This window comes from Pelecanus crispus, chromosome Z, assembly GCF_030463565.1.
Source record: "Pelecanus crispus isolate bPelCri1 chromosome Z, bPelCri1.pri, whole genome shotgun sequence".
Classification (NCBI taxonomy): domain Eukaryota; kingdom Metazoa; phylum Chordata; class Aves; order Pelecaniformes; family Pelecanidae; genus Pelecanus; species Pelecanus crispus.
Genome location: NC_134676.1, coordinates 41,445,123 through 41,713,484, shown reverse-complemented (window position 1 = coordinate 41,713,484; position 268,362 = coordinate 41,445,123). Strand labels below are relative to the sequence as shown.

At 39.6% G+C, this 268,362-nt stretch overlaps 3 protein-coding genes across 3 annotated transcripts; 2 read left to right on the top strand and 1 right to left on the bottom strand.

Annotated features, from left to right (window-relative positions):
* The first annotated feature begins 24,901 nt into the window (after positions 1–24,901).
* Positions 24,902–166,885, top strand: PRUNE2 (prune homolog 2 with BCH domain). The gene is made up of 20 exons (XM_075727093.1): positions 24,902–24,937; positions 59,976–60,080; positions 60,543–60,745; positions 62,084–62,247; positions 70,192–70,344; positions 72,936–73,030; positions 108,776–108,934; positions 109,933–116,482; positions 116,938–117,766; positions 140,836–140,915; positions 141,814–142,014; positions 146,850–147,026; positions 152,037–152,139; positions 155,839–155,970; positions 156,125–156,211; positions 160,332–160,430; positions 162,519–162,554; positions 163,076–163,114; positions 164,642–164,689; positions 166,864–166,885. Exons 1-20 carry the CDS (start codon positions 24,902–24,904, stop codon positions 166,883–166,885), a joined length of 9,318 nt encoding a protein of 3,105 aa, XP_075583208.1.
* Positions 166,886–202,932: 36,047 nt separating this feature from the next.
* On the bottom strand, positions 202,933–204,818 carry GCNT1 (glucosaminyl (N-acetyl) transferase 1). The gene is made up of 2 exons (XM_009477848.2): positions 204,797–204,818; positions 202,933–204,390 (listed from the first exon to the last, which is right to left on the bottom strand). Exon 2 carries the CDS (start codon positions 204,251–204,253, stop codon positions 202,973–202,975), a length of 1,281 nt encoding a protein of 426 aa, XP_009476123.1. The 5' UTR covers positions 204,254–204,390; positions 204,797–204,818; the 3' UTR covers positions 202,933–202,972.
* A 31,212-nt stretch (positions 204,819–236,030) lies between these two features.
* On the top strand, positions 236,031–241,727 carry LOC104031057 (riboflavin kinase). Its single transcript, XM_075726303.1, has 4 exons — positions 236,031–236,112; positions 237,817–237,968; positions 239,297–239,399; positions 239,997–241,727. Exons 1-4 carry the CDS (start codon positions 236,031–236,033, stop codon positions 240,125–240,127), a joined length of 468 nt encoding a protein of 155 aa, XP_075582418.1. The 3' UTR covers positions 240,128–241,727.
* Positions 241,728–268,362: the final 26,635 nt, after the last annotated feature.

Genomic DNA, 268,362 nt, shown 5'->3' with positions numbered 1-268,362 from the left:
GTTACTCAGTAACATTTCCTCAGGTATATATACATAAGTTTGTCTTGTGCATGTGCCTTTGATTTTTTCACAAATAACTGATGAGGAAGACAGGATCAGGAAGTAAGGGGATCTGGGCCTGCCTTAAGTCACTCATTTAGGAAACTCATTCATTGCCTGGTTGTAGTTGTGCGTCCTGTTTTTACTAATGAGGGCAAAAGGGAAGCTGAGAAACACAGACCTCTAGAAGGCTGACTTTCCCTTTCTTACTTTCTTTACTGAAATAAGAAGTAGTTCACAGGTGGTACTGTCACAGCTGAGTCTGTGATGCCGTGGAGGCCTGGAAGGCTTCTTTTGGTTAAAACCACTGTGCAGTCAGTATTTCAATACAAAGCACATGAATACAACCTCTGGGTATGAAGTCTCCCTTTTTTTTTCTAGCGTGCCTCCATAGGGCCGCTTGCAGGTAGTTTGAAGGCTGTTTCTGGCAGTGATTAATACACAAAGAAGGTTTTGAAGTGATTCTGCCAGTGTGTTCTATCTTAAATTTATTTTACATCTAGTGACCCCCCCCCCCCGCCCGCCAAAATCAGGAATACATGCCTCTCCATAACTTAACAATAGCTTTACACCGGTTCATCAGCTTGCCTGTATTGCACCATATGGTACTCAGCTCGGTCAAAAACAATAGTTACATGAACTCTTGACTCGAGTTCCCCTGTGTTTTATGTCCAAATCCAGGAAATCATACAAATTATAGCCAGAAAGACATACTAGGTTTATTGCCAAATCAATGCAGAGCATTCCCTATAGGGCATTTCCGTGTGCTCTCTGCATTCTAATTTGAATGACTTGAGCAACAGATCTCCCTGTTAAGAAAGCTGTTTTGATTTTGTATAAATTTCATGGTCAAGAAGCTTTCCCCACTTTGCTTAGGGTAATCCCACTATTCTTAAATATACTTTATGCGTAATACTAAGTAATTATTTGAATTTTGGAGATTATGGCCTTCAGATATTTGGAGGTGTTTATTATGTCCCATTTCCTAAGCAAGGATAACAAAACATACAAGCATACAATACCTTTTCATGTCACTTCCATTATGCTGCGGCTGAGTTTGACTGCCAGTCCTCCCCTATTTTTTTGTTGAATTGTAATTCTGATAATGAGGAACTGAATAAACAACCTTACATATCTGAGCGGTTTCAGAAAAATAATTTCTCTCTTTTTATAGTAGTAATCTTCCACCTTTATGGATCATATTAGTTCCTATTTCATTACCCTAAATCACCACTCTTACTGCCTTTGACGCTTGGTTGAGAACAGGTTTAGGAGAGACTAGCTTGTCATTACTGCTGACATGGTTTTTGTGGGAATGCAGTGATTCACTTGTATTGGAGGCTGTGCTTAAAAAGAAACTTTAAATAAAAAACAAAATAATTTAAAAAAAAACCCTTAAAAATATTCTGTAATAAAAATGTTTTTACCAATTTAAGAAAAGATGCTTTCAATGATCCAGTATTTTGTATGAAGACAGAAGAACCTTGCCTCTATAAAGTGACTAATTATTTTGAGTCACAGTCCTTTCTGGGACAGCTGATATTCTTGATACATCCAGCAGAGGAAACAGGGGTTGGATAGCAATCATTATTCCTGTAGATTTGGTCCTGGCAGCAATGAATAATAGTACTGTTGCCATCGCAAACTTGTTTTAAATTTCAGTGCTACTTCAACATACTGCTAAATCCTTGATTCTTCATGTGGAAAAGTTATACGTACATATATACGCACATGTATGTTTATATTTGTATGTAATGAATACTATTTGTGGGGAAATGCACACAGAGCTTGTATATATTCTCAGAAAGCAAAAGGTATTTGATACTGTATTCTATGTAGGAGATGTATTCTATTTGGGACAGTATTTTTATGAGGTTCTTGTTTATTACTGCTGAAAACTTAACATTCAGCTTTTCTTCACAGAAAGGTGAAAATGCAACAAATTGTTAGGTTTGTAAAATCTTGGGAGTGTTTCTTGTTTTTAAAATTTGGAAACCATGGCACATACATCGTTATTACTATGAAGGCCCTCTCAAACATCTATCCAGCTGTGTTATGCATGTGTGTGTGTAATGGGAAAAGCTGAAGAACAACAAAAAAACTTTGGCCACTCTTGCTGTAGTCATTCTTATTGTGGCTGTTTCTGCTAAGCAGGCTCAGAGAAGTGTTTCCTTGAAATGGTCAGGTCAGCTTGTGGCCAGAATATCAGATCAATTGCAGAAAATATTTTTGAGCATCCATGAATATCCCTGGTGGTAGCACCATATGCCATGGTTGGTTTAAAACTCAGAATAATGTGGAGTTAGTCTGAAATCAAGTGTTGGTGCTTTTATATATGCACTATAACAACCTCAGTCAAACACATTATGAAGGGCTTGTGTAGTTAGCGATTCTTTCCTTCTCAAAAAAAAGTGATTTTCTAACAAGGGAGGCTGGAAATTCCTCAGGTCAGTCTAAATAGACTGTCCTTTTTTTTTGATGCTCTCCATGTGTTTGGCTTTCCTGGTTTTACATGAAATGGAATAAAGTACTGTGTATCAGATTATGCGTGTCTGCCATTCTTTCTTAAAAAAAAAAAAATCCATTTTATTTTTGAATTGTTGAAACACGTAGTTTCTTTTACTAGAAACTGTGGCCTCATTGGTAAAGATCTGAAAGCATTTGGAGAATGCTAGCTTGTGACATCCCTGATACAGTGAAATTATCTTTTCCATATTTTCTCTTACAGTATATTCTCTCTCAGCTAATGTAGATCTATCTGATTTAATATTCTGTTTTTTAACTTAACTTTCTATATGTTTCTCCAGATGAGAAAATAGTATCTTCCTTCCTATAGACTATAATTTTCTCTGGCTACTGCAAGTGTGACATTGGGAAAGGAGGAAAAGTCAAATTAATAGCTGACAGAAAATCAATTATTTCAAGGTTAGAAATTTGTTTGCTTTTCCGTAGTTGGGACCAGGTGAAGCAAAGCTTTAGTCTCAGAAATATTTGCTGGGGGAATGATCACATTTTTTTTTCAGCATTAACTTTTTGCATTCCCACAGTGCCTAGGAGCTCATACTACAAGACAGGGCAATGTTAAGTACTGTCAAGAACGAAACATAAAGGATTGTGTACTCAAGAAGTTAATAATTTTTGTGCCTTTAAACACTCTTTGAGTTTGTATTTTTAGGTGCTGTACAACCAAAAAAGCTGTTATTACAGAAACAAAAATTAGCCTGCTGTGAACATCCCCAGCCTCTCTGTCTACTTACTTGGACAACTGAATATATAAGGGGAAAAATAGCAGGCAAAAGATGAGTATCTGCTGCTGGAGGTACTAATTGGTGGCTGTTTAAAACCCACTTTAGAATTTTCTCTTTTACTTTAAGAAAATATAGGGTTTCCCTAGGAACAAGTCTGATATAAAACAGGATCAGATTTGAGGTAAGCTTTCTAGAATAGCATTCTTCTTCTTCTCTGCTGATGTCCCTTTCTTCTCTGCTGATGTAAAATAAATCAGCATGCATGTCTCTGCTGTTTTTTGACAATGCTTTAGAGGACTTCTGTGTGCTAGCATGCTGCCAAATTGCATGCCGTAAATGTAACTTTTAGGGATATAAGAATTTCAGCTGGTTGTTTTTCAAAGGCAAACCATGGTGGACAAATCATATACATATGTCTCTGAAGGAGACTGTTATGCAAAAACAAGTGGGGAAGTGTGTGTGTGGGGTGTGTGTGTGTATTAAGTTTGAGGACACACAGCAAACATATAAAGTTCAAGGAAAATGCATGCCAAAACAATTACTGTAAATGTCAACATTGGCCATTTTAAAATCAAAGTGTTATGCATTCAAGTATCATGGAGAAAATATTCAGCCTGATTTTATATATTTGTTTAGAGTGAGATGTTTGGGGCCACACTAGGCAGGTATATCATGAAAAATGAACACTAGAGCGGATAGAAACGCTGCTTTTAAAGAACAATTGTTTTTATACATGCATTTCATATCTCCTAATAGTTCTGAGAGATAATCCATAAAAATGGTGGTCGTTGTTGTTGTTGTTGTTGTTGTTATTATTATTATTATTAAATCTATTTATTAAGTTATTTTTCAAAGGTTTCATCCTGTTTTTGAGCAGCTGTTTCTTCTGCTATGGTGCAGCTTTGCAACCAAGCAGTAGAGGGCATTCTTTCTTTAGGAGATGGCACTAGTTCCTTTAAAAGACTAGTGGTTTTTTTAGCAGGTTGGTATTCTTGGGTCCTTTTTACCTATAAATGTAGCCCATTCACATGTAGATACTGGAGATACGATAAAGGGATAAATTCTTACTTCAAATGTGCAATATAGTCCTTAGGGTTGAGTGAATAGTTACTAAAAATGTATACATTTTTAATTATTTCATATTTTTGGATAAGAGAGATTATATACTTGTTATTCAAATTCACTCTGCAGCATTTTTCATAAGTTCATTTATCTCAAAACTTGAGCTATTTCAGTTGGCTATGATTAGTCAATAATCCTAACAGAAGCATTTTCAATGGTACTTACAGCAAACTGTTCATGTTGACAGCAGCACCTGGGTAGGTATTTTGAGAGCACGTTCAAATGGATTTGCTGGGGACCATATTAAAATTCCAATGGGTACATTCGTTTTTTACAGGTTTTGACATTGCCTTAACCCAGCCCTGTTTGAAATTAAATTTCGTGTGGTGTCTTCCTCTCCCACTTGGAAAATGTTATCTCACCCGGGGGAAATGAGCACAGGGGGTAGACCCTTCCATTCCAAAGTTGGTAACTCCCCTCCTCCATTCGGTTGTCCAGAAACTGTCCAGTCAGAGCCCTAGGTTGGAGAGCAGTAGGGGGGCTGCACCCCCAGAGCAAAAGGCTAATTGGCTAATTTCTGGTGCTGTTGAATGCTGCTCTCCCCTTACCAAAGAACTGACTACACGCTGAGTACTTTGAGAGTGTGTTTTTAAGTGTTCCTCTTTTGCAAGGAGATTGAGATTTTTTTCTTCTTTTTAAATTGAGGTGAAACTGAGGTGACTAAATGGCTTCTAAATGTGGATATCGGGCATAGGCAGATCTGTTGTGGGCATGGGTATAGATTAGGCAGAGGCAGATCCACTGTATTCCAGATTTCAGAAGATGTCTGTCTTAGTGTGTCTAGCACCTTTTGTGTCACTGGATTGTGCAGAATCACAGGTGAGGTATGAAACAGCATAGACAACAAAATTTTTCTGTATATATGCACTTTCATAACATCAGGAAAACAAAAAGATCTGATACCAGATATTAAAATGTTTGCATTTTAAATCTGAGGCTGCATATTGCAATTATATTTGTGATGTTGTGTCTGAACATGTGAAAATAAAAGTCCTTCCCATGGCATTGGCATACTGATTTACATCTGCTATTTCATAATTTTTCCTTGATGCTTCTTGGTCATCAACAGTGCATAACCTCACTGTATATTAAAAAGAAACACTATGGGAGAAGTTATAATTGAGAAAAGTAGGAAGAAGCCTGAATAGACGAACAACAGAATGTGATCTGATAAACCACTACTCTCCTTATGACATATGATTTCACTTGATGTCTGATGAGTTATTGTTTTAATTTTGCACAAATTTTGTTTCAGAAACAAACCAACTGTTTTGTTTTTGTGTAGTACTCCTGTCAGACCCTTCTTAGAACAAATTTTTTGATCTCTCTTTCAGGAATTTTGTCCAGCTTGGTAAAATAAGCTTTACTGTTGATATTTGTTTGCTTTTTTTTTTTTTTTTTTAATTTATTTAGTATAAAATAGCAGTCAGTTGTGAATGAGAGAAAAAGCTTTTGTTCCCTGGAAAAGGGAGAGCCCAGCTGGCTAATAGTTCTTCTGGTATTACAAACCTTCAAAATAGTTATTTGAGATTATATCTGCAAACAAAACTCCTTCCCAAGTCACTGGACTATTGAGTCACGTAACATTTCCTGGCTATTTTGATTTCAAATAAACAGCTTTTGCTTGCTTAACCTTAAAACATTCAGGAATCTGACTCTGCGAAACAACACATTATTTCTGAGGATGACTATAAGCAGAAGATAAGTGAATTTGGGCACATCCAGACTCTAATTATGTGTAAAAGAATAAAATAATCCTGAAAAGTAAATATCACAGCTGTTTGCAGCTGTGGAGTTGTGAAGATGGTTTTCTGGCTGGAACTTTTATTGTCTATTGCTTAGCTGGAATATCTGGCCTATGTTTTGTCTTTGATAAGTGTGGGTTTGCAAAGAGAATATCAGAGAAGGGCCATCGTAGTGCCACAATAGAATAATGGGAACAAAAGTTATTCCCAGCCAAAAACTGGCATTTGTGGAGAAGGCTCACAAACTTGAGATGAAAAAGGACTTTCTGTAGAAAATTAGCCTGAAAAAAAGCTCCAAAACAAGTCCCCCACTTTTTTTTTTATGGGGAGGGGAAGTTATGCTTAGAGTTAGTTCAATGAAGAGCCCAAGAAGCACTTCTGGTGCAAAGATCTGATGTGAATACAGAGCAAGGAGTATTGGTGAGACAAGAGAAAGCAGGATCTCTTTGTAAAGTGAAGAGGTATGAGGTGGGTCATCTGACTAATCCTCTGGCATGTGGATTGGTAGGCTCCATCCTACGGCTTCTATCCCAGGTAATAAAGTGGGAAAAGCTGAAGGACCATGGAAAGTTCTTTAGACCAGCTACTGGATTTGGTAAGTTACAGGTGAATTAGATGAAAGAATGCAACGTTTATGGGTCTAGGCAAGTTCTGATGTCTTGTTGCTCAGCACTGGTAGTTCTATGCTTGAATGAAAACAGTTTTGTAGGCAGTTTTCCCAGTGAAAGGACTCCCTCCCATAGGTCCCTAAGAAGCTGAGCAATATTTTAATGGGAGTTTTAGTACTTGCATTTTTTGATTTGTGCACAAATAGAAGAATTCAGTTTTAAGATAGGTCCATGACAGTTAGTGGACTGCAGTCAGTTTGCTCAAAACCAGAAAAGAAGTCTGGGGTGAGAAGATAATTTAATGCAAGTGTCCCAGGTTCTACATGTTCTGCTTTAAACACTGGTCTGTCTCAGTTTCAGTTGCGACATATGGCTTTTTCCGTTGAAGTAGGAAGATTGAAATCTTGACTGTGCATTTGGTTGCTTCACCAGTGAGCTTCGCACTTTGTAGACTCAAAGCTTTGGGTGGAAAGTATTTAACAGATTGACTAGGAAATGGAAAGTTCTCTGAACAAAATACTTTTGAGTCTAACAATGGTGTATATAGTTGATTGGTAATGCTCTTTGTATGACATCAGCAGTCCTGAGCAGAAATGGAAAAGAAAAAAAACCAGATTGTATTACAGTACTGTAGTAGATCAAGGCTGGCTCTCTTGGGACTCAAAAGGTAGCATGATCTTAAACTTTTATAAAACGTGTACTAATGCTGAAGTGATGATGTTATCTGTCCTGAATGTTAACTCACAATAAAATCTCTGTCATTGTCCTGAAAAGCACTACATTCTCTATTATATTCATTTTTTTTTCCCCAGGAAAAAATGGTACTAGCAAACATTAAACATTGTGTTTAAATATTAAACATCAAAGTGCACCATGAATTTTTAATAAGCCAATTAACAATGAAATATCTCCATTTGTTTCTGTGCAAATGTAAGGGTAGTGCAAAGAGTTCAGCAGACAGAATGTTAGTTGCAATGAAAGGAAAGGGCAGCATTATAAAGCAAAACTGCAGCTCCCAGAAGGCACATAATTAAACCCAAATAGTACTTTGAAGAAACAGAGGGCCTGGGATTTTTAAAAACATCTTAATTTTGGGAAATGGTTGAAGGATGTAAACTTTAAATCTTGGAAGTTCATTAAAAAGAAATTTGTGTCCTAACTTGTAAGTGACATGATTTACCTCTAACATTAAGGAGATGAATGTTACAGAAAAGCAAATTGTGTAGCTATAGCTTTTCACAAATGGGAGTGTATTTTCATAGGGAAGTATTTCTTCAAGATGTTATTGCAGACTCCTGTTGCTGATACTGGCAGGCAAATTTGTATGATACTTTTTTATTGTAAGGCTATTTCCAAACTACAGACCCTTCTCCACCTGGCAAAGTACTAGGAGGTTCTGCCTTTGGAAAACTATGAATGTAAATGGGAGCACATTTGTAAGTAGGAATTTCTTTCTTTTGAGACAATTGACATGGAAATGCCTTGCCTCTAGCTATCTTTGAGGCTAAAAGGAGCACTTGTGAAAGAGTTAGATGTTTAATAAGGAGAACTTGAAGATTATGAGGTGGGACAAAATTTGAAACAGTCATTTCTGGGCAAAGGCCACCTGGTTGGGTTGCATGACAATGTGTGCACATGGCATCATTCCAGGAATCTGTGGTTTCAGAGTTGAAGTACTGTAGCAGGTGAAGGCTTACACAAAGGTCTTAACATGTAAGAACAGTTCTCCTTCCCTCATAAACCCACAGCTCATAGAACATGTCGAGAAAATAAGGAATTCCTGGTGTTAACTTGTTTTTATTAGTTTTTTTTTAAATTATGAAATTCAAGGGGTAGGAATGAATGTCATGTGTAGAATGATTATTTGTGTTGGCAGTGCAGGTTTTCACAGCTTCCACTGAAGCACCTGTTGCTTTTCATCATCTAAGATGAAATGTGGGACTTAATACAGCCTGGGTTTCCCCAGTCCTTGTATTGATTTGTTTCTGCTGCCAGGGTGGGAAAGCTCTATCCCATCACTGAACTCCAGTTCAAGAACAACTGTTACATTCACTGTTTTTTAGCTTACTGGGAGCATAAGACTACATTTTTCCTAGTGCCAAAACATGGTTGCTGTGGTTTATAACCATTTTTCTTCCCAGTGCCTTTTGAACTTAAAATCTACTGTACTAGGCTGCTTCTAGTTTTAGTTTTGAACTCTCCTCCCTTCATCTCAAGTAGACACACATACCCTCTTCCTTTCCCAACACCCTCTCAAATCATCCCTCAAAATAACAAAAAAAAAATATGCCCTTTAGACTAACTTTTTGAAGGCAATGGGATATTAAGAACATTAATCAGCATAACAGAATGATGCTAGAGTGTTTCCCATCATGAACATCCTCTATGAAATAGCCCTGAGAACAAGCTGTTCTTTTTTTTGCTATGAGAGCAGTGCTTTTTCTGGCACTTAATACCTCACTGAACTCCATTGTTATTTTACAAGACCTTCAAAGATTGCCTTGAGTCTGCTATATTAAAGCCATAGACTTAAGTGCAGAGCTTTGTGCTGTTCTTTTCTGCTCAAAGCAGTCAGTTGCTGCACCTCTCTCAATTTGTTATTCATTATGTATGAATAGCACTTACATATATACTGGAAATCTCCAGTACTTATGATAGGATCTTCACAAACTGCTCCAGCATGAGTCCCGTCCACAGGGTTCCCTTCAGGAGCAGACTGCTCCAGCGTGGGTCCCCCACGGCGTCACAATTCCTGCCAGCAAACCTGCTCCAGCGTGGGCTCCTCTCTCTCCATGGGTCCACAGGTCCTGCCAGGAGCCTGCTCCAGCGCCGGCTTCCCACAGGGTCACAGCCTCCTTTGGGCACATCCACCTGCTCCGGCGTGGGGTCCTCCCCGGGCTGCAGGTGGATATCTGCTCCACCGTGGACCTCCATGGGCTGCAGGGGCACAGCTGCCTCACCATGGTCTGCACCAGGGGCTGCAGGGGAAGCTCTGCTCTGGCGCCTGGAGCACCTCCTCCCCCTCCTTCTTCACTGACCTTGGTGTCTGCAGGACTGCTTCTCTCACATATTCTCACTCGTCTCCTCCAGCTGCTGTTGCACAACAGTTTTTTTTTTTCTTCCCTCTTCTTAAATACATTATCACACAGGTGCTACCACTGCTGTTGATGGGCTTGGCTTTGGCCAGTGGTGATTCCATCTTGGAGACAGCTGGCATTGGCACTGTTGGACATGTGGGAAGCTTCTGGCATCTTCTCACAGAAGCCACACCTGTAGCCCCTCCGCTACCAAACCCTTGCCACCACGCACACCTGATACAGGATATTCTAGCAGAAATAGTGGTATAGCTCCTGTTAGTGTCCAGTTGTAAATCGATGAATCTCCATCATACTAGTAGTGTGATTACTGAGACACAGAACTGGAACACAAAGAAGGGCATTCAGTAATCAGATAAATTCTTATTGTAGTTTCCTACCTGTCTATAAGTGTACATGAGCTGACTGTGGTTTTCTCAGATTCCTTCAGTCACATTTACTTAAATACATTAGGTTTTAATTTTATCTAGTTTTAGTCTGGTTATTCATGAAATAGGCTTTCTATTATGGTTTATTTGCAATAGCTGCTGGGAGTAAAACTGAGGAATTGGTTGTGTTCTATCAGAGGTTACTAGATGAAACTTTCAGCAGAGAAGTCAAAGCTAATTCATTCTGAAAGTTGAAATTAATATGGGGAACATTTTTTTTTTTTTTAATCCCTCCATCACAATCTCAGTCATTCTTTTAAGCCTTGGAGCAGAATTTAACTTTCATCACTTTTGTTAATTAATCCACTGGTGGCCACAGCAGAATCCCATGGAACAGTCTGTGTATCTCAAATGTCTATGATGTTGTGCACCACTAGTGTGGGAAGCTATAGAGAAGCAGCATGTCCTTCAGCTGAGGAGACAATGATTCTTTCAGTCTACTATTCCTAATTCATCCACTGAAAAAATTATTTCACTTATCAGTTGACAGATATCTGAAACAAATATGCTTTTCACTCATTTTACATCATTTTGCATCATGTATGGAATTGCTATTTCTATAGCTTTTGGAAATCTTGAGACAAAAATATGAATATAGTAATAATCATTCTGAAATACTAATGTTGTTTTTCTTGTATTTGAAAGGAAGAAGAATGACTATCAAATGACTTCTCAAGCTTAGATAAGTATGATATGATTTGTAGACGGTGGAAGTTATAATTATCACTGTTACTACTGTTATTATTTTATTATATCAAAACAAGAGAAAAACACATTAGCTGGGTGTTCTTACGTAATTTCCCAGACTGGATGAATCTTTTTAAATAAAAGAGGAAAGGTAACTTCATTAAACAGGATATTGGAAACCGAGGCTCTTGTTTAAATAACTTACAAGGGTATGCTCAACTTAACACATGTAGTCACTGGGCTTACTCAGATAAACATTAGTGTGTTTCTATGCTTGTGAGATCTGGGCCTTACAAAGGGCTTGAGAGAGCATTGGTACTCATGTATTAAAGTCAATGGAAAAAAGGGAGATAAACTTTTTTCAGAGCTCAGTGCAGGGAAGGGAAAAAAGGGTAACATGTCAGCCATATTTTAATTTTTTTTGGACTACTGTTATCTATGATACTAGGATGAGAGGCAAATTATGATATGTTAAGATTAATTATTAGCAGTTAAATCAGAAACATTTCTGAATAGCTACAATTTGCAGAAATAATGCCAGTTCTATATAAACTAAAATATTTTTGTTGAGTATTAAAAAACTGAATTAAGATATGGAATAAGACATTAGCTTTGGAGTTCTGAAGGCACTTAAAAGCCCTAGGCAGTTTATGTTTAATTGGCTCTCCAGGTAGAAAACAATTCTATATAGACAGATCCCTTGACATATTATCCTTCATCCCTACCTTGGACTTAGCCATCTGAAGGAGAGCTAGAGGAGAAGTAAAAGTACAGTCTAGCCAGAAAAGGGGATAGGTCAGTTGTCCACGAAGCAAATAATTCCTGGGTGTCCTGAGAATTTGCTGTAAAAATCAATACTGTATTCTTTGTTCTATACTATGTCCTATTTGAAGCAAATAATGCTAATTCAGTAATTGCTCTTGAGAAAAACAATTGCTGAGATTGTTGCAAAGTTGAATAGCTTTGAAGAAGTTCTGCCCTTCATCAAATGATTAATTTGACTAATAGTTGACTATTATTCAGATTACAAACAGTTGCTTTCCTATGAGAAATTTCTGGACTGTAAGCAATCAGAAGGCATGAAGGTGAGTCTATGGATGTTCAACTGCCTGAATGCTGTCTTCCAAGAATTATGTGTCTGTGATTCTGCTTACAGAAGCTTTGGGCCATAAAACAAAATCCCATTTTTCTGCCTGTAATAACACAATTCAAATATCTTTGCTCCTCAATGATTCCATACATTCTGGATAGGTACAAGCTCTTTAAGAAGTAAAGTGACTATACCAATGTACTACTAGACTAGCTATGTACTGCCAAAAAAAGAGGATTCCAAAGGATAGCATAGGAATTGCTTACCAAGAGGTATAATCACAATAAATATAAAGGAGGCATTTTTTAGTACTACCTAAATAGTGTCATGCAAATATAAGCCCATAAACTGAGATGATAGAATACTGCTAACGAAGGAAATCAATATGAATAACTGTAAATTTTGGGACAGTATGAGAAAGATACAACTAATACCCAATACCAAGTTTTAGTTTAATTCCAAACACAAGAATTGTGGCTGTCATGAAGCACTATGATACATGTGATCTCAGTTGAAAATTAGTATTTGTTTATTCCTATATTCTCTTCCTCATTGCTCTATAAAATGCAATACCTGTGGATTAGATAATTTTCAAGGTTGAAGAGGAATGAAGCTAAGTAAGGAGGAAATCTTGACCCCAATGATCATGGTGGAGAACCTTCTTGTTGACTTTAGTAGATGCAGTCTTTCATCTTTTATTAAAAAAGAAAAAAAAAAATCATCATTGAGGAAGCACTGTCATTCAGGCATAGTGAGTTAATTCACCTTCAGGTGATACAACAAAATTCTCCCCTGTTCAAGGGAGAAAAGAAGTAAAATATAAAAAACCATTTGCCATGTTTAGTGCAAAACAGATATCTACGCAGAAGTGAATTGACTATCATATTCACAGGGTCATGATAAAAGTATATCTGTTTATTCTGCTTTTGCTTCTTATTCCAAAGATAATTAGTTCTGACATCCTCATTCATTGAGTAGTCTATTCCTCCCATATATTTCACTCTCAGTGGTTATTTATTCTACAACAGTGCAATTTGCCAACAAGGTTCTTTTTAGGCTCAGTGTTGGTTCCACTAGTTACTGTAAGTATTACCTTTTTTTTTTAATGTGCTTTACTTGCATTTTACATTTTTCTCCAGGCTGTGAATCTTCCTCACAAAAAATGTTTCTGCTGAAGTGAACGGAACTGCTTACTGAGTAAGTAAATAGACTGAACTCAGCACTCAGAAAAGCCTATTGAGACATATATTTAACTGTCCTGCATGTTAACGTTATGATTGCAATTATCTTGTGACTATGACGTCACTGTTTACATACAGTTAGCAGATGAGAAGGGCATAACCTCTAATCTGATCTTTCTCTTTAGTTTTGTTATACGTAATAGGAGTGAGGTTATAGAGGATGTTATGTACTGTTTTATTCCTTCATAATCTCCTTAACTACATAACCTCTTTTTTCTTACTTCCATGAAAAAGATTTCCTCAAAAAAAGGAAGGCAATCTTACCCCACCACAGATCTGTACTGACTTGCTAAGTAAATTTTACTCCTTTATCCTATATTTCTGAAATAATATTCAGATAACTAATAAATATTTTACTGTGTTTGAGTTTTATGATTTAGAATGGGAAATGGGGTGTCATACGAGCATCCTGGATTCTCTCCCTCTCTCCTGAAGTGAGTGAACACCCAAACAGAGTGATTATCCAACAGTCGCTTAGGAACAGACTGAATCCAGAGGAAAAGATCTGAGTAGCAGCACGCACGTAGAAGCACACACTAATGTAGCTAACAAAATGTATTCTGTCCATGGGAAAATACCACTAACTGCAACTCTGTTCACAGCTACAGATTCCACTCAGGCAAGTGGCCTAGACAACATTTTATATTTTTAAAATTTTTTGCCATATTTAAAACATTAATCTTTTCAAACAATCAGTTATTGATTATTTATCAAGCCTTTAATGATCTCTTTCAACTCTGTCTTTTGCTTTGGGATTGCTTTGGAAACAGCACATACTGAAATTGTGTTTCCTAAAAGCAAAAGGAGCAGATGATGCTGGTAATCCATATTAAGCTGCAGTTGCTGAAAAAGATCATCTTGGTTTTGGAAAGGTGGGCTTCATCTGAGGAAGGCAGAACACTACCTTCTTACCTGTCTTAGTGGTCTCTGCTTAACAATGCTTGAAAATTATGATAATGTCTTAAACACATTGCTCATACTTCAGCAAAAAGTGCACAGTTAATAGACACTGAATTAATTTGAAGATTTAAAAAAATATTCTAAATGGATGTTCTTAATATAAATTATCAAACATTCGTATTTGCTTCTTGGTATTTTGTGTGACGGGCTTTTTAGCCCCAGTTCTGTAGTTTGCGTTTATCTATTTCTGCTGCTGTGCTGCATAATAGTGAAGTAAGTCTTTCATTTCAGCTCTCAGGGGAGGACTTTATGATATCGAATCTCTGTCTGCAGATTCTGATACTGGTGTTCTTTATTTCCTAAAAGGAAGTAGCCCTGAATAAATAAAATACTCTGTAGAATTTTGATATCTCGTTTTTTCTTGTGGGTGATTTATATTACAGGTGCTAAAGTTTTGTTTGCTTGCTTGTTTGTTTGTTTTTAGTGTTTTCTTTTTACAATGATATGCTAGTTTGAAGGCAGAAGCTTGAACAGACCATTTTTTGATCCACCACAGTTCTTAGTCACTTCTCTGCTTCTGCAGGTCTTATCCTTAATACAACTTCTTGCATCCAAAACCAGAGTGTTTGCCTCATGGTGTGGAGATCCACATTTATTCTATTCTTTCCCTTTGAGAACAGGAGTGTCCTTAGTTGAAAGAAAAAGTAATTTCCAGAGCTGCACAGGGAAGCTTCTACAACAGCTGCCTGCACTGTATTTGTACTGTGGGTAAGTAGGGGAGTTTGAATAAATATTGTAATTAGGAACATAATAGCATAGTTTGATTGCTTTAATAAATAATACCAACATGAATCTTTTCTTAGTGGTGACACTAATGATCATTAATGGCCAAGCCTGTTATCTTTACAGTATGAATTCTTAGCTGAAAAGCCTAAGTCTTGAATACAAGACATGCTATTACTGAAACAGAAAATAAATGTAAAATCTTGGCATTAATCTCATTGTTTTATGATAATCCTAAGAAATATAAACCAGAAATAACAGAAAAGACTCCAACCCTTTTGCTTCCTTTGATTTTCATGCAAAAATAATAGGAAGCTGCATGGACACGGCTGGAATCTATAAAACCATATTTACTCATTATATGCAGCTTAGCTACCTTTGTGCTCCAGCTCTCTCAGGTTTCTAAACCACACAGAGCAAGTACCAGAAGAGGTTTCACACTTTCCAAAAGGTATAAAGGTGTATTATTCAGTGCTGATACTACAGGCTTGAGGTAGCACAGGCAAAAGAGACAGCTTTGCAGGGGACTTGTACTAAATGCTGCCTTCAGCTAGCTCAGTCATATACAGAGACATTCCTTGGGGCTGGGCATTTAAAGCTAAAATAATGATAGACAATTTTTTTTTCCCTGTTGTGTTCTACTGATTAAAGCACTTGCAGGCCTTAACAATACTTTTGGCAGAACAATGTCTATTTTAGCCAGTTTTCCTTTGGAAATGGTTACTTGCGTGTCTGTTATTGTTTTCCAGCATTAACTTTTAAAGCACTGATCAGTTTCAACCACATAGTTAACTTGGAGAGAGGAATTAAAGGCCTACGATGAGCTTCTCTTTATTAAATGTCAGATTATCCATCAAGAGGGTCATACAAAGATTATGCCAAACACCAAAAGTCTCCAGACTTCCAATTTAGACACTTGCAAGTCCTCCAAAAGAAATATATCTGTTCTTCAAAGACACTTTGTTGATCTGCTCCTCTGTGCTGCTCATGGAGCTATTAGCTTCTTGTCGTATTCCTCCCCTTGAATATAAAAAGACATTTTGATCATTGAAATGCATTAATGTCATTAAACATACAGCATTCTACAAATGAAGCCTTATTACCAAGGACTCTCTTTGGATAATGTTTTACAGACACTTCATGAAAACATGTGGAACAATGTGCTTTCTGGCCTTTCTTCATCAAAAAAATCATCCAGCTGTGGAGTGTTGGAATCACAGTTGAAGTGTCTTGTAGAAACAGGGATGTACAGTATAATGATGGTGGTATGTGACATTGGCTGTGCTTTGTTTCACAAGAGGTATCCATAATGCATAATGTTCTGTAGAACTTGTGGAAGCTTTCTTGCCTCTTTGTCAGAACACATTGCTACCTCTCATATCTCATGATACAGGGAGAATCACAGACTCTCACAAAGAAACATCACCATCTCCAGGTTTGTTATCTTTTGTCAGCTTCTCGGTCCATCAGTGACAGCGCTATAATAAATCTGTATGGAGACCTCCAGCACTATCATACAGAATACCTTCTGTCAGCTTATAGGAAGGCAGTACATTTGCAATTTTGTGTTGTAGGACCTGTTCTCAGCTATAATTTGAAATACTTGCTGGAACATGTGAATAAATCTTTCCACAGGAAAGGATAAAAAGGTGATGGGACATATTTGAGACCATTGCTCTTTGTAAACAATTGAAACTCTTCAGAAGTTAACTGAACTCCATGGTGGCTGGAAATCTGTTCAGGAACTCTGTTCTTCAATAATTTAGTGATCATTTTCAACATCTACATTGAGTTACAGTCATACAGAACACAACCCATTTAGGACGGGAATCTGTGGATTCAAAATTCTTCTTTAGTATTATCTTCAGAAGATGATGACCATGGTTTTTGAATGATCTGCATATATTCTGCATGTGCTTCAATTTGGTACTCCTTTTTCAGCTAACAACCATTATGTATTGTGAGTAAAACACATTGCAGTTAGGTATTGCCAATGTCTTCTGTTTACCCCCAGTTTACCTGATGATATTGAAGCTCCCCCGGATTTTTAGCAAAACTTGCCATTGACATGATGAACTTCAGTACCAGTTTTAAGGCTAAATTAAATTTAGCATGCATATCTTACTTTGCATGTCACACAGTAGTTATTTCATTAAACTCCTCCAAACTGATGACATTTTAATTTTACCCGATTTAGTCACACAGAAACAGCTGAGTTACTATTTCATTCTATATATAAAAGTGGAAACGTGCTGCAGTGGTTTAGAAAGGAGTTAATAGACATAGTCTTAGGAAAAACAGTCTTCTGCTGCATTAGTAGGCTCTGCAGAGAGGACCAAATTATAAATTTTACCTCCTACTATGATTAATAAAATTTCCACCTTTAAATGAGCTACCTTAGTACCACTGTATACCATTATAGCCTGTTGATGTAAACAGGCCAGTCCTCAGCTACTCTGTCAAAAACATTTGCTTTGCCAACATGGAAGATTTCAGTTACTTTTGGAAACACTAGACTGAAGATTTCATTCATTTTTGTAATAGCTGGTAAACTGTACTCAGTTTCACTTTCCTGGCTTTGTTTGGGTTATACTTTGTCATTGTGTATCTAGAGTAAAAGAGTTGTCTAAATACCAATGGCTGCTTATTTGGTATTTATTCTGAAGCTGTACACAGAGTAACCATAACACATCAAAGCCGGGGTAAGTGTTCTAGAATACTTGCCTGGCAAATACAGTCCACTTATATTGGACAATTTTTGAGGTATACAGAGTCAGCAAGCTTCATGCAGACTTAAAGGAAGCACTGTGTGTTGCAAGTTCTACACTTTTTTCTGGCATAATCTTCCAAAACAAGATTAGCTGTGCATGAATTCCCCTCACTTGCATCTTCAGATCACTACAGCTTTTGTAATTCTACTGTTGTATTTATATGCTTCATTAAAAGAACCAGATTTCCTTTTTAAAAAAAAAGAAGTCAGAGGTAATTTTTTCCCCCTAGAAATATCCTTCTCCCTTTAAAACATGAGAATTTCAACTATGGAATGTTTTTTATTGTACTTTATTAATCGTATAGAATATTTTTACTGGTATTTGGAACCTTCACAGTAAATGGTCCTCTACTTCCAGATAAAGAAACTCTTCATCTTCCTCACACCATTGCACAAGCCTTAATTTTAGCGTCAGCATATCTACTAAACATTCAGTATTGTCCTCAAGGCAGAGGTCCTATGAATTTGTTGAGTATGTATGAATTTCAAAGTTCAATATAAGAATTGTACTGGTTTATAGTATTCTTTTTAGGAAAGTGATTGTAGTTAGCTATGATACTTGTCTGTGGAATGAGAAGACTTGGCTAAAAATTATAATATGATATTCTACTAATTAAGTAGTTTCTAACTTAAAAATTACTTTTAGCTGATCTGTGATGAACAGTTGCATTCTTTGGTCAGCTTGCAAAATGAGAAATACTTCTATTACTCTTTGGTGTTCACATAGTAACTAATATAATATTCAGTGTAATATGTTTCAGAATTAGGTTTATTGTCACAGAGCCAATATTCTGTTAACATTATGTTCTCTAATTTGAAATTTGGGGAACATTTTTATTTTCTTTTTATCTGTATTCGAACTAACATATGTAAGAATGTTCCCCTGTGTACTTTTGCTAAACAACTCAAAAGTCAATAATAATAAACTTACGATATGCAGTTGCTTAATTGTAATCTATAAAGCAGCAGAAGTTTTATGTACTGTTTACTCTAATTTTCTTATAGTTGACTTGAAAATAGTTAACTTGTATACTTAACTTGTGCAGTTAATGTGCTTACTGCAGCATAAAACCTTATTGTCAAAGGCATGAGACTAGATGTTGCTGAGAAAGGAGATCTACCTTCAAGGACTTTGGCCCACGTACATGGGAAGCAAACAGCGTTAATAATTTAAGTCAAATCGCTTAAGCCCTTTCCCCCTATTTTGACAGGGATTACTGTCCCTTGGAAACATACTTTCTGCCTGCTTTAAATGGTGCCAGTGAATGGCAGTGTAATGGGAATAAATTTCCTTCAATTAACTTCCAAGTGAGGGGTAGGTGGACAGGAGGTTTGGTAACAGCTTTAACCTGCAAAGCTGAGCACATCTATCAGAATTACTTCTTTGACCTGGGACTAGTTTAATACAACTAGCCTGTATTTAGGCTGTGCAAGTGAAGTAAAATACTCTGTCTCTTAGCAGACTGATCATTTGAACAGTTAGGGATGTATTCACATGGGGCATGTAATTTGGCTAAGTTCTCAGTGTAAGTGGTTGTCCTGGTTTCGGCTGGGATAGAGTTAATTTTCTTCCTAGCAGCAGGCATAGTGCTGTGTTTTGGATTTAGTAGGAGAAGAATGTTGATAACATGCTGATGTTTTTAGTTGTTGCTGAGTACTGCTTATGCTAGTCAAGGACTTTTTCAGCTTCCCATGCTCTGCCAGGCGCACAAGAAACTGGGAGGGGGCACAGCCAGAAGAGTTGATCCAAACTGACCAAAGGGCTATTCCATACCATATGACGTCATGCTCAGTATATAAACTGGGGGGGGTGGCCAGGGAGCAGCGATCGCTGCTCGGGAACTGTCTGGGTATCGGTCGGCGGGTGGTGAGCAATTGCATTGTGCATCACTTGCTTCGTGTATCATTATTATTATCATCATCATTATACTGTTACTATTAGCATTACTATTTTACTTTATTTCAATTATTAAACTGTTCTTATCTTACCCCAGGAGTGTTTCTCACTCTTACTCCTCCGATTCTCTCCCCCATCCCATCAGGGTAGGGGGAGTGAGCTAGCGGCTGCGTGGTGCTTAGTTGCTGGCTGGGGCTAAACCACGACAGTGGTGTAAGAAAGAGGCAGCAGTGCAGCAGGTTGACCTCTATAATGACCTGTCTTAGTACTCAGTTGTATTGAAATTTGGTGAACAACCTGGGAACTCGGTTTCCATGGACTTGGTGCTAGTGGGAGATGAATTTGGATTCTGGCTTCTCATACTCTTTACTTCATGTTTTGTTGGTACAAGTTGAAATTTGGGAGGGGACTAAACCTGCAGTTCTATTGTCTGTGCTTGTTGGCCTGTACTTTCCCACAAAGCAAGCCATTCAATCAGCCATTGTTTGGGATACCTCCAAGTACTTTTGGTATTGATTCAGTGGTGCTTTTTGGCTTTGAGTTAGTAGCCAGACTTGGCTCAAAAATGTGCACTCTGGTATCTTACTCAGTTTCGCATGGAGGAACAGAACAGACAATTATTGTAACACAAGAATTATGTGCTATTCACAGCTAAAATGAGATTAATGCATTCAGTCTTTGAATACCTCAAGAGATATTTGTACCAGATCTTTAGGAGTCATGTCCTAGGCAGGCACAGCTTCTCCTTTCTCTTTCTCTACCCCTCAGGAAAAGCAAAAGCAATTTCATTTTTACCGTACCTAATATTTCATAAGAACAATAGGGACTGTTATAAAGCTTTCACCTTGAAATTTATGGTTGGGAATGAAGAACTCAAATAAACAACAGTGATCCTTTGGAGAACATTATTTCTTATTAGTACTTGGTTTACATTGGGCGAACCAGCAGTCCAACAGGGACCCTGAGTTCATTGACTCCATTTTCATACCCACCTTCTCTAAAGAAAGATAGGAGGCATTCACAGTGTAGAGGTTTTATGCGCTATTGACGGACAGTCTTCATGTTTGGAGGAGAAGAGTCATCTGATGTTTGAAATGCTTTCTTTCTGTCCATCTTTATTTGTTGACTAGTGTAATCAAAACATGTGAAACTGTGAAGTGTAAGTAACATGGAAAAGCATTGCTCCCCATAGGAAGTGAAGATGCTCAATGCAGAAGACTGGTGACTCTAAGTACATGTCCTGTTGGTAACACCTGTAAGAAAAAAGTAGTAGCTTTCATGGGTGTATGCGGAAATCACATGGACACTCTGAAAATAAAAAGGCTTGACTGCCAGTGTCAATGCCTGTCAATCTGCTGCTGCAATGTACAGTTTTGATCTTTCTTGTTTCTTTGGGTGATTGCCTGGAGAATTATTCCTTCAGTAATTTGTGAAATCACCTTTTCCCTTTCAAATTCTTTATTAATATCCTTGTACAATAGCTAACAGCTGTGTACTGTTTTTTTTTTCCCCTTCTTTTATTGAAATGATTATGTAACATTTTAATACCGTGGGGCAGAAACTATTTATTCCTATGGTGGTAGTATAGCAACTCTTGCAATGGGAACCTCAGCCTTATTTATCACAAAAATGGTTGTTAATATGCTATTGAAGTGTTTATCATAAACACTACTTATGATAGAAATGCTAAACCACTGGATAGCTGTATCATGACAGCTCTTCAAATTCCTTGCTAAATTGTAACGATGAGCTACTGAGTTCAGATCTGAGTTTTTCTGAGACATGGGTAATCCCTGGTTTTTCTTCTCCATCATATGGAATAAAACCAATCTCAACTATATGCCTGGAGAATAAATAAAATGGACATGAACCACAGAAACTAAGGAAGATCACAAAAGCCTGCATTGTTTGCTATCGCATAGTATGTATGAGGATATAAGGTTTTACTAGCATACTTTGCATACGATACAAATTACTTTTCCCTGGATGGTCACAGTGAAGATGAGAGTTTTAGAAGATCCTGTAGTGTAAGGCATTCTCTTTCTTCATCATCACTAGAGCTGTATTTTTTTTTAGGACACAGAAAAATGATACAGCAAAGTAATTATATATTCCTGCATGCTTTAATAATGGCTGAAATTAAAAAATGAACTTTTCCTTTGCCACATAAACATGCATTTCCAAACCATACTCTCTCTCTGAAGTATGACATTGTTTGTATTTACATTTTCAAACCCACAAAAATGTACAAAGCTGAACTCATAGCTCACAAGCTAAATCTCTCGAAGATGACAAGAGGTATTGCAAAGGTGCTTATGAACAAGCAAAAATTCAGCATTGCTCAACAAGTCTATTTTTTGATAATTCAGTTCTATGAACGAGATATGGAGTAAATTGTCACTTTGGGACACATACGTGATTCCCACTGATTTCATAAGGAATTTTGTTGCACACAGCAAGGGAAGAACATCCCTTAGGAACAGCTTCTGGATGACTGTGAATTGGTTTTGTTTAGCCAGTTCAGAAAGATGAACAACAACAAAAAAATCTGGGTCCCGATTCATCTCTAATTCAAGCTTCAGTAAAGTGGAAGTAATTTAGTGGCTGCGAGTAGGGTAGAAAAGAGAAGAATCAGGCTAAGGAATTTCTATAAAATATTAAGCAGATACAAAGACTAGTTCTCTGTTCATGGTTTTGCACAACAGGGTGTGAATAATTAATTAGACAATATCTAACTCATACAGTAATTATGGAGGCAAACAAGTTGTTTAAAAAAGAGTTTCAAAAGATATCTTTTACAAATATTTTCAGGAACCTGAGGCACATTCTGTTTTGTTTTCAACACAGCTGTACTGGGGCCATCTCTGGATTGCCAGCATGTGGATCACAAAGAATCCACAGGGTTCGTCCAAGCTCCGTGGAAGACCACTTGGATATTACAGCGTAAGGGTACGTTTACGGACTGATATACTGACTCTGACTCTGAGACCTATTCATTGGATGTAGAAAGAAGTAATCAGTCAAAACACTTTATTTACAGTATACAGGAGTAAGTGTCCTTATTGATATGAGGCGTTAAAAACACAACTTTCCTGCCTGTTTAGCAAATTCAGCTTTTTATTCTCCAACACAGCTGTACTGGGGCCATCTCTGGATTGCCAGCATGTGGATCACAAAGAATCCACAGGGTTCTTCCAAGCTCAGTGGAAGACCACTTGGATATTACAGCCTAAGGGTACATTTACCGACTCTGCCCATAATGACATACAGAGACCTATTCATTGGATATAGAAGTAATTAGTCAAAACACTTTATTTACAGTATACGGGATTAAGTGTCCTTATTGATACGAGGTGTAAGAACACAACTTTCCTGTCTGTTTAGCAAGTTCATTTTTTTATTTTCCAACTATTTGCTGTCCAGAGTCTGCCTTCTGACATATTTTTTAAACATGTATCCAGCAAAAATGACCCCTTTGAGCATCAGTTTCCTAAACTTCAGTTTAGCTGCTGTAACAAGCTGGATTTTTTTTTTTTTTTTTTTTGCCTTGTTTTGCAGAGTTTGCTGAAGGGAAATACATACTTTACTCCATTTTTTGCAAGATCATATTGATTTCTTACTTGGCAAAACATTTTTAGTAGACCTCAACTCTGCATCTCAAATTACACAGCAATTCCTGTATTGCAATACTTCAGCTTCAATTTCAAGTTACAAGTATGAGAATATGTTGTGCAAAACTTGTAATCTTTCAAGACACGTACTTTTCTATAGAATAGTGGGAAAGCCCAAATTCAGACAGAGTTCTGAAACACACTAATGTGTTTCACTAATGTGTTTCAGAAGAAGGAATGTTCCAGTAAATGTAGCACAATTCAATTTTTTCTGCAGAACACTGCCATTTACAATACTTTGCTTCATGTCATTTGCACGGTGCTTCAGTCCACTCAAATATTTTAATGAAGATTTAGCTTTGAGTTTTAAATGGTTATGATACAGATTATGTTTTTTTTTCTGTTCCCCAGAATACTTTGGAACAGGAACATATGACTAGGCAGAGCAGATTGATCATGACAGGCAACTCAGTAATAGGATCTGCAAGACATCATGAAAGAATTAACAAATCAGAGTGAATTACACTCATAAGAAAAAGTTTGTTAATAAGGAAGCAAGAGCTTTTAGCTTTTACAGTAATGCCTTCAGCGAGCTGTAAAATAATACACAAGAGAGAAAAATCCCAGATCTCATAGCACTGAATTTATTAATAATTAGCCATCACTAACTCCTCAGTGAGGCACAACTTGACTGGAATAACAAATCTGTACTATTCAGGTTAGTTATTTATAGCGGGCAAGGGAAACACACTGGTGAATACTAGTCGTGTGAGAGCACCGGAGAAGCTGTGAATCCTGCAGTTTTATTTCCTGGTCTGCTCTACACTCATTGCATGACCTTCCATTGCCTTCTACAGTCCTGGGCAGGGACTCCAGCTCTTCGGCATTTCGCTTTATTTCCCTATAAAGTGGATGCTATCCTAGGAGGCTCCTTTGCGGGTTGTTCAGTTGAATGCCCACGGAATGTGACTGCGGGCACTACAGCCAGAAAGGACCCTACGTCAAGCAGAGGTCGGGGTTTCTGGAGCCCAGGTTGTGCCTGCCGGGTTCCCTCCAGACCTTGTGCCACCGCGGTAAGGGGACACCGAAATGGTCATCGCCTCTGACCCCGACGCCCTCGAGCTTTCCGTTGTTGAGTTTTGCCACCTGTAAAAACAAAAAAAACTGAGCAATCCCCGCCTGCGGACCCGCAGCAGCCACCGACCCGTACCTGTTGCTCTGAGACCCCGAGGCGGGTCTTCGCGTGCCCTTTATTGCGGCCGCGCGTTACGGGAGCAGGACAAGCGTCAGCTTTTACGGGTGTGACGGCAGACCAGCGGGAGACGCGCTCCTGCCGCACGGGAGGGGGCTGCCGCGCTCCGCGCCTCCTCTGCCGCGGGCTGGCGGCTGCGCGGGGGTTCCGCGCCCCTCCGCGGGGCTCCGCGCCGGCCCTTGCGGCACGGCCTGACGTCACCGCCCGCCGCGGGGGGGGGGCGGGGCGGGAAGGGCGGGGCGGCGGGGCCGCGCGCCGGAGCGGGCAGCGCGGGGAGAGCGCGGGAGCGCGGCGGGGCGCGGCGGGGCGCGGCGCTCCTGCCTCCCTGCTCCCTGCTCCCTGCTCCCTGCTCCCTGCCCCCTGCCTCCTGCCTGCTGCCGGCGCCATGGAGGAGTTCCTGCAGCGCGCCCAGTCCAAGCTGGTGAGTCACGGCGGGGCGCCGCGGGGGGCGGCGGGCGCAAAACTTCGCCCGACTTGCCGGTAATTGCAGTCATCGGCCTCCCCCCCCCCCCCCCCCCCCCGCCCCTCAAGCCCCCCGCGCAGCCCCCGCGGATGCTCCCAAAAACTTCTCGGGAGTGTTTCAGCAGCGCGGGCGGTGGGGCGAGGATGGGGCTTGTGACCTTTGCGTGTTTTGGGGGTGCGTTTTCTTCTCACACCTCGCTGCCCTCTGGTTATTGCTGAATAATGCCTGCTTTACCAGCATACGCACCCGTACTTGGCAGGCGTGTGGGGGGTGGCAGCATGCCACCTTGGGATTATTTGCACATTTGTAGAGACTTTCAGATGCATCAAGTTCCATAGTTGAGTGGGGAAGAAATGATGTCAGAAGTCACTGAAAAACTGTCACTTCTGTGATCTAAATGTCACTAGGAGTAGGGGATAAGTTTAGATAAGCAAGACTTAAAATAACTGAGGAATATGCAAAGGCAATTAGGGACCGGCCCCATAACTGTGTCTCATCTGCCATAGGTAGTTAATATTATGTTAGAACTCACAGAGATATAGAGGTCCTGTTCTCAAATGACTCTGTTGGTAGGGTTGTGCTGAAACTGCAGTGCATTCATTTTGTTTACGGTGAGTGGTAATCTGGCCTCAAATAGCGTGTGCTTTTTTTCCCCTTATGCGCAGTGCAAAAGTAGGATGTTTTTAAGACGGGGATGGTCTTAGGCCAACTTGTTTCCAATCGCGAGGTTTGATTTTGTGTGCAAAACTCGATTTTACAGTTGTTACCTTTCATGGGCAGCCTGCACTCTCTGCTAGCTATCCCAGCCCTAAGAAGTATGTTCAATTATAGGACTAATAATGGGTTAGGAAAAAAAAAAAATCCCGTGGCTGCTAGTTTTGCCCTGTATTTTTGGGTGCTTGGGACCTGTGTGCTTGTAGGGTCCTCTACACCTTTTGGAGAGTCACTGTAGATAACTAAATGTAAACGTCATTGTTGATAAATAGAAATGTAGGGCCTTTCCAGTTTCATAGGTCTGTGGTGAATCTCTGGAGAGTGAGCAATCATAAACCCAAGATCCTCTTTCTCTGATGGCCATCGTTCTCTGTGTGTAATGATTTGTAAAGGATGGTTTGTTATACCATCTTTTGTTGTCATGCATATGTTGGAAATCAGAGAATTAAGGCATTTTTTACAGGACTGGCAAAATAGAAGAGAAAATTAATCCCTTGGTGGCTCCCTTAATATTTAACTGTATTGGCAAATATTAATGGTAAACATGAGGTGTGTCATCTTGGTCACATACCAGCTGAGTTGTTTTACTGTGTATTTTTAGGAGTTTGTAAAGTGTTTCCCTTATGTTTTCATGTAAACCATCTCAACTTTGGTAGCCCTGTTAAAAGATACTGCATAGCGCAGTTACAAATTATATATTTTCACATCAGCATTTCCTATATTGCAACATTTGAACTGGAGATCTGGTTTTGACAAGTTTCCTGCTCAAGTACATCAAAGGTGGACGTACTTAATAGACATTAATTGTGTTATGATAGCGGTCCCCTCTGCACCATTAGTAAATGGCAAGCAGTAAGAGCAACTAGATTTTACTACTACAAGCAAATACTGCATTATTCTTTCTGTATAGCTGTTGATAATCAGAAAGGAGTTGTCTGAAAAACTATAATCTGAAGAGACCCATGGATAATAGGTAGTATTATTTCTTTAATTTAGATGAAACAGGGAGCACACCAACTGAACTTTTTATGCCTGCAATGTGGGTTTTCAAAAGAAATGCAGACTTTTCTTTGTACCTTCTGAACCATGGGAGAAAAACACATGTTTTGGAGCAGGTCTCTTCTACAGGAGGAGTATCGCAGCGCAAAGTGTCTTTTTGACTGTGATGTTTTGTTGTATGGTCATGTCAGCTGAGCATGGCTGGGAAAGAAGTATCTGAGCTCTAGCATGTTCAGTTCAGAACAGATTTATAAATCTTATAGGGTGACTTCAGTTTTCGAATTTACTTTGTACCACAGTAGCCTGAAAAAGGTAATCCAGAGTAATTGAATATTTGCATTCTGCAAGACAGAAGGCTGATGATGTGTTTTCCTTCCTCTTTGGTCAAGGCTGTTGTGGGGAATCTTTCTCTGCTGATACAAGGTACCCATAGACCAAGTTGAGGGCAAAAAAGGGGCTGTGTTTGGTCTGCTACTGATGTAGGGTAAAGCTGCCTGGGTAAATGGGCAAATGGCTCAGAACTAACGAGCTGCTGTGTGTTGCTGTGCTACTGCAGCCATATATGTGGAAGACGCTAAAGCCCTACAGTTGTATCTCAGAGGCCTGATGATGCCAGTCTTACAGCTGTACAGTCGTACAGCATAGGTAATCTTATTAGGTTGAACTGATTACAGTGCATAGACTGTATGAGTGCTACTCAGCATGAGTAAAGCAAAATTTTCTGTACTCGTGAACAATAGCTCCAGAAGAACAATTGCTCCAGACTGTGCAGGAGAACCTATTACTGCAAGTGCTTCATCATTCATTTGGGTCCGGCTCCAGCCAGCACAACATTAATCAAGGCTTTTTTTCCACACGGAGCAAATTCTAGCCTCAGAGTTTACCACACAAAGGACTTGGACATTTTTTGTTTCCTAAGTCTCTTGTGTTGTGTACCTTCATGGATTGTTAGAGAGGAAAATTCTCTGCGTATTATCTGTTAATAATAAAGTCTCCATTAGGCTATTCGTTCTTTAAGAACAATGACTTTGGCTTTTGTGACTTGTCATGTAGTCATAGAACATTCTCAGTAATGTTCAGTACTGATTTTTAAAATTGTTATGCATAATCTATGTAAAACCAAGGGGGGAAAATGTTAGAAGGGAAAACATGGCAGAAAATGAGATGCTGTACTGGCATTTTTGGGCATTTATGGTTCAGTCCTGTGGGTTTTTCTCCAGTTTTTCCTAAGTCTAGTAATAATGTGAGAATAGGTGAGATCAAAAGTCTCTAAACCAGCATTCTGTCTTGGCTAAGGCAGGATTATAAGCAGTAGAATATACAGGTCTGCTGATCAGGTGTTGAAAGCTTAGATCAGAATGTATATCTGAACTTCTGCGTTAGCCACAGCTAGAGCCACCTTCCATACGTTTGGCTGTGTGTTGGGTTTTGGGGTTTTTGTTGTTGTTTGTATTTTTTTTTTTTTTAAATCAAGTTATGCTTTGGCTTCCACAAAATCCCTGAGACTGAATTTTACAATTTTATCATGTGCTCTGTGTGAGTAGGGCAGTATCCCTGTTTGTTTGCTTTAAACCATCTGCCTGACAATTTTAGTGGGTGTTCCATGGTTCTTATGCCTTGAATGAGTATTTTTTTTTGTTCACTTTCTCTGTAGTGTTAAGTATTGACATATCACCCTTTCCTTCTCCCAGACATTTCCAAGCCAAGGTTTTCTATTGCCCATTCTTACATGAGCACTGTTCTATCACTCTGCTCATCCTTGTGGCCTCTCTCTGAAGATTTTATAATTATATTAACCCTTTGAAAGTTGTGGAGCCCAGAACTGCCTGCTGTATTTAAGGCATGAGTGCCTAAAAAACTTTGACAGTAGTATAACAACATTTCTTTTTTTTTTTTTCCATTTTCTTAGGAGTTCTTGGTATTCTACTTACTTATTCTATTCTTACTTATTCTATTTTGCTCTCAGAAAGCATTTTCTGATGCTTTCAGAGTATAATTTAAAATGAATGCATGCATGATGTTTTTTCTGCTTAGTAATACCCATTTTAAAGCCCGTCTGACTGTGTATAGTACCTAAAAATGGAGGTGGGGTTGTTTCTTCATGTTTTCCCCAATCTGCACTTCTCAGCCCTCATTTCCATTTACTATTTTATTACCTAGTCCTTCAGTGTCATGAGTCCTTTCTGCAGCTCTTGTAGCCAGTTTTAGATTTGACTCTCCTGAATAATCTGGTATTGTCTGCAGCTTTTGTCACCTCATTATTTGCCTGCCTGTCCTACTGGAAGTCATATTATTTATTATTTATGGATATGAAGAACAGTGCATATCCCAGCACATATCCTTGTGGAGAATCCTTCACAGATATTTTTCCTTCGTTGTGAAGACTGACCATTTGTTCCTGTCCTTTGTTTCCTAACTTTTAGTTCTTTATTATGCCACAAGGGGATTACACCCCCTTTTTTCTTTGGTGATTTAGTTTCTTTACTAGCCTCTAGGAAACTTTTCAATAACATTTTTGGAGACCCAAGTACAATGCATTGACCAGCTTTCCTTCTTGGCATGCTTGTTGAATTATTCAAAGAACTTTAAAAGATTTTGTACAAAAACGTCATACTTCACAAACCCTTGCTGTCTCTTCCCCAGTATATTACGTTATTGATACGTTTGGTGGCAATTCAGTCTGTCTCTCTCTGGGTTAGACTCCTTCAGGCACAGCTAAGCTCTCAGCAGGAGAAGAGTGACTGATCAGTCAATGCATAATTGTGTATAGTTTAATTAGAAAAATAAACCAAAAGTTTTGATTTTCAGTGGTGTAACTTCAGAACAATTATCAGAATTATTATCAAAATGTTAAAGGCAATGAAACAGAGAAGTAAAAATTCAGAAATTATTTCTTCAATAGTTCTCTAATGTGAAATACCGTATACCGGATGAGGTAGTTTGGTATGTTTCAAGTAATCTCATGTGCTTCGGACTGTTTGCAGTGAAGCTGAATGACTGTCAGAAGTTAAATCAAAGGAGTCTGTCAAGAAAGAAGCTGTAAGAATTCAAACAAAAAGTTTAAAAAACTGACAGAATTCCCCCTGAGAGTTGCTGAGACAATGGCTGCCAGCCAGTACTTTTTCCCTGGCCTTAGGTCTGTGCTTAATGGAGATCCTAATGCTTCATATGCTGGCTTCAGGGAAGTCAAATAGGACAGAATGAACCCTGGAAAGGTCTTAATGCGCAGATGATACTAAGATATCCACATACTGCAGCAAACTGCTTAAAACTAGCAATTGAAAGATGGTCCTCCCTCTGCAGAGAATAGCAGGTTAGCTGGGGAAATAATCTTTCTAAATGCTGTGTCATCTTCAGCAGTTAACAGCATTTGGAAAAAAAAAACCCACCCCCCCCTAAAACTTCAAGTTCTTTTAATTCCTTGCTGCTGTAAGAAAAGAGACTATGATGCTACACCAGTGTTACATGTAGCAGAATAATACACTGGGCAAATGGGGAATTATGCCCCCAGACAGATGTGCCCAGAGAAAAACTGCACTGTGTGACTGGACATCTTCCAAAGTGAGGGCCAGGCCCATGAACAGGGAGATGCCCTTGAGAATAGTAAGAGAGGCTTCCAAGGCATTACTTTGATAGATATGAAAAATGAATATTGTGCTTGTTTCTGAGGCAAAGAAGTTCAAAGAACAGTTAGTGATGATGGCGTGACTTGAACAGATTTATGTGACCACAGTTTAGAAACAAGCTGAGTCACTTACACATTTATTCATATGGCTTGTTACCTGCCTGTCTGGACTTCTGTTATCAATGATAAGCAGTGGTTACTTTGAAAATAATATTTGATTTAGCTGGAATAAAGTGGTGACTTTATGGGAGGTGAAAGACATTACAGAAGTGAAGCAGAAGTTATTTTCCCAGAAATTGTTGAACTTATCCAAGCAGAGGGGTAGAAAAGCTTTCAAGCATTAAGCCAAGGAATCAAGTCGTACCCTCTCATGTATCTTCTTTGCATTAATCCAGCAGCACACAGGGGACTTGGCTCCATTTAGCAGGGCACTTACAGTATGTACAAAATTAAGAGTATGAGTAGTGATATTGATTTCAGTCAGAAAACTCACATGTAGAAGTTAAACATGCACCTAAAAATGTTGCAGAATCAGAGTCTTACAGCTGACCAACCTTTTGTTCCTTAAATCAGTCAGAAGAAACCATGTAGTCTGCAGCAGGAACTTTAGAGTCAGGATTCATAAGTAATGTGGAAAAAAGAGTAAACATTGCGTGAATGTAATTCTGAGATAAATATTTAAACAAAGAATAGTTGTGAGCCATGCTGAGCAGATACAGTAATATTAAAGGGCTTACAGAAATGAGTGAATTGATTAGAAAAATATTTTGGGAAATTCTGTTGAAGAGTAATTGCAAATATACATTCAATATGAGGAGAAATATCTGAGAGCATGAAAATAGGAAGGCGGAGATGGGAGTGTCACTGTAATGCAAGTAAGACATGCTTGTAGGGTGATATAAGTGTTACAAAATGCAATTTTGGGATACAGTCTTTATATCCCATAGTAAGGCAGTAATAGACCTTTGTACGTTTATACATACACATACAAATCTTTATTAGGGAGGGTTATGTCCTGTAGACTTACTCTGTCTCTTTTTCATCATCATTGTGCAATTTCAAGTGGAATGCTTCCTTCTGTTTTGCGTACCATATAACCAAAAATATTTCTGAACTGGAGGAAGAATTCAGAGAATCATAACAGAATGATGTAAAGAATTGACTTCCAAGGAAATAAAAATGAACTAAACATAAAACTTGAATAAATTACTGCTGAAATGAGACATGAGAGCAGTCTGGATCTATGGGGTACTAAAAGCAATGCAAAGAAGGAATCATTCATTCGTGTACGTAGGTATAAATAAGAAATTGCAGAACGGTCAGCAGAGGCTTAATAACAAGAGAATATTTCCTGAAAATGGTGTCTTTTAGCTAGGAGAGCAGTCTCCCAGAAGAAGGAGGGGAGACTCCTCCATAAAAGCAAACCAAAATAAAACCTGAATTGAATGAACATATGTAAAACTACTTTAAAAAATACCCTCAGTTGTAAGGAAAATATATTGGGTGACTTAATAGCCTTTTACAGTTCCACTGAAGCCATACAGGCTACAAATGTGTAGCAGAAGTTGAGAACTAAAAATGCTTTTCCCCCATGGGTTTTCTTGGTTTTGGAGGACAGAAATAACGTTTTTAAATGATAGCCTACATACCTTGCCTTTCATCAGTCTCTGGTGCAGTAATGTCTCCTTTTTCACACACACAAAAAAGGAGTGGAAATGGAAGAATAAAGCACATCTTGGTGAATTTTCCATTGGAGGAGGTGAAATACATCAGATTAATCAAGATTAAGCCAAATTCAATCCTGAATAACTTTTTGGGTGTTGAATGCATAGCTGACATACTTTGTTCATTGTTCTACACAGAAATAAATTCCAAAGGCACTTCAGTGCAGTATGTATTAATTTACTAGGGTATCACACTACCCATACTGTTATTTAAGTGTGGTACTGTGGCATTGACCAGCATCCTGTTGTGCTAGATGCTATACAAATACTTCATAAAACAGTCTGTTCAGTCCCTGTCTTTAAAGAGTCTGTAAAGTAGGTATATAGGAGGAAGCAAATGAATACAAAGTAGTAGTAGGGTGGTAATAGGTAGGTATGTTAACATTTATGTGTCCTAACCTATTTGTTAGCATTTTGGCAAAGGGCAGCTTTGAGTAGGAGTTAGGAGAAGGAAGATGGGGAGGTTTGGTAACATGTCTTCAACCATAGGGACAACATAGGCAGAAATGAGATCTGATTACTCTTTCCATTCCTCTGCTATTGACCGGCTGGAGAGAAAAGTTAACATTTCATTATTGAATAGGAGGTGATAGATGAAGCAGAGGAAGGTTTGAAAAGGTTACAAAATGTAGTTTAGGGATTCTATTTAATGCATTGGAGCAAGGAGAGCCAGGAGAGAGACGCCTGTATAGACAGAGCCAGTATGGCAGGATCAGAGCCACAGACTACTAGAGGAGGGTTTTCCACAGCATGGTTCTGGAAGCTGCCAGGTTACCCCTGCTGAAGCCAAGTAACATTTATGTGATTAAACCATCAGGTAATGATAGCCAGAGTGTTAGCTCTGAGGGTAGACAGGCGAGGTTGATGAGAAAAAAACCTGTGGGACTTCTCAATAGGCAGGATGTGTGTGTCTAAACTGAACTTGATGCCTGGGATTATGGGCTGGAGTGACGGGCAGGATAGTTTTGTTAATCCCTATATACCTGTGGTACATGCCCCTGTGAGAGAGAGGTGCAGGAAAAGGAGAGGGTGTAAAAGCTCAGCTTTAGCTGTGCTGAGTTGGAGTGTATGGTGAGATTACGCCAGGGAGATGGGGAGGAGGTGTGGGATTTTAGTATGAAAGGGGCAGGACTGGAGCCACGCCGAAGTCCCCTTTTTCAGCCTGGAGTCCTGGGGGAGATCAGGCTCAGAGTTTAAATGACTTGATAACATTCCTGTTATATTCTTATTCCCAAAGAAGAGAGCCTGGTGCCAGCAACAGTTAGACAGGTCCTTGACAACTGGAATTATATTGCTTGTTCTTGTAATGAGATACAAATAGATTGCAGCACAGTAAGGACAGAGGACGGACAGTGAAAAGGTTAGGAACATTTCAGAAAACGATGACGTCTGGATGATGTCAGATAGTTCTCTTTCCTTGTTTACTGTATCATTTGACAGTAACTGAATAATGTGTAATAGACCTAATAGACCTAATGCACTGGCCCAGTTCCATCTTGCACAGTCATAACCTGCTTTTGTACGTTCCCTCTAGCCACAATTTATTAGTCTTAAGCCTCCTTACGTCAACTTCTGTCTAGAGCACAGTGAGATTGTGCAGTATACCTGACATGATTTACCTGTTTTGTACTGTTTAGGAAATTTTGATTTTGCTGTATTTTGATAGCAGTAATTGTGTTTATGTCTTTTTGTAATTGACACAGTTTTGATTCTGGTTTAGTTTTCTGTGTTGAAGTGGCTCTGTATACAGTGTCTGACACTGAGTTATCCACTGAACCAGCCTTTGATTAAGTGACAGACCATCATGCTGAAGTGACGTTTTCCCTAATGGTTAATCTTCTTGTGCTACATTGTGATACAAAGCATAAGAATGATTATACTTAATAAATACTTTCTTGCTCTTGTGCAGTAGTGATTAAAAAATCCTGAGCAAAGATGAGTTAGTAGGGAAGATGAGACCTCTGGATTGTTTCTTCAGATACTACCATGCTTTTATGACTCGTGGAAGTAAGTGGAGCCGTAGAGTCTAGTGGTGTGCTGACAGAGAAAGGCATATTCTGCTTGGTGAACCTTGTATGCTGTTCTGCAGTCAGTGGGATAGGAGGAAAGAAAGGAACTTTTCTTTTGAGTTTGCTTTTTTTTTAAAAAAAAAAAAAAAGAGAAGCAGAATTGCTCCTTTTGGAATATCTTTGACTCTGTGAAGCAGTGATAAATGGTAAACTTTTAAACACTTGGAGGGACGGTCACTCCTAAATATAGACAGTTGGCAAGTGGTCACTTGACTGACTCAGCAGCCCTTCTTTTACTTAACAAAGATTTTAACACCCAGTCAAAGTCATTTGCAGGCCTGGCTGGATTACAGCTGAGTCGGAGTACAGTGATAGGTTAACTGGAAAAGTATACTACTATTTTTTGACAATGCATGTATGCAGTCCACAGAAGTTTCATGTATGTTTACCTAGTTTTCTTACAGATAAATCTGTTTGAGACTGTATCCTGAGCATTCACAGTACATGGAAGAGCAAGTGGCTTTACGTGATGTACCTGTGTGTTGTGTTTAAGAGGTTTAGGTCTATATGAAATCTTGGAAAGGTTAGCCTGCTGAGTTCCTGCATGTTTTTTTATACATGTTTAAAGTGGATAGCATTATCCAGTTAAAAGACCAGATATGATTTTAAAACCACTGTTCTACTTCTGGCCTCTCTCTGGTGTTGGATTTGTTTCTGTGTTGCTTTGAGTTTTTGGTCTTTTAATTCAGCATAAAAATGGAAATTACCTATTCAACTGAAATAACTTTAGTGCTGAAAACAAACAAAATTTTCCATTTTTGCAAAGATGGGCTTGGCTGTCCTTTCTATTGACTTAGTTGAGATAGTAGCTGTGGTAATTTTTTCGCTAGCAAAAATACTGTCATTCAAATTTACTTGAATTACCGGTTATTTTTTTTCGTCAAAAGGAATTACTCATTCAATTTATGTGGGGTTTATAGGCTGAATTGTATCAGTAAGGCATAGTCTGCGGTAAGAGATTACATACTTCCTCTCCGCCACCCCTCAGGGAAATGCATGTATTTATCTTTTTGTGATATGATGGAAGTGTAGAGGCTAATGATAGATAAACTGTGCAGTTGCTGCAACCAGCTTTAAAATGATGTATCTTGGCTATTTTTTACACAAAATTGTTTTGTATATAATAGGAAGAGGTGTGGGATAGCTTGTACATTTCTTTGCTTTCTGCATATTCTAGGAGGCTAGCTACATAAATTGATATAAAACCAATTCCATACTACTATGTGGAATTTGTTCGCTTCCTTGAGAATTTCATGCACAGTAGAACTTCAGCATTGGCAGTCTTAGGAAGAATAAGCAAAGGCAATTACTTCATTTATTCTTCGGAAGGGTGGAGTAACTGTGCATTAAAGCGTTCCTTCCAGGGATGAGAACGTGGTGCAGATTGGATAGTCTGTCATTTCCAGAAACATGGACTCACATCCTGTTTTAGATCACATGAAAATGAGTTAAATGATCTAATCTTAGCAGCTATTTGTTCACCTTTCAAAATCATTGCACAGTTTTCAACTGGCAGGTTTTGCACAGTGGAAGAGTGATTTCTAAGGCTGGGTCTGAAGTCCGTTGGTTGATCTGTCTTGCAAAGTTTGTGCAATAGTTGTTGGTATGAGCCTGTCTCAACGTCAAAGTGTTGAGCCTTCATTTAAAAAAACAACCAACCAAACCAGCCATCAACTTACCCGCCCCCGCAGTGTGTGAGAATTGGGCCAGTTACGATCTCATAGTCTGAAAAGATAATTTATTTACAGATTCTAAATAAACCACAAAATACAGTTCACAGAGAAAATGAACCGTTCTAAAGAAATATTTTTAATTAAGTTTAGGTAAGTATGAAGACTATGAAATCTGCTTGACTGCAAATGCAAAAAAGATCTTGTTTCTTGGAAATAGACCAAGTTAAAGTATATGGCTTACTTGTTATGGAAACAGTTTGTATGCCATTTGTGTGCTCTGTATCCATCCCCATATAAAATAATTTGAATGTGTCTTATTACCAAATTGTCTATGGTGTCAGAAACCATTGCTTGAGAAAACTTTCAGGCTTTCTATTGATTTTTTTTTTTAACCCCACCTGTCTTGTAGAACTTATTTGAGATTTTATTCTTGGTGCCAAATGCCTTGCAACTTTTCTGTTAGGTTGGAATTCAAGTACTTATCTGTGTTACAGTGGTGAAAATACAGAGTAAGGCCAATTCTGGTAGCATTAGTTTGTGTTTATACTGAGAAAAACAGAAAAGACTGGTTTCAGTGTGCTAAAATGGGACATTAAATATAAAAAGGCTCTCTTTTAATGCAGACAGCAATAAGCAGGTGAACTTACCTTCTTGCATCATTTTCTCCTCAACTTTGTAGCTTCCAAGAAGGGGAAAGGAATGAGATCTTTATGTATATATTTACAATTTAATTTCTTTTTCCTGTGTTTTCTCTCTGCTCTCTCTCCTTTCCAGGCAGTAGGATATTTGATAGTCAGAGCCATGATATTGCCATGTGGCTTTTAGGAGTGGGGGCATACATACCAATGTGTGTGAAACTATAGTGTAGTCTTGCAGTAGAATTTCAGCGGTTTCAGCATGCTGCAGTGTAAGTACTTCATGGTTCTCCACAAGTGCTTGTAATATTGCAGTTTGTTAAGTTCCTTCTGTGCCAACCAATGAGGTACAGATTGGTTCTTTTGAGTGTCTTAACTTTTAGGATAAATTAGCCTTTTGGCATATGATTGTTTATGAACATAAACAGTACGATCTGCCATTTTCTGTTCTACCTTACAACATGCTGTCCATTGCTAGACAACCAGACAGTTCATCATGTCTGCCTCTGAGGTTATTTCTCTCTGCATTTTGCTGCACTGCAAAATAAGCAACGATGCTAAACAAGATGTGAAGTGACATTCTAAATCTTTCTAGCCCCACTTAATTACATGTATCCTCCATTGTTAACTGAGTGCTTAATCACTTACCTTTTAAGGTAGTTAGATAGGCATTTCAATTCTTTGCACATTTCAGGTTTTCAGAGCTTAGATTTGTGCTGTTTGATGATGTTGTGGAAAAAGCAACCTAGTTAGTTGCCATATTTAGTAGTGATTAAAATCTAGCTGCTTCTGTCCCAATCAGATAATAATTACTGATACTGAATTAACATCAGTCTGTAAGAGCAGAATCTACTCTTTGCTTCCATAAATCAGAAGTGGTTATACAAATTAAGCTTATGGGTAATTGAGAGACAAGGAATTCTGCTTAAGAAGTGCTAGGCTTACAGCAGAAAGCAGGAAAAACCCAGCACTATTTCATAGCGTTGTTTTGAGCTGAGGCAGCAATCCTGTGGTACAATAGCAGAAGTTACAGCTGGAGTAGTAATCCGACATATTCTGTCCAATTTGAAGGCTTAAATGGTGATATAATAGGTTGCACTCCAGGCATTTTAAGGTGAGAACATCTCTCTCAGAGGCATGAAAAAGTCTGTTAGAGATTTATTGCATTGTGAGAACATGGGACTCACTTTAAAGTACAGGTTTGGATTTTAATGTTTCTAAAGTGACTACATAGATCCTTTAGGTAGAGAGCATATATATTAGCAAAAGAAAAGAAGCCAAGATAAAGGAAGGAAGGTGTAAACACTGTATGTGACTATCCAACCTGACATCCCAGCCTTACCGATTTTCACTTAGCCCGTATTGTTAATATACCACTTTCACCTTATTCACTTGCTTGTGCACTTGCACTCTCTGTCACTCGCACACACATATTGAAACACAAACCCTCTCTCTCTGCAAGTGCATTAATGGACTAGGGACCGCTTGGGCAGAGTTGTCTGCCTTAAATGCCTAAACCCAACCACAGTGCGAGGCTGAGGACTATTTCTGAAATCCCACTGAACCAGCCGGGGATGGTGTCTGTGTTTTGTGCATGCGCATGCACATATATGCGCTTGTATGCGTGCTGTAGTGCATCTCCCAACAAGTGTAACTGGTGTCAAGCTTGGCTGATGCAAGGGGATGCAGTGTGTTGTATTTCCCACTGGTGTCTAGGGAGGCTTCTTCTAGAAATTGTTGAGATATGCATAAAATTCCTGAAGTGACAGGGATGGAGACCATACTGAATAAGGCTGGTCTGGTTGGCATCTTTCATAGGTATTAGAAATACTGTCCTCTTAGGCAAATTTACACCTTTAAAGAAAGGGGAAACTAGACTTTCCTTATGCCCCTATTGTATGCTATAGCTTTTGCCCTTCTGACAAAAACTGTTCAAGAAATGAAATACTCGTAATGCTCTATTTTCACTTTGATTTGAAGGCCTCAAGGACAAGACTTCCAAGGAGCAGCTGAGGTTACTTGGTTTGTTCGGCTTGGAGAAGGCTGAGGGGTGACCTCATTGCAGTCTACAGCTTCCTCAAGGGGGGCAGTGGATGAGGCGGTGCTGATCTCCTCTCTCTGGTGACCAGCGATAGGACATGAGGAAACGGAATGTCTGGGGAAGTTCACATTGGACATTAGGAAAAGGTTCTTCACTGAGAGGGTGGTCGGTCACTGGAACAGGCTCCCCAGGGAAGTGGTCACAGCACCAAGCCTGTCAGAGTTCAAGAAATGTCTGGACAATGCTCTTAGTCATATGGTTTAGTTTTAGGTAGTCCTGCGAGGAGCAGGGAGTTGGACTCGAGGATCCTTATGGGTCCCTTCCAACTTGAGATATTCTATGATTCTATGATTCTATGAAATTCTATGAATTCTTCCTTTGAAATGAAAAGAAATATGGTTAAGTAATTTTTGGAAGGTTTTCTACAAAATCTAAAATAGATCTGTTCTTCCATGTAGTCGTAATTTAACATGCTCTTATGTGTATTTTCCAGGCTGGATATTAATAAGTATGTCATTAACAGATACGCTCAGAGCATCACGGGTTCTTGAGAAAGCATTTCAAGTCAACTGACTGTCATATTTAACAGGAAAGAGAGGCTAAGCTTCATTCCCCAGAGATCCCAGCAGAATCCACAGCTGCAGTAAACAGAACAGGTGACTGGATGTCACCAACACTGTACACGGCTATAGCTGAAAGATCATTTATCTTCAAGTTAAAAAGACTTAGCCCTCACAATAGGCTATTCATCTGTGACAGTCCAGAGAAGCTAAGGAGTGGCATGCTTTCTAGTTCAAATACGCTTTTTTTTTTTTGGAAGAGTAACATGCCATTGTATTTTTTTTGAGGACCCCTTAACAGATTTCTGAATGTTTAGAAAGTAACCCATTTTTGTGATAATTTAATGTTAGGTTGATAGGTGATAGAAGAGCATGTTGTGGGCACTGAGAGTTAGGAACCACTGCTATAGTAAGAAAAAGAACCAGAAATGTGTAAGAATAGATAACAGGCAGGGCAAGGGAATTTTCTTGCACTTTCTGCATCTTTACAGAATACTTGGGTACTTGCGAGCCCCGTTCTATCCATGTGCATTAACACTGAGTACTGTTTTGAACAAGATTATGGTCTGACACTTTTAAGTTAGGAATAGCTTGCTGGAAATCATGAAACTTCATTGGAAATGATTGGTGAGTGAGGCAAGGTCAAGGCCAGGGAGTGATCCCCCCCCCCAAAAAAAACCCCAAACCCAAACCCAAAAACCCACCGAAAAGGAGAAAAGTGGGAAGTAGAATGATAATATGAAAGTTATTATTTATTGAATGCAGAAGTGTCCTATTTGGTTCCTGGCTCCGTCAAGAATCTAAATAAACCTGAAAACTTGACTTGAGTCTTGAACACTTCCTCCTTTCCCTATGCTTACATTTTCTGCCTGAAATTTTTAGTTACTATTGTTAGAGAGAGATTAATTTCAGGGGCCCAGCTTTACATAATTGCAAATGTTTCTGAGGGCATTTAATTAACGTAAATCAACATGCATAAAGTTTAAAATAGCTCAAACCCACTGAGCTTTAGTAACTAGGTCTTTTTCCTGGCAAGCCCTTATAGAAACACCTATATAGATTTGATAGTTATACTGGGAGGCCAGAGAACAGTGTAAATCAAGGGAACCAAATGTTGGTTGGAAATAGTGGGGTGTTTCCAGTCACAGAGATGGGTTTTCCCCTCCCTCTCCTCTTCCGTGCCTGTAGCTTCTGCTGCTGAATGGTCTGTGAGAAGAAAGGTTTTTCTGTTTGTTCTGAAGAAGGCCATGCTGAGCCACAATGTTATTTCTATTTTTGACAGGGTGGTCTGTCATCCAGCACCTAATACTAAAGCTGTCAAGTTAGTATCTCTTAAAACACATCTCTTGTAAGTGCATCTTTTGAAGTGTCCCTGGAGGAAAGGATCAACAAGTCTGATTTTAGCTCTTTATCATCTGTTCTTTAATTACAGAGATTAGTGCCAAACCCTTGAATTGGACTTGCTATCAGTGGGGAGAAAAAGGAAGACACAAAACATGGGTGGGATGTGTTCTTTTTAGCTAATGACAGTCTGTAAGGTAAACATGCTCGGTAAGTCAAGTGTGATGCTTTCTTGTCCCTGTCCTCAGGCCTGCGTAGCTGCTGTGCCAGAAAACCAGTAGAAGGGTGGGCATGGAGTTGGGTGTAATTAATTCTGTTTCTGCAGCGCTGGTAGTGAGGAGAACTGGAGCAAACATGCAAAGGACTGACCGTACAATCTTCAAGGTGGGAATGGAAAACAGGATCCCTTTCTGTTTGTACAAAACTTCTATGTGGAGTGTTAATTCCTCAGCAGGTATTCCTTGTATTTAAAGTCTTATAAACGTATATAGAAGTAGTTCTCTTATCTTCCAGGTTATTAAATAGGAGATATGCAGATACTCTGTCCTACTGAACATAGCTAGCATGCCTACATAAATATGTGCACACATCAATCCCTGACATGTAAAGTGTCCAAAGTTCATACCTGTGGGCACTTCTGCGCCTGTAATTGAAGAGTTTTACCTTTCGATGGTAAAATAAAACTGTGCTCCAGATAGGTTACTGTATGCTCACCCCATCACAGACATTTAAATTTAGTTTCTTTTCTTCATAGAAATGTGTAAATCCTCAAAAACATAAACTGTAGGAATATTCTAAAATAGTGAGAGACATTTAGGAGTGAAGAGTTAAGTCAATACGTTCGGTAATTGGGAGATGGGAGCTTGGCTAAATTATCATTTGAGCAGTGAAGTTTGAATAAAGGGCCAAGTATCTTTACTGAGATCAATAATAAGAAATTGAGTAAGTAGCACTAGCATAGCTCAGCACTGTGTGGCAAGACCTAAGATGTTCTGGAGGAAACAGGAGAAACATACTAATACTATTCCAGAAAGCAGCTAAGCTTCATGCTCTTTCTGCAACTTTAATTTGAGGTTCAGTTTGAGCTGTAATTGCTCTTAATGTCAGATCTGTGGTATTTGAGAATCAGTTGCACTTACATAATGTTAAAAAAGGCACTTCTGTAGCTGGGAACAAGAATATTTTGTATCTGGGAACCATACCATACTGCTATGTCTGCTTTGGACAGAATTTCTGAAATGTCTTGCCTTTTTTCTTTTTTTTCCTCTTTGTCTTTCAGAATGTTTATGCTGAGTCTCTGCTAGTTTATTTTTTGCCTACTGACTGTTATGTTATTGGTATCATTTAGCCATGATGGATGAAGGAAGTGCTTAGACAGGGATGATATCTGTCTTCTGTGTTCTGCTATTTGCAAAGTATACAGACTTCCAAATCTGATTGTAATTTTTCCTGGGGAGTTCTACATTAATAAAGAGATTTTGTCATTGAAATATTTTCTCCTACATTATCTGAATGTTGCTTTTTATGCTGAAGCATTCCTGAAAAGAGGATTCCATTCCTGAGGAGCAGCTAGGTGTAGATTTCATTTAACTGTGTTATAAACTTTCCCCACTTTGCACATTTTTAAATGGTGTTTTAAGTTGAGTTTCCTCTTATTGTTAAGCACAGCTATCACTTTGTATCACATTAATTGATTTCACAGACTAAATGTCAGCAGAGTAAAAACTGCAGTTTTTCTTGCTAATGTTAACTTAATGTTGCACAGCCCAAATGCTTCACAATATACCCTTCATAACAAAACAAGTATTTTATGTCATGCTCTTGTTAAAACATGTATATGTGTTGTTAGCTATATATCTTATATACTGTTTTTAAAGAAAAAATTTAAATACAAATTAGACTTTCTATTTTGTTGCTAATTGTGACACTAACTACCATAATTATTAGCCTCATGGTTTCCCAGATTGACGGCAATCATTACAAAGTATTTGTAAGGCTGGTATTAAAATCACAGGAATGCAATATTCATGTGACTTCAGCAAGTGCACATGTATCTCCTCTGATAGCCATAAGTATTTTTATAAATAGACCTCATTCTCAAAATTTGCTTCTCATATATTGCTGTGCCTGTAATAGATGACTCAAATCACAAAGCCTCTGCGGGTTGGTCCTTGTATAAATTTAAACAGTTTACTAATCTGTTTGAGTAATCGTGTAGTGGAATATCTCAAATCTCTTAAGTCAGTATGTTCTTTTAAGATGTGATGTGCTTTTTTTATTCAGGAGTGGCAAGTATTTGTTGGTATTTATACATACAAACTCCACCTAGAGCCAGGGACTAAATGTTCAAATATGACTGCATATAAATATGTCGCCATTATACCTCATCCTCTTTGACTGATCCTAAGAAAAAATACTGTTCTACTTAGCTGGTAAAAGAAAGGGAAGAATTATGCCATGTTTATTTTTAACAGACTTTCCTAATTCCATTAATGCTGAACAGATACCCTTTCAACAGCAATCAATACAAGGCCAGCACATGCTTCCCATATGAGGGAAAGCAAGCTACACATTGTACTGGTCTTGTTTCTTTCAGTGCAAAATGCTTATATTACATAAAATGCTGTGTAGTGGTCCCCTGGTCTGCTGAGATTTATGCAATTAACTAGGCAGAAGTAATAAGCTAAAGAAATGTCAGATTGAGAACAGAGAGTGACCTTACACCGCAAAGTCATGAAATCATCATCAGTTTCTAATGTTACCACTGTGCCTATTCTGACAAGTGTTTAACTGGATGCTTGTGGGTATCTCCAAGGGTGATGAATCCCTTTTTTTAACACCTTGAACATCTTGTGAATACAGAGGAATTTTAGTTCATGTGTTGCAGCATTCTCATAGCTGGGGACAGCGGAATTGTCTTATTGGCCCATACTAAATGCCTATGTGCTGGAGTATGTTGTGTTGCTAGTCACTGAGGAAGGGTTTAATTAGAAGAAAATTCTAATTGCCCTACCAGTATTCTCAGACTTTACCAGTAGAAAGGCGTGGTTCTGGCTGCTGTGATCAGTCTTGTGCATCAGATATTTTGGCTTGTATAGGTCCCTTTTATGTACTTACGTTTGGGGTTTTTTGGTGTTTTTTTCGTTGTTGGTTGGTTGTTTTTTTCCCCCCCACCCCCAGAGATTTAAGGACTTCTCTCTGTGCAAGAGGTGACCTAGGGGGGATGTTGTGTTCTCGGATTTTTTTACCTTCAGAATCACGTTAAGAAAGTCTACAGCTCCGTGATTTGGTGGAAGTAAGGTATTAGCCAGACAGGAAGCGGATTGTTCTTTGCTAGCTTACGTATCTCTCCTTACCTTTGGACCCTTTGTTCTTAACTACAGCAGAAACAGAAATCAATGGACGATGCTTTTCCTAATATTATGCTCTTTGATTGAAAACCAAGAGCTTAACTGTTCAGGAAAATGAAGCAAGTCCCTGTGTGGGGGAGGACGCAGTTATCAGTGTTCTCCATAGTTTAAAAATACATCATAGTGTGTTAAATATAAAACTAGAAGATATTGTTGATCTGTCAGTTGGAAGGTAAAGTTGAAATATTAGCATAATTTATTTTGTTCGTTGTTATCATATTTTTTTCTAAAATATTTGCCATCTTTTGAATTAGCTAGGGCAGCAGATTTGCCAGGGATGATGAATTGCCCATTTTGGTGTTAACTGAGAGGATTCAGTAAAACTATCATTGAAGAGGATGTCTTACTTAATCAGTCATTAGTGTCTCTTCATATGTGAATTTGTCAATTTATATCTACTGTTTCTTCCTGCTTAATAAAATTTGAAGTAATACATTGTGAAAAATGGATGAAATTGAGCCAAACCTTAAACAGAAAAAATCTGTTCTAGGTGTTTTCCTTGTTCTCATATTCTGTTAATGCTTACCAAATTTTTTAACAGAATTGAATGCCATAACATATCTTTAAAGATTTATAACTTTATAATATAACGTGCTTCAAATTAATTTGTAGTTACACTTCAAATTATTTTGTCTATTATTTTCCATATTTTTAAAGCAATAGTTGATATGCTCACCATGAAGATCATCTTTAATACTCTCTATTTCTATGGTTATTCTCTATATAACATATCTTTTATGAGATGAAATTGAACTACTGTGCCAGATAAAGTCTGTCTCTGCAGTCAATAGGCTATTTACCGTTACAGAAGCTCTCAGCTCTGTTCAAGGTGGGTTTTTTCTGGTAGCTACAGTGACAATCTGGCTATAGCTTTATGTGAGAAAGATGTGTTTATTGTATTGTGGTTCTTGACAGATCTTGGCTGTGCTAGAACATTACTGTGGTGACCAGCAGACAACATAATTTGTTCCTTTTTTTCCTGTACCAATTGTTGTAGTGCATTAAATTTAAAACATGGCTCAGGTACACGTATGTTCTACGTCAAGACAAAATAATGTGAAATGGAGCTGTGGTTCAGAGGGAGAATAATCATCGCCATAAAAATTGTTTGCAGTATCATCATCTGTATGTCAGTTCAAGATGTCGTTGGCACTATACAAGAGGAATAAGACAGGAGTCTTACCTAAAATATGTAACCTCTAGGTTCTTACTTTTTTGGGGAATCTTTGTAATGGGTACTGTGGTGCTCTGTGGGACTTTAACTATTGCAGTGCTGAACTCTGAAGTGCAACAAGGAATGGGAAGTGCAGATTTGAGCATATTCCCTCCTATAGATCTTGCCCAGCCCAGCTGGCCCCAGGCATGGGAGGTAATAATGATTCCACCTCCTGATAACTTTTTGCTTCCTCTGGAGGATGTTTTTCAAAGTGATTGTTATTTCTTCCAGTTCTTTTACTATTTTTCCATTGTCAATTGTGCTGGACAAATACAAGGACTAGATTCAGTGTTTTCCCTGATGCACTATTTTTTTGTAGAAAAACATTTAAGAAATAAGTCCCTGCTCAAACTTACTTTTTTCCTGAAAAATCTTATATCCTTAGCAGTATTTTAAATGTTTTCCCTGAAACCCAAACACTCCATTTCAGTTTCCTGCCCTTTTCTCATTGAATGTTAAAAGAGGAAAATTTTCAATAAATTGACTACTGTTGCAGTCCTTCAAATAGGAATATTTGTGGATTTTTTGTTTTTTACAGGAGTGTATTTTACCTATTCTGTCTCATTAGAAGGAAAACTAACATCAGCACAGCAAAAATTAATGGTTTAGATTGCTACTGTATATTGCCTTTCAGCACACTTTAATTAAAGTGGCATTTGTTTGTCCTATAATATCACCATTCCCTAATCGATGTACTGAGCAAGCACCATGGTGACAAGATAAGTTGCTTTGTTTTGTTCCATATGTCTGTGTTCCAAATTTTCCATAGTTTTAATTGGTTCCCTGCAGAATAACATTTACAAGCATATGGTATGGAAAATGCTGACTGCATTTGTTATCATATATTTTAGTACATTGGTGGCACTAGATCACTAAGCCTTTAAATGTGATTATGAGGTTATTTAATGCAGTCAATAGTGTGCTTAAAACACAGCAAAATTCTGCAGTGAGCCAAATGGTATCAAGGAAATATATTTGAATGCCTTTTTAATGCCTCAAGGATAGGTGGGGAAGTCTGATTCAGAAAAGGTTTTGGGTAATGTTTATGCTGAAACATACTTTGTCACCTAAGAGCAATTTGGAAAGGTCTGTGGAGGCTGCTTGCCATCACAAGAGGAGTGTGTGTAGGAACATGAAGTGCAGAAAAGGCAAAATACATGGTACATTGAAGATTTTTGACTTCTCAAGAAATGCACTGGCATTAGCTGATGAAATGGAATGCAGGATTAGCCCTTAAATCTCATGTGTCTGACTTTGGAGACATGAGCACTACATTTTTATACTAATTCTGCTCTGGCGGAAGACGGCCAATCCAAAAGAGAACATGATTGACTGAGAAGACCCCAGTCATCTTGGCATGTGTGAAGGTCTGAGTTCAACAGTATTGACGTAGGTGTTGGGTTATGCCTTTTTGATTGTGCTGGAGGGGAGGATGTGTCATGGTGGAGAACAGCTGAATGGGATTTCTTCCTTCGACAAATTGACCAAGGTATTTCAGACTGCTCCAAGAAGTGCTCAGCAGGTCATTGTATTAATGACCTCTTTGGATTTCACAAGCAGCGTGGAAATGCAGACACAGCCCAAACAATGAGAGAAAGAGGATCACTCTATACATGGAGATTTCTGATGCATGGATTACATCCTTTACATATGGATTCAAGAGGTACCATATCTCTTCTGTCCCTAGCCTGAACCCAGCCTAACTTACTAAGTAAATTATTTCCAAATTTCTACTGTTTTAGTGCCATCCATGTAAAAAAGAGTATTAGATATTAAAGCAGCACAAGTTCTGTGTTTATTCGTGACTACACGTACACTGAAAAGCATATGAACGTTAAAAGTAATACAAAAATGCGATTATGCATTTTCTCTTGCTCATAACGCAATACCTAATATGTCTCTGATACTATTATTATGGTGAGGGCAATTCAGGGATCTAAACAGTATAGACAGAACCAATTACAGTATGAGTAAAAAGGCAGTGCCTTCTCATAATGGAGCATATGTTTCTAGTCATAACATGCCAAATAAAAAAAAATAGGTTGTTTTTGTAAAATCAAGTTTAGTTCTGAGTGCTTATTTCTTAGTGCACTGTCATTTCACTAACAAGCACAGTGTTGCAAGGTAATTTTTAATCTGTGCTCAGCTTCTGCAGCAAATCAACCCAACATTTATCTCTCACAAAGACACTTGAACTTAAATATGTTACAAAAATAGAATTCCATCATGGAAAAAGAAGCTGCCAATAATAAGAAAGGGCTTTTGGGAAAATTCTTTTGGGGAATGGTGTTTGCAGCAGGCATAAAGGACAGCAGAGGAGTAATTGTTATTTGGTTTTTTATTTTCAATGCAGAAAAAAGAAATAGTGACTGAAATAACATTACAGTAAAAAAAAACCCCTGCATCTTTTCTGAGTCAGTCTTAACAGAGAGTGGGTAAAAAGCCAAAGACACTTTAGAATTGTATTATGATAAAAACCTGTTGAACAAGAAAGGCAAAATTGAAAGTGACTTTGGTCTCCAGATCGTCTCTTCCAGCTATGATCTTCTTCCTCAACTAAAGGTGTGTAATACATTTTAGGATAAGTCACTGATGGGAAGACGGTGTCTATGATATTGTCAGCATGGACTACTTGTTTGTCTTGAATCACTTGAAATATAGTTCATGATGAAGAGGAGACAGAAGTTTGCACAGAAGATCTGAAACAAAATCTGGAAATGTAGCTATGCATAATGTTTGTTTTTGAGTGCAATATAGTCACAAATACTGTCTATAGCACATTGATAAAAATTTAGAAGAAACATTGAGATCGCAAGATGACACAATTAAAAATAAAGGAAAGAACAGAGTAAAACATGCTTATATATTTTCCATATAAACACAGAAATTTCAGTCTCATTATATGATCACTAGTAGTATTTCTACTGGGCTGTTGGCTCATTTCAGTGTATGGTCTCCTGTTCAATTTGGTGCATATCACCTAAGGGCTACACTGACTTAAGAAACATGAAGCTCAACTCCAAAGGCTCCTGTACAGCACATTGTTCAAGTGCCTCCTAACTCTTGGTAAATTTATTCTCAATTGCAAAGCTGCTTCCACCATTTTAGAGAAGAAGCTAAGCTTCTTAAACACTGAGGTCAGATGTTAAGTCTGTGACAGAGGCAGGTAAATAAACAACATTATTTGAGTTGAATTCCCTTGCTTTCACCAAACAAAATCACCTTTTTTCTCCAATACACTTTCTTTTTACTCTCTGTAATGCATTCAACTTCTGCAGAGTGTGATGCAGGGGATTACTGGTACCAGTCACCTCCCGACATACCACAGAACTGATACAATTAATATGACACAGGCACTCTTCTCCTCAGGTAAATGTGCTCCCTACTTTTAACTCATTTGTTTTTAATATCTCAAGGGACACCTTGATCCTGTAGTAAGCCAAACAATTCCTAAAGGAGATTAATACTATCAAGTCCCGTAAACTGATAGGCATCCCAGTCTCACCTTTGCATGTTAAGTGGTAAGTGGGGAAGGAGAGGAAAGAGGAGTCGTGTAATCTGAGCTGAAAATTCAAAGATGTGCTGTAACTGGATTTAGACACTAAAGATACCCTGGAATAGGAATATAACTTGTTCTTTTGCAGAGCTGAATTGCAGTATGCTGTATTGCTGATACTCAGTTACTAGGTGAGAGCACTAATCCTACATAGAACACACTAATTTGAACAAATGAGTAATGCAGCATAAAAGGAAGAGGGGAACTTTGATTTTTACTTCAGTAACTTCTATGATAGAGAATCCTATTGATTGGCTGTTGAAGTACTGCTGATTCAAGCTTAAATAATCATTCTGCTGGGAACATTTTCCTTTTTCAGCCATACGAGACTGTATCCTGTTTTGTCTTGGCAGGAAGAGCAATGTGATATATTTACTGAGCCTAAGGTCATTTAAGTAAGTTTTTCCCCTCCTCACTTTGTTAATCTTGTATCATAAAAACTTAGGTTTCTTAATTCCCTAAGACAAAGCATATTTCATATCTGTCTGACTTAAAGGAAATTTTATCTTGATGTAACAGCAAGATTGGGATCAAAACATGTGGTGCCAAAGCCATGCTTCCAAAATGCATGTGCACATGGGCATGTATGCGTACCCCATATATGACCCATTTTGAAAACCAGATACTGTTGGGTATAACATATACTTATACCTCATGATCCAGTAGAAGCCGTGTCTCAAAAGTTGGCCCTAAAGGCAAAAATTTGGAGGAGCAAGAGCGTGTGAATATGTAAAACTTACAAAACATAGTGGAGAATCAATGCCAAACAAATTAATGGAATAAATCTAATTTTAAAAGGAGCCAATGAGATTTTGATTGATGTTTTTAATTCTGTGGTGCTTCTTTTGGTATTTAGTGGCATCTCTGCATTATTTGATTGCTCCAACTATACTTTTTCAAATGAAAATTACATGCAGAAATCATTGTTCATTTTTATTTTTCACAATGTGAATAAATGTATGTGGTAAGTTAGAGAGAAGGTATTTCAAGAACAGGCAGAGCAGACTTGCATGCAGTTATATTCTGTAAAATTAATTAGAAGTAAAAACGGAGTAGATGTTTGCAGTTGGTAGGAGTTCTTTCTTGAACAGTGTGAAGTTTGTTTGTCTGCAGAATGCCAAATCAGAGCCTATTGGTAATGCAGAAATATTGAACTGAATTCTCAGCAGCGATAACTGACTGTGCCAATTCTTGTTTAGAAGTGGCTGGAAAAGAGAGCTCCTGTCTTGTGGAAATTCCAGGAACAATCTAGGGACAGGACTTCCTTGGCTGGCTGGCAGGCCAGATAGTTAACCTGCCTCATTTCCATTATTAATTTTGAAGGATCAGCATGCTTCTATGGAACAGTGTGATTTTGGGAAATGGAATTTTTAAATAAAACTCTCTTTAGCACGCTCTTGACTCATGACTTTTAAAGTATTAACTTCAGAAGACCGATAATGCTTGTTCAACAAGGCTATGTTCAACCTCCCATGGGAAGTGCAGTCACCATCAGAGAGGGGAGTGCAGGTAAGACTGGGTAAAATATGTGTATCAGTTATGCCCCAGGTAAGTTCCATATGCATGACAACGAAGGTGCGAAGACCTTTTCGTAGTCTTTGTTGTCGACTAGTCGTATAGTCTTTTGTCATCAGATCTTATTCAACACAAAATATCAGGTGATATTTTATGCCTATCCAACCATTTCTGAGGGTGTCATTGAATTTTTATGACCCTTCCCCTTTTGTTTATCTTTTTTGTAAGGCTGTGTCTCCCATACAAAAGCAGGTGGTGTGGATTTAGAAAATTGCCCTTTTGTTTTATTATATTTTATTCTGCTAGTGGGATTGATGTTTGCTGTAAAAGCTTTTTTTTAGATCCATAAGTAAAGAAACATACTACAATATAGATCCAACAGGTAATGATTAAAATATGGAACACTTGAAATTTTCTCTATTAAATTCTGTTCCTTAGGGAAGAATCCACTATGTAACCATGTATTTTACAATTATTACAGTAAACTACAGTATATGTCATATACTGTACATGATAAATACGATACTGCAGGGTGGAAAAATATAGTAGTTTTTCTTCTCTCCTAAAAATAAGAGAAAACAAAGACTTATTGGGATAAGAGACTTTTCTTTTTTCTTCCCAGGCCAGTATAAAGCTTTCTTGTGAAAAGACTTATGAAATATTAAACTAACTTCAACTTTGCATAAAATAGTAACTTAACTTTGCCTTGGCTTAAAGCCATTTCTTTGACAATGAAAATGGATAATCAACTTAAAAGCCCTCAGGCCAATGGAAGTATAATACTTACTGATACTACAAGGCAAATGCAGGATGTTCTCCAAAATGATGACTCAATAAATCATAGAATCATAGAATCATTTAGGTTGGAAAAGACCTTTAAGATCATCCAGTCCAACCATTAACCTAACATTACCAAGTCCACCACTAAACCAATTGAGGATAGAGTAGCAATTTCATGTTTCCTGGCTTGGTGGCTGGATTATTTATAATGAAAGTAAAAACTAGGAATCATTAAGATTGGAAAGGACCTCTAGGATCATCATTCTAATCATCAACCCAACACCACCATGCCCACTAAACCATGTTCCCAAGTGCCACGTCTACCTGGTTTTTGAACACTTCCAGTGATGGTGACTCCACCACCTCTCTGGACAGCCTATTCCAAAGCTTCACTACCCCTTCCGTGCAGAAATTTTTCCTAATATCCAATCTAAACCTCCCCTGGTGCAGCTTGAGGCCACTTCCTCTTATTCTATCGCTAACTACTTGGGAGAAGAGACCAACACCCACCTCACTACAACCTCCTTTCAGGTAGTTGTAGAGAGCGATAAGGTCTCCCCTCAGCCTCCTCTTCTCTAGGCTAAACAACCCCAGTTCCCTCAGCCGCTCCTCATAAGACCTGTGCTCCAGACCCTTCACCAGCTTTGTTGCCCTTCTCTGAACACGCTCCAGCACCTCAATGTCCTTCTTGTATTGAGGGGCCCAAAACTGGACACAGTATTCCAGGTGTGGCCTCACCAGTGCCAAGTACAGGGGAACAATCACCTCCCTGCTCCTGCTGGCCACACTCTTTGTGATACAAGCCAGGATGCTGTTGGCCTTCTTGGCCACCTGGGCACACTGCTGGCTCATGTTCAGCCGGCTGTCAACCAGCACCCCCAGGTCCTTTTCAGCCAGGCAGCTTTCAAGCCACTCTTCCCCAAGCCTGTAGCGTTGCATGGGGTTGTGACCCAAGTGCAGGACCCAGCACTTGGCCTTGTTAAACCTCATACAGTTGGCCTCAGTCCATCGGTCCAGCCTGTCCAGGTCGCTCTGCAGGGCCATTCTACCCTCCAGCAGATCGACACTCCCACCCAACTTGGTGTCATCTGCAAACTTACTGAGGGCGCACTCAATCCCCTCATCCAGATCATCGATAAAGATGTTAAACAAGACTGTCCCCAAAACAGAGCCCTGGGGAACACTGCTCGTGACCGGCTGCCAACTGGACTTAACTCCATTCACCACTACTCTCTGGGCTCAGCTACCCAACCAGTTTTTTACCCAGCGAAGACTACGCCCGTCCAAGCCATGACCTGCCAGCATTCCCAAGGAGAATGCTATGGGAGACGGTGTCAAGGCTTTGCTGAAGTCCAGGTAGATGACATCCACAGCCTTTCCCTCATCCACCAGGCGGGTCACCAGGTCATAGAAGGAGATCAGGTTGGTCAAGCAGGACCTGCCTTTCATGAACCCATGCTAGCTGGGCCCAATCCCCTGGTTGACCTGCACATGCCTGTTGAGTTCACTCAAGATGAACCTCTCCATAATCTTTCCTAGCACTGAGGTCAGGCTGACAGGCCTGTAGTTCCCTGGGTCCTCCTTACAGCCCTTCTTGTAGATAAGCATCACATTGGCAAGCCTCCAGTCATCAGGGACCTCCCCTGTTAACCAGGACTACTGGTTAACCACTGGAAGTGGCTTGGTGAGCTCCTCCGCCAGCCCCCTCAGTACTCTTGGGTGGATCCCATCTGGCCCCATAGACTTGTGAGCGTCCAGGTGGCATAGCAGGTCGTTAACTGCTTCCTCCTGGATTATGAGGGCTGCACTCCGGTCCCCGTCCCTGTCTTGCAGCTCAGGGGCCTGAGTACCCTGGGGATAACTGGTCTGGCTATTAAAGACTGAGGCAAAGAAGGCATTAAGTACCTCAGCCTTTTCCTCATCCTTGGTGACAATGTTCCCCCCTGCATCCAGCAAAGGATGGAGATTCTCCTTGGCTCTCCTTTTACTGTTGATGTACTTATAAAAACATTTTTTATTATCTTTTACAACAGTGGCCAGATTGACTTCTAGCTGGGCCTTTGCTTTTCTAATTTCCTCCCTGCATGACCTAACAAGATCCCTGTACTCTTCCTGAGTTGCCCGCCCCTTCTTCCAAAGCTGGTAGACTCTCCTTTTTTCCCTGAGTCCCAGCAAAAGCTCCCTGTTCAGCCAGGCCTGTCGTCTTCCCCACCAGCTGGTCTTATGGCACATGGGGACAGCCCACTCCTGCGCCCTTAAGACTTCCTTCTTGAAGAAGGCCCAGCCTTCCTGGACCCCTTTGCCTTTCAGGACTGCCTCCCAAGGGACTTTCCCAACCAGCGTCCTGAACAGGCCAAAGTCTGCCTTCTGGAAGTCCATGGTAATGGTTTTGCTGCCCCTCCTCTTTACATCGCCAAGAATCGAGAACTCTATCATATCATGGTCACTAAGCCCGAGACGGCCTCTGACCATGACATCTCCCACCAGTCCTTCTCTGTTTGTAAACAGCAGGTCAGGCGAGGCATCTCCCCTGGTAGGCTCGCTTACCAGCTGCGTCAGGAAGTTATCCTCCACACACTCTAGGAACTTCCTATACTGTTGCCACTCTGCTGTGCTGGAAGTACAATTCCAAAGCTACTGCGACTTAAAATCTCAGTTACAATATTTATTACTATCTTGTTGGTTCATGTAGTTAGGCTTTTTCCCCATTCATCTCCAGAAAAGCTAAGTACATCTGTGCAGCCATGCTCCCTTGTTAGTGCTTCAGCCACAAAGTTGGAAAAGCTTCCAGCATTGTATCTGACACTGTATGATTATGTGACTCTGCAGCTTCTTCTTTATTAATATGCTTGTTGAGCCATATAGCTCCTTCCTCCAAAGAATTGCTATCCTTGACAAGTACTGTCCCATCCCTTGCAGAAAAATGGAGTGATTTCATTGCAGTTGAAGGACGGAAGATGCAGTGAGATTTGAGGCAAAAAGAAGATAGTGGCTTAGAAAGCAAGGCTGTGGGTGGGTGGGTGGGGGCATGTATGAAGGAGAGGGAAAAGGACAAAAATTTTTACCTTGAGACAGTGAGCGTTTTGTAGGGATTCCTGTTTATACTAGAAAAAGTTATCAGTATTTCTTATCTTGCAAGACCATTTCAGCTTCTATAGGAACAGAAGAAAAAAAAAGAAGAGACAATGTCATTTTTGACTGGGGTATTGTAATTTGATGAGTCACTGTAGTAATATCTCCTAGCCAAAGTTTTTGCAAACCTGATTGCCAGTATATGCAGTATGTTTGAATGAATCAGCTGTTTGAGGCAGTTAAGAACCAATAAAAGGTATTTTTAATTGCAGTTTCATAAAGGTATAGTTGCCATACTAATGTTTTTATGTGATTAAAGACAACAAAACTGTGCAGATATGAGAGCTTCTTCACCATAAGTATCAGAATATCAGAAGCAATCTCTTACTAGATTGCAGAAGTAGCTTAATGTTTATAAATCTCTTTTTTTGAGTATGATGAGTTAATGTTGATCTGTGCAGGTCTGATCTGAATTGAGTTATCCTGATTGATACCACATGAGAATGACACATCATTTCTTTAATTCATTTTATCCCAGGCGTCCAGTGTTTATGCATTTTACAACTTACCTTTAATCTAGCTAAACAAAAACATCAGTGGTTTCTTATGTAGTTTTATTCATGAGTTCCAGTTTCATGATCAACCTCTTACATTTTTTAATTCTTAAGATGTATTGAGGGTTCATGATTCCTCTCGGGTTTAGCTGTGGTTAGCAGGAGTTAATCGCATTTTAGTCCTATTGCAGCTAAGTCTTAGAGAGTTTATGGATCTAAAGCTTCATCTTCCTGATTGTAGGCTTCTCTGCTGGGGTCTTTGCTTGGAAAGACCTGGAAGAGGAAGCCTCATACCCACGTGCTTGCTTTTCTCCTAGCTAGCTGATGAGCAAGCAGTAGACTATGCAAACTAGTTGTATCTGAGATGACAGAAGAGGAACCAGTCTCAGACCTGTAAGATAAACAATAAGCTTGAATAGCCCTTGGGAGGGCATACTTCAAGGTTGCTTTTATGGAGAGTACACTTTCTGGAAAGTTATTATTAATAAGTAGTAGTAAGATACTAAAAAGCCACTCAGGGAGCTACACGTGGGGAGAGGAAATGCTGGTGTGTCATGTATCTTGGACCTGCAAGAGGGGAAGGAGAAGAGAATAAAATCATGCTTAGCGAATAGAAGAGCAGAGATCAGGAAAGGTGAAAAAAAGATATCACTGATCTTTAAAATAGCATGTGAGGACTGTCAGTGGAAGGTTTACCTTGTGCCTTGATCTTCTAGAAAAAATATGTCAGAAATCAAGTGACAACAAGAGACAGTAGCTCATGCTGGTTTTGTGTTGGTTTCTGAACCATGAGCAGCGATAGAAGCCGAGGAAACAGTTCCCCCAGCCTCAGAAGAGGTGATACCAACTTAACAGAAGAAACTTCCACATAAGTCTGCCAGAGCTGAAGATGTCACCTGAGCTAGAGAATGCCATTTCTTTTATGTGCTCTTTGAAATGTCTTATCTGATGTGAGAATTGAGACGGGTAGCGTACTTTTTTTCCAAATATACAACAAAGGCAGCACATCGCAGGGAATGCTTGCTTTGTGCAGTTTCCTGTTAATATTATTATGGATACGTTTGGATTTAAGCCCTGGAAGATGAAAACAAAGGTTGTTTTGAGGGTTCCATTGATCTTAAAATATCATTTTAATCAATATGAAAATAGTTTTGTAACAATTTATTCAGTTATTCCCCTTAACATAACTTCGGATATATCAGTACCCTCCTTCTTGCTAGCTTTTGACTGCTTTAAAAGTTGTCATAAACAACATGGTGGTTGTAGACTACAAGACCTGATTGTTCCTGAAGAAATATCTCATGATTTTTATCCAAGGATGGTGGTGTCTTTTTGCCAGTAATTATCATCTCAGGAAGTGATGTCATGCTGAAACTACTGACTTCTACAACTTCTAAGATGCTGCAAATCAGATTGAGGGTTACAAATGTTGCTTTCATGGTCCTATAGTAGGATTGGTAGATGGCACCCATTTATGCTAAGATGAATGTTTGCAGTAGCATTGAATTTTTTATCACTGCGGTTTGGCAGAGTTGATGTTTTACCTGATGCACAGATCTCAAATTATCTGTCCAGCATAGGATAAACCAGTATTTAACCTGCTCTCACTTGTATAACACTGTGGTCATCGCTAAGCTTTTGATAAAGTATCTGTGTTGTTGGTACAAGAAGTTTTCCCATGTTAGAATGGGGGAGATGCTACCTAGCTGTCTTGAGTAATCTATTAAAATATAAATACTTTATCTGTGATTCTGACATCAGATAAATAGCCAGTTCAAATAATAAAGATGCTTGGAGTAGGAAATGTTGTCCATCTGAATAGGTTGTGCAAGTGTGATCTTTATGAGTCACTGAATTATTTTAGTGATTATCACTGGGGAATGGGAAGGTAAATAATTCAGTATTAATGTACTGAGCTGTCAGGGATAGCATGTACCTGTTTATGCACTTCCCTGTAGATGTCCTTGGCTAGTCAGTTTTGCATGTGGCAGCTCTCAGACCATAGCTCCTGATCTATGGTTTGGAGTTACATCTGCGTGCTTAGGACAGTTGCTGCTTAGCCCAATGGTTCTAATCTTCCTGTTAACTTCGCCTCTCATGGGACAGCTCATACTATGTGCATGCAAATACTAGGATGGGAGTTCTGCCTGTGGCTGGTGCAGATTATCTGCAAGCCTGATCTGTTTCTATTATATCAATTTTATGCTGTTGTCTAGAAGTGTATCAGGGCATCATAGAATATTATAGAATGAGTTGGAAGGGGCCCATAAGGATCATGGAATTCAACTTGTCTTTGGGAGAATAGATTACTTACGTGGATAAGAATATTTGTTCAGAAAATGGAGGATTTCATTTAGGAAAATAATAGCAAACATCATCTTGTGCTTTCTAGTAATAATTAAGAGTGACATTTTAGGTTGGTTTTGTAATGTTTTGCTCCCTTTATGAATTTCCAGAACTACAGGAACAATTAACTGTTCAAACATATTCTACAACTTTATTAATATAAATTTATTTTATTAATAATAATTAGTTTGGTAATACATGATTTGGTATTGGAAGGTGCCTTTTCAAAAATCATGCTTTCATGCTCTTTTAATGAAGAAAATTCTTCAGACTGGTGAAACAAGATATGGACTATCACTTTTCTCTTGTCAGTGTGTCTTACATCATCAGAATGTAATCTGTAAATAACCAACAGACTTTCTTTGCTGTTTGTTCTGGCCAATTTTGGCTTTGAGATCTGTGAAGTAGGAATGTGAATTACTTAAGACAGCTTACAGGGTGACTTTGTATTTTAACATTGGTAGAATAGCTGTCATATTTTATTAGAAAAACTCCATTGCAAAACCACTTTGCTAAAAGTTACAAGTGAGAGCTTAGGGAGTGAAATGGGGTTGTTGTATGCAAATGAACAGATTCTTACTCAGGAAGAGGTAGAGTCATTAAAATAACCAATTGTAGTGGATGAAACAAAAATATATCCTCTCTTGAGTGACCAGAGAAAGGCAGTATGCAACAGAAACCCCTCAACACTGTCAGAAATTTTTCATTCCCTTTCCTTTTGGAAAGTGTTGGCGCAGTAGCTAGTAGGTTACCTCGACTGCATGTTTGTCTTCGGCAGAAATATTCTGGAAGAAACCAGCAGTTGTTTGGAGGGATAGTATGTTAACAGCCTCGCCAAGAAATACACCCTCTCACTGTTAGTCTGCTTACTGTCATGTTAAAAACTCAGCTTGATAAGCTCCATCTCAGAGTTCTTGTTAAGCTCTTGGGAACAGTCCAAGGAGATGGCCTTTCCTTCCACAATCTGTTCTGGGTCATATGTGTTGATGAAATTCTGGTGTGCTGGAGTTAAAAGATCAGTCCTCAGACGTCTAGTTGACCTGTTTGGATTACGAAGAGGTGGTCTCCGGAGCTTTCTTGCTCCGCTGCATTCTCTGTGTATTCTGCATTAAAGAGCCATGCTTTTCCCATTTCTTCAGAAGTCAAGTGTAGCGTTCAGAAACTTTCAGCCTTGGAACTCTTCAATTTTTCTGCGATTATTCTATCTCCATTCCTGAAGAGGTAAGAAAGGGGGAGGGCACAATGGCACATAACCAATAAGCGAAAGAAGGTGGGTTGTTTGAATTTCTTTTTTTTTTTTTTTTTTTAAATATGAACTCTTCCTTTTAAACAGCTGTTAAGACAAAGAGAGTTTTCCATCTTTGGTAGTTCTCCTCCCACATGGTTTTCTACAGATTTTAGAACTGCAGTATACCTGTGTAACAAAGCTACAGCTAACATGTGAAAACAAGTGTGCAGATTTTAGTGCTTGAGAGAATGAATGCTAAAGACAACACAAAAAACTTCTTAATTTTTCAAAAGAAAACACTCATGTACGTGATGACATGAATAGGCCTGACATTCATCACTGAAACTCAGATTACTGTTGAGGTTGCTTGCTAGTTCTAGATGGGATAGTGTTTTGTGGAATATAAGCAACAGGAAGGAAATTGTTTTATAGGTACAGAATATGTAGATATAGAACAGCATCAGGTGGCTTGATATTTGTATATTGTTGTTTGCACTGGATTCCTAGAGGTGGGTGACTTTGTAGATTTAATAATCAATTTGTTAGCTCGTTCAGTTTCCTTGTTTTTCAGTGTTGAGTCATTTGCTATGCAGTTATGATGAACCTAAAGAAAAAGACTTATGTACACTGAATAATAGTAAAAAAAGGATGAGCTCATGCACTTTATTTTCATTCTTTAGGGTGGCAGATCAATCAGAAATGTATGCTGCAGAAGAACAATATGACAAAAAATATATTTGAAAAGAGGAAAATGGAGACAGTTATTGCTGATGAAGGCCTACAGCTTAAATGAACGTATCTGTTCCAGACACTGTACTCTTGAGAAAGCTGTCTATCTTTCCCAATACATAGGGAATGGAGAATAGGTGTCCTGGTTTTATTACCCAAAGGTATTTTGATGGCTGTGTCCCATATAAGGGAAAGAGAACTAAGTTTGTTTCTTATATACAGGTAGAGATAAGATTAGATACAGAGAAGAAAGGTTAGTTTAAAAAAATTGCAGATTTATAATTGTTGAGGATAATATACTAAGTATATACTTCTGGTGAAAGATTAAAATCCTAATTCAAAATAACAAAAAGTACATCAGCCTGTATATGACAACAACAATGTTTAATTGCATATATTTGGTTCTGAAACATCTACCTTAGCATCAGTCAGATATGCTTCTCAAATTAAGAAGCATAGCTCATTAAAAGAAAATAAACTGGAATGTTTCCGTGCAGCTAGCTTAATATTAATGATGTGCACAAGAGAAAAACATCACCTTACATTTTGTGTGTGCAGTTATGAAGAAGGTAGACACTTCCCTGCAATATTTTGCTTTCACATGGTTGGTCTGTCTTTTCTTTTCCTCATGTTTGGAAGACTCCTGATTTTATTAAATGCAGAACAGACTCGGTTCCCTTTTGCAAGTGAGAATGACTCAAAGCCCTCAGTGCTTCACCGGGTGTGTTCAACTTCTGAAGAGTCAGGGTGAAAACCACTTCCTTTGTCTAGTTACTGATTTCAGCTGAGCAAAGAAAAAAGGGAAAATAGAATTACAACTTGCTATGTAGAGTTTGCTGTGTGTATTTCCACAGTCTTTGGAACTGCTTTTGTGACTAGATTTGTGAGGTGTTTTCAAAAGCTTTTTCCACATATACATGAACCTGCTTATCTGTTACTTTGCTGCTAAGGGGACTTCTGTCAGGTTAGACCTCGTTTGGGTTCTAAACTGGGGTCTCTTAGGAAAGCCAGATTTCTTGGCTTTCTTGGGAGCTATGAAGCCAAGGAAATGTGTCTGATCCCACAGTAAGTGCATCCCTTCAGTGGTGAAAAGCGCTACAACTGAGGACAATGCGTGATACTTAACTTGTCTTTTGAAGTGTCTTGCTGACTGGGCTTTGTTTTTCTCATCATTGTCACTCATTGCAGTTGTCTTCTTATGTGTTACAGAACAGGAGCAAACGCCTGGAGAAAGTCCATGTTGTTCTTGGGAATAAATCCTGTGATTTGGATTCACTCATTTCTACTCTGGCCTATGCCTACTTTCTAGACAAGGTAATGGAAAAAATGGACTGAGTGGTCTTAACTCATTTGTTCCAGGTTGTTACAGACGTCTTATTCTTAAGTCAATTAAAACATACTGTAAAAACATTGTTCTTGACAATGATTTTTGTCATAATCAGAGATGAGATTTTTAAACAGAAACAATCTACATTTCTTTCCATACAAAAATTAATGAGTGGGTATTAGGTGGCTTATTCAATAGCAGCAAAAGATCACCCCTGTACATCATTCTTTCTCCTTTCTCCTTCCCAGTTTCCTGGTGATTCTATAGGAGGCAAACAGAGACAGAAGAACAGGAAAAAAAACAAAAGATGTTTTCTAAAAAAAATTAAATAAAAGGCGGGGGGGGGGGAAAATCAGACTGTTTCTAATTGCTCACTCTGTTAAACACCTCCCTAATAAAAAACAGGTCTTGTTTTATGCAACTCTGACAAATGCACACCTGCGTTACAGGTCAGTCCTCCTGATGTTCTTTGCTTACCCGTGTTGAACATACCAAGAAGAGATTTTAGCTACTTCACAGAGACAAGATTTATATTGGAGGAGCTGAATATCCCGGAGTCATTCCATATCTTCCGAGATGAAATCAATTTACACCAGCTGAATGCTGAAGGGAAATTGTCTTTAACACTTGTAAACAGCAACATGCTGACAAGGTATTGCATTGTATGTACAACAAGACGGGTTATGCGGGTTTGAGCTATTTTAAAAATTGTATTTTACATTTTTTCTGCATTAATATTGGTATTACTATGTTAACACAGACAAAAAAAAAAAAGGAAGTTAAAATATATTTTGTCTCCCATTATGTCCAATAAATGTAACAAACTAAATAGTCATCTTTCTATCACTTTTAATGGAACTCCCTTTTTCAAGGACCTTGTATTTCCACACAGCTTAGATATTTTAATTCAGTGTAAATAGTCTGGAAGTTTCCTGTGACCAGTAAATAAGAGATCAGATTTTTTTCCTGCTTCTTAGTTAGCTTTCACTAAAGGCATTAAGACTCTCACACTGATTTGGAGATGGCCAGCACACTTGCATATGTGCTTTTAAGGTGGCTGATAGATTATTGCAGTCCTTACAAACTACAGCATTTTCCTCAAAATGTTCTCCGTGCCAGAGGCTCAGGGTTGCTCTGTGGAAGACCATAGTCCATATACCCATCCTTAAGAAGGAATATTTACAAGCCCATAGTGAATCTTTTATAGAGAGCCTCTTTATAATGGTCTGCCTGTCTTGCCCAGAGTGAAGGATGCTGTTTACCTCCAACTGTCTTTGGAACTTCATTTAACATAAGTAATACCCTGTTGTGCTATGGCCCCATCCTACTCTGAGGGGTTTGTAGATTACAATAAAAGTAGGTGAAAATCTAAAATAAGAAATATGCGTAAATCTCATAGCAATTGATTCTTTTAACTGCAGTCAGCTCAGTACATAATTCACTTTTTCAGAGTAAAAATTACCCATAAGATTTGCTTTTTATTTATTACTGTCCCTTGCTATGTTTCTTCCTTCTAAAGAATTATGATTAGCGTTTTATATTATTAAATATAGTTTGGCTTTGTTATTGTTATTATAAGCAAAACATAAAGTGTCTAAATGCAAAAAAAAAAAAGATCTTTTGTAAGTTTTCAAAATATTAAATGGGGAAAATCCCAAATCTCCCCCATATAAAGAGTGATACTTTCAGTACAGGTAGAAATATTTTTTAAAAACTACTAATTTTTGAAGATTTTGTTAATGGAAATGTAAACATTTAGGTCTTAGTACTTAGTGATGTATCAAGGAATAAAACCACAGTGAACATTTAATTAAAAAAAATTACAGTTTTAGGAATTCATTGTGACATTCTTTGGCTTTATAGCAGACTTCAAGTAGCAATAACAATAGTGTTAATAGTCCAGAATTTTGAAAAATTTTTGCACTGTTTTACTGGGTTGTCGAAGCAGCTAGAAAGAAAAATATATATAATTTTTAAATTTGCTTGATAGTGAGGATAAAAGTTTGGAATCAGCTGTTGTCAAAGTCATCAATCCAGATGAGCAATGTGACGGCAGCCTGGAGTTACAAGCGTCTTCTTCCTCTTTAGTAGTAAAAGAGATTCTTCAAGAGGCACCAGAGTTAATCACTCAGCAACTGGCTTATCTCCTCAGAGGTGAGAGATTACTCTTTATATTAAATACTGAAAGGTTTAATGGAGTGTTTCTGAATCTGCTCATGCAGAAAGAGTGTGATCCATTCTTTGGTTAACAATCCCTTTAAAGACCACGGGAAGCTTCATAAAAGAAGCAGGGAGTAAAGAGTTTGTTAAAGAGTAACATTATATTGAATATTAAAAATGTGCATTTAAAAATAGGCATGAGAGGTCTTTGCTGTATCACTAGACAAGAATATTAAATGGAGCTGTCGACACACCAGCTGGGTAGCTGGAAAAGCTGTGCAGTTCGTCGATTCCAGGGGCTGTGCAGTGCCGCCAGTTCAGCTCTGCCTGCCTGTGGACAACAATATGGATTGGAATCTAATATTTACACGTTAAAGCTTCTCCCAATGGCAGTACCTTTTTATAGAATGATGTTTTAACGGCGTAATGTGAAACTTTTACTGTTTAAAGATGCTGTAACCAAGTCTTCATTGCGCTCTCCTTTTCTTTTGTGTTGTATGCCCAGTAGAGTACTAAGGATGGGGCTTCAACAGTCAGAATTATTTTCATTTCTGTCTTCATAAGTCATCATTTGTATTGGTTTCCTCAGTTTATTTGCTGCAGCAGAACTCTTCAATTGGAAATAAAACTGGGATTGAAAAGAACTGATTGCTGCTTTTAAGTTATTTACTGAATTTTAATAGTGTTTAATGAATTTTAAAGGTTTTAGGTTTTAATTGATGTGCAACTGTTAAATGCCCTTTTAAGAAATTAGTGTGGGCATGTTTAATGAGGATTATGAAAGTTGCCTACACTTAGATTTCAGAAGCTACTGGAGTCTTGGCTTGTCATCGTACTCATCACTGTGATAACTAATGTAATGAGCATGTTATAAGAAATTACAAAAGGTAATTTTTTTTTTATGTTTCCATAGAAGAAGCATTAACAGTAACACAGCATTTAGCCTGCTCTTTTAGTATCTTTCCATGCTAATAAGCTCTAGTGAACCTGCCATGAAATATTTTTGTAAGCTCCAAATTTCTGTTTAGTAGCTATCCAGGAATCTAGGCAAATGACCAAGCATAATAATTTATTTTGGAGGCAGAACCAACAAAGACTTTTGGGGATCTCTCAGGATACCTGTTTGCGGGTGGAAAGAGTCAGGAGGCAGTGCTCTGAATAATGAACAAGAACATGTTCAAGTACTATACATGGTTGTAAGTGTCTGTATGTTTTGGCTCTCTAGTCTGTATCCAAATTAAAATAAGGTGCTTTTATTAGAGAAATATTGAAAGTGTTTGCATTAGAGGTAGCACTTCCAGTTTTGAGGGAGATAGTAGCTAAATTTTTATTAAAAATTAGTAACTTCATTTTAATTATTGTGCTTGGTAGCGCATATTTGAGGAACTTAGTGGATATAGGAGTCCCTGCATACCTTCTTTTGCATGGTATGAGAAGTGATTGACAAAGCCTAAACAACAAAACACAGCTGCGTTTGTGATGGTGCTTTTCTACTTCTCCCAGCAATGCTGTTTTGTATGTATAGAAGGCTAAGCAATACAGTGAGTCGTCTTGTGGGTCTCTTAAAATAAGTAAAGTTTTTCAGTACTTAAGAGCCTTCCATTGCAAATTCAGAAGAGTCAGTGAATCCCATTACTGGTTTTGATAAGATAAAAAAAAAATCCTATATGTAAAGGTATGTAGATGGGAGATCAAACTACAAGCAGTCTGAAAATAAAAGATCAAATACAACCTACCCAAGTCTAGCTTTTGTGTTTCTGTGTATATATTACAGCCTTTTGTCAAAGTCCTTGGCCATAAAGTATAGCTTTTGAAATTCTCCTCACCTATGAGCATAAGAAATAAAGGGACCACATATCCTGGTCTGGAAGGAGGGGTGGCTGCTTCATTCTCACTACCAGTGAATGCCTGTGTAGAGGCTCACAGGATGTCCCCTCTCTCTGGTGGCACTCCACTGGCCTAGAGCCAATGAAAAGGTCCTACTGGGCTTTTCCCACTTTGTTGTATTGCTTCCAGTGTAAATCTGTATATTGTTACTATATATAAATTTCGGGGGAAGTTCAGAACAGAAGGCCAAAATGGAAGTCAAAGTGCTAAGCATTAGTGTTGGTTTTATTTTCATAAAACAGCTGAGAGATCCTAACATCTGAGCCTCTGAGCTGGGAATGCATCTTTTATTTTCTGGCTTTCCTGTGAATATTTTGGTAGAAGACTTGTAAGATAATACAAGTATCTCATGTTTTGATAATTATCACATAGTGGCTGTGACAGCTTCTTTTGTTTCCTCTTTTTGAAATTTATTTTTTTCTCACAGTCTGTTAGCAATTTTTTTTTATTTTAATAACAAAGGCAGATGTTTATTACCTGCCATATTTTAACTTTGAACAAACTTCACCTACTCTTCTGTGTTTTCTTTTAAAAAAAAAAAAAAAGGTCAAGAGAAAAGACTTTTCCTGTGAAACTGAGCATTATGGATTTAGGCAGTTTAATATTTAAGGACTTTTTTCAGCTGAATGCTTTCCTGGTATCTGTGTCTCCCCATCAGACATGTTATAAGTTAATTCTACCTTTGGGCTTTGAATAGAGCCTGCTTAGAGAGGCAGAGTGTTGTACAGCCATATTTGCCTTAAGTTAGAGCTTGTGCTGTCCCTGGATTTGTGCCAGAAGCAAACAATTATAGAACCTGCCAGAGTCTTGGGCCTGTATTATTTTATTTCCCCAGAGATGTTTACAAGGCGACTGTTGCCAAACTCAAGATCCATTAAACTGCTGAATCATTACATTTTCTGTTGCAGCCAGCTGGCAAGGATGTGATTCCAAGCACTCACTGTCAGGTACCTTGGGTCAGTGCACTCTCAAAAATGCCTCCTTATGTTTATTTGTATAAGGCCTTGAAGGATGCCACAAGGTGCAGACTGCAACATGTAAATAGAGACAGATTTACAGCAAGAGCATCAGCAATTTTTTTTATGTGAATCTGCTTTTGCTAGTTATGAGCTGCATAGTTGAGGTCTTTTCATGCCCTGTTGGGGCAGTCTGACTTTCAGAAGAGAAGATTAGTTTGTTATTCTAGCCACCCAGACAAATGTTAAGAAATGCCCTTTTAAGGACTTCGGGAATAATGCCAATTTTTTTTTTTTGTTCTATCTTGTACATTGATCAGATGATTCACATGCTCCCTAATTGATGCATCCTTAATAGATATGCCAGAAAGAAAGGAGCATTTTGAACTGCACCAAATGCTGCACTTATTTGGACTGATACTTTTGTTTTTATTTATGGAAACAGTTTTCTTGGAGGCAATGCTTCCCTCCTCCTGCCCCTTCACCCCCAAATTACATTTTATTCCAGCTTTGTGACTGTCCTGTTAATTACAATGAAGACTGCTTGCTTGGGTCTGCTCTACATTTTTTGGTTTGTGGGTTTTTTTGGGGGTGAGGAGTGTTGAAGTATACTTCCCGTGAGGGACTGTTGATTTTCCCCTTTTCCCTCTCCTTTATTTTTCCAGGTCATGGAACAAAACCTCGACAGGAGAAATGCCTATATTTTCATTGTACTGTTTCTCTCAGCCATAAACTTATAATTCAGGAGATGCTTGTGCTGTTCTTAATGTTTTCCCAAAACGACTTCTGCCTTCATTAGATCATGTTTAATATTAATGCACAGCAATTGCTTTTGGCAAAACTAGTGTTCCACTTCCAAACTGCTTTGCAAAAAAGAAGAAAATGCACATTTTTTAAGAGTCCTAGCCTATTTTCTAGTGACCTCTCCTTTGGAAAAAAATATCTGTAATGTAGTTTGATGTACACAAGAAATAATATTGAATCTTGTATTATCTATTATATTTTTTTTTTCCTATGCTTGTCAGCAGACAGAGCAGCCTCCATTATGCTTTCAGAAACCCTCAGGGAGTTACACCAGCACTCAGTAAAATCTGCAGGAGATTTCTGAGCCCATGTATCTCTTTTACAGCAGGTACTTACAAGAGAGCACATGACTAAATGGACTACTGACCTTTGACCAAGCAAAAGTACCTTAAGTGAACTGTTTTTCTAAACTACCTGGAATCTTAACCCTCACAGAGATGCTGAGGATGCTGGGGAGAGAAGACATGTGCCTTTCTTTGCTGCTGATGAGCACAGTATTAAAGAATGAAGGAAGAATAAATGTTGATCTTGGGGCTTGCTGACACCCTATTAATTTGAGAAGGATCCTTTTCTTGCTTTCATCCTAGTAGAAAAGTTAGCAGTTGCAAGCACGACAGTATTGCTGTGACAAGTGGGAAAAATAGCCTTTTAAAAATCTTTCTAAGATGTCTGCTTATGATGAGGCATTATTTCAGGCTGACTGCATTTCATTCTTGTATTAAGTGATAAACCCCATAATGTCTAAATTTGCTTTGCTCTTTGAAGATGTCACCCTGATCAAACTATGCAAAGGGATTGACCCTGAGATGAAATGAGCAGTGAAAGGCAAAGTCTTCTAGTTAGATCCTGCAGTATAGTGCATGTCTAAACACATTCTGATTTTCCAGCTTTACTGTAACATCTGTGTCCTGCCAAAGGTGAGATTAAATCCGAGATGGCCTTACTGTTGAAGAAACCGAGAATTTGTCACACATGTGAAAGCAAGAGACAAATGCACACTGGTACCTGTAGAAATGCGTGGTAGGCTGCCATAGTATGTCCTAGGCAATCTTTTCATCCCTTTTGATTAGGGAATAGATAAATAATGTAAGAGTTTCCTTCCACCAATCCATGTGTTTAGGAGAATTAAGCTAGTTTTATTGGCATGAGCAATGCTGCTGCAACACTCTAGCAGAACTGCTTTGATGTGAGAGAAATCCATGTATTATTTTAGCAAACAGATACTTATGACTTGTGGTGCTGCATAGCTGCTGTGGTTCAGGCACTTGTTAAAATCACAGCCAGACACCAACCTGGCTGCTAGAACCTGTCTTGGTGTAACCACAGCTTTCTGCTGCCAGCTCTATTTCCTGCAGTTGGAGAGATATGAGACTCTTCCTCTTCGTTCAACTCCTTTCCTGTCTTGCCTCCCAATACGCTTTTGCTTGGCTCTAGAAGGGTTGGGCTACATCAGCCCTGGAGCTAGTCAGTTTAATTTGGTGGCCCAACCCTGAACTTTACAGTAGAAACTGCCTGTGCTGGATGGGGACATTACCTGTTTGAAATACTGATGTTGAAAAAAGGTTAGTTAAATAATCTATTTAATTTCATTGTAATAGTTTGGGAATTTCTGTGAGAAACAGGAAAAAATACTTTTGCTTAAATTCTGAGACTCAGAAACTGCCTTCATTTCACTGTTTCTGTATGGTTGAGCTTTTATTATGTTTTGGGAAGGACACAGTTCTGTATTTGTCTTATAGCTTAGTTGGAATCTAGGACTGACTGGATAAAAACTGTGGTGTAGTTATTGCTCTATTCACAATCAATGCTGTAATTAGGCTTGAATGATTTGTGGTATATGGAGTTAAAATGAATCAGAAGTTGCTGACTTGACACCAAACCCACTACGTAGTAGTTATTCCTGTATAATTAGGCAGACAACGAAGCTCACGTCATGTTGACTTCAAAACTGATGAGCTTGATTGGATACAACTCACACCTCTCATTTACTGCATTTTCCAGTATGTTTGTGTTAAGATTTTCTCTTCTTGGTCTTCCCCAAATACTCTCCCCTCCGAAGGACACACAGCTGCGGTAAATGTTTGACACATCGTGTGTCTGAGGACCTATGCAGATGGACAGACTACCTAGCTCATCCTAGTGCTGCTGGGAGGCTGTATGGAAAATGCTACAGTCTCCCTGCAGCAGGTAATTGTATGATGAATTTGAGCATGCATTATAGGTCCAGTACTTTCTGCTGGAGTCTCCATTTCCTTTGTGTCTGCACGAGGAATTTCCCTGTCTGCTCCTGGAGGAAGAAAAAAAGGGTGCTGAAAAAGCAGAAGATTGCTATTGCTAAAATAATTCATGCAGCCTGGTCCCTGAGCTGCCATTTATCCAGGTGCAGCTCTGTGCTGATTGGAAGTGTGCTGTGGGCTAAGTCATTCTGCTCACCACCCTTCCCAAAGTATGGACAAAAATATGTGGCACAGGCATTGTTATCTGGTTAGAGGTGGCAACAACGAAGGAATATTGTTAGATGAATTATCCTGGAGGCTGCTGATTGAGAAACTTGCATCATATAAAAGGGATGGAAAAATACGCCTTGCTAATATATATAGATATCTTGGGTGCTTTATATTTCAGTTATTTACCTGTAGACATCTGAAATCTGCTTGCTGTGGAGCCATGTTTTGTGTACCTAAATTTACAAATGTCAGTCTGGGTCAGTATACGTGATTTTCATGCAGCATGTATTTCTTTAGTATTTTTAATACTATCAAATAGAGCAGGAGCATTATCTTAAAGTGATGGTAGGACTGACATAAAGAAAGGGACACTGAGAGTTAAAAGAATATTGACAGTTACAATATCTGTAACAGAAGCACAGAATGGAATTTCATGTATGTGAATTTCCAGAAATTAATATCTGGTGGGGAACACCTTTTGGCTTGTTAAGCATTACTTATTATTTAATCCATACAGGATTTGTACAATAAGGAGGTGTGTACTTAGCATGGCAAGATTGTTTTGTGTTGCAAGTGCTTTATGAATTTTGAAGAAATGCTTTTTGTTATTTTATGTGATGACAGTGTAGGAGAAAAATAGATACATACTAGATATTTGGGTCCTAGTCAATCTAGTGAGAGTGAGGATGGCTGTGTCCAAGTTTTTTTGTTTCCCCTCTTGGCTCTGTGCTAAAGCGTAAACATTTTGGCTTACGGTAACTATCTTATACTATTGTACTGATTTGCTCATTGACCTAGCATGATGCAATGGAATCATGCACTTGTTTGAAACCCCTGTGCACAGTACAGTAATAAATAATTTCAGTGCTGAAGTATAAGATTTTATTACCCTTCATTTAGTCTGAATAATTGGAAGCAAAGGCTGTCTTCAGGTATATTAATAAATGGTATCCCAGTCTACAGGGAATGAAAGGGTGACTTTAAACCTTGAACCATCAGGAATGTTTCACATCCAGGATGGAATGTATGCAGCACATAGTTGTCTGAAAAGACATCAAACTCATCTCTGTATTGTAAAAGCACGCCAATTATGGTTAAGCTATTTATTGGATTATGTTTCTCTTGAAGTTTAAAATTGAACGCATCATTTTGTTTGGCTGAATGTGCTGTGCTTTTTTGGTGTGTTCATTGATGAGGAATTAGCCAGAGTCAGTTACGCCAAAATGACCAATGACTTGAAGATCATCTGATCCAACCCCTGTCCCATGGGCAGGGACATCTTTCACTAGACCAGGTTGCTCCAAGCCCCATCCAGCCTGACCTTGAACACTTCCAGGGATGGGGCATCCACAGCTTCTCTGGGAAACCTGTTCCTGTGCCTCACCACTCTCATTGTAAAGAATTTCTTCCTTATGTCCATTGTAGCAGTTAGTTGACGCTTCTGTAGAAGGAAGGTTGGCAATGTGGATTTACTGTTTTCAAGCATACCAACACTTGGTCTAATGGTTAAAGAGCCCTGGTGTCCCACTGCTTGCTAGGGGCCACGGCGCAGAGCTGTGTTAGATGTGCAGAAGCATGCTGCACGCTGTGGCAGCACTGGGACCAGCCAGTTAGCTGTATCGTAGGCGCTGACAAGCCACCCAGTTCAGATTTTAGAAACTGCCTTGATGTTAGGAGGATGTTTCTGTTTGAAAAGCATTCAATATCTAATTCAGTGAACTCGTCAGTGGAAACAACCTCCAAGAAGGAAAGGGCTTGGGTGGCGATAGAGTAAGCATTCTTGTTTCTGTAGTACCTCTTTGCTGTTTATAGGAGGCATTGATTTTTGTCTTTCAATGTTTCAGGAAGCATTCTCTTCAAATGCATGTCTTTGGAGGCTGACAGAATTGCTGAGCAGCAGGAGAAAGTACTGTCAATCCTAGAGGAAAAGTTTCCAGATCTTCCCCCACGAGAGGAAATAATCTCTGTTCTCCAGGAGACTCAGTTTAACCCACAAGGTAGTGCAACTTGCTTCTATTTTTCAGACCATTTACAAATTTAGTTATGTAACTGTACCAATATATTGGCTCATTGTGTGTGGTGAAAATAGTTGCAGCATGCTATCTTCATTGACAGTTACATGTACTATATTTAATTTTAAATTAAGTGGCTTACATTCTGAATCATGGAATTGTGATTTCTCTTGAGGAACTACTGAACTCTTAAATAATCTTGTATTGCTTTTACAGCTATAGTAAACATTAATTTATTGCATATACTGCTTTTATGAGTGTTTGTTACTCAAGAATTTGTGTTGATGAAATACAGGGGCATAATCAACGTGTCAGCCCACATGCAGCAATTTTGCTGCAATTGTCTACATGGTGTGGGAGTGGATTTTATCTTCTGAACCTTCCCAGATTTATCAAGGGCTGTGTACAGTTGAAGTGAATTTGACTTCAGACTAAGATTAAGGAAGCAGTGGGAAAACTGCAGTTCTTTCATTTTCTTCTGCTAGAAATAGCTGGACACAGTTGTCATTTTTTTCAGTGATCAAAAGTGGAAATGTTTGAACCCAAAATTTGGTAGCAGGCTTTTGAAGGGATGCTCTGAAAGCCTGAAGAAAATTGTTGCAGTAACTCTCACATTTTTTTACTTTGTTAAATGGCATTTGCTACGAAGTTGTTACCAAAGAGTGAGTATTGAATTACTGAAGTATTTCTTTGTTAGATACATCAGGTATGCACAGGGTCCATGCAGACTCGTAGTTTTTTTTACCGTTCTCTATCCACCCATCTGCAGAATCCTCTCATCTGAATTCAGACCATCAGCCTGAGATGGCTGCCATAGCTGGTAGTGAAGGACAGAGTTTGAGGTGCTGCTTCCTTTGCTCTTTCTTTCAGTGAGGTCGTAAGCTAAACTAGTTCAGGGCTATAAATCTTCACATAGTTCCCTGAAGTTCCTCCAGACATTAGTCAAGGAATCACAGTTCAGAAATTAATTGAATGCAGCATGGATTGGAGAGACCCAGGTGGCTTTTATGGACCTCAGTTCTTAGTTCTGCCAGTTGCCTGGGAAGATGGTTTAGCAATGTTTGTCATGTACTTGGCACATGAAGTTTCCCATAATATCCAATGCAAAACTTAGACAAGTAGATATGATGGATTCAGTCTGCATGGCACTGGTTGACAGTCATTTTTATATACCACATGAGGAGGGCAATGCCATACACTCTTTTTTTTTTTTTTTTGTCTCAAAGCTGCTGTTTGCTGTGTATTAAAAGGTACATACTTAGCTCTGCATATATTCATGTGGCATTTGTATTTGTAAAGTGGTGTTGAGTTTCTGAAGTCCTCTGAAGGCACTAACCTCTGCTGAATATTTTACCTCATGTACCTGTTATTTCAGGCAGTATTAGGACAATTCAGCAAAAAAGTTCTCAGTTTCATGCAGAAATAATGATTTATTGGTCTGAATTCATGAATTCGTTTTTTATTTGAGGCACAGTGGGCTGTAGCCCACCAGAAACGCTACAGGTTGCCTACAAATATTTTTTAAAAGACAGATGCATAAATATAATAAATATGTGAACATTAGCCAGTTCATCTTGTCATTAGATTGAATGCAGTACTGGACTCTATACAGGAACAGTAATGAGAGCATTCATTTCTTTGGCTTAAGTTGGTATTTGGCTCCCTCTCAAAAATCAGCCATGCACACACAGTTTGGATGTTATGCTGCTAAGCCTTAAAAGTCTGTGGACCTTTTAATTGCCACCCTACACTGAAGTAAGTGGCTTGCAGCTTTCTTTATATAGACATTTGGCTATCATGTCTGTATTTTTGATCGCGTGATGTGACCATGTTCCTATACATGATATATATTTATTTAGACAATCCTTACAGCATTTTAGACAGACATGTCCCATTAGAGAAACTCAGTCACGTGGATTTTCAATACATTGTACTTAAACATATGAACATGTCTGGCCGCAATGTGAAGCAATTCCATTTTTACACTGTTGTTTCTGATGATAATATGTGCTTTTCTTTCTATGGTACATAAACATCTAGTTAGTTCATTCACCACTTGATGTACATAAGAAAAATCCATTGATGTTGGTATCAATTTGTGAGGAAGGTCAGAAAGGTTGAATGACTTTGTGTTTACAGGATATCCTAAGTGCTTTGCTTCTGAATATTTTATAAACACCATAGTTTTCCACATGTGCTTTTCACGATATTACTCATTCCAGAAGTGTTTCATGTTAGTGATTTCATATTTGACCATGGGGATAGTCTACCTATACACTTACCATCAACTGGAGTTCAGTTCACTTAAAAAAATGTGAGCATTCGCACAACTTCATGGTGGGAGACTTAATTCTTCATCCTTTGCTTCCCCCCTGCCCATTTAAATATCTTCCTTGATTAAAAAATTAAGCATTGGAATATTAATGTTGGTTTTAATTTTCTCATAGCATGTCCTAAAATACAGAAGGCTCAACATTAGGGTCTAAGCTGTGTTTTTAATTTATGTTGCTGCATCTGGTCAGCATATCATCTGTAGATATTTGTAGGTATTGAAATTCCTTTCTGTTCTCAAACAGGTGTAAGTATTGAGGAGGTTATGCTGAAGGATCTCAAGGAGATTTCCGATGGAGAAATCAAAGTAGCAATTAGCACTGTGTTCATGACACTGGAGGTAAGAGGAAACCTAAACAACATAGTTGGTAAACAGCCCTATTGCATATGGAGACGGTTCTTTAACAAAGATTTTTCTCAAGATTATATATGAGCAGAATTTTCAGTGATTTAATTAACTTTGAGAGAAGCAGTAACTGTTTGTAGTCTGACTTACATTATTATGCATCTGACTATTCCTTCCTGTTAGTCTGCACCATGGCGTGTTAAAACAATGGCATCAGCAAATTGCAGCCTTTGGGTGAATTAAAGGTGTGAGCTTTCTGTTGTACTTCAGTAGGTGGTTACTAACTAGGACTTTGTCCTACCTTTCACTTACAGCATGGCACTGTATATATATAAAGCCACTCTAACACTCTCTCAGCTTTTTGAGAGGAGGGGATATTCTTTTATGCCTTCTATAAACCTGGATTGAAACTGTAATGAAGGGTGTCCATTGCCACATTGCCTAAATGAAAATGTTGGTAGAAAGAAAAGGACCTTGATGGGGCAGAACTTCCTAGAATTTTGATCTTTTGGATCAAAACTGTAGATTTGTCTTTATGAGTATCCCTGAGACAGCCTGAAAGTGTCTGCTTGGATTTTCTTTCTCGACCAGTCCCAAACATTTTGTAATTGCTTAAGGAAAACTCTCGTGTAGTGTGTTTTGTATCATTGTTTGTATTGGGTTTGTGAGATGATTTGTGTTATGGATATCAATAGCTATTTACCTTGACCTGAAGTAGACATAAATGTTACTGGCTATTATGTAAAAATATTAATTAAAAAATAGTAATGTTTAGAACAAGTATGACATGGCAATATTACTTCTGATGGAAGTTTGCGTACTGATATACTGATTAATAATAAAAATAACTAGATTGAAGAAAATCTCAACCACAAAGGAGACCCTTTTACATCGTATATATTTGCAATTTACAATCTCACCATTTGCCTGAAGGTCACCCATACAAAAGTATTTGATGTGCTGTTGTGGCTTAAGCCAGCAGGCAGCTACACAGCTATTCACTCACTGCCCCCACAGAGGGATAGGGAAGAGAGTTGGAAAAAAAGGTAAAACTCATGGGTTGAGATAAAGACAACTTAATAGGACAGAAAAGAAAGGGAAAATAATAATAATGATAAAAGAATATACAAAACAAACGATGCACAATGCAACTGCTCACCCGCCACTGACCGATGCCCAGCCAGTTCCCCAGCAGCGGACCCTCAGCCAGCTTTTCCCCTGGTTTATAAGCTGAGCATGACGTCATATGGTATGGGATATCCCTCTGGTCAGTTAGGGTCAGCTGTCCCAGCCATGTCCCTTCCCAACTTCTTGTGCACCCCCAGCCTACTCGCTGGTGGGGTGGGGTGAGGAGCAGAAAAGGCCTTGACTCTGTGTAAGCACTGCTCAGCAGTAACTAAAACATCCCTGTGTTATCAACATTATTCTCATCCTAAATCCAAAACGCAGCACTGTACCAGCTACTAGAAAGAAAATTAACTCTATCCCAGCTGAAACCAGGACACATGCAAAAGAAGTTGTCATCTACTACTTTTGCATTTTACTTTAATCAAAACTTTTTTTTACCTCAAGTGTACTTAAAAAATCACTTGAATAGTTCTTCCCTGTGTATATCCTACGGGATTTCTTACAACATGTCTTTTGTGATGCATTTTGCAAAAAATAAGGTGCTTCTGTGCTTGAAGAAGTTTGTGGTGCAATCCAGCTAATAATTATCCATAGATTTCTACTTGCATACTAAAATATACAAAGCAAATTGGGTAGCAAAGCTTCAAGAAATGAAGCAGAATCTGTTAGTTTCTTGGTTAGCTTCACAGTGTCAAGCAATCTTTACTAGCCACCAAACCTGCACTGTTTCGTGAACCTTAATTTTGCTCCTGAAAATTAGGGCAAGGTTGGGAGGAAAGGGGATTGGGGAAAGAGTATTGTAAGATAAATCCCCCAAAGAAGAAATGAGATTTTAAAAAATACTTAATAAAATCTTCCTCTTCTTTTGTTTTAAATCTTCCCTTTTATTCTGTCAGTTTCAGTGAATGGTGGACACACAGGGCTAGTAATTAGGACCTAGGTTTAGCATTACATTTTCTTTTTACTTATTTTCCTTTTAATCTTGTTTAATATTAATAGACTACGTAGAATGCAGGCCTTGCACTCCACAGATCTAAGCTCCAGCTAAATGTGTGTGAACTCACCTTTACTACTCTACATACTCAAATTTATCATAACCTAAAATTTGTCTTCCTTTTGGCTGCAACTCACAAATTGAATTTGGCAACAGTAGGTTTTCATAGTCCTAAAAGCAGGCAAATTTTCAAACTCTTTTCAGTGACTGTAACATCTGATGCTGATATACTTTGTTCAAGGAGTGTCAAGATCTGGTGGTCAAGTAGTGAATATTTTGTGTTTTTCTTAGGACATATCTAGTGGCCATTGTGAAAGAAAAAGGAGATTCTGTTGCATGTAAAAAGAACAAACCAATCAGTGTTTTACTGATATGAGATGGTTTTTAATCCCAATCTGTTAAGTAATTTTATTACTAGCATTTTTTATGGTACTTTTCTGGAAGTTACAGGTATCTGCCTTCACTTTTTGTTCTCTTTTATTCTGCTGTGAATAGTTTGCTTCAGAAAGAGCTAATTTTTCAGGGATGTAACTGCTTTTTTTTCTAGTTACAATGTTTTGCAAAGTCACACTTTGTACTAAAAGGACTTTAAATTTCACAGTTGGGATGGAGATCAGTTTTGCGTTTGATGCATTGTTCCTCTTTGTTTAGACATTTTCTGAACTCCCTGATTTACAGTGCTTGACCAGTACAAGACCTTTTTTACTTGCTCTTATTAGAGCCAGGGATGATAAGGTCTGCACAATGGTGAAGGAGATGGCTTGTAATAACATTCTGCACTAATTATTTCACCCAGTATCAGAAACATAATACATATAAGGGAATTATAGACAAAACTCTCCAGACCTGTCTGTTCAGTTTAGAATAAAGTTATGAACTCAGACTACACAAACTTTAATCACTTCAGGATTTTCTCAGCAACAATAATGGTAATGTTATCCATCCTCAAAGTGCTTTACAGATATTACCTGGTTAAACATTAAGGGAACATGAAGAACAGGCTTGGCTTTGTGGTAGATGTTGAATCTCTAATGTGTTTGCTTCTTCAGAAATGTCACAAGGTCAATTTTTTTTGTTTTTAAATCAACAGGTATGCAAAAATATCTTTCATTAAAGTGCTTTCTATAGGCTTGATTATTTGCTTTGGTTCAATGGTCTACCGTGTAGGTGATACTGCTAAGAACAAAGATGATCATTGTATGATTATAGTTGGGTAAAGCTGTTTGCAAGCATGCATCCCCTCTGCATTGGATATGTATCACGAAGAGTGGAAGTGTTGCAGCTCAACACTCAAGCTCTGATTTCAGTCAGAGTTTCATAATAGTAAAGATAGACATCAGTAAGTCTGGTATTCTAACAAATGTCACACCTCAGTAGCACATACCCCAGTGATTCTAAGCTTTCCTTGTTTCTGTTTTTATGGCAAGTTTTATAGATCCTTATTGAAAGTAGATTCTGAAAAAAATTCTCTGTTCTTGAAAGGGTTGATGCTCTTTTTAGCAAAGTCTTGACCTGGAGCTAAGTTCCTTTCCCTTCTCTACTGCTGATTTCCTATATTGAATAACTAAATTGTTTCCTCAGTTTCCCTTCTGTCAATAAGGATATTTTTTCTTTAATAAATGTGCTGTGAATATAAATTAGTTGAAGCTTGTGTTAGATATCTTGCTATAAAACCTCATTTTATTAGTATTGATACAGATTTCCTAGTATCTGTGGGATTGTTTTCTAAGTTCTGTACTTTATAAGGAAGGAAATTATGGTAACTAATAAGTTAGCAATTGTAAGTTATACATAAATACTTCTAGTACTACTGCATAGCAGTACTCAGACATGTAGGACACATGCAGGTGAATTCCTGCTCTCCAGTTTCTCCTGAAGAAAGACATGAGTGCAAAAATAGTAGTGCAATTGATCTCAGCACTTTATTTGTATGTACATACTGATATCAATCAACAGTGTGTGATTTACAGCCATTATCTGTTGGCTTACTAGTTGTCAACTGACTGATTTTTAAGGGTCTTGATAAAAGCGAATCTTGCAGATTAGAGGAACAGACAGTGTTGTCATTAGTGATAAGGGCAGGGAAGGCATTTCATATGGATGTGTTTAGGTTTCTATAAGTGTTTATATGCAGCTTTGCGTTGCATGTGCCTTTGGATCTGGGCTTCCTGGATTTAGGTGGCATTAAAGCTAAAAGTTGAAATCAGACCTGTGTCTCCAGTGACTGGCTGCCAGCACGTATGCTACTTGGATTTCACATGCATAGCAGCGTTTTTCAAGAGTGACAAAAGAGAACTGACAGTGCCCAGACCACAGTTATTTTTGTTGCCTTTGCCAGAAAGTTTCCCCAAGTCATAATAATGATTACTCATAGGATATTGTAGCAAAATTCAGTGCATGCATTACAGTTAATTTCTGTTACATTATGTTATACCCTGAGAGTATATTTTGCTTGTTCTCTGCTGGAATTCTCTTGGAAATGAGAAATATCTTCTCAATGTGACTTTTTGTGAAAGTAATTTTTTTCCTGAGAAAGGAATACTTGCTTTGTAAACTGAACTCTATTCTCTGCTAAGTCTAGTGCACCAGAACAAACCAGGTTTCATGAGTGTTCAGTTTAGTTCAAATGGCTCATGATATTGTAGCTTAATAACATTTGTTGGACTAAGTCCTTAATCTTTTGATTCATGAGAATATATTCTAACTGCTCACAGAACTTGCAGTAATTTAGGAAGATAGAAAATGAAGTTTCTCCAGGGAGAAACAGGGCAGTCAGTTGAAAACAAGGCAAATACTCTATGATTGTCTGCTGTTGACTATTGCAGGCAAGGGAATACATGCATTCTGAAGGCTGACCGATCTGTTGAGGTTCTTGTTCATGTTTTTGGCCATGGTATCTGAATACTTCATAAAGACAGTTTCCAGGTTGTAGAGGTGGTGTAATCTTTTAATATTGTAAGGTTGGAGCCACCTCTATGGGGGTGCCAACCATGCCAACCAAGAGGTTTAGAGATAATGTCAGAGCCTTGATGCAGGCTGCTGTCACCGGTGTTGTTGCCCCAAGAAAGTGACGTGCAAGTTCATGCTGGCACAGTGAGCTTGACTGTCCTTAGGTAGCATCTAGTAGCCCAAATGAGTTGAGGATGGTACCAAGGGAAAGTTCTGGCTCTCGCAACAACTTTCATCTTTGTGGCTCGTCGTCTCAGAGAAACTCACAGTGGCTGTTCTGGCAACAGTAACTTAGGAAATTTAGAAATGTTTGGGCACACAGTGAATCTGCTTCCTAATGAAGAAATAGTCTGATCTTAGATAGACGGTTTAATTTTCAGGCTTTTTTGTGGTAGTAATATGGCATGCAACTACGTTACTAATTTGGACAATTTTATTTGTGTATTATGAAAAGTGATGCTTTTAATACTTCTGTAAAGCAGATGAATCTCTCTCAGCTGGAGCGTGTCAAACAAGTGCTAGGTAGACTATTGCACACAGTTAAGTGAGATTACAACATGTTTGTTTCAAGCTTTGAACTTTTGTTGTCTGTCTAATGACTGGACCATAGTTATGTATTTGGGAACTTTTTTCTTGCAGTATAAATATAAACATATTTTAAATGACATCAGATTGGTCCATGAATTTGTTTTTAATGCTAAAAACAAAACAAGAAGAAAACCCCAAGTAAACATGTTAACATTTAATCTTCCAGTAATGGAATTGGAAACAAAATTCTCAGCAACTTACAATAGCAATGCTATTCAGAGATATTTTTCTGATGCCTGTTGTGAGAAGTTAGGGTATGTAAAATAAATGATGTATGCAGCTGTAGGAATGCGACTTTTGCAGACTACCTTATGTCTAAGGAACATTAAACATAGGGTTCTCGTTTAGCAAATAAATAACCATTCATTTCAATGGCTGCATAGTCTGGACTTTTGTGCATATTTTTGCAAAGATGAGAAGAGGCCATTAGGGATTTAATATAAAATAAATCGCCAAGGGGTCTTCTTGTAGTCCTAGTCTTTCTGCCACATGGTGTGTCACTAATGTGCATAAATGGGCTTAAATGAATTTGTTATCTGTATTACATTTGCAGTATGTATATATTTATATATTATTTTTTAATTGTGTTTAAAAATAAAACATTAAATACATCATTTCTGAGAGTTGAAAACATACCATTTGTAAATAAATCAACCTTAATTAAGGTCTTAAAATGTCAGTGTGTGAGATCTGCCTGTAGGAAAATGCATAACATATATAGTACACAAAGCTTGAACATACTTTAATTTGCTTTTTTAGAAGTATTAGGAGGGTTAAGTCATCACCTTATAGGACTGAGTAATGCAGCCAAACGTGCATTAATGTAAATACCATACTCGTATTTAAATGTGTTCTGGAGGACGGTAGCTGTTCTGTTGATGCCTCAGGTCAGCTGAAGTACCCCAGTTGTAATGAGTACAGCCCAAGGTGTGGAGAGCTGAGGCAGACCTGCTGAATTCTCTGTTGTAGTTAGTTACTCCTCTCTAAAGGTATGAAAGAAACTTGTGGGGAGAACCTTAGACTTTAAGTGCGTCCTAATTACGTGAAATCAAATGGCAGCAAACCCAACATTGATTACAGTGATTATCAGGATTGCTTACAGTTTTAAAATCAAGACCAGATCCCTTCCAGAAGATGATGTGAGGGTGATATGAGCTAAAGTTCCCCTACTCAGTGAGATGTTTCTGCATAAAGTCATGCAGGATGTGAGGCAAGGTGTTCATTATGGTCCCTTGCGATGTGAGAAAAATGTAAACTTGTAAAACTGGCCAAGACCATAATATTTATCAATCAGTCCAATTCAGCCTGTGCTTAAATCATTAAATAATAATTTATTCAACTGTCATTTTTGCAAGGTGTATTTTATTATTTTATTCCATACTGCTGTCATAACTCATAGTAAACCAGAAGCATCAGAGATTTTGTACTTAGAGTATCTCTTTAAGAATGCATGAGGTATACAGTGGTATCAGGTCTGCAATGGTATGTATGTAGGATTTCAGTTTATTTCGGTGTCTGAAGAAATTGGATAGAGTTCATCTGTTACAATTTGTGTGACATCTGATCTAAATTTGGCCCATGTTATTGTTTATGATTTTGCCTTTACTGGTTTTGTTCAGTCTTGGTTCAAAAGTTAACAAACAAAATAAAATAACTGTAAGAATTAATAAAGGAATAAGCATAGACATTAGATTAATCTACTAACATTACAGTAAAAATGTGCTTGTGTTTACAAGTACATTGTTCAAGAAGATAAACTGTGTTTTCTTTTGTATCATTTATGCAATGCGTTTAAATAAATTAAGATAGTTTCTTTATGAAATACAGCTGTATAATATGCACTATCTCTCAGCTAAATAAAGTGCTATCATCTACAGTATCATTATTGGACTGCATTCCTGACTTCTACAAAGCTGACTAATTTATCATTTGTGTACTGTTCTAGTTCTTGTCAGTAGCATCTCAGCTGAGCTGCTCATGGGGCATAGACATTGACAGCGGGAGGTGCTGTTTTGAGAAATGTTCAGCATAAAAAGAGTTTTTTTCTATGAAATACAATACACTTTTTAAAAATTTCAATATAAAACTTAACTTGGACTTTTAATATTTTAAGATCTGGCCATAATGCATGAGAATATAGGAACTGATAATAGGGATAATAACAATATTAATATTACAGAAAAGTTAATTTTTTTTCCTGCTGTTTAGTTTATGTTTTTTCTTTGCTATTGTGTGGCAAACAACTTAATTAGAACATTAAACTGTTGATCCAAGATTACAATATAATTCCAGCTATAAGTAAAAGGACTTCTTTTGGGTTTGCTAGTGTTAGTGTTGCATTACTACAGAAGACAGCAGTTCTGTTGACAGGAAGTGACGGAGAGATAAAGGGTATTTCTAAGAAAATGTCTGTCTTGGTGACTGCTTTTGTGTTTTTCATTTAGAAATTAAAAAAAAACCGCACACATTTAAAATCAGGCAATATTTATTTAGAATAGTTATATTTTGATGCAGAAAACCAACAAAATATGTCTGCTGCGTCTTGAAATACTCATTTTGTTCCATCTGTTTGGCAAAGCATGTGCCTAAAGCACCTTCTGAACTGGAATGTAAGTGAATGCTTAACACTTGTAAACATTACGATAGCCTGTGTTTTTAGCACACACCATTGAATTTTATACCTTCTGCTACATATCAGGAACCTAGTCCTGAAGCTATCGGTTATTTTAAGATGTAGGAGCATTTTGGAATTTTGAATTAGTCAGATCAAGTGCTCTGTAAGATTTTTCAGCATTTATGTTCTCTGGTTAGGTGGTGACAGGGAAGATCCTTCTTCTGACTCTGTAACTGGGTACGCTCTCAGGCTTACTTGAACTCAAGTGTTTTGTCTTCCGGGATTCTTACAGTCCCGTTTCCTTCTGAACATGAGATAAACACAGCACTTACACTCATACAAAACAGGAAAAAGTTTATTGTACAATAAACTAAGTTTATGCCAAATGAAAGCTATGGCAGCTGATTATTTCATCTTCCCCAAATAAGAAAAATCACAGTATTTGCATTGTAGAGATGGGGAATTCAGGCATATATGAAACCCTTTCACACTTGGGAGAATGTTGTCATCAGTCGGTAAGAAAGAAATAATGAATCTGAATATGGGTTGCTTGGTTTCTTGGCTCAGGTCAAACAGGACTATAGAGTTAGTAGTAAAATCAAAGAGAGAACCTGGCAGAATTACCTGTCTTCATTGCTAGATGATTTTTCTTCTTCCATTCTTCTTCCCTGGGTTCTACCTTTGCCACCAAAAGCTATTAGTTGGTATCTATTTATTACCAGTTCTGGTTCTTTTACAGAAGGACGAATCTCACTACTAGATATTCTGTAACCTGACTGCATTTCAGCATTTCTGTCTTGCTGTTGTTCTTGCCTTTTTCTTAGTAACATTTCCAATGAATTTTCATAAAACGTGTCTCTCCCTCTCTCCTCCCTCTCCTGGGGAAAAAAAACAAAAGAAAAGAAAGGGGAAAAAAAAAAAAGAAAAAGACATAGACTTACAGAAACAGAAAGGTAAAAGTAAACAGAGTCCACAGGGAATCTTGTTGCAGTCCAATCTTCTTTTTTTGCCCTACTGCAAGATTGCCAGAGAGATATAGTCAGCAATCTGTGCCTGGATTCCACACTCAGAATTTGTTTTTTTTAAGTTTCATGGATGCCAGACATCTGTGTATGTTGGTGCGTTCTCTGAGTGTTTGTCACAGGCTAGAAAGTAAAAAGGTTGGAATAGATTAATTTTGTACCCGAAATGGGAACTGTTAGGTCAACTCTTTGGCAGGCAGAACACCATGCACTTAGGCTAGCTGTGGATTGTTTTAGCTGAAGAAGGATTTGGGGATGAGTTTGAATAGATGACAATTGTACAAACAAGGACTCCTGTAACTGTGTTTTAAACCCAAATATCTTAACTGAGCACTGAGTTAAGCACTGTTTTTTGTCAGAGTTCATCATGTACTGCACCATATTCTACTGAAAATGCATTGGTTTCGTCTAAAAAGTTTGTCATCTCTTCTTCTCTATATAAATAGCATTAGCAGGGTTGTTTCTCAGCATTTGCTATTAAACAAGACTTTCTAAATAAAAGGACTAGAGATAATTCAGAAACAAAAAAGAGATTTTCCTGTCATCTCTCAGTTGAGTATTTGCCATATGGGTTGCTCAGCATCACACTCTCAGCAGGTCTAATTTATGGTAAACACACAGTGAGTGAACAGAAAAAAGAGGCAATGAAAATATTAATATTCTCCCCCCACCCCATTTTTTTTGAACTGAACTTAACATATTCAGGTTCAGCCTATATAGTTGTGGCATTTAGTTGAGTATGTATGTATTTGCTTCTCTGCTGGGAGTTTGTGAAGACTGAAATGCTGTGCTTTTCTTGCCATGAGTCTGATTTGCCAGAGCTTGCATGGCAGTATGTAAATTATACCTTCCCTGCTCCAATCTGACATGCTGCCAGGCCCCCCAGGGCTGTGCTCTCTCCATGGGTGAGAGAAGGGCAGTTGGTGAAAACATTGCTGCTCTTGCTGTGGCATGGGGCGCCTTAGCGTTTCCCTGGGCCTCCACAGGAGCATCACCAACTGAGTGGATGTGTTGGTACACTGGTCCACTGCTAGGATTTGGAACAGGCAAAGAAGGAGATCCAAACCAAATAATGGCATGGATTTTTCTTGAGACTCACAACCATGGAAATCCACAGCATCAATACTTTGAAAACCTCCCATCTCCCATGAGTTCCTGGGGCTTTTACTATAGCATATGTGCTTTCTTTCTGTCTGTGGGTTACCTTCTCCCTCTAGGGACTTTGCTGCCATAACTGTCCTTCAAGGACTCTTTAGAACTTGGTCAACCCCACTCCTTTAGCATGTCTGTGTGGAAAATCACTGGAGAGCAACCCATAGTACTAAGCATTTATCAGCAACCCAAGTGAGCACTCTTTCATCACTGTTTCCAGTTCAGGGAATGAATTTTTTCACAGGAGGGTCTGCATTGCTATATGTACCGAAAAAGAAAAAAAAAAAAAAAAAAAAATCTGTTTTACAGTTAGGAGCAGGCATATCTGAGCAAAATAAACTCAGTTGCATAAACAGATGCATTGTTCTGGAAATAGAAATTGCTGCCATTACACACGTGATATTATAATTACAAACAGGAAATATCTGCAAAAGAAAATGCTTTAAAAAAGCTGTGGTTTGAGTCCTGCCCTCTACCTTATGGTTGTACAGTAGGCATTGGTAATGCACATAATGCACATACTTTCCTTTCTGTCTGGGTACTTTCTGTTCCAGCAAGAAACCTGCACATTCCCATTCCAGATCTGAGGATTCAGCCAAAAATTGAGAGCTGTGCATGGTTCAGACTTAGAAGAAAGTGCAATAGTCCTGCATTGAATATTCATGATATAATTTCCTTTAGGCAACATTTTTTCTAAGTCTTCAAGAGGAAATATTTAATTTACAACACATGCAGGTATTTAGTTCAAATAAATACAAAACTCTTTCTTTAGATCTTGCTAAATGCTTGTCTCAGCATGATCTCCACAGGTTGGCAGTAAGATCCACAGGTTGTGTATTTAACTTGTATATCAGTATTTGTAGCTGTGTTCAATTTCCTCTTGTTCAGTCTTTTGAACAGGGGTTAATTAGAACAGCCAGTTTTGTTTCTCTGCTTATTATTGGGTATTTTATAGTCCTCTAGTGTGCTGCATCTTGTTGATCTTCTCCATGAACTAATCTGTAAATACTTGTAGATGAATAAATAGAAAATATTCGTTGTTTTATCATCTAGTATGAATTCTTCCTTCATGTATATCATTAGCCTAATTGTTTACAGTGTTCCAGTCAGTTACACTTACACAGATCCTCTGAGGTAATGGAGTTGTGTTTTGTAGTATAAACCAATATTTACTCAGAAGTCAAACCTCAGCCTCACTTCCTGTGGACTTCTAGTACTATCACTGTAGCAGTAAACTCAAAAGTGAGATTTTCAAGATGCCTGGGTGGACAGAACCATGAAAGTAGTCATTTTACTAATTCCTATTTATGCATTTAAATTCCTGTGAATAACAGCCAGCTGAAGTCAGGTGCCACTGGTGACTATTTTGGACTCTCTGGATTTTATGCTTTAACCATTTCAGAAAAATGTTAATTTTTCTGTCAACTGGATGTCAACTGGAAATGGTTGGGAGGTTAAAGTAAATTAAGTGATGAGGGATCCATTGTGTATTGTACCCTCAGTCATTGTGAACTCACATTCTGAACACATTTAAAGTGGCATTCAATTTGGCTGTATTTTTGATCCATTATTAAAGACTCAAAAAACAAGCATATTTTCAAATGGTGTTCTGCACAGTCAGTGATGTATCTGTGCTTGACGCCACTGTTCTTCACAAAATGTGATAATAATGTTATCTGTTAATATAAAACCAAAGTTTGACTCCACAGAAGCAGCTGGAAATGGATAACTGTAATATGCTTAAATCTCTTAGGAACACACTGTTTGACGTATAGTGCTAAAAGTTCCTCACATTTAGGAATTTTTTAAAGTGAAATACTTGTGCTGAGTCTCAGCTGGTGTGCATGAAGGAATATTCATTTCCCAGTGGTAACATGGATTTTGATTTTTTTTACCTTTTTTTTTTTTTTTTTTTTAATGGATTGAAACACTTTGAAGAAAAAAAATACATACATTTCTGGTCCTAATCTAATTCAAAGGGGTTTTATGGTTCTGATTCCAGCCTTTTCTCATGTTTTATGTATAGGTAAATCAGAAAGTTATGTCTTGTCCGAGCTAGCAGGGAGCAGAAACAGTCCTTCTCTGTCACATCCAGGAAGATGATCAGTCAGGCAATGACAAATGGTTGCTCACTGGCTGGATACTGCAGGTAATTTGGAAAGGGATTGTCTACAGCTTGGCAAGAGGGTCATACTAACAGCAGTATGTGCTAAAACTTATTATTTGGTAGTTGCAAGAGAGAGGTATGTGAACCTCATAAGATATGCTGGGTATTTCATGCCTACAACTCCATTATAGTTTAAAATTTTAAAGTATGGTCATTATATTGTAGTGTTCTGTGTGTAGTCAGGTGAAGTTTCTGTGGTATAAGTGGGTTGTGGAAGCAACTGAAAGAAAGGAGCTTTCAGGGATTCGACATCTGGTCAGAAAGGACATTCCAAGAGTCAGAGAAGAGGTATGAAATGATGGCAGAAAAGGAGAGTGAGCTACTGTGGCACAGAACATAAAGGCATAAAACAGTATGAAGTGTGATGGAAACCAGCTTGAAGCTTCTCCAACTTGTGGGCTTCAAGACTATGCCATAGGATTATTCTTAGAGATGAAGCTACTAATTTGTGGCACTGCATGCCACATAAGTGTGCCATACATTTATGTGTGTTTGTGTGTGTATATATATATATATGCACCACATATATGTGAGGAACGTGAGCTGTGAGGAATATGAGCTGTCTACCTGCTGTGTAACTTGAAATTTTTGCTACATGGAAAATTAATTAGGCTCACTCAATTTTATCTTTAATTACCCATTTTCTTTATTCTAATGCGATATGGTGCCTCTTTCTGTCTGTGAGGGTGCATCTAGATTTCTGGCTCGGATCCTGAGAAATAAATTTCTAAATTTCTGAAACTCAGACTGGTTCTGAGAAAGCACCTTGCCAAAGTTTCTTGTTTCAAAGAAATGCAGAAAGGCCAGAGTCTCAGCTGACATAAATGTTACCAACCAGAAGTGTCATTTCTCTCTTAAGTTTGAGCGTGCACAAGCAGTAAAACTGACTCAGTTACACTTGGTAGTAAAATCCTTTTCCAGAACAGCTTGTTCTTTGTATGGTTTGGCTTAAACTTTGCTATTGACAATGCAGATTTCAGAGATGGAAGAAGTATTTGTGGTGAAAGTCAACTGAAAGGGGCTTTCAGGTGCAGAGTGAATTAACATTGTCAGTAGGATGTTCTAGAGGTAAGATACAGTCCAGTTTCCATTGAGGGAAAGTATAATTGTAAGTAGATGAATAGCAATGCTGTTATACTGGAGACATGTCCTAAGGCATCATCTTGGTTGGTACCTACAGTAAAATATTTTACTATTTGGGCAAAGCAGAGTGAAGATTGAGATGATATGATAAGTGGAAATAACTGCATGAGTCCACAGATCAAAGGAAACTAGAGACAAAAATCTCATGCAGATACAGAAGATACCTCATATTAGGTCTTAATAAATAGTGTTTCATAATCACAGACACTAAAGTTGAAGCTCTTCACAGAAGTATGAGTGGTTTAGTTACAATGGGCAAATGCAGATTTTAACAGAAAAGAGCTTATTTGGGGTCAGAAGATAGAAGCTTTGTTTTCCTGAACAAAAAATTACATTCATTTTTCAGTATCTGTATAATGCTGGTTTTCTTGGTAGTTTTAAAGATACCCCACTGGTAAAGCTTTAAAAGAAGGATCTCCTGACCTCGTGAAAAAGTTAGTTATTTGGAATGTTAAATGCAATTATATTGACATATGGTGATAATGTGATAAAGCATAAGGGTTAAAGGTTGAAGGAACCATGGCTTGGCAATTAGCAATGTAAATGAAACATTCATTATCCAGCATGCTGAGAAGTTGATGAACTGTACAATAAATCTGAGCCCAAGTCACTACTGAGATAACTCATTTCAGACATAACAGTATTTATTAGGATCCTGGACATTGTTTTGCATTCTCTGATGAAATATCTTGCTATATAGAAATATTTTATCCATTAATTTATGTGACATAAGTCAATACTAAAAATTCATAAGGCCCTAAGCAATTCTCCAAATAATATAGAATAAAAAAGGGAGAAACATGAAAGACATTGAAACTCATCCTATCTGGAAAGATGTTTGATTAGATGTATTGGTATCTCTTCAGTGCATTGTTATTGGTATTTCTCCAACGTAAATTGTCTCCAGTGACTTATATTAACTCATTTGAAACCATTTTTTATCTTACAAGATAGAATTGAAATCAGAATCTGACCTAGGAAGTGGAGAGCCAATTACTCAATGTTGTAAATTCCATTTATACATAAAGAGGATATTTTTTGGTGAGAACACAGGATGTAGACTTGTTTGAGAGACGATGCAGAACATGCTTACTCAGTACTTATAAGTTCCATGAAGATTAGGACTGAGTGTTAGCAGGCATTATTACAGTTAACTGTACATATGTCTGTCTTAGAATATGCGAATAAAACCACAGCTAAATTTATTAACTTGATGATAGCAGTGGTAGATTACCTCCCATTCATTAGGCAGGTCTGTGAATAGCTTAGGACGAGTTCCTAATAATAAACCAAATAGTGCGTAATTTGTTCAGTAAGAATAACTAAGGAGAAGTTAACAGAAACCAAAACACACAAATATGTGCTAGCTTTCTTGTCAGTGAAACAAAATAATTTTACGTTCAAGTGATTGAGAGCATATATTTGGTTTGTGTTAAAAAATGTTGAAGTTGTTTGTTCCTTTTAAAGGCTACCAGTTTATCATGGCCATAGCAAGTGAAAACTTATATTTTCTGCTCCAGCTTTGCATCCATTTGGCATTGTTAGACATTTTACTTTACACAGATTTCCCATTGTGGAATAGACAAATTTCTTACTATTGAGACAAAATATTTGAGTAGATACATGTTAATGACATGTAAACTCTGAGGGAGTACCACATCTTATGTAGTTTTCCTGCTAGTTCTGTTTATTCTAATGGATCATTGTGAATACTGAAAGATCACATAATGATTTATGAATTGAGCCGAAAAACCTCAGTACTCCCTTAATCTCCTCCTCTATGAGTATCTGATGCACATAATTCCCACTTAACTCATCAGTGTTAGCAAGAAGCGCAGTATTTGTTCAGTAGTACAAGGAAATGTGATGCACTGTTCAGAAGAGTTTAATAATATGTATTCTAGATGGAAGAGATAGCATTCCTGTATGTATATAGTATAGTATATTTGCATACTATTCTGTACTACACTGAAAGTACAAGAAACATGCAAAGAAAACTCTAAAGAGCGTTAGCTACCCCTTCTCCCTCTTCATTTATTGAACAGAAAACTATTCAGAGAGTAAGCTTACGTGGTATACATATTGAAGTGCTGAAAATTGATTTCAGGTGGGCATCTGTCAAATACTTTGTATCTTCAATATCTTTTTGCAATCTCTAGTTTTATCATTCAACTGGAAGTTCCTTGGGTCAGCATGATACACAGGGTGGAGGATGCAGGGTATGTAGGAGATCCTATGGGAAGCCTGTAACAGCAGCAAGAATTAAATTTAGTACTCTGAGTTCTTTAAATAGCAATTTGAACTCAAAAAAGTCTTCTAACCTTCTTGGAGTAATTGAGATGGCTGAGTGTTATGTATGTCCCCAAAATAGGTTGCAAAACAGCTTTAATTGCAGGAACTGCTTGATTTCTGCTGTGGTTGTGGCAGAACATGGCTGTACTTTAAAACCTAAATTGTGGGAACTTAATGGTGGGTGAAGCACATCAGCCAGAATACTTATTATACAGATGCAAGTGCTGTGTTGAGCACAGCTCTGCCAGAACTGAGAATGTAGCTGCTAAGTTGTTATAAAATTGTGAGGAAAACACTGTGAAGAAAATATTCAATAACTCTTAAGTTCTATTTATATAGTCTTTTACTTAACTACCTTTGAATTTCTCTGGACATCTACATAGCTTTTATTTTTGTGGCTGGTGTTGTGCTTTCCTATAATAGTGATATCAGGAGAGTTTGAGGCATTAAACTCTAAAGTATATAATAGGTCAACCTTTACCCCAAATTTTTAAATTAAAAATGACCACAAATAAGTTCATACGTTCTGTTGCTTATCTTTCCTTTTAGAATATTTCACTGTAAAATCTCTAATCTAAATAAACTTGCTGACCTACAGCTTATTTGTACTACTTGGATAGACAGTGTTCTTCTGAATTACAGTACTTGTAAAGTCTTGATTTCCTGACTACTTAGTGATTGGCTGTATTGGACCAACTTGAACTGAAATGCATAAGCAGTAGTGTATATATGTATTTACATACTTACAAATATATTGTTTTGACAATGTATGTATGCACATGGACATTGTTGAAATACAAAATATTCAGTACATATGCAGTACAAAATACATATACATTAGGTTTGTTTAAAGAAGTTTATTTCTACAAGCAGCTCTAACAGTAAAAAAAAGTTTATTCCTCCACTCTGAGTGTTGCCTTTACTGATTTTAGGTATTTTCTTTAAGTACTATGCTTTCAGTTTCTCACTGTTCTTTGAAAAGCTATTAGAGCTTTAAAAGAAAGCTTTGTGGGGAAGATTGGTCATCTTTCATCTCCCACTGCAGCCTTCTTTTAGATTTCTCAAGCTTTCTTTGCCACGTTTTTAGCTGAGCTTGAAATTTCCTTTTGGCCAAAGGTGGAAAATACACCAATCATTGTGGTGTCATGACAACCCAAGACAAGTAAACCAGAAGACTCCATAATAGTCTTTCCTAATGTTCTAATATAGAGACCACTTAATGGTGATACCTCAGAATATGTCTAACTTATTGCAAAGTCCTTGAACAAACCTTCTGGAAAGATCATAGATAAGATGAAGAAAAAATAAGGCATTGGGGAACCTTTTGCATACTACCATGAAGGTACCTACACATACACTGTGCACTTTTCAGACAAGTTAAGGTAATGTTCTTTTTCATGGCATCCAACAAAATTAAATAATACTTGTGACGTATGGGCAAGTTCTTGAAGCTCGAATCCAAGCAGTTTCTCAGAGTTCCAGAACTAACAGATAAATAATCTTTCTTCTATATATTTGTGAATTTCTCAGTTAGAACCAAAGATATTCAGTGGCATATCCATAGGCATGAGGTCCTTGTGTAACATAGGAGGGTCCACCTGTAAATGGCAAAAATACCAGTCTTGAATCAATATTTTTTTCTCACATTTTTCTGGGTAGACCACTCCAAGTTATTACCACCTGCTCTCAAAGAGTAACTGTCCCATCAACAAAATAGGCTCTTTCCAGTGTGATGCTAGTGAGTTACTAGTAACCAGTAAGCATGATGTGATTTTGTCTGTTTTTTATGCTAGCTGATTTATAAATGTCAGTTGTGGGTTTTGTAGTCTAATCTCATTGGTGGATTTTTTTTTTTTAAGCCCAACTCTTCTATAGCTGGTTAGAGATAGAAAGTACTTGCATTTTACTTAATCACATTTAGGTTGGGCTTTCTAATTTCTTCCCTCCTACCAGCTGCAAGGCCAGAACTAGATCTGACCATAACTCTCTTAGCAATCATGAAGACAAAAGGCCTTAGACCTTAGACCATGTATCTTGGGAGAAACAATGTTTTTGTTAACTTTTTAGTACTTCTTCTGGCATGAAAACTTCTGCTGATAGCTATGCTCTGCAGAATGGCTGTGAAAAAACAGAGTAAACCAAATAGTAGTGGTAAGTGATGGTATGGTATTGAAAGGACTAGGAAGAGAAGGTGGTGGCTCTCCATTTAAAGCTCCATGAATGCCAAGGTACTCCATGAAAAAAATGTGAAGATTATTCTTTTAGTAAGTTTCCTGATTACTTGAGACAGCTAAGTGCTTATCAGTCCATAGAGATAAGGAAGCACAGAGGTAGAATACGAATCTACGGAGCCTGGCTGTAGCTGACGTTTACTATAAGCTAATTACCCAGGAGAATATTTATAGTATGGGTGAAAGGTGCCTTTTTGTAAGGTGGCTACCTAACCCTAATCACAAACAGTACCCACTTAACAGCTTGTTTATTCATGTCCTGCTTACTGCATACCAACTCCCCTGTTCCTGTACTGTGGAAATGACAGTCTTGGCTGAGAATTTTAGCGGTAGCTTTCTTCTTTGGAAAATTGGAGCCATCTACTGTCCAAAGAGAGCATTGTTTAAGGTGAAGTGTGATTTTTCTGTGTTGTCCGGTATCTTCAAAAATTCTCCAGTGTTTGTTGTCAGTAGGATATTTGCTAACAACATGGATGTAAAATTAATTAGGTCTAGATGTTTCTGGAAAAAAAATATGTTAGTACATATACTAAAAGGCATTTATCCAGACTTCAGCATTAACTGTTATTTAAAAATTTATATTACATAGGCAGCTTGGCAATCAGGAAAAAAGCTGAACAAAGAGCCATCTGCAAGTATGCAACTTCTGAAAAACTCATTTAATAAAATTAACAATTTTTCTGCTCAGTTCATAGTTAGCTTCCATTCCTAGTTATCTTCTCAATACTTTAAAAAAACAATCTCATTTGATAAAGTACAGTTCAATTCTGAACATGACTCAATGGAAAAAGCATGCCAGGGTCCTACTTTCCTATTTCTTCCTGATTTCAGATCTAACAGAGATCTAATAAAATTAGATAATAATCTAATAAAATTATTTGATCATACATTAAAACAAACAAACAAACAAAACCACCAAAAAACCAAACACCAAACCTGGAAAGAGTCATGCTTTTTTGTTTTTATTTCTGGCAGGTCTTCCAGCTCAGATCAAACTTTGGAAGCCTGTCAAGATCTTTTTCCTCTAATGTTTGTCCACCACTTCTGCAGGCCACATTGTGCCATTGTCTGCTGGCCAGTTGTCCCAGTTAAGCCCTTGTGACACCCAGCACTACGTTTCAAAGTCTTAAACAGTTATAGCTACATGGAACTAAACAAATAATCATATGTTTTCATCAACAGTTCAAATATGTCAGTTTGAGACATAAAATAGGCTATAATCCAGGCAGCTGTTTCTTAGTTGCAATGATGTATTTAAGAGTAGGAAGAGAGAAGAAACATATAAAACACTTATTTGCTGTTAAAGTCAAAAGATACACACTAATTAGTTTAGCTTGTAAGGTTCCCCATCATTTTCATTGCTGTGGTAGTTGCTCATGTCTTATATACACATACAAACACACCCAATGTGAATAAGACAGCATTTATGTGTAGGTTGAACCAAATGATTATAAATGAATTGAGGGATGTCTCCTGGGATTGGACATAAAGGTCTTGTAAACTGAAAATTTTATAAACAAACAGCTGTTGGGAAAATACCATTATGCTGTAATAGCTGCTATTAAAATCCATTAGCAATCTTGATGGCCTGTTTGAATTTGATGCATCATTTGCTCTGATAGCATTTCTTTCTAAAGAATTTTGTAAAATATATGTAGATTATGAAAGATGGTAGTAATAGACTAGGAGATTAACACTGATCACAGATTTTACTTCCATGTGCCAGTCAAGCTTCGAAGAAAGCTGTGTATCCTCCGGTTTAAAAGTCAGTGGACAAATGGGAACACATTAACCTGAACAGCTGCAAAGCTTTCTCCATCACTGTGGGAGCAATACGCAGGTCTGCAGAGATGAAGTATTTCCAGGTTAAAAACCGCATTTTAGGCAAGAAAATAAATTTCTAGTGTTTTCTAAGAGTTTGTGCACTCTCCTAATTGATGCCAAACTGTCATTCTCCTCCTGCTCACAGATCCAGATACCACAGTGGATACCAGCTGCCATAGGGGTAGGCATGGCCTGTAGATCATGCTGCTACCAAAATTAGTCAGACTTCCAGTGAGATTTTGAAAAATCTGTATGCCAAGAACTATCTGAAAACTCTCCTCTTTTAAGAACAGTTCAAGTGTCAGTGTTGTATCTAAGCTGTCCCTTCAGAAACATGAAAAACCATGGAGTGAATGTGTATGTGTCTGTGTCTGTAGACAGAGGAAGGGATGCACTTAGCTTGTTCATGGATGCTGCAAGGGCACCATCTGGTGGGTGAACAAGAATAAAAGACTAAGGCTTGATAGAGCGATGAGATTTAAACGTCTTTTAATCAAGACTTCTTGTCTGCTCCCTTTTTTTGTAATGCTCATAGTCAGATGATATAATGCTTGTTATTGTATATACGTTGTTTCCTATTTCTTCCTGTACCTTGTTTTTTTCAATGTTTTATATCATTGAAAAAACATAGCATAACAGAGAATTCTTTATAAGTATTATTCTGGTATAAACTCACAGGCCAATTTTATGGATACCGTCTTTTCCCCTCTCTCCTTCTTCCTGTTCTCAGTTTCTTTGCCATGCCTTCTTTCTCCTCTCTGATATCTGTGAGCAGCTTTTTGCTAAAAGGACTGGCAAAGGATGCCGTGTCTTCTACTATTTCCTCTCATCACTCCTCCTCTCCTTCCTCGTGGAAGTACAGTGGTGGACGTAAACCACACCTTCCACGTAAGAATGTTGTTCTGCTCAAGTATACAGCAGAGTCATGGTCAGTTCCTTTTGAGGGAGGAATAGAAGGGGGTGTGCTTTAGTGTAAAGAGAAAGTCAGTGCCTTTATGTCCTTCTAGCTCTGGACCATTCTGTCTTTCTTTTGCAGATTTTGGGTTTAAAATTTTCTTTTTGTTAGGCATTATGATACAAGTGCCTTCATCAAAAGAGCTGTAGGTCTATGATATCACTGTTTATTCTGGTGTTGTCTTAACAGAGTTGCAAGAGGCTAAAACTAGAGTAATATAGTAGTTGCACCATTTAACATGCAAGTTGTTAAAAAAGCCTTTACTACTTATCAGCTATTGCATGGTTGTGATATATATTTTGCATTCCACTACATGCCTCTCTCTAGCACTCAGCAATAGATGGTTTTGCAATGCACAGTGTAGTGGAGGTAAAGCCCTCATGTCATTCCATGTGGATTTTTTTCATGGTTTGAAAGAATACTGGACGCTATTTGGATCCCCAACTTTCTCATTTACATGTTAACGTGCTTAATAATATTTTCAGAAAATAAATGAGGCCCTGAATTTGAAGACATCAATTTCACAGAGGTTGAAATGAGAGCATTCTAAAAATGAGCCAGCCGCATAGAAAGCCTTAGCTACGGGCCTCATTAATAAGGTGATCATGCATGTATTTTTTACTTCCGTGAATTATTTTAGTTCCATGAATTGGGTAAGATTTGAATATATTTTAAGTACATTTTATCTGTAAGTGTGTTAGCAGTTTGACCACCCTACCACCCTCTCTTTACTTTGTCTACTTCGATGTTCAGACAACACAAATTCAACATTTAAAGAATTGTATTCAAAACCTTAGTTTTGAAACCTTGACTTACGAATAGGCTACAGTGAAGTCAATGGGTAGCAGTACAAAATTTGGTAAATAAGCTGCTTGCTTTGTTAGAGGAAGTTTTGCTTTGACATTGCCGAGAAGTACTTGTTTCTTTCCTTACTGTGTTAGAAAGATGCTTCAGTGACAATGCATGACTACATTCATGAAGCAGAGGGTAAACAAATGTTTTTGAAGGCATTACAGCTATGCATGGCATGCCTGTGGCAAACTCAAGTATGTGCTGTTCATATGCTATATATTTATTTTGTTAATTTTTTAGTTTGTTATTTTTTGAGTTTATATTTAAATATATTTATTTACTTTATTAACAGTCTTACTGTACAATTTACCTGACAGATTAGGCTTGGCTTAAGATTTAATTGCTTGGAAGAAAGCTGTAATGGCGTGAGGAGAATCCATTCTGCTAGCTGGAGTCACTAGTGCACAGGGTGGAATTGCCAACAGTTGGTAAAGCCCATTTTAAATTTGCATTAAGCTGCAGAGGCAGTACCGACCTAACGTGATCAGCACCAACAAAAGTTTTTGGAAACTAATTGGTTTCACTGCTGAACATATTGGAAAATAATGATTTTGCATGCCACTCTTCCTGTACTGTTTAAACTTAGAGCACTTCTTTGTTTACCAACCCCAACAAAATCTCTTTATTATTGTTCTTTAGCAAAAAAAAAGATTTTTTTTTTGTCTTTTTACATAGTCTTAGTCATAATTTCTTTTAAACATTGAAGGTTCCATGCAAGTATCAAGTAAAATTAGAACTGTATTCAATGATTCCAGCTGCTTTGGACCCTGAGGGCCAATGGTTTTTAAACTAGATTTACATGCCAGTGTCAGCATAGTAGTGGTCCTGTGCCTCAGAGTGGTTAACTCCAAGTTGGATTCAGGGTACTGTCTTGCTTTGCATCTCATTTTTCACTTTTACTTGTCTAGAGACAGAGCAAAGCACAACTTTCTGAAGCATACAACCTGAATAAAGCACATATGCTGGAGAACTTCATCCTGCCATTTGTGATCCAAAATCTGCCTTACACACAGCTTGTATTTTGTTCTCAGGAACTTGAACCATCTCAATGATAAAAGCTGCTGTCTTAGCTACTGTAAATGTAAAACAGAGACAAGGGTGCCACAGCTGAATTTCTGCCCAGTGTAACAAAGTGTGTGTCCCCTGAAAGGCATCTGCAAAGAACTTTGTTTTATCCTGTTTTTGCTTGTGTTGGTAATGACTCCTTTTATCTCTTCTGAAGGAACTGACTGTTTAACAAATGAGTTGCTATAGGCATTTTGCTTGCATAACTGTAAGTGCTTATTAGAAGAATCCTTACGAAAACTTCAGTGAATTACAAGCAACTGAATTGCTATTCTTATTTGTAAGAAGACTGCGATTTTTTTGGTGACAAAGTTCAGTGTACGGTATTTGATCGGCTCTGTCCAATTCCTAGTTCCTGTTGAGAAATGGCCAGTGCAGATGAGACTAAAGCCAGTTCCACTGAAAACACATTGATCCCTGTTTGTTTGTGTGTCTTGGAGGAAGATGTTCAGCTTCCTCAGCTGAACTGAATGAGAGATAGGAACTGAATGAATAGAAAATTAATTACTCTTTTGTCTCCAGTTGTATTCCAGATGAGGATTACTCCATGTTGACAAGGCAGCATGGGTGGCCAAGCAAGGTACCAGTGATTTAGCATACAGTGCAAAACTGACATAATCAAAATAATTCAAAATGCATTTCTAAAATTTTTACATACTTAGCAGAGCACTTTTACTTCCTGGAAGGGCATTTTGCTAAACCTGAGTGCCTGAGAAATAACATGAATGCTGTCTGTGTAGGGAACTGATTGGGAGAATACTTACATGTATGTTAGTGGCATGTGCCAAATCCTTTGAAGTCAGCGAGACGCCTTCCATTAATTTCTAGTTGTGTGATTTTGAATTGGCCTGTTCATTGAGGCTTGCAGAGTGAACACCTAAAGGTAATAATTACTATTTGTATTTTTTAATATGCAGAGAGACCCCGGTTAGAGTGGGGCATTTCAAAACCATGGATCTGTGCTGCTGAAAGAAAAACATTTATTGTGAACCAAAGGATAAAAGTATAATAAAGACTGAGGTAAAATTGAAGAGCATTTTGCCTCAATGGGAAACTGTATTTGCTATTAGAGATATTTGGGGCAATAGGAAAAAACTACAAAAAGCTAAAACTAAATTATTAAAGTGGCATCAGTGGTTCTTGCTGAGAATTCAACTGCAATAGGAAGGAGAATGAGAAATTGGAAATGGGAACAGAATGTTCATGACAGGTAATAGAGGAAGTAAAAAATAATGTAAGTCAAGAATTTGCAGCACTGGAGGAAGAAAACTTGTAGGAGAAAATAGTATTTTGGAGTCAAGAGAATGATTGGAAGAAGTACAGTTTTTGAGAAAAATGGTTTGCATTCACAAGACCAAGAGAGGAAACAAACAGCTCCTTTAGGAAGGCAGAGAAGGGGGTAGCTAGACAAAACAGAAGGCTTCACTGATTACTAAAATTTGATGAAACAATCCAAAACTGACACATTAACAACTTAGAATATATTAAAAGTGATAGATCTGAATCCTGCACAAATGGTTCTTTTGATTTATTATCAGCTTAATCATTTTCAAAGCAGGATTTTTAATAGAGAAAAGAGGTCTGGATCTTGCACAAATCTGGATGACTAATGGGCCTGTATCGGTAAGAGTGGTCCTTTTTCTATTCTAGATCAATTATCTTGCAAAATTATTTTCCTGTCTATGTAAATAGAGTGAAATAGCTTTAACAATTAAGTAACTGTGGTTTACTCCTGCAGTGAGATTGAGAGCAAAGTAAATGTGATGAGGGGGGAAAAAAAAAAGGTAAAAAATAAAGAAGTCAGCAACTTGGCATTTAAAATTGCCGTTTAACCTTTAAACAACTTAAAGAGATTTAAGGGATTATAAATTACTAAAAATTTTGGTAACTGAACCAGAAAACAGAAAAGTGTGAGTGCATCTGCATGGCTGCATTGCTGTGTGGGGAGCGCTCAGACTGAAAGTATTACCCAGCAGATTTTGTTGGGGGTTTTGTTTTGTTTTGTTTCGTTTTTTACCTGAACTAATAATTTCACATTAAATACCATTCCCTTTTAGAAGGAATTAATGCTCAGAGATAATGTCCTACAAAATATTTTCAGAGTTTCTTCTCCTTCTTTTGACTGCTTTATCCACAAGTTTTCTTAGTTCCATCCAAAAGATTTTTGCTGGTTTTACAGTCTCTATTAGTGTTAAAACGTTGGTATTTTGGTATTAAGTACTAGTCACACTGAATGATTTGTTCAGAGAGCCACACTGGAGGAAAAACTGTAGGTTTCCTTCTACTTCCTGTACACAAATGAGTTTTCCCCCTTGGCATAGTGGTATTAAGGAGCAGGGATGCTGGTGGAGACATGGTGCGGTGGAACTGTGCTAGGCTATATCGCAACAACATCAGGTAGAGACATTCACTGGCTGCTCACTTTGGGCTGCAATAGGAAGTCTGGCAGCATTTTTTTCTCATTTACCAAAGAGGGGACAGGGTTGGCTTTCATTGTATCCAGGGGGAAAAAAAAAAGCCTTCAGGACTAACTCAGCTACATTATTTCTAAGTATGCTCTTGGCTGAAGACTGATGATTTATTAGCTTGAGTGAAAGTAAGTTTCAAAGATTAGGAGAAAGTTATTTCCTGTTACAGCATGGAGAATATGTGTGATATGTATGATATAGAAGGTATAAATGTATATATAATTTTTCAGACCATCTGCCTGTGATGGTATCAATTTACAGTATCGCTAGCTTGTTGCTATTGAAAGCGTTTAATGGTACATCTAGTCCTGCTATCACCGAACAAAAAAAGTGTTCCTGAAAGTAGGAGAGAAAGCACTGTTTCATCCCTTTACAGTGACAAGAACTAAAGAGATATAGCACTGTTTGCCAGACAAAACTACATGCTTATGGGAAAATGGCAGTGGTATACTGTTGTCATTGTTATGATGAAGCAAGTCTCCACTTCCAATTTAAGCTGAAAGCATTAAAAGTGCATGTAAGAATAGCTCACCATTCTGCCTTGGCATTTTGTTTTTTTCCCTGATTATATCTTCGGGAAGAATTAACATTTTGATACAACATTTGTTCATGGATTTGCAGTGGTTAAATCAATAGTTAATGAGGTTCGTCGTATAATTTGAGCTTGTAGTTTGTTTATGCTAGACCAACTTTATCCATACTCCAAACAAATTATCTCTTATAATCACCAGCCTGAAGATAAATCTCTAAATGTTTTTCTGATGATAGTGCTGTGGTTGGCAGGTGTTAGAAGTGCCTCCCAGGGACAAAGATTGAAGATGGGCTTGTTCTCACAAATCCTTCAGGCGAGGTTGTTTAGCTTTCTATCCTGTCATCTGCAGAGGAGCCTTGTATGGTGCCCTGCTAATGAAATCTAATAGGCAAAGGTCATATATCTTTATGAAGAAAAATGCAAAGCTGGTGAGTGATAAATGTGCTCCATGGGGTTCAATGGACGATGCTTAGTGATAAAATCCATGTTTAAACAGTGTTTCAAATGGTTTGGCATATCTCTGTTTTTTGTGCCTTAACTACTTTTTATAACAATTCTCATTACTAGTGATGGGATTAGATAAATATGAAAATACTTGAATATGCATGGAAAGTTGCCTGTGTAATTAAAGAAATAGGTGGGGGTTTTAAGTGGGTAATTATTTTTCAATGTTCATAGCCTAATGAATAAGATGGCTGACATGAAAGTACATGGCAGTATTGTATTTAAATTTGAAAGCTCTATTGACTAGGAATAGAAGTAAACTAGCTAGTGTGAGGATGTGAAGATTTAGGTAGATTCTAGCACCAGTTGTAAAACAAAAATGCCTTTGTCAAATGTCAAACTGAAAAAAAAAAAAAAAGGGAATGGAAGTAAAACATATCAGCATAAAATTGCAGGTAGAACTTATAAAGAATGCAAGTCAGTGCCTTTAAGAAATTACTAATCTGAAGTTAGAAGGAATTAAATAAACCAGATATTGTTGAATCACTGCTGTTTTTTGAGAAGTTACCAGTTCATTTGCTATAGTTATACTGCTGAGCTAAGAGACAGTTCAATAAATCAACTCAGGCTTGATGGATTCTACAAACCATTGCAATGAGTGCGTGGAAGAGGAAAGAAATCTCTTAGTATTCCCTCTTTGACAAAAGGGTATGCAAAGAGCCTGAATGGATGAATGGTTGATTAATTTTGCCAGAAATTTTCTTGACAGCCAGAAATGTGGTTTTGCATAACCATGTTTGCATGGGAATTATTTTGTAAGGTATGAATTATTACATATAAACTTACACCTGAGACTTAGCTGGCTAAAATAGGCAGCTCGTGGCCAGTATATATAGTTGTGATGTTCCTTATGTTTTAATTCATCACTCTAGCAAGTCAGCCTTTTGCTTGTTACCACTTGCTAATCAGTCAACAGTGAAATCAAATATTGTATGTGATTAAATGAACCTTGTAACTGAAGTGGTAGGTTGTTGTCTTTTTCAGTATTTTTTAATTGATTTACAAGTTATGGAAAAATCAGATGGAAGTTCTTAACCTAGGATCAGAAAGCATAATAATATAAAGGAGAACAAAAAAGTGTATCATATGCAATGTACACATGGCCTGTGGCTTAGTAAGATACAAAAATAGTGTTTCTTTTTCTTCTCTACGTTTCTGAGGTAAATAATGTACTAGATTGTATATACTACACTGTACTTTAGTATGGAGATTTTTCCTTTTTGTTTTGTACGTATTTTGTGCATATTTTTACAGGTTATATTTGCTTATAAATGTGGTGCATAAGCGGGTCCCTGGCTTCCTTTACTTTTAGGCTTCGGACACTCATACCAGTGGTTTCAAAATAAAAGACTTTCCTTTCCATGCAGTTTGCTCCAGAAAAATATGTACATACTTACTTTAGCCTTTAAAATGACCTGCAGGGAGTGCATTTTAAAATAGTGCAAGTACCTTTCCCTGTAGTTCCCTACTTGCAGCAAAAGCCATACTGTTGGGATTGCAAGTTTTCCAGTTTGATTATTTTACAGAGGCAGAGATTTAAAGACACTTGAAAAAGGACATGGCATTTAAGCCTTTAAACTTGAAAATCACAACTATACGTTGAGCTGTATTTTGTATTTTTGACAACTCCAAACCACTTATCCTTCAACTGCCAAAAGTGCTGAAAAATGGCAGCTTTATCTTTATCAGTCACGATTTTCTTATTACAGAAAACAGCCGTTAACAATGAGACAAATTACAAGCGCTTGCAGTTTTTCCCTTGAAGATGGAAATAAATAAGCGCTTTCACTTTTATCTCACTAGACTAGATGATGCATATCCCTTCTTTGATTCCTGCGCTGCTGCAAAACCTTTTCTCTTCTAGATTTTGTGGTCACAGCCGTCTAATATTATCATGTTCCACTGCACGCCACAACAGTATGCACACCATTACCTGTGTTTGTCTTTAGGCTACGTGCTTTATCTCATGCGGTAGTGGCAGCACCTTAGCAGGACCTCGTCTCTAGCCCTCCTGATCTATTACATTCTTTGTATGTGCACAGACCCCACCGACGCCAGGGAGCATTTCTGACTGCTGTATTTTGGGCAGTTAGTTGTACACCTCAGTAGTCGGGGGAGGCTGCCTTGCTTATGGGTGAGAATTTGTGTTCCCTCAGGTGGGTGGCAGTGATGGCCACTGAAGGCAGGTATTCCAGCCGGAGGAAGACTGTTCTAAGCTGAATGGGCCATTATCATATCCTTATGTTACATGGATATCGTAACGTCTCCTAAGATAAGTATACATGGAGATGCTGTACCCCAGCTGCTAAATTCAAAGCTGTCTCAGCTAGCACTGAAAATGTGGCATAATGGAGCTGAAGTTTGACATTTACCTGAGCAACTCTTTTTTTGTTTGTTTGTTTTGGGGGTTTTTTGGGGTTTTTTTTGTTGTTTTATGAATGAATCGAGACTTTCCAGTCTTTCTTGGAAATTGTGTGCTGTGCTAAATACATATAAAACATGGACATCTTTATAAATTTTAAAGCACAGATTTAAATAGACAAGCCTGAATTTCAATACACAGAATTTGTACTTGTATCAAGTGCAGGTAAAACTTGTTTAGCTGTAATGTCAATTCATAAAGAGTGGATCATTGTTAAGACACACTATCATAAAATGTACCAGTGCTGTAGAAAAGGCACTGTTTCCAGTGTGAAACTGGCTAAACACACTTTCATTGAACAAAGCATGATATTTCTTTTATTATAGATTAATACTTCTTTCATCCTTGCTTTAGGGTTTTTTTTTAGTTATTCTTCATTTAATGAAAATAATAGACTGTAAAAACACAGCCATCACCTATAGTAAGGGGAGTGAGATCAGTGCTAAACAGGTATTCGTCACTTTATTCTATATGCAGTGTTTCACAATGCTGTAGAATTGCCTGTTTAAATTTCCTTCTAAGTTAAGCTTGGGATGCCTGAAGCTAAACATAAGGTGTGACTGGGGTCTCTATAGAGCCGGATACTACAAGCTCTCAGATGCCTGTTCTGCTGCTTTTGGTTTAGGACCTAATACCTATTTCTCTTTGGAAACTTCATACAGCAACACAAAGAAAGCGGAATTAGCTGCTATTTTTGTTCTTTTCAGAAGACTCATAACCATCAGTGCAGCAGAGCTGCTATTTGGTAGATTGAAATGCACAACAGAAAAATGCAATCTTTCCTCACAGAAAAGATGGTGAATTTTACATAGAGCATTTTCACCAGTGGTGTTGATACAAAAAAGAGTTGTAATAGTGAATATATGTGTCCGTATTTCTAGAGTCTTTTAAACACCATACTGTTCATACTGTTTTTTCCATTTTTAGTGACCTTACCTGAAAACTTTTATAAAAAATTGAGTATTTTTCTACTTTTTTGCCTTTTTTATTTTTTTAAAGGAGGGGGCTTCTAGTAATTAGCTGGATTTACAACAAATGGCACACAGACTGTTAGCTCTGCATGTGTGCTATAACATTGGTGTTTAGCCTATTATATAGCAATTTAAGTATGTCATAAAGTTTTATCAGTGATCACATAGAAATAAACTGGAATGCAGAAGTACTGACCATGAAATATGAAGAGAATACTGTGTGAAGCAGTATGTATCGACTTCTGTATTGTGATAATTGCTTTGGTTGTGAAAATTGTAATGGGATACAGTGATATTCCTCATTTATATTTTGTGATGGTTGGGTATTTTTAGCAAATGAGTTGTCAGCAGAAAGGCTTCATTAGACCCATCAGGGTATCTGCCCATGAATAACGAATCCCAAACTGTACTGACAGTTTCCTTGAGCCAAAATGATGGAGCACCTCTGACAAAAGCCATATTGTGCTCTCCATGTGAGGAGTATGAAGAACAAAAGAGACAGTTTGTTCTTAATTTCGTCAGGTTAATATTGACACAGTTAGCTTAGAAGAATCAGAATGTGTGTAATGTACATTTACAGTGATCACTTGGGCAATTGGCTGTTAGCTTCATGAAAGTGTTGCTAGAGGTGGAGAAGTTACTAATTCTCCTTTGGGTATTTCTTGGAGATTTTACTTCTTTTAAAGGATCATCCACGTTCGTAGTCATGTTAAGCATTCAATTAAAAAAGACATTCCTATAAGAAAATTGAGTTTCAGAGAAAGAAGTTTAATGACAATATACAGCCTACATGAAATGGCATTTCTCCACAGAAATACATAATAACTAAACAGGTCACATTCAAAAATCCTTCAAAAGTCTGTGGATTTCTTAAACTTTCTCATTCTGTTTACCCAGATGATAAAAAAATATTTGTCATTTCAGAATGTTCACCATGTTGTTATGTGGTAGCATTGTATAAACTATTTATATGCATTAGACAAAACAAATGCACAATTTTATTACAAATGCTAAGACATTAAATTTCTCCAGTATCCATATTGCTGTTAACTATGCATTTGCAAAATATATTTACTACTAGATTCTATTTATTTCAAGTATACTTGCAGTCCTTTTTTTTTTTTTAATAGGTTACTTAGAGGGCATTACAAGAACTAATAATGTTTACATATGCTGTCTACCTGCTGTACACAATGCAAATATTAATTAATATTTAAGCCAGCACATGCTAATAAAGCAGGGAGAAGTAGTATAAGAATGAATAGCTGACTGACCTTTGTCATGTGTTGGCTGTATGTCAGTGTATTTCCTTCTATACTAATTCATCAACAGCACATTTTACAGCGCTTGTAATTAATTTGGGATGTAGCAGCTTAACTGTTGAAATGATTAGCATTTTTTCATTTCTGAAGGAAATGTTTTATTTTCTGTTAGCATTTACAATACATGCAGCATTCTGGTTGTTTACTTAGGTTAGCAAATTTGTGGAAGAGTCCATATGTCTACCATGTCTTTCAATATATATCTTTGGGAGTTTCTTGTTTGCAACTGTCTTTATTTATTTGAATGTCTGAATGCTTGTGAAGGGAGTATCTAAATTGTGTTGTTGGTACTAGTTTAAAAGAATAAACTTTATGGATGTTTGGGGGGAGGGATGGAATTAAACTAAGTTTTAGAAAAAATGATTAATAATATTTATTAACATTAATAAAATTACCTTTGCTTATTTTAAAATGAATAATTAATTTTATGGTTTAGTCCAGTCAACCAAAATACCGATGAGGTAGAGTCATGATGCTATAAGACATGTAATCTGACCTTGCTCTTATTCAATAGCTTAGTCAACAGCATTTTCCAGCCAATCTACTCTTTGACCTCTTCTTTTAATGAGGTCTGTTTGCCTTGTGTTTCATTTCTGGATACACTTAATGAAGTAACAACTTAGGAGAAACATTTATTGTTGATTATTAAAATGACTGTTTATGGGAAAATTGAGTAACTTACATTGTCAGGTGTTGTTTGAATATTAATTGTTGCTTAGTATATGCTAGAAGCTTGTATCTTAGTCCTCATGCCACAGAATGAACAGGGTCTTGGGTTTTATACCTTTGCAGATAATGACTTTTTTGTCAGAAAGTTCTCACTGACAGGCTGTGGGGTAAAGTAGTAAATGGGTTGTGGTCAGCATTGTTTTGCTTGACTTGGACTGTGTTCTGACATGCCTTAATGACTTCTTCAGTATTATTGTTGATTGGATGTCACTGTAAAACATGTCTTGCCCTCTTGCATTTTTAAATCTTCAAATAATTTGCATGTGTTTTTTAAAATGTTTTCTTTCAATGTGGTGTATGGTGCTGGCACACCTAAACCCATTCCCATGCTGTTCTGAGCAGTCTCTCATCAGTTGATAGTGTTTTGCACCAGGTGGCACTGGTCCATTATGATCGCAGTAAGAAAAGCATGCAAACTCTGTGAGGTATCTTTTAATACTGTTTATTAGAGCTAACATTATAAGGAGAAAACACTATAGGTAATCCTACATCCCTTTAGGTGGTGGGAACCCTGAGAGGTGTAGCATTGAATAAGCCTCCAATCCATGCACAGCATGCTGGAGACACGCTGTTCATAGAAGAGATTTCTACCTTTTGGTCATTTTAGCTAGTATAGGATTTTATTACAAGGAACCAACTCCATTGCTCATTGCTACTGTCAAACAGAAAGGATGTCTGCATGAGAACTTGTTGCTGCACTCTTAGATAAAGGTAAGGACGCACAGGTGACATAATTGCTAGTATCAAGTGCATGCTGCCTGCAGGCTTCTCTGGTACAGTCAGCTGGCCAAGATTATTCTGTGGCCAAGGAGTATGTGTAGCCCAACACAGCCCAAAGGCCAAGCTGGATGTGAAGCGCAGAGAAAAATACATGTAGTACCTAACTGATCTCCTTCTGCAGCTTGTACCCAGTGGGGAGGGACAGGTAGCCTGCTCAGTGTTAATCTTTGTGTTTTGCTCAGTCATCAACATGCTGAGAACCTGAAGAAGAAAAAATACATGCGCTGACTAATAGTAAGTTTGAGAGCATGAAAGAACTGGAGAGAACCTCAGGTAGCTGGATCAGGTAATTCCATAGGTAGTACAGATCCATTATTGTTTATATTTTTATTATTATGTATATATTGTTTATAACCTTGGTAGTGTTAGGTTAATGGTTGGCCTGGATGATCTTAAATGTCTTTCCAACCTAAATGATTCTATGATTCTATGATTCTATATTAACGTGGCCCAATGTGAAGCTCTTCAGGCCAATTGCTCCAACAGGGATACATACTTGGCAACTTCCCTGCTTACAGCAGCAGGCTACTGGATCACCTTGCTGCTGTATCAATTCCTTAGTGTTGCTCTTGATTGTATGACATAAGTACTGGAAGCCCCATCCCTAGAAACATTCAAGGTCAGGTTGGATGGGGCTCTGAGTAACCTGATCTAGTTAAAGCTGTCCCTGCTCACTGCAGGGGGGTTGGGCTAGATGATCTCTAAAGGTGCCTTCCAACCCAAAGCATTCAATGATTCTGTGCAGTTAGCAAAAAACAGGGCACAAGGCAAATTCAGATTGTAGCTTAACCTTCCAGGACTTTACTATGGCCATTTACATCTTTAGCTCCTGCTCTGACTAGTAGAACTGCCCTTTCATTGTATGGCATTTGGTGCCACACCCTTCCTGTGGTAACCATTCCCACCAACAAATAGCTGCTAGCATATGAATATTGTATCTTGTTCTATTCTATTCATAGTCTTGCTCTATGATTCCCTAGTGGTTCTTGGCCTTAAACTCTAGAAATATACCTCTGATTGCCCTGCATGCACATATTGACTCTCCAGTTGGCCATGGTTGTGACAGGGGAGTTTTCCCTTGCCATGTAGGCAGGTTAAGGGGTTCCTCCCTCAAAATACTGCAGAAAGCAGGATTTTTGGCACTCCCCAACCTACCACTTCGTGTGTGCCAATGCCAGCTGAGATGATGGCAGATATTATCACATTCAATGTCACTTTCATGAGGCTTCCAGTGCAGTCACATGATTTCAACAGAAACTTTATAATTCCTTGCATTTTCACCTGATACAAGCAATATAGAAGATAAAGCATCATGAGGCTTGAAGGCAGGACTTTTTTTAGAATGATCATATATTTACTTTATGTACAGCCATAAAACACCTTGCAGACTAGATCCTTGACTGGTCCATGTTCTTCCTTGTAACCTCCCAGTCTTCTTGAATTGTCTGTGATGGGTAACTGAGATAAGGAGTTACCAGGGATTTTCAGGTGGTTTTGAGTCTGCTCTAGTTCAAATTTTTTATTCAAATAGATTTTAATTATTCCAGCTGCAATTAGAAATGGGATAACTGAAGTAACTTTTCCATGCTTAAGCACATTTTGGTAATTTTTTTAATATACCCAATACTTGAGTCTTCAGAAAAATGTTACTAGTTTGGACGTTCAAACCTTATTCACCATAATTCCTCACCGTAACCACCTATTCAGATTTCATATCTGAATGTCCACCAGTAAGCTGACAGCCGACTTTTGTTTGTGCATTAATCTGCATGAATTTCACGTAAACCTCATTTTTAGGCACTACGTGAACATTGAAGTGGAACTCTAATCTCAGAAAAGAATCTACTTCCAAAGCATTTGACAAACAGATTTTTTTGTTTTAAGTTTAACTTACAGGGAGGGAGACACGTTTTGTGGACACATTTGAGTAGATTAATAAATAGTATTTGTATATATGTTACCAAAACAGTAATTTATCAGGTAGGAGACAGATGCAGGGGAATAGCATGCCAATCTGCATATACAGTTGTGTTGTGTTGATGATGAACTGCTGTTTATTCAGGGCCAGTGTAGCTTGGCAGCATCATAAGAACTATTAGTTAGAAGATGACAAAAAATTATCTCAATTACAAATAGCAGAAACATAAAGGAGAAAATAAAATTTCTAAGACTTTGTTCACTGGCAGTTATCAGAACCGAGGACTGAAGAGAGTGATTTATACTTTGTGCATTACGTCCTGAGGTGAGAAAGAGGGATGTATGGTTTATGTTACAAAATCTATATAATTCAGCATTGGGCTAGTCCAAGTATAAATGAGAATAGGAATGACAAATGCAGTGTTTACCTCTTCTGTGTGTGTGTGTGAAAATAAGCGGGTTTTTTGACAAAAAGAGATTTTTAAAACTAGTTTGCCTTACTCTGTCCTTGTATTGGGGGGTTATTGTTTTGAAGACTTGCACAGAATTCAAAGAGCAGGAATAAGTGAATCTAAAGGAATAATCAGTGGTAAAATTGTATACAATCATATGACATCATAATGGATACATATAAAGGGCTGCAAAATTAGATTAACACAAACAATTTTCTTTTGAGTGCCTGATTTTGCACCTCAATACTATTATTTTAACATCTATTATTTTAAAGGAAATACTGACATGATGAATTTCACAAAATATTTTTATTTTTCTAACAAAAAAGAGGTTTTATTCAAGAAATAGCAGTAGCCCAATACTTTTAAGCAACCTTGCGAACGCAAATAGCAGGAACAAGTAAGAATTCTGTTTCAGCGGCAGTTTCAAGAAGGCAAAACCTACATTTAGCATTTTAGTGTTCTTCAGAAATAAAAGTCCATTATCGTCCTGTGAGACTGGTTCTTGATTTTTTTTTTAAGCACATGGCTGGTTTGACAAATTAAATGAAATTCTGTTGCCAGTTACAGATGCTGTAATGTTTCTGCCTATTTTCACCACAGATTTGGATGGAAAGAGCAAGGAAAAGATGCTGACATTTCTTTTAATTTCTTACCATATTTCAGGACTGCGTGTTACACAGGAGTCTCGTTGGTGATCTGAAAGCATTCATAGATAAATATGGGTTTGATGTACTTGTCATTTTGGCCAACTGTTTGTCAGAGGAGAAGCAAACAAAACGACAAATAGCAGTATACTCGGAAAACTTAGAGCTAGGCAATCAAGTAAGTACTTGGAAAAAGAATCAAATAATGTCTTTCCTGAAAAAAAAATGTTTTTTTTAAAGTAGTATATACCAAAGTGTTGAATAATTAAGTGGGGTCAAAAAGTAGGAACAGTTGGCTGGCAACTGAGTACCTATTTAAAATGGCTGCATTACGTATATGATGCAAATGAAAGACATTCATATTTATGATTCTTTCAGACTAACCTAATAGCAAAAGTGTATGGTTACAAGAAATACAGAAAGAGACAAGATTTTTCCATTTAGCTAAAACAGAATGATCTTTTTTTTTACTAGTTTTGACTTGGTTTTGTATTGTGATCTACACAAAGGAGTCTTTGGCAGTAAGGGACAAGCAAACACATTGTAAATAGTAATGACCAGAACTCAGCTGTGTGTATATTATCGCTAAAGAATTTAAGCTCTGAAATGAAGCCAAATTATTGCTAGGATGTTCACTTATCTAAAGCCAAGTGCTGTCCATTTTTTTTACTGTATTCATCCCCAAAGGGAAGAAAGCATCTCAGTGGCACTTTTTGAACCTTTTTCTCAGTCTTAAAAACTTCTGATCTTAGGGACAGGTGGCTAAATGACTCTGTTGATTTCAAGGTCAATATAAATGTATTTATTTTATGAATCTAATTATCCCATTGTAGAAATACTTTTCTCATGTACCCTCACATATTTTACTCAGATTTCTTAAGTCAACAGCTAAACATTTATTTGGATTTTCTTTTACTAATGAAAAGTGAACTTGAAAGTGAAATGATATAATTTCAAGTAAATATTTTGAGCAATTATCTACTACATATTTTGTATGGATTTTCTATTTTAATACATCATCTGTTTAAGCATCATAATAAGGCTGTTACAGCAAAATGGCCAATAAATAGACTAATAGGAGTACATAGGTATGGCTGTGTTACATGGGGAAGTAGTCAATATGTGCCCTTATGCCCATGATTGCAATGGCTTTTGAAACTTCCTATTTTTCAACAGATCTGCTGTGAATTAGAAGAATGTCAGAATCCTTGTTTGGAGCTGGATCCTCTAGAATGTGGATGTGACCAAATTCTCATTTATCATCAAGAAAATTCTTTGGTGACCTGTGATCAAATTTTTCTTCTAGTTAAGGAAGTTATAAATAGAAGACAACCAGAAATGGTATCAAACAGTAGAACTTCTTCTACTGAAGCGGTTGCTGGAAGTGCTCCACTTTCACAAGGATCTTCTGGTATTATGGAGTTATATGGTTCTGATGTAGAACCACAGCCCAGTTCTGCCAACTTTATAGAAAATCCTCAAGACCTAAATGGATCTATGCAAGCCCACGTTGATGTTAATGTAGACCTTGTGAGTCCAGACAGTGGATTAGCTACCATTAGAAGCAGCCGGTCTTCCAAGGAGAGTTCTGTTTTCCTTAGTGATGATAGCCCTGTTGCAGAAGGTGCTGCTTCCCATCACAGTCTTCTGCCTGGCTTTGATTCCTATAGCCCTATTCCTGAAGGAGCAGTAGCTGAAGAACAAAAACCTCAGTCTAGAGATAGTGGCGATAACTTTGATCTTTTCAATTTTGATCTAGCACCCGTGGTTACAGCTCCATCTGAGTCATCTTCTCGTTCCGTTGATTGTTCCCCAGAAGATGACTATTTCCTTAATAGTGATTCATCAGAAGGACAACAACTCACTGTGCAAAAAGAATTTGATGAGGCAAACCTGCTAGAAAATGATACAGCAAATTATTCAACTGACTTACTTATGACAACAAATGAGGAAGACAATTTAGCTGAATTTGATGAGAATCCAAAAGAAATGTGTGAGAAAACTTCAAGTTTGATTGATTTAGTTGAAGGTGATTCTTCTTCACCAGAAATGTTGAAATCTGCTGATTCAAGAATTCCACCAACTCCTATGAACAGTCTTGTAGAAACTTCACCATTAGATAATGGGCAGCCTTTATTTTTCCCACAAGATGTCATTAAAAAAATTAATGAAATAGATGGCACAAATTATTCTCAGTCTCGTGTTAGATATGGGAGCTGGTGGGATGGCTTTGACCTAGAGTCCAGAAATGCTGATACATGGAGTTCAAGTGAGCAGGAATCTGTATTTCAGAGCCCCGTCTTATGGAAAGATTGTAAAGAAAGTCCCTTGCTTCGAGAACATATTGATAGAAGAGCCTCAGATTCTGTATTCCTCCAAAAACAGCCAAAGCAAATGGAATACATGGGAGCAGGTCTGTGGGATAATCAGTTTAAACAAGGTAATTGGAACCATGAGAATCAAGAGAAAACCAGTGAACATTCACATTTGCAAACTGCTTCTTTAGAGGAGACAAAGCAAGAACGAGGGAGCTTTACTGACCCGTGGAAAGTCAGTCAGCTGACACCTGTGATGTCGGATGCATGGTGTAGTGGTGAAGGGAAAGGTAGTCAGCTAGCTGGAGACTCATACGAAGTCTGGAGTAAGTTTGATGCAGGAGATATTGCTAGATCCTCAGAAAATGTATGGAATGTGCCCAAACTGGATAGAGAAAAAAAATCAGTGAATATTCCTGAGGAATGGGCCATATCAAAAACTAGCTTATCAGATTCTTCAGAAATCACAGCGGCCAATGAGACTGAAAATCCACCTATCCAGGTATCTCCAGAAGCCTGGGATAAAGAAAGATATTATTCAGTAGAAGAATATGGAAAATCTGAAAATACAAATTCTGTTTTCAACAATATGCAAAATAATTCCAAGCTGAAAACAGAAGAAAAAACTGTATTTGGTGACCCTAAACATAGACCAAACCAATTTGAAAATACAGAGAACTGGAATATGTATGATAAACACAGCAGGAAAGAAGTAACAGAAGTAGTGGTACCATGGGAGGATACCTTCTTGTATAAACACTCAGATCTCAGTTCATCAAACATAGGTGAAGATTTAGTTGTTTCTCCACCAGACACCGATTATTCAACATCTGATTCATACATATCACCTACATATGTGGAAGATGAAAGAGAAAATGAGGACAAAGATTTTGATGAAGAAACAGTTATTGATAAATTGATAAACCCAAATTTGTCTGAGCCGAAACTACTTGAGAAAGCAAATAATGAACCATTATGTCCTAGAAACATGCCTTTTTCAAGCGCTGGAAACACTGACAACTCGAACGCTCCCCTAAATAATGTCACCCAGTTACAAGAAAGAAATTATGAAATTACTGCTCTTTCTGCCTCTACTAAACCTTTCCTTAATTCAGAACAAACAGCTAATGAATGTTTTTCAACTGAGGTGCGTAACAGTGAAAATAATTTTTCTGTATCTGAAAACAGAAGAATAACACCTGTACACAATCAAACAGTGAATGACTTGTCACCACCACGGAATGAAATAAATACTAGACTGACTGCAGCTGAAAACGTAGAAACAGTGAGAAGTGTTCCTGGTGTTCCTGTAGAAGACACAGACACATTTACACCAACTTCAGACACTGGCAACGGTTTGGGTCTGAAAATACGTGATTTAGGGAGTGAGATACTTAGTAACAAGGCAGCACAAAATACTGCCAATGTTGATGAAAAGCTGGATAGTCAGGATTCAGCACAGCAGCTGAACTCATGGAGTTTACAGAGTGAGCAGGGTTGTGAGGAAGGCTGGGACAATGCCATTGTCATCTCTCAGGAAGGAGAAGAGGAATGTGAGAGAACAGATGAGACAAGCGGACAGCAAATGATTAGTGACATTTGTAATACACCAGTGCAAGAGGACAGTGAATCATCATGTAATGCAGATTCAGAAGAAAACAGGTCAACAACAGAAGTTCCCAGCTCCCCAGAAAAAATGAGGAATAGTGTTAGTTTGGAAACGTTAGTCACAGATAATGAGTTGTTTTCCAACCAAAGTAATCCAGTTAGTCAGGAAGAGAGGAAAGACTTGTTACAGTATAATGTAGAATTTTCTTCAAGTGCTTCTGAGGAAGGCAGAAATTATGAATCTTTTGATGACTCCAGACCACAAAATTATAGTGAAACATCACAGCTGTTTTCTGAGAAAGCTGAAAAGGAGACTACAGTGATAGAGGATGCAACAAGTCCTGAGATGGAAAGTATCTCCGAAAGTTCCGATAAGGGTAGTGATAATCCTGAAAATAATTCTTCTAAAATATCTGAAAGCTCAGGCATCTGGAATGACTCTGGAGAGAGTGGTTGTCACCTAGCCACATCAATTCCTTTGATGAATGAACCAAAAGAAACTCTGGGAGAAGTGAAAGAGGGCTTACATGAAGTTGCTCCTAACCATCCAGGCATTTGTAATTCTGAGTTAGTATCTTTCAAAAATAGCTCAGAACTGTTCAGCACTCATGAAAACTTTTTCATAGATGAGTTCAAAAAGAACCCTTCTTCTGGGTATGTCAGTGTTCCTGACATTACAGATATGTCTATGGTAGAAAATTCATTTTCACAGGAAATAGATTCTGGGAGAAATGAAAATTCTGAACATTTAGAACCTGCTGATAATCTTTGCGGAGAGCCATGTGTAATGCTTAATGACAGCTTTCCCCAAACTGCTTGGGATTCACAGCCATGTGAAGATTTGCAATCTCCTGGAACAAGTCCTGAGGCAAGTGAAGTCCTTGAAATGGCAAACACCACAAGTAGTCTTTCAAAGGATATACAGATCAAAAGTTATTTGGAAGAAGATAATGTGTGGAGTGATTCAATAAATGATTATGCACACTCAAGTGGAACAAGTCCTGATTTAAGTGATGCATCTGTGAATGTGTGGGGAGACCTTCCAGTTGCCAGTCATCAGAAAAGAAGTAGGGATACATGGGATATTAAAAATAATAAAAATCTTGAAGCTGCCTGTAAAAGGAATGAATTTGGGAATGAATGTGAAGAAGGAATTGAAACAAGTGCTGAACAGAGTAAAGTTCCTAAAAGCTTAGATTTTTGGAATGCCCATGTAGATGATGATACTGTATCTTCTTTATCAAGTCCTGACATAAATGAGGATTCAGAGAATTCAGAGGCATGTCCAGAAGTGATTCATGAAGATTCCACATATGAAAACAAACAGCATAAAGTGTCTGAAATTGGAGAGGATTATGTTCAGTCCGATGCAGCAAGTCCTGAAGCAAATGAAGACAATTTAGATGCAAAAGCTAAGGTGGGAGAGGAGGTCCAGGTAGGCATCTTCAGTGAAAATCCTGAAACAATTAAAGCTGGGAAAGTATTGCAGGAGGACTTGACTATAATGGAGCGTAATGAGACTTCCGAATATTTAGGTCACTGGGAAACACTTCAGGAAAAAGCTCAAGTGAGTATTTTTAGTGAAAAAACAGGTAGCGGAGAAGACACATATTTGTATCAAATGAATGAAGATAGTACACCAACTTTTGCTGTTGGTGATAAAGAAGAGTATTCTTCAAAAGCTGTAGATATGTGGAGTATATCATTGGAAGCTGGTTTACAAACTCATCCAGAATCCACAGTAGGAACATTTGGTTTTCCAGATGACAGTTCAGAATGGTGGAATTCACAACCTTGTGAAGAAAAGCAAGCGGAAGATCAGTATTCTGTTTCAAGTCACTCTGCAATAAACCAGTTAACAAATAGTAAGGAGGACTCCTGGGGATCACCTTCACAAGATGAAGAACTAACAGAAGCACATTTCACTAATGCAAATAATGATGGAAATCAGCCTCCCTCCCTGTACTGTGATGAAAAAGAAAATGAAAGGCTAGTACATCCTATGAATATTCCTGGTAGTAAAATAAATCAAGACACTGTACAGTTCAAACAATTTGATCCTTTCATACTGGATAAAGAAGAAAGGGGCTTGAAAGACCAGTTGTTTCCTACAGATGAGGAAAATCAACTGACTCCAGAGAATCCTTTTTCAGATGAGGAACGAGGTATGCCAAATACATCAGTTCAAGAAATCACTGTACTGGATCTACCAAAAGACAATGAGAGAAAGGCAAGTCTCATTCCTCAAGAACAACAGTGGGACACCTGTGAAAGATTAGAAGTGCACAGCTCCCTGCCAGGCGCTTTCACTGTAGAAGACTTATCTTTTGAAATGACAGAGAAGTCAAGTCCAGGGTGGAGTATAGTAGTTCCCCAAACTGCACTTATTCCAGATATTTTACAGGATAACACACAAAAAAGTGACCAGCTGTTTTCAGTGAAACCTGACCTGTGGACTAATGCTGAGCAGACTGTCACTTTGAAATCAGATGGTGAAAATCCTGATATATTAAGTCACTGTGACCAAGACAATAGTTCAGAGGCATCAAGCAGTCCTGATGTGTGCCAGGAGTATGAAGCTAAGCGTGCCTCTATCCCATCTTCTGAGATTGGGGTGGAGCCTGAAGACAAAGATAGTCAGCTGATCCATGCATGGTCAAATATGAGTAAAGAGGCAGATTTAGATTCAAAGTGTCAGTTAGTAATGCAGAAGGTAGAGACACAGTCTGAAAGTGGTAGCCCCCAGGACTATGATCAGGGAAAGATTGAAGAATCCTGTCAGCAAATCTCTTCCAATACTCAGGAGCCTCCTGAATTGGCAGTTTTGGAAGAATATGGTCTAGAAAATAAACTTTTTACTGATCCAACTGAGTCAGCTGAAATTACCAATGAAGTTTTAGAATATACATCCTTAGATCTGAAAGACACATTACATGGAAGTTTTACTCCTGCAAGCTGCCAAGGAACACCAATTGATACAGCTCAAATACCAGCCTCCCAAATGCATTTGGTTCCCATGGATTTCACTCTATATGATAGGGCAGAACAAAGCTTAAAAGAAATTAGTGCCTTGGCTGAAGTTGGAAAATATTCTGATATTGACCACATAGCAATAACTGGTGATGAGCTAGACATGTCAGAAGAATGTGTGGATGAATCTGAGACAGCTGTAGAGCATACCATCTGGAACACATCAGTGACTAATGCCTTGGCAGACACATGTGGTAGAATGAACATGCTGGCAGTTGTAGGCAGTGAAGCAGCAGAAGGGGAATCAAAGGATGAACAGATATTCTTTCCTAAATCCTTTCTGCCTGGTGGTAATGAAGGCCATGAATCTGATTTAAATAATCAGCTGGTTGATGATGTAGTGAAAGATTCTGAAGATGTAATTGAAAATTCTGTTCCTGTGTTTAAGGAGATGCCCAGTGACCAATCACCAGTGGTGTGTACTCCACCAGCCTATGTAACTTTCAGTGCTGAACCCTCTAACAGCAGAGAGTGTGCAAAGGATGAGCTCTTGTTACAGCAGCCGTTTTGGGACAGTGTTGCTTTGGAAAAACCTTTACTACTGCCAACTCCTTTGGAAGGTGCTGAAGGCATCCTAATGACCAAAGACAGCAGCGTTAAAGATCAGTTGTCTGACATATCCACAGAGTGCCTTCAGGAGAATCACACGTCAGAACCTTCACTCTCCGAGTCTGAAGTAACTCCAGGAGCTTCTGAGATTTTGATAGGAAAATCTGAAGCAGAAACAACTGATCTCGACTCACCACCAGGTGGAGATAAAAGATCACCTGATGGTAAGAAAACCTGCTTTCCAGAGCAAGTTCATAGGACAAAGAAAGAAGGAAATGTCTGGAGTATTACTGCTGAATGATGAGGCTTTGAGTGAAGTTTGCAGTTTGTGTGTCTCCTTGATGTACAAAACTCTGTACTTTGGGAAGACCTCTAGCCTCACCCTTCTAGACAGATCTAAAGCTTTTAAACATTGAAGTCGGAACATTATTTCTGTTGTTTGTACAGGGCCTAGCATATGGGACACTGAATCATTTCTCCCTTAGGAATGATTACAGTGTTAATGTATAATCTTTAACAATTATTATGATGATGATTATGTTATAAAATTCAAGTACACATTAACAGAGCAAAGCAAACTGAGAAGAGCTTTATCTCACTGTACTGATTTAAAGAAATTATGGTGACTGAAATAGTAATTCAAAAACTAAAAGGAGTTTCTGTTTGCCTGTTTTTTTAGAAGCTGACACTGACTCCCTACTTCGTAGGGAGAACAAGCTGAGAAATTCCTCTGAGAGCCCTGAACTGAAAAGTACAGAGGGTAAGGAAGATGTGAAGATGCAGGTGCACCGAGACCCAGCTTCACTGGAGATGGATTACATCCTTGTTACTGAGGAAGAAAATATACCTTCAACGGAGGATGCCCTTGAAAGAAATGAAAGTGATTTTACGTTTCAAGAAGCTGATGTAGCTGAACAAACAGAATCTCAGGAAGGCTTTTCACCAGGCTCATTGGATACCTTTCAGCCAATCTCCATTACAAATGAAAGGGAAGATCACTCTGTTTGTGGGACTGAATGGGACTCTATTCTCTTAGAGAAAAGTTCTTCTGTTTTGCCTCAAAAACTGGATGATGAAAGGAGATCACAGGAAAGCTGTGAGCAAGATGAGGGCTGGATTATACTGGGCCAAAATGAAGTCAGTGACATACCACCTGAAGAAATTTCTGCCAAGTCAGAGATGCAAAAGTCGGGGTCTGTACGTTCTGGCAAAGAACTGGCAGCTGTTGTAGCGCAGGAATTGATTCTTGACACTCAGGCAGAATTTCAAGTAGAAACTCCCATTCAGAGATCTTTTGAACATGAGGGCTGTTCTCCTTCTGACAGCCTGACTACTGAGGATGAGAGTTCAGGCATTGCAGGACCATGTACATTGCAAGTGGTTGGCGGTGATGGTGGATGGGAAGCAAATTCTCAACAGAGACTCAGAAATAACATAGCAACAGAAGAAGAAATGAAGGAGGAAACAGTGTTTGTGAACAGTGAAAGAGAACTGAGTCAAAAATCAGGGTAAGGCAAAAACAACCTGTTTCCTTTCAAGAGTCTTCTGTTCACTTGTTAGCAATGTTATTGAAGTGTATGATATTATGAATAGATATTATGAATAGATGGCAGGACTTTCAAGTCTGAAGTAGTAACTATATTTACATGATTTAAGTATCACTATATTCCTCCCTTTGTAAAAAGAGAGGCTTGGTTCTTGGTTGCTTGATATGAGTCAAACTAGGATTGTTTTGCAATGCAGGAAGCTTGTAAGGCCCCTTCCCGACAGGAGAAAGTCCATCTTCCTTCTGTGAAGTCCCGTAGACTTCATAATCTACCTTTAAATCTGAAACAGAGTTGGCCAGGGATTGCAGGCCAAAACCAGGTACTGATGGTATTGCCAGTCCGGAGGCAATGCCAGTGATGAGATTATGGAGGGATCGAAGAGATGTACTGTATCTCCCTAATGCAAAACGGCTGGGAAGGAAGATAGGAGGGAGTTGAGGCTCAGGGTCAGAAAAAGGTGCTGCATACGGAGGAATGAAAAGGTTGATGGAAAATTGTGTCTTTTTGGTTCTTTCCAAGCTGTAGTCAGGTCTGAGCAGCATTTCTGTCTCTTCAGACCGGACTGGCAGTTGAGGCAGTTCGAGTATATTTGCACCTGCCTTTGGGTGGAAGTGCAGCCTCTGTGCTGACAGCGTATTACTACTGCATGCTGTTTCTCTGCTGTGCCACCAGGTGGAGAGAGAGATGACTCTCTTGACTCCATTTAGGGTAGTGTATTGGAGAGGGTGCTTCTGTTGTTGGCTCCTCATTTTTTACAACGAGGAGGTTGCAACTGCTTACAGTGGACTTCTAGGGTAGCCCCAGAGATGCAAGTGTGGAAGTCCGACCTCATTTCTCCTGGGCATCTGCAACTGGCATGCTGCAGTTTTACAAAGAGGAACCTGGCATTGTGTTTACACAGTGAAATTCTTGTGAACAGTACAAGAAACTTCCCAGTACAAATAAAACTAGAGGGTGTAACTGCTTTGTACTTGTTATTCCTTTTGAACTGCACTTACCCAAAGAACATATGTGGTATGAAACATGTGGAAACACATTGTTTGTGTGAAACGTAAGGCTGATTTTTCACTTTTTTCTAAGTTTCTCCCAAGCAGTTGTCAGTTCAGTGTAGAAAACACATCACATTCACAACTTATATTACTGGGTTTTAATTGGCTTGGAATTTATTTTAGACCTTATTTTTTTAAATTTTCACTAACAGTTTTGCAATTGTAGCAGTAGGCTTTTTTTCCCTTAAAGGTGGCATGCCTGTGTATGAAAGTATAACCCTGATAACAGCATGTACAAATAATCTGTGACAGAAAAGCACAGCTTTTTGCTAACCCGCTCCCCACCCCAAACAGTTCACATTTTATTAAGATTTCAGGAATGAACAGTTCAATAGCTGTGATTTATCTTCCCCCAGACTTGTTAAAACACCTCCCCTCTAAACATTTTCACACATTTTTCTAAGAGTATATCATTACCACAGGATCAGACACTGTTATAGCTGAGCTATTTTTAATATACAGTAAGTGCTGGCTTCATCCTAAACAGAAATCCCAGTCTCAGCAACTCTGAAATATAATGATGTTACTTGCAGGCTTAACCTTAAGAACTTGCATAGGACTTTAGGTTTTCTTGACAGGCAAAATTTTGAGTAGTATATAGAGCATACTTTGCCCTCATACACTGCCCCTGGCTGAAATCCCTTCAGTCTAACTAAACAGAACTGAAGAGAATGTGAGATGAGAGGGGCTCTGTTTCTGTAGGGCAGTGACAGCTTTTATTGATGCAGGTTACCATCTACTGCCCTCAAGAAAGAGGCAAATCTTCAGAAGGGTTAGCAGAAGATGAATACTCCCCCATTCTGTACAGCATGAAGTAAACCAAATGCTGAGAGCTTGACCTTGAAACTGTAAAAAGTAGAGCTGGTTGGCACAACATTTCTGTTGCACCCAGTCCTCCAAGCTTCTAACTTCTCGTCCAGAAGGAAAAGTAGTAATTTTGAAATTTTCTAAAAAGAGAAATCTGGAAGATGCAAAACCAAGCAAAATCCCCAAGCAGTTGTTTTGAATACACATTAGCGTGTGGAAGGGTGGCTTGGGATTTGCGGATCTAGGAAAACTAGACATCCTTTGACTTTGAGGTGGTCTGCTTGTTAGAACTAGTCCACACCCTGGAAGTCATCTTCCTCCATTATCTCTGCAGGGTTCATCAAAACCAAGTACTTTCAATGAATAAAGCTGTTTTTTGACAAACCGGTAATTTCTAGTGGAAATCTTTAAATCAAAAAATGGTGAATGGGACAGGAAAAAGGAAAGGTTCTTTAGAGGTTTTTGCAGGCTTGCAAATCTGACATGAACAAATCAACTGTCAACTCCTCTGTCTCCCATAAAGCATTTTAAATTAAAAGCAGCCAGATGCTGACCCTGCTTAAGTCACACTGATTATTACGTGCAGGCAGTGTCCCAGGGTTTGACTTGCCGTGCTTATGTTCTTAGAGAGGAAAACAAAAACTGGTCTAGGTATCTGATTTTAAATGATTTTTATAAATCAGCACAAGGTAGTTGAGATAACTTTGAAGCAGTAAGATTCTTTGTTAGAAACCTCAAGAAAAGAATCTGATTTTTGAACTTACACTGGCACTAGAAAAATCGTTCCTGTGGCCATGGATTTATAAGGGTTTTTAACATCTTATTGCTGTGAATTGTTAGATCCACTTTGAGAAGAACTCTGCTGTTCTTTAGGAATTTCTGTAAGTCTCCAAAGTAAATACTTGAATCCTGTACACAACAGTTGTTTGCATTGGTGTTTTAGATGTCGTACATTCATTATTCTTAGAGCTTAGTATATTCTCTTAGACTGATTCCTACATTAAAGTTCAAAAATGGACCGTGTTAATCTAAGAGTGTTTTCAGTGAAAACGTAAATGCATAATGGATATAGTGCATCCTGCAAGGAAAGGATACAGTAGTTCTTGGTATAGAATATATATGTGGTCACTATAGCTTCTACTATAGGCTTTTTTCTTACCTGACTCAGAAGTTGTTTAATACCAAATGCCTTTTCAGTGGATAGCAGTGGCTATTTTTGTCCTTAACACTAGTGATGCTGAAGCCCAGAGAAGTAAAGAAAAGCAAGGAAGTTACTCAGCGTCCACATTAACAATTACTTATGGAAGCATGGAACCAGTAAAATCTACTTTCTTTTGGGTTTATGTTTTGTTGTTAGACTTTTTTGATGATAAGCTATGAAATCTAATGGAAGTTTTTTCCAGCGTTAATGTTATTAAAAATACTGCTCTTATATGAGGATTTCATATCTAATAGAGATTGCTTTTACAGTGCGGTTTTCCCCTCGGTTTCCCCTGTGCTTGGTAGCTGATGTTCAATAAACTTATAATAATCTTATGGCTTTGGTTGGTTAGATAATTACTTCAGACTTTTTAGGGGATAGCAGAGACACATGCATCTGATACCCATATGCATAGCCACAGCATGATCATGGAGGCCTTGATTCCTTTGAAACAAAAGCAACACACAGAAAACATTATGGTAGAAAGGAGTAAACACATACAGGAATAATTATTTCTAGATTATATGTCAGTTTCATTAAACCTTTTACATAAACAGCTGAAGAATCATAGAATCATAGAATCGTTTAGGTTGGAAAAGACCTTTAAGATCATCCAGTCCAACCATTAACCTAACATTACCAAGTCTACCACTAAACCAATTAAGGGTAGAGTAGCAACCCCACACCTCCTGGCTTGGTGGCTGGATCATTTATAATGAAAGTAAAAACTAGGAATCATTAAGATTGGAAAGGATCTCTAAGATCATCATTCCAATCATCAACCCAACACCACCATGCCCCCTAAACCATGTCCCCAAGTGCCACGCCTGCCTGTTTTTTGAACTCTTCCAGGGATGGTGACAGAAACAGCAACCGACATGGTAGAAGTGTGTCATTAGAAATGCTTTCTACTGCATTTTGTTGGCAGTTTTAAAAACACAAATTCCTTCTTAAATCTTACCTCAGTATACAGTTCGTAAGACTGAAACTAACTGCCCTGCTTGGCCGACAAAGTTTACACCAATATGATACAGCAGAACTGCCAGCCTGTGGGAGGTTAGCACAGGAACACTGGTGTCATCACATATGAGAAGAAGCTAAGGCTTTTCTCTTGTTCTTATTGCAACAGAGTTTCTGTATGGCCTGATGGTGCTAGTCATCAGGCTCTGAGTTCGCCAAAGTTTTACATAGTTGACGTAGGCTTTGGTAGAACTGAATCGAAGTCTAAGTAACCGATACTCATCTCTCACAAGTGTCCTTCTGCCTGAACTCTTGTACTTCTGAAAGGCCATAATTATGATGCGGGAAAGTTCCTTGGTGCTTCACTACATGTGACTCTTGCCTTGACTGAATATTCTATTTCCTAGCTTATGCGTAATTAAGCCTGCTTGGTATGAGAAAATTAAACACCCTTAATCTGAAGGTCTGGCTGGATAGCTGTGCCCTGAGCATGGAGCTCATTTTTTTGTTTTGTCAAATACATTTGCTTTATGCAATTAAGTTTGCATTCTGAACCTGTAGTGCCCATCTCTGTGGTAGTGCTTTTAGAAGTGGCTCCTGAATCCGGGGCTTTCTTTAGTGCAGCCTTTGCTTCCTGCAAGGAAGCTTTCCTTGTGGCCTGCTGGTTGTTTTTTCATACACCCTTTGGCAGGGTATAGAAATTAGGTTCCTTATTTTTAGGTATGTACTTCACCTTCATACGTTTATATATGGCACAAACACAATATCTCTGAAGAATAAAGTAACTCATCATTTGTACTCAAACAGATGATGGGGACATCCCGTCGTGTGGGATAGACAATTGAATTGGTAGTCCAAAGTTTATGGAGGCATTTACTCAGTAACTGCCTTCTAAGCTCCTGTCTGAATCTAAAATTTATTCACATGTCCCTGTTTAGAAAAAAATGAAGCTCATGCTTGCATACCATGCTGAAGTAGGTTCCTTTAGTAGTGGAATAAGGGTTGGTAAAGGGCGCAGTTTGCATTATTTTCTGCTTTCATCCAGAAAGCATCTGTCACTTTGTCTAAGAAAATTGACCGGTTTTGTAGAAGAGGGAATTAATGTTTTGAAACAGAAAGTGTAAATAAAAATGAGAATGAAGAAGTGGATTAACATCTTGATGTCTGCTGGTCACTGTCCCCTTCATCCCCATGTCAAGCACGACAACTCTCCAGGCTGTTCAGGTGGGTTTTAAGAAAGACTGTGACTGGTGGTGAAGTTCTTCCGTCCTGTCCTGTTTCTCTTCTGCAAGAAAAAGCAGTAGCAGGAAGAGAAGAAAAGTACAAGGATGCTTCCTAGAATTAAAATACTGAAGAAAAGATATAAACCTGTCTCAGTAATACACAAACAGCAGAAATAATAAACCCTAGAGGTTTCTTTGGCCTCATTAAAAAAAAAAAAGCACAAAAAGTTTTTATAGCACATTATTAATGTCAGTCTTTCCAGAAAGAAAATAGCTGTTTATATGGCTTTCCATATGTGAACAACCACCAGTGACTACATTTAAAAAGGAAGCATTCGTGGAGCACTGTACGAACGTTGGGTAGGCAGGGTAACATACTTTGCTGCTGCTGCTGTGGCTGGAGGTGTGTCAGCAGTAATTTATGAAGACTGGAGGTCTTTTTCTTCCTGATAGAAGCTGTTCTGTCTTACAGAGCTGTATGAAGCTCAGTGGTGATGCAGTAGTCAGGAGGCAGAGGTAGAACACTGCAGATGACTATGCTAGCTTTCACCTACTGGCACGCTCCTCAGCGTGTGTTAGTGGTTGCGTATACCAGATCATTCTTACTCTTACCTTTGCTGTAGGGAAAGATTATCCCTTCCCCTAGTAGGAAGAGTTAGAAAGAACTGAGGGAAATACTATGAAATGATGTATTGACTTGAGGAATAAGAAGTAGTGAGAGCAGCAGAGATAAGGACACTGAAGTTTGGAAGGTTTTGAGGAGAGCTTGGAAAACTGGTGGCAAAACTGAGCAGAAGACAATTTCCTTTGAACAACTGCCAAGATTTATGTAACACACTAGAATAAGGCTTCCACAAAAGAAAGCTTCATTTATCTTTCTGATAGCATGTTCTCAAAAAAGCACGGATCAGTCTTCTCTGCTCACTTGTATAGTGACTTTTGGGAAAAGATAGTTATTCCACTGCCTCTGTCCAAAATATCTCTCTGTGACCATTGCTGTACTAGTGGCTATTAAAATTGCCCAGTACTGTAAGCAATCCAGTAAATTTTTAATAGAGAAGTCTGTTTTCACCACATTGCCTGTGGCTGACAGTGAATAAAGATAATAAAATATAATCAAAGAAAAATCTGTGACTATTTCAAGATGAATGAAAGTTCTGAGACTACTCTGCTATCTCTTGTGATTTAGCAAAATGCACATCATGTATCTCAAAGCCATTAATGAATCAAGTCAAATATCAATGTCTAGTACTGAACTGAAATACTGACAGAATGGAACCAGGGAAAAAGTTCTCATTGACTCCATTGGACCAAGAGTTTCACCCGTATTTTCCCAAAAAGTCTGTTCTATCACCCCAAAGCTAGGATAAGGCAATGAATTAGGGAGCCCAGGTTTGCTTTTTGCTTTAATGGGCGAAGCAGCCTGCTATATATAGGAACCCTAAAAGATTGAATAACTTTTGTAAGTTAATTTAAGAGGCCACATTCTGCAAAGTAACCTTTACTTCCCTTTGGACGCCTGTGTTTCCTTTTTTCCTTGCATACACATGGGGCTGTCATCTTTCCTGTTAAGATTGTTTATTAATTGGCCAGATTTGCTGGAAAGCAATTCCAGGCACTCTGGGGACCAGGCATGCTGCTTCAGTGGTGCTTCCAGCTCCTGCTGAACTACAGGTTTATGGACTTGAAATCGGAATTGAACTCAGGTCTCCCACTTGGCAGCACAAAGCGTGACAATTGACTAAATACAAGGAACATGCTTTCAAGGTTAAAAACAAACATGTAAGGAAAGGAGCAACAACTGAGAAGGTTGCTTGCAGGAAAGTCCATGTAAATGAAAGTTAATGCCTTATAACAAAAGTAAAAAAGTGAATTGAAACTGAACAAAATGTTTAGATTGGCATAAGCAAGATTGCTGGCTCAGAACTTGATATTTCAATGTTCATCTAGTTTAGGTTGGGAAAGGATATAATTAATGTATTTTACATTACTATATATCATACCATTAGAAACATTATAGTAATACACATTATGTATTAGAAGCTCTAAGTTATATATTAGCCTCTGCAAATATGTTGCTTCTGTGAAAACAGAGGAATCCTTGGGACAGATTCAGACCAGGGAATTTTCCAACAATATAGCTGTAAATTCATTAAAACTTTCTTTTTTTTAAGTTTGTAATAATCTATTTTAATGTCACTGAATCTCACTGCGAACCTTTTTTGTTGATGGAAGTAGCAACATATGCTGTTCATGCATGGGCTTTAATAACACCATTTCTTTCCCTCTGCTTGATTTGGCCTATGAAGTCATGACAACCATCTTTTTTGTTATCAATTTTGGGGTGATACAGTATTTTCCATCACCATCTGGAGGTTGAAAATTAATTAAAACTAAAAACCCAGTTTTCCATTGCAGAGCCAGCTGTTAAACAATAGCAGCAGCCAATATGGTGATGATCCCATTTTTGTAAAAACAGCATTAATATTTGCATGCCAAATACCAAGTACTTTATAAAAATCTTTTAACAAGAAGAGAACAACATTTCAGTGACTGAAAAAACGTACTTACTATTATCCACTTGTGGTCCTGCAATTCTGCTTAAATTGTGAGATTGGGTTGATAGAACTACTTTCTTAAAGCAAGACGACCTGGACTACATTAGTACAGTTTATCAGTCATGTGAAAAACTCCCCCACTGTTCAAAACCCCATGGTTTTCTGAGCTAATTCACTATACAATTTATTCCAATCAGTATAATCAATGACATGAGATTTCAACCTAGAGCATTAATGAGCTTTGGAACTTAACCCTGTTGACACAGACCTGACTTTGACAGTAAGCCTCAGTGAGCTTGGTGGGTCCCAGCAGAGCGTCCGAAAATCTCAGAGATGTTCTGTGTCACTCTGAGCATGGAGGATCAAGGCCATAGCTTCTTCCACCTTACTAATTTCATAGCTTCATCATAATCATACTACTAATGACTTCTATTGTACATAAATACTTTATAGCTCTATTTCCTGGATACAGCTTCTGGGTATCTGGACTTTTGATTTCAAATGAATTAAAGATTGTCCAGTTGAAAAAGTGCTAAAAAATATCCCCATCATTGGAAATTTTATGTAGACCTGGCTGACAGTAGTGTCGATCACATCTGCAGCAGTGTCCTCTTTAGAAATGTATTTTCATATTGGTGATGATTTTTTATTTTATTTAAATGCTTGTGTTGGTCTGTTGTTCTTTAAAATAGCAGCTGGGGACTGATTTCTCAGCAGATCTGCAGCAGATGATGAGAGTTTTCCCTGTAGGATTACTAATACCGTGGAGAACAAGGTGGAAGCCGCTGAATTTTTATTTACACTGTGCTGTAGGTATGCATGGAGCTGTACCGACAAATGAAAATGGGGTTAGGCTTTTGGTTGTTGTTGACCGCTTATGGCCTAGCAATTTGATGTGAAAGCATCTCCAGTTCTCACGTAACGCATCTTCAAGGAGGAGTTGTGCAGTGTGAAGGGAAAAACTAGCTGAAGTTAGGCCATCCTTGGGCCTGTTGCCGTGCTGTTTTATCCCCACAGGATTGCAAGGGAATAGGATTGAAAGGTGTTTTGCATTTGGAAAGAAACCTGGAGTTTCTAGAGACCCTACCCCCAGGCTTTTGTAAAAGGAGACTGTGGGACTACACTGCGTGGGGAGAAATGTCCTTCCCTCAAACACACCCCTAAGAAACACAGTCAAGAGCACAGGCCGTGAGCATCGCTTCTTGGTGCTCGTACAGTTTGTGTTTCCAGAGTTCACCCTGCCTTCTGAACTGGTGGTTGGGTTGTTATTTTTTTTAAATTTGCATCTGCATTCCCATAGCTGAATTGCAAACAACAAATTATGTAAAGCATGTTTGAATATGCGTGTGCTCTATAACCACTGATGCAAACAGAAATGAGGGCTGAGATGGGTTGAATCTGTAAGAACTTTTGTCATGCAGTCTCTCATCATAAGCTTTCCTTGGGCTCTGAAATGAAACAGCAGGGAGCTTTTCACTGCTGCCAGCTGACTCGCCGTATCAAAGTTTGGTGATGCTCCAACAAAGCTCCACAGGGAATGTAGAAAAAAAAAAAAAAAAAAAAATTCACAGCTGAAGCACAGCTCTGCACTCATTTAAGCGCTTCTTTAACCAAAGCCCAGTAGCTGCTGGTTCACACAGCTGGCTATCTGAAGGCAGGTGATCACCCTTATTTAGCAGTACCACTAGCCACGTGACAAGAAAATGGTGGAGGATCTGTATTCCTAGTAAGCTGCTACAGAAAGAGGGATGCTGAAGTGCAGCAGTAAAGCATCGTTATTATTTTCCCAGTAGAAAGGCCTCTTCAAGTCTTTAGAAGGTAAGCGTCTCTTTACTCTGAGAGGCTGATATGCAGAAGGTTTCCCGATAAACGGCTCTATTGTTGCAGTTACTTTAGACAGAAAAAGGGGAAATGTTTGTCAGCATGATGCAAAGCACCCAGGACCTCATTACTGAAAGCCGGGCAGCTGTATTTTAATTCTGTTGCAGCTCTGTATGAGAGAAGCTTACATCAGTTCAGTGGGATTTCTTTTGTCTGAGCACAGGCATGGTATTTGTAATTAGGAAACAAAACTTCACTGCACAGTCACCTAGCACGTTAGATTATTTTCAGCTTGTTTGCCTAGCTCTGAGGATATGGTGGGGAAAAAAAAGAACGAATGTTGGGCATTGTCAGCAGATAACTTGCTTTTAAGACTGCTTAATTACTGGCATAGCAATTGATTGTGATAGCTGTCACTGTAGACTACTTGACAATAGTATTGAATGGTATTTCAGTTTTTTTCCTATCAACTGAAGCATATGATTTTTGAATTTTTTTTAGTGTCCTCTTAAAATGTTGCAGTGAACAGAGTATGTAATCTTTGAAGGTTAACTGATCAAGGATGCAGCAATAATCTCAGTGGTAAAAGGACTGAAAAATTACTGCAAAAGTTGGTTTGTACAGGCAGTATTTTTGTTTAAATGTAATTATAGGAACATGATTCAACTCCATTCAGTTGTTTGGTTTTCTGTCTGTGATGAAGGAATTAAAATATTCTTCCGTTTTAAGTGTGGTAAGCAAACAAATGATAGTGATGTACAGGAGGCATTGAAAATGTATAGGATGTCTAAGTATTAGCTACTTAGAGCAACACTGAAAGGAAATGTATGCAGGCTTGGTAGGTGTATTTAGCCAGAATCGTTCTAAGTAAGTGGGGGGCAGGCAGAGATGTCATTTCTGGATTTATCTTTATTAATACTTCTGGGAAGTAGAGCTGTGTTGGGAAGGGGAGGATGCACACAGCTCTAGCAGCACTGTCAGGAGGCATTAAGGCAACTGTGGGGGTCGGGGTGGTGGCAATGACACACACCAATCCTTACCCTGCCAAAACACCTTTTTTCCAGGGCTGCTGTGTTCCTCCCACTATTCTCACCCATGCTCCCCACTGCTGTTTCTTGTGGGGCAGGGGAATACTAGGGTCTAAACCAGCCTTTTTATTCCTGTCTTTAATGAGTCTGGCTGTTACTTGCCCCTGCATAAATCTGGACAGCATTATAGAATGCTCATGTAGTTAGACACAAGTCTAGCTTTTGCATAAGTTCACTACTTTAAAAACTTAGATCCTGCTACAAGCAGTCTGTTGTGGTTTTGTGACATCTCTGTAGTATTCAGCAGTAACAGGAGAGCAATATTATTTAACAGCTTGTAATATATCTATAGAAAAAGGCAGAGAGGAAAAAAAAAAATCAATCTTTAAGCCACAGTTCCAGCAAAAGATGCAGCTCTCAAACTTACCAAGAAATAATGTATAGGTGAGAATACAATTTTGTCAGCACCCGTGAATATCGATAAAGCTGTTTTTATCACTGTAGTGTCCTCAGGACTGGAGACACTGCCTATCAGACCCTGTACAAATATCCAGAAAAATATGGTGCTACTGCAACAACAAATGAGACAGAGGCAGAGGGGAGGACGGGAGTGACAGTCCAGTGGCTTGACAGATTTCTTGGTTTATCTATCTGTTTTTCCTTTGGACATTGAAGGAAATGGTTTAGCTGTTACGGGATTTTACGAATTAATTCATTCAGATATTTTTAATTAGTTCTTAGCATATCATGTAGATTACGGTCTTCTCTATAGCCATTGCAGTGGTGAAAAATAGACAGCAGCAGATGAGACTTCCTTATTTCAGGCTACTAGATGAAACCCTACTGTGTCCTACAAGAACAAGATCACTCTCCTTAGCAGAAAATGCTGGCAGCAAACCCAAAGGAGCTGTCTGATGGACAGCGGCCCATCAGGATACACTTTTGCCTGATTGTCTATAGCAGTAGAGCATATAGCTAGCCTTGCCCTTCTGTTTCCCAAGTTATAATATGGAAGCAGTGCCATGTGGGGGAAGGAGGAGTCCCATTTTCTCACCTCGTTCCTGAACATTACTTCTTCAGTCTGGCATTTCCTGATGCTCTGGCTCCTTCACGGCATTTTTGCTATGTCTGACATTCTCCTTTCTCCCACACTTAGGCAGGCTGGTTTTTATCTTCCTACTGCTTCCGTGGCCCTTCCAACCCAGTGAGGGTTTCCTGCGTCTCCTGTCTCCCTTTGTACATGCCTTTTTAGACCTCCCTACTGCAGGGTCTGACAATCTTTCCTGCTCTGAACACCTCCCGCCTGTGCAAGCAGGCTGCAGGACTGCCTTGTTTGGTGCTAGTTTTACTGCTTCAGTAGAGCTTTCATGCCTCAGTTAGGTGTCTCCTCTGGCTCATGGTTGGGCTTTTCCTGTATTTTTCCCAAGCTGCAAATCACCCAGTACGGATGGGAACTTTTCAGTTACCAATTTACACCCATTAGGGTATTTCCATTTTAATCTGCTGGTTAAAATTCCTGCTCCACATTCTGTGTTGTCACTTACATTCCCCTGCTATCTATATGTCTCTGACAACTGCAGCTTTAAGAGAGGCTGGAGTTTAACATCAGTGTCTTTTTAGAGCCTTGTCTTTAGCTCAGTCATAGCCAAGATAGGGAAAATGTAGCTGATAGTTATTTGTAGGTTTGCTGCAGTAGATAAGGTATGAATCTAAATTACAATAACATTGAAAATCGTTAAGTTGTGAAATCGTAGTTTCATTAAGATAGAAAGATGGAAATTTGGCAGTACAGTGACACAGAAGTGAGAAGAAAAGAGAAAATTAACAAATTTACAAGATTTAAGGTATTGAAAGAATCGAAGTTGTTTGAGAAGGATAAGGAATGAAGTCATAAATAGGACCAGACAATAAGAATAAAGAGGAGAGGAAAAGAAGTCATACAGTATAAAAAGAAATATTGCCATGTATCTTTTCCTGTCTGTCAGCATATTATAAATTGTACAAAGGCTGAACTTGAAATCAAAGGAGTACTAGAAGAATCCTAATGCTTTTATGAACAGATCAATAGAAATGCTATGAATCTGTACAGCTTGATGTTAAGTGAATTGTTACGATTAGCAGCTCTGAAAATCATCCCTAAACATGTTTTATCACGTGAGCAAGACAGAATTCACCTCTTGTAAAATGCTTTGTTTAAAACATTTTATTCCAGCTAGTATAGTATGGTAATAAGTATCATCATTGTACATGTCAGCATTCATACACACAGAGAAACATCCATTAAAAAATACAAAAAGTTGACAGTATTACAGAAAAGCCAAGTAGAAAACAGGAAATAGCCAATGAAATTCAAAAGTTAGCTCAGTTGCAGAATGAGTGGGTATTACTAATGGTTAAGAGCAGTCTGAGGTATTTTAGCATGACTTCATTTGGAAGCAAATGTGCTTGATAAGGTGTTGACTGTAATAATACTTGGAGGGGAGTTCTCACAACTCCACTGGAGAACGCCAGGAGGCCATAAAATGTAAAACTTCCTAAAGATTTTCTGCTTATGATCCTGCAACCTCTACCCCGTTAACTACTCTCAAAGCATTAGCATACTTCCTGAAAGTGCAGATGGCTGCACTGGGTATAAGATGCACGGTGCTTTTTCAAGTGCTGTTTGTGTGCCAATTGCATCATTTGGAGCTGCAGGTATTCTGATGAATGGTCTTGACAGCACACTATGGCAGAAAAATGGTCACTGTGAACTTACACATGCTAGAAGGAAAACTGGTTTTACAGTGAGGAAAACTAAAACTGAGTTTTCTCAGGGAACAATTAATTGCTCAATGAAAGTAGAACGTGGGAATCAAGTCCCAGATCTGTTATTAGGCCTGGCATTTTAATAAATTTTTAGAAATACAATTTTCAAACAAAATGTATTTTCAGGTTATACTTAAGGATCTTTTACATCAGATTGATTTAACTCCTGCTTTCTCTGCTGGTATTACCTTGTTACAGCACATATGTAGTGTCTGTTCAACAGTGGTTGTTGATTAACAGATCATGTAAATGTTCTTTGTAGAATATTAACAACATGTATTATGAGCAGAGAGATCAGGTAAGTTCAAATGAGCCTTCTAAATGCTAATACTGCTCTGAATCTACATAGCTCATTGCCAGACCTTGTGATCTTCCAACATTGATGGAGGAGCACTCATCACACAGGCTCCCTAACTTTGTGCTGTTAATTCCAGTAATTTTCCACTGGCTCGGTAAAGATTAAGCAGCATTGAGCCAGGCACGTAACAGAGGAGAGCCCCTGCTCTAAGGGCAAGACCGTGTGCTGGTATGTGAATGCAATGCCAAAACAAAGCAATAGATGTCAAGTGGCATGTTATCTCTACCTTAGAATTTGTTACTCTCTACCTGCTTTTGCACACAAAATATTGACTTAGGAGAATATTATTAAAATGGTAATGTTAGGACATGCCTAGCAGGTTCTACACTCCACTGTAAGAGGCATAGTTGGAGACAGCACTATTTCATGGCAACAGTCAGATAATACTGCCCTAAAGAACTGTCTCCTCTCCGTGTCCATGCCATGAAGTTGTTATGTTGTGTGGGGCAGGTCACTAGGAGTCAACAGCTGCTTGAATCGCACATGTCCTTCTCCTCTGACCCTGTCTGATTTGTTCTTTTTCTGGATGCCAAAGTGAAGCCACTGGGGTCTGACTATATGAGTCTTTTTCAGCGGCAGCTAGTCATGAGGATCAGTAGTGGCATATAGAAGATGTTATAAAATGCTACATATTCGGAAAAAAACCCAAAGGTTATTAGTCATCACATACCAGGAACTCACAATTAATGGACGCTCTCAAAGTTAATTTCTCTATTGCTCTTCTGTAACAGTGAATAATTTCTTAAAGATCTTTAACTCATAAAGCTGTTGTCGAAGGTATATTAAATAATGTTTGGAAATGCCCAATACTCAGGTGATTAGCAGCTCTGAAAAGCCCCAGAAAGGACTGATTGTCCTGTCTCTAGAACAGTGTTTGAATAGTGCAGGGTTAGTAATGCTTGGGGATGCTTGGACAAGGTAAGGCATTAAATAGTTGTTCATGGGGTTGCACTGTCTTTCCTGTAGCATCCTATGACCTGCTGGCGACAAATGTCTAGGAAGAGACTTTTGGGGACTCTGGGTTCTGCTGCAGGCAGCATCACCCCGGCTTATATTCTTAATACCCCGTTTCAACAAGACATCTAGGTTTGGGTCTTAAATCCAATTTCCCTCATTCTATATTGAGATGCCTTTTTATTTCATGTGGCTGGAAGTCACAGATAATTGAAGAAGCCTGGAGCCCTGGATTCCTTCCATAAGCCTTCCTCATCCATGGGCATATGCATAAGGTTGCTGAAATAGCCTAGTGAATCCCATTATCATTCATCTATTTACTTAGATTTGTCCCTCCATGGCTCCCTGCATCCCTCCCTGGCTTTGCCTGCTTCTCTTGTGCTGTGACACAGGGAGGGAGCTGGCAAGGAGTCAGGACAGACAGCCTGTGGCTGTGTAGCAGCAGTGAAAGCAGCGGCATGTGCTTAAGAATAGCAGCTTTTATTTTTTAACAGTCTTAAACTGATAAGAACAGACAGGAGAGCCTATGACTATGAGTGGCTACCTGGAAAAAATAGAGGCTTACAGTATAGATTTAAGAAGAGGAACAAGGAAAAAGATGGCTAGATAAACAGATACTAAACACTAAAGTTAATTGGAGACTAGGAAACATTTTCATAAAGAATGGTTAAAAAATTTTTTCAGTGGCCCAAAGTGAGAATTTTAACATGTTTTCAGTTATATTGAAATGCAAACAATTTAAATCTTCTGGCTAGAATACAGGATTTTCCTACAGAAAGAATCTGACCTCTTACGGACATGCCTAACTTTTTCATGCAACTTTGATGCTGAAAATGGAGTAAAAAAGCAGCACATGGAAAACATCAAGTAACAGTATAATCAGTAAAAGAAGCTTTAAATCTGAAGAGTAGTGTGTGAAAAACTAGGAAGTTATGACTTTTACTGATTTTTAGCAATGGTTTATTCTGTGGCTGTCGAGAAAGTAAGTGACGTTCTTCTGTAAAATGGGAATATCAGCATGTGTTTATCTACTGTGCAGCAGTATGACAATGGTTAGTTAACATTTACACAGATGTTTGATTAATAAAGCTTTTGGCTCAAACAAAGCACCACAGATGTTTTTTTGTTTTTTTGGTTTGCATCCGGAGATGGGAATAAAGGTCTTATGCTATGCGTAAATTCCAGTGCTTAGTCTATAGATTTTTTGTGAACTAATTTGTGATTAAGAGCTACCAAATAAATAGCAATAGAAACAAAGTTAATTTAATATACTAACATATGGTTGCTAAATGCAGCTCTCGGGAGGTTATAAAATTAATCCATTTTTACAAGTCACCTATATACAGTATGATTATTTTATACTGTAAGTAAAAGTAATGATTTTTTTCTAGTCTCAGATATCCTGGAATGGATTCTTTCCAACGTGCTCATATTCTTGGTATGTGGATGTAGCTGAAGCATAGTCTCTGACTGATACTGACTAAATCATGCACAGTGTATGTCACTTTGATTTGTTGCATACTCCACTATAGTTTAGGGATCATTAATTCTGCTGATCCTAAAAAATTCACATTGCAGTCCTCTTTATCTCTGAATAGGCATCTGTTTATTGTCTGGAAGTTTTGTAGCAAAGGACTAGTTTTAGGAAGTGATTTTAGGGTTTGTTTTTAGTGGGTGCATTTGCTAATGGGTTTCTTCTCTTAGTGCACAGTTGGGTTTTTGAGGACTAATGTTTCTGGCTTCTTTCTCTGTTTCTTTCTGTGTATTTTCATCAAACTTTCTTCAGACTAAAGCCCATATTTTGTCAGGTTTTATTTTTCAACTTTAACTAACACTTTATTTGCTCTAGCATCTCCTTTTGTCTATAGACACGGTATTGAAGCATGTCAAACAGTTCCCTTGACTTTGTTTGTAGAACATTTCTACTCATCTTATATGGATGCTAAGCATCAAAATGCAAACACATGCACATTAAATTAGGATTTGTTATTAGTCCATTAGCATTAAAGGTCTCTGAAATAACACATCTCAGTTATATCATAGTTTATGGAGTTGTGCCTATAACCAGAACAACTATCCTCTATTTAAAACAAAGGACAGAATGACTATATTCTGTCTTTTCTGAGCACTCCGAGAAAGAGTAATGATTTCAGAAAGTAGATACTTGCTGTTATTTTAAAACATACCTACCATAGCAAGGGTCTGTGAACTTCTAATCTCTAGCTTTTTCTGAACAGAAATGGAACAGCAATTACAAGCCACAAGCTTGGAGCACACATATATAACATATGAACGAATTTGGATATAAATGCCAATCAGCAAAACAGTTTCTGTTCTAAAAATGGAATACTGTGTCAAGTATTTACCTGTGATAACAGAATAGGTTTTGCTATTTGTTTATTTGAGGCGAGTTGAATGTTGGAGTAGCTACAGAGATGGATGATAGCAAAACACCCCTTCTAAGTCAGCTATCTGGTGAGGTATTTTGGCTTTAAATTTATATAAATTTCTGTCACACAGAATTGTAAACTGAAGAGGAATATAGCAATGAAGAAAATAGTTTGTGTCAGCTCTTCCTTGATGTAAATTCCGATTTGTGGAGTGCTTAAAGATTTGCTTTAGGTGCCACTTCTGAGGCTTTGTATTGCTTTTGAATACGGAAGAACAACATTTTCATTTTGTTTGAAGGAGGTTAGACATACTCCAGGTGGAGCACTCAAAATGCTGTGAGAGCAATCAGTAGGTTGCCTCTGGCAGCAGAACAGCCACAGATGGGCTTATACAAGGTACTCTGTACTCTGGCCTTGGCCTGGCAAAACACTTAACCCTGCTTAATCGTAAGGGCACTTTCAGGATGGAGCCATGCTGAAAGTCAGTGGACAGGTGTTACTGGATAAATGCCAAGGGCTTTTTCATACCTTCGGAGGAAGATACTGTACGGTCATGTCCAGTCCCTCAAGTTCTCGTTTCTCCTTTCCCGGTGTCTGTGCTTGCGTTGTGTGGTGTTACAGAGTGGGGATGGGAGGGGTTCAAAGGAAAAGTACTTTATGCTGTCCGTGTTCCGCAAAAGTGACTCAAGGGGGAATTTAACTTCTCTTACATTGTTTTTGTACCTAAAATTTCACAGTTCATGCATTCCTCCTGAAAACAGCTCAATTCTTCACTGCAAACCAGTGAGACAGTGGGCTATAAGAGGAGTTTTATTTCATCCAAGACCAGGGTAGGTTGTACCTGCATAATGTGTGGAATTTGAGAATATGAAAAAAGCCAGATGTCTAGTCTCTGAATAACTTTTTCATTGTACTTCATCTCTCCTCCTCCCATTTAGTTTCCAAACAAACACCATGCATTAGTATGAGCTGAGGTGATTTCATCCATGTCATTCCTTTTACTAATCATGCTTTGAAACTTTATAAAAACCTTCAACATCTTGGGAAAAATTACGTATAAAAGTATTCTGTGTATAGAGGGAACAGCATGGAAGAAACATGATTTACTTATCTAGGAAAAGTGGCAGTTGTGGGCTCCATTTACGATTAAACTTTTGCATTGGTGAGTACAAAACCTTGGAAAATTTCAATTTCAGGTCTGTCTGGTGAGCAAGTTATGGTGGGTTGGGATGGAGGGATTCACTTCAGAAAGGTGAAGGTCACTGTTGGATTAATGTTGCTGTCTTTTGAAGGTTGTAGGTGTTCATTCAGAGCAACCCATTGGAGAGATTATTTCTTTTAGACCAAAGAAATTAACTTGGTGATATGTAGTAGCTGCAGAGCAGCTTGGGAAACTGGTGATATATCACATATGACACAAGGGTGAGGCAGAGAGCCTCACAGGGATTATGACATACTGCTGTGAATATTCAGAGCTGCTCTTTCCAAAATAGCAGAATGCTGCTAAACCTAGAAAAGTCAGGAAGGATAACTTTTATTCTGAAAAATACTGATTTGAGAGGGCACTAAGAATTATTTTAAGATAATTAATTTATTGAGCTGTAAGAATGTCTGAACCAAGAAAGAGCAAGGAAAGGATTTCAGCTTCCAGCCCCTCTCTCCTCCTCTCATAAGAATTTGGTATCTGTCTCTGATCCACCTTTGAGAGACAGGAGATTTTAGCTACTTCTGAACAAGCATGCAGACCTGAATTATCAAAGCAAATATGCAGTAACTTGATTCCCAGTGCAGCTGATTCTTAAATGACTGGTCTGTGTACCACATAAAAGAAGTCATTTATGACACAAAAAGCTTATTTGACTTTGACCTCTGTTCCAAGTGAAAGATCCTTTTTTTTAATGAATCCAGTAAATAATACCTGATTAGAATGGAGCTTTCTAAGGTAACTTAATTTACTTCTTCAATAAGGAGCATTCATTAAAAGGAAAATAAAGGTATTTTCTTTTTCTAATGCTTTTGGCCACATCATCCAAGGCATCAGTTGCACCTGTATGGAAGGTAAGGAATTTTGTAAGCCAGAATTTTGGAAGTCTGTGTAGTCTGTGGGAAAGGAAGAGGAGCTAGTTGCTTAAGTTAAGTTTCTGGAATCCATCTTCTATTACTAGGGTTCCTGCTGAGATCTGTTGAGACCTTGTGCACAGGCAGAAATTACTCTGCAAGGGGTTGAGCTGCTCAGCATAGCATGCTCTCAAAAACCATCAGAAAATGGGGAGCTATGTCTGCAGAAAACAAACGTCATCCATATTTTGCTCATTCTCTCACCAATGGGGAGTCTGGGGCCATATGTTGAGGTACAGTGTCCAGCTTTCTAAACCCACCATATTTGAAAGATGCCTGTATTGCCTATTAATTTATGACTGAACAAATTTTAAGTATGGCTTTTAAAAAATACGAACTTGCACCAAACACAGAGTATGTATGTCTGGCAAGAAATCTTTAATCTGCTTGGGTAAAGCACAAGGGATCTGGAAAAATATGACTAACTCCAGAGTCAGACTCTCTCTTCTCTGAAAAGCCTGTTGACTGTTTATTTGACAGTAAATGAGAACCTGACACAATTTTGAAAAAGAAACAACAACAACAAAAAAAGGAACTCTAATCTCAGCTAAAAAATTTCTGAAAGGTGATACCATCTTTTATGTGATTGAAAATACAATGGATAACCTTATGTCAGCAATGCTTTTGGTTACTGGGCTTGAGCTGATTTTTGACTGCCTGCCTTGTCCCATATCTTTCAGCACTGTAGACTCTTGCTTCCCAAATCAAATATCCCAATAGGAACAATATGGATTAGTGACAGTAAAAACACTGTGCCATCAAATAGAGAGTCTCAGAAAAATTCTGATGCTGTTTACTTGCAATCCCTAAGCAAGGGGTATTTTTTGAGTATACTGCCTGTAGCAGTAGCTGTATTTCAGTAGAAATTCAAACAAAAGGATATGAAACTCATTTATCTTTCAGTCGCCTAGAAATGTACTATTCCTGTAACCACAACTGTAATATAAAATTCTGGTTTAACTCAGCTCTAGTGGTTCCACTGAAAGCAGAAAGGCATTTGAAATTTATGTCATTAAAGTGTAAGAAATTCTAGAGATAGCAGCAATGCCAGCTCCAAGTACATAAGCATTTTTTTTAAAAAGATAACGATGCCACAGGGAGAAAAGCAGTCTTGAGGCAATCCTAGAAATGTCATGACTTAGGATAATTCTGTCCCAAGCATTGCAAAAATTTTAGGCAACTCTCAATATTCTGAATTAATTACTTGTGGGAAATTGCTTTTTTCAGATTGTATTTGTCACTGCTTCTGTAGGGATAGACTGTATAAAACTCAGTCATGCTCTTATCATACAGAGAAGATGATCTTCATTCTGCTCAAACATTTTTACAGGCTTACTGCAGAGAATACTGTCTGGTTTTAATACAGAAATCCTGAAAATTCATTGCCCTCCTGTAGCTTATTCTTCACATAACTTGAATAAAGAGCATTTCCTTTCAAATAATTTCCTGCAGTGATTTCTGAAGCTTGTTCAGTAAGGCATTGTCTTTTGGTGTCACAAGGCTGTAAGAGATTTTATAAATGAGTGGTTTATATGTTAGTGTCAAAATCCTGTTCTGTCCAGCCAAACTATACACCCTTGAGTACCCATAAGTCATCATCTGAGTAGTCCTGAGCTGCTTTAATCTGAGAAATTTTCATAGTTTTATATTTGGAAAGGTTAATAAAGCCCCAAATAAAATTTTAATCTGAATTTAAAGTGGATTAGAAGTATTCATCCTCTCCCAACGCTGTTTCCACTACTATGGTTTCTTACCTTATCTGGCTGTTACTTACAGTGCTTTGATAGAATTCAGATTTGTCTCTGCTCAGATGAATAAATTAGACTTCATTACACATATTTTACTCTGAATTGAACAGACACCAAAAAAAGCCAAAGACTCGAATGACTTATTTACATTTTCTAAGTAAATTGTGATGGTATTCTGTGTATCAGTTTTCTGTACAGCTTCTGAACAGATGATGCTACAGAGCAGAAAAGAAAGAAATGGTACATTACAGGCAATTTGTGCCATTCATTTTATTCATGAGCAGGATACTTTGATTAAAATCTTTACTGTTCTGGTATGTATCCAAGGAGAAAGAATATTTCAAGCCTTATTTGACAGTAATTAAACATATTCCAGAATTGGCGTATTTTGTAGAAATCATTAAGCAGTTAATCTCTGTATTTGTGAAAGATGTACTCTATGGTATGTGGGAATAAATCTAGTAAAATTAGCAAGATTAATATGTGTCTGCTTCTGTTGAGAGGCAAGATCTGGTCATGAGTTGAGCAGCACAAATATGTTTGACCCTAGCTTCGTATTGCCTGTATTCTCTATGGCCTCACGGGAAAAGTGGGAGTTCACTCATTTGCCTGTCTGTATTGGGGAATTTGATGGTATGGGGCTTGAGGTAAAGATCTTTCCCAACTCTAAGCACAGTGAAGCCTTTGGTTCACTTATAGGCAGGCCTACATGTACACATTTATATATAATGTATATGAAATTAACAAGAAATCACAGAAACTATGCTCATACTCTGATGTGATGATTGGCCAAAAGAACCTTGCCTGCACACAGTAATGAGGGTAGTCCTCATGGGGAAAGCAAGGGTAGGGAGAAACTGCAGGAGTGACCAACCAAGCCTATTCAGAACCACTCAGCTGAATGATTCAGAACAGAGCTACCTGATGCTGTGGCAGGGAAAAGTACCTTCTTTGATCTCATCACAGCTCTGTTAATCAAAGCGTAAAAACTGTCTGTTCTTCAGCTTTTGTGAAAAAAATAAATTATTTTTTAGAAATAAACTTTGGAACAGGAATATAGAAAAAAATGGTATAATTATTTTGACAAAATAAAGGAAGCTTTTTTGGAGTCATACATTTTTAGTGCAAATAGTTTGGAAGCTGTCAAGAGTGTCCTGCAAATGTGAAATGTTGTTTCCTATCTGCAATTGAACCATCCTCCCAGCAAGTATTTTGTAAAGTACTTGAATAGAAAATAGACATGAAATCAGTTCAAGTCAATTTGCTTTAAACATTTAAACACCTTTGTTATTGTTTTCACCACTTAATGCCTTTTACTTGTCTTATGTGGGTAAGTTAAATGTAACTTCTTGGTGTCTTCCTTAAAAGGGAGTCACAGTAGGATATTTTGCCATATTTTGGTCTTTGAAAATCTGTGATGTCATTTTGGTTATCACTTTTGTGCTTTCTGTACTCTTTCAATGCAGGACATCAACTGTTTCAGTATTACAAAATGACTGATTTGGGTCAGAATTGCTGTAAAGTACAAATGATATCAAAAGAAAACCCATTCATGATCTCATTTTTGCTATACAGTAACTCTATGTACAGCAGTGAAAATACTGTTATGGAACACTTAACTGTGGCATGCAGTTTGCAGAGTGGCTGAAGCTCTCTGCAATGATGTGTCTGGTTTGCCAGATGACAGAAGACCAAGTTCATTTGTATAAAATGAGAAACATTGCTGTTTGCCAGCCTGTTATTATTCAGTGCTATGTCTTGATCAAAGTAAAAGTGGCTATGTGTGACATACAGTCTCCAAAGGCTCTACAGACGTGCATAAATAAGGGGTAAGAACTGCACATTAGAATTACAACAGCTGTGTTTGTTTGTCACATTAATTTGTGATCAGACTTCTGAACTGGCTATGTTGAGGAAAATTTCAGTTCTGTATGAGATCACATGAGCTGTGTTGATAACAAGGTGAACCTGTGCATCTCTTTAAGTTTTTGTTTGTATTTTACCTCTCAGGTTGGTACAAGAGGATGTGGGAATGGACATCCCCTTTGCTGAGGGCATACTAAGCCCCAGTTCTACAGAGATGAGACCTGGTGAGAGAAGCTCTTACTAATTTTCTTAATTATATCTTATTCCTTTGGCATTTAATTATGCAGTGAGAAGGGTGTTTCTGTGCTGGTAAAGTATCAGTTCAGTGTTAAAAAGTGTTAAGTTCACTTTATTTAGTCAATTTTCTTCTCCACTTGAGGAATGATAATTGTAGTGTGCTATTTTCTGTTGTGCATTGTTGTCATCGCTTGTTTAGTAGTGTCTATTATTTATTTTATATTTGACTACTGTCTAAGTGAATTAAGCTGGCATTAGAATACTTCAGACAGAACAGCTTGAAATATGCCACACAATGTTGGCAAGGGGCAAAGCCATACCTAGCTTTCATCTTGTTGAAGACTACTTTTATTGAAGACTGGTTAAGAGACTCAGAGGTATTTTTATTTCTGTTACTGTATTGAATAAGGTGTTGTATAGTGAAAATTAAAGACATAGCTACTTGCAAATCAGTACCATTTGAATAGCACCAAGTGCATAAGAAAACAAATATTTACAGGGGATTTTCACGTATATGAATTTTTCCACGATTCAGCAATGTCTTGGTTCATAACTCAAATGATTTGTATATTCTTTAAATTCTTAAACATTGTGGATCAGATCATGTCCAAGGCTTGATTTTGGCCTGATGATTGCAAAAAAGTTAATCTGGATTTTGAATAATAGCAGCAAGAGCTCCCAGCTACATCTGCCATTCCTCTAGATGCTTGTTTTATTTCTTTAAACATTAATGTTGATATTTGTGTTTTATGTTAGGTGGTCTTAAATGGCTTGGTGTTACTAAAATTGATCTGTCCCAGTGTGTTTGAAGGTGATTCTTGAGTATCTGGGAAATTAATCGTGTGCAGAAGCGATAGAGTTCTTTTTTTCTTCCTCTTTTTTCAGAACCTCCCAATTCTCTTGATCTTAACGGTTCCCATCCCAGAAGGATAAAGCTCACTGCTCCAAATATCAATCTCTCTTTGGACCAGAGTGAAGGCTCTATACTTTCTGATGATAATTTGGATACACCGGATGAAATTGACATCAATGTAGATGACCTTGATACTCCTGATGAAGCAGACTCTTTTGAATATACTGGAGAAGGTGATGTTCTAGATTGTAAATGTAGAGTTCATCTCTGTTTCTTTCTTTACAGCTTACATGATCACTCTCATGTCTGTCAGGTTATGAATATGGTTAAAGCATTTGAGAGTTAATGCTAGGTGTCCAGAGATTTTTACTGTCTGCTATTTTTTTAACCTTTGTTCCCCTGTGTAAAGTAATACATTTCTATTTATGCAGAGTGCAGAAAGACATAGTACAGCTGATCAAATACAATAAGAAGAGCTACCTAGAGAGAATCAAATTCAAGGTCCTGTCTTTGTCCAGTACCATAGGACTTGTCTGAAAAGAGTTGTTCAAGAAGGAGAAAGCAGTTGCTCTCTGTTGCAGAGAACACTGTAGCTAAGTGCACCTTCATGCAGCTCTGGCCAGCTCTAGGTTACAGTTATATCAGTAGTACTTAGGGATATAACCTTGTGCAAAATGTGTTGGCTGACATAAGCTGCACCAAAGAGCTTGAAGTGTATGAATGAAGTAGACACAGCATGGTGAGAGAGGTCTTTTGTTAATGAGAAAGGTCTTTTTTTATTCCCATGTAAGGTTGGAAATCTGAGGTGTGGAAGGTGTGTGCATGGCATGATAAAGTTAATTCAGGTGATGGAACAACAGAATTCCTCATTCCACCATTTTAAATTTGCTTTCTCAGCAGGGCTAGTTGTACAATATAGATACAGCCCGAAGTGTGCAATGCATACTTCACTCTTCCTTCGCATATTAATGATTTTCTCTCATGTGGTGTAAAAGTGTTTTACACTGTCTTACTCAGTTTACTTACTCTCATGATGTATGAAATAGGGTGTTAACATGCATTCCTTGCTAGTACCTTAAGAACCATGTTAGAACTGTGTTGACTAATGTAAATACATAAAGATCATAAGCTATTTGAGGGGAAAATGAGTGTGACCATTTTACAATCTACAACAGAAAGAAACTTTAAAAATAGATCAATTTAAACTGAATTTTCCCTTGTATTTAAATTCTCTGTTGCTAGTGAGGTCAGTATAATTTAAAATTTGTATGGTCTTTTGAGCATACAAGAACAGTTGCATCAGTTTAAATGATACTGCCAAAGAGGCATTACTGTGTACTCAATCATGCATGAGCATCTCTAATGTCACTTCTCATTGGAAGGCCGATTTCCTTATGGGTAGATGCAGAGCATAGTGATGAGTTGCCTGATGGTTAGAATATTTTGCAACAAAGGTTAAAACTAACACACACACAGACTCACCAGAATAGTGTGTACTTGCAGTTTTAGACTGTTGTGACCACTGTGAGAGAGCAAAAATCTCTGTCTGCAATGGAACAGATTTTGCCTTTAAGCCCTCAAGTAAATAAATTCAACTCCAGTGATTTTGGTGGCAGTTGTATTTATGGCAAGCATTTGTCTCCAGCTTTTTTTGCTGCTTTCTGAATGTGATGATTTGTTTAGTTGCTAAAGGTGGACCAGCTTCCCTGAACTCCTAAGTGAAGAAGAACTCAAGGTGCCTGTGGTTTTGGTGACATTTTTACAGTTGTGTAGTTTGATTTTAGACATACTTAATCGGCAAAATGCCCTCCACTTAGATGAGCCAGGAACAGAGAGTAGAAAAGGGGAAAAAATAACATTTTATCAAAATAAGCCAGCAATAAAATAAGTAGGCTGTACATTACATGAATCTGACAGCTAAGAGTATAGTTATAAGAACTAGTGCAGAATGGTTTATTTGCATGGTAAATAGCCTTTGTTATCTTTGTACTTCTGTTACTCTACTGTTAACCAGTATGTGCTCTGCTGTTACCAGCACTCATCACCTCCCACAGATCAGTGTTTCTAGACTCTTGTGCCAAACCCAGGGAAGTAAATACTGAGAAGATGTAGCTGTTGAGACTGTAGAGAAGAGTGATTTTTAGCTTGTCATGCTCAGACTGCTGAAGGTCCATTTGAACTGTAAAAGACAACTGAGAAGAGCAAGACTTTGTCATGATTCAGGGGTCCCATTTCATCGCTGGAAAACCGATGGCTCTGTAATACAAGAAATACTGAAACCCATGGGTTTAAAAGAATGAGGAAGAAGAATCATCACAACTGCAATGTGCAAGAAAATAGATGAGAGCGGAAATACTAAAGTACTTGTCTTAAACTGGCACCTGACTTGTTTAGGGATTGGTTGATCATCAGTTTCCCAGGGTTTTTTTTTGTCACTAATAGCTCACATTTAAACATTCTCTTTCAGAACCTGCTCTTGTTTCTGAAATGAGCTTTTTATGATTATTACATTAGATAACATAAAAATTGCATTTCTGAAAACCATATGTGCATATAGGTGAAGGCCTCCTCCAGATCAGCATTGTTTGGAAAGTAAGAAAATGTCTGCAGATGTTTATTTCCTTTTTAAATTTCACACTGGTACATCTTTCTCTGTGAAATCAACACTCCAGGCAGTAACGCATAGCCACTTCATCAGAAAGGGGCAATCTAGTACTATTTCTATGCAAAAATAATTCATTTGGCTGGTTCCAGCATTGTAAGTTTTATCAAGCTCTCTTTTCATCGTTTTTCATCATTTGCAGTTTCACCAATAAAAGAAAAAAAAAATTGTCAAACCCCAAGTACAATTTCAGTGTTAGTCTGCCAGTTACCTAGCCCAACCTCTTTTCACTAAAGCTGTTCTGCCAGCTACAGTTCTCTCCCTCAGCCAGGCTCTTTTTACCCTCTGAGGAACCAGCTGACTAGGCAGTTTTCCAAGGCTGTTCTGATAAGCCCATCTGTCTATTCTGAAAGCACCTGAGCTGCATAATAGCATCCCATGGGGACCTTATATCCTTAAAGGAATGGACCACCTTGTGGCAGCCTGTCAAAGTTTGTGTAACTTGACTGCATGCATGTAATTTTCATATTGTTTCCCATGGTACCTTTACAAAATAAACATCATACAAAATTGCATTAAGATATCTAGGTTTGGAGGGAGTGGGATTATGCATTTTGTAAGCTTGTTCCCAATGTCATGGAATATGTGATATTTCAAAACTGAATGCTAAGTATATTATTAAACATTGTGGGCATTGTACCCTGAGAAGGCATGAATACATACTTCGGTTCCACAATATATAATCTACTGAGCAGCAACCATTAAACCAATTGGAAATAGTATACTTGAAAAAAAATCACCTTTTGCAGTCTGTTCTTCTTCCCAACCTTGGATCTCCTCTACCACTCACTTGACTTTCAATATAACAAGTAGTCAATACATGTATATGCCTGTAGGTTCTGTGTGTAGCTATGTGTGGTATATACACAGTATACTATCTTATTGCTTATCTTATTCCTTATCTTTTTCATGAAGATAATTGATTTAATTCTTATGATAAACTGGTGTGTTTTAAGGATCATATACTTCCATTTGTGTGAGTAGTTCAAGAAGCAGCATTAATCAGTGAGGTATCTGAAGATAAATGAGTACATAGAAAGGTTTGAGGACTTCTATGAAACATTGTGGTGGTGTTCTTGTAATTTAAAATCACTTCTTTTAGTTTATTCTTAACTCCCATAGATCTCTTTGGTATTTTCAAATAAGATATCTGATGAGCTTTTTATGTACACACATGTATGTCATTATGTATCTCACTATGTCTTCACTGTTACCTCGCTTATTGACTTACATGATCAAATTCTGCTCTTACTTGTGGCTGCAGAGCCACAATAATACTTTAGACAGAACAGTTGATTCTGTTTACTTCAAATATGTGTAATGCACAAAAAGTATAGAATCTTTACTGTGAAGATAAATTAATAATGTGCACACACCCACAAGGCAAAGGTGCTTCAGCAAGAATAGTACAAAAGAGGGATTTTTTTTTTTTTTTTTCCCCCAGAGGGAAAAGAGGATGTTTTAACAATAACTGAAGAAGGACATGAAATAATTCCAGCTGTGGACAGAATCACTTTTCATGTCACTTTCTTTGTAACCAGCCATTAAGTTTGAAAAACTGGAATGCAGTTAAATTTGTTGTTAAGAGCCATCTTGTCAATGTGCAATTGAAATGTAGATTTTGCTAATTACTTCACAGCTTTTCTGAAACTAAGATTATACAGGAGAGAGGCTGTGCTATGAGACTTCATAGTCTCTCGTCAGCCATGCAGTTTATTTATTGTGATCATTGTGTCTGTGGACTGCATGTACCTGTTCTCTCATGGGTGCTGGTATGACCAGGCCTCTGTACTTCACATCTGGGAGGGAACTGGTATTTAACCTCAACTGAAAGGCCCTGGGGGAGGTGAATACTGTGCTTATGTGAGGAGTCAGCGTTATCTCATAAGCAAAGCAGAGGAACATGGGCGTTCTTCACATTTGCTGGTGCCAGATGTGAAGAGGTTGGCGACAAACTGGGAAAAAGTGGAGAAGCTGTGGCTCTGTGCTAATTCCTTTCTAGACAAAAGCATCACTGTGTTCACTTTTAGTTCCCTATTTTGCTTTATAGTATAGTTCTCATGCCTGCAACACAAAGATTTTTTTAAGACCTACAGTGCAGTACCTCTAGTGAGCAGCTGATCACTTTTACTAACTGGATGCAAAAATCCCTTGGCAGTATTCTGCATAGTGATAATTGCTGCTGTTCTTTTTATGTTCATAATGATGAAAAGTTTTAAAAAAATGGAAACTTCTCATTTACTGACTGTTAGATGATCAAATTCTGCTCTTATTTATACCAGTGCAGATCAAGGATAGGGCTGTAAAATTCCAGTTGATTTCAGTCATCCATTTCAAATGTATGTAACAGACAAAATATTTAGAGCTTTTACAGGAAGATGTAATATACACAACTTTATTTTTCAGAAGAGCGGACTGCTACTAAAGATGCTTCCCAGGAGGAGTCTGAATCAATTCCAGAGTACACCGCTGAAGAGGAGCGAGAAGACAACAGGTTATGGAGAACAGTGGTTATTGGAGAACAAGAACAAAGAATTGATATGAAAGTCATTGAACCTTACAAAAAGGTCATTTCACATGGAGGTAGGAAAACCCTGAATGCATTTTTTAGATTGATCTAAAAAATTAATGCTTTATTGAGCATGATTTATTTCTATTTTAGTTCAGCTATCATACTGGCAAGGGGAGAGAGAGTTTATTTTTCAGCCATTGCTGAAATCAACCTGGCTTTCAATTCACTGTGGCAATGACTAATGAATATTTTAAATACAAAGCAATTTCAGGAGTAACAAATAAACTGACATACATGTGTCAGTAACAATCTGGTCATTGTAGGCTAAAACTGTCTTAGAGTAAGGAAAAAACCTGTTGTCCTATGGAAAAAAAAAAAATTGAAAACTTTGTGGATTTTGGCAAAAACTTTTGCACGAGGAAGTATAGTGCTCTGTGATTTGCTGAATGATGTATCTGGGTGCACAGATCTAAACATGTAGAGTGGCAAAAGAAAAAAAATGCAATATTCCCTGGGGCTTCCATTCATCTGGCTAAGCTCCTTAGGATTTTTTTGCCATTTATAGTTGTCAGCAGATAACATTTCACCAGCAAGTATTTTATGGATTTTTTCACATAATTTGTTAATGATTATCAAATAGCATATCAAAGAAAACATTTAAAGTAGGAAAATGACCTCATGTGCTTGCTATATTGTCTCCTTTGCTCATCTGCCTCCCTAACCTCCTCAGAGAATTTTTAGTTCTGGTGTTACTAGCACAATTCTGTATAAAAATTCAAATGGATCAATATACTATAGGTATTGAAGGAAGAAAATGAAATAAAGCTTTCTAAGTGCCTTTCCCTTGGTGACTCAGATTTAGATTATCTTTGGATTCTATATGTTTGGGGGACACTGTTTGCCAGCTGTTAACTAAGGTATTAAGTAGGGATGAGTTGTTCTATTCCCGCAAAAACTGTGACAGGTAACTTCGCATCTCGGAGGTAAGATTTGTGAGTTTCTATGAGGATGCTTCTGTCATAGTGTTGCTGATCCATAACATCATTTAAAGGTAAACCATTGTTTCCAGTATGTTTTCAGTGTTGAATCTCCACCTGGTGAAAGTGACATAAATAAATTATGGTTAATTCTATTACCTGAGGATGTGGTCCTCAAATTTGCACATTTACAGTTAAAGCAGCTACATGCTAGCCTACAGATGTTCACAGTGGCCAGTGTGCAGAAGGTTTAGTCGGAATTAATAAAGATGTTTAAACCTCCAAGCATTTTCCCACTATAACAACACTATCAAAGATTTATGAATGTGATGACACCTCAGACACAGTTTAGCAAACAGACACAGATGGCATAATTTAGGAAACAAACATAAAATATTTTGAGGCCTTGCTAATGATGTTTATTTATATGTTTTTTGTATGCTGTAAACTTGTCTAGGTACATTTGTGGTGAAAACTGTCATGTGCAGTTTGTACTAGATGCTGATGTATATACATTTATACCAGCTTTTGTGAAAAATAAATACCAGTGCATTTTAGTGAGTGGAGAAATAGCTCTTAATTGAGCACTGCTTGACTGTTGAACAAGGACTAGTTCCAGTGGCAGACATCTCTGATGACAACTGTGAGTTACATAATAATGCACAGTTATCAATGGGAGTCCAGGTCATTCAGCCCAGCTCTCAGTGTGAAATAATGAGGATTCAAATTTTACATGTCTGACATCTTGTTTTGTTATATCACTCAAATCTAAGATGAAGAACATTGTTTCCTTTACTTTTGAGTGGGTGCTGGTCAGTAACTTAGCAATTGTAAAAGAAATCATGTGACATGTAACAATAAGCTTCAGCCCACCACTGGCTAAATTGGGAATTTTGCCTGAAATCTAGCCATATCAAAGTGAGTTAAGGACTGGATTAAATTGTGTGTTTATGAAGTGGCAGGCTAAAGATGTGGAAACAATATCATGTTGATGCACGGCTTATGGGAAAACTTTGGACAGCTTGAACAGTCTTTAGATTATGGCAGCTAGTTCTATTCTGTATGAATTTCCCTTTGGCGCAATACTTTAGTATCTTTGGAGTGCTTTAGAGGGCCAGGAATCTTTCATTTAACCTCAAGATTAAGAACAGATTCTGGCTAAAAATAGTCGATTGGAAGTCAGGTCAAGCACCTTTTGATAATTCAGTCATCTACTGAACATTCCTCCCTGCCAAATGACAGATAACACCAAATGCAGAATCTAGATGGTGGCCACAAAAGAGGAAAGGGGAGAGTAGACTTGGCAGTCTAGGTGTGAGATTGCCTTCCACATATGTAGATGGAGAAATTTCTTAGAGATCTGTCTCTTTGCATAGGCTGACTGAGAATTTGGGCAAATGGCTTTTACTGGATTCTAGTGATGAATTAAAAAGCACTTCTCCATTGGGTGAACATTCCTTGTCTACAAGCATGTGTAAGAAAAACTGGCTTAGATTTATCTGTGGGTTTTTCTTCTGTGTGCTGTTAGGTAGCATGTGCACATAATGATTTTGCTTTACATGAACTGCATACTGTGCTGTGTAATTTAGTGGACACACCTGCCACAATGTGCTCTTGCTGCCAAATGCCTGAGCCAGCTGGACAGATTGCTTTATGGCAGCATGATATAAATTGTCCTGAAAGTCTTTTAAGGATTTTTAAATTTATGGAAGGAAGGAAATCTCCCTATTTGTAAAGCTGAGGGGTGAAAAAAATACTGGTTTATTCCATAATGATTTAGCTGAGGGATTAGCTAGGTTGGGACAGGTGAAATGAGTACTGTCTCTTTGAAAGTATGTGGGTATATTGAGAAGATGGAAACATAACAGAGAGTAGTATTAAGTAATGAGTGTGGGAGGCAGAGTTCTTTCCTCTTTGTTTCTTTTGAGAAGACTGGTATATTCCTTCATGTCAAACTCTTAAAAGGTGAAGGTGCTGAAAACAGGACTGGAGTTTCTTCCCCCTCCCTGTGTGCATCCTTGCTAGAGAATGCAATGCTACTCTTCGAATTTGACATTGACATCTTCACTGGGACACCAAAGTCAATCACCCATATCTGTATAGATATGATGTTCATGTTTACTGGATCCTAACATGAACTGGAGCTATGACACACCGTGCCATGTCACATGGTTTAAAGTGATTTTATCTACATTGCCCTTTGGCTTGAACTCAAACCCTAATCCTGAGCTCTTCTGCCTGTCCATGTCTTCCCAACAGGATAGAGAGCAATACTGCACTGTGGACACATGCTGGGCTGCTGTTGTACAGTGGCTTCTCTAGCTCTGGAAGCCCAGCTGTAGATTAGCTGGCCTTTGGCCTCTGAGAGCCAGAGAAAAAGCTACTTCACGGTGCTGGGAAGATAAGAGATGCCAAGGTCGTGGAAGGATGGAGTTAAGGCTAAGAACAGAAAGCTTCCTGCAGTGTCCAAATGATTCTTCAGTGGATGAGGTCTAGGCTAGCTAGCATTCTCAACTCAATGCTGGCTTTACCATCAACAATATGTATTATCATCTTATCCAATGCATTATATTTAGTCAAATATATCAAATCAAATTGAGAAAGAAAAAGTTCAACATAAGTCTTCAGTGGGTTACTTTGCGAAGTCTTGATTTGAAACAATATGGCTCAGGGCAGGCAACTTACTTCTGACATGCATTTTTCTCTCAGAGACTTATCCTTCTTTTCTCCCCTTTGGAACCAGGGAAGCAGTGGTGTTTTTCTGCTCATTAAGAAACAGCTGAGAGCCCTAAATGGAGAGCGTCTCTGTGCCTGTCCTTATGACTGGGATAGTGTTGAGATTAATCAGCTGCGGTTCTCCTTGGCATGAAAGAGTTCTTGGGCAAGTGCCTTGAAGCACCCATTTTGTCAGGGATTCTGGATTCTATTAAGATCTGTACAAAGACATGTAAGAAATTACTTCCTTGACATAAACATCTTCTCCTTATTTCAGCTAGCTGAGACTCAGCATAGGCGTCGAGTGAGAAAGGAGAAAACAAACTAGTCTCAGTCTTCCCTGGATAGCACACACAGATTGTGTATTATCTCTGTCTTTCCGTAGAGAATTTTGCTTTGCTTGGCTGGCTACAATGCAAGAAGTTCTACGAGCATTTGAGTTAGGCTTGGATACTGCTCTCTAGTATCCAAAAAGCACTGTAAAAGTCTTAAGATCTCCTTATGAAAGTGTTGTATCCGGCTCGTATCTCTGTGTGGCATTAGTGCTATCTACCTACAACCATTTCTACAGCATCTTTATAAATTGCCTCCTGCTTGCATGTATCTTTTAAACAAAACTTTCAACTGAAATGCAGGACTATTTTGTATTTATTAATAATACAGAAGTCCATAGCAGTTGCAAAGGATTGTGGGGAAGATTAACCAGTATTAATCCATCATGAAAATAAAATATTTTCTTTTGGGTAATAAGCAACTGTCGTGGACCCCAGAACAGTAGTGCTGCAGCTTTGAGGGTTTACAACTATCGTTAGACAGTGGTGCAGCCCAGAGAATGGCAGTATTGGACAACTGGAGTGTCCAAGGTAAAAAAAGTATTATATACAAAACTTTCAGCAAAGGATTTAATTGATCCCCAGGAGCTTTTAAGGTATAGTGGGCTGCAGTCATAATTGTAATATCCTGAGGGTGTTGGGGCTGCGCAAGCCAACTGAGATTGGATTCTGAGACTTTGTGAAACATCATTCAAACGATGCAGGATAACAAATGTAGGATATTTTCCTTAGCCCTTTATTTCTCAGTTTAAGGTGAGTATTCAGCACACGATTGCCATAGAGACGCAATGAACCAGTTGTTCAGATGAGATTGTGTTTGTTACAAGGTTTTTTTGCTGGTCTCGGTAAAAAGTTTAGTAATAGTTGTGCTAGGTGTGTTTTTCAGAAATTCAACATAACTGACTATCCTACTACCTTATCACTTGATGATAGTTTATACGTTTTTGGTCGTCTTCAGCAGTAGACATAGTAGCTCAATTCCAGGAGGTTTCTTTTTAAATTTATCATGTTATGAGCCTTTGACAAAGATAAAAATGCCTTTTCATTTTTTCCACAGGATACTATGGTGATGGTCTGAATGCTATCATTGTGTTTGCGGCATGCTTCTTGCCAGACAGCAGTCGAACTGATTACAACTATGTCATGGAAAATCTTTTCCTGTGAGTGATATGTGAGCAATGTGACAGACTCTTTTGAGTTTAGTACTCATAGTTACGTAGTGAGAGATAACCTGTCTTTAATTAAGAGGTAATTTTGGTCATTAGAAGGGGAGTGATCTGAATGACAAGGAAAATAGCCTTTTTAGATAAACTGCTCAGTGGAGTATTATTTTGGTATTCTTTATGTACTCACCCTCCCAAATTAAGATGTATTTGTCAGGACCAAATCTGACTATAGTATCTCCCTAAATGTCAAGGAGTGCAGTATCTTCAGCTCTTTGGGCCTATGATCATTGCACTGTTTCACTAGTGATTTCCAGCCCTTGCTGAGAACAATCAGCTGGGATTTAGGCTACCAGACTGGTTTTCACTGTTCATTTTTTATTACATATTATCATGATGTATCACTGTATATCATATTTTTAATATATGCTGTGGCTGTGTTTAGCAGTCACAGGACCATTTTGTGACACTTGTTTTAAAAATACAGGATAAATGACAGTTGCTGACACAAACAGCTCTAAGCATTTTTCATGATTCCAGCTGCTTCTGATTCAGTTATAAGTGGCAGGGGCCAGTTGGGCAGGACACAAATTTGGCCACGTGAACCCAAATTTATCACAGGAAAATTGTTCCTAATAGCAACTTGGTTTGGCAGCCAAAAATTGTGAAGGCAGCACTCCCCTGAAGTGCCTCCAGCTACTTCCACTTACAGCTGTTAAAAAATCAATTATACCAGTGTTTTCTATGCTAAAACCCAGTAAGTCATTGCTAAAGCCAGCAGAGGCCTGGCCTTCACTATTTGCAGCTTATGAAGCACCAAGAGCACATACCCAGTCTCCTTAAAACGCCAGTCCTTGAAGATGCACGTGGTGACAGCCAGTGCCTCCAACATTCTGTCTACATGTGAAAAATGAGATTGAATGCTTTAGTTCCAGGTCAGACCAACTACTAGCATTTGTCTGGTAGAGCCTCTAAGACCCCCTTGTCATCTACAGTAACTGATTTATGCAATTCCCAGTAATTTAGAGGGGAGGAATTACTACAATGGTTTTAACTTGATAACTAGGGAACAAAGCTGAGAGTAACCATGACTGATGTTAAATAGTTGTTCTTTGAATTCACCCAGGATACTTGTTCATAGATAGAGCTGGTGGTAAATGGACTTTGCAGAGAAAACCTTTTCATGTCTTAAGAGACTTTTCCACATCACCTGAGGATATTGCGCAAGTTAATTTTATAAGTCACTGCCTTTTTCTGGGGCGATAGTATAAGAGAGAGTTCAGATTGGCTGTGAAACTTCAGCTTATTTTAAGGCTTATAGACTGTTGGTTCTCTGTAAGACAACAAGAGAAAGGAAAGCCAGATCACCCCTTTCTTTCAGTTGTGCGCCTATTAATTGCATTGAAATAGAGGGAGTGCAACAGTTTACAACATATCCAGTAACTGATATATTTAAATATTTGTGTTACTACTGAATTATATAGGGGTCTGGAGAGACCTGAAAGTCATTAAATCTCTTCTTATTTTTTATACAGCATGTTTCTGATAGATAATTGTGCACTCGCAGTATATAAGCCACCCCTCATTTCTGATTAACAATTGTTAACGATTGTCCTCAATTGTTCCTGAGTTTTGCAGTTACTTTCCCTTCTGGAATCCCTTCACATTTCAAATTAACTTGTTCCTATTTCTTACCTTGACTAATCCTGTAAAACTGTCTTTGAAGAGTTGGGTTTGAGCCAAAACTCTTGAGGCAGCATCTTCTACAGCACTTATTCTAGATGATGCAGAACCACACAGAAAATTCTGCTGTTTCATTTGTGGCTGCCTGATACAGTCTAGAGATTAAAAGTTTTTTAAAAGAATCACAACTTGAAAAACTACACTTTGAAAATCAAAACCAGCACTTTTTGCTTTCAGAGTGAGTGGATTGTTCTAGTCAATGAGAAAAATTCTGTCCATCTTTTCAAATAATAAACAAATTACCATTATTACCAAATAATAAGAAATTACCAGTTAGGTAAGGTTTGCAAGAGAGCTCACCATCCCTAAAATGGCAAATGTTCTAATTCAACCCACAGTGCCTAAGAGCTGTTGAGTGAAAATATGAGACAAGTGAGATCTGACTAAAAAGCTAGCATAGATTCCTTTTTGTCGTAATACTCCTCTTAATCCTGATGAGAAGTACGCATGATTGTTCTTATTATAACTGATTGTTTTCTAATATTCACAATTCTCTTTGCACCTAGGCAAACACAGACAATTTTCACTGTCTCTGTTTCTATAACTGAAAGGCTTGTACTGTTTTGAGAAGTACTTATTCACACTTTTCTGTATATTTCAGTGTCTAAATGCCTTTAAAGCACTAGATGTGGTGCCCTATGGGAAGGGCTAATTTCATAACCTGTCAAATAGTCACTAGGTTTGGTTAAATTAAGCTTTTTGCATCAGAATGTCCATACAATCCCTTGCTTTGATATTTCACTGTTAGGCATAAGCCTTTACAAATACCAGGCAAAAGCAGGGAATGCACAAGTGCAAGGTGAGAAAGAGAGCAGTGAAAAGCATTGAGTGAATAGTGATTTAGATCGGATTTATCAAATGCATGGGACTGTTAATGGCTGCATACTTTATGCCCAAGTAAAATATCTCTCTCTTTGCTCAGAACTAAATTTCCCACTATTCTTTTAAAGAAACTGCATCTTAAGGAATTTAAGGGTTATATTAGACTGTGAGTCATTCCCACACACCTGTGAAAGGGGCCATTATGCTCAGGGACAGAGATGCCTTTTGTAGTAAGCACACTCAGGCATTCAGGTTTTTAAGGTGTGACTGGTGATTTTTCACTGTAGTTTTTGCATGGACATGCCTTGGGGCTGGATCGTAGAGAGAACAATTTGAACATTCCTGTGATGTCCCTATCTCACTTGGGAGTTGTTCTACTGAGCAGAGCATCTGCATATATAGTCCTGGGCAAGAATTTAAAGCTATCCTTTCATTTGACTGAGTACTGTGCTCTTCTAGATAGGGCGAGTTTGGCCCCAAGAGCACAGTTCTGTGTGAACTATCATTGCCAAGCTGAGGAATTTAATGACTGTTTGGAGTGTTTTGCTCACAAAATGAAGTGATGCATGGCATGGAGTGCTCTGTCCCATCAGAAGGCAGGTTGATGGACAAGTTCGATTAGCCTTGAGTGTTGTAGTTGGCAGTCATAGACTCAGTAGCAGCGGTGTGAGGATCACAAGAATTATAGGCAAGTATCTTCTCCTGACCCTTATTATTTTTGCATTGAACAAACATGACAATTAATAGTGAAGAGAAGTTTCTCAAGAGTTAATTTCAGAAGTTCCTGGAACTTCACATGGTCCTGCCACACTCTCCCTTGCAAAATCTCATGATTTAATGCCCTTTTAAGAAAAAGCAAAGTTACCGGTGAGATTTGAAAACTCACTATGAAACTGTATCTTTGTAAGGAAACCCATATATTCCTGAAGATGCAGATAAGATTGTGCTTTTCTAGTTATACATCTACAGGTAGCATGGCTACCAGTGCTAAATGTCTGCTTTGTTTTAAAGGAAAACTGACTTGTCATAAATTGCTTAGTCTGCCTTGATTTATTCCTAGCAGACTGATTTAGTCTGGACTTAAGTGGATAATGTGAAGTATGTGCTCACTCACTTCTGTACTTTTATCAGCTATGTAATAAGTACGTTAGAGCTGATGGTGGCTGAAGACTATATGATTGTCTACTTGAATGGAGCAACACCAAGAAGGAGGATGCCTGGACTGGGTTGGATGAAAAAATGTTACCAAATGATTGATCGCCGGTGAGTAGTGTTTTCCTTTCTGATCCACAGCCATTATTTTAAATACCATCCATTTCTGTTACTCCCCTGTATGACAGTGTTCGCTGTATATGATCTTTCTGTATGTTTTGTGGGTTTTTTTGGTTTTTTAAGAAACCATTTCTTTTTTACTTAGATTACGGAAGAATTTGAAATCATTTATAATTGTTCATCCATCATGGTTTATCAGGACAATTCTGGCTGTGACACGACCTTTTATAAGGTAGGTAGTGAATACCAGTTATTTTCTATATCCCTAAGGATACAGGAGCACCCTAAATCATCGAACATGCCTGTTAATCTTTCACTGAAGAGTAATCATTTTACAGTTCATGTTGGGATTTTGACAGTTGAAGCTGACTTTCCTAAAGTGAGTGTAAAAAAAAAAAAAAAAAAAGTGATTTATACGAGTACCTCATTGCAGATATCACAGGCATGGTATCGTAAACCTGTATGTGTATGCAGAATTGGGAATTCAGTTCCTTAAAATTGTCTTTGTTCCAAGCTCAGCTAAAAGGCATGTAGAAAAGGGGTCTGCATGTAATGATGATCATCTTAAAAAAAAAAAAAAAAAAAAAAAAATCTTGGCTATAGGACAAGATTAAGCTACAATTCTGGGTTTAAAAAAAATTGGTTGCTGCTCATGCAAGAGGACTGCCAGCACCCTGAGCTGTTTGAATGCATAGGAATTCCCGTTCCAAAAAAGGTTTAATGCCACCAGAAATAACACTTTCATTAGTAAAAAAGCAAAGATGTGTTACAGGCCCTGAAGACTTGTGCTGGTTTTGGCTGGGATAGAGTTAATTTTCTTCACAGTAGCTAGTATGGGGCTATGATTTAGATTTGTGCTCTAAACAGCATTGATAATACAGGAATGTTTTCATTATTGCTAAGCAGTGCTTACACAGAATCAAGGCCTTTTCTGCTCCTCACCCCACCCCACCAGCAAGGATGCTGGGGGTGCACAAGAAGTTTTGAGGAAACATGGCTGGGACAGCTGACCCCAACTGACCAAAGGAATATCCCACACCATATGACATCATACTCAGCCTATAAAGCTGGGGAAGAAGAAGGAAGGGGGGGATGTTCGGAGTTGTGGCATTTTGTCTTCCCAAGTAACCATTACTCATGATGGAGCCCTGCTTTCCTGGAAATGGCTGAACACCTGCCTGCCAATGGGAAGGAATGAATTCCTTTGCTTTCCTTGTGTGTGCGCCTTTTGCTTTGTCTACTAAGCTGCCTTTATCTGAAACCACAAGTTATCTCACTTTTACTCTTCCGATTCTCTGCCCCATCCCCAGGGGGTGGTGACCGAGCGGCTGTGTGGTGCTTTGTTGCCAGGTGGGGTTAAACCACAACAAGTCCTCACAAGTTGTTAAAGAAGATGGGCGAGTATGCAGTTGAAATTCTGAGATCAGGGAGAGCAGAATGACAGATGTGAGAAAGAGTTGCTTCAGGCGAGAGAAGAAGCACTGTCTACAGATGCCACACAGCGAATAACATGCGTTATGACAGAATTCAGCGAGGTCTGCCCCCAGGCTGCAGATGAGGACACTGGAGATGTCGCAGGGTGCTCTGTCCTGACAGGGTGACATTGGGATGGGGAAGCACATGAGTTCTCCCATCACTGCCAAAGAGCGACAGGCAGAGTGTCATAACAGAGCTGCTTCTTTCAGATGTGGCGTCTTTACCAATTAGAAAGTGACAATTAAAAATACCAGAGTAACAGGGAAACAACACTTGCAATTATCAACAGTAATGATGGGATTCACTGAGTTGCATCTGGTGTCTGTGATATTTCTGTTGGCATCCTATTTGCTCCCAGAGGAAAGGTAGGCAGTAAAATTTTAGAAATCAAATACGCCAGGTCTGTTTCAATTCATTAGTCATTTACTTAGAATGACGATACTGAGCAGCAGTGACTAGAGGTTTTGCATTGCCAAACCGGAGAAAAGGTTTGCTCTAAATAGTTTGGCAAAGCAAATTAGCAGTGCAAAACTAGACACAATAGAGACCAGTTAAAACTCTCCATTTCAGCCAAGCAGATTGTCTGTCTGTGCAAGAAGAAAGTGAAGTGCAAATGGGAGCTGAAAAAATGTGGGCTGGACACATGGCCAATGTGACTTTTGTGGAAGGTGACATAAGATACTTGAACCCTCACTGGGGACAGAAGAGCACAATGAGAAAGCTGAGTAAAAAAACTCCAGGAGGCATGAAAAGAGAGAGTCAATTCAGTAACAAGTAATGTAAGGAGATAGAAACTCTGCTAGATGGAAGGCCAATGGCTGTAGCTTAGTTTGCCAGCCCCAAGCTGTTCACCAAACCACTGACATGCACGGTGGGAATTTCGGAGTAAGAAATGAATTGGTCCCAAGGCAAGCAGAGATTTCAATGAGACAGCTAAGCATGAGCCGCATAATTTTAATTCTTTTTCAGCTGAGATGCGAGACAAAACAGTAGGAATCAAGAAACTGAAGGACAACAAAATGGCAAGGGACAATCAAGTCACTGAGTGTGTGCTACAGTCAATTTTACCTCAAAAACTGACAAGGTCTTTCAGTGGAGTCTGGGACTCATCTTGACTGACAAACACTAAACAGTTGTCTGAATACACAGGACAAAAGAACTAGTGGTTGCAAAGGTAGATCCTAGATACTCTTTATGAACCAGATATTCACTCTGGAGATCATCTTAGCTATCTTAGGTAAGAAATTAGATTTCTAATAAAAGAAGTGTCTGTGAAAGATACTTGGCATTTGATGGAAACATTTAAATAATAGGAAGTTTACCCTTATTGGCAGCACACCTCCCCTAAAGTCTGAAAGAAACAAGGACTTCTTATTTTGCTCGTGTATTTAGGATGCCTGTTCCCAGACTCCCACATGAAGCAATTACTCAGAAGTCATAGAATCATTTAGGTTGGAAAAGACCTTTAAGATCATCCAGTCCAACCATTAACCTAATATTGCCAAGTCTACCACTAAACCAATTAAGGGTAAAATCAATCACTGGGGGGGAATTAGTGGACCCAAGAGAACACTCAAGTGGAAAAATTAACCCTTGAAAGATTTCTGCCCTGCCCTCACCCCCCGCCCAGTCTTTAGAAGCTTCTGATTGGCTTGCAGCTTGCCAAGATATTTTAGCTGGCAGTTCAGATGACACAGACTATGATTAACATTTTAGATAAAATGCTAAGAATTATCTGTATGTTGTCATGGCTTTGACTGGACAATTGTGAGTGATTCATGCATCTTAGAATGTGACCATTGGCCTGCTCCAGTGTGTGTGCCTGGTGATGCTAATCCATTAAAATGGATGAGCTTAAACAACTATTCACAATACCTTCATGTATTACTGTTTCAGTTGTCTCACTTTACCATATCAGGAAGATATGTATGGTAAGGGGAGGGGCAGTAACCTTCTGCTTAGACCTATTTCAGAGGCTTCATGTTATCTGGTCATACCCACAAATCAGCAGTAAATAGGAAGAATATGTTCTGTTTTTCATGGCCTACACTTAAGAACAGTTACAGTCAATGCGCATTCGTGTCTGTTACTGATGTTAAAAGATGATCTAAATACAACCAGAGCTAGATTTGGAAAATTGTTTTATGAGTCAAATGAGAAAGATAGGTTTCTCATAAGCTGCTACATATCAAATAATTCAGGTCTGTCAAGTGAATAGCCTTATTTTTTTAAGTGTGTTTTCTGAACAATGTAGCCTTTTTCCGAGTGATCATTTCTCAAACACAATAAATGATCATGTATCACAGCTGAAATAAACAAAGGAAGTATTTCCTCATAAGAAGGCCCTGCAGTAAAAATAGAGATGCACATACACAAACAGATCTGTACTCATCTAAACAAAGGAGGAAGCTCAGTTTTATTACGTTTGATTGAGAATCGGTGTAAAATATAAATGCTAATTCATCACGGTCACTTGATGTTAATTCATCATGACCACATTAAGAGAATGCTTCCCATCTCTTTTTACATGTAAGTATGCTGTAGGGGATTTGATTCTTTTCAGAATTTTAACACATCTCCTTCGAACTGTAAAACTAATCGCATTGCCTAGTATGCAGGCATTACAATTTATAATGTTGTCCTAAACACTGTGATTCAGCCTAAGCAAGGAGCAAGCTAAGCAGAAGGTCTACACTTGATTTCAGCCTCCCTAGAACTCAGGTATGCTGATGATCAGCTGAACTCTGTAACTGAAATATGAATAACAAAATGCTAATTATTGAATACATTAAGTACATGCCTTCTCTTTTTCTTTAATAGATCATAAAAGATTTGGGGTGGGGAAAGTGAATTAACATGTTGTTTCTGTGTTTCAGCTCTAAATTCAGCAGTAAAATACAGTACGTCAACACCTTGGCAGAACTTCGTGAGATGATTCCAATGGAATACGTGCACATACCAGACAGTATTGTCAAGTAAGTGATGTACAGTAAGCATTTACTTGTTCTAATGGAAACTATTTCCACAGACTAATAATAGTGTTTCAGAGTTTGTAAGAAAAACAGAAAGCCCCTTCCTGATACTGTTACAAATGCTTATGTGTTGTTCCACACAACTTCCACTGTCAAACTCGGAATAAAGAAAGCACTGTGCAATGGAAACACAAAACACAATAAGTATATATACCTAGGGGAACCAATGTTTATATACACCTAGGGGAATAAATGTTTATAGGAAGAGGAGGGGTTTGTACTGGACTAAATGAAACTGCTGCTAAAATGAAGAAAAACTTTCAGGCACAGTGTCCATTCATCAACCCTTTGACCATATAATCCAAATTGGAACAGACTGTTCACTCACTAATTGCAACCCAGAAAGAAAATAGGAAGAAACTTTAACCTTCCGCAGGTATCACCTATGCTATATTTTTCCATAACTTCTACCACTATGTAAGTAAAAGTGTTCTAACTCTTAATCATACAGAGCTTTGAACCAAAACAGTAATACAAAGATAGCCTGTTCAATAGAAAACCCACTGAAAGTCCATAGGTTCACCCTTCCTTATCTTGTTGATTTTCATGGTTTTACCCAGAACCACTGAAGGCAGTGTCTCAGTTCTTGCCTCTTGTGTGTAAAGGTTTTTTTAAATGCAGGTATATTGAAAGGAAAGATATCTATTAAAAAATTGTAGGAAGTTGATTTGAATTGCTCACCTTAACTTGCTTTTTTTCAGACACAAAAACAACAAACTGAAATGGTATACCAAGACTGAAAACCTTGGAAATCAATTAAAAAGATACGCTGTTTAGGAATGCTTTTTTTTTTTTAAATTATTCTTTTTATCAAATATACTAGGTTTTGAACAGGTGAACATTCTGTTCTAGAAAGTATTTTGATGAGTAAATACACAAGTGTGATTGTCTTTTCCTTATGGTTCATCAGTGACTAGGTATGAAGAACACTTCTTTTGGAGGTGTCATAGATCTCTTCAACCCAGGCAGGAGTTTTCACACCTGCCTCACAGTAGTTGTGAAAGCAGCATAATTTCCTTCATGAATCTGGTGGTTGCTCTGATATTTGTGGTGTAATTCCAGGCAGCAAGTGGGAAGATCAGTTCTTGCAGTGGCACTTGGAAAAATAGTAAATTACTGTCATGAAATCAGGGATCATAGGGACCTTCACTCAAATTTATTTGCTACTGTAACTTTTTTAGAGGTGGAGTGATGCTAAGAATGTGGAGCACAGAGGTTGTTGGTCACCTGATAAAGAGATGTCCAGCATGTTTTAACATCCCTAAAATTTTTTTCATCCTTCCTCCATCCCTTCCTGCTTCCCTCCCTTCCTCTTTTGATTCCTGTAAACATTTTTATTTCTTATAGTTCCCTTTGATACAGACCTCAACCTGATACTTCAGTGTGTTTCTTTATCTGCTTCCTTGCTGTGTTTTACTGTTACACTGTCTGTAGCAGTACATACACCTGTTACACACGTCTTTTTTTTCCCTGTAGACTGAAAACTCTTTGGAAAGTCCATTCACCTCCCAGACCAAAGGTCAAATGATCAAAGGACCAGTAAAAAAGAAACTTTAGGACTTAGAGCTTAAGCAATTTCAGGGAACTACCTGCTTCATGTCATGAGCAGCCAGATGAGAGATCATGATTTTGCTGAAGAAAAAAATCAAAAGGTGACAAGTGTGCCCATTGGTGGCAAGCATTTTCAGGATGTTGTGATATGAAGATTTAGTGGGTATGTGCATTCAAGGCACAGGGAGAAAAGCAGTGTTCAGCTGATAGCTTCCCTTCTGCTGCAAATTGAGAAAGATTCCTGTAGCAAAATGAAATAAAATCCAGCTTTTGGCTTCATAATTGCTCCACTGGCCGGAAAAGAAATACTACCTATGGTCATGAGGAATCCCACCTGTAGAAAGTACATAGGGTTGTAAATCCAGGATTTGGGTTGTGTGGTTGGTTGGTAGTTTTTACTGAAGTGGGATACAATGTGCCTGTTGTATCATGTGAACTTGCCCATCTTTTCTCTTCCTTCACCCACCCTTATCTTGTAAGGTATGATGAAGAGAAGTGTATTAAGAGAAGAATGAGGTAAAACTTGCTTTCTAGCCCATGCTGCTGCTCATAATGGAGTCAATCTGTGTGACAGCCTTTCACCTGCAGGTGACCTCAACAGCTGAATCAGAGAGGACTTGCAATGATGTGGAATCTTACTTTCCCCTTCAAGCTGTTGAGATCAGCCTCCCTTGCAAATAAAATTTACTCAACTGTAAATGTCCTTGACTTGGCCCAGGCTGCAGCTAGTTTAAAACTATCTGGTAGAGCAACTGAATGCTTTCAGCTCTGTCCACTGGGCATGCCTCAGATCCCTGCTGCTTTTATGTTTCTGCCTCCAAATGAGCTAAGTAAGTAGTTACAAATTAAAGTTGGATCAAGCACAGGAATAAATGGTATCGTACTGAACTGAAGAGCTTTAGGGTCAGTGCATAATACTGGGTGCCTATTTTAGGAGCATGTACTGTATTTGTTCTTTGCTCTGCTATTGCTCTGCTTCTCTCTTATGCTCTGCTTGCTTCTTTGTTTCTTTATATGAATAACTTTTACTCATGCAGACTGGATGAAGAGCTGAGGGAAACTTCAGAAACAGCTAAGTAAGATAGCTTTCAGCTGGGTGCTGGCATTATATTTACTTGTTTCACAGGAATAGATTGAATGCAGTAGTACATTATGTGTTTGGTACAGCAATCAGCTCATAGTTTCAATTGCTGTGTAAGTTGCCACATTTGTGAATTGACTTCCCCTCTCACTACAAGCAGCCTGCTTTTATACTGTTGGGCCTCAGTAAGGAATAATCATACCCTTACACTATAAAAACATTTTTGCTATTTTTTGATGATTGTTTCTGTAGTCATGGGGAGGACTGAAATCAGTTTTTTATTCCATTAAAATGGTTCATTAAACATTTTCTACCCTTCACCCATTATGTCAGATGATTCATAAAGTTTTTAGGAGGTAGTTCTTTTTAAAAATTAGTTCCTACTATTTACTAAGTTAGGGATAGCTATTGTACTCTCTCAGTGAAGGTAGGTAGGTAATTTTCCCTGTCTTTCCATTGTGGGCTGGATAGGCCAGTGGATTAATACTTGATATTACTGTATTGTCTGCGGTCACTTAATAAATCAGTGTCAGCTGATGATCAGATATTTTAAACTTGTAACTCTGTGCTTTCACTTTAACATACTGAGGCGCTATGGCGTAAAGGACCGTAGAAATCCTTAACTGCAAGGACACAGTCCTTGACTCACTGAGCAGAGCTTAGAAAATGTCCACTGCACTTTTTTCACGTGTGTATTGTACACAAGATTCTGGAGGAGGGACCTGTGTCTGTTGGTTCTAGTATGACATTTTCCCTGCAGTTTTTGTAACCAAAGATTTTGAGTTTTTGAAGTTTCTTTTCAGTCTCCATCCTTTAGCTTGTGCACTGCACAATTTTCATCTTACTGCTTCTTCTTTATTGTATTTTTTCTAGAGTTTCTTCTTCTGTGGTACACGTTTTCCTCCAGTTTTCCTGAGATTAGCGTTTAAAACAACTACAGAGAAATACCCAAAACACTCGCCCCCGCTTTTTGATTCTAGCAGTTAGACTGCCTCAGAAGCAATAAATTCACATAAGTAGTTATCTGATACCACCTGAGTATTTTGTTAAACAAAAGAAAAGAGGCCCACCCAATCTTGAAATGCAACTTCTATCCCTTCTATTCAAACATTTTCAAATGCATTGTAGTATATGACAATGAAAACTCTGTGGAAGAAAGCTGCTTTCTTGTTACTCCTTTCATTTAAAGGAGTTCAGGCTGCAGCATAGCAAGTGAAAGGGGAACTAAATATTCATATGAGGCATCACTGATTATTGTTATTGTTGGATGTATGAAGTCACTGTAGTGCATTTCCCTTCCCCAACTTCAAGAAATAGCTTAAAAAATGTATTACTCAAACTAATTTGTGTTGCAGGCACTAAGCTCACTACATTCCTCTCAATAACATTTGTGTGTTTGTGCCATCAAGGATACTCACTACAGTTAGTTACTACATCCCCCAAATTTGATGTCTTATTTAAAAAGACAAAGAAATAAACACAGAAGAAATGTTAACTACTACCTCTTTTTCCTTGTACCCAGAACTAGCTGCCTCTCAAATGATCCAGAAATGACTTCAGTGGAGCAGGAGTAAGGATTTATTTAATACTGTCACTACATTTTAACATTATTTTACAACCATGCTGCTAGGAACTGAGGCTGGGTAGACTCCATAAAGCTTTTTGGAGACCTAAATGCTTTTATAGTTATTTTCAGGAACTTGATTCAACATATGCAAGCAAAAAAACCACTGAAGTTAGGATTTATTATGTTTGCATTGCAGATGTGTTTAAAGTGTCCTCGACCATTTCCAAGCAGAGACAGATAGAATTCTTAGCTTGATGATATGCAGGTTAAGTTATGTGAAAAACAGATAGAAAAAGTGATCAGAGTGAAGATGGTCCCATGCATTATGCTCAATTAAAAGTAAAGTGGTAAACTTGCCATTCTTGTTCAGAGATTAAAAAGTCTTATATTTTACTTTGACTTCTGGGTTGTGCTCTTGATGTCTTCCTTCTCTTTGCTTTTTGTGCTTCTCAGCTTCTCTCACAGTTATTTCCCTGATTAAATCTCTAGTATCTTTATGTCTTTTCCTTTCAAAGGTGGACTGGTTCCCTTGGGAATGGGAATGTGTCAGTCCTCTGGCATGCTGTTCCTCTGTCTGATACCGTAACTGAAGCATGTGAATGGAAAACCCTGCACTGATCTTACTGTGCATCACTGAGGGTGTTTGTAGCTGTAGTGTGTCACAGAAGCACTAACAGTTCCTGGCTAGAATACCATGTCAGGAGGACTAGCCATTACGGCAGTGTGTGTATTCCTGGCCAGTGCGTACAGGGGAGGAGTGACTGGGGACTTTGCAGTCCCTACCCATCTGACTGGTATGTAGAAACAGACTGGTGTCTTACACTGGAATATTACTCAGGAAATAGCATATAGTAGAGCTGACTCCTCAGTAAAAGATTCCATCAATAATATGAGTATTAATAAGCAGACAAATAACTAGAAGTACATGGAGCAAACATGCATAAACAAAACGGGGCTTTTCTTTTCACATTTTTAAAATAAAATTGTACTATCACAGTATCACATCTGATACACAGGTTAGAACCATAAGCTAAATTCCTGATTCCTAGAGTCATTGACATAAAATCTCTAGGCATCTTTTTTTCTTTTTCTCAGACACTGTTTATTCTGTAATGAGTCAATATTAGAACTGTTTTTTTTAAATACGAGAACAGAAAATAAATAACATGTTAAAGACTATTTATGTATGGTTTTGGTCTTTTTGTGGTTTGAACAATTTTCCTGGTTTTGTCAAAAGAGAAGCCGGACAGCAAAAAGCAATATGAGAAGAGAATTTGTATTTAGCTTAAATAAATATCGTTGAGGCCAAATTAATGCTAATTCCTGCTACTTATTTTCTCCACGTAAATATGAATTTGTCTTCAGAAGTGGCAATAATTTTCCTGTGGTCATATCACTCATTTCTGGCATCACTTCTTCAGGAAATTGGATTTCCCATGTAAATGCCTCCACAATGATAACAGCAGTTTTACACAGACTTTTCTTCCGTATGCTTTCTGCTGAAACCTCTCTGGAGTCTGCCCAGCTCTTAGTTTGCTTCTGTTGTCTTTTTCATGTCTCTTCCAAAGGCTTTTGTCTATTGTCATGCTCTCTTGTGTTCTCTTTTGTTCAACTTCTTGCACTTCCTCATGACTTTTAAAAAAAAAAAATTGATTATGAAATAATTCACAGTGGAGGAACCCTGCGTGTTCTGTAACAGTTCATAAATATTGAGGGTGCTTTAATAGTTATGTATTCTCTGAGAAAAATTGTATTTTGATGCAATGTTTATGATGACAACTTTTTATTCTAAAGAATGCTTCTGAAGTATTTGATGACATGTGTTTTGCAGTAAATGGCAAAACCATACTCTTAGAAACATTTTTAGGGGCACCCATATCTTGCCACGCTGTGGTGTCATTCCACCAGTGGATCTTTCCACATCTGGTGTCTACTTCAGATTGGAATTGCCAGGAATATAGTTATTAATTTCAATAAAACAGTAACAGTTCTTGTTAACGTGTGTATTTTTAATATGTAGTAGATAGGATGTGTGTAAATTCTTCAATACCAATGCATTCAAGTAAATGAGAGATGAGGATGCTCAGGATTGGGGAAATGACTAGCCATGTTTTTCATAGCACTGATTTTTTGTTGTTGTTCTTTTGTGTTTGTTTTTTTTTGTCTTTAATATATAGCATTGACATGACCCTGAAATAAAAAGCATCATTTCCAGGCATTTGAAGAAGAGGGTTTGCTTGGATTTTCATCACCCAGACACCCACGGCCATGGTGTACAACAGGCAATTTGGGTTAATTTTGTTTGGTTTATGATTTTTCCATGTCATTCAGCAATTCAAGAAGACCAAGAGGGCCAATCCTGTTGCCATGGAAACAGCAGAATTTGGGGCCTGGTTATTTGTGTTGATTTCAGAAATAGTTTTCATTAGGAAAGCTCTATCATCTAGCATTGGTTTCTATGTCTGTGTGCAGCTTCTGTTAAAAGGATACCATTTTTCCAACAGTGTGTCTCATGAACAAATCAATGAGGATGTGGATATTTGTTTCATTTTTGTCTTCAGCATATTAACGTTTATGCATTGCTGAATAGAATAGTTATTGTTACAATAAGTGTTAGCTTGGTTATGTCACAGAGCAGTGGCAACTTTATTGTTTAGAAATAATTCTAGAAATGATGCAGGACTTCCTTGAATTTGTGTTTCTTGCTGTCTGAAAAGTCTTTCCATGTTCATTTAACTGTTCACTCTTACTCGGTCACAGAAAAGACTGATATACTAAAAAAATAATAAGACATCAGACAGACTTCCCAGACTTCCCAGAGGACAAATGAGTAACTGAAATTAATTTTATTTTAATAATTCAGTTTTGTATCTTTATTTTAGGGGTAGTTTTTATAGAAGCAGCTAATCCTGGAAATGATTGTCATATATTCTAAAAGCCTCGGAGCATTAATTTGTTGTTGCCTTCTAAATCTGTTTTTCCAGAACTTACTTTTTAAGTTATGAGTCTTCAGATGGCTTCCTAACTCCAATTGTAAAGGCTATTAATGCTATGAATATGAAACAAATACTTAGTATTTCCTACTAACAATTGAGGGTTAGATGTATAAAACTACAAGTGGGAGTCACACTCATTTGTTAGGAATAGATGTCAAAGTATTATTGAAAGTGTATCTAATATAAAAAAATGTAAGTATTACAATGCAGTTTATTGTCTGTGTCCTAGAACACAGTGGTAAAAACATGAAAAGGAAGGAAGCTCTAAGCATTTCTTGTCTGCTGCTGTCCTGTGTACTGGCACAAAAGACATTGCAGCAAGTCCTCATCTTCACTGGAAAATAACTGCAGTCTCTCAGACCATTCTTTTGCAAGAGAGTGCAAATTAATTGTTGAGTGAATTCCACTTGTCTGCTTTAAAAAGACAAGAGTAAAGAATATGACTAATGCTTTTTCTTCCCCTAATGAATACATGCATGCACTTTCCAAACCTGCTGACTCATCTGCCTTTTGGGATGTCCTAACAGAAGTAATAGTGTTATGCACTCTCTGAAGTATTATTCTTTTCTTCACCAGATTCTCGTATGCCCTAGAAGTACATCTGTGGATTCTCTACTTTGTTTGTAAATAAGTCCTTAGACATAACAATTCAAGATAATTTGCACCTTTTTTTAATGCATGCACTAACTCCAGTCCTGCTTCCAGTCTAGAATTATTAATAAAAGAGAAGACAAGCAAACATTTTCTTGGGGGATAAAGTTTAAGCAAAAGGCAGGGCAGCATGAGCCTTGATTTTTCAGTAGGATATAAACTGAGAGTGAAAATTGTATTTCGTCCTTCATTTAAAAGATTGATATTTTTGTTCTGTGGTTTGCGCATTTCCATCTGTGTCAATTTGTATCTTGTATTTGCAAGGTGGTCTTCAGGCAAGGAAGCAAGTATCCATCATTGTGTGCACAGTTGTTCAGCTACTGTAATGAAGATTGACAAAATGTCAGAAAGGCAAGAACTTGCCAAATGCTTTCTCATCTGCCAGCATCAAAACTGAAATATCTGCACCTCTGCAGTCCTTGCTCTGTACTGACAGGTGGTGTATTGTATCTCTGTCATACTAGCTAGCCTGCTGTACCGCATCTTTCTGTCAGTTCCTGTTAATTTTCACAGAGGAAGGGCCTAATCCTGCTGACCATTGTTGCTGCTGTATAACCTTGCCCTAAATTAGGATGTGGTAGTTTCCACCTTTTCTCAGATATTTGAATCTTTGCTTGTGTCTGCCTTATAAAAGTGCTGTCACTTAGCATATTGGGGATAATGTTTTATGTACAGATTAATATTTGTATTAACTTTCAGATGCTAATTAATCTTCACCTAGATCTAAACTATTAAAAGCATTTAGTAGCATGAAGTCACATCTTCTGTAGTTTAAGCCACCTAGAATGAGCCAGATGACTTGCGTTATGCTGTAGGTGAGAGAGGTGTTCGCTAAGAGAAGTTCGCCACAAAGCAGAGGTTCAGCACAAATCTTTATGCACTGTTTGAGACTTAAGTGGGGTATAAGAGATTTGTGATCTTAGTGGTGGATGTCGGCTCAGCAGTGAGTTTAATTCTAAAGGCTTTGTGGGAAATTACTAAACAGCAAAGCTATTGATGAATTAATATGATTGATGTGGGCGAACTAATAGTGTCAGCCTGAGATGGAAGGAATTTGTTAAAGCCGAATGTCACATTAAAACAAAATGGAGCATCAATGTGATGGTGCAAAAATGACTGCAAGATCAAGGTGTGGTTATCTTTGCTTATTAATATATTTTGAAAAGTTTTTTAATGTTATGATATGGCAATTCTATATTATACTAACAATAATGTATCAATAATAATAAATCAGTAGTTTGTTGAAAGAGGAATATAGTACGTATAATTGCACAGATATAATCTTTTATATATGGATTTTTTCTACTGTGTATCAGAGTGCTCAGATCAAATACAAATTAATAGTTGCATTTTTTTTGTTAAAAAACCTATGCTGACTTAAATTATAGATTAAGCAATACAAGGATATCTAATATCATTGTATGCATATATATACCTATGAATCAGAAATAAAGAACTGCAGCCCACCACTGGAAGTATTTCCTTTCCGCTTCAAGTTTTTTTCCTTTACTCCCTGGGTGCATGGAAACACTTGACCATTTCAAATCACAGTTCTTTGCATAGCTATAAATATTTTTTTCTTTCCATTGCCTACCTGTCCTTCCAAATATTGAAACTGAGTCAATTCTGCATCTCATGATGTTACTCTCCACCTCTGTGTATTCAAATCCTTGCTTTGTTGATGCTAGCAATATTGTTCCTGAAAGAAAGCAGGAGGAGCTCTTCAAATTGCTAATTTGTGTCTATGCTATTACCTAAAAATCAAATGCATAGATAGTCTCACTCCATCTCATATGGTAGGCAGCAAACAGGAGCTATGGGGTAGAAACAGATTGACTGTGAAACCATCCTAAGCAGTGTAACAACCTTATTGACTGCCGTGAAGGAAGGATTCAGAGCTGGTGGATGTTCAGTCCTCTCACCTACCTGGTAGCATGTGCCCACTCCTGTCCCTATCTACGTCTGTGTCAAATGGGTCAATTTATACTGCCACTACTTTAAGTAAACCTGGCTGACTTTTGGACAGCTAACCTGGAGCATTGGCCTGTGAAGCACAAAATATGAGCTAAAAGGGGATAACCTATGGCTTCTTAATTGCCACCCACCTGCAAGTAACTCTGTGAATGCTCCTAGACCTTTCCAGTGCAAAGTCAAAGAAGCTGGATTAAACTACCCTTTTGTGCTTGTTCAAAGTAGTCTCCTTGACTTTTGATAGGTTTGAAGATTTATCAGATCTTAAGGGTTGATAATTTAGGGCTTAAATTGAACCTCAGAAGCAGACTTAATTATGGCCCTGTCATACCAAAGAAGTGCTGCTAGATTTCAGGAATCTTAAAATTGTGCTTTGGTTTTGATTATCCTTCTCCAGGTCCTTCCAATATAATTTAATTACAGTTTAGATGTTTTGTTGGCAGTTGATCTCTGCTGTGCAGTAATATGGGATCATTTATACTGTAAATCTCAGGGGCCGGAATGGGCTATGCTTATGTCCAGCTATAATGCTGTAGCTGGGAGAGCTGTCGGTCATCCTAATACCATCAGTCATTGTAATGAGAGCTCAGATATTTTCTCTTCCTTACATTCTGTGTGCCTCAACACGTGGCAATTTATCTCTTCCAGTAATTTGATTAATGTTTCCAGAGTGCTGATTAATGGCTTTTGTAGCTGGGAACACTGGTGCAATAGATACAGCTGTTTATACAAGGAGAAGCTGAAAATGCAGGTAAGCAGTAACACAGAAGCCTTACTTTTAAAGAAGAAAATCCTAGCATATTAACTGTTGACATCTTCCTGTTCTCTGATAGTCTCTAAGTAGTCCATGTGTTATCAGCTGAAAGGGAACTCCATCATCATGCAGGAAGTTAATATTATCACTCGTTTCCTGACTGGTGATTTTCTGCCTCCCCACTTGTCCAAAATTTATATTCCTGTTAGCTCAGTCATTAGAGCTAAAGCAGAAATTGATGACCTGGATTGTTTTCTGTATGGGAGAACTAGTTTAACAAGCTGAATGCAAGATATTATGAAAGGATCCCATATTTATTTACAAAATCTCAAAGTTAATTGATCCCACCTGCTCACACTCCTTCTCTCTCAGGCTTCATTCACTCACAGTGTCACAACCACATGTTCAAAAGCACCAGGTCATGTGTTCCCAGGGTGGCCTGACCATGAGAAGTTGTTGGCAGCACAAAGGACAAGAGCTGCAGGCTACCAAGTCCTCAGCAAGTTTCTCATCTTTTTTACAGCAGACAGCAAACTAGTTTTGGGGTGTGGGGATTTTGAGTCCTTGGTACAATTTAGGAGTCAGTAGCTATTATTGGGTGGTCCTTCGCTTTGGAGTCATGCTGCCTTCAGTCTGATAAGTCTGAGGCCACTTTTTTCCTTTGTTTGAAGCATATGTTTGTTCCCTTGGTGAGTTGGCACATGCATCACCCTGTATATGATATACTGTAACCTTTTTGCCACCCTGCTGGTGTTCAGTGTGGCAGTGACTTCCACTGACAACCTCTGGCCTTCCCAGAGTGCAGGTCTTATGCTCCTGACATAAAAAAACAGGTTACTCCATTTTACTGTGAGGATCAGCGTCCTGTGAGGTGTGTCCTGGAAACCCTGCTCTTTGTTATTGGTCCCTGCTGTTCTTTTAACCCTTCTTCTGCTGTGTTTCTCACTGCGTTCACACACGCAGATTTCCTTTCGTACGGCATTCGTACTGATCTCCTTTGTTCTGTTACGAATTTCTACAGCTTTGCAGGACAAAAACCTACAGTTATGCTGTAGTTGATAAGTCAGAAAAGTGCTGTGGGCAGAGCTGCTGGGACTTGTCACTATGTGTTACAATAACTACAGAAACAATAAAGGAAATCTAGTTTTCTTAATGAGAGAAACACCCACCTCACTACAGCCTCCTTTCAGGTAGTTGTAGAGAGCGATAAGGTCTCCCCTCAGCCTCCTCTTCTCCAGGCTAAACAACCCCAGTTCCCTCAGCCGCTCCTCATAAGGCCTGTGCTCCAGACCCTTCACCAGCTTTGTTGCCCTTCTCTGGACACGCTCCAGCACCTCAATGTCTTTCTTGTACTGAGGGGCCCAAAACTGGACACAGTATTCCAGGTGCAGCCTCACTAGCGCCGAGTACAGGGGGACAATCACCTCCCAGCTCACTGGCCACACCATTCCTGATACAAGCCAGGATGCTGTTGGCCTTCTTGGCCACCTGGGCACACTGCTGGCTCATGTTCAGCCGGCTGTCAACCAGCACCCCCAGGTCCTTTTCTGCCAGGCAGCTTTCCAGCCACTCTTCCCCAAGCCTGTAGCGTTGCATGGGGTTGTTGTGACCGAAGTGCAGGACCCGGCACTTGGCCTTGTTGAACCTCATACAGCTGGCCTCAGCCCATCGGTCCAGCCTGTCCAGGTCCCTCTGTGGGGCCATGCTACCCTCCAGCAGATCGACACTCCCACCCAGTTTGGTGTCATCTGCAGTATATAATTTCTAGAGGCATGAGGGGTGTTCCTGTATTACTTGGCACAGATGAAGCCAACCGAGCAAGCGTCAGGAAATTGGCTGTTCTGCTCACCATTCACTGTCCCTTTCCTCCAGTCATGCAACCTCACTAGCACCCTGTTCCCATTGCAAAATACAGCTACAGGCAGATGGTGACAATTAACTAGATGTTTACAGAGCTTTAAAACAAGGGCCTAAGTTCATGAGGGAGCTCATAAATCCCTCAGATATATGGGGAACTTACTGAGGGCTTTAGACCACTGCATTGTTACTGTAAGCATTTTATTTTTTCTGATCCTTTCTTGGATGCAGGCTTCCCCTTCAGCGCATGTTCCTCCACCACCCCCACACCATGGGCTTACTTTCTGTGCATCAGCACATGAAGTAGGCACTGGTAAACGTTTATGACTTAGGTGTTTTGTTGGAGCTTGTTCTAGTTTCTAAACAACAGCTACTGGTCTGCTATCCAGCTGGTTGATCTTTCTTGATTCCTGTTATTTTTGTATTTCATTTTCACATCTTGCCATGTGCCAAATACCACCATCTTTTCATTTTAACCAGTAGTTTTGTGCAAGTGACAAAAAAACCAAAAAACAACAACAAAAAAAACCAAACCAAAAGCCCCACCAAAAAATCCTTTATTGAAGAAAGCATTTCACTTTCCAGGTCTGCAATTAGAAAAAAATCATGAAATTGCACTCATGACATAGCATAATTTAACTTTCATTTAAAAATTGCTTCTTTGTAGAAGGCAATATCTAGAGAACAAATTATTACCTATTTTACTTGTAAATGCTGTTCTGTATGATTAGCTGCCTATGCTCAGGGGAAGGTCAAAGAATGGCACTGTGCAGTTAAAATGTTGGCTGTTCCTGCTTGCACTGTTCCGGTTTCAGTTCTGCAATCTTTGCCTTGACACATGCTCAGCTGCTGGAGAATACAAACTCTCATCCAAATAAATTATGTTGTAAAGCTACTGAAGTCTCTTTAACTGCTTGGTTCTTACAGTTATTTTTCCTAGAAAGATCCACCCATTTAAGAAGAAATGATCATGTGCTGTTTGCACAGAGTGACTTCTCTCAGCAGTCCCTCTAGTGACTCTCCAGGTTTGTCCATTCAGCAGGAGCAATGGAGTTGGCTGGGCTGAGCTCTGCTGAATTCGAGAGCCTGAAATGAAATGCAGCCTGAGCCTGCCACCTCTTTTTAATTCCTCTTTGCTTTCCTCAACTTAAGATAACCCTATTAAATGCAGCTTTGTGGAAGTAAGGCAGAACACCTCTCAAGGCTTATAATAATAGTACGTTTAAATGTGCAGAATGGTATAGGCTTTTTGCTGTATCTTTGCTGGCTGTTCCTGTAGCAATAATTATTGTTAAGAAAAAACACAGATGACTGATTCTACAAGTACGCTTGCAATCTCCTCATTTTTCTCCATTATGGAAAAATCCAGCATCTGGGTCTTTTAGGCAAGACAGGAATAACAAGACGAAATTACAATTTTTTTTTGTTTTTTAAAGAATTGAATACTATTATCAGATTTCATCTCTTTTTGAAGAAAGTTCAAACAGTCATTTCATAAATATTATTAGAAGAAACTAATTTCATGTGCTAAAGCATGCTTACATTAGCATTGTTAGCAAGATGTTTGTTGGCTTCAGTGGACTAAGATTTTGGTCTTAAATCCAGAATCATGTTAGGTGTGAGAATGCACTGTATGGTGTTATCACTACAGTTTGCATCATATTTGGATTTTAAAGTTAGAAGGGATGACATTTGAAGCCAATATTTCTGTATCATGAACAAGTAATTTGAATCCAGCACAGCACTATTTCTGAATGATTTTTAAATGCCTTGAGGCCACAGACTAATAGACCCATGTCCCTGCCCTAACATTAGCTAGTAACCTATGAACAGTCTTGGAAGTGAATGACAACTCCAGAGAATGAGGTTTCTTTTGTGTTTGAGATGAACAACTGTGACCTCAGCGGTGGGCTGCTGCAGAAAAAAAAGTGCACTGTGTCTCTCATACAGTATCTAGGCAGTCAGAAAATCTATTGAACTCTAGGATTGTCAAGCTATGCTGTTCAAAGGAATTAAATTCAGGTGAAGAAATAAGAAGCATAAGCTCACTTCCCAGTATTATCTGTTTAGCCAAGTCACAACTTTCTACAAAAATAGAAGCAGTTAAAATAAAATTCAAATCAGAACTGTCACAGCCTTATATTCTTGCCTCCCTGTTATGTACTTCAATAGGCAGCAAGCAAAGCAGCCTCCAGCAACAGCAGGAAAATAATCCACAGACTACTTCCCACACCACTCTGTGAGGCCTGATATGTAAAGCAGACTCCCTCCATGTGAGAGTGGGTCAGAAAATGAAGTGCTGGCTTTGTAGGACAGACCTGTGTTAAGCCATCAAGACTGTAAAACTTCATCTCTGTCTTCATCCCTTTGAAGAATAAGTAATGTTGCATTAAACAGTCAACCTAAAGAACACAGAATATTAATGTGAGGTTTGGGCTTTATAAAAGAAAAAACGAAAAGGAACACAGCTAAAATTATCAGTCTGGGAAAGGAAAAATAGGGGAAGGAAGGACAGGTCAGGGAAATGACCAGGGGGAAGGTAGTGTTACATACATCCTTCTGCTTGGGGCTCCAGCCTTCTAAAAATTCTGATTCTCCTTGGGGACAGCTTCTGAAACACAGCAGGCCCTGTTTGCCTGGGGCCTTGACTCAAAAGAAACACAAGTCATCTCTGTTCCAAATGGCCTTTTTACGTCCTTTAAAGAAATGATGGAATCCCTGGAGACAAGTATCTTAATCTGGCTTTCACTCAGTGTAAGCCCTTGTGTAGACAGCACAGAAGAGGAAGCTGGGAAAAATGGGAAATGTTGCAAGAATTTAGAAAAAAAAAAACCCCACATATTGAATAAGCATGAGTCAGAAGATATCATAGGTGTGAATAAGGAAACAAACATAGAAAAGAAAGAGCAAGATGCAATAGGGGGGCATATGGAAAAGAGTATTTAAAAGAGGAAAATAGCTGCAGGAGAGAAATGACAGAATAGGAGATGAACTATGCCAAAGAGGATAAACAGAGACCAGAAATACAATGTAAGAAAAAATAAATGCTAATTGGCTCAGAAGAGAATTCCTGTGCTATTTAATGCGTCAATAGCAGTGCTCAGTGAAGAAGTTGCCATCTCCTGAAGGTGTCTTAGTGGTATATGGTGGTATAGATGTATACAGCAGCAAAAGATCTCAGGTTATCCATTCACCCACTTCTTATCCCATCACCACTGGAAGAGGTAAGAAAATCTGTGGGGAAAGCAAGTGGATGTAACATGGTGCAGATTTTGGGCGCAGACACCACAATTAGTGAGACCTTGCTGATCCACTAAAGCTGGTCTGATATTCTTTAACTAGAAGAGTTGGTTTAGGTGGTTTTTACGGAATTCCATCACTGATATGACCATACTTCCTGAACACACACCATTCCCAGAACCTGGTCCACCAGAAAAGTAACACTGTTCAAGTGGTCATTATAGTCCCAGGAGGGAAAAATAATTGGTCCTGGCTGCTGCTATTTTCTCTAAAAACTGTTTTCATTTCAAATAATGTTTTCTTCAGTTTTCACTAGTTGTGGAATTGGAATCTCTATTCTGTCTGTCAACCTGGAAGTATCTGTGAGAAGTGTCTCTCATTCACAGTTGCTATCGGATGGAGAACTTTGTGCTTTTCTTACTCATCTCACAGATGTTGTGGGTTAACCCTGGCAGGCGGCTAAGCCCCCCAGAGCTGCTCACTCACTCCCCGCAACAGGATGGGGAAGACATTTGGAAGGGTAAAAGTGAGAAAACTCGTGGGTTGAGATAAAGACAGTTTAGTAGACAAAGTAAAAGCTGCATGTGCAAGCAAAGCAAAACAAGGAATTAATTCACTACTTCCCACTGGCGGGCAGGTGTTCAGCCATCTCCAGGAAAGCAGGGCTCCATCACGTGTAACGGTTACTTGGAACGACAAACACCATAGCCATGGACACTCCCACTTTCTTCTCCTTCCTCCTAGCTTTGTATGCTGAGCATGACATCATATGGCATGGGATATCCCTCTGGTCAGTTGGGGTCAGCTGCCCCAGCTGTGTCGCCTCCCAGCTTCTTGTGCCACCCCAGCCTATTCACTGGTGGGGTGGGGCGAGGAGCAGAAAAGGCCTGGACTCTGTGTAAGCACTGCTCAGCAGTAACAAAAACATTGGTGTGCTATCAACATTGTTTTGGTCACAAATCCAAAACAGCACAATACAAGCTGCTATGAAGAAAATTAACTCTATCCCAGCCAATACTAGTACACCAGAAGATCAAAGCTAGGCTGCTGTTAATAAGCAGAACTTTGGCCTACCAAACCTGACTTCAGGCACCTTTAGATTAAAGTGTTCTGCCTTATATGGAGCAGTGATCAGCTAGACACTGGTCTAAATGCTATTGGTGTTGGTAGACATTTCCAGTTCATGGGAGGATTGTCAGGCAGGTTTAGTACCTGCTGCAGAGTGCTTTCTCTGGGATTGTGGAGTGCATAAAAATAGATTACACTAGTGACATGAACCCACACAGGCAATGTCATCACTGATTCAGTTATTTGCCAGGTCTCTTTTAACAAGTCCTGGAAAGAAAAAGGCACTCCATTTCCCCCAGCCCACCCCGCCCAAAGCCAGATGAGATAGGGACAAAGCAGGGTAAAGTGCCCTCAGAATCACCCTCCTGAGGCTGTCTAGACACTCTTCTCATTTTCCTCTGTGATTTCAGCTGCTGCACTTCCTACAAAGCAGGTACTCCATTCCCTTCTCTTGTGAGTGGGATCCATGAGCACAGGAAAGAAAACGGGATGAGATCAAGAGTAGGGCTTTTTTTCTGAATGCTGAACAGAATCCAGAAGAGACAGTCTGTTTCTCATCCCTAATTACTTTTGATTTTTGTATCTGGTTTGTTCAGCTCAATAAGTTTGTTTGTTTGTTTGTTTGTTTATTCTGACTACTCTCTATTAGGTGTTACTTCTGTGTTACCATTCACTAGCACTTCTGCCATTGATAAGCTTCCTAACTTTACCCCAACTTCAAATGAATAATTACTACTGATGAAAGGCTTAGTCTTTTCATGTTTCTAATTCAAACAGCACTATTTTCTTAATTGTCTTCTCTCAAAGTAGGGATGTGGTGCAATGGGAATCTCAAGGAGAGCACAAGAATGTTCCTTGGGACCTTTATTGTCCTGAAGCTCCTGGACTAGCTCACTGTGAAACAAGGTGGTGACAACTCAGCTAGTTGGGTAGATGTGATGTGATGCATCAGGCTTAATTGGTTTAGTGTGGACTTGGTAATGTTAGGTTAATGGTTGGACTGGATGATCTTCAAGGTCTTTTCCAACCTAAACAATTCTATGATTCTATATACACACACATACATATGTATAGATACATAAATATATGAGCAAAGCCAGAGCTGAAAAAGATCATATTGCATTCAAGCTTTTATGTTGCATTCAAGCTTTAAGGAAACATCTGCAGCTGTTGCTCTGCTGCCTGATGTGTGCTGGATGTTAAGTTAGCTGTTCCAGGGATAGAACAGTTAAAGGATCACCTGGTCTAAACTGCTTTCATGTACAACAAATTTGTACAAATTGTTTTTTAGTGTGGAGTTTAAAGGCTCGTCCTTTGATGTTACAGTGTCAAATCAGTGATGAGGAAATGGGTAATATCAAGCTTTTGACATCTTAATATTATTCAGATTTTCCTGAATGTGTTCCAGTATTTATTTTCTTGAAAAAAAGATGTGATCTCTATATATTTCTGACTCCTAGCCCTTACTGTGAGTTATCAGGGCTTGCCGCCTTTGCAAAATTAATTCAAGCATTAAACTTTTATGTTATTCCAGAGTGATTTCTATCCACATGCACAACCTTCTCCTTAGCTGTGGTAATACCACTCTCTACAAGTGGCCCAAGAGTGGGCTGGTTAAATCTTAGGTCAGCACAACTTACCAGTTGCTAACAGGATGGCTCCAAGGTACAGCCACAGGATAGGAGAACTGCCATGACATGAATTCTCCAGTGTCTTCCCACAAGTCTTTTCCCTCCTATCCAAAAGGGGAAACGTCTTCCAGAATGCCTTGGTAAAGGATCCAGCATCTGCCTGTGTGTGTGGCTTATAATTTGGGGGTTTATTACAGGAAGTCCAAACACCCCTGAGAGCAAAGTGCAATGCAAACACAGACTTGCTCTGTGGCTGCTCTCACTTGAGCTGAGCTACCTCAGTTGAGGTCTACCAGAAGACCATACTCTTGACCATCCTTATGCCTAACAACACAAAACTATAAATTTCTTTAGGTACACTGCAAAAATACAGATTCAGTGGTTTTAGTTCGACATTTGTTTCAGTGGTAGTTCACCATCTGGAAGCATAACATCTCACTGCTAGTTGCTGCCTCTTTTTTTTTTTTTTTTTTTCTTTTTCCTTCTTAGTGTGAATTGTAGGCAGATTTTGTAAATAAAGAGGAAAAAAAAAATCTCTGGAGGGGCTGCTTGGTTTGGTTCCTTTGCACTTCCACACATCCAGATGTGATGCCTGTGAGGTGCCCAGCTGGTTCCAGCACCTTCCTCTTTCCCACAGGAGGGACAGCATGGAGGCTACCCAGCTTCTACAAGTGCTCACACCTGCCCCTGTGGTTTCTGGGGCACTCTTACCATGGAGGCCACAAGGAACCTGCCTCATATACTGGCAACCGGTTCAGCCAACTTGACTTTTCATGCCACTAATCCATGTGGCAGACATGGATTGAGCAGATGTGTGACAGCCCCTCACAGTTATTGGTGAGGGGAAACAAGAGAATATTCCTTCAAATTTTCCACAGGCTCTTCTGCCCTTCCACATGCCCACACACTCCTGGACCCTACTGGGTGGCCTCCTAATCCAGAAGGTGAGCTGCACCCTGTCACCCTGGGCAGGAGCATCATGCTGTCATTATTATTCCCATCGCTTCAGAATTGTATTAAACCATATGTTTTAGCTAAACTCATTCTCAGCCTGTTTTTCCAAAATCAGATATGTTGTACTTAATATTGTGGAGGACCCAAGGTGTATGTGAGTGATGGTCTCTGCATCCATGAGGATTAAGAATATTTAAATAGGTAAAATAAAGTATAATGACTAATAGCTCTGCTACTACATATATTCTTTGACTTTCATTATATAGTACTGATAGAGGAAAAAAACCCAAAAACCAACTTAAGGGTTTTATTTTCTCTTTTGGGGCCTCAATAAATAAGCAAAGCAAGTTTTGAGGTTATTCCTCTCTATACAGAATAGTTGAGTCCTAAATGATGGGAAGAACTGGTGTCCCAGTTTTGGAGCTGACCCACTGATCTGGTACACCAGTCTCTCTGAGTTTCTGGTTGGTAAGGTTTATGACCAAACAGAATAGCTCTTCATCCAGTAGGTTGTAACTACTCAGATGAATTAAAATAGAGCTGCACAAGTGTGTGAGAGAGAAAATCTTGAGTAATGTTGTGCTGCTTTTACCTAGGACTTTTTTTTTGTAAATTGCTGAGTCTGTTGGGTGCCTGGACATTTTGTCTCCATTAAAGAAATGCAAATAAGGAAGTAAATACAAGTAGCCTTGGTAACACCTGATAGAGAGGAAAGAAAAGAAGAGAGCAAACAAGTCTAATTGCTTGATAAAGAAGGGGAAAACCAGAAAATATTTTTAATTGATTTAGAAAACTCCAGATCATTTAAACATCCTTCCTGAATTCAATAGTCAGTATGAATACCTTTGAACTTCTGTGACTCTCCAGTGGTTTTTTTAATTTTTATTAAGCTCTGTCCAAGAAGTTGAACAGAGTTTGACCACACATGGCTTTGAACATGCAGAAGTTACAGGTGCCTGTTCAGTGCCTCTGCTTGGGAAACACAAGTGTTTGAATGTAGTGTAGCTGTGGTCATCAGCAGACACATTCATCTTAAGGAGATTTCTCTGTCAGCTGTTCCAAGCTCACTCAAGAATCAGAAAACTGGGTGCACATGGGGAATCCAAAAGATAAATTAGTCATTTGGTGATTCAGGTTGCAAAGCTGAGATTTTCCTGAAAAAATGAAAACCTGACCATGTCGATCTGCTGGTAGCTCCTTCACACAGAGCCAGATATGCTCTAAGTTTATAAGCAGCAGTACTGGCTGTACCTGCCTTTGGTGCTCCCCAGCACAACGTGGTGTTCCAGTCCTGAGCACGTACTCACCTTCATTGCTTACACCTAGGAGCAAAGGTGAATTAAGTAACACAACTCTGTGCTCAGCACCAGATTAAATGCAGTCTATATAAACAAATATACTGTATTTCAAGTTGCTTTCTAATTCGAATACTTACTTTGGTGTCTTTTAAAGAAGAAATTGCTTAACTGGAACAGAGCACTCAGACTTCTTTAGATATAAGGTGAATCACGTTGTTATTTCTGTGTTTTCCGTGTAGTCCCACTGCAATTCCCTAACAGTTTACTCATTATTTTTATTATTAATCCTCTGTTTCAAAGATGGGGATGAGCCATCTATTAGTATTGTTATTAGCAGGGTTAACATGACCCAAAGTGTTTTGCTAGTATTTCTACTACTGGTAGGTGGGGAGTACCCTTATAAGTAGTAAAGGTTAGTATGCAGATACTCATGTTGACAAAAACTTTCCAGAATGAGCAAGCAAATGCGTGCAGCTAAAAACAACCAGCTAACCTCTCTCATTTCCTAAAATGGGAACAATTATCATTGGTGCGCAGAAGCTGTCTGTGTGAATGCTAAGATGAAGCTTTGCTTCATGTAATACATTGATTACATTTGTGGTTCTGCTTCTTTCTTTTTTGTGACTTTGACCAAATAATGAATGAAATCTAATTTGTGATCACACTGGTCATGAATTTATTTTCAGTAGTGCTGAAGTGGTCAGCTAACACCGTTTGAAGGTTCCTAAATACCAGTGAATACAAGTGAAAACTTAAATGTATCTTTGTGGATTTTGGTGTATAAATTTCAGAAGGTTGTATCTGTACTTTTGTTCTTTGATTTAAACAGAGGGTAACATCAGTAGTGTCAAAACTGTATTATACAATCCAGTTTGGGGTTTCTTTGCAGTCATGGGAAATTTCTTTTGTAAGTACTAACCAGTGTAAAAAGGGCCATGCAGATTTTCTGAGGGAAGGTGCATGTCTTGGCAAAGTATTAATACCTTCACGTTATGATGTACGATAAATTTGTATTTAAAAATTAACAATATTTTAAAAGGCGCATGCACTGGCTTGGAGGCTGTGGCAGGAGGGTGAGCCCACTGAGTGCTGCTCATTAGCATAAAGGCAACCTCAGCTGGCTTATTTATCTCAGTACCTGCCTCCAGACATCCTCGGTATGTATATATTTCCACATAGGTGAGCCAGTTTTCAGAGATTTACTGTCTTCTTGTTGCTGTTCTGTTCATCAAATTTGGAAAGTATTTCTTCAAATTGGCAGATACAATTACTTTTTAAATCCTCCTTCATTGTCCTCACACCAAATCAATATACAATATTAATCACAGACTAGCTAAACTTTTTCTTCAGATAGGAGTAACTACTACTTAATAAGAGAGTTCAGTTCTGCTGAGAGTGCCTAATATTCATTTGGCTGCGTATCAGTTTCGGTGACTGCAGTCTCAAGCTGAGAATAGAAGCCTCATTCACTCAAATGGTCTTATTTATTAGCCTCTTAAAAGTTTCCATGAGTATGTGCTCATGACTTTTCAACAGAACTGTTATTTTTCTCCAGTTTTACTCCTGTTCACATTAATTTAGAGAGGAGGAAAGTCTGTGTCATTGTAGTCAGGCCTGTATAACTATTTTGCTTTGAATCCAAGTATTCTGTTGTTATTCTGCAGTCAGCATGTTTAACAGCATTCAAAACCACTGAAGTGCCTAACTAAGGAGTGAAATGACCTATTACAGCTGGCCAGCGCTGAGGTTATCATGAAAGCAAATTCATTGTACATAGAAATATATATCTGTGTAATTTTAGAATGAAAAAAATCATCCTAGAAAGAGAGGGTGCTCCATAAGAAATTAGATCAATAAAATGTTTAAGAATGCATCCACATTTCCTTAGCATTTCCCCGTTGCTCTTAAGAAAGTTAAATGTAAATGTTGGTTAATAAACATAAAAAAGCTACTACTACATCCCTTTTAAAGCCAGAGAAGTTAAAGGAAATACAGTGACTCTTCTGGTACTGACAGAACATCTGTGGAACTGGAATTTCCTGGTGACTCTTGACTTGTATCAAACTGAAACTTACTGAACAGGTTTTGTTTCTTTTTCAAAACCTTATCTGGCATAACAATTACTCTAAACTTTTAAAAGATTTTTTTTTTTTTAATGTAAATGAATTCTTGGTTTTCTTTTCTGACCTCTACTCTCTTCTGAGCCTTAAACAAACATGCTTTATGCTGTGTGGACTAAACTAGTAACCAAATGTCCAGCCAAGAAAAATAATTGTATCTTGGCTCTCATGAGTGAGGTTAAATGCAGGGATTTGTTTGGGCAAGTCCTTTCTTGCACACAGGTAAATCAGTAGTGTAGTTGTACAACAGGGCTTGCTGCAGAGGTAGTTTCCATTTAAAATGAAACCACCAATGGAAAAAAAAAATAAAAAAATTAGCATGGGATTCATTTCAAGAGAGACAGATCTGGGACAAATATTGTAAAATGCTAAATGAAAGTCAGATACTTCAAGAAAAACTGTTATAGATGGGAAGTAAACCACCTTTCATGATATAAAGCTCTTTTTGACCACTGCTTTATCAAGACTTTTTTTATACTACAAAGAAATTTTCCTGATCTACTGAGGATGAAATTCCAGATGCAAAGTCATGGAAAAATTAAGAACAAAGCAAGAAGAATTTATCTCTATTTTGGTTTCGTTAACACACTTCCACATTGTGATTGCCCGTGATTTTTTTTTTATTTTTCATTTATTTAGTTCCATAATATTCATAGTTATTTTCTGCCGTCATGTTCAGGTCTTTTTTTCTTCTTCTTTTCTCCGCCTCTCCCTCCTCCCCCCTGGTATGAGTAATTCTCTCTGTCTATGGATGGAGCAAACCCTGGAGAATAAAAAGTACTGCTACCCAGCTGGAGCTAGTCAAGGTATTGATCTCATTCCCTGTAGGATACATCTGCAGGTGTATTTCTTTACCTAGATTCATAAATAAGATTGGGATTACCTAACATACCTGTACAGGAGACGAGGTGAATCCTTACTCTGTTCAGTCTGCTCCTGTGAGTGCGAGATTAAGTGTTGAGCCTAGAAGGTCTTTGAACAAGTCATCAGTCATCATAACAAATTACAAGTGGGTAATATACGTGACACGAATTATAGGCACCAAACTTCCCAAAGGTATTGCAACTGCTAACATGACTTCCCATTGTTTATTACCAGATGGAGAGATAAAGGGAGCTGGAAATAAGCAAATGTACAGCTCTGTGAAAAATGAAATTAAGCCATGTACTGTTCTCTGAGGCTGCCAGTCTGCCCTTGCAAAGACAAGCAGGAAGATGCAAAACTGAAGACTGGCTGAAGCAAGTGGAGTTAAAATTAGCCCTAGAGTAGCACCTAGGAGACCAGGCTGGCATAAAGTCCTCTTGTGCACCACACTATAGCCAAGGACTGACTTCTGGAGCCAAAAAGGCATCTCAGGTGGCCTCAACAGTCCTGATGATGTGACAGGTGAGATCGTATCCAAGACCAATTTGTTCTAGACAGCTTGTTCCTTCATTGAGAGGACTGAAGAAATGTGAAAGGAAAACATGTTTGACTGAAGTAGATGGCACTTGTTGATTCAAAGTAAACTAGAGGAAAAGGACTTGACATGCTGGTGGGTTTGGGATCATGGTTCTTCAGAGGGTTCTCAATTTAACTTTGAATTAGATCCACTAAATGATGTGCACATGTAAAACAGGATTCAGGCATTTTGCTGTTGGATGAGCCCCAAACTGCAATCCGTTTCTTTCCACAACCAGTCTCAAAAATAAAACCCACTACCCAGTTGCTACCTAAAACTACCTGAGCCCAAGCTGCTCAACACCTATCTGTTGCTTCAGTCCAGCCAGGATCCAGGTACAGGGGAGACAAGTAAATCCCTAGGAATGGAGCTAAATGAGATTTTCTTTTGCATTGATGCAGCTAGACACCCTTAATAGGCAAGCTTCAATGTCTGCTCTGTGAACAGGACATTCACCTACCAATGTCCTTCTTAGGCTCTGAGCATTCAACTTCATATGTCCTCTTCCCTGGAAAGCATCCTCACCACTGGGAGCAGCTTAGATGCACAGCTGCTCTTCTGTCAGTCTTGTGTGTGAAATCGAGTATTGCATGTGAAATAAAAAGCAGTGCCAGGGGCATGGGGGAGAGGTTTTCTTTTCTTCCTGTTATTTTATTCTTTCCAGGCTTTCTTAACAAATAGTGTGACCATCTCTGGCATTTGAAAAATTATGTCTTGTACAGTGTAATGGAACATCTCTTTATCACCAAGACATCGTGGCTTTTTTAAAATTTATTGTGTTTACACAGGTATGCATGTAACTAAACACAAACATACATTGCTGTATACTTCTCTTCCATTTCTCTGTCATGAAGTCAGTAGTGCTATTTAATAGTTTAATTTGTAATGATAGTCTAAATAAAAAGTTTTCATCTATAAGTGCATGATTTTTTAAAATTAACTGCATAAAGGTCTACACTGAATGAAGGCATAAAACTATATTCGTTGTTTTTAAGTATCTAGTGAGAATAATGCACTATTATATTTTTAAATGCCCAACTTTTCATTTTTATAAATGGCTGACATTGCAAAAATTGCGCATGTCCACATGTGATGCTATATGATCCTGGGAGGACTGGGACAAAGATAAAATGGAGGAATTTAAGAAAAATTTAGTGGTGAAAGAATAGCAAGACGGGGGCAGCTGGCTACTGTTAGGTAAAAGGCTTCTGTCTAGAGATTGTCTGGTACTGTTAGACACTCCTTCTTTGGCTCTGTTGAAGTCAGTCAGTTAACACCTTCTCTAAAGAAATGTTCTGTGGGTTTTAACGTTTCCTCAATTGTGGTGACAGGACTAAGAATAAATTTTGTGCTATCTTTGTGGCAATGCTACTGTTAAAGATGAGCAGCCTAGCTGAAGAAAGGTAACATTTTGATACGTAAAACAAAATATGCGTTTGGTGGTTTAGCTTGCCAGCAGTAGCTGGCTGTAACCAGTTCCTACTGTCAACCTTTTCCATTTCTGGTGAATAAAAATTTTTTTAACACTTACACTAATTCTCAAGACATCTAGGATTCTCTGACTCTTGAATCTGACAAGGTATGCACCCATTTTACAGCGGAGGTGGGGGAAGTCAATCTTAACTGCCACACCAAGGGTAACTCGGCACAGAGGCAGCAAAAATACAAAGCCCTGGCTTTGTTCACCTGGCTCGGTGCCCTCCTGCCTCAGTTGAGCTGCAGGACACGTGAGATGTCCCCTCTTTGCTCTCCCCTCCGGCTGCCGCCCAGGCCAGGACCACTGTGTGTTTCTCCAGTACTCACCTACCAATCTTGTGTGCAGCCCCAGAAGACCATCATGATGGGGAGCAGCCCCCTCATCCAAAGCCACCTGAGACTAAATCTTCAGGGCTGGCAGTAGCAGGAAGGCTAGGGCAGTGTTGCCCCTCACCACAACTCTCCCTCAGTCCTGCTTCGCTATGACAGGGTGCATTTCCTTATCTATACGCGATAGAAAGGGATTTTGAGACCCAGACCTGCTGCATTGATTCAGATCTTTGTTGATGCTGGGTTTGTGCTCTTGTAATTCATTAACCTTGGATTGACATCTTGAAATCACCCGGATACTGAGGATACACAGAATAAGATGGTTTTCTTGCAGTATAAGCACATCATGTAGTTTGATCTCCATTTAGTGTGTATGAAGTATCTGGAATATATTCTAATGCTAATCGTAGTGACTGTACTATTCATGACAAAAATATCTGGATTACAGTATCTCATAAATCACTATAGTAAGCAGGGTGTGTGCTCCCAAAGGAAGAAAAGCAGTCTTAGCTGTCTGGTAGTAATAAACCTAAAAACTCAATTTATTTTACTTTTAGGCCTAAATAACAGCCTACTACACAGACTAGATGAAACCATGTTATGTAGTGGGTACTAGATGGCTTCCTGCTATGACTTAGGCAGGGTCATGGATGTACTGTGAGACAATACTAGGATATGTGTCGTGGTTTAGCCCCAGCCAGCAACTAAGCACCACGCAGCCGCTCGCTCACTCCCCCTACCCCGATGGGATGGGGGAGAGAATCGGAGGAGTAAGAGTGAGAAACACTCCTGGGTTGAGATAAGAACAGTTTAATAATTCAAATAAAGTAAGATGGTAATGATAATACTAACAATATACTAATGATTATAATAATAATAACAATATACAAAGCAAGTGATGCACAATGCAGTTGCTTATCACCTGCTGACCGATACCCAGACAGTTCCCGAGCAGCGATCGCTGCTCCCAGGCCAACCCCCCCCCAGTTTATATATTGAGCATGACGTCACGTGGTATGGAATAGCCCTTTGGTCAGTTTGGATGAAGTATTCTGGCTGTGCCCCCTCCCAGTTTCTTGTGCACCTGGCAGAGCATGGGAAGCTGAAAAAGTCCTTAAGTAGTGTAAGCAGTACTCAGCAACAACTAAAACATCAGTGTGTTATCAACATTCTTCTCCTACTAAATCCAAAACACAGCACTATGCCTGCTACTAGGAAGAAAATTAACTCTATCCCAGCCAAAACCAGGACAATATGACTGTACAGAGGGCAAGAGATATGTCTCATTGTTTAAGATGATTGATGTGTGATTATTTAACTTCCTTGCTATCAACTTTCAGAAGGAAATAAGCATCCTGATCTGGACTGTTCTGTTTGTGAAAGAACTCAGACTTCTTTGTTTAGTAGTGGGTGGTCTTGTTTCAGAATAATATTTGTGTTCCTATTTATGTCAAGAATTAGATGAAGAAAAGGATAAAGTCATTATTATGTTGAACTAATTTTCCACAAGGACACATTTTCCCAAATAGTTGTTCCATTTTAGGAAAGGTAAAAATTTAACTTTCCAGGGAGGAAAAGCCCTAGGAGTCTCTGTGAAAGGGTTTTATTTCCATTTACTGTCAAATCTTCTGCCACTGCCTGATGTCATTTGTACTGAATGCATATGCACTGCCTTGCAGGTGGGAGGAGATTATGTCAGTTGTTCTTGGGAGAACACTGTAAATGGTTTAGCTTTATAATATTTTAGTTTTATTACTAGGTGCTGTTTTTAGCTCCTTAGAGTGATATGCATTTAGGCTTCTGGTTGTGCCCCAGGAGGTGCTGGTCCGTTGCCATCCCAGTAAGAAAAGTGCTTAGACCTTGTGAGGTATCACTCACAATGTTCTTTATCAGAGCTAACACAGTAAGAGGAGAAAAACATAGCTAATCTTACATCCTTTTAGGTGCTGGGAGCCACAAGCATCAAACAGGACTCCGATCCACATGCAAGACACCTTGCAGACCCCGTTCATGGAAGAGAGAGAAAGCGAGTCACCCCTGCCAGTCATTCAAGCTGTTACAGAATTTTTTCCTAGCAAGAAAGCAACTCTATTCATCACTTCTACCATCAAAAAGGAAAGACATTCGCCAGAGAACTTCCTGTTGCACTGTTAAAGACAAGGCTTTATTACCAGTGCTGAGTGGGAGCTGCCCATAAGCTGCTCCAGCACGACAGTGCATAGGCTCCAGCAGAAGGCAGCGTGCAGCGCAGCGCAGCGCAGCACAGCAGGGCACGGACAGCGCAGCGTGGCACAGCCTGAAGGCCACGCGGGGCATGCAGCACTCACCCAGGTCAGCTGCAGTGTGGGTCACTGGCTCCTAAATGCACAGCGGTCACCTAGTCAGGATCACTACAGCTTCTGTTGCCAGAAACTTGTAGCTTTCCACAAGTAAAACTTTAGTAGTGGTGGACAGGATGGATAGAGATGGACAGACAGACAGAATGGATAACTTTTTAAAATGTCAAAACTTCATTACAACAGTTTCTTCCACCATCTCCTGCTATTTTACTATCGTTATCCTTGCTAGCTTTTCTATTCCTCCCTTTCTGCTCTCTCTCATCAGCCTTCCAGTTTTTCTGCTTTTTTTCCCATTTTTCTAGTTCCAATCTCTTTTATTCCACATTATTTTCTCATTCTATTTTTGTCAGTCAAACAAAATATATTCTGTGTCTCACTTGCCTTTTAGTGCATTGCCCTGTGATTTTTGTAATATAGGTTCTTTGGAGAAGGTGGTCTGTCATCTTCTTTGTTTACATAGTACTTGCCACAGTAAGGCATTTGGATAAAGTTACAATGAAATCAATAACCCCGTGATATTTTGCTGCCTTCCATTTCCTCTGAACAAGTTAATATTTAACTCTAGTAAAAGCCATATTGTGGCTAATCTTTTTTTTTCTTTTTTTTTTTCTTTTATTTCTTCTTTTTCCCCCCAGTATGTGTCCACTGAGTATGTGTCCACTGCCAGGACTCCAGAAAAAGTTAATGGATCCATGCCATTTTCTTTTCTATACTACTGCATTCCCAAGGTTCACATGGGCTTCCCTAGCCACTTCACTTCTTCACATCTAACACTGAATGCTCTGTCCCTTCTTACCATCTCCCTACTATGTGAAAAAAAGAAATTCCTTGTGCTAAGCAGAGTCTCATCACTGATTCTGCTTTCCACATCTCATTTTTAAGACTTTACTGGTTTTTTTTTTTTTTTGGCTCTGCATTGATGCAGACAATTTCAATTTGCCTAGAATTCACTGTGCTTTCTAAACCTCTGCTGATGTCCTTTGTCAATCAAAAAATGTACTGTGCGAACCCTCTTACAGTGCACTGTAGAGAGCTGAAATCGCATCACAGAGCTTCAAGTCTGCCCAGCACCTGAACTCCTTACGGCAGGAATAACATGATCAAATGGGGGTTTGAGCAGCCCTGAAGTCAGGATTTCCATGTTGAACTGCAGCACTGGAATTGATTCAGTGAGAAAAAAATGCCAATGGCCTCTTGAAATGTACTTAAATATTACTTAACAGCTTTTTATCGAACAGCCTAATTCTTTTCTGCAGATAGGCATTTACCACTCAGGCTGACATTTTATTCTACCTGCCATTTTTTAATAAAGGCAGAGAATCTTCTATCTGGTAATAGACAAGACATTTAAAAGGCAGGGTAGTGAGGGTTTCTTTTCTCCAGCTGAGGTTCATTTGCACAAGCATTTTGAGGTTGATACTTTTCTTTCTGAAACTATGCAGAGTTCAGGCTACTGTAACTTTTATTGCTTTGTTGTGTTTTCCTGACTTCTCCTGCCTGGCATTTTTCAGTTCTTGAGACTTACCATCAGTCTGAGCCACCCTCCCAGTCTAGTGGTGTGCCTCTGATGTTGACTGGTTTGTACCATAACCTCAGAGGATGACACAAGAAACCTGACATCAGACAAATACGGTGCTACTTCCTCCTGTGCAGTTACAAAGTGCGAATAGCATGCAATATCTGCACAGAGATCTGCAGACATCAGTGAAGATGTACACAATGGGCTCCATTTACAGACAGCATTTAAAATTATTTTCCAGAGGAATGTTAGAAATACGTGCCTGATTCCCTATTCTGGACTTAAGTGCCAGGCTCCATAGAGAGCATGAACAACCAGCGCAGCGAGTTACCAGCTACATGGGGCTGGCCAAGGTGATAGTATGGAGAAGGGTTTGTCTTTAACCCACTTGTCTCTATACAGCTGGTGACTTTAGAGAAGAGACCGAATTCCTGTGTAGACAGAGACATGTATTTCCTATTCTTTTAAAAAACAGAGAATGTGCTGTCCTAAGGCAGAGGGGAGGGGAGGGGAGGAAAGGGGAGGGGAGGGGAGGGGAGGGCAACCTTTCTGAGTGTGCCTACAGCAGCACGTCTTTGTGCAGACTTAAAAATTAACTAGGTGCTGAGCTATGCAGCATGGGCCAGGCCAGGTGGAAGGAGACATGTAGATTCACATGTTTAGACAAAGCATGAAAGATCAAAGATAAGAATATGATGGAAAGAACATGCCTCTAACTTCAGGTGCAGTGGGGCAGGGACATAATTTTGGACATAACTATCCAAGTTTCCACATTAGGTGCTTTCAGTTCTTTTTGAAAAATTGGCCAAGGCTAGCAGCTTGAAATATAAATTGTATCACAGTTGTTTACCGCAGTTTAGGCAACACCAAATATGAGAAAGAAAATTGGAGCCAGTGCTGCTAATGTAAAAAAATCATGTCATGGTCACTTTTTGTTGCTGATATTTTTCCTTCCATTACCTTTGCCAACAAATGACTCAGAGCCCTTGGCAAAAAGTGAAATCATTTTGGTGGAATTATTTTTCCTTCTTTTTTCCAGCAATTAAAGAGAGTAGCACTTAACAAACATTAAGTAAATACTGCCTTCTGCCAAAAATAGTTTATACTACTATAACCCCAATGGCTATATATAAAGAATAATACTTTCATTGGTGTATTCTGATGTACCAATTGTAAGCCAAGCTTTTGCATGGGATTGTTAGACTACTTATTAGGTATCAAGTTCCCATCAAATGCATGCATAATGTGGTTTCTCAGTCTAAACTATTCTAAGTACCTGCTCTTGTTCAAAGAGATAACAAGCTATGCAAACACACATGCCTCTAGCTTTTTTTACAGTAGTTTTTAAAAGTACCATACAAGTCCAGACATACAGACCTTCCTAGGCAAGAGGAAGCACACATGAAAATAATCACATAAAACAGATTTGCTTTCCTACAGTTCATCATTATAGCTACCTTTACAACAATCTTTAAATGGCCAAATACCTTTTTAGCATAGCATGTAGAAGATTGACCTGATTGTGCTGACTCCTCTTTGTGTCCAAAGAGGGACTTGTACAAGCACAGACTGATTTTCCTTCTGACTGCACTCCAATAAAAAGTGGGGCACCATCTCCTACCATCCCACTGTTGTAGCACACAAATGGATTAGTTTGTGGCTTCATTTGAGCACGTGAGCAGAGCCAAATGGTGGTCACAACAGTACCAGAAAGTTCTAAGTGTCTTCATTATTTCCCAGCTGTTTTTTTTTAATCACTATTCCCAACTTCACTTGGGCTAACTGATCCCCGATCCTCTGAAATACAACAACTGCCAGTAATGGGCAGATACTTTTACATTATATGCAGTAAGCAGCCTGCCCACCTCAGAGTGTAATTCTGTCATTAATGTAAGCAAACATTTGACCACATTTAATCCCAGACAGATGTGGCAGTGTTCTCAGTGAAAAGAATACTAAGTTAAAAATAACAGAACAGGTGAAAAAAAAGCAACAATGTGTTGGGGCTTTGTGGGGATTGGTATTTCTGGGAGTGACGAAGTGGATGTGTGCAACATGAGAAAATGAGTTACGGCAAACCTCAGGTATTACATATTATTTAAAACATTCAGTTCATAAGAAATGGGTTGTCTGACTCTGGAAATATTTTTCTTCAGCTCTTATTCCTTTGGATTGGCTTTGTAACTGTGTAACTGCTGGAGTAATGTAGAAAAACAGTCATGTGGGCTGGTGTGAACTGCAGGAGGTCTCCAGTCCAACCCCCTGCCCAAGGCAAGCTCAGATGTGGCGTCAGACATGGTTCCCCAGGGCTTTATGTGGCCAGGGCTTGAAATCCCCCAAGGACAGAGATGGCACAGGCCCTCCAGGCAGCCTGTCCCAGTACTTAGTTATCCTGCCATGGAAATTCCCCATCCCCGCTTACTGGAAACTCTCCTGTCGCCCTTTATGGCCATCATTGGCAAAAAGCCTGGCCCCTGCTAACTTTCTCATAGGTAGAGTGAGCACCTCAAAGCTGCCCTTCTTCAATCCAGCTCTTGCTGCCTCTCCTCACAGTGTCTGTTGAAGCCTTGCTCACGTACCTCCAGGCCAACAACATCTACTGCTCTCCCCTCATCCACAAATCCAGTTATTTTATCACAGATGACCATCCAGCAGGTCAGGCATCATTTATCCTTGGTTAATCCTTGCTGACTATTCCTAGTCCCTGTCTTCTCCCTCGCGTGCACACACATGCCCAAGAGTTCTTGCTCCACCCATGATTTTCCCATGGACTGAAAATGAGGCCAACCAGCCTGTAGTTCCCCAGATTGTTTCATTTGCCCTTCTCTGAAGACAGGTGCAACATTTGCTATGCTTTGATCGTTGAGGACCCATGACCTGTCAAAACTGAAGCAGAACAGCCTTGCAAGGATGTCAGATAGCTCCCTCAGCACCCCTGTGTGCAGCCCAACTGGTCTCAGGGGCATGGATAGGTTGAGGGCTCACTTGAAAGCCACCAAGTAGCTCAGCCTTTGTCATTAAATCATTGCACTCCATCCAGCATCTGGTCCAAATATGCTGTTTAACCTCCACTGGCTGAAAGCCACTGATGACTAGTGCTGAACCACTAACTATAGCATCTCAGACAGAGCTATGTGAAATATTTTGATATGTTGATTGTCATTCTGTTCCGCCGTGACTGTCACTTTCCAGTGTTTTCTGCTCTTAAACTTTTAATTTTTTGACACTGTTCCAGTCTGTGTCATTCATCTTCAGATAATGAAAGGTAGCCTTGTGGAGGATTTTCCCTCTCATTTAAAAAACTTCCACGTGAGACTATTTTTAATGCTAGAAAGATGCTTAGTTGGTGGAAATTTCTCATAGTTTTATGCAAATTAACTGAGGTACATGGATTACACAGCTGAGCTGCCAGTCTAGCAGATTTAATATTTTCTGAGTGTTCTTCAGGCTACTAGTAAAAATTCAACCTTCAAAGGTCAAGAAGGGTGAAAGCCTGCTATATTGACTGCAGATTTTGATACATTCACAGGTAAAAGAAATAGGACTTCAAAAATACACAAAATCCTATTGGTATATAGTTCAATACTGGTTTAGTTAGACCTGAAAAATATTGAGCTTTTGTGGGCTTTGAGGTTTTTGGGACTACATCCCCATGAAGACAGATCAGAGACTTTTAGGAACAACTCCTCTTTACCAGAGTATTTATTTTAAGAATTCTGATGAAAACTGAACTTGACAGTTGTAGCTGAGGGTTTCATTTAAAAGAAAACCCTGGATCTTTTTAATTATTCTCTGCCAAATAAGTGGCAGCCATGCAAAAGCAATTATTCTTAAGAGGGTTTGAGATTCTGAATTTACTAAAAAATTGAGCTAAGAAACAGCCACCAAACTGAGAAACAAAGTCACCCCTTACATACAAGATCTAATCCATTCTCTAGGTCCCACTTTCTCTTCACTAGTTGCTCCCCTTCCACAGAGGTATTGAAGCCTAGAGCTATGCTGAAATATGGAAAATTATTCCACTCATCCTTCCCCTAAATAAATAAATGAGTATGCCTCTCAGTTATACAACAGAAAGATCTTCAGATTCAGCACAGACTTCAGAATAAAGCTGGACAGATAATCCACCAAAGGATTCTGCTGCCTATATACATAGTTAAAGGGGACTTGCACCACATTTTCAGTCTCCATATCGCTGGGACCTAGGAGATGGGAAGCCGTGGGTGGGGAAGACAGCCTCCAAAAGTCAGTTGCCCTATGGAGCAGGCATGGGAGCAGGACCATTATCTCAGTTACCAAACATCGTGTTCACTGTGTTTCCTGGCATGGCAGCAATTCAAGTTAAATTTAGTGGGGAGGGAGGGAGGAAGAGGAGAGTATGTATTTACCTTCTAGCAGAAGTCCTTAAAGAAGATGTATATGAGTTGTGTAGTCTGGATATTTATTATTTCTGAACTCTTTAAGTTTCATTGCTGTCTGATTGTTGTTAAGGGTTTATGCATCTCACAGGCAACAGCTGCTCAGTGCTATGGTGCCACATGCATTGAAGAAAGCATAAATGCTTTTGGTCTCACTGCCCTAAAATAGGTTCACCTGGGTTTGCTCCAGTGTGAAAGCAAATTCCCTCTGCTCTTTGGGGCCCCTGTAGCAATAGGAATTGAATGCATCAGGATGCAAGGCTTACAAGTGTATGGCATTAATTTTTAAGAGCATCTCCTGGCTCTGCATACCCAGCACAGACATGCCATGCAGGTAGCTAAAACAGCACTGCTTGGTCCAGAATAAATTAACCCACTGGGCTCATTTGGTCTTAAGAGCCCCATGCAGGCAAGAGGGCACCTGGCTTGGCCAGCAAGAGTTGGTGTGTTGTTAACAGGTTGGCTGATGTTTGCAGAAGGACCTATCTGCCTTAAACTTGAAAAGGCACAAAGGGTGGCTGGGATTAACTCAAAGTTAAGGGTGACAGCATTTCAACTCCTGCTTGTAGAGGAGGTATTACAACATCATCCTAATAATCTAGTGGTTCAAAGAGGTGATTAAGGTTTAACTGCCTGATGCAAGCAACATGCTAAATTATCAGTCTGCTATTAAACAGGATTATGAGCATTACCTACAGACAGATGATGTGCACTCTGCCAGTATGTTTTCCATCCTAAACTTATTTCACATCAACGCTGGGAAATCCCTCTTTCCAGCATCACTAATGCAATTCACACAGCTGGTGCCAAAATATACTAAAGACTCACTCATAACTGTTGATGATAAGCCACAACTTTCACGTTCCCTATCACACACCAGTTGGTAGAATATACTTTGAAGCCATATGACCATTTCTGCTCCCCAACCCCAGGTGTAGCAAAAAGAAGTTGGTGGAAAGGAAGAGAGAGAAAGAGTTTTGATGTAGACAATCTAATTTCATTAGTTAGTGGAGACTTTAGTAACTAAAGATTTTCTGCTAAAGGATATCTGAAATACTGCTTGTTTAAATGAGAGAATGAAGATAGGATCAAATCCCTGAAAAATATAAAAATATGAAGATAAGTAAGATTAATATGACTTCATGGTACAGAATAAAAGTTCATTATTTGTATGTGACTAGATCTTCCAGTAGGCCTAGGTTCCCAAATCCAGAAGAAATTATTTTTGAAAAATATAGTTAGGCCAGTATCTGTCAGAAGAATTTCCAGCATCTTGTCTTGAAGTATGTGGCATGGATTTTAACAGGTGACATCTGGTCAGGGCCCATCCTGACATGTTTTTCTCAGCTGCATTTTTTTCTATATCATCTTTTTTTTCTAGACAACTTAGATTTTTTGTGGAAAACAATATATTTTTAAATATGTTGGTTTGACTTCAAGTATTTTGTTGTGTTAACTTTTTCTTGTCAAGCTCTATAATAGAAATTGACAGACCAAAACAAATGCTGGCAGATCCTAAAAAAACCCAACCATGTGTAAGACTCCAACAGCAAAGATCAGTTTCAGGGCCACAGAATTTAAATGTGGGCACTGAGCAAAATATTTCCCTGTCTGAAGATATTATAATGTAAGGCAAGGCCAATAAGGGAGACCATAATGCAAATACAAAGGATCTGTGTGAGGTTAGTGGCTGACCCAGAAAAGGAAAAAAAAAGAAAAGAAAAAGAAGAACCCCCCCAAACTGTTATTTGTATGCAAAGAGTAAGAAACTGACTCATTCAGTTATAAAATAGAAAAACTCAGGATACATATAGTGAAAATAACTTGATAAATCAGAGTAGTGTAGATTCTTGAAAACTGAGAAAGACTATCTGGAAAAAGTTGAGTGACTTGATCTGGACTAAGAACATAACCTAAAGGGTATTGCCTTTTTACATCTGCTGCCTAAGGCACCTGGGAGGCTCCTTGCCTGTCAAAAGCAGGTTACTGTTAATTTACCACATTGCAGTCTGGGGCATTAAAAGCACAGTTAAGGAAACTGATCTGTTGGAAAGAAAGGAATTTGAAAACTATGGAAACTGGTCTACTAGATTATTGAAATGTTAAGCTGAAGATGAATGGTATTGCTAACTGGAATTGGGAAGCCATTCTACATAACACAGTTTCCCATGTTTTAATTGACTGAAGTGGTGCTTACTGTAATATTAGCTCTTTTATATATTCTGTAAGTGACTAAAAAAACCCACCACTAAAATTTTCAAATGTAAAAGAATCTATAAATTAAAACAGTGAAATATTGCAACAGAACTTTAATTCAGTTACGTTTATTATTTTTAATGACTGCCACAGACATTCAGAGCTAGCAATAGCACTGAACCTGGAGGAAGGCATTATGTCCTCCATATCAGCAGAGCACATGTATGTTGGAGCAGATGGCCTCTTCTTTCATTTTTATCTTCTAATGCATTCATGTTATAACCCAGGTCAATTTTTAATTATCAGACCACTTGAAAATGCACCAAGTAATGGTGATCTGGCTGGCAACCTTAATTGTAACTGCAGTGTTCATGTTGCAGAATCATTTAGGTTGGAAAAGACTTTTAAGCTCATCCAGTCCAACCATTAACCTAACACTACGAAGTCCACCACTAAACCAATTAAGGCTCAAGTAATAATTAATTTCATGTTTCCTGGCTTGGTGGCTGGATTATTTTTTAATGAAGTAAAACTAGAATCATTAAGGTTGGAAAGGACCTCTAAAATCATCAGTCCAATCATCAACCCAACACCACCGTGCCTACTAAACCATGTCCCCAAGTGCCACGTCTACATGTTTTTTGAACATGTGCAGGGATGGTGACTCCACCATCTCTCTGGGCAGCTTGTCCCAATACTTGACCACTCTTTCTGTGAAGAAATTTTTCCTAATATCCAACTAAACCTCCCCTGATGCAGCTTGAGCCCATTTCCTCTCGTCCTATCACTAACTACTTGGGAGAAGAGACCAACACCCACCTCACTACAACCTCCTTTCAGGGAGTTGTAAGAGAGCGATAAGGTCTCCCCTCAGCCTCCTCTTCTCCAGGCTAAACAACCCCAGTTCCCTCAGCCACTCTTCATAAGGCCTGTGCTCCAGACCCTTCACCAGCCTTGTTGCCCTTCTCTGAACATGCTCCAGCACCTCAATGTCCTTCTTGTACTGAGGGGCCCAAAACTGGACACAGTATTCCAGGTGTGGCCTCACCAGCGCCGAGTACAGGGGGACAATCACCTCCCTGCTCCTGCTGGCCACACTATTCCTGATCCAAGCCAGGATGCTGTTGGCCTTCTTGGCCACCTGGGCACACTGCTGGCTCATGTTCAGCCGGCTGTCAACCAGCACCCCCAGGTCCTTTTCAGCCAGGCAGCTTTCCAGCCACTCTTCCCCAAGCCTATAGCGTTGCATGGAGTTGTTGTGACTGAAGTGCAGGACCCAGCACTTGGCCTTGTTAAACCTCATACAGTTGGCCTCGGCCCATCGGTCCAGCCTGTCCAGATCCCTCTGTGGGGCCATGCTACCCTCCAGCAGATCGACACTCCTCCCCAATTTGATGTCATCTGCAAACTTACTGAGGGCACACTCAATTCCCTCATCCAGATCATTGATAAAGATACTAAACAAGACTGGCCCCAAAACTGAGCCCTGGGAAGCACGGCTTGTGACCAGTCGCCAACTGGACTTAACACCATTTACCACAACTCTCTGAGCTTGGCCATCCAGCCATTTTTTTACCCAGCAAAGAGTACACCTGCTTAGGCCATGAGCCACCAGCTTCCTTAGGAGAATGCTATGGGAGACGGTGTCAAAAGCTTTGCTAAAGTCGAGGTAGATGACATCCACAGCCTTTCCCTCATCCACCAGGCAGGTCACCAGGTCATAGAAGCAGATCAAGTTGGTCAAGCAGAACCTGCCTTTCATGAACCCGTGCTGGCTGGGCCTGATCCCCTGGTTGACCTGCACATGCCTGTTGAGCATACTCAAGACGAACCACTCCATAATCTTCACTGGCACTGAGGTCAGGCTGACAGGCCTGTAGTTCCCTGGATCCTCTTTCTGGCCCTTCTTGTAGATGGGCATCACATTGGCAAGCCTCCAGTCATCAGGAACCTCCCCTGTTAACCAGGACTGCTGATAGATGATGGACCGTAGCTTGGTAAACTACTCCGCCAGCTCCCTCAGTACTCTCGGGTGGATCCCATCTGGCCCCATACACTTGGGAGTGTCCAGGTAGCATAGCAGGTCATTAACTGCTTCCTCCTGGATTATGGGGGCTTTATTCTGCTCCCTGTCCCTGTCTTCCAGCTCAGGGGCCTGAGTACCCCGGGGATAACTGGTCTGGCTATTAAAGGCTGAGGCAAAGAAGCCATTAAGTACCTCAGCCTTTTCCTCATCCTTGGTGGCAATGTTCCCCTCCCCGCCCTCCACCCCCACACCCCACCCCTGCCCCCGCACCGCATCCAGCAAAGGGTGGAGATTCTCGTTGACTTTCTTTTGAATGTTACTATAGAAACATTTTGAATGAGGAAGTCTTGAAGATTTCGTCATTTTCTGCTGTGCTAGATAGGAAGCAGCAAGAGAGCAAAACCCATGCTTCCCATCAAACCAAACCTAAGGCAGGAAGGAGATGAAAGTACAAGTACTAGGTTTCTGGGATCAAATCAGCCTTTGAGCTTAAAGGCTTTCAGGCTGGTGACTCTTAATGATACAGAATACTTGGTTACCACAATTGTTATCAGTAAACCAAGCAAATTATTATTATTAGGGCCACTCAAAATGCTTAAGCGTTAGGTGGGGACTGAACTAGAGCAGAGCCTCCGATGCACTAGCACTTTTGGAAAATTCTGCTATGGAAAATTAAAAGACAAGTTAGGTGATTTTGAATAGCATATGTGTAACTTCAGCAATGGTTTCACCGGCTACTCATTCCTTCCCAGCACTGGTGAGCTGGACTGAGAAACTGAACCAGCTTTAAAACATAGAAAAAGAAAAAAAGAAAAAAAAAAGTTATTCGATAGGCAGAATGCAAAGCAGTTTCCTTCCCAGCTGCCCAAAGGATGATAAGGTCACAGTGCAAGGGTGGGTTTATCCAGCAGGGACTGGAAAAAACAGGTACTCTGAGTGGCCTGGGCAGCACTGTAGCTGAACCCACCATCACAGCTTCGATTTTAACTGCTCTATCATCTGTCCAGCTTCAAAGTTCAATGATGGTAGAGGTCTATGTGTTGCCTTCTTCCCTGAGAGGGAACCCGAAGGTGATCAGAGTAAACCAGCACTTTTCTTGTATTAGAGCACCACTGTATTCAGAATTAATGGCTGAAGCATTGATGCAATCATTCAGTTTTTAATCTATTCATAACAAGATGCCAGCATCTTCAGCACAGCATCAAGATAGCTTGTTGCTGCAGTATCAGTGAAGCATTTTTCTTTCATATTCACTCAAGCTAGTACTTTTACTCCAGTGCTATGAACAACTAGCAGAAAACTGAGACAAGTTATTAAAAACCAACTGCTGACATCAGTAAGGGATATAATCTAGATTTTATTTGAGTTTTGTTGGTGCCACAAAGTTGCTCGATTCTAGGATGATGATTATTTTGGCTAAGTTTCTTGGCAGATTCAGTGAAATACTAATATAAGTTAGATTGCTTTCTCTACTCATTATAGCTGGCTGTGGTGTCTTCTCTGTATGTGTAGTTGCAATACCTTTAATTAATCCACCAATTTCCTTTGGCACATTCAGTACTTGTTCAACTTATTAAGAGTTCTTTTCATGAAACTGCCTTTCTAGACAATTTAAAACCTACTAGATCAGGGTGTCTCTTCTACAAGTCAGTTTTAGGGAGGTGGGGTTTTTTTGAGATTCACTTTCACCAGAAGAAATTCCTCCTTATCTTATGAAGAATATATGCTAAACACCAATGGTGTCCTATTTTTCCTTCTGTACAGAACAGAACATACAGTGAGTGTAACACAGGATCTCTCTTGATTCTGTCCAAACAGTAACATTTGGAGCACCTAGTCAAGTAGCATCTTCACTGTCTACCTTCACTAGCAGTATCATTAACAACAGGGATACAGACAGGCATTAATTGTATTATATAAATGAGGAAGTACAAAGCAGGCTGGAATAGGTAGGTAAAGCAGTTGATGCTCCAGCTGTCTAGCAGATTTCAAGCCACTGAGTCAGCAGCCCATCCTGTGCAGAGGAGTTCATTATTGCTTTTTCAGTCTATTTGAACTACCAGTTCTGGTCTCATAGAAGCTATTCACATAGCTTGTCTTTAGGTGGAAATTCTTAAAAACAAAGATTCCTTTCTGCTAAAACTATAACATGACTTCCTGGAATATTCCAATACTATATGCAGTGAAGTTACCCCTTGTTGTAGCTTCTGCAAAGGTGGTAGAGCACAACTGTCTATAAGAGCATTCTTGTAGAAAAGCCAAAGGGTGGGGTAGATGGGGTATTTCCCTCCACTCAGCTCACAGGCTTTAATTACCTCTTTATGCATCATGTGAGAGTCTCTGAAGAGTCCCTAAACAGCTTTCAGGTGGTTTTGAAGGCAGGGGTTTGCAAGAATAGGCCCTATTTCAGATTAAATTGCTTGCCTCCTTATTTCCATGATCAACAGTAAGTTAATTATGTTAACCTCCAAGTACTGGGGCACACCTTTGGAGAAACTTCATGACAAACTACCTTTCTAAGAAACACACGCTGCCATCACAGCAACAGTTCAAGAAACAAAAAATTTAGTCTATTTTGCCATTTGTTAGTGCCTATAGTGCATTCCACTGTCATCTCAGGAGTGAGATGGCAGACACCTGGCAGTAACTATGCATGACAAACCTGAATTGACATGGAAAGAAATAATATCATCCCTCACAGTGTCCTGTTCTCTCATCACCATGCTTCTGTGCCACACTGCAGCAGCAAAACTAAGCAGGGACCTAACCTGGAACAAAACTCATCCAGATTTCTTCCATTCCCTTCTACCAAAAAAAGTAAATAAAAATCAGCTGCACCAGCTAAACCTAAACAAGCACAGACACATGAATGAATGAACATATGGAGGAAAGGCAGGACTTGTCTCAGCTGCAGCTTCAGTTGTGTCTGGCAACCTACATTAAAAACATTTTAGGTTTTCATCATTAGGTTTTTTTGGTGGTGCTTTTGGAAGGACTTTAATTGCAGGAAGAGGCGATACCATTTAGAAAAAAAACTTTATTTTGCATACTCAATGTTAAGAGAATCTGGAATGCAAGTTGAGCTTGACAGAAAGCAGAAACCAGCAGTTCCATCAGTTACCTTCAGATACCACTGCAGTTCTTCTAAGTTTTTGAGAAACTTGAGTCATTTTGCATCCAAAAGCAAGACTCCTGATACAGCAGGAAGTGTAAAATTACAAGTCTAGCCTCATCAGTCACAAAACTGAAGTTTCCCTGAGAAGATGTAATTACAAACTAGCATTTAAACTTTATATCACATTATCAGGAGGGTTTAAGAGTACAAAATCAAGATTTGGCTATAAAAATTTAAACACAAGTCCTTAATACTCCATGCTGAAGATGAAATTTGTAGCAGCATTAAGAATTACATACTACAGAACTACAGCAATCAGATTTAAGTTAAATGATGACAGCTGGCTTTGGTATATTCCCTTTTGTACAGTTTTCAGATCAGTTCTAATGTTGTTTTCCTGAGACCTTTCAGTACTGGGAATGAAGTCTGTGCAGTCCAGCTGCTTTTTTTCCCTTTTTTTTTCCTCCCCTGCTCTTCATCTTTCCCTTCCAGCTAGCATTACATTCATGGGAAAAAAACTGAGGAATAACCATGAACAACATGCATTTTCCAAGTCTTAAATAGTTTAGCCAAAGGAAGTCCATTAATTACACCTTTTAGATAATAAATATTCCAAATAGTTGGCCTTCCAAAAATTGCTGTCTTTGATTTTGTACTCAAAGTTTCAAGCCTCAGTGTGCAATACAAGGCATCCCCATCTTCACTTGAGATATGTCTTCTCTCCCCCTTGTCTATGGACAATGCAGGGAGGGCGTCATCACCACCTTACCAACATGGTCAGAACCCTTATACCCATCATCAGCATCAACACCATCGGTGTTACATGCTAAAGTACACAGCTATATATTATTTGCACCTATGTTTTGTAACAGGAGCTTGTAGTATTTCAGTTCTTTTGCAGATACAAAGCTTTGTGTCTTAAATACTCTTCCAAACATTTCACTGCAAAAGGGTCAACATCTGTGTCAAACTTATTAGCAAAGAAGTGGTGGTTTCGTAGTATCCAGTTCAGGTCTCCTACCCCAAAAACACAGACAGAGCGAACGTGAACTCCACTGCATGGCGGGTAGGGTGCACCTTTGGACACGTCACCTTCAAAGTACTGCCACTTGACAAACCTGGCCAGTGCATTCATGTCAGAAACATCATACTTGTCACTAGAAGAAACTGCACCTGGGACTTCAGGGATTCTCTGAACGGTGGCCCACAGGTACTCATCCGGGCTGTAAGTGTCTTTTGCCCACTCAATGAACTTAAGTATTTTGCTGCTTTCTAATACGTATTCTACAAATCTTCTGCTAACTACAAAATAGGCACTGCCAGAAAAAATTGGAGTACTGAGAGGTGGTAGTTGTTTGTCTATGCCCGTGTTCTTTATTTTACCATCAATAATCTCATGGTGTTTTTTCCACCTTACTTCTTTATAAACAGGCATTTTTTCTGTTTCCAAGCTGTTTTCACCTTTAAGGGCTTTTAATTTCTCTACTATTTCCTGGTTGGTCTTTATAGGAAAATCCATGCCACAGAGGTTAATCAGGTATTTCCAGTTTGAACTTCTTCTGTAGAGATCTTTCATGCAGTTAATGTCTGCCTGCACCCTGCTCCATGAAGCATATACAACACTCTCTAACTGGCTAGAAATAAAGACATTATCAAAACATGAGACTATTCCCTTCACAGCAGCAAAAAAAGATTCTGGAGACTTTTTGTCAACATGAATGCAGTAAAAATTCTGAGGGGCATAGATAGATCTTAGAAGTCTATCAAGCATCTCAATTTTGTGATAAACCACTATTGAGTAAGCAATTGGAAATTCTGCTTCTTCATTGCTGAGAGGTTCCATAATGTATTTCCTAGTCTTGGTAAAGGAGGCACAGTCTGCTGTCATGTTAATATAATCATTTGTTGTTAGTCTGGGGCGTTTCTTAAATGACACTGACAATGTCTCAAGCTTTACCTTTTGAATTTCTTCTATATCCCCCTCTATAATCTTGGTGCAGTTAACATTGCCAATAGGATCTTCTTTTGTCAGCTCTAGATGTCTCCGATTTAAGAAGTCTTGTTTCTGGTTAACTTTCAGAACTGAAAGGATTACTAAAATAAGAGTTAGACCCAAGAAAAGCCTGAAGCGTGAGTTGTGGCAAAACCGAAATTTCCTCTTCAGCATTTCAAATACCAGGTAGCTTTGCAGGGCTAAAAAAATTGCCCTCCACCCTGTTCATATCAGCTTCAACAACTTCAGAAAAAACAGTCTGTGTTTCTCAGGAACTTGGTAAGTTTGTCAGGGAGATAGAAGGAAAAATCCTAAAACAAAATTAAATATGACTGTCATTCAAAGACTAAAAGGTTTCTTTAAAAAATTACTGGTTAATAATAACATTGTTATTTAGTGACAGTAAAAAGGTGAATAGTTCAGCCATAAATATTCTATTGAAAATTAGAAATTAAATAATACAATTAGTCTATTTTTCTAGAAAAAGATTATAAAAGGCAGATAGTTTTTGTGAGACACTATCTCTGTAGTACTAAGACTACAAACTGAAGTTCAGTAAGAGAACAGAGCTAATTCAGCTGCATCTGACAAAATTAAAGTCAGTAAGTCAGATACATTACTGAGAAGCAAGTATTTGATGTTAATTCACACTTCAGAGTTTGACAAGAATGTTTTATACTCACTTCAGCAGTGACAGATTTTATTACAATAACTTACCACTCACTTCCTGGATACTAGTCATGCTTTATCTTCTCGCTGGGAAAGTAGTCCCTGAAACCTTTCAAGACTTTTAGGTGAGATACAGTCTCTTCAACATCCTGCAGATGAGCTTAGAAATACCATCAGGAATGAGCTGATGAGAAGGGGAGAAAGAAATTAGTATAGCATAGCTCCTCAACTTTCAGAGTTGTGAGAACAGCTGTGACTGAATTGCTGAAGTACCTTTTTAAGGTAAAAGGCAATACTTATGGCCTAAAGCTGATTTGTGTTAAGTCACTGCAAATGCACAAATCTAAGAGCCCAGCAGTCTTGTGTTACCATCGTTTAAACTACTTGTTTTTATGAATCAGCAATTGCTTTTATGTGGAAATATGCTGCAAGGCTGAGTTACAACAAGATTCACAATATGCTAATCTTATTTTCATCTTTATTTTACAGGCACTACATCATTTTTCTTTGTTAGTCCTGCTTCCCCTTAAGTACCTTTTTTCTATTTCAGTACTCTGAGAAGGGATCACTGCACAGTTATGCAGCTGCTACAGCTGTAGCTATTGAGAAAAATACAGTCTAGAACTGGACTAGAGAACTGGATGTCTTTTTTCTAAGTACTACCTCATGCAGGTAAACTGTCAAGAACAGCATATCCTTAAACAACCATTTGTACTCACAAATTCATTGCCTCATAATTCAGTGCAGGTTTGAATTTCAAACCAACCTCTAATCACAAAAGCCAACAGTTTACAGAGAATGTCTTCCAAAATTTGAATCTGTAGGTTAAAAGGTTAATGAAATATTGAAGTATTTGAGAGATATACAGCTCCTTTCATTTTTACTACTTTCAAGAAAATTTTAGTGCCTCTGAATACCTTTCTGAACTGCTCTAAGAATAACTGCTACCCAAAAAAACTGGTAAGAAAATTTTTTTAAGAAGTGTGTGCTGTGTCCACTTCTGGGTTTTGCTGTAAGCTGTTCAGCGTAAGATTTTTCCTTCTTTCCCCTCTTTTCTTTAAGCTACCCCACTATCATTTTAGCTTTTAATTCTCAGACTGTGGCTTTTAACCTGCTACTACCTGCTACTTGCGAATCTCAGAACAGGCACATGTAAGAAATTGAGGCCTGGCATCACAAAGTGTTTTGGTAGTAATGCTGCCACCAGGATGCACTACACTTTGGGTCCACCGCTATGGCCACAGCATTGCGAACTGACTGGGGGAACTGATCCACATGTAGTAGGTGGAAGGTGCAGATCACTGCACAATGTCAAGCACAGCTGTACAGATCAGCAGTATTTTAAGGAAGTACTATAACCAAATATTTTGTAATTCAAGCCACCAGCAGGCAGAGACCACAAACTATTTGTGACTAACAGCATTATATAAACATCTTATTTACTACAAAGTGTACTTTGTTTTCAGAGTTACATCTGTAATTATTTTATCCTGCATTTCTAATTTATCTTAGGGAGGTGGACAGTTGTTCAAAGTCTGTTTTAGGTGTATAGTGAAGTCAAACTGGAGAACTAGAATTTTAACCCTTAAGGTAAGTAGCCAGCTGAACTAGTGTGCGGTTTCAGCTGAAAGCACAGAGAGGTACTATTTAAGTATCGGGTCTCACACTCTGAATTAAAAAAAAAAAATTAAAAATGGAAATTCCACAGTTATCACTTTTAGTTTGCAATGTGGCATCAAACACAATGACATAATTTAGAGCAAGTTTTAACATGCTTTGTAACTTATCACACACTTGCTTACTTGACACGCTGCTAGTTTTGCGTACTAGGTCTGATCCAATAAAAATAATAGCCATCACATACGAAATTAACAAAGGAAGGATACCAGCTATGTGATAGGCTCCATAATCTCTATCAAGCACATATTTCCACAGGATGAAGCTTGTGATACTGGTTACCCTTAAATTACTGTTTTCTGTCTACCAACTTAGAAATTACGACTTTTCTAGAACTTAAAATGTACTTCAAATACACTTACATTTGTGAAGCTTTAACTGACAGAAGCTGGAATCCTTCATTCTTTAGGATGACAGTTAGCACTACTATTTTACCTTAGTCTCAGTTTTTATAGGAGCACTAGCATTGTGGGGTAACACACACTTCAAGAGGACTGCCACGCCCTTCCTGTTCTTTACAATGCAGGGAGATAGAGCCTTAACTGAAAGCTACCGCTGCCGGTCTTCACCTTCTACAATTTCCAAAGAATAAAGCTTCCCAAAAAGTCTTTTCCTGCTCCTGCATTAGAATAAAACTTAGTTGAAAGCAGGATAAAGAATCTCTTCCAGAAAGGCCCTGTATAACCAGCTAGTTGCAATTCCTCTATTGTTTTGAGCTCAGAATAATCAGACCCTCCATTTCCATTACACCAAAATGAGAGCTATGCAAAATTTACGCGTTAACATGGCTCTCATCTTTAGGTGGAGGTTCCTCCCCCCAGTCAAATTTCACACTGACACACTGCTTCCTCTGAACAGTCTTAACAATAAGTTACTATTTGTGTATGCTTGCAATTCTTTTTCTAAGAAGTCCTAAAACTTGACTGTATCCCATTCTTCGCAAAAACTGACCGTTACAGGATAAGGAAAGATTTGGTGTGTTTCATCTAGTAATACACCTGGTTTTGTTTTTATAAAGTTTCATGAGCCTAGAATACTCATTAACATACCTTCAGACTGCATTCAGTAAAGCTGTAAACATATTTTTCCCAAGCTCTGTGTAGCGTTAGTGTGCACGCTAGACAGAGAATGCGGTGTCAGAGGCAGCACTTTGCAGAGCAGGAGGGAGGTTTGCACAGCCACAAATAAAAGACTTTACGCTGCAGCCTTGCTCTTGCTCTCAACTGAAATTCAGTTACAGAAGTTATGTACTTGACCCACTTCCTCAAGTCAGAGCCTGTATTTCTGATGCAGTAGTCATTAAAAGGGGAAACTTATAGCAGTTGCTGGTATTTGGAGGAGTTAGTACAAAAGTCGAGTTAGCTTCCCAATTCCCTCTTTCCTGCCAAAATTGTTCTTCACTGCTGTATACAAACTGTACAGTATGACTAAACACAAAACCAAGGTAATTTCAACTTGATTTCTACTAGAGACTGCTGTTCTCTGTTTGAATAGACCTTATGGAAAGAAGGATTACTATACTTAGTTTAAATCTCTATTTCCCGCACCTCTTCTGTGTCAGAGGGCAAACGACTTTGATCATCTGCCTCTTGGTTTATTCATCTGTGAAACAAGTACTTATTACCTGGCAGTTTGGGAGATGTCTTCATACAAGTCAGGTTCTGATTTAACTTTTACATTACTGTAAAGGTGCTGCTGTAAACCAGCTGATTTCATTAACAATGTCTTTATCTGGTTACTATATAAACTTGTGTTAACCCTACATGCTAAATTATTAATCTGACCCATGGTACTGACTGAAATGAGTCAGAAATAGACTACATGAGTACTTATGCCAAAGGAGCTGAAGGGGAATAGCTTTCGTCAAAGAAAGGCTGCAGCCATGGACAGGAGGGAGCAGCACCCTCCAAGCCCAGCTCAGCATATGATTTCAGTTAAGTTTGCTTTCACCCATCCTTAAAAACAAACAGAAAATCCCAGAAGAAACCTAAGCCCTCAGGGAAAGAAAACAAACAAAACACTTTTTACAAGATTATACCACAGCTTCAAGGGACTAAAGTTCGTGTGGAGGTTTTATACAGACAGGCTGGACTGGAGCTGCAGCACGTAATGGTGGTGCTGTCAGCAATGACACTTAGAACCACAGCACGGGGCTGGTCCTAAGAGGATGTTTGTGAGGGCACAGAGCTGGCGGAGCGCTGCTACACCAGCCCTGACAAAGGGTGCATGCCTCAGCCCAGCAACACGGAAACCAGCCTCTGGCCGCCGGCACAGCAGACCTCTTCAGCTGCAGTTTCACAGTGCGACTGGTCTGGTGATCACGACCTGCTGCTGGTGGGAGGAGCAGCCCTGCTCCCATCTCTGCTGGACACGCATCCAGCCAGGAAGGGTATGACAGCAGATCCAACCAGCCGGCCTCTGGAAATCTTGGCTCACCATGCCACGGTCCAGCAAACCCGGGCTCCAGGTTTTAGGCTCTTGTTTGGACTGATACGGCTGGGAGTGAGAGATGTGTCTTTTCCTAAATGAGGTTAAAAGCAATGGTGGCCTCCAATCAGTGTTACACTAGGGTGGCACCGCTCTCTGGGGCTATTCATTTTGCCTGAGTTAAGCATCAGGATTGGTAAAACAGGTGCTCGGGCATTGCAGGGCACCCCTCATGCCAGCCCACATAAAATGCATCGCTCTCCTCTGTCCTGTCTGAAGTAGTTTAGAGAGCAGAGTGAACCCATAAATTACTTAAGTAGATATTTTTTGTATTTAAGCAATTACCATACATTTTTACACTAAGGTTTTTTTTTTTTTTTTCTTGGAAAAAGCAGTTAGGGCTTGCTGTGAAATGCTACACAGACCCATCTCATGATAAGATGAAAATCATTACGCGCTGGTGGCATAAGAACAAAAAAAATCAGGTGTCTTTTGATTTTGGCAATTCAGTCTTTTCTCAGATCAATGGAAAAACTGTTGAGGCAAGATGTTACAACACTGATTCAGCATCCAAAAGGAAGCACTGTAGCCTCCAAAATACACCATGGTCCAGTATCAGCACCAGAGGTTCAGAAGGGGGTAGGCAGAGGGTAAGAAAGTTCTTTGGGGTACTTCAGCAGCCTGTAATCTTGTGAAAGACTGACAGAAAGGCAGGAAAGAGCTTAGAGTTAGGTAGCACCATGGAGGCTGTCAGGAGGTCAAAACCATTTATAACAAGAGCACAGAAGATCTGATAGGTCTTGCAGGTTTAGCTGCCATGTTCTGGTGTCACGACTCTCTCAGCCTTGTGGGCTGCTGAACTAACATGTACCCAGCTCCTTCTCTCCATTTTTCCTCCTATTCAGCTTCCTCTAGCAAATACCAGAGGAAGCAGATGGTGATATTTGCTCTCTTGTAGTTGCTTTGGTGACTTGGAATATAGCTACTGTGGAGAGGACCCAGCAACATGAATGTTACACAGACCTCTATTCTATGTCCACAGACACATTAGCTTTTAATCAAAGCTTTACAACAGGTATTTGAAAACTTCCTGGCAGCTGCACTAATATCCTACATCTCTTCATGACAACCTGAGATTTTTGTTTTTACAGAAATGTATTGAAGAAAAGGCCAAGTGGAAAATGTAGTGCTGAGCACACCCAACTCTGAAGTGGTAGCTGGGATAGGCCAGGAGACAAGTAAGCGTTTTGATGGGTGGGGAGTGAGAGTCAGAACTGACTTACTTTTCCCTTTTCTTGCCTCAGAGGCAGGGAAGATACAAGGAAACTTCAGTTACCACTGAGAGTAGTAAGTGAGCAGGTATTGACCAGATCCTTGCTGTTCTCTTTCCCCATTCACAAATTCCACCTGAGATACAAAACTCTTCCTCAACACTTTAGAAGAAGGCCTTCCACTGAGGGTGGACTTGCTGGGAAGTCCTTCAGTTTTACTAGGGCATATCCACAATGCTTCAAAGCATACAAGCCCTGCAAGCAGTTATTACAATTAGCCTGCTTCCATTCAGGTTCATTTATGCAGGACATTCGTTCTGATGAGGAAGTGATTTTTAAAGCCGTAAGCAGCTTGCATAAACACAAACATGCATAAGCACAGAGACAGACTGCACAGATGCAGGGTTTATCTAGAGAGATCTGCCAGACACAGAGAGGAGTCATATTTACTCAGCATTTCCACGGTATCAAGCAGCACCATCTTGAAAGTAGATATGCCTGTCACTGAATGAAAGTACTCATGTCTGTTCCATTACATAGTCTTCAGTCTAACTGAAAATAAGAATTGGCGATAAGCTGAGTATTTGGGTTACCATTAGACTTTACAGGACTAAGACCTTAATTCTGAAAGTCAAGCAGAGGCAGCAGCAGGGTTCCACATGGTTGCAGTTGTCTGCTCATTGACAACACTCTGCAAGAGCAGGGCTTTTCCTTCAGAGCTGCTTGAAAAAAAAATAATAAAAAAGACGTTTCCTTTTTATAGAAAAGAGTAACATGTTTCTAGTCCCTTCTTAGCTTAGAAGACAGCTTTAAATAAAACTCCACAAATGACTAGTACTGCTACACCTACCACTACATGGAGATTAAATAGTGAGAGTAGCTAAAAGTGGATAGCTGTTTTTTTCAGGGGCGGGGGGAGCATGAAAATAAATTCAAACCCCTGGGTTATTTGGAGATCTTATGTTCAAATGTCAGGAATCTGACACAACAAATCTTTCTCTTTTAAAAAACGAGTAAAACCCACATGAACATATGCTCAGTGTGTAAAACAGCATTGAAAAAACGTAAATTTTCATAGCCTTTCTAGTACTCTCTTGTACTACCATATCAAGTAAATCTTCCTCAGAACAGTTCAAAGCCTGATTCCCATTTGCGTTCATGTCCATCCTTAGAGGTCCCATGGGCAAAGCTGTAAGAAAAAGAAATTTCAACTAAGGAAAGTAAAGCCGTTATGGCAAAGTCATTCAGTGACCAGTTCCTACCTTGAGAAGTCTGTGACTCTTAGTACTGACAAAAAGACACGTTTTACCTTAAGGTAGCTAACACCAAAAGTACGCTCATAAATCCCAAAACAAAAACCCACAAAATCTTTAAAGTAATGTTGTCCAATTTAATACCCAGTACAACTGCCTGGTGTCCACCAAGAAAATTTGTACACATTGGCTACTTCAAAGTAAAATGCGTATCTATTTTTTTCACATTATTCTAAAGTAGGAACTATAATTTCACCAGGAATGGAGCAGTCACTGCACTCCTCATGCACACCTACAGAATTTTGCTATTTGCTGCCTTGTGACAATGATGTATTTCGGAATGGGACACACTGGCAGACTCTGCTACAGGAAAGGTAATACCTACTAACCCACAACTAAATCTCATGGGGGAAGGAAGAGGCTGTTAAATTTTTGAGTACTTGGATCCCTCTTCAGCACAACTCTTAAAACACTATTCTGAGGAGACTTTCTTTAGCCCTATGTAGAAGCCAATGTTTTAAAGCCATGCCTACAGTTACAGTTCATCAGTGAGCTAAAGGACAAACAGTACCAGCAGCAATGATCTCCTCTGAAAAGAACAGATGTCTCTTGTAGTTACAGGACTAACAAGGATCAGCATCATGCTTAGGTGCACAGGTTTAACTCTATTGCGCAAGTCAATAAAATAATACTTACTACTTTTAATCTACAGCTTAAAAAGTACTGTATGATTTTTTTTGTTTTTTCACTGTTCACTACCGGTGAGATGAGTTTAATCTGATCTACAGGACAACTTGCATATAAAAATACAATTCAAAAAGACAACTTTTTATTGTCTAAGGAGCAGATACTGCCTGGAAAGCAGATTCCGTTGCAAAATACACAAAAAGACAAAAAATCCCCCATATTATAGTTTATAGTGCTGCCTATAACATCAGCAATAGGTAACTTTCACTGTCATCACAGAAGCTTTACGCCGGGCGAGAACTGCCACCTCTTATTCCCTCCCTTACAGGATTTTTCAGTAGGAAAACAGCCTAATCCTTCCACCCCTCAAAAAGATAAACAAAAGAAGGTTTTAAAATCTAATTGAGAACAATATGTATGATTATGATAGGAGAATCCACATCTGGGAACATTTTGGTACACAGTTACCAAACACAGTTTTTGTTACAATTTACAGTGTTATAGTCTGGTGCATGCAAACAGCTTTCTGAGATAACCTGTCACAGTCTTCTGAGATGTGATAAGGTTTCTGTTTGTTTTATTAAGCTTCTCTTCTAGCACCATGATTATTCGGCATATAATAACACTTCACAGTGCAAGAAGTGGTTTCCCCAGAGCTATGAAGTAAACTTAATAGCATGAGTTATTTCCGTTGTAGTCATTGGGCATGCTACATTCCTGTGGAATTACTTTTTTTCACCTTTCCTAAGACAGAATTCTAGGTTGATAAATCTAGGTGTTTTCAAGTTTCAGGAGATTATGAACCAAAGTAAGTGGAGAACTTTTGGATTTTTGGAACTTTTGGAACTTTGGAATCCAAAGGAAAACCAGGAGGTGATTATTAGAAAAACAAAATTAAATCTTTTCATAAGACTAGCAGTGGGTCTTCCACTGTACCAACACATTTGGAGAGCAGGATTTTGCTCAGTAAATTGCCATATTCTCAGCACAGCAGACTATAAATCTTCAGCTTGTATGTTCCCCAGTGCGTTTCGCTTAAGTTAGAAAAAAAGAGAACAGACTTGGTAAAGGTATTCATCAGGTTTTCTAAGCAACTTCTGGCTTTTCTGACCTCAGGAAAGACTTATTACCTCAGACAATTGAGATTCATAGGAAAGAGATGATGCTGATAACTGACATTTATTATAGGCAGAGAATCACCAAGGAGAGAAAATAAAAGTAGTATTTTCTTCTGTATACACCTACTTTCAAAAGCAATGTACCATCATAACTTGAGCTCCAACCTGAGCTCCAAGTACTGCATTATTTTTCACAAGAATTTGCAAGCTGAAGTTGATAGACTGAAATGCTAGATTTGTCCCCTCTTCTCTTCCTACCATTTCTGACTCTGTCATTCTTGCCAGCTCTGAGGTTGCCCACCTCGGATTCCATTAAAAGAAAAATTTAAAATTGCATACTCCAAAATGGCAATTCCCTCCTGCTGCCACTCTTCCTCTTTCCCACAAAGAAACCTACTTTTCTGAGCAACACTGAAAGGAGGCAAAGTGCCAGGGCGTAACTGAGCTTCTTGTCAGGTTTCTGAGTCCTCCCACCCAACCTGGGTCACAGAAAACTATTTACAACCTTCTAAATAGCTTCGCAGTTCTGAAAAAAAAAGAGGTTTCTTCAGGGTTTCCCCAGTTATAGCAAATTTAAGAGAGAGACAAAAAAAAAAAAAAAAAGCCACACCCCAGGAGTGCCACACCTCAGGAGCATCATCAGTCCCCGGAACCCAGTGCTCGCTAATAGACTTCACACCAACCCAGCACCCCCCAGGGCAACAGCCTGTCCGGGGCTCCCCTGCCTGCACCGCCGCGGGAAAAGGCAAAGGGAGGAAGGGCAGACAGACAGACAGGAGGGGGTGGGGTGGGGGTGGAGGAAGTGGGGGAGAAAGGGGAGAAGGAAAGAAAGGGAAGAAAAAGAAAGGGAAGAAAAAGAAAGGGAAGAAAAAGAAAGGGAAGAAAAAGAAAGGGAAGAAAAAGAAAGAGATGTAAAGAGGAGAGGAGAGGAGAGGAGAGGAGAGGAGAGGAGAGGAGAGGAGAGGAGAGGAGAGGAGAGGAGAGGAGAGGAGAGGAGAGGAGAGGAGAGGAGAGGAGAGGAAGGGAAAAGGGAAGAGAAAGAGGGGAAAGAAAGGAAGCGAAGGAAAGGAAAGAAGGAAGGAAAGAAGGGGAGAGACAGAGAAAGGAGGGCGGGGAGAGACGGCGAGAAGCTGAACAGAGAAAGAGAGGGAAAAAATAAAGAGGGGAGGGGAAGAACGGAAAGAGGAGAAAGAGAGGAAGAAAGTAGAGAGGAGCAGAAAGAAGATGAGGCGGCGAGAGGCAGGGCAGCCGCGCCTCCCCTGCCCTCCCGTGCGGCACCTGCCCGGCGGCCGGCGGCCGCGGGGGGAGCGCTGCGCCGCTCCCTCGGCCACCGAGGCGGCCCCGGCGACGAGCGGTGCCCCGGCCCGGCCCCAGCCGCTCCCGGCCCGGCCCCAGCCGCTCCCGGCCCGCCCCAGCACCCACCTGCGGGGCCGCGGCCGCTCTCGCCCGGCCCGATGCGTCGCGGGGAGGCGCCCGGGGCAGGCAGGCGCCCGGGCAGCGCGGAGCTGCGCGTCCCCCGCCGGCGCGGCCCGGCGCTGGGCTCCCTCCCGGCCCCGGGCTCCCTCCCGGCCCCCGGCCGGCCCCTCGCCTCCCCGGCGCCACCCACCCACCCACCGGCGGGGCCCGGCCCGGCCCGTCGCTGCGAGGCGCCCGGCGCCGCTGGCCGCGTCCCGCCCTTGCCCCTCCTCGCTCCCGCCCGCGCCCTCCCTCAGGCCGACAGACCCTTTGCCTCTTTTTGGGGCCTTTTTTGCCTTAAGTCCTCCCCTGGCAGCGCCGGTCACGTCGAAACCCACGTAGGACGGAGCGGGGGCAGCTCCTCTGCGGCTCATGGCCACAAAGGGCTTTCTCACGCCTCCCCGGGCCACCCAGGCGAACCCTCTCCTGGCCCGTCGGGAGGAGGCAACACCCAAAGGGCACAGCTCAAAAAGACCACAACCCCTCCGCCCGCCCGCCCGCCCGCGGCCGTGCGGCGTGGCAGCCCGCCTGGGGTGCCAGCCCGCCTGGGGTGCTAGCCCGCCTGGGGTGCCAGCCCGGGGGCGAGGGGCAAGGTGGGCGCCGCGGCGGCGAGCGGGCCCGGTTCGGGTGTAGCAGCCGCGGCTTTGCGGGCACCGAGCCGGCGGGGCCCGGCAGCACCCACCTGGCCGCGGGCTGCCCGGGGGCCGCTTCTTGCGGACAGATGTGTTTTAAATGGGTCAGCGGGTGGGAAAAATGGAGAGGCGGGAGAAGGCGGGTGGGGTGGGAAGGGAGCAGAGCTGGCTGGGAAGCCGGGTACGAAACGTGCAGCCGTGAAAAGAAAAGCGTGTCTAGGCAGAGCCTGAGGAAGACGTTGATTTGTTGTTCACTGGGTCCCATCAAATGTCTGCCCGACGATAAGCATACTCGACAGGGTTTGGAGAGCTGTGAAATATGAAGATGGAGCTGAGGGGCAGGCAGCTTCTTAGTATGTTATCAAAGTACTTAAAAAGAAAACAGGAAATTAAATTCCAAGGAAATAAGAAGTTCAAAGAAAGCATCTTCCTCATTAAAAACGGCAAGTGCTGCAGCCTGCACCGGCTTGAACAGTGCTTGCAGCATTCCCCAAGAATCCCTGCACATCAGCACTATCTGGAGTGCAGTACGATTTGGTAGGTCGAGGCACGCCTAAAGGACTCTGCTTTCTTCATCCCAGTTGTGAGCTCCCACTGGAGATTCATGCATCTGCACAGTAAGCAGGACCAAGGGGCTGAAAGCTAACAAGAAAACAAGATTTTGTTTCAATGCTGTCACTAGGAGACACTGCCAGGAGAAGGGGGAATTGCCTCCACGTGTCGCCACTTCGATCGGACAGGTTAGTTTGGGAAAGGACTGCGAGACCTCAAATCTGCATCGTCATGTTGTCAAGAAAATTTTCATTACATATGTAGCTTCTGGGTAGAGAAGTAGTGTATAACTACATGCTAACTTGGCAGTCTTCCCTTTTTCCTGACATGTGGGGGAAAAAAAGGCGTCTTTCTGGTTTGTTATTTACAGGGCTGAACTTCTGGTAGAGCATCATACTAAAAAGGCCTTTCCTCTATAAACCCAGTAGAGGTTGGTTACGGAAGTTTCCAACAGGAAAGACAAATCTAGCTAGAGAGGGCAGGATTTCCTACTTCTTTTTCCGGTGGAGAGTAATGGTTTATGATTACAGCCGATGACTGTATCTTGTTGGTCTTGCATGTAAATTAGAACAATAAATCACAAGTAGCATAAATTTAAGTATTTGTTTTCTTGCTAAACCGTCTGCAAAGCATTGCAGTATTGCCACTGCAGTACAAGAAGTAGTAACAGTAGAGCTGAACACTGTGTGTTCTTAGGAGAGTGAATTGGGTAAGCTTTGGGGGCAGATGCTTGCTTTCATCATTTTTCATTCCCCTCGCCTTAATTACTTCCACAGCTACAGATGCAAAGTGTGTTGCATCAAAATAAGCAAAGCACCAGAGTTGCTGTATATTGCTGCAGTAACAGAAAGTACCCTCTAACAACTACTTCGTGCAGAGAGAAAAAAAAAAAAAAGGAAAAAGCATTAAAGTCGTTACTGAAAGTAGTATTTTCAGGCAGATAGCTGAGGTGCAGAAGTCTGTTATTCTCTAACTTCTGCACAGGTAGGAAGTGGAGTTCTTCGTAGACTGACATGGTCAGCGAGGTTGTGATCCTTGGCTGACCATGCTGGCAAAGACTCATCATTTGTTTATTGCAGCTTTGTGGAATTTCAAGGACTGTGCTTCAGTTATGGTTCCTTTCATAGATAGTTTTTGTCAGCTGATCCTGAAAGAAAATGGATGAAGTGGGTTTGCACCTGGTTTTCATTCTTCTAACCTTGAGGCTGGAATATGAAGAAGACAGGGTCCACAAGCTGCTGTGTGATAGACCAGTGCGAGATGTGACTGTATGGCAGCTGTGAAACAAAATAAAGTAAAAAGAAAAAAGACACATCATTCACAATTTTGGAAGTACTGATAGAGGAATTAAATAAAACAATGGAAAAAGTGGAACTTAGAGACAAAATATAGACAGAAGTGAACAAAAAGCAAGTCACAAATATGGGAAATTTAAAATACGTAATTGATTTTGTTGTAAATCTTGACTGGCTTGCATGAATCAGTTTGTACATGAACATTTGATAACCATGGTAAGACCAACAATCCAGTGAGGATGAGGCATACAAACAACATAACTGAGAAAGTCTCAAGAACAGTTTTCTGTGCAAGGCTAAACTTAAACATAGTTATGGTGCAGGAGAATACAGCTCAGGTATCTCCACTAGGAGGACAGCTGTCTCATAGGTATGCTTGCTCTAAATTGATATTACTATCTCATTTATCATTTGGCATCTGCCTGCAGGCTTTTAGGCTTTTTCTTGGAAAACCTAGAGAATTTTTAAAGACCTTAGCTTTTTTATGCTCTGTCAAAAGTTTGAGCTGCAAAGAATTTTTTAAAACTAATGCTTACTGCTCATTCTGGTATGTTCTCAATTTTACCAGTTTTAAGGAAGCAAAAGTTTCCTTTTTCTGAAAAGGCAGACAGTGGTCTGCATTTTGTAATGTTAATAGCTTCTCTGCTAACTTTTTCAAAGGATCACTTGTCTGAGTTTTTGTGTCTAAGAAGTTTCTGTTTCTTGTGATAGTTCAGACCCAACATTGGGAAGATGCTAGATCCTAATGTCTAACCTCAGGTAGACAGAGGATCCTAATCCCAGTTTTGAATCCTGCTAGGGCTTGAAGGTTTTGTAATACGGAGACTGTGCCTTTACTACATTAGCCTTCTCTAAGGAAAGAGTTGCTACAATCCAGAAATTTGTATTAACTCTTCTGTAAGCAAACCTAGTAACATTTCCCTTTGTTGTAAAGTTTATGAGACCTAACATTCTTGCCTAGATTCCCCACACTGCTTGGTCTGTGCCTGAGTAGGGAAAAAAAAATCTTCAATTTGCAGATGAACTCTTGAAAGCTGAGCCTCAGCATAAATCGGATGGGATGTGCCAGAAATGCGTTTGCGTACTGTGTGCAGAAAAAAAAGGGTCTGAAGAAGATGATCACAGCTGCCAAAACCACTTTAACACAAAATGTTGTCTGACAGAAAGAAGACAGCCCACCCCATTTAAGAAAATATATCTGAAGCACATTGTAGCATATTTCTCTTTGGAACAAAGTGTCTTCTGATATGGGTAAGTATTCATTTGTAGGGATGAATATGGCTCATGTCTAACGTTAATAAGAGAAGGTCATGTTTTCTTCCTCAGAATATGTGTAACATACTAGAAATACTCTTTCATTTTACCCCTTGTGTGTTTACACAAAATTGTCATACTTTTTGAGAGGCAAATTTTTCAGGTAAATTTAAAACAAGTTTAATAGGAGTAAACTATGTCAATACTGCATGATCAAGGCCATCCTGGGACAAACTTCTTCCAAGACACTGGCTGGCAGTTAGTGCTAATTACAGAATCGAAAACAGAGTGGAATGGATTGCAGCCTTGAGTTGCCAAAATTAACTGTAAAACATATACTGGGTAAATTAGGGGCCTCTCACTGTACCACTGTGGTGGGTTTGACCTTGGCTTGCTGCCAGATGCCTACCCAGCCGCTCTCTTACTCTGCCTCCTCAACAGGACAGGGGGACAAAATAAGATGGAAAAGTTCATGGGGTGGAATAAAGACAGGGAGATTGCTTACCAATTACCATCATGGTCAAAACAGACTCAACTTGGGAAAGATTAATTTACCGCCAATTAAAAATAGAGTGGAATGGTGAGAAACAAAAGACAAAACTAAAACCACCTTTCCCCTAGCCCCTCTGGCTTCTTCCCAGGCTCCACTTCACTCCTTCGTTTCTGACTCTTCTACCTCCTCCCCTTGAGCAGCGCAGGGGGATGAGGAACAGGGGTTATGGTCAGTCCATAACAGCTCCTCTCTACCACTCCATTCTCCTCACACTGTTCCCCTGCTCCGGCATGAGTCCCTCCATGGGATATAGTCCTTCACAAACTGCTCCAGCGTGGGTCCTTCCCACAGGGCTCAGTCCCGTGCTCCGGCACAGGTTCCCCCCCGGGGCTACAGCTCCTGCCAGGAGCCTGCTCCTCTGTGGGCTCTCCACCGGCTGCAGCTTCCTTCTGGGCACCCTGCTCCAGCGTGGGATCCTCCATGGGCTGCCGGTGGATATCTGCTCCACTGTGGACCTCCATGGGCTGCAGGGCCACAGCCTGCCTCACCATGGTCTTCATCACGGGCTGCAGGGGAATCTCTGCTTCGGCACCTGGAGCACCTCCTCCCCCTCCTTCTTCACTGACCTTGGTGTCTACTGGGCTGCTTCTCCCGTGTTTTTCTCACTCCTCTCTCTCACAGCTGCTGTGCTGAGTTTTTTACTCTTTCTTAAATATGTTACCACAGAGATGCCACCAGTGTCACTGACGGGCTCAGCTTTGGCCAGCAGTGGGTCTGTCTTGGAGCTGTCTGGAACCAGCTGTGTCCAGCATGAGGCATCCCATGGCCTCTTCTGGCAGCGGCCGCCCCTGCAGCCCCCACCCCCCTGACCTTGCCAAGTAAACCCAATAGAACCACTTAGGTTATTTTTGGTTACGCTGATCGAGGTAAAAAGTGTGACTTGCTGATTGCATTGAAGAGGTGAGAAGCAGGCCTGGCATTAACATGTCTGCTGGGGGAGTGAATGACTCCTTCTCTTGCTGGCTGCTTTGGCAGGAGTGATGAAAGATCTGTCTGGTGTGGCCTGGCAAAGCCAGTATTTTAACCGTAAGGAGAATCAGTCAGGCTCCTCCTAAGACACTGACAAATTAGACAAATTTCAACCTTTCAAACTTTTCTAAATCTTATTTATGAAAAGTAACAATTGTCTTCGAAAGTCGCCTCTCCCCAAATAAAAATAAATCGATACCAATATTATGTATATATAAAACCAAATATAAATATAAATATAAATATAAATATAAATATAAATAAACACACACATATATATCTATACATACGTACATGCAGACATATACACATGTGTATGTATACAGCCAGGAATTCTGAACTAATGTCTGAGTTGGTTTCATTTCTCTACACTTTTGAAACATTTCATGAATTTCAGAGCCTGGTCTCACAATTGCTTTAAGGTGATCTAAGTGCAGGCTTCTTCTGAAAGGACTGCAGACTGTGTATCTGCAATGGTCTGCTCAAGCCCTTCCTTTGATTTTCTATCTTCTGTCAACTATTTCATAGCCCAACTTTTCCATTTAAGTTAGTTTCATTTCTCCTTCCTCCTTTTGTTGAAGGTGGTCTGTTGTTACAGCTGTGAGGAACAATTCCACAATAAACTGTTTTATAGTCTCTCATGTTCATGTTTTGCTAGATAAGTATGTATTTTCTTTCCACTATAAATGGTTAAATTCCTATGATCCTATATCACATGAGCAGCATCTTTGATTTAGTTACAATATTTTTATGATGACAGTGTTTTGCTGTCAGTTGTTGCATAAACTGGTAGTCTGGTGCTAAGCTTCCTGTTTGCATTTTGCTGACATTGAAGACTTCAGGGTTGTTGGTATAACATATATAGCTAATATGATTTCATGCTATGTTGTCTGGTATTGCTACTTGTGGACAGGAGGTAAAAAGAATTCAGTATCAACACTTTTTTCCAGCATATCCAAAGAAATTAATGCCAGATTAGGACCATGAACCTAAAGTTCCTTTAGATGTTATTTATATGTACAGCATTAGCCTCTTGTCTTTACTTTGTTCCTTCTTTATCATCAAGCTTTCAACATCTACTCATAATCTCCCCATATTACTTTCTTTATGACATTTTGTCTAATTTCTGTAAAATAGGCAGTACTTCTGTTATTTGTCAATTTTCTTTCAGTTACACTTTCACTGTACATTATCTGTTATTGTGGGTTCCTTTTTTATAGCAGGGTCGCTCTCTTAGCTGGGATCTGCTGAAAATTTTTCAAGATGTAAGTTACTTTTTGCAAAAATTTGCTCTGCTGGAAACAGAATGCCCTGCTCTGTCCCTCTGGGCAGTCAGTCTCTCTGTACAACACCTTCGTGAAAGTACTCCACATGTGATTCCTGAGAAACTGCAGAAGGATGAGATCTGAACACATGAAATTTCCAGGACTCCCATGGGATTTCTTTTCTATTATGTCAGCTGTGAATAAAATTTATAGGGTGGTATTTTCCATTAGTGGACTAGGTGCTCCATTCCCTAAGGAAATCATAATCTGTGTATTTCCAAGTGTTGAGAATTGTTAGGATTAATAGCCTTGCTTAGCACTTGAAGCTAAGGTACTTGAAGCCTTAGGCCACAAGAGCTGTCCAAGAGTAAACTTTTTGATAAAGCTAATGTTGCAACCACAAAACTAGCTGAAAGTGGCAGATGCAAGCAGAATGAAGAAGAAAAGGACTAAGGAAACAATTCTGAGAGAATGTGGTAATTTCAGAAGGACACCAGTCCAGCGGCCAAGAAAAACAATAACAAATCATAGAATCATAGAATCGTTTAGGTTGGAAAGGACCGTCAAGATCATCCAGTCCAACCATTAACCTACACTACCAAGTCCACACTAAACCAATCAAGGGTAGGCTAGACTAAACCATGTCCTGAAGTGCCACACCTACCCGTTTTTTGAACACTTCCAGGGATGGGGACTCCACCATCTCTCTGGGCAGCCTGTTCCAATGCTTGACCACCCTTTCCGTGAAGAAATTTTTCCTAATTTCCAACCTAAACCTCCCCTGGTGCAGCTTGAGCCCATTTCCTCTCGTCCTATCGCTAACTACTTGGGAGAAGAGACCAACACCCACCTCACTACAGCCTCCTTTCAGGTAGTTGTAGAGAGCGATAAGGTCTCCCCTCAGCCTCCTCTTCTCTAGGCTAAACAACCCCAGTTCCCTCAGCTGCTCCTCATAAGGCCTGTGCTCCAGACCCTTCACCAGCCTTGTTGCCCTTCTCTGAACATGCTCCAGCACCTTAATGTCCTTCTTGTATTGAGGGGCCCAAAACTGGACACAGTATTCCAGGTGCGGCCTCACCAGCGCCGAGTACAGGGGGACAATCACCTCCCTGCTCCTGCTGGCCACACTATTCCTGATACAAGCCAGGACGCTGTTGGCCTTCTTGGCCACCTGGGCACACTGCTGGCTCATGTTCAAGAGACCACCAACCAGAATTAAGTGATTGGACTTGGGGATCGGGTAATAGGTAGTACGTTCCAGGAAATCTATCTGTAAGGGTATAATTGGGGTGTATGGTCTGCAATGGGGGTCCCTCCTTGGAGGCACCCAGCTCGAGCTGCTCTGCATGTTGGATAAATAAACCACTTCTTTACTCAGCAGATTGGCGACTTGTCTTGTTTGAGTAGGAACATGGGGACAAGCCCTGTTGAGGTGGCATCCTCACAATTCCTAACATGGACTAGGTGGCGGCTGCATAATTTCTGCCACACAAGATCGTCTTTAACTTGTATATTTAGTACACATGAATCTATAATAAGAATTGTCCCCTGGTATATGATCTGATTATTGCCTGTTTGTGACTTTACTGTAAGCTTAGACATCATATAGTCATCTAAACTGCACATTACCAGAAATCACAATGGGTTTATTCATGTTACTGGATACAATTGCCTGTTGAACAGTTCCTAGAATCAGTACTGGTGTACTGTAGAGTAAGAGTATACTTTCATTTTTATTAGCAATTTCATCTTTGTCCACAGGCTTTTGCAGATGGCTTAAGTTCTTGGAAATGTAGCAATGTCATCAAAAGGATGGATACTGCTGGGATGTATATTTTATTGCACACTTTATACAGTCTTGCACAGTGCCCTTTCCAAACTCATCCTATTGATTTTGCAGACTTAAGTTTCCAAATCTGTCTTGTTTCTTTATGCTCCCAGGAGTTAGTGGTTTGGTCATGTAGTCCCTTATCGTTCTGCCCTGGAGGGTAAATGTGGGGTCCTAATTACAGACCAGTCAATTTACATTCTGCAATTCACCACTCCTTTTTTTATTCTAGGTTTAAATCTGGGTTCTATGTAAACATTTTGTTCAGGTTTGAGTGTCTCATAACTGTCACAGATAGATGCTGAACAAGAGGTTCCCTAAGACTTTAAGTCTGCCTGTAAAATAGAGGTCTCTTTTAAGAACTTCGTAAGTTTCCTCTTCATATCTGATACCTTTTAACAGTTTCATACTTTCTAGGTCAAGGATACTTAGTATCTTTCCTTAGTATAGTGTGATAAATGTATAGTTTCACTTAAGTATCAATTATTAAAGGTATCTCGAATATCCAGGGCAAAACAATTTTCTTTTCACATTTGCTTTCAGCAGCTTCATTGAGCCTTCATGAGGGACAAAGTTCCTGCTGGATCCCTTCTAATTTTTTTCCTTTGGTCTTTCTTTTCCTACGCCCAGTCTTATAATGTAGTGTTCATAGGTGGTGGTGTTTTGTGGCAGAGGTAAATATTCCACAAAAACCAACCAAAAAAGCCAGAAGTATTTACCTCTTGATGATGAGTTACACATAAGAAGCTTGTGAGAAAGAAAGTGTTTCATTTCTTGCTCTCAGTACTGCAGTAAGTCCTCAAGAGCAGCTCTGTTCTCTTAAAAGGTTTTCAGTCCTCCAAAAAATGAAACTTTTGAAAAATACCGTAACTTTTTCCTTGTGAGAAGTCCAGAGGGATCTTACGCTGCTGGTAACCTCTTGAAACAGAGGAACAACTCTATATAAGGAAGGGGTCTGTAAAATAAATAAGTAAACACACAAAGAAATAAACAAGCCTGATTTCCAAGCAAAATTCAGGTGTTTGCACTGTAATGTAAAAAGGTTTAGCAGTGAACAATATTATAAACAAATAATCTGATGTGGTTTTGTGTCCCAGCTTGCTGCCGTGTGCCTAAAAGTCATCTCTGTAGCTCTGCTAGGAAGTAGTGTTGCAGTAGTCACGTTCTAGCTCAAATGGAATCCTATACATAGCGTTAGTAGCAAGGCTTCCTAAAGTCTCAGGCCGCAAGCTGTGAACGTTCTCCTAGATATGCCAACCGTATACTGAACTTTTACTTAGCTACGTGAAGGAAGGCCCTGAAACCAGTGCAAACCAGAAAGCCAAGGTAGTCACAAGCATTAGCAGAAGCTGCATCCATTAAGATAAGGAATGTCTGGCCTGGAGACAGAGAAAGGATCCAATGAGGAACAAGAAGACCCCAGGCCCAAATATTGCTATTGGACTGAACTGTTGCATGAGGGGAGGAGAACTTAAATTGTAAGGGTATAATTGCCCAGGGATTTCTTTATTTGGGGTCCCTCTCCGGAGGCACCCAGCTCCAGAACTTCCTTCCACATGTTGTCTAAAGTAAGGAAAATGAAGATCATAAGAAAGTATGACACTAAAAGTCTCTACTCAAGCAGACACCAACAAGCTGTAGTGATATCAATTGATAAAGCAGAGAAAATCATTCAAGCAAATCGCTGTTCTTTCAATAATCTGAAGTTAAAAAGCTTCAGATGAGAAGACTGTAGCATGATATTTTCTATCACCAAGCCAGAAAAGGCACGAGAAGTAAACAGAGGTTATCTCAATCTGAAAAACTGCACTTACGTAAATACAAAGAAGCCATTCTAATAATGCAGCCTGAAGGTGTGCCTTTGCAAAAATGTGTTTCTAATGCAAACCACAAAGAAAGAGTACCTGATGTATAGATTTTCTGGTATCTGTAGTTTCTGAATTAAATAAAGAGGGCAATTATTTCTTCAGTGAAGTGCTTTGAGGTTTACTGATGAATTGTTCTGCACAGATGTAGATACTGCATTGCTGCAGTTATTGACATGACTGTCCAAACCTTTTGCAACCTTTGCTTCTTGCAGCCACCTTCTATGTAATATCTCAAGATATGTTAAAGACAATTTATGGTCTGAGCCCAAAATGTGTAACTATTCACTTAAAGCTCAGAGTGAAGTCCGGTGCTGACAGTTTTGTCTCTTCGGCATACTGCTGCAACTCTCTGCATGAAGAAGTTTAATGTGTCAGTAGACCATTCTGGGAAACAGGCCTGGTGTTCTCACAGAAATAAGGAACCAACCACGTATCATTCATCCTGTTTCTCCTCTCTCCTGTACACGCATGGCAACAGCTATGTTCAAAGCAAAGTCAAAAAGAAAAAAAAAATCCTTATTCCTACCACAGCAAAATATTGCATTGCACATTCTACTTGTGAAGAGACATTAAAAGAAGTGGTAGGTGTTAATCATACCGGTTAATGCTGAACATACTGAGGCTCTGCTAATCAAGCAAGATCACTTTAGAGAACCTTTTATGTAACAGACATGATCCTTCAGAAATTGGTTCAGGACTAGAAGTTGATTGAATAAAAATCGCTATATGTATAATGCCAGCTAATGCACAGGAAATAATTACCTTAACTTTGGAATTTCTAAATAAAAATCACTTAGCTTTTTCACTAATTTAGAATTTAATATAATCCATATTCTTGGCAAACATATACAGGGACAACTAGCCCACAGAGGGAAAACTGATGGGGTTTCATTACACTGTGAAGAAATGAAGTATAGCATGAGGCTTTCCTGTAATTTATTTTTATTTAAACCATTATAATGCAATTGATTTTAAAAAATCTACTGAGAATTTCAACTGAGGTACCTGAAATGAGAATTTGGCTTGATGTTTAAGCAACATATTAAATCAAGGTGTTAGGAATATTCATTGGCCAGAATTCTGTTTTTAATCCTGTAATGTGTTCTAATATTTACTGAGAAATAGTCATAAATCCTTCAAGATCCTTCAAGTGTTCTTGGGCAAGTGAGGCTGCTGTGAATGAGCTCACAATCTGACATATTTTATGAATTTATCAAAAACTATAGAGAGGGAAGCTGTCTGACACAAATATATTCAGCAGAATCAAGAAGTGGAGGATAACATTTAAGTAATGGTCCAGTTTAGCAAGATTTTAAGGACTGAAATGGAAGGGCCTTAACTCCGTATTGACATTCTCTTTGTTTAAATGTAGCGTTGACATTCACTCAAAAACTAGCCAATGGGCATAAACAGGTTGATAGAAACTTGGCAGCATTTCTTTTTCTTTTGTTAGCCTTTTCTCTATTAATTCACTAATCCATGCCCTTGAAACAAGTCTTTAAGAAAGCTACAATAAAAGCAGATAGATAAGTCAATTAAATTCCTACACAGAAAGATCAGAATGACAGAGGTACTGGTCTTCCGTGAACTTCCAAGTTCAGCTGTCTGCATTTTTGATCTGGCTGCAGTGACAGTGAATGGGAGATACCAAATGTAATAATGTCATTCACGCTGAGAAAAACTTGCACAACTGAGTGTTCTCACTGAATGAGTGAGGCCACAAACTGTGAATCTGAACCTTACATATGGAAAGTCTCAGCCCAATGTGGTAATTAATAAGGTCATGGGATTATGTATTACTGAAATGAAACTAGATACAGTGGTACTAACCAGCCCATGAAGTCACATTTGTGCCTTATTGATGCGCATTGTCCTCAGATTATTTGTTTGCTTGCTTGCTTGTTTCTTTGTTTCTAAATTTGACCTTTTGGAGGATTATGAGTTGCCTATTGAGGAGTGATGTGGAGAGTGAGCTGCCAGGAATAGGGCAGTGCGGTGAACCAAAAGGCTAGAAAAAGCTTAACTGCAGTTGGTCTTGGTATGTGTTATTTCACAGCTGCTTCTCAAAGATTCTTCAGAATATATCAAACTTCTGAGTCATTTGGTATTAAGTTCTGCCAAAAGGCAACAGGTTCAGAAACTTATAGTCTAGTTAACAGGCCTACATGGGCAGAAAAAATTATTAGATAATTAGCAAGAAATCAAAAGTATAGTTCAAAATAGATGTTTGTACAGATTCTCTTCCATAGCTTGCTTTCTCCTTAAAAGAAGAAGAAAATGTCAGTTTGCTCAGTTTTTTTATATTCTCTAACATCAAACAAAACAGTTTGAATGCTTTTGTGTGACTTCCTTATTTACCTCTAGAGACAGTTAATGACTGCTGAAGTCACTTGTCTGATGTGAGAAAATATCAATCTGAAAGATGAACAGACTATTTCTTCTGTCAAAGAGGTGGAAGATTATTCAAACCACCCCAGAATATGCTGCCCTTTTTCACTCACAAGTAAATCTTTTGCAATACCTCAGAATATCCGTTCCATGTTAGTACATTCTGGTTGCCAAGTACAAGTACAAGGTTGCCAAAATTCACAACGGCATATACTAACGTCTGATTTATTTTTTAGGCAACAAAGGACTATATGAATCTCTTTATTAAATCTGCCTGATACTACACTGATGATGGCCATGAAAGTCCCTGAGTTTGTGGGGATAATTAGTTCTGTAAGGTAAAGCAGGCTCTACGGAATCTTCTGCTCAGCCTGGTTTGTAGCATAAATTATGGGTTCCCACTGCTATTTCTTGGCCAAGGTAAATAGTGTGGGGCAAAATGAGCAATCCAAGTGCAGGTGGTAATGATATTAATAATGTAGAAAAACTGGTTAGAACATCTCCACATGAATTTAGTACTGAGTTAGATGGGCTGTTTTGAACCCCTGTAGCTCAGTATACCCTTGAGAAAGTAAGTGGAATAAGAGATGTCCTAAAACCATCCTGAGATTTTTTGGTTGGGGTTTTTTTGCGGCGGGGAGGGGGAGAAGAAGAAGTCATTTTTAATTATAACTGCCAATGAGCAAAACAGTCATTGTTTTCATTTCTGATGGATGCAGCTTAACTGGGAGAACTGAGGAAGAAGCACACAGAGTTTCTACAATGTACTTAATTTAGCAACAAACTCACCAGCTGCATTATTCAGACCATGCAAGCCTTGCTACTCTTAGGGCAAGACAAAATGACCCAGCAGCAGCTTGGAGAGCAGCTCTGTCGGACCTCACATACGGCATGTGAGTTAGCTTCCCATATTACTACCAGCAGCCACTTTCCATCATCCACCAAAGACTCACTGGAAACCAACAGGTTTTATTTGGTGTGGAAGGCAGAGAGAGTGTCACACTGGAAGGAGCCGTGTGAGACAAATGGGTGATACAAAAGTGGATGGAATAAGGCTGATATCCCAGTTAAAAAAAGCTATTTAATCCAAACTTCCAAGTAAGGATATAACTTACTAGACACCATGCTTGAGCCAAAGGATATATTCTCCTCATTTGCAGCCCTGTTTGGCACCTCCCATGTCACCAGATCCAAGTCTGGCATATGCATCATTGCCACTTTTGCAATGGTATTAACACAATAGGTTGCACACTGCTGAGTAAAAAGTTAAAGAAACTGGAGAGAAAGGAGAGATAATATGGTGAAAGGGTTTGAACTTCAAAGCAATGGGAAGGACTTACATGAGGAAGTGAAGCTGATTTAATGGTTCGATTCTAAGTATTGCAGTACAGCTACTTTCTTTAACACCTGGCTTGCTGATATGGGTGATAATTATTTTTTATGCAATGCACACCCTAAATGCATGATGGGTTGTAAAAAAAGAGCAGGAAACACGTGGATAGAATAACAATTATTTGTTATCAGCCCTGACCCTAGGAACAGCCTTTTAGCATTTCATATTTGGTGTCTTTTTGCAGTTATATAGCACATACTAGAGTTGTGCTTGGTTTGACATCAGGGTAGGATATGATTTAGGAGGAACCACACAGAAAAAAATGCCTTTTGCTTATTGTTTCTAAATATTGCTTCTAATAAGAACTTGGCTGTCTATGGTGGCAGAGCTAGCTTTGGAGGAAGTGCAGCTTGATTTTGCTCTTGTTTAAATCCATACGTGGTTAACAGAAAGCTCTTTTACACTTCGTCTAGTTTATTAGAGTGTTCATGTTTATGGAATCAGTATTGCTGTTGTCTGTGCTGTGTAATCACTGGAAGGAAATAATTTTGAAGGATTTGCTTGAGGTAGGGTCACATTTTCTTCCTCTTTCAACTTTAGGGCTTTTTTCCCCTCCCCTAGCCCCCAAACAAAAGAAATCAGAAACTTGTCTTGTGTTACTTCTGGGATTCTTCTTTGTACATGTCTTTCGTATTCATAGCTTTGGTTTGACTCTGCAGATGGGTAGGGCAGCACCAGGCCAGGTTTACTGGCAAGGGCAAGTGACTGCGGTCTGCCCATAGTGAGGCAACTTTGAGGAGACTTATGTGGAGTAATCCTTCTATCCACAGCATGGACGGGTCTGGCACAGGCTGCTTGCAGGAGTACTGGGATTGCGTGCACAGCAATTGGAATGTAGCCCAAAAGCCAAGAGTGGAAATTATGGCTAACACTTTCCCTTGTTGTTGTGCAAATATTGCCTTGTGTTAAGAAAACACGAGGTTGCAGTTAAATAGTGTGCGTGGAGAAAGGTCTCTTTGCGGTGGCAGGCACGAGTGATGATTAGAGCTATTTTTTCAATAGGCAGCAGAAAGAAGACTGCTAAATGAAAGAGTGGTTGCCTTATATAGGTGGCAGTGCCGTCACAAATACAGGCATCACATATTGGTGATGGCAGGAGTATTATAAACTCCAGGATCCTTTTAACAGTGAGAAATTTTTGCCAGAATCTTTCTTGTTTGCTCAGCCATTGCTTAGTGTGTGAACAAGGCTGTAACAGCAAGCCCAGGGAAGGAAAGAAGAAAATTATCTTAAAAACTGATAATTAGCATGCAGGGAAGAACATTGCAGCCATTTCCTTCGTTACCTCCTCCCTGCAATGTCAGTCACTAGGACAATCAGTTTCATCTTCTGATGCTATTGCATAGGTGAAAAATCTTTCTCCCTTATAGCCTGAAAATTAACAAAGCCTCTTCAGCTTTCTGTAAAGACAATAGAGGTAAGGGCCTATGGAGGGTATTTCTGGATATAAAAAAGCAAATCTACCACTGGGCAATACGTCTCTTGTGGTTTCGAGAGGATTCTGTTCTTCCCAGCACTTCTAAATACAACTTCCATGAATGAGCCTAGTCACTGGTCCAATTTTTTATTTATGTCCTTGTGAAACCAGTTCTTGCAGTAAAGACAGACAGTTTTGACAAACTGGCTTACTTTCTTTTGTAAAGTGTTCCAAAACTTGTGAAGTCTCACAGACATCAAATATCTGCTCCTTTTATATCTGTACTCATTCCCGCTTAAGCTTATGCTCCTTCCAATAGGCTCTTCCCTCTGAGAGACTGCCCTTTTCTGTAAGCCTTTAGCACCTTTGCCTTCTATTCCTCCCCATGAACAATGGGAATTAAGAGCCAAGTAGCACTTAAGTTCTAGGTCAGAAAGTACTTTGGTATTTAATTTTTTTGCTTTCCAACTCATCAGAAACAGGAATTATTGAGATTCACCAAAATCTGAAGTGAAGTTATTTCTGGTTTTTGTTACATTTAACGAGCTGAACAATCCATTGCCCATCCTGTTGTTTGTGGCTTTCTTAATAGACCTCAGCTAACTACCTCCTGTAGCACATTATTACTGCTTACGTGCCATTTCTGCAGGAATACAGGTCAGAAATAGCTTGACACTAACCTCCAAGTTGCCTAACATCTATTCATCTGCAAGGCATTGCACAACTCAAGACAATACAGTAAACATCTCCTAACCTACTTCACTGAGATCCCCAGACTTGCTCTTCCAGATTGCATTGTGGGATTCCTGGTAGCAATCTGTGCTGATCGTTGAGAAATGCAAAGTATTTTGGAACAGAGACACTCAAATATAAGAGAATCTATTTAGTTGTCTTCAAGGGTGGAAGCTGCCTGAGATGCCTTGCCCTGTAGTACTTTTCTTTTGCTACCAAAGCCTCTGTTGGTAGCATTCTTCTGAACATTGTGCCAAACCATTAATCAGGCTGTGTGTATCTTTCATTTTCTAGCAGATTAGAAATGTAAATCAAAGGTTTTAATTGCTTTTATAATGTGTGATAGACTGGTCACAAACATTTTGATCTGGGTCATCAGTGGCTGGAAAAAAATATGTGTGAAATACACCTGACATTCAGATGGCCATCATTATGACTCAGCCTAATCAGGCTAGTTAGATCACAGTTATTTAATGAGATATCCATTAAACTATTTTTGGAAAATGGACAAATACGGAGGCCTGTAAAATGCATTTAAAGGCTCTTTGCAAAAAAGGCTTGGGTTCTTCAGCAGTTTTAAAATTTAGAGAATTTTAAGCGCTAACCATGAAGTACGTCCACATGGCACAATACAGTGCTGTGCAGAGACAAAGGAAAGCAGTTAAGCTGTTGAAGTTGAAAGTAGTGTTGTGCATTTTTCAAGAAGCCGGTGTGGAGAAAAGGCACTAGAAAGAAAAACAGTGATTCAAAAGCTGAGGAAATTTTTCAACACATTGATTGAACCTTTCAGAAAGCATCAAGGTGTACACCTTTATGTCATATTTCTGCAAAATCTGAATTGCACCACTAAGCAATCAAACTGTCTCTCACATGTTGTTTAGTACCATACAAATAGTAGCTGCTAGAATTTTCTGTATTACCAGAAGCTGCTCAGTAGATAACATCGGCTATGCCTTACTATGCAGACACTGACAGTACCTTTTGCTTCACTGTAATCTCATGCAGTCTTGTTAGCCATCACATTAATCTGCAGTTATTTCTTCTAGAAGAACGTGGTCTTTTGAAATAGTACAAAACATCAGACTGTTAAAAAAAAAAAACCCTGACTTCTGTGGTTTGCTATACCAGACTAAAATACAGAAAAAATACTTTGAAATCAGGTGTGTTTATTAGACATTCTTGCAAGAGTGTTTTGTATATGTCTTTGTACTCTGATTTCATCACCTGGTTTCAGTCCACTAAAAGTAAGGCGTGCCAGAGTGTCCTGGGATTGAACTCCTGAATCAATGAGAGCTTTGTCACGCTGGGAATGGAAACTTCCAAGGAGTTGGTTAAAATGCTACTAGTTTTACTACATGGCACTCTTTTCTCTCAGTCACCACCTGAATATTTCACTGAGCCTGGTGTAACCAGAATTTCCAGCTTGCCTAGGACAGCCCTAGAATATCCCAGTATCCAGCAGATTTTTTTTTTTTTTCTATTTCTCCATCTTGCATGGAGGAAACAGGATATTCCTGCTCCCATCTTAAGTTATGCCTAGGAATGCACCCCTTTGCAGCATGGCAGCAGGAGACAGGGACTCTGGCACAGGGTGAGGTGATACAAGTTGTATGTTTTACTACGAAACAAGATGAAGAGAGTATGTTCTGCATTGCATTAAACGTTGGTTAGTACGATGAGTCCACAAAGCTTATATTCAGTCAGGTAACCTGACACAGGCCCCACACAGATGATGTAATGTGCTCTGTTTTCTTTGTTCTGGTTTCTATGGCTGTATATATATATATATACTAGAAAAATATTTAAACACTTTTCACTAACAACAATAGCTGTAGATAAAGTAACATAAGCACAGAACAGAAGTTCCTCCCTAGCTGCCTGAAATAGTGCCTGAGTTTTCTCACTGCAGGTATGAACTATCGAACTGCTCTTCTCTCGGCTGACAATGCTAGCAGACATGCTCATCACTAAAACTTGATGACACTTTTTGAGGAAACATGTCTACTAACTCTACTAAACTGCAGTACAGGTAACTAAATTCTACTCGTTCAAGATCCCCCTCTCCAATATGAACTAGGTACAATTCCTAACAAAAGAAATACTTGTATAGTATCAAGGATGGCTTAAGTTTTAGCTGGATCACAGCAATGCATCATGGTGACTGATAGAATTTATTAAAATTACAACTATTTGACAGAATGACACAGAAGTCATCAGTTAAGACTTCTGTGAAATTACCTAACCAGGTAGTTTTTAAACAAGTACTTCCTTGACTTATTATTTCTCAAGGTCTTCTGTTACTGAGAAGACTGTAAACCTTATGCACAAACCTACAGACGCTGAAAAAGAAGACACGGCATGCCATCTTGTGGATATCACAAGAACATCAACATTTATTCTGAAAAGATGTGTTCATTTAAAAAAAAACAAGGAAGAACACAAATCTGTATTTCCTTAAACACAAATTATAACCTGATGCATAATTCATTACTATCAGGAAGAAACATATTCTGGAAAATATAATTTGTTTTGTTTCTTGCTCTTTGGCTGAAATAAACAATTCTAATGGCCATGGCGTCACATTTTCAACTGTTAATAGTATGTCATTAGTTAAGCAACTAACAACTTCAGGATTTGGACTTAATGTCCAAGATACTTCCATTATGAAGTATCATTGAAAACACTTTTTGTAACATTATTCTCTGTATCCTGGGAGACAGCAGAACAGAATATATGCAGTACTAGTATACTCAGGACATCTTTCTCTTCCTCTTTTCCTTCCTACATAAATACTACCACCACTCTGTTGCCCAGCTACAGCTACATATATAATGATTATGTAAGTCAGTCAAAGCTACTCAAACTGAAGTAATGAATTTAAATGTTAGCATGAAAAGGATGGTGGGGAATTGGGATAAGAGAAAAAAAGAAAAAAGACGAGAGTAAGTTTGAGGCAGAATCACTTTTAAAAATATTTTTGCCCTTCTTATATAAAATAGTTTGTGTCCACATGCTTCCATGAACTGGTAGCATTGAGTGTTTTATAGTATGTATAGTACAGTATGTCAGTTTCTCAGGACAGTTCCCATTTTTAAAAGTTAGTTACTTGAAATGCAATTAGATATAAGTGCAAGTTGTAGGTGTTTACACTGGTTTTCCCCATTAAAAAAAATATAACAGAATTAGAGGTAAGTCCTGAAATATTTTTGTAGCTTGTATCAAAGTGGTAAAATCAGCAGCTGTGTTCCAGAAGAAAAAGGGGGAATGATTGGAAATTCACTTCAAGGACTTTGGTGGTATTCCTAGATATAGGTATGTGTTTATCTACAAATACGCTTATGTGCAGCACAGCGGTGCTGAACAAGACCCCAGAACTCAAATGGCATATATACCACTGATACAAACAGATTATCTGCTGGCAGGCTGTCTGCTCTGTACTTCAGACAGATTAAGGACATTTTTCACACTTAATAATACTATTTTAACCTCATGCAAACTCGATTTATTTGAGCTGGATCAAGGCCATAGAAAAGAGACCATTAATCACCTAAAGATGTTAAAGAGATTTATCAACACAGCTACAGCATGAAAAGCAACAGGAAATAGGAAGTGAAGGGAAATGCTGAGTTGCCCTTCACTTTAAGTATATAGCGTGAATACAGGATGAGCATTTCTGTCTCGATGCTTTTTTCCCCAAAGGAAACCCCTGCACTACCAGGGGTAATGACAGAAAAGGAGCTGCGAGCATGATGGCAAATCAAAGGGGAGTAAAAATGTTCGTTTCTTCTTTTTAAAAAAGTAAGCAACTACAGTTTGTTGCTATCATGTAACAAAAAGATGTATTCTCAAGAGTTTTCCCAAATGTCTGCTGTGCTCTGAGGCATTTGACCTTTTCTGAAAGAAAAGGTAAAAACAGAGTTACCAAGGAAGAAGCAATCATTATTTGTGTTCAAAAAACGGGTAGATGTGGCACTTCAGGACATGGTTTAGTCTAGTCTACCCTTGATTGGTTTAGAGTAGACTTGGTAGTGTAGGTTAATGGTTGGACTGGATGATCTTAGAGGTCTTTTCCAACCTAAACGATTCTATGATTATTCCTACGCGTGGGCGCAGAGTGCAAGGTGTAGCTTTTCAGGTAAGAGGCCCAAGATGTGGCAACTGTCAGTCACCCGGAGCAGCTGCTGCTCTTTAGTTTTCATGACATGAAAGCTTCTGGGCTGGCCAGATCCAGTTGCTCCCCGAGAGCGGAGCCTAAGGAAGCCAGCCGGCAGGAGTGACGGACATCCCCGACAGCCAGCCGGCAGGAGTGACGGACATCCCCGACAGCCAGCCGGCAGGAGTGACGGACATCCCCGACAGCCAGCCGGCAGGAGTGACGGACATCCCCGACAGCCAGCCGGCAGGAGTGACGGACATCCCCGACAGCCAGCCGGCAGGAGTGACGGACATCCCCGTCAGCTAGCCGTCCGGAGACGCCTGGCCCTGAGCACTGCTGCCTGCCTGCCTCCGGTTCAGCTCCCCAAACGCAGGACCCGCCTCACACCGCCCAGACTCTCCCTTCCAGGGCGAGCCCGCGCCCCCGCAAGCGGCCTGCCCGGGCGGCCGGCGACCCTCCGGGCGGCCCAAAAGCTCTCCGCCGGCCTGTGGCACGGGGCAGGGGGGCTCACCCACGGGCCCGTTTCACACCCGCCGCGGAGTGCGGGAGAGCCCCAGCCGGGCCGGGGCGGGGGGGAGGCCGCCGCCGCACTCCGCACCAGCGGCCTCTTGTAGCCGAGCCCAGGCACTGCCCTGCGCCGCCCGCGACGCGAGGGAGGGAGCGGGTCCCCGGGCGGAGCGGGCCCCGGGGCGGAGCGGGTCCCCGGGCGGGCGGGTGGCGGCGGGCCAGGGCCGCAGCCACCCCCCCATTCCGCGCAGGCCCCGGCCGCAGGCGCGACTGAAGCACCGCGCCCAGCGACGCAGCCCCGCGGCAGACTGAGCATGCGCAGAGCCCCCCCCCCCACCATGGGTGGGGTGGAAGGGGCGATGCGGGCGAGTTCATTCCTGGGGGGAGGCAGGCGCCTGTCAGAGCGCTGTATGAATCGAAAACTGGAAGGCGGCACCTGCGTCCTCCCCCTTTTTTGGTAGCGCCTAGAGCAAGGTGGTGGAGAGCGCTGCGCGAGAGCGGAAGCGGTTCGGCGGAGCGGGCTCGGAGTTGCCGGCGTTCATCGCCGGCGTCGCGTACACGCCCCAGCGGCCGCCGCCAGCCGCCATGAGGCACCTGCCCTACTTCTGCCGCGGGGAGGTGGTGAAGGGCTTCGGCAGAGGCTCCAAGGAGCTGGGCATCCCCACCGGTGAGCGGGGGGCGCGGGGGACCGGCCGGGGCGGCGCCGCCGCCGCCGCCGCTTCCCCCGGCGGGGCGAGGGTGCCGCCTCCCGCGAAGGCCGCCGGCGAGGTGTTCGCCGCGGCAGAGGCGGGCTCGGCCCGGCCCTGGCCACCCGGCCGCGGGGGCGGTGGTCCGCGGCGGGTCCCGGGACCGCGGGCTGGCTGGAGTGCCCCCGCCGGCGGCGGGCCCGGGGGTCCCTCAGCAGCCCGCAGCGCTCCGGCCGCCCGAGCGGAGCCCGGCCGTGCTCCCGCGGGGGCCCGGCCCCCGGCGCTGCCAGCCCGGCCGCTGGTGGCCCGGCGCCTGCGGGCTCGGCCGGCGCCCCGCTCCGCACGATGGCGCGGCTGGCGTGACTTGCTCTTTCTGCAAATAGGCTTAGCTTGTTCCGTGTTAGCGTTTTTCTTTTTTTTTTTTTTTTCTTACATTGCTCAGAGTCTTGTACCTTCTTTTGTGTTATTCCCCCCCCCGCCCCCCCTTCTGTTAAGTCGTTTCTTTCAGTCTCGTTTTTTGTTCGTTTAATGATCTAATGACCGTCATGATGATGTACAGGATGTAGATGACTGATCACATGCATGGTATTGTGCTGTGACAGCGTGGAAATTATCCGTGCACGTAAACCTCATATTAGGGAAGAAGGGGAGTCCGCACTGGCGATATCTGTAAGGAAGGAAGTTCAAGGGGAGTAATGCAGACCAAAACCAGAGCACATGGAGTTGGCCTACAGAGAAATGTATCTTTCTATTGCTCTTCTCTGTTTCAGTTGCCTAAATAGATGCGTAATTCAAATGAATTTTGGCCTGTCTTAAACAGACACTGAAGTCAACAGTCATGTTGTGCCACTTCTAGCAGACAGGGAAACTGTGTAAGACCAATCTTGAGGGGCTGGATTTCTGACAACATCTGTTAATAATTGTGCATTTTTTCTCTTGATTGTGTGTAAGTGGTGTACTGGTATCAGGGAATAGGGGAGGGAAGCCGTTTCTGTTGTGAGCTTTGATAAAAATTCAGTAACTGTAAATTCTTTCAAATCAACTTGGATGTCTTGCATGATCTACTAATGTGGGAAGTAGAAGCAGGATAGTAATTTTGAAAGAAGGTTATGTTCAGTCAGAAGGGAATTTATTTTACTGTAGATATGTAGTTTTCAAAGAAAATCCCAGAAATCCATAGATGCCTCTGCAAGGCAACTTGCACAAAATTGGCAAGGGACTAAATAATAATTTCATTTATTTCTTCATATTTTATTTCATAAGTAATTATTTTCCTAACAAATAAATATTTCTGAGATGCTCTTTCACAGTGCAGAAGAAACTAGATTTTTTTTTTCTCATCTTTTACCATATTAAAGCTGTGATAGTTATCCTAAGAGTGAAATGCGTTCTGACTGGATATATTACATATTTATTAATTATTACTGCAGAAGAGAATGTGTATAACTATAAAATATAGTATGCATAAGAGATAACTCTGGTATTGTCACAGGGACTGAATTTTATGAAGCTGTTTTGTATTTTATACTTTGCCAAATGGCACATTGCATCTTTCTCATCATCATCAGTGTTATGTTTGTAAATACTAAGTAGGTAGAGTTTGGCTTTAAAGTATTTGAAGATTCTGTTGTGTCCTTGACTTACACAAAGTCACTCACACTTTACACTTTCTAAAATTTTTGCAGCTAACTTTTCTGAGCAAGTAGTTGAAAGCTTTCCATCTGATATCTCTACTGGTATATACTATGGATGGGCCTGTGTTGGAAATGGAGATGTGCATAAAATGGTTTTGAGCATAGGATGGAATCCTTTCTATAAGAATATTAAGAAATCGGTGGTAAGAATTTTGCTTTGTGGGGGATTTTTATTATAACAAATGAGCCAGATGTTGAATTTGAATAGGATAAGCAGAATTTGATCTGTAAATGAGATCTAGAAATTCTGTTTGCTTTTATAAATGTATTTGGTATCCATATCATATGTTTGTATCCTGAAAAGAAAATACTCTCAGTAGCCAGAGAGTATGCAGCTGTAGGCGAATAAAATTTATTTTCTTCTTTCTATTCCATCATACTTCCAAAATAAAAATTTAATAGTATTTCTGAAATGGTGGTTGCTTATGATGCTGATTGTTAACTAATCATAAGCGTGATAGATGCATTGAATTTACTGGTTATGAGAGCCCTAGCATCAGCTGGAACGTACTAATCTATTGTTCTCTGCAATCTATCTACATTTCAAATAAGAGGTGTTGGGGCATCTTAATTTGTAAAGATTAATTCTTCTCTTAAATGATGGAATCAATGCATGAGGTGCTGTGACTTGATATACAGAACAAATATTCGAAAGTACATAATAATAGCATGGAGGAGTTGAGTTTCAATCCTGAGCTATGACAGCTGTGTTGTTCTTGCTGTCAAGTGCTGGTGCTTTTCCTGAGTCTTGCAGAGCTCTGTTTTAATTGTTTAAAACGCTTTTATTTGGGCATGAATCTCTGCTTCTAAGGTTCTAAGTGTTTGAAGACTCTGTAATGTGCTTGTCTTATGCAAATGTATACTTTGCCAAACTTCTGCAGATGACTCTTCTGAGCAAGTAGTCAAAGCCTTTCCATCTGATCTCTCTGCTGGTGTATGCCATGGGTGGGCCTATGCTGGAGAGGGAGATGTGCATAAAAATGGTTTTGAGTGTAAGATGGAACCTTGTCTGAGCCTTTGCTCCTTCTTGAATTTTATCATTCAGCTCCCGTGTGAGCTGGTTGTAAAAGCTCTCCTTAAGCCAACTATTTCAATCAAAATCTTACAGTTATTTGGATGCATCAACTTAACAATGAAACATTAAGCTTTGTTTGTGATTTGCTGCCTTGGAAATCTTACCTCTGAGAAGTGGTGAAGCATTTCTCCTGAGTAATGGCTTGCTTTTCTTCTTTTTTTTTTTGGCTATCAGAGTACTCTTATGTGAGTAATTTTTCTTAAATTCCATGCAAAGTACTCCTTCCTAACAGAAGCAAAAGCCCTGGCCTTTTAATCTTGCATTATACGTGCTAAACTAAATGTCCCTTTATTGGTATGTGTTGGGCAGAATTTGAATTAGGGATATTAGCTGTACATCCTTACAGTGAGGGAAATAAAGTTCGTCATAAATGCCAACTTATTTCTCTTCCTTTAGGAAACGCACATTATCCACACCTTCAAAGAAGACTTTTATGGAGAAATTCTTAGTATAGTCATAACTGGATATATTCGACCGGAAAAAAACTTTGATTCCTTAGGTCAGTATTGCAGGTGTCCCTCAAATTAGTCTCCTATTTGTCTTATTCATGCAAGTACTGTGTCTTCACTGTCTCTCTTTCCATAATGAGATGTTCTATCTGTTAACCTTTGAAATTTCAGTAAAATGTTTTCATAAGCTAAATGTACAAGTTGGCTTAATTAAAAACATTGGAAAATGTAGGCATATGATTTTGTATCACACTAAAAAATTGTATTGTTGTGTCACTTGTCTGAGGAATAATTTTAAAATCATGGGCTTATAAAAGCATTGGCCTAGTCTGTTAATTTCTTTTTAAAATGCAGCTCTGTTAGAATTGAAATAGTTCATGAAACTCTGTTGGTCTTTCACTAAAATGTCTTTTGGAACAAGGAGAGGGTGGTGCTTATAATAGTGAAAAATGCGCCTCTGGCATGTTTAAAAAAAAAAAAAGGCATTTTAAAACCAAAGAATTCTGCCTTTCAAACCTTGTGATAATAATTATATTCTCCTTCTGTGATTGTTGTCTGGTATTCTGTGGTACACCTTATTTTCACTTGCTATTGTATGTTCAGATTTCAAACCAACTTTTAAATATCCCTATTTTTATCTTTTTCAGAGGCACTTATTTCAGCAATTCAGGAAGACATTGAAGAAGCAAAGAGACAGCTAGATTTACCAGAACATCTTAAACTCAAAGATGATAACTTCTTTCATTTGCCAGAAAGCAAAATAGTGAACAACCACTGAGCAAACCCATGCTGCTGTGTTTTCTTCCCTTCCCCCCCGCCCTGGTCATGGAGCTTTTATTTGCACTGCTTTTGTAGGTACTTTGTTGTTATATGTCTGTTTAGGTAACTGAGGTTGGAACCAACCATACAAGATTATTTCAGTTTCCTTGTGTTAATTCATCATTAGCCAGTCATGCAAAAGGAGTAGAAGGCTGTTTTAGATCCTTACAGAGAAATTGTGTGTCCTAAAGTTACCAGTTGTTCAGAGATCTGAGCACATGACCAAAGTTAATCGTGACATCTTCTGACCTTAAGGTATGGATAGTTCACTTAAGTGAAGAATGTCTGTTTTCAACATACAGAATGTTATTCCAACCTCTTTTTCCAGTTTTATGTCATTCTTGCATCTGGATTTTAACTATAGCTTAGAAAATTTTGCTATTTATTGAGTCAGAAATTCCCTGTGGTGTAGGAAGCCAATGACTAGATAACAATAGCAAGATTAATTCTCTGTAGTTCTTATTTTTATATGCTACACAGCTGTTGTCGTTGAAGCTGTTACTTTAATTGAAGTTATTTATTTTATTTGAAATGGAGGAAATCACTGTTGCTTGTTGAGTTACTGGAACCTGAGATGTACTCCTTCATAGTTGACTGTACATATGACAACACATGACCTGTGTAGTTTACTTCTGAGGAAGTGTTTCACTGAAATTCAGGAGATGAATGACTTGTGAAAGTTCATAAACTTTCAAGGTTCAAGGACAAAAGATGCAGAAATGGTATAACAAGACTTCTGCTCATTGGGCCTTAAGGCAAAAGAGGTAATGAAGGACAACTTTGCACTTTATGTGCTGCTGGCATTTGTCATAGGAAAATAGGGAGAACCTGGGCGTTATTCACTACACTGGTAATAAAATGGCGGACTTCAAGATTGGTGTTACTGTAAGGCACAGAAAAATCTCATCAACTCTCTGCACCAGGTGCAGGTAAGAGCCAAGGTTTTGGCTGACTGAGTAGATCAGTACACAAATGAAAGCCTTTGGGGATTCATTGATATATTAATATCAACACTATAGTGGGTATTGGTTATTTATTACAAGTGATTGCAGCTGTTCCTACTCTGAAATGTAGGGATAGGTAAATGGAGGGGGTATTGTCAAAATTGATATTAATATGGAAAATACTTCTTGAAGTATGTAATGTGTGATTCCAAATCTACTCCCCCCCCCCCCCAGTTTTTCTATCCTCTACTCAGTGAGTGGAACTAGGTAAGCTGCAGTGGCTTTGTCATGTTCATAATCTTTTGATGTCAGCTTGTGATGTGGCTGCAACATTTTCTGAAATAGAAAATGGTTCTGGGGATATGTCTGAACTGTAGTTCTGTGTCTGAGCTACTATGTACAATTTGGACTGCACAATTTCTGCAGTGCAATTTTATGAATTTACTCCTTGTCCTATCCTATTCGAATCCTACTTTTCACTGTAGGATTTAAGAGAGTTTTAACAAGGTAGCTGTTTGGGTCTTTGTGGCAGGTACTGTCAGGATGTTAGTTCCACTTCATATTGTTTTAACTTTCAGCCAATATCATAGGATATTATTAGGCAAGAGGTCTTGAGCAAATCAAGGACTTGCATTTGCTCGGTAGGCCTTCAAGAGAAACTTGATTTCATTTAAATGAATTGTTCACTGCTGCTGTTGATAGCAGAAACAGACAGAATACAGAATTGGGGGGGCAGTTATCAGCAGTGAGACCTACTTTTTTTTTAAAGGAGAACAAAATAATTTAGTGGACTTTTTTTATACAACATGGTGGAAACTATTTATAAACAGTCTGTAAAAGAATTGTTTTGCAAGAGTGACAGTTGGATTTTTTTGATGTTTTAAAATGGAGGGATGAAGGGAGATTTTTTTTTTGCAAAGATTTGAGGCATTCTTGAGATGCAATAATGTCAAAATCTTATGTTTTACTTCTTTGAAGAATAAACAAAAGGCACACTAGTCAACTGAATATATTGTCAAGAATGTATTTAAAGAATAGATTGTTGTTCATCATGGTACTGTAGCTAAACATTCAGCCTCCTTTAAAACTGTTTTTTGCCAGTAATTTCATGTGTCTGTTGTGGAAACCATGGTGCCTTAAGCTGGTTGTCTGAATAATACTTTTCTGTATCTGCTGATAAACGTTACTATCAAAAATTGAATTCAGCATTTGGTTATAGAACCACTGTGCTATCAATAGAGAACAGTGGCAAAGGAAAGACTTAAAAAACTTTTAGTTTGCTCTCAAATTGTAGCTGAGGTGTGGTGTATGGATACACTGAACTGATAAACTGCTCTTTGTGTGTTTGTCTTCAAATTAGAGAAAATGTTACCAGATTCATTTGGCTGAGTGTACCTGTCCACATTATTTCAGAGAAAATGTTATGTATCAACTGTTTAAGCTCAATGCATAAATCCTAGCACAATATAAACTTTATGAAGGGTTATATTTTTGTATTATGTACAAACAACTATTTATTCCAGTTGATGTTGCTGCACTGTACCATTAATAAAGGAGCTGTAATTGACAAAGTTATCCTTCTTGTGGCAGGTTTCCTTTCCTTTACCACACCTAGCAAAGTTAGTTGTCTCAGTCTTACACAAAGCTTTGTGGGCGTGACTGCCTAAAAAGCTAGACTGACAGAAAAGAGTAGTGAGATTTTTTTCAGCCTTCCTAGCGTGTCTGAAAACTGGCCTCGCTCTGGTGACTCTTGTGCTTTAGTCAGAACTTACAGGAGCTACAGCCTTAGAATTCACAGCCTGAAACCTGTGGGTTGATTTGTCTGTACACTTTCTTTCAAAAGTTTTTAAAACTGCTTGTTTCTTCTAGGATTCAGATGGAAGAAGTTGCATTCTTCTCCCATGTTCTGCTTCAATTGTTAGACATTCATCTAGGTTAGGGCAAAGATCTATCTGCTGCTGCTTGTTGTGTAGTTGACTCTGTGTAAGCACTGCTCAGCAGTAACTAAAACATCAGTTTGTCATCAATATTATTCTCATCCTAAATCTAAAACACAGCACTATACCAGCTACTAGGAAGAAAATTGACTCTATCCCAGCTGAAACCAGGGCAACAGCCACCCCTTATTCTATACCATCTGCGTCACGCCCAGGTCCCACACCTTCCAATACATACCTGTTAATCACCGCCACTTTCCCTGACTTTTGATATATATACACACAGTTATCATTCCCTTAGTCTATGGGCCATTGTTCTAAAATGTTCATTGAGTTCATTTAGTCCATGACTTCGGGCTCCAACTGTCATAACAGTCCTTCAGGGCAGGAGAGATGGTGTCTGGTGTTGGAGTGTTGCATGCTGAAGCCAGTTCTGGTTCCATCTGTCTGCTTCTATAAATGCTGCACTTTGCTCGGTTTCATCAAAGTTCATTCTTCATTAATCTGGGTGGTTCTTACTGTAATACTGTTGATATGGCATATAGTCACCACAGAAGTGATGATATACAGTATTATATAGCAACTAACATCGTACCATTTGGTTCATTGGCTGTTTTCACCCAAAGTCAAATCCCTTTGAGGTACACATCAGAATTCCCAATCCTCCTGCATCGCCTGCCAAGTGCACCTAGGTCCTTGAGCAGAAACAATCCCATGAATGGGTTTGCCTTTACCTGAGGCAGGAATAACCCAGACCGTCTTCCCTACCATGTTTCTTATGTGCCCTACAGGGACTTTATCCCCCTCTACAGTATGTAAAAGTTTTGACTGGGCAGGGCCAGCTCCATTGGCAGATCCCCTGGTGTTGACTAAGCAGATGGCTTTTGCTAAATGTGTATCCCAATGATTGAATGTCCCACCACCCATTGCCCTAAGGGTATGTGATATACCAACTCAATGCCATGCTCTCTGGCCCAGGTGTCTATGAGGTTGTTTTGGAAATGAGTCCTGTTGTCTGACTCAGTTCTTTCTGGGGTGCCATGTCACCACAGGACTTGCTTTTCAAGGCCCAGGATGGTGTTCCACGCGGTGGCATGGGGCACAGGATATGTTTCCAGCCATCCAGTGTTGCTTCCACCATGGTGAGCACATGGCGCTTGCCTTGGCAGGTTTGTGGGAGTGTGATATAATCAATCTGCCAGGCCTCCCCGTATTTATATTTTGGCCATTGTCCTCCATACCAGAGAGGCTTTAACTGCTTGGCTTGTTTGATTGCAGTGCATATTTCACATTCATGCATAACCTGTGCAGTAGTGTCCATGGTTAAGTCCACCCCTTGATCATGAGCCCATCTATATGTTGCTTCTCTGACTTGATGGCCTGAGGTGTCATGGGTCCACCAAGCTGTAAATAATTCACCCTTATGTTGCCAGTCCAGATCGGCCTGATCCACCTGCTGGTTGTTTTGACATTCTTCGTTAGCCCAACTCTTGGGTACATGAGCAGCTACATGACGTACTTTTCCAACCCAGGCAGCAATGTCTCGCCACAGTGTGGCAGCCCAGATGGGTTTCCCTCTGCGCTGCCAGTTCCTCTGCTTCCATTGCTGTAACCACCCCCACAGGGCATTTGCCACCATCCATGAGTCAGTATAGAGATAAAGTACTGGCCATTTTTCTCATTCAGCAATATCCAAAGCCAGCTGGATGGCTTTCACCTCTGCAAACTGACTTGATTCACCTTTTCCTTCAGCAATTTCTGTGACTTGATGTGTAGGACTCCATACAGCAGCGTTCCATCTCTGGTGCTTTCCTACAATACAACAGGATCCATTAGTGAACAGGGCATATTGCTTCTCATTTTCTGATAGTTTATTATACAGTGGGGCCTCTTCAGCACGGATCACCTCCTCCTCTGGTGATATTCCAAATTCTTTGCCTTCTGGCCACTCCATGATCACTTCCAAGGTTCCTGGGCAATTGGGGTTTCCTATTCGAGCCCATTGTGTGATTAGTGCAACCCACTTACTCCACGTAGCATCAGTTGCATGATGTGTAGAGGGGACCCTCCCTTTGAACATCCAGCCCAACACCGGCAGTCAGCGGGAGTCAGGGTGCCAGCAGGAGCTGTGCTTCGGTACCAGCCAATTCTGAAGCAGCTTGAATGCCTTCATATGCTGCCAATATCTCTTTCTCAGTTGGAGTATAGCGGGCCTTGGATCCTCTGTATCCCTAGCTCCAAAACCCTAGGGGTTGACCTTGAGTGTCCCCTGGTGCTTTCTGCCAGAGGCTCCAGGTAGGGCTATTCTCCCTGGCTGTGGTGTAGAGCACATTTTCTACATCATGCCCTGCCTGGACTGGCCCAAGGGCTACTGCATGAACTATCTCCCGTTTAATTTGTTCAAAGGCTTGCTATTGCTCAGGGCCCCATTTGAAATTGTTCTGCTTCCGGGTCACTTGATGGAGAGGGCTTACGATCTGACTGTAATTTGGAATATGCATTCTCCAAAAACCCACAATGCCCGAGAAAGCTTGCATTTCCTTTTTGCTAGTTGGTGGAGATATGGCTGTTATTTTGTTGATTACATCCATTGGGATCTGACGACGTCCATCTTGCCATTTTATTCCTAAAAATTGGATGTCCTGTGCAGGTCCCTTGACCTTACAGTGTTTTATGGCAAAACTGGCTTTCAGAAGGATTTGGACTATTTTCTTCCCTTTCTCAAAAACTTCTTCTGCTGTGTTGCTCCATACAATGATATCATCAATGTATTGCAGGTGTTCTGGAGCTTCACCCTGTTCCAGTGCCATCTGGATCAGTCTGTGGCAAATGGTGGTGCTGTGCTTCCACCCCTGGGGCAGTCAACTCCAAGTGTCCTGGACACCCTGCTAAGTGAAAGCAAACTGTGGCCTGCACTCTGCTGCCAAAGGGATTGAGAAAAATGCATTAGCAATATCAGTTGTGGCATACCACTTGGCTGCCTTTGGCTCCAGTTCATATTGAAGTTCTAGCATGTCCAGTACGGCAGCACTCAGCAGTGGCATGACGTCATTCAGGCTGTGATAATCTACTCCACTGTCCATTAGACTTTTGCACTGGTCATATGAGACTGTTAAAGGGTGAGTGAGACTTGCTGATCACTCCTTGGGTCTCCAGTTGACGACTCAGCTTATGGATGGGAATCAGGGTGTCTCAGTTGCTCCGATATTGCCACTGGTGCACCATTGTGGTAGTGATCAGCACCTGTTGTTCTTTGACCCTCAGCAACCCCACAACAGAAGGGTCCTCCAAGAGACTGGGCAAGATAGACATCTGTTTCATTTCCTCGGTCTCCAAGGCAACTATACCAAAAGCCCACCAGTACCCTTTTGGGTCCTTGAAATACCCTCTCCTGAGGTAGTCTATGCCAAGGATGCACGGAGCGTCTGGGCCAGTCACAATGGGGTGCTTCTGCCACTCATTCCCAGTTAGGCTCACTTCGGCCTCCAGTACAGTTAGTGTTGGGATCCCCCTGTCACTCCAGAAATACAGATGGGTTCTGCCCCTCTATAGCTTGATGGCATTAGGGCACACTGTGCACCGGTGTCCACCAGAGCCTTATACTCCTGTGGGTCTGATGTTCCAGGCCATTGAATCTACACAGTCCAGTAAACCCTGTTGTCCTTTTCCTCCACCTGGCTGGAGGCAGGGCCCTTCTAATACTGGTCGTAGTATTCGTTACTCACTTCTTGTAAACATGAATCAGAAGTCCCTTTATTAAGATCAGGAGTAAGATCAGCCCTTCTGCTCTGTCCAGAGAACTGCCTGCTGGAAACTGGAGCAGCAATTTTCCTGGAAGAACCCCCCCTTCCTTTTGTGATTGTTTTTCCTTGCAATTCATGTACAAGGAATTGCCTCTAGGGTCAAGGCAGATTTTCCATCCCAATCCCTCATGTCCTCTCCGTGGTCATGCAGGTAAAACCACAGGGTGCCCCCTGCTGTGTACACACTATATCTTCTCTCTTGAGCAGAGGGACACTTACTCCTAATGGCTGAGATAGTGGTCCGTACAGGTGGGGAGTAGGACCTGTCCTCTTTGAATTGCTGGACCTCCCAGGACAGTTTCTCCATAGCCGAGACGCAGGCATGTAGGGAGGAAGAGAGATTTTCTTCGTATTGCTGGAGTTGGCCGGCTAATTCATCTACTGTTTGTCCCTCTCCGTCTTTCCAGGTCATTACTGCCAATGAATTGGCACATGAGGCTGGTGCACTCCATACCATCTTCCACCACATGGGTCTCATGCACTTGACTTCATCTGGATCTTTGGATAACTGCTTGTTGTCCAGGTCACCATAAATCACCCCCAGCACAGCTAATTCCCTCAGGTACTGGATACCTCTTTCCATGGTGGTCCATTTGTCTGGGTAACATATAACATATTCCTTGAAGGGATACCTTTCCTTCACACCTGACAGGAGTCATCTCCAGAGGCTGAGGGCTTGTGCTCCTTTTCCAAGTGCTTTGTCAATGCCTTCTTCCCTAGAAAGGGATCCCAACTGCTTGGCTTCCCTACCCTCCAATTCCAGGCTACTGGCCCTGTTATCCCAGCATTGGAGCAGCCAGGTGACAATGTGCTCGCCTGGACAACAGCTGAAATCTTTTCCCGTATCTCACAGCTCACTCAGGGATAGGGATCGGGTGGTTACCATCTCATTTATGGGTTCTGCCTCTTCCTCTTCCTGTTCTTGTGATGGCCCTGGTTCATCTTCATCCCTTACTAAATGAGCTGATTTTCTTGTGTATTTCTTCTTGTGTATAGGGTTGACTGATACCAGCATGGGTTGGTTCTGTGGTTTAGCTGTCACTAGGGTTTGAATAGCCACAGTGCCTGTTGCTGGGGTTGGAGTAGCCACAGTGCCTGTTGCTGGGGTTGGAGTAGCTACAGTGCCTGTCACGGGGGTAGATTTCTGGATGGTATTCTTAAATAGTTGTCTAAACCTAAACAAGACCTGAAACACATTCGTGAGACATAGCAATAGGAACATGCTGGTTGAACATCTCAAGGATATTCAAAATTTTCAAGAGCTATTGTAATTAGCCTGAAGGTGAAAGGGAAGGTGAAGGGGCAGGGGAAAGTGTGCCCTGCTGTCTTCCCCTATAGACTGGTTCTCCAAGGGGAAAAGATAAAGAGTGTAATTATGGCTCCTGAGGTACAGAGGCATATGCTGAGTACAATACCAGATTGGTCTCATGACCAATAATTTTATCATATCATAAGCCAGTGTCACACAATACAGCAAAATTAGAACCTTAATCCAGCCCCTAGAGGTCATGAAAAGCACAACAGGGAACATATACAGCAAGTAAGGTGTTACAGAACACAACTCTGAGAAAAGGAAAGACAACTCTGAGACTAAATAAATCAACATTGCGGCCAGTGACTATTAAGCCACTATAATGAATGCTTATAACAAATTTGCCTTAACATGCTCTGGTCAGATCTGTTGTTATCTCAACCCTTTGTGCCCCACATTGGGTGCCAAAAGGACTGTTGCGGTTTAAACTGGCAGGCAGCTAAACACCACACAGCCATTCACTCACTACCCCCCTCCCAGTGGGATGGGAGAAAGACTTGGGGAAAAAAAGTAAAATTCATGGGTTGAGATAAAGACAGTTTAATAGGACAGAAAAAGAAGGGAAAATAATAATAATAATGATAAAAGAATATGCAAAAAAAGCACAAAGAGCAGTGGTAGCCCACACTTCCATTTGAAATCAGATTACTGGATTACATGAGAGGTGAGTGGGTGGTAAAAACGTGCAGGAGATGTGAATTTCCAAGATCATTTTGAAAGAACATTATTAATGAGAGAGTAATGAGAGATAATTGCCTAGGAGAAAAAAATTACAACTAGCTAAAGAAGAGCTAGTTGAGGGAAGGCTTGGGAAACTCTATGGATAAATGAGAATAGCAAAGAAAGGGTTACAGGGTGAGAAAAGAAGAAAAGAGAAAAAGGCCTTGTGATGAAGAAAAGCTTGTGAAGCATTTTTGGTTTTTAAATGTATTTCTTTCCTTCAGGACATCTTTCTCAGGATGGTGGCTGGAGAAGGCAGGAGGACAGAGAGAAGAAGTATTGGTTTTGTGAGATCAGGATTTGTGGATTTGAACAGCTGTGGATTTGAATTTCTGTAGCTTTTTTCCAAGAAAATGTAAAAGGCATAGACACAATAAGTCCATAAAATAGAAGGCAGTATTTCAGATCATTGTGTTCTACATGCATTTATTACTGTTTTCTTTGGTTGTACTGTTTCCTATGAACTTTCTCCAGAGGTGTCAGTGACTAATGAACAATTCCTTCTGCGTCAGTAGCTCTTGGACAAATGGCCTTTTATAAAGTTTATGATCCTTCTTGGTCTGCCTGTGCACTCTCAGCAGGCAGTTCTTACTGAAAACACTATAAAATTGATATGGCTCTGTAGGTCTCTAGTTTGGGTATCCTTAACTACTATTTTTAAAATGCCACTTAAAAAAACCACCAACCCTCTTCCTCACAATTCTGTTCCTCACACCATGTCCTTCTAATGTTATCCATCAGTTAGTTGTTGCTCTCTCAACAAGACCCCTTCAAGGCAATTATCTGCCATCTTGTAGAACATGGACATTTTCATCCTGCCCATATGGCATAAGATCATGCAATCTTCCTGCTGCCTTTTAGGAGCAGGTTTCTCATTCGAGCTGTCATGTGAATCCTGCCAAAAGCACTGCTTTTCTGGGAGGAAAGAAGATACTAGTTCTACTTCTGCAGCTGACAGATTCAAATGGTTAAAATGTTATGCCCAAACGAAATGAAAGAACCTCTGAAAAGAATTTGCATTTAAGAAGAAATTAGAGCTCTTCATTTTTTGGATACATACTCAGAAATACAGTTCTGTACCAGTCTTACTTGCACTAATGTAGTCCAAATTATTTTAAGAAACAGATTTGGGGTTTTGGAGCGGGTTTTTTGTGTGTTTGGGGTTTTTTTAACCATTCAGGGTTACTATATATACAAAATTTTTCATAAAATAATGATGATATTAGTGTGAGAGCTCATAAACAAAATGCTTGCTACTTCCCTTTGTTGTAGGGATTTAAGGCTGCTCAGGTGTACCTTGGATTAAGCCTTTGAAATTTGAGAGGAGTGAAGTTATATAAACCATTAACAGTAATAAAGTGTAATATTAATCCAAACAAGTGTAGGAGGGCAGGATATCACAAATAGTCTTTTCCAGTATCACCTTTTGAATTTATTTTTCATTCTGTTTGTTTCTTCTTTTTTCTTTCCTGGAGAACTCCTCCAGATAAGTACTTGAAGTGACAGATCAGGTGTGCCTTTCCAAAGTACCTTGTTATTATATTGCTTTTGATAAGTATGGGTCCTTATTTTGTCCTTTCTAATCTATCACATGATTTTGAATTCCTCTTTCTTACTAAAGTTGCAATGATTAAGGAGTCCACAGAACTCCTTCAAACTTAGACACAGAAGAATTCTCAGGTCTTCAGGAGTATCTAACACAAAAGAAATCCACTAAGGCATTATGCCATAAAAATTAGTCTTTCCCACATTTTAATTCCTTTGTAAAACTAAATCTAAGTGATTAACAGTTCTAGAGTTGTTTATTGCTGGAAATGTAAAGGAACTCTTGTAAGGCTCAGCCTACTTTCTTAGCCACCTGGCCACACTGACAACAAATAACAGCACTTTCACAGTAGTTTTGTGCAAAGAATTTGTTCTTTTACAGCAAGGGGCTGTAAAGAGCATCCTTTTCTGTAGTATGATGTATTGTAATTCTGAATGCTAAAAAATCACATTGTTGTGTCCCTTTAAGTTAAGTTACCCACTGAGTGCTATTTATTCCCTTTGGCATAGTTTGAAAGTGCTGAACCATTTAAAAGATAAATGGAAAATTTCTGTTGTAAATGCTCTCTGCTTGTCTCAGTTCTCTATAGCCCAAGAAGGTAGTTGAAAAGACAAAAGAAATCCTTTTTGTCAGTGTACTTATAGACTATATTTCACTTTGCAGTAAATTCAAAGTCTCTGTGTGTGATGAAATGTTATTTAACAAGCACCAGAATTAAGATTAGTTACAGTTAATGACGTATAAAATATTTCAGATATTTTTCATACAATGATGAATACAGTGGAGGCACTTGGAGAAAAGTCACAACCATAAGTCTTTAAGATCATGTCACAGATGCAGTTTTGCTGGGAAACATGCTACAAAATTATGAGGAAAAATATGTTGGCTTTGAGGAGCACAGGTGCACCAGATGATATCAACAAAGAAAATCTGGGTAAAATACCTACAGTATTATGAATTGCTTTGCAACTATAATTCCACAGGAGTAAACTACTGGCACCCCATCCCAGTGACATTCACCATGTAGATAAATACACCCATCTTGTTTATCTCTGCATGTTTTGGTAGGGATTGGCACGGTTCTTGATAAGTGTGTGCATGCACAGTTTGAATAGATGTTTGTGCTAGTTACAATGCACACACATATGTATTGGCAAAGCATTTTCTCTCTGCACAATGGGTAGAAATGTAATCCTTTAAGCAGCGTATGTATAGAGTGTTGCTTAAAAGCCTACCAAGGCTTTTTATTTACATAAAGCTTTAGAAAAACAGTATGTTTTTAGAAACCACACTCCTCTCATGATATTATTGGCTAAAATCTAGAGCTCAGCATGCTAGCAAATAACTATGCTGCAGTAATTTTGTAAGAAAGGCAGCAGAGCAGAAAATCCATAAATTAGTAGGGAGGTCTATAAATTAATAACTTCCATCCTATTCAAGCTCATCTTCCTCATTGTCCCCCAACAGTCCTTTTTAAAATTTGTGGTGAACTGTTACCATCTGTCCCATATATCCCATATCATCATCTCTAGTCTCAGTCTCTTTACTCAATCATTTGGTCTTCCTGATAGTTTGTGTTCTTGTGGTAGTTGCTCACATGGGAAGGAAAGGCTTTGGATTGATCCATCAGCTTCTCATACCCAGCTTCATTAACAGCTGTGGCTTTGGCTCACTGTATTCTCCAGGTACATGTGATGGTTCCAACAAAAAGGAGAAGCAAAATCAGCTGTTAAGAAAGTAAGTGGCTTAGGTTTTGCTCTCAGGTGGTAGAGTGGATCATAATACACAGTCACTTGATAACAGCAATTAAAAGAAATCATATGAGGTCAGGTAGGAGGGGGTCTTTGTTTTAAATGACCTAGTAGAACATTCTGGTCAGCATACCATTGTTAATATGTTGGAGTTACTGCCTTACCCTTCTAATACCACAATTGTGTTCTTGTAGCTGTGATGGTATAAGGATAAAGGCAAAGAGGGGTTTGGTAGGACAGCTATGTTTCTTTATTAGATTAGGAATAGTCAGAAAGAAGCAGAAAAGCTAACAGGGACAGAAACACAAGCTAATTCCTAACCTTAGGCTAGACACACAAAACTCTCACAAATACTTAGATTTTTAACTCTCTGGCATCTAGAAAAATTTGAAGTCTGGTGTGTGGCCTGAGCTTGCTTTTCCCAGTTGTATCAGTTTGGTTTAATAAGCACATTTCTTCACTCTACAGATCTTCTGTGTGTAAGGTGCTGTAGCTGTTTCAAAGGCAATGAGGTGATTTTTGACATGATGATACAGATTGCTATCTGTTGAAATAAGTACTTCCCGGTCAACTGTTTTATGAAAATCATGGGCATCTAAAACAATATTTGTAAGTGAAACAAGGTGGCATCTTCCATATCAGTTGCTGTTATTCAAGTAAAGCCCTGCCTATTCTGATGACGGAGCAGCAGCAATACACTGTGTGCCTGCAGCTCAGCAGCATGATTTTGCTGTTTTCTGCTTTTCATTTTTAAATGTCAGCCCAGTCAGTCATAAAGCCCTTAAATGCTAGTACTGCTCTTCTGCGTGATCCCACCTTGGTTTTTTTGCTGCAGTCAGAGCAATCCAGGCTGTCTGCCAGGTCAGATTTACCACAGCAGGGCGGGCAGCAGCCGCCTTCAGCGTACAGTGGCATGTTAGCCGGACACAACAGAAGAACAAAAATAAGAATATTTGAAGATAAGCAATCTTGAACTCAGGCAGGAGCATTCTGCATTGTTCATACTGTGTTCAGAAGTTAAAAGTTCAGCATACAAATCACAGGAGAAAATGCCTGCAAATCGGTACCTCTTGTCCTGGTGTCTCCCGGACTTTGTATTCACCTACAAAACAGTCCGAGTTGCACATCCCACCCAATAAACTGTAGCTCCATACGCAAGATGTGCCCCCAAATGCTCCCTTCCCTAGAAAAACAAATAATAAAACATCACAACAGAAAAAAATGTCATCTAACTTCCCTTCAAAAATATACTGAGCACCCTAGCCAAAGCAAAGGGCTGTTTGTCATCACAAAGAATCAGCAGTGAGGAGTCCAGCAGGAGGAGGTCAGTATTAAAAAAAAGCCTGAGCCTGGTCTTGAAACTTTATGTGCCCACAAAGTATATGTCTTAGGTGTTGTGAAATTTGTGAAAAGCTAATTATGAACTGCAAGGACTGTGTTGAACTTTTATCTTTTTATTTTCTCAGCGGTGCAACCAGTTTGCCACCTGCTTTAGCTATTTGCACCATGTTTGCACATGGATGTTTAGAGGCATTTGGGAGGATCAATTAGCTCACTGCACTAAAGTAAAAGTGTGGGAAACCTTGGCCAAATACTCTCATTTGCAAAGGCAATAGGTTAGGCCTAGTGAACCCCTTTCAAACCATGATGAATTAAATTATATTTATGTTTGAATAACAATATAACTTCTTTATGTGCATAGGAAAAATCTAGGTGCAAACAGAGCACCCTGTGTGCTTTGTGTGTGTCATCATATGTTCTTTGTGTCCATGAGGGTATTTTTGAAGACAGGTGCTGCACACAGTTCTTCTGTGAAATATTGAAGTGAGTGCTTTGTCCTACATAAGGTTAAAATGTGTCTGTCCAGTTCCCTGCAACTAGACATTTTCTGTCTGAAAAGAAGAAAATGGATATGCTGGTAGTTCACATTAGCAGCAGTTAAACAGGTGCAGTTAGCAGCCTTCTACAACCCACTTAATTTACTATGTGATTGTTCTGAGTGATGCAAGATTTAGCTTCCTGCTCCTGAGAAAGAAGACACACTGCACCACTTCTTGGCTTCTACATCAACATTGCAGGTATATTTCAGAACACCTACACGTTTACCATTTAGAGGGACTGGGTGCGTTTCATCTTAGTATTTCTGTAATTATGACAGAAAAGCTGTCCTGTTGTATTAATACCAAATGAAATAAAAATCAATCACTGGAAACAGTCTGCAAATAGAAATTACAATCTTTTTGTCCCAAATCTATGCCAAAATATTGCTGTCATTTATTATAGTGTCCTTGTACAGCTGCATTTTAATAGTTCCTAAAGGTGGTTTATTTCTAGTTATTTCCACAATTTTAAGTATTGTTATGTTACAATTAGTGATCTGCACTATCCAATATATCCACTGTCTGAAGGAGTTTTTATATGTTACAACATGATACAGTCTGAGCCTGGTGTAGTAAGTAGAGTGGCACCTGCTAGCTATCATCTGATGCTGGGAAGAAAGAATAGGATGCTGTTTCCAAGGGAAATAATGCTGTTCAGTTCAGAATTAGATAGAGTATAATTTATGTAAAAGAAACTGAATATATAAATGCATCACAGAACAAAACAGTCTCTGAAAGTTAGCTCTGAAAAAATACTTGACTATTTTTAAAACAACAGACATCACAGTATTTTTCGTTTGTTTGCTTTTTTCACCTTGAAGATATGTTCTGTGGACTTTTCATTTTTAAATTGTGTTGCTAGTTGTTGATCTTCTACTCTTTTCACAGGATTGTAATTGTATAGGGCTTTTTTGCATCTGGAATGAAAGGAAAAAAGGTTTTAGTTTTGACAGTCTTACAAGTTTTTTTTGTTTATTTCACCTCATGGAGGCCCATTTCCTACTGGCTTTGTCTAAGCTGTTTTTAAAATTAACCTCCTTCAATTTTTTAAATTCATGATGTTTGAAAAATTCATTATTATGTTCAATACCACACTCTCAGATTTAAGAGCTATTGTAATAAAGGAAAATATAAATGTTGTCCGGGGATTTACTAGGGCACTCTTCTGAACTGCTCATTTGAAATGAGGAGCAGTCCAGAACTGCCTTAGTGAATCATGTGCTCATTGCAAATGAGGAGAATAATTCAGCTTAATATTGTAAATTTCAGCATAGTGCTCCAAAGCCAAATGCAGCTCTGTAATCCCAACAGATTACAAACAGGAAGAGCTGGGACATATGTGAATTTAGGGGAATCGGTGTAGAAATGTATTCACATGGAGATTTTCTACTAGCTAGCCACCGAATACTATTACCCTGTATCTAAGAGGTCAAACTCTGAGTAGGAAAGGAAGTAAAGTAAAAGTTTGGGAAGAAGTTGTGTAAAATAGCTCTCCTCAACACTATCCCCTATTTCCCTCCAACAGGGCAGCTCTGATATTGTGTCAAGTGGAACTTTAATGACTGCAGAAAACTAAGACCTTGGTTATGTTTGGCACAGACTTTATTCAACATGTTACTCAGCTCCTAAATGTCAAGGAGATTTGTGCATTGTACCTCATGCACAGGAAGGCTGCCCGGAAGGTTGTGGCTCTCAGCATTCAGTTCTGTATTTTGATCCAAGCAGTCACAGCAACAGGAAAATAGATGTCTGATGAAAAAGCAATCACGAGACAGTACGCTATTCATTTTGCTGAAAATAAAAAAAATAAAACCAAAGTGGGATGCAGATTGAGCTTGGCACTTCAGTTAGCATACCTAGTGGTTTCAAATAAATATGATTTTTGTAAGCTGATGGATTGGCTGACAGTATCCTTTAGCCCCATGCAGCAAATCACCACACTTTGTTGTTCTGCCTGTTATTGCAAAGTAGTTTAAAATGTTGACATTTTGGATGAAAGACAGGAAAAGAAATGTTTTCAGTAAAAGGAGGAGGGAGAATTGTAGGCATACTGAGCCTCTTCCCTCTAGAGGAAATGGTGGGCATTTTATTACAAAGACATGCACTGAGTAGAAAAGTGGGTATGTGCAGAACATGGCACAGGGATAGAGGAAGAATAATAATAAAAATAGTGATAATAGTAATTACTATTGATAACTGCAAATCTAAATGAACTAGCTGTGCCATGACTACCTCGGTGATGGATGCTAGGTCCATATGGCTAGGACATAGTCTGTAACAATATGAGTCACTTCCACATCTGACCCTACCTGCAGCTCAGAATGTCCTAAAAGCTGTGTTTAAAAAAAAAAAAAAAAACCAGAACAAACAACTGTCTGTTCTCTGTGAGAACAACTGACAATGGTCCAGGGACAGCACTGTAGATCAGAAACTGGCTAACAATAAGGCACTCAGCAACAACATGGTTAGTCATTTTTCACCAGGCCTAGTTGTGACTATTAGTTGCAGATGTTATTGAAAGCCTCTAGTGTTGCAATGGTCATTGGCAAGTGGCAAAAGATTAATCAGGAGCAGATGTAGTAGGAGATAAGGAGTTTTCCCCCTTATTGCCATTCCAACTACAGCATGTCTGCCCTGAACAGGGGTCCCAGAGTGTTTGCAGGTCCAGGCACAGGCCACAGGGTACTTCATATAATGCATATAACAGAAGAAAGCTGTGCACTATCAGGGTAAATGTGGGGTGTGAAAGCCCAGGCTGACGCACTGAGCCTCTGTGGATGCCAGCAAACATGTGAAGCATCAGCTGCTGCAGCCTGTACTGCACAGCCCAATGAGTAATTGAGGGCCTGAAAGGAAGAGTGAGAAATGGCAAATGAGTTTAGGAGGGGTAAAGCTCTCTTTGTCTATAAGCTATATGAAACATTGAAGACTTGTATGTGATATGCTTCATTCTCCTTTTGGTCTTTGTTTAAGAAAATAAAGTGAGGCAGACATTTATTGTGAAAAGACTCTTTATAGCCTTAATCAGTTATGTCCATAGGACCATTGTCCTCCCTAAGCTGATTACCCAGCTTTTTTATTTTCTCACCAACTCCACTTCTCTCTGGCAGCCACAGCTAATTGTGGTGCTGGTGTGAGCTTTAAGGGCATGCAAAACAGGTGTTTGCCTCTCCCATTGGGGCCGGAGGCAGGAGAAGAATGGATTGGGACAGTTACAGCTTGAGGTCACCTTCAGTGAGCAACAGAGCACCCAAGAGCTAGCCTGGCACTGCCGTGGGGTCACCCAATAGCGGAGTCACCTCCAAGCAGAAGTACTGGAGCAAGAAGAGCTAGAAGATGCTAGCCCGAGGGGGGAGGTGTGTGGGGGGAGGAAGAAAAGGCAGCAGTTCCCTGAGATTGGAAACAGTCATCCAAGTCATTGGATCCAGGTGCAGCTTATTTGCCTAGCCATTGGTGAGGATGTCTGGTTGAAGATCTGGTCGCAAATTGCCCTGGGAGGTGGAAATCAGGATCTCTAGAAGGGGCTGGGGTTAGGGAAGGTATTTAGCATGCAGAAGCCCAATCTCCCCCCTGCCATTCTGCTGTGCTATCTTTTCTATTTCTCATCCCTGAGGGGGTGAAACTCTTTTCAGCCAAACCCACCAGCCAGCCAGGTGGTGGGGTGGAAAACCAGTGGCTACAGAAGGACAGCAACCTGACCGATTTCAGGGTCTCCCACTTTACAGATAATAGTGCAAATACAATACAAGGCTGGTGAATCTTAGAAATCAGGGTGTTAGCAAAATGATTGCTGCCTACCCTGTTAAAAAAGACAAAAAGCCAGTGCTGTTCAGTGTGGTCTGTCCCATTAACTCGTCCTGCTCTCTGAACCCAAACTGAGTGCATATGGGGGACTGCGCCCCATCCCCTCCCCTCCGGGGCGGCAGGGAGAGCCCCAGCCCTCCGTGCTGCCTGCATCGGGCAGGGCAGGGGGCAGGAGGCAGAGCCTGGTGGCAGCCTTAGGTTTTGGGTCTTTGCAGTGTGGTCCATGCTGCTGGGGAGGCAGGTGTCAGATTCACTGAGCATTTAGGGTGAAAGGAGATTTCTTAAAGAAAGTCTTGACTGGTGCCCTGGTTTCGGCTGGGGTAGAGTTAATTTTCTTCCTAGCAGCAGGCATAGTGCTGTGTTTTGGATTTAGTAGGAGAAGAATGTTGATAACATGCTGATGTTTTTAGTTGTTGCTGAGTACTGCTTATGCTAGTCAAGGACTTTTTCAGCTTCCCATGCTCTGCCAGGTGCACAAGAAACTGGGAGGGGGCACAGCCAGAAGAGTTGATCCAAACTGACCAAAGGGCTATTCCATACCATATGACGTCACGCTCAGTATATAAACTGGGGGGGGGGTGGCCAGGGAGCAGCGATCGCTGCTCGGGAACTGTCTGGGTATCGGTCGGCGGGTGGTGAGCAATTGCATTGTGCATCACTTGCTTTGTGTATCATTATTATTATTATCATTATTATACTGTTACTATTAGCATTACTATTTTACTTTATTTCAATTATTAAACTGTTCTTATCTGAACCCAGGAGTGTTTCTCACTCTTACTCCTCCGATTCTCTCCCCCATCCCATCGGGGCAGGGGGAGTGAGCGAGCGGCTGCATGGTGCTTAGTTGCTGGCTGGGGCTAAACCACAACACTAGCCTCTGCACTTTGCACTATCTATGTATCAATTATATACTTAGGTATAGATTGGTGGTAGCATGGTTTAAGGAGTGAAGAGCTAGAGTTGCAAGGACTCTTAAATATCTTTCATTTTCATGTAAGTTTCATCCTTCTTGGGGAGAATGAGCATTTTGTTCTGCTTTGCTTAGCCCTTTTCAGTGTAAGGATATGGATATCTTGCTAGGCTTCCTGCAGTGACAAGGTCCTATGAGTTTAGATCCTTTCTTTCTCTCACTGACAAATTGTCTATACTGGCTTTTTTCCCTGCTGAAGTTCTGTTTGTACAGGTTGGGTTACAATGTGCTGCTCCAAGCAGCCTAGTCTATCTAAATGCCCCTGGGGGTAGAGGGCAGTCCAAGTCTCTCTCAAGCCTCTAGACCTACCTAACCATACTAGCACACAAGCATCTTTAGCCTGCTTATACAAGTAACCCTGAAAGTAACTTGCTGGTGACCTTTGCTTACTCTTGTGAGATGCAGAAATTCACTGTCACCAGATTTTGAGAGACTATTCCCTTGCTTCATATTTTTTCATGACTCTATTCTTGAACAAATCCTTACAGAGTATCCTTCTTGGTGTCATCTGTAAGAATATAAGGAATATTCTGGGAAAGCTAGATGTTTGGTCTTAATCTTACTGAACTGAGCAGTATTCACGTTTTCCATTCTCCTATCCCCACTGTCCTGTAAATCCTAAGATCTTTTCCCTTTTAGAGACTAGTCATTTGGCACACTCTGAAAAAGTGTTGAATAATTGATGGTATATTGGACAGCCATATAGCTTTAATTAACATTTTTCACTTTACCTCTAAAACCTTGGCTGAAGTAAAGACCCCTCTGTTTCTGATGTCTGCCTGCAGTTGGACATGATTCATTCTGTTGTCAGTTGCTTCTAAAAACTTCAGAAATTGTCAAGGCTGAATTCTGATTTTCCCATTGAAACTGTCCATGGACTACATATGCAATATATACAAATTCTCATTTCTCTTCTTTGCATCCAGCTACCTTACCCTGGCTTATGTTTTGTTTCACTTCTGGGTAGTTTTAAGTGCTGTAATTTAACACCAGTTATATGTGTGAAGAATAAGCCAAAAATATTGCTGAAGTATGTGTTGAAAGGGACCTTGATCCTGTTGAGAGGGTTCTTGTAACATAAAAAATAAATAGCAGTAAGATAGGGTTAAGCTGAGAAGACATTAACTACCACTGAAGAATGCAGTTTCAAAAACATTTAAAGCCTTCCAAGTAAAAATAAAGATATTTTTTAATACTGAAGTACTTCCTGTCGTCCATCCCCCCCCCCATTTAATCTTTGCTCCTTTAGCAGCATTTGTTGTTTTCTGTAGTATTTGCCAGTCACCCCCAGAGGGGAACGTACACAAGCAATTGGGCTTCAGATATTTGACATGAGTGACAACCTTTAACTTCACAGTCAGATATAAATGTTTAAATGCCCCAACCTGAGTACTCCTATTGTCTATAGAAGGAGTGGAATTAGACTTTCCTTTATTTAAAAAAAAAAAAAAAAAATCAACTTTTTTTTTCATGCCAAAAAGTTCCCAGAATGGACAGGTGTGGTGCAAAAAATTTTCCTACAGAAATCTGTGCAGGGTATTTCCACTAATGTAACCAGAACTTTCCCAAGAATAGCCTTACAAAGTTGCCAAGAAAATTGGTCATGAAAAGGTGAAATGTTTATCCTTGGCCTTTGAAACAATGATAAATTAAAATGGCAAATGACTGGGTTTAGCCATAGAAAGATCTTTCACTTGCCAGTTAAAACTTTACTCAGGATAGTACGACAAGTTATGTTGCATAATGCTGCAGGAGAATTAATTAATTAGAATCATAGAATCATAGAATCATCTAGGTTGGAAAAGACCTTTAAGATCATCCAGTCCAACCATTAACCTACACTACCAAGCCCACTCTAGACTAATCAAGGGTAGACCAGACTAAACCATATCCCGAAGTGCCACATCTACCCGTTTTTTAAACGCCTCCAGGGATGGTGACTCCACCACCTCTCTGGGTAGCCTGTTCCAATGCCTGACCACCCTTTCCGTAAAGAAATTTTTCCTAATTTCCAGTCTAAACCTCCCCTGGCGCAGCTTAAGCCCATTTCCTCTTGTCCTATCGCTAGCTACTTGGGAGAAGAGACCAACACCCACCTCACTACAACCTCCTTTCAGGTAGTTGTAGAGAGCGATAAGGTCTCCCCTCAGCCTCCTCTTTTCCAGGCTAAACAACCCCAGTTCCCTCAGCCGCTCCTCATAAGACTTGTTCTCCAGACCCTTCACCAGCTTCGTTGCCCGCCTCTGAACACGCTCCAGCACCTCAATGTCTTTCTTGTAGTGAGGGGCCCAAAACTGGACACAGTATTCCAGGTGCGGCCTCACCAGCGCCGAGTACAGGGGGACAATCACCTCCCTGCTCCTGCTGGCCACAGCATTCCTGATACAAGCCAGGATGCTGTTGGCCTTCTTGGCCACCTGGGCACACTGCTGGCTCATGTTCAGCCGGCTATCTACTAACACCCCCAGGTCCTTTTCGGCCAGGCAGCTTTCCAGCCACTCCTCCCCAAGCCTGTAGCGTTGCATGGGGTTGTTGTGACCGAAGTGCAGGACCCGGCACTTGGCCTTGTTGAACCTCATACAGTTGGCCACGGCCCATCGATCCAGTCTGTCCAGGTCCCTCTGCAGGGCCATCCTACCCTCCAGCAGATCGACACTCCCACCCAATTTGGTGTCGTCTGCTAAACTTACTGAGGGTGCACTCGATCCCCTCATCCAGATCATTGATAAAGATATTGAACAAGACTGGCCCTAAAACAGAGCCCTGGGGAACACCGCTCGTGACCGGCCGCCAACTGGACTTAACACCATTTATCACTACTCTCTGGGCTCGGCCACCCAACCAGTTCTTTACCCAGCGAAGAGTATGCCTGTCTAAGCCGTGAGCTGCCAGCTTCCCGAGGAGGATATTATGCGAGACGGTGTCAAAAGCTTTGCTAAAGTCGAGGTAGATGACATCCACAGCCCTTCCATCATCTACCAGGCGGGTCACCAGGTCATAGAAGGAGATCAGGTTGGTCAAGCAGGACCTGCCTTTTGTGAACCCATGCTGGCTGGGCCTGATCCCCTGGTTGACCTGTACTTGCCTGTGGAGTTCGCTCAAGATGAACCTCTCCATAATCTTCCCCGGCACCGAGGTCAGGCTGACAGGCCTGTAGTTCCCCGGGTCCTCCTTCCGGCCCTTCTTGTAGATGGGCGTCACATTGGCAAGCCTCCAGTCATCAGGGACCTCCCCTGTTAACCAGGACTGTTGATAGATGATGGAAAGTGGCTTGGCAAGCTCCTCTGCCAGCTCCCTCAGTACTCTTGGGTGGATCCCATCCGGCCCCATAGACTTGTGAGCGTCCAGGTGGCATAGCAGGTCATTAACTGCTTCCTCCTGGACTATGAGGGCTCCATTCTGGTCCCCATCCCTATCCTCTTGCTCAAGGGCCTGAGTACCCTGGGGATGACCGGTCTGGCTGTTGAACACAGAGGCAAAGAAGGCGTTAAGTACTTCAGCCTTTTCCTTGTCCTCGGTGACAATGTTCCCCCCCACATCCAGCAAAGAATGGAGATCCTCCTTGGCTCTCCTTTTATTGCTGATGTACTTATAAAAGCATTTTTTATTGTCTTTTACAGCACTGGCCAGATTGAGTTCTAGCTGGGCTTTTGCCTTTCTAATTTCCTCCCTGCAGGACCTAACAAGATCCCTGTACTCCTCCTGAGCTGCCCGCCCCTTCTGCCAAAGGCGGTAGACTCTCCTTTTTTCCCTGAGTCCCCGCAAAAGCTCCCTATTCAGCCAGGCCGGTCGATTTCCCCTCCGGTTGGTCTTACGACACACGGGGACAGCCCGCTCCTGCGCCCTTAAGACTTCCTTCTTGAAGAGGGCCCAGCCTTCCTGGACCCCTTTGCCCTTCAGGACCGCCTCCCAAGGGACTTTCCCAACCAGGGTCCTGAAGAGGGCAAAGTCTGCCCTCCGGAAGTCCATAGTAATAGTTTTGGTGCCCCTCCGCTTAGCATCACCCAAAATTGAGAACTTTATCATGTCGTGGTCGCTAAGCCCGAGACGGCCTCCGACCTCGACATTTCCCACAAGCCCTTCTCTGTTGGTAAACAGCAGGTCAAGCGGGGCACCTCCCCTGGTAGGCTCGCTTACCAGCTGCATTAGAAAGTTATCCCCCACATGCTCCAGGAACTTCCAAGACTGCTGCCTCTCTGCTGTGTGGTATTTCCAGCAGATGTCTGGCAAGTTGAAGTCCCCCATGAGAACAAGGGCTAGCGATTGCGACACTTCTGCCAGCCGCTTATAGAATGCCTCATCTACCTCTACCTCCTGGTTGGGTGGTCTATAGCAGACTCCCAACAGGACATCCGCCTTTCCAGCCTTCCCCCTCATCCTTACCCATAAGCATTCCACCTTGTCATCACCACTGTCAAGCTCTATGCAATCGAAACACTCCCTAACATACAGAGCCACCCCACCGCCTCTCCTACCCTGCCTATCCCTTCTGAAGAGCTTATAGCCCTCCAGTGCAGCACTCCAGTCATGAGAGTCGTCCCACCACGTTTCCGTGATGGCGACTATGTCATAGTTTAATGACATAGTTAATTAATTAATTAATTAATTAATAATTTAATAATTAATTAATAAATTAATTAATTTAGTTTAATTAATGACAAAGTTGCCTGCCTTCATGGGAAGATTGCCAGCTTGGAGGCTTCACCCCTCTGTTTTGGCCTATCATTGTTCCTTGTGTAGAACCAAGTCTCAAATAAAGACAAAAAGGTTCATGGCTTGTTGTTGAACTGTTTTGATTTATTTCTTTCTGCCCCAATGTCTACCACGCTACCATGTCTACCATAGCAGCATGTCTACCATACCCAAGGATCCTATAAGCCTCTGTTTAAATTTTTCAGTCTGTACCTTTTCTGGTTGCAAATGAAATGTACAAATATAAAAGTCACATGTGTATGGTGTTGTGTGATTCTGAAGTAATTATGGAATCATGGATCAAAGCGTAAACTAACCATATTCTAAAAATGGCGCATTGGCTCCAATAAAAAAACCACTCTATTTTATTATTATACCATTCTGCATTCACACAGGGACAGCATCCTACTGAAAGGGGCTCAGAAGGGACTCAGTAAACCCATGGAGGTTCCTGACCGCGATGCAACCACCGTGCCCAGGCCCCAGCAGGGATGCTGATGCCGGGGTGAAGCTGTTCCCGTGGACTGAGTAAGGGTCAACACAAATCCGTGGCCCCTCACTCCCCCTGGGGTGACTGTCTTAGGTGCTCACAGCCCACCTGCTCAGGATCTCACCAGCAGCCCAGGACAGTCCCCATTTCTGCCTGATTCTTGTCTTGGTTGCCACCTGTCTTGCCAGCTGGGACCCCTGTGTTAAAAAGGATAGCAGCCCGGCCAGCCCAGTGTTGGGCCTTGTCACCATGGATTTTTGGCTGGTGACAAGTGGGACAGAGGAAGGTGCAGAGGTGGGAAGCCTTTGCCCTGTGGTGGACAGAGCAGCCCTCCCATGGGCTGCCCTGAGCTCTCAGCTCCTGCTGGGAGAGCTCGGCTGGCTCGGCTCCCTGGTCGCTGGCAGGTCCCAGCTGCTCCATGGGTGCAGCAGTGACCTCCCTGCCTCCCCAGGCAGCCACCCTTTTCTCCCATTTTCAGCTGTTTCTCTAATGAAGCAGGTGTCTTGCTATGCCTGATGCCGCTGGAGGCCAGCAAGGCAGCTGGGGACAGCTGGGCTCCTGTGGGTCCCACATGGGGTTTACTGGGAGAGCATGGCCTTCCCCCATGCTAGAGGGGATGCCACTGATCAATGTCAGGGACTTCTTCTCAATGTGCCCTGGAGAATTTGGCAGTGCCCTCTGTCATGCAGGCTTGGGAGTGCAGGTGGGTAACCTGTAGTCCCCAGAGCAGGTCCCTCTCCCTCGGACCACTGCAGAGTCATCCCAGGACTCTTCCTGGGTTTGCTGCAGTTTCTCCCTCTGTACCACGAACAAAGGGTGTTTCACCATTTTGTGCCTCACCCCTCCAGAGTTCATGGCTCTGCAGCTGGGCTGCAGCTACAGAGGCTCTTTGCTCCATGTTCCCTGCAGTAGTCATCTGGAGCCACCACGACACAAACATGACCGCAGTCACAAGGTCCTGCTTCCTGCTCAGCAGTCACATACAGTGAAAGGGACTGGGTATTTTTTTTGCTTTCCACTTTTGGATCACCCTGCTGTTATTGAGATAGACATCACTTCAGCTCTCAGGAGCATGTCAATCAGCAATCTCCAGCCTGCGCTCCCCACACTGGCAGAATGGAGGAGGAGGTAGATAGGTAGACAACAGGATAACACAGTCAGTCGCTCAGCCATTTCCTTTGATCCTTTCCTTTGCAAAATGAAATAAGGAGAAAAAAAAGGGCTCAGACATCTGTGGAGACTTGCCCAAAGTCCAATAAACAGTAATCAAGTCACACAGAGCCTATAGTCTAGCAGTACACAAGAGGGAAGCACCCTCAATAACCAAATTTCAAAAGAAAAAGCACGGCTTGTAGAGCATATTGGGTGCACTAAGGTGTTTGGCCAATTTGCCCTAAGCCAAATTGTCCATGGCTAAGCTCTGTGGAGAAGAGCTTTCTTAATAGCTCTGGTCTTCAGAACAACCATGCAAGTTTCCCACTATATTATGGATCTGGATTTTAAAACTGTGCGAGGGGAAATCTTAGACAGAGAGCTGAGCCCATGTGATCACGAAGTGTGAATGCTAGATTCTTTTCTTCCTGTTAGAAAGAGCATACCTTTGTGCAACAAAGAAACTGCCCCTGCTCCAAAAACTTCCTGTGCAGACTTGTGAGCAGCCAATGGGCCCCTGAACCAGAGGAGTGGTATTTGGTCTCCAGGGGTAACCGCAGAACTGGCGGAAATGCAGGAATGAACCAAGAACACAGCAAAGTGATACTGCCAAATTAGAGTATCTGGGCACCGAACATACCAGATAAACTGATCTTTGCCTGATTGTGAAGGCCTTCAAGGCCCATTTTTTTTTTTAAAGACATTCGGGCAGAGATAATATTCCTCATCTATGAATCCTTCGTGGTGTAATGCACCTCAGCTGCCCATTGCCAGCTGATGTCCCCTGGGCCTTGCAAAACTGAATGAGACAACACCTGCAGACCTTGACTATGGGTGACTATCCTCTCCAGCAGCCTCACACCTGTGATTAATTCAGTGGCAAGACAGGGGCTCAGCAACTTCCCTGGTCAGGCTCAGTGTTCACGGGAAAGTGAATGGACATGCTGAGTGGGTCCTCGTGACTGGAAATGCCAAAAGTGCCCAGGGCAGGTCCAGAGGCTACCTCTGAACTTCTGTAAGCAATGTTGTGCTCAGTGTGACCAGCACCCATGGAAATGATGTCAGCCATGATGTGACATTCATTTGCCTGTCCCCAGCCCTCCCACAAGGACATGATATATGCTCTAGGGCATCTGGGAACGGTTGGATGGCTTTTTTGGTGTTGTTGCATTTACTTATCATCTGATTTCTATATGCCTCATACAGCTGGAACAGAAAATTGTTGAGAAAGTGTCAGGGTCATAAGAGCACTGATGAGCCCCACTGTCCCTGCCCAACCCCGCAGGGTCTCCCCCTTGCCCCTGCTCCAGGACCCCATTTCTGCCCCCAGGGCCATCAGTCTCTGCTGAGTGACACCACAGCAGGGCTGGTCTCCAGCTCTCCACAGCCCCACAGAGCAAAAGTTTATAAAGAAGAGATATGATAATCCATACTGGGATATTTAATGGGTAGAGGAAAGCTATATTGACCCTATGGTCTTAGTGTAAGAGGTGGTAAAATCAAGCCAGGATTACACTGGTTACTCAGAAGTTGGCTGCAGACAGCAGTAGACAGGTTAAGAGACAAACAAGGTAAAATCTCTGGCTGAAGAAGAAAACTTACCCAAAGCAATCTAACATATAATACCAGAAATAGTCAACTGGAAGCACAAAATAAGTACTTAGAAAGTAAATTACAAACCCATATCATTGCCAAAGCTCTGCAGCAATGGCAACAACTGTTCCAAACTGACAAAATAGGCCCAGTCAAGTTTATGACTGCTATGTATTAAATTGTTTGAGATAAATACATGGTATGATCCGGACCCCAATCCACAACCCCATGAATACCCTGTGATACCCAAGCCCCCATCCCCTGAGCATCCTGTGATATAGTCCTTGACTTGACTCCTTGAGGGTGACAAGGTTCAGGGAGTCGAACCAAATAAATAAAACAGAAGAGCCTGGCACAACTGCCCCCTGCTACTATTACTGCCTGTGGTTTCGCTTCTTAAGAATTAACTGATTTACAGACTCGATTTGCCATGAAATCTGGAGAAACCTATGTCCATGCAAATAGTTTATTGAATTGTGCAGCAGGATGGTCTTGTACCTCACCTGCCAGTGACAGAGGAGGTAAAGATGGATGGCTTTGGGAGAATGCTAGCAAATTAGAAAAGGCAGTATTAAAATGTGCCACCTAAACTTGCTAAAAAGGGGAGTATAGGTCCGTGGTGGACAAATTGCTCTGAATAACCCATGGTAGCAAGACACGAGTGCAAGTAGACTCCATCCCATAGTAGAAGAGGCTGCCCCAAAATCTGAATTTCCAGCACTGCCGACCATGGCAGCTGCGTGTGGCCAGGAGCCCTACAGCAGGAGCTGGCCGAATTGTCATTATATGATGGCCCAAAAGCGCCACCTAAAGTCTGAGTAATACAAACGCAGGAAAGGTCTGACACTACCAGCCCCAGCCCATCCCTGCCTCACCACCACCACAGGAAAGCCATGGGCAAGCCAAAAAAAGCAAGCAACTTTTGACCACTGTCAACGAGGCAGGAAGACAAAAAGGCTGAGAGAAAGGTTTAAACCGGTGGCAGCTGCAGGGTTTTTCCATAGCTACTTTCAAAACAATTAGCAGGAGAAAACATGCCAGTGCAAAATGTCCAGGAGCTCCAACCAGCAGCTGCTTCAACCTGACTCCTCCAGGTCCCCACCTCGACCCTGGGGACCAGGGCTGGCCAGACCCCACTGCAGGGCCAGCAGCCATCCCAGCAGCCCACTGCCATCCGAGTCCAGAAATGTTGGTCAGTGGCAAGTTCTTCACTGCCTTCTTAATAGATGCTGGCATCCAAAACTCTATGATTCATAAGGAAATATATGAAGGAAGACACACACACACACACACCCACCCCCCCTTTAATGAAGCAGAAGCTCAGTAATAGGAGTGAAAGGCAAAACAGTCACATATCCCATGGTTAAGACTAAATTATTTCTGCCAAATGTCAGAACGGTGAAATCTCAGGTCCTGTTAGGTACCGTGATTACCCTGGGGATGGACATCCTCAGATGTCAGACATAGATAAACAGCTAGGGAAAAGGGAAGTTGGGTCACCACCCAAGCATCTTAACATGAACCAGAAGGAAGCTCACAACTGTTTGCCCCAACTTGCCCCATCTCTGTTTGAAAGCAAACCAGTATGTATCCCACA

Excerpts from the sequence above, each read along its gene's own strand:
- PRUNE2 (XM_075727093.1), top strand. The coding sequence starts at position 24,902 with ATGGAGGAGTTCCTGCAGCGCGCCCAGTCCAAGCTG. Across the intron at positions 142,015-146,849 it reads TTTTGAATATACTGGAGAAG|AAGAGCGGACTGCTACTAAA; the intron begins GTGATGTTCTAG and ends TTTATTTTTCAG. Across the intron at positions 155,971-156,124 it reads TACCAAATGATTGATCGCCG|ATTACGGAAGAATTTGAAAT; the intron begins GTGAGTAGTGTT and ends TTTTTTACTTAG.
- LOC104031057 (XM_075726303.1), top strand. The coding sequence starts at position 236,031 with ATGAGGCACCTGCCCTACTTCTGCCGCGGGGAGGTGGTGAAGGGCTTC. Across the intron at positions 237,969-239,296 it reads AGAATATTAAGAAATCGGTG|GAAACGCACATTATCCACAC; the intron begins GTAAGAATTTTG and ends CTCTTCCTTTAG. Across the intron at positions 239,400-239,996 it reads AAAAAACTTTGATTCCTTAG|AGGCACTTATTTCAGCAATT; the intron begins GTCAGTATTGCA and ends TATCTTTTTCAG.
- GCNT1 (XM_009477848.2), bottom strand. The coding sequence starts at position 204,253 with ATGCTGAAGAGGAAATTTCGGTTTTGCCACAACTCACGCTTCAGGCTT.